Below are 288358 nucleotides of genomic sequence, written 5' to 3'. Positions count from 1 at the left end.
CAAAGTGAGATTTTGTGCAAAATATATTTGAAGCAATAAAGGGACTGAAAAAAAACTGCAGAAATAAAGGTCAAAGTCCAATTAAAATTAATTTACCTTGACAAAAAGCAATTTCGACATTAGCTTGATAAATGAGTGCCGACTGATTGAGGCAATTAGGTAGATATGTAAATGTTCTGTTATCTTTGGGTTGGTTTAAGGAATCAATGATCCCCCCGAGCGATGCTGCAGGCTGGGACTGTCAATCTAGATGTCCAGAGACCCTCGTCTGACCAAAGACGCCGCGCATGCACTGGAATAGAAATGTCCCACATTAAATAACACATACCTTTGCCTCCTGCAACTCTTGAGTATTGGCCGCGGATTTCAACAGACTGCTAACAACACCATTAAGGAAGAAGTGTTGTCCTCAGGGCCTCATACGCCAGATTATTAAGGCGCTTCTAACACTGGGCAGAAACCATCTTTTTTTCCCTTTCACATAACATTTTTAAGGGACCAATCAAACAATGCAGGATAATGATCATCTCAGGTTGACAGGGCATCGTCTCGCACATTGTGAATTCACTCCAGGACCTTATTTTTCAAATTTAGTGGTGCCTAAATGACTAAACCTGCACTAGTAGTATTACATATTAACGAGAAGGGCATTCCAACTGTTGACTGCAGATGAGTGCGGCGCTGCAGTGATATGTGCTGTATGAATTTATTGAATAACATGTGCTATTTTAGGAGCCTCAACAGGAGTAAAACTAGCTAGGAGGGGGGAAAAAGCGAGGAGGCGGCCTGCAGAGCGGCCTCGGGAGTGATGGGAGTCAATTATAGAGCGTCTATAGCCATAGCGCTCTAACAGGTAACACTGCCAGCCATATGTCAGGTGCTACAGATTTTTGTCTGGGTACCTGCCCTAATTATAAAATTTCTCGAGGAGTAAGGGCCACATGCCATCGCCACGGTGTTGCTATTGAGGCAACAACCAGGCAGAGGAATGCCTAGCTGCCATAGAAGCTGGTCCAGGAGCTGAAGTGAGTGACATTTCGGCACAGTGCAAAAAAGCCATACACTGAAGTCCCTATAGCCAGTGGCCCTGACAAAGAATCTTTCACACTTTCCAAGCCTGGACACTGAGCCGCACAAATCATACAATCCGAATCTATTCGGTTTTCTTTATATATATCTGCGGCGGATCAGCCACAACCCTGTCATTTCCTAACTCCTTCCTGCCTGTGAAGAATGTTTCAGGGCTGTGATTGGTCGTATTTGATAGTCTGTGTGAAGAAACCTTCTATGTGCATAACCACTTAGGCTCTTTCAGGGAGTGGATCCAAGGACAGGAAACGTCACAATGAACCAAGAAGGCAAGAAAAGAAAAAATATAAACATGTCTCCCCTTGTTATTACTATAGATGAATGTCTCTTCTGGTGTAATGCAGTCTGCAAGGTTCACAATAACATGCTGCACACAAACAACACCAACACCATCATGTTCACATGTCAGCCAAGTTCACTGATTGTATTTCGGTGAATGGGAAGATTCCAGTGAAGGACACTAATAAACTGCACATAATGTGACATATATGAAATGAAAATTCTCAGTAGGTGTTTAGCAGAGTGGCAACGTCAGTGCACCACTTTGGTCCAGATTTAAACCAACAACTGGTTTATTGGATGGACTGGTATGATACTGATTTTGTTCTAATGTTCATTGTCACCAGAGGATGAATCACAAACTTTAACGATTCCTCAACTTTTCGTCTAGTGCCACAATCAAGTCAAATCTTTTACTTTTAAGGCAAGGCAAATGTATTTGTATATTACATTTAACAACAAGGCAACTCAAAGTGTGTTACATAAAATATATAAAGGACATCATGACAAATTGTAAAATTAATATCAGACAATAGAAGAAAAGATGCTTTTAAAAAGAACCTTAAAGGAGTAACACAGACTAGACTCAGTAGAGTGCATAGGGAAAGAAGATCTGATGTATTTTCTTTTATACCAAGATTTTATGAATCTTCCTCATGAACACACAGTGGCAAACTGAGAGACTAGGGGCCAATGACAGACACACACACACACACACACACACACACACACACACACACACACACACACAGTCAATGTGTCTGTTCCCTAGCGAGCTCAGTTAACTTTATAGATAAACAGGCAATGCACAAATGCAGTGCAGTAGTGTGGACGACATAAGCTGGAAATGTCCGTGGCTGTCTGTGGCTTTAAACACAAGTGCCACCTTCGAGCCTCTGAGGATATGACAGATTCCATAGCACAGGATATTTAACATTTTTCAACAAAAGCGTAATTAACCATTTTGATAGGAGTAGAACGAGTAAATGTGAGAAAGGGCACAGACTTCAAAAACACTCTCTTCCTTTTCATGTCTTGCACAATAAAGAAGTTGTAGTTAATTAATGATGTAGATTGTATTCCACGTCGAATAAATAATTTGTCGCAAATAGGTTTTTACACAGCTCCTCTTCATCACTTCTCATCAGGCTTTAAAGCGGTGGCCCCCACAGTGCTTGTTTTAATCTGATTAATCTTATTTGGTATTTGAATTGAGCAGATCGATGCAGCTGCCCTCATTGAGAGCTGGTGTATCTTAACACGCTGAAGAGCGTCCTTATCTCGCTGTGCCTCTCAGGCATGAAAATCCTCAGTTACGAGCTAAGTTCAAATGTTAACATGTACACCTACGCAGGTCTAAAACTTCAACGCTTACAAATCCTGAAATTATCGGGATGCCCAAGGTGCACAGAGAGCCAGCGCAGGGGGAACAAACGCTCGGCTTTCCTGTGCTGCGTGCCGATAACAGAGGCCGGCCTACACTATCTGCAATACGCAGCGCTCTGATAAGATTTCACTGTGATTAGCTCCTATCAGTCACCGATGATCAGCTGTTTGCGCTGTTCAAACAGACAAAACATATAATAATCATTTCTGAGCCCGCTGGCACCTCGTGACATCTTACCTTTGTCAGAACAACTCGCTGCTTTTATGGCTGATGAAATTGCTGCTATTGCATCAGTTGTGTTGACTTGCCTGGCTAGCACAGATATTTGTAGGTTTATAATACAGCACTTATTCAGCTGAGTCGATTCATTTACACATGGTTTCCTGCGTGGAAATGCTGAATGGTGAGAAATCACAGGTTTTATGCTGCATGGGGTCGTTCCCTCGCGGGGGTGCGGTTGCACCTCTGCTACAATCAATGTTAATGTAAAATGGCCACTCACACATTGATCAAACAAGTACATGGTTGAACGTAAATGAACACACGTGCACTGCATTTCGAGTAGGAATCTTATCCAGAGGCACATTATCATTTGACCCACTTGGAGTGTTTTTCTGACCCACTTATTGGGTTGATCCTCCAGGGTCTGGCCTTTTTGCACTTGTTAAGAGTGTACAATGGCATACGACTTTGATGTGCGGGTATCGATTGTACCGATACAAGACTCTGGGCTGACCTATAGCACATCGATTGGAGAAAGCTGTCTGCTTTCTGCCTCGTCTCCAAGTTGATAAAAACTAATTCTGCAACGAGCTCATAGAGTAAACCTGACACTCAGAGATGAAAATAATCAAATATCAGGTATAAAACCAGGCTCCCTGCTGTAATTTCTTAGTATGTATGGCATCGCTCCTGCTTACATGTTGTTTTCTTTCTCCTCACTCTGAGGGCTGCCACCTGACGGGGTTTTACGGCGATATGCTGGATTTAAACCTGTCTCTTCATTCAAAGGTCATTAGGTCGTTTCACATCAGCAGGTAATGGCGTTGACAGGGTTCATCTGAGCTGTGTTCTTACAGCCTGAGGGGTGCAGAGCGAGCCTGCGCCGTCTGCAACCAGCGGCCAAAAAAAACATCCTCACAGCTTGGTGATTTGGCAATAAGTAGGCCAACCGCTGGGTGAAACTCAATTGTTTATGCACACAAGGAAGGAGGCTGTGGGTGTGGGCCTGTTGTCTGCTGGTGCCAAAAGTTCAGCGTGTGCATCAGATTACAAATCTGCTACCAACTGTCTGTGGGACAAGCTAATTTGACAAAATGATGCGATTCAGACGGCAAAATTCTGGTATAGACACCGCAAAGAAATTGTTTGAACAAGTGGAAAAAAAATGTGAGCAAACTGCATTAGAAATGAATGAGCCGACTCATATTATAAATATGAACTCTTTTCAAAATAAATCAGTTTTTACTATTATCTTTAAAAAAAAAGATAGGCTGATGTTGAGCAGGCTGCCTGTACTTTCAAGTGTATGGAGCACAGTGGGGAGTGGGCATTCAGGGTTCAAATTAGAACCTGATGAGAGATTATAATGATGCTGCTCCATGGTTTAGTCCACATCCAGAGGGGCCAAATATCCAATTAAAACAGTTTCTCTCTTCCTGTGTGTCTCTCTCCCTCGTTCAGTGAGGTAATTACTGGAAACCCTGCATGTAAATTCAATTCAAGATAATATCGCTGGAGAAATGGCTCACAACAGCCCACCAAATACCATCTCTGCTCTATGAGAGATGATATTTTCTATTTCATTTTAACCAGACGGCATCCATCGCACTGCGAGAGCGATATCACAGATACCACCTTTAACTGCGTGTGGGACACAAGATGGTGTTCAACCACAGGTAATTCCCATTTTCCGCGGCGCTTCGTTAACTCAGCTTACACGGCGATCGTAATTCCATGCAAATTGCTGCTGCGTCCACCTTCACCAAAAAAAGCGCGAACGTGATTTACAACTTGAAAGATCTCTGTGTCAAAACAAGTCCGGATCCACGGCAGACGGGCGGGAAAAGGGCAGCTGAGCCGAGTTGATTGGTGGTACAAGAAGAGTGAGAGCTATATTTTATTTCCTGACCTTTCTCGGCTCGCTTTGACGCCCTCTCTCCTCTGTCAGTATCGCTGATCAGGTGCACAGCTGTGTACAGGCCAGGTCTCAGAGCCAGTCCAAATGATCTCAACACACAATCTGTCTCTATAATGTTCCCAACCCCACGCCCTGCCTTTTCATCTTCACACTGAGCTAATGCATTGGATGTGGCAGAGAGGCCCGAGCATTGGACTCTTCCTTTCATGCATATACCGAAGCTTCTGCTGTTAGTGCAGCAGATTGGAGTAAGACAGTATTTTGTTTGCTTATGATCACAGGCACTGCAGGAGATCCATGGTTTAATATTCATCCAAATTAATCTGGTTAGATCACTTCTTGTATTGCATTATTTGTATGCATTTTGAATGACTAATTAGTTTCAACTATTCTCCATGAAGCACGTTCCCGTGTTTTTAGCTGTCATATTAATCATTCTCCTGCTCTGCCTCCCTCTGTGCAAATATCGTCTCTGTTTAACTGGATGACCTGGAATAACCATACTCATCCACGGGGTTAAGATCGGTTTAACCCATGTTTTACACACCGTAATTATACTATTCATGGTTTTGTTTAATGATTAGTCTGCAGGGCTGCACCAAAATTTGAAATTAAATTGCAAAGCCTCCTGCTTTAATGATGCACTGAGCTTCAAGTGGGATGAAACTATCTTCTACAGCAGATTTTACTTCTAAGGTGGAGGAAGAAGCGGGCAAACCTAAAAGGCAGAAGAAGTCCAGTCGAACAGTCGTCTGAAAGTCAGTTTTTTGTATTTTGGGGATCTGAAAATGGCACAGAACCACCTGCTGAAAGTCAATTAACATAACCCTGACATAGCTCAACACAACACAGAGACACAAACAGCAAATTTAAATTCAGGGAACCTGCAGGCGTTCAGATAAAGCCGGCATCAAAAGGCAGCACAATTTACCTGCAAATAGAAAAAGTGTGAATAAAGACACCCGCGTGAGACTCTTTAACTTCAGGTAACAGTGAAGCTGATCTTTATTCAAAACAGTTAGAAATCTGACTTCTGGTGGCAGTAATAAATTATGGCAAAACTTTTTTCGGGTACATATTTTATGAGGTGGGAAAAGTATCAAAAATCTAACCAATGCTATTCAATGACATAAAATATGAATGTCTGATAATTTTGAGTCTCTAATTTTCCTCCCAACATCTTAACCTTGCAGTTTGAGATACCTTAACTTTCTCTCCAACAGGTAGCACCTTTAATGGCTGCTGTTCCTGGCCTCCCGCTGTCAAAGAGACCAGGCTCTATGATTGTATCACACTTAAATGGCTTGCCGGACAGCAGAATAGGCTACCGTTCAAGTTTTGATTGCAGCTGCACGACCCTCGCTGTGTTCCCATTGTGTGCAGCCACTATTATAACACCAGAGTGCCCGTAATAGACAGCCATTGTGTCCTTGGGAGGTCATTTCAGCCCCAGTGGGAATGGGTTTTAGCGTTGGGCCCCAGAAATAACTTTCTCAATATCACTAAAAATCAAGATTTGTGTTACCAAACTATCTAACCGCAATGGCTAATTGATTCATACCAAGTAAGAGGGGGAAAAAATGTATTATAATCAAATGTCAAATAACATTAGCCTTTAGCGTAGCCAGCCTAATGCACTTAGGGCCTCTTTATTCTCTTTAAAATGTGTGAACAGTGGATTGGGATTTAAAAGTCCCCGAGCTACAGAAAGGCGTAAAAAAGAAGAAAAAAAACTCATTAAGCAAATTAAGATGTCTTGCTTTACATTTGCAGCTTTATGTAAAAGCCCAGAGTATAGTACACATGTCTAGTGATGGTAAAATATCCTCTGGTTGGTCTTAAAGACGAGTCAAACTTTGTGGTGTCTGTAAAAGGACCATTTGACTTAAACGAGGCACTTTCCGGAAAGGTCACAGAATCATAGAAGCATGGCTTTGCAAGGGGCTGACTTTTCTTACAATATCCACTTTGACAAGTGCTGCTGTCCCACGAGCAACACTTCATGGCATGATGAAGTAACTAAACAGATTTGCTGTGTGCCTGACTGTCCTGGCCAGCAGACAGTGTGTGAAAAGCCTGTGTGTGAAGTTGGCTCCCTGCTGGGGCCAAGACCAAAAGGCTCATTCAGTGAGCGACTGGTGATGCCTCAGTGTTCAACTGAACGACTAAGAAGCTCTTTTATTCCAGCAGCGGCCAAATTCTTTAATGAACTCTTTTCATTGTGGGCTGGAGCCTCTGGCATCTGTCATTATTTCGATGTGCACTGTAATGTTTATTTTTTGTTGTCAGTATTTGGTGGCAAATTAGTTTCTCCATTGGGGAAAATAAAGTTGTCGAATCTAATTCTAATCTGTGGATTGTCCATGAATTTGTGCTTGTGCACATGATCGGTGTCAGGAACAGAGCGTACGTCCTCCTAAAGCGGCTGCTGCTTCTTTCTGTTGTCAGAGAGCAGCTGATTTTTTTCATCTCTTTCATTTGGTTTCTTGTTAGTCATGGAGACATAAAGAGCTGGGTTATTAACTTCAAGTATTGCAGAGAAACAGACATGTGCTTCTTTTATACAAAAATTTAAAAAAAGGTATATCTTTTCCCATTTCCAATAGAGCTTGCTTTTCTGTATTTCTCATGTTCAAGGTCACAAACTCACAAGTGAGGCGCTGTCTCTCACCTCGCTGTCTGTGCATTTGTGACGTCCGACATGACGCACCACTGAAAAAACAGAAAGGCAAACTCCCATACCAGCAATGGTAAAGGAGTTCACTGACCCCCCTGGTCTGTCATGTTGGATGTGACAAACGCACAGACTACTGAGGCGCTCTCTCACCTCGCTGTTTTGTCAAATTGGCTCTTTTAACCAGGTGTCTCATTTCAATCACTGCCGAACGGAGCCAGAGCCGATAACAACCCGTATCTACAGCGGAGTCATTTGACCCAGGAGTGAATTCCAGATGTCAGTTGGGGTTTTTTTTGTGTCTGAAAACACAAAAGCAGCTTATACAGGGGAAAAAAATTGGCACTTTGATGAAGTTTACCCCCTTTAAAACCCAACCTGAGGGGTAATGCTGATGTTGCACTGTGTGGAACAAAAAAAAAAAAGGGAAGGTGACTACAGCGGCGGAAGAGCAGCAGCAGCAACAGCTAAGCAGGAGGAAGAAGTGACCTGAACTTTAACAGGATGGAGCCAATTCCCCGAGGAGTAAACATTCAGTAAAAGCTGAGCAGCCCATATCTCCGGAGTAAATGGGCAGTAGAGTGGAGCATGTTCTTCCCTAACAGGGCCAAGCTACACTGCCAGGGGATCTGAACTTGTAATTCCCTTTCGCTGTTGCTTGACTCATCAGCTAGTGTACTGGCAACTTCTTGGCAGAAAGTAAGGCCATGGCTCAGGTAGGGATATCCATTATCAAGATTCGGGGTGGGACTGTAACACTATATTCATATGAGAATATATTACATACTTAAGCTCCGGCGACCAGGTCCAGTGACATCACCGAGAAGTCCAAGTGAAACTGGACTGAAACAATGTCTGGTCCACTTAGTATCACTTGAGCGTTGCCACGAGAGGCCATTTACTGGTAGGTCATACACTTACATTCATTACCAATATAGCATTTAGTTTACCCTTGTGATGTGTGACAAATTTGCTCCGGTGAACCAAAGAAAACAAACTTTATATTGAGCAACTTGATTCAATATTAAATCACTTTCTCGGGTGGACACGAGGGAGCTGCCTTATTGTTGCTGTTGTTGCTGTTATCTGACACGACTGAGTTATTGCCCCGTGTTAATTCTTCTAAAGAGTGTGAATATAAAGATATACACTTCATACATAATTGCAGTCCTCTCGGGGAGGCTGGGGGCAGCCATCTGTGAATGGATGGAGAAATAGGGGCTGCTAGGGAGAACCAAACACATTTATTTGAGTCATGTTGGAAAGGCCACAAATGATGTGGGGAGCTTTCTAATGTATGTCTTTGTTTGGGTGTCTCATAATAAGGCAAGGCAAGTAGGATCATTTTTAAAGTCTGTGTATAGAAGAAATTCAGAATATTGTTTACTAGCACATTATACAGTATTTTACGGTAGAAATTTTTGTTTTAGGGATATTTTGAGTTGGCCAGAAACCATGACTCAAAACTTAGCATAACCCTCCTCTAAAGAAGTATCTGTAGTTCTCTTGCTCCATTACAAGCTGCAGCCTACAGTGAGTTCCCTTGCTAGCTATGCCTTTCTACAAATGCATTGAATTAGCAGGGCAGCTCTCCTTATTCAAATTTTTGAAACATTTTTCATTTTTGAGATGAAAAAGAGGTGGGGTTGATTTTGCGTCGACCCAAATTGATTTACAGCCGATGATCACCACAAACATTACATTGACCATTTCACAGCAAGTACAGTTAAATAAAAACATTCATTGGAGGGAACTGGAACTCAAGATTTCCGGTGAATCTCCCTCCATGGCCATGATCTTTCTGTTTCGGCGACAGCAGTACCTTGTGTCTTGTGTGCAAACATGGACTGAGGGACGACTCACCCTCCTTGGGGCGTGTACCTTCTAACCCATCAAACCATTACCCAGCAAACGTGGAAAGTCTTATTTGCTTCAGCATCAGCAGGTAGCGGTGCAAGTGCAAGGTTTGTACTGTTCATGTTGTAAAGGTTTTCAGTCAAACCCTAATACGGGAAAAAACATCCAAACCGAGAAAATGGACAGTATTGGTTTGGTGCTTTCCTGTTCTTACCCACCACTCAAAGCACTTTACAGTACAGTTGACATTCACCCATTCACACACACATTTATACAGTGCTGAAAATGCTGTGCTTCTTCAATTACCCACTGCCGCCTCAGCCGTCAGGGGCAATTTGGGGTTCATTATTTTGCCCAGGGACACTTTTGCAATGCGAACTGGAAAAGCCAGGGATCAAACCATGACCTTCTTGCTAGTGGACGGCCCGCTCTTCCTCCAACAGCCGAAATGGGTTAGTTGTCGTTTCAGCACCTTCAGCAGACACACCTCAGAATCTCAGAGGATGCTACTTATTGCTTTAATGGTTTTGAAAGAATTTAATGTGCTTAAATATTTTGCAAGCGTTCACATTTAGTTGGGTGGTAAGATGATTATAAATATTCCTGTGGTGCGACAGAGAGCACGTTTATTACAGCTTCGACAATAACGGGTTAAATGCAGTAAGTGTAACCAGCAGGGTTTGATGCTCTGTGTGTGTACTGGTGAAATTGTCCAGAGCCACAGGGTGCAGGATGCGGGGGTGTCTCTCTGTTTTGGTGCAGGAGAATTTCTACCTGCCGTGTACGTGACACTGTGACAGTACCAATCCCACCTTATCTGTCTTCTTTCCCTTCGCCTCTTCCCCCACTCACCCTCCCCCCCACACTCACACACCTTCCCCTTCAATCATCTCTGTCTGCAGCAGGTTCAAAAACCTGCTGTGATAAGCGCGCTGAATTAAAATGATTTCTTTTTAATTACTTTCCATATTGAGTGCAATTCAGCACATGCATTATATATGTATGTTTCACTCCACTCCCCTGTATGATGATTAAACCGTTGTGGGTGAACCTTGCCGCAGGGCAAAATACACAAATGCAATTAAACACATTTTAATGGGAAAAAAAGCAGACACAGTTTCTCACAGTGGACAGTTTGGGATAAAAAACAAAAAAATAAAAACCAACCCATCCTCTATATGTGAGAATAAGAAATTTATCATTCGACAAAACATTCCTCATTTTAATTAGGCTGAAGCTTGTTTTGTACCTGTACTTACAAGTGTCCTAATAGGGAAATAAACCAGCTGAGAAAAGCTATATACTGTGATCACTTCACTCACTGCTGCTGCACATGGGAACATTTATTTCATTTGTCATTATCTTAAAAATTAGCATGCAGGTCCTCTTCTCTGTTTCCTCAGAGGAATGAGCCAGCGGAGATACTTAACAAGAATCACCTGTACGGCTTACAGCGTCGACTGTGCATGGAGCTCAGGCTGTGTGCGGAATTTCTGTTGCTAAATTACATGTCCTTTATATCCTCAAAGTGCAGATCAATATTTTGTCTTTGGCTGTCAAGAGACTCTCGGACAAATAGATAAGAAAGTAAATGGAACAGAGACCAATTACAGCTGGCAGGTCTTATGTCTGCTGAGAGGTCAGTGAGCTCACCTACACACACCTGCCACTCCTGGCCCAAGCTGCATCCCCAGAGCCGGAGCCGCACATCAAAGGCGAGCTACTTGAGCTTCAAACTTGAATTGCCTGTTCTCAACGCGAGAGACATTTGTATCTTTCAAAAACCCGAAGGGAGGAAAGTCAGTCCACACACGGGAACCTTGATGACCCACGAGGCATAACATGAGTTCACCCTCCCGCGTCTGTCGTGTTGTGTTTAGAGAGCAAAGACACAAGGAGAACCTGATGTGTATGGATTTCCTTTTAATGGTAATAAGACTGTCAGGGACGGCCGTGCGGCTTGTGTGAGGATTTGGAAACACAGACAGCGGTAATTGAAACTGACAGTGGGTTGAGCACAATGACTCTGTGGATAACAACAATCATAACACCCATAATCATCACAACAGCACCGCATGCACACAAAGTTCTTGGGTAAACAAAATAACCCAACTGACACCAACCATCTTATTTCCCCATCCGCAATGATTGTCTGAGCTTTCCGGTCGCAGGGCCCTTGAGCCGCAGTGTCATCGGGACGCACCCAAAGAGCTCCGTGCCCAGGGTGACGGCAGCAGCAGCAGTGTCTGGTGCTCCTCTACCTTGCAAGTGGGCATGGAGAGATGCATCGTCTCACGTCGGCAGGTGTCGAGTTTCTTTAATATCAAAAGTTGCCATAGGAATTTGAGTAAACATCCTATTTACTGGATTTGAAAAAAAGGTTGTTTTTTCAACTCAGTGACAGACATCTGAGATAAACACAGCTCCTGTCTAAAGGGAGCTTCACATGTCAAAATCAAATTGCTGTTTATTACACACATTGGAAAATAAGTGCAGCAATTATATTTGCTATTTGTTTTAATGGTGCACAGATTAAAGGAATTCTGGGTAATACCGGCCTTAAATATTTATCTTTCGATTTTATTTTTACTCTTTGGTTCAAATTTCCTTCCAAGGACAAAAATATAATGGTGTTGTTACTTCATTGACAAACACAGAATCATCATATGAAGTAGCAGCTAGTCTGTAACAGGGGAATTAATTCATAAAACTCTCAGATAAACCCACGCTTAATATGATTATGACTTGTGTGCTTTTAATACACAACACCATCTGGCTGCACTAATGTTAGTAATTACAGTCATGATATCTTGGGTTCATTCTGAAAAAACGCAGTGCCATTTCTAGAGAGGGAACAATTTAACGTCATGTTAATTCGTGTGAGAGATGTGCCGTGCAAAGGAGTCATTCATGCCTTTATGTCAAACACACACACATCCCGTCTGAGAAGAAAAACAATCTTTTCTCCATATTTCACTTTCAATTAATTTCTCGTTTTCATGAAGTCAAAACCTAATTGTATGTGAGTCAGAGCAAACATCTGTCCCCGTCATTTTCGGTAAGTGCAAGCTGTCAGGCATGTAATCAGAAAATCATGCGCTGTCAGTCATTTTCCATTACAGTCCGCGCAGCTCAATTTTTTGTCACGACGCGGGTCTCTGAATGTTTGATGCTCGTTTCCTTGTGCGAGGAGACAAAAAATAGCTTCCTGACTTGTGCCTCTGTTATCAGCAGCTGTTAACGTCCTTGTGGCAATGACAAGAAGAACAAAATCACGGAAACAATTTCTACCGGGTAAGGTCATGTCAGTATTAGATGTCTTTTTTATACAGTCATATCAAAAGTTTAGAATTTTTTTTCTAAAGATATAAAAACTCAATAGAAGCACGCTTTTTAAACAGTGAATTATTCGTGTGTGTTTCTCTGACTAGCGGCCGTGTTCGGCAGGAAACAAAGTTAGCAGCCTCCCAGCTTGGTGCAGAGAGATGAAAGAGGCGGTGAAGTGTTATTATGGCTGGAGTGTGCTCAAAGGAATGCAATGGATGGCCACTCTGGGGTCAACTATGCTCACTCCACCTCGGGGGGAGAAATCTCCAGCTGAAGTATCACCTGCTTTGATATTGGGATGGTTGTTGAGCTTCTGCCTTTCACACACACACACACACACGCACGCACCACCACCCCGCACACCACACACACACACACACACACACACACACACATACACACACAAACACGGAGGATTGTCTGCATAGATGCATATTAACTCTGCGGGGCCTTGAACAAGCATTCACACAAGGGTTACATGTGCGTATGTGTATATGCAGGTCTTTACTCCTTTGGCATAATAATAAGTCTAAAAATGATTCTGCTCCTTTAACACAATTAAAAATCACACATAAATGCAAACAAATACCCACATAACAAATATCACAATTCTGCACATCAGTATGCCATGCATTCAATTGGCATAATTACAGGACTGCATCATAAATTATGAAGAAATGTGAGTTCTCACATTACCACAGTCGATGAAGTCCAGTGCATCCTTGCATGTATCAGTATATGTAGACCCCATGTACTGTATATAAAGATAGACGCAGCTCTACTTTCTCCCACTATCCAGAAATTAAGCCAACATTTCTTGGATAAGAATGCTGCCATCTTGTGCATTCGGAGTAAGAGTCTGTGCAGTAGGGATCTGAGGATGGAGCCGTGGTATCGAGCTCCTGACGATACTCTTGTTTCAAAAGTCAGTCTCAGCTGTCAATCATGACATTTGACCCTGTTTTAATAGCATGAAATGAATAACTAAAGCAAAATTCACCTGAAAAATAAGTATTGGAACATGCACCAGTTTGATAGGATCTACATAAAATGATAGAAAGCATCTTTAAGAAAAATGTATTCGATGTGTATTTTGACTTTTTAGTCTGTGTCCCACCCAATAACATGGAGGAGGCAGGGTTTATAACTTAAACTGCAACCAGCCACCAGGTTGCGATTGACATTGGCTTCACTTTATAGGAGCAGTCATGTTGTCCATTTTATATAGTCTAGGCTGTGCACACATGATGCAGGTCTTTTGGCAGTCCTTAATGAAGCTAAGTGTAAGTTCAGACAGGAAGACTTTATCCCCATTCAATCAATCTCCAATCTCTCACTCTCTCTAAGCCTGTTAATCAGCTGATTGTGGGCGTTTCTAAATGGCTAATCAGATTCTGCCACAGTCTCTTCCAGCCAATCATGCAGCTGCTGTCAAACTTTAAATCCCTTCTCCTCTCTTCCCCAGCCAGCCGTCATTCAGTGATGCACACAACCCACCTCCACCCCAATCTCCTCTAGCCTTCAGCAGAATCATCATCACCTCATCTGGATCCTCAACCTCAACTGATCGTGATCGTATTGGCGGATCCTGTATCGCGTTGGCAGCTGATTGTGGATAGTGGTGGTGGACCATGATCGAGGTGGCAGCTGATGGTGGATCACCCTGATCGATCCCCATAGTGTCAGTGGATCATGACGATGGATTGTGGATTATGGTGGCATCTGAATGTGGACTATTATTTTCAACAAGACTGCTTGATGTACTATATGCCTACTCAGATACTCCACCATTACTGACAATAACTCCACAATTCATTGACTTTCCATTATGTTACAAACAGTTTATTCTAATCAATGTTGTAAATACTCTTATTTTGCTGAAGTCCTCAGTTACACGTGGCATCTGTTGCACCTCTGTCCGTCCTGGGAGAGGGATCCCTCACATGTGGCTCTCTGAGGTTTCTGTTCAGGGTTAAGGACAGAGGATGTCGCCCCTTGTTAAGCCCTATGAGACAAACTGTGATTCATGAATATGGGCTACACAAATAAAATTTGATTGATTAACTGATTGAACCACCACCAGTGTCTAGATCCCGGGGGGGGGGAATTCATGTACTACATTGTGCTTCACCCACTCTTAATCCCAAAGATTTCACATAGGGCTCTAAAAATGCCAAAAGACTATAACACTTTATGTGCGCATGTCAGTAAATGTTGTTAAAACGTTGAATCGAAGTCTCTCCTGATTGAAAAAATTATCTTGTAATCTCAGCTAATGATTTTTAAATTAGTCTGTTTTACCCAATTGAAATCACTGTATACACACTAAGGCAAACAAATTCCTACATAACAAACATCACCTTTCAGCCCATGAGTGTGCCATGCATTTAATCAGCGTAATTACTGCACTGCATCATCTGTGAAGACATGTGACCGTTTGATGATTTTGGTTTGGTCCATGTCCCATCCCCTAACATGAAGGAGGCAGGTTTTTATTACCTATAGGCTGTTGCAGCCAGCCACCAGGGGGCGATCGAGACGCTTTGGTAAACCCAGGTTATTCTCGTCTCTTGCCACTGTGGTTGGTCACTGTTTTACAGCCCCCAACTGCCACCCCCCCTTCCTCCTCCCAGTTCATTAGCGGAACCAGAGGTGTAGACAAATGGGGAGAAATGAAATGGATATGCTTTAAAGTCTCCATAATGGGTTCATGCAATGCCATGAGCATGGCTAATTAAGGTCAGGGGAGTTCTCATCACAGGCAGTCTGACGGTTGTGTATGTTTTTATCAAGGGCATTTATTATGCAGCACTGACGAGGGCTCGGCTGCGTTGCTTCACCCGAGTGAGGAAGAGGGTATCGCCCCTTGGATATCTAGAATATAATCACTGTGTACCTACAGTGTTACCAAATTGAAAAAATTGAAATTTGAAGCCTAATCATCTCTTTATTGTGAAAGGTTTATGTAATTACCAAAAGGTTTCATCAGGACCTGGACGAGGCTGCGGCTTCTCTGCAGAAAGTCTTTTGTCCTCATGTAACCTGTGAGCTCAGCTGTGGCGTGTGTTTGTCCAGACAAAGACACTGGCTGTAATTAGTGTAACAAATGGCTCACTAGTCATTAACGAAACGCTCCCTTAAAATGCTTAATAGTTCAGGTGACAAACGTTAAACACCACATCTATAATTTCTGATTGCCTTAATAACACATAAATGAGACTATAAGACCTGGGCAATTACTGCGGAGGCATTTACAAATCTGGACCCATCTCAACGTCGCCGCCGTTAATAAATGTTCTAAAGGTTCACGATGAAAACAACAGAGGTTAATGTCACTGCTACGGAGGCAGCAGTTATTTACATGCCCGTAATTATTGAAGATAAGTTAAAAAAGATTATACTTGCTGACGAGATAGAAGAATTGAAGTGAACTGTAAATTGAACTTCACCTCTTAAAAGTTGGATTTAATGAGAGCGGATGGGTTCAAATAAAAAGTAGTGAGTTAAATCACATGCAAATAATTTGTACATCAACCGTGACCATTTCACAGTATAGGCAAAGTGAAAAAATAAGGAAATACTTGGCTGTAGGTTATATTTACTACAGGTTTTGTCATCCAATCATTGAAAATACAGAGCGCTATTGTCTGTTGAATCTCTATTTTAAAGATGACACGGCAACAAGACGTTTTGGAGGGGTATTTCAGGATACTTGTGGTGTTCCTCTTCCAGTCTTCCAGGAATAGTAGATGGTGAGAGGTAGATGAAAAGATTGATGCCACTCTCGTGTCTGTGGGGTAAATAGATTATGGATCTGGGGCCAGGAGCTGGTTGACTTCACATTGCTCATATACACCAGTCAGCCACACAACTGAAACAGGAAACTGACTTTAATGTTGTGGCCGAATGGTATTGACTAAAACATTCATAATCCCACATTAAACCATAATAATAATAAATAATAACAATAGTTTTTATACTTTTTGTACAGATTGATAAATGACTTTTAGTCAGAGACAGGTAGAGGAATCAGTCTTTGCATTTAATAAAATATAGTATGTATAATTGTTAGTGTTATATGATCTATTCATATTACTGAAATCTCTGTCTGTCGGTCTGTGGAACCCATATCTCTAGAACCATGCAGTGTCATATTTGAGGTAATTTGGACACACGATATATTCAATATTAATAAACCTTGGATAAACGGGCGACCAGCGATCTGTAGCAGCCTTGGCTGGGACTCGTCCACATAATTGACATTGTTGATCAGGACAACAGTAACAAGTTTTTCTCCACTTCAGGGCTCTGTGAGTCGAGCTTCACTGAACTAGGATTAAACAGGTGAACATCTCTTTGTGCAGCAGCGATGCTGCAGCTTCAGGGTTCTGTGGACTGAGTCAGTCTTTATTTGCCGCGACACAATTACTGCAGCTTACTTTTAAAGTTTCAGAAGGAAAAGCTGCAACCAGCATCACAGCAGGCCGAACAAACAGCCCATTCCAAACAGGCAGGTTTAGAACAAATGCTGCACTAGTGTATATTAAAGTATTTAATAAAGTGAAAGTCCTGGAATGTCATGCTAGTCCTTTAAGGTAGATTCTCTTTTGATTTCATAACCCAGTCATTATTTTAGCCACCTAACTGTTACTCTCACAGACACCATAAAACATAAGGAACAGCTGAAATATCTTAACAATAAGGTGAATCACTGAGAGATCAGATAAGGAAGTAAGACTGTTCTGTTAAGTCAAGAACAAGAAACAACAACAGGAACAAAAAAAACAATACATCACACTGTCTCTCTAGATTTGATCAGAAACCTCAGTTCTGTTATGACACTTATCAGCTTAACACTGATTATCTGTCTTGTAGCTTTCAGTCTCCTGGTGATAAATATCATAGTGACTTATTTTCATGTTCACAATCAAGGATCGCATTACTGTCTAATCTCACGCTCTAAGATGCAAAGCCTGATGAAGATCTGTGCGATTTTCACTTCCAGACTGTTCTCAAATCAACCATTAAGATCGCCATCTTCTACTAATCCTTTGACTGTCATTCAATTCTGATTTTTTTCACGCTCGTCTGTGCTCAGAGGGAGCTCAGCAGGGAGCGCCGGGCTCTGTAGTGCTGTATCTTTGCAGTTGTCAAAGGGGTTATTATAAGAAAAATATAGTATGCACTCACACATCAGTCGGTACGCTACTGTAGCTGGTGTACAGCACATTCACACATCAAGAAGTAGCTCAGTGCTTTTCTAACTGGACCAAGTGAAGTCAACCCATTAATTAAATATTTTGCTTAGCAATTCCCTTGGTTACAGCAACACTCTGCAACCACAGCACTTTAAAATCTATATTTTTGTCAAAAAGGTGAAGTTCATGGAGTCAGCACACACTCACTCCCTCTAAGCAACTAGAAAGCACACTCCTTCTCCAAGGGAATGGTATTTAATCTTTTCATTACCGGACGTTATTAAGGCAACATTTAGTTTTTTCAAAAATAAAGCAGCCATTAGCTCCCTAATACTGCTGCCATTTTATTGTTTGTAAAATAAAAGTTCAGTACTTTTTTCAAAAACATCTTCAACAGCTAACTTTTCTCCAACAAGAAAAAATGGATAAAGATATAGAAAAATTCTTTCAAATAATTTCATTTCTACTCTATGGTGCCTAATTGGTCTATATCAATAATTATGATGGTGTGCTTAGTACAATGGTATAAGAGGCTAATGGGTCACTTTAGCTGAATGTGAATAATTTGATAATAAATACAGATGGAATTCTTTCATTCAAGGGAAATTATTAAACTGTTCTCGCTAAGAAAAAAATGGTCATTGGTTAAAGCTGCAGTGACTGATTTTTTGGCCACTTTGAGGCAATTGAAACTAGCTGTGAACACAGTACTGATAAATTAGTACCTATTAGTATTAAGTTGTTAAGGTGGTCTCTTCCAGCTCCTGACAAAACTATCAGGCTCTTAAGCTGCTAAAAGCTCCACTATGTTCACCAACTAGTTCTAAACCCATTAGCCTCCATCATTTCTGTCCAAGCCCAATGTTTCTATTCTAAAATATACATTAAAGCTTGGTCTGACAAATATACTATTGAAAATAACAATAAGATGAGGGAATGAAATCGAGGACTCCGCCTTATAAGAATATGTAGTGAAGCAATAAATCAACCGATGATCAGTAATCTTGATGAGATCCTCGGGCCATTGTCACATAGTCATGTTTGCAAAATAAAATGGTTTTATTTGAATATGAAATGATGGTTCAGTTTAACACAACCTGCCGCACTTTGAATCCTCTGTGGCAATAAGGGGGGTTAGGGTAGTCACAGTCTTGTGGAAATGCACCGGCTGGTCAAGATTAAATAGATGGTGGGTCAAACGTAATGCCAGAATAACCTTTATTCTAACAGTATATTGTAGAACATGTTCAAGTGGAACAGAACAGTTGGATCAATACAAGATAATGAATGAACAAAAGTAATCAATACTTCCAACTATAAAAAACAAATCAATTTGAAGTTGTAGCTAATAGCTTTGATTGGAAAAGATATGAGTCAGTTCAAATCAATAAATACCAAATGAAGGCCCTATCATGTCAATGATGGTATAAGTGGCTTTAAAAAGCCCATGTTTAATGCAGAAGGTGAACAAAAAAAGACTCAAACCAGAAGAGGGCACTGGATTGTTTACTGGGCGTCAGCTGCTCATGACGCTTGTATAGTTGCTATAGAAACTGCATGACATCAGAGAGTCAGTTGGGTTTACCTTGGAAAAATCATTTCCCATGCATCATGTATGTGAGCATGTGTGTCCTGGCTTAATAAGAAATGTGTGTGGATTATTACTAATGTTCTAAACTTGTTGATTGTCTTTACTAATTCATGTCTACTGACCCACGTCACAGCACAAATAACATTTGAAATGGAAATGACTGGATTTATTTCTGTCAACAGTTATGTGTCAATCACCCTTTTCACCTCCTCATGTCTCATCTCTTTGTTTTTTTCTGCACACCCCATGATCATCAGCACCAATGACCATGAGACTTCACACAGTGGGGTGAAATCTGTTCATGTTTAGGAACGCCACCGCCGATGTTGAAAGGTATCTTACCGGGGGGTCTTTCTAATTAAACCGGTGCACAAACCAAGGCTGTGGGGGGCAGTGCATCTGCTCTGTAAAAATTGGCAAGAAATTCTCCAGCTGCCCATCTGCAAAACTTTTCATCTGTCCTCCATCGAAGGAGGAGGTTTGGGAAAATGCTTTTATTTTTCATAATCCCCCTCTCTCTCCCCTACCTTATCCATATTTCATGAAGAGCTCTGGAGGTATGAAATTGTCTGAAACTAATCCACTACTGGATATTTAGTCCCAGATTAAAATCACTCGCTTCACTGCCTCATAATTCTGTTCCTATTGATTGCCTGGGTCCAAATATAAGTCAAGGATGTACAGAACATTTTCCTCTGCACTGAATCCATGCAAATGCTGCCATCCACAGTGAGTATTTGTAAGGATTTTATTTGGACTATTTTACATTAGCACTGCTCATGCTTTGCATAGGTTACTGTTTACAATGCCAAGACATCCTCAACTTATTCTAACCCCTGATGGCACAAAAGCTCATCTGCACATCAGGGCACGATGTAAACAGAACGAAAAAAGATCTGGAAACTATCTTCAGTGATCAAGTTGATACTTGGAATCCTTACTTTTCCCACTGGGCCCTAAAAGGGGCCTATAAATTGTAAAACAATTTTTTTAAAAGGGCTCACATCATAATCTAATAAAGTATTTACACAATAGTGACAATGATGCATATCATATACAGAGCCCCCTGTCCATGGAAATGGTGTTTTAAAAAATCTTTTATCCTTACCGCCATTAAGGAGCTCAATAGTAAAGGAAGAGCTTAATGACTCATTGAGTTAAGCAGGCACACAGCACTTTATGTTTAGTATTTATTATTTAATATGTAGTTTTTAATTATCACGGGACAACTTTTACATAATTTAACATTTTAACCTCTGTTAATGTAGCTGTATGATTTTGTTTTATTCCAAGTGATGTTGTGTCACTTCCTGTATTGTATTTTTTTTTGCAGCCAATACAACATTGGCTATATTGGACGATAAAACTTAAATCCGGAATATTTCAGTACAGATTTGCATTTTCCAAGTCACCAATCCTTCGTGTCACGGTCTCTTGGTCCAGTTGTCACATCAGGAGGCAAATTCACTGCAAACTATCAACAGCACGACAGCCTGATAATATGAAACAGCAGAAGTCACTGAGAAGGCCACAATTTATATTAAGGTACAATTATTCAGCTTTTACTAGTATGCATTTTAGGAGCGTATTGGCTCTTTATATAATCACTGTATCAATGTTGAACTGTTCTACTGCTTATTGATGATACAAGTTGCTATGTAGGAATTACAATCTAACTGAGTTTTGCTCAGCATGGTATAGGACTGTGTATATATTGTGCTTTTCCAGTCCTATTGATTACTTGACATAACAAGTCACCTATTCACACATACATTCCCACAGTGCTGCATATACTGCGCTTTTTTCTATCACACACCATTCATTATCTTGCCCAAGGACACCTCGGCATGCAGACTGGAGGAGCCGGGGATCAAACCACCGACCTTGGTTAATGGATGACCCGCACTAACACCTGAGCCATAGTATCACAATCATTCTCCCTTAATATCACATTATAAATATGGCTTATTCTTATATAGTGTTGCTAGTGTCCAAATAACTCTAAATGAAGTCTCTCTAACTCAGAACATGTTCCCCATTCTAAAGGGAAGTCTTGTTCGTAGCTAATTCACTCGTAGCTGGGCTCTAATTAACCCACACAGGTTCCCCATTCTGAAGTTGTCACCTCTTCACACTTAGTAAATCCATTATAGCACACAACTAGTGCGATTAACAGACCTTATTCTTAGGAGATGGGGTTACATCGAGGAAATAATGGAGGCCTTGACGGGCTCTGTTCCCACAGTGTGGTAGAAGAGCAAAGTTAGCACAAGAAGAAATATAAGTTATGGATAACATCAGACATGAGAATATATCATATTTATGATAATTCCCTATAAGACTGTAGTGGAAAATTCAACTGACCAGTGTCTAAGGTATTGGAAATCCCCCTGACCAGGTGTCTAACTGCTGTGATACTGTCTACCTGACAGGATGGAACCCTTATTTGGTGGTGTCTCACTGCTATGACCTTGATCAACAGGGTGCATGCCCTTATTTGGTGATGTTTTTCTTCCAACTGCTACAGCGGACGGACAGACACAGATGATCTCATGTCTTTCATGTCTTTTTTCATATTATGTTTTATGAAACGCCTCTTTGTATAAGTTCTGGCTTTTGTGAACTTTCGGCCAGTTCCATTTTGAGCACCCGTGCTTGTTGTGTAACCTCTGCAGAGCTTACTGTTATAAAGACTCAAAGGCAACTCCAGTCTGAGAATTTCATTATTTCAAATCTCAAGATGAATTTCCATCACAAGACCTATACTGATATTTATTTTTGTAGAGATTTATATTTTATTATATTTTAAGTGAATTTTTTTTTTTAAGATGTGGTACTATATAATGTGGTACACCTTACATGCATGAAATGAGAGTGATGTTTGAGATTGGTGGAGTGATATGATGTGAGCTAGTATGTTCACACTTGAGTGGTCCCATGTTGTGGCCATTAAAAGTCGAGTTACACAGACGAAGCTGTGGCTGTGCTCTTGATTTAGCCACAGCCTTAAAGTAGGTTTAAAGTTACAGCTATAGAAGAAACCTGCCTTACATGATGATTGTAATTTATACACAACAACTTCCATTCTGAAGATCAAACAGAAGTAGTTAGGAGGTTATTGATGGAAAACTCTAATTTAATGGCCTAGTGCTTATAGAATATGTTCAAACTGAATAGAATATTAAAAAGTTCTTTATAATGACTAATAAAGATTCAATAGGCTCCTAATCTATATTCTAATAAGCCAATTATTAATGGTGAATAAGTGTTGCTTTATAGTGTTATCATTAATGAATAATATTGTTGTTAATTTACATTATTTTGGAATTGTGTATATTTTATTGTTAATAAAACAAACTGTGGGTCTCTCTCTGTCTTATGTGTTGCTCTTATTGCCAAAACAAAAGATAAACTACAGAATCCATCTTTATTGTAAGATTACAACACCCAGAGAAACCGTGTGGGCCTCTTTTTTTTATCCTTTTTATATAACTTTGGAACATTATGGCACAGTGGGAAAAAGGGTCAATATAACATATTATATCAAAAATAATCAAACGGCTTTTCAACAGCTTGAAATTGGCTCATTGACAGTACCGTCAGCGGCCTGTTGAATCCAATTTAATTCTAATGTGCATTAGTGATAACTGATGATTCTAATTAACAGTAAACCCCCCGCTCTTGCTATGGTGTGAAATGGCTGTGCACATTATAATAACTATTATTCTACCTCTAAGTGCTATTTAACTCATAGTACAACCTATGCTCCTCATGAATATACGTGTGCTACAGGCATATCATTGAGAAAACATCTCTTGTTTTCCTGGGGTCTGAGTTGAGCCGGTGGGAGGGACAAAAAAAAAACTGGCTCACTCAAGGCAAGCTGTGGCGGTGAAGTTATTTCTTAGATTAACGCTCTCTGGCACGCCATCCGTGAGAGCCGAGCGTCACCAAGATAAAGACGGAGATGTGTTGATGCATGCCTGCCAGAAAATCACAGCACAACTGCTCATTGCCAAAAGCCATGTGGGCACGGCAGGTGAGAAACTGAGCTACACTCCACGGGAGACGGAGAGGGGGGTGAGGGAGTCGGCTAATAAGCAGCGCTCTGTCACTGAGTCCCTTTTTCAAGACGACGTCTGCGGGACACCAGGAAAGGTTTTCAAAGGAAGTTTGAGCTGAAAACACGTTGAGCAGAGCAGGAGTTGAATGACTATTTCCTTGTCTTGATCCTTCAGTTAACCTTGGAATACTCATTTTAAAAAACAAATAGCAATAGAAAGAACATCATAAAAGGCAAAAATTGAAAATTGAGAATCAACAAACAGCAGCTTATCTTTGTCTACATGGAAAAAGTGAAGCACTTCCATGTTCACTTGAATAATTATGGAAATAAGTGTTTGTTTTCGTTGACACTTTGCTGCAATAATCTCTCTGCAGATTGATCCTCAACAGCCACTAGCTGGAGTAGCATGTCTGGTATAGTACAAGCCCTCTTGTCTCCGAAGATTATTGCATCTATGAAGAGTCTGGCAAGCAAACAATGGAACAGGTGGTTGGCTCCAAAAGAGGCAGAGGAATTATACCACATCCATGGATCCATGTCTGTTTGTTGTTCCGAGCTACCGAGCTCTCTAACTGTGAGCTTGGGCCTAATAACGGTGCTTAGTCATCTCCCCAACTTCGAAAGCATCCGGAAGCTTTAACAATCCTGCTGTTACTGAGGGTGTCAACTTTTATTTTCCCCTCCAGAATCAGTTACATTGTCACTCAGCAGCTGCATGTGAATAACAAGTCTGTAAAGGAATTGTTCCACATTAAGGAAATCAGTTTTTTCACATAATTGAAGAATTATTCTGTTATTATTGAAGAAAATCTATCTATTGAATATGAAGCTATAGCCAGGAGACCTTGCTAACTTAGCAGAAGAAAACGTAGCCTTAGGCAAACCCTCTATATAACAACAACTTGAAGTTTTTTTTTTGACACACTGAGGTAGCCATTTCACTAAACTGCAACGTTTCTATTTGTCCAACTTGATTTATGACCAGACATCTAAAAGAACAAAACTCATTCACAGCTGTAAATTGTGTTAAGTTGTAGTTAGAATGCTGAATCTTGGTGAGCATAGCGTAACTTCACTGCTACACATCAGCAAGATGGCATTGTAATTGTGGCCATGTTGGTGATCAATTATTTGTTGGCAAAATGCAAAAAAGACAATATATAGCTCAATTACAGTGAAAGAAGAGAAAACAAAGAAGAAAATAGGACACACACAATGGAGACACAATAGGATAATATACAAAAAAGAGAAAAACAGCCCCAATGTAAATGCACTAATAGACAAAACTACATGGGCACAAAACAGAGTACAATAATGAGTATTCAGCAGTATTTTGCAGTAAAACAATACTAAGTAATGTATTGTTGTAATATTATAACTTTACCCTGTAATGAGTAGTTTAAAGAATTACAATTTACAAAAAAGTGATTATATTACCATTACTAATCAGTTGAACTTTAGAGCACAAAAAGGCTGTTAACAATGTACAAGGATAGTTACTAACTACCCCTGATTCCAGGCAATGACCAAAGTAACAATATTACTGAGCTCAGTCCGGCCCCAAATGATGTCATCGGCGCAAGATGGCGGCTTTTCTATGTGGGGCATATTGGCTTCATTTCTGAATAGTGAGAGGGAGTGGAGTTGTGTTGACCATTTTTATATACAGTCGATTGTCTCCATGCTCTAAATTCATAATTACCAGAAAAATAACATATAACTCCCAAATATTCCTTCAAACTAAATGTAAGAATGTCATATAATTCAAACAATGAAGAGATTTTATACACACTAAAATAAATAAATTGATATATTCTCCCATAGTACTACGCCACCCAAGATTCATTCCCCTAAAATGCAGTGAGCTTACTTAAGCAAGAGAAAAAGTGTGAAGCCAGGACAGAGACACAACTTGCCTCGGATATTAGGTCATGTTTGTGGGTCAACGATGACTCACAGCAAAACACATCAGAGCCCAAACTCAACTTGCTGGTGAGCGTCTTCAATTTATGCTCATTCACTGTAAAATTAAAACAAATAAATAAATAATGCATTGCAGACCTGATTACCCTAAGTAGCATTGCTGGGTGTATTTCTTGGCTGTGAAGTCATCTAGTAATGACCAGGCCCAGCAGAAAAACCCAAATATTCCCGAGGCACAAAGCAGCTGCATCAAGCAGCACTGAATTCAGATTGGACAGCAAATCCCCAGAGTTTATATTCAGTAATAAAACTTGGTGAGAGAATTCCATGTTGCAGTGAGCTACCGTACATTTCTGTATGTTTTTAATGAGCCCCAAGTGATGACAGTCTCAAGGCTCGACTGTGCACGTCTCCTGTAAAAAAAAATTTGGAGCCCAATATTGTATCTTCATATCGAAAATTCCCCAGACAACTGTGACTCTTCCTGAACCCACACCCCGCTGATAACATTACACTTCCCCTGCCACAGGATTTCAGGGAGGAAGGGAGGAAACTCATCTGAATTTGAAAAACCCCATCTTGTGAGAACCGAATTCCCAGGTGTGGTGAGCTCGCCCCGGAATTTCAGATTTATCAGGTTCTGCTCTGAATACGACTTGAATCAGAGACGGAGCGACGATCATTTTGGCAAATGGTGAGACGATGAAACGATTGCGCAGAGTTGTAAAATGTAAAGTCTTAAAAATGAGAGAGAAAGAAGGAGAGACTCTTGCTCTCTTGACTGTCCCCGATCCGCCATGTTTGCTGGCAAAATTCACTTTCACTCATCTAATAAAACAGGAACAACGATTCATTGACCATGATTTCTTTGTTTTTGCACCTTGTCAGCCTAAATTGACAGTATCATTAAACACAGAAAGCGACATAACCATAAAAGCTCTGAGTTACTTAGGAGCTTTCCTGTAAAATGTTGGCAGCTGTCTTGTGCTGCATTGCTTCTCTTTCAAATTCCTGTCAGTGCACGCACAAAGTGATGCATGCCCTGGGAAATATACTAAGACAGGACTTATACAGTGATAAGTTGGAAGCATTTTCAAAGGTCATTTTCTGACATGTTTTGCCTCAGGACTGCGGGAGTTTGAGTTTCTAAACGAATATTTGTTGTTATTTCCTACCTGGACTTAATAATATTCATATTTTTGCCAACTGGGGTTCCTGTTTACTCTTAATGTAATCAAGTGCTAGAGTTTGTGGCTGATTTTAAATGAGCTCTAATGAGTTTGGCTGTGGACATGAAATGAGAAAATGTTCCGAGCTAAAGCAACAGAATCCTTTCCCGGAGTGCCATGCAATGCGAAAGTTATCGAGTTGAAAAAACAATTTTTTTAGAGCTTTTAGTGCTCGGCAGTCGGCAGCGCTGGCACCTCTGGGTGTGTGTTGGAGAGCAGCGCTGCCAACGAACTGGATTTTATGTTTTACACCAAAAACACTATAGCATTTGATTTTTGATGGTGTCATGCTCTTGTTTGCTGACTGGCCTGGATTACATCAGGAACGCACTGTAAATGAAAACTGGCTCCGAACTTGAGACTCACTGCCAAACCCTCCAAATCAATCCTTATTTATTAATGCTATCAGTGTGCTACAATGGCGCGATAAAGGAAAAGAAGAGGATAAACAGTAGAGAGATTACACTTATCTGAGCATGAGCCGTTGAGTTACGCTCTCAGCACAGTTTGTGATCATGACCGATGTGTTATTCCTTCATGGCTGCATTCACTCACCTGGGCCAGTAGTCCGAGCCACAGGCCACTGTCTCTGTTTGTCTGGTTCTCGTTTCCATCCACATCGACCAGGTGGCGGCCAGTGATACATGCACTGAGTGTTCAGGAATCCTCCAGATTGTCCAGATGGCCCCTCCAACTGACACAACACAGTGTCAGGCTGGAATATTTAGAATGCAGCTCTGGTATATTTAAATGTAGACACATCCAACTCCAGGGCATCAAACATAAGGTTTTTTTATCTGATGTTTGATAATAACTAAGAAGGGATATGAATTTTTAAACTGATGCTCGCCCTCTGTTCACCCAGGATTCTTGAACTTCAAATCTCGTCTTCAGGCTTGTTGAACTCTAAAGCTGGGTTATTTACGATTTGTCTGGGTTTTGCCCAAAGATTCAAATCTCTCTTGTTAAACATGTTGTTATAAAAAAACAAAGATATGGATGAATGTTTGTTATCAAAACAAATCTCATTAAGTCATGGGTGGTTATAGTCCCAACAGCGTTAACCCCGGGTTGTGTGAGTCTTTGATCTGTGTTAACTCTGGAGCCCAGAGTTCTGGTTAGAGTCAAAAGAGAGAAACACTCTCTGAGGCATCGGAGCTTCTCTGACACTTTGCTGCAGATTTTTTTATTGTATCATAAACTCCCTAGCCAATAGATTGTGAATGAAATCTATTTCCACACCAAAATTGTATAACTTCAAACTGATGTGGATCAGGTTGGGTCAAAAATAATTTTGCATATATGGGTCTTCAAATAATATAACTACACTCATAATATATTTAAATATATATATATATGTATATATATTTATATGTATACTCATTATTACTCATAGTCAATGCCCTCACTGTGGAGAGGTTCATGCAAACAAATTTAACCATGCTGGTTAAATTCACACATTGCCCTCAACACTAGACACCAGAGAGTTAAATTTAAAAGACTCATACCAAAATATATTTTTTTCTGATGTCAGTATTTTGACAGTCTGCATCATTTTGAACTTTACAATGCAAAAGTGACCAACGTGTTTGTTTTTGTTGTTGTTTGTTTGCAATTTGCAAATAACGATGTAATAACAAAATGCATGTTAATACAACCATGTGAATACACTCAAGCCTACTGTAATAAAACATGTCTAATGTAAAAAAAAACACAATGTAGTTTATAGTAGTAAAGCACACGCAGCCCTGCTGTTGGAGTAGAATCATCCAACAAACCAGAGGAAATTACCCAGAAAGCTGTTCTTGCCAGTACATACTGGAAATGTTGAGCTGTCAATCTGTCAGAGTTCCTGCTAAAGGCACAGTGTACCAGTGTTTTGCCCGTAGCCTTTTACAACGAAGGATACGATAAATATTGAAACAAAGACAATGTTGTATGTGTATACATGTACAACAGCAAGGTACATTATGTTTCTCAGCTGAATAGATGCAGCAGTGACGCAGATGCACCATCTCTCCACCTTCCCTCATTGTCATCCCATGTATTATAGTGCAAAGCACTGCTAACACTGTTTGACCTTTACCTCCTCTCTGTCTTTCTACCTCAGTGTGATTCGGATCCATTGTTCCAGAGCACATGCAAACAAATCTAAAGGATCCTGCGATTGTGATTAGTGTGTCACTGAATAAGTAGCTTTGTGTTTATACCTGGAGGAGAGTGTGCCCTTTGAGTGTATGATAATGACTTCAGTGTATGAATAAAGGATTTTACATGTACAAACTTGTGTGAAGATATATGAATAGTGTTCACTGATAGGAGAAAAGTGTACCTTTTGAGAAATGAGTCAAGGCCCTAGCTTTTCTTGCTGAGGAAACTTGTGTTGCATGTTACAGTATGGACAGCTCCTAGCCCTGAAATAAGATCTATTATACATACCAAATGAATACCACATTTATAACATAACAACTTTATTAAATAAAGCAGATTCAATATAGAGGAAACTGCAACATAACCATATAGTGCAGTTGTGTTGAAAAGAAAGTACAGCATTGTCTGATTATTAAATAAGAATAAGGAAAATATACTTGACTGATCTTTCTTCTTAGATGCTCCTTCTTTCATTATCTACTTTTCATTTTCCTGAGGGATGTAGATGCTGGGTATGACTGTAACCCAGCTTAATGTTAGACCTGGTGGTGTGATCAAAGGGATCATGTCTGATACCTCCACATCTGTCAGAACATAACTGTAATGGAGATATATATATATATACATATATATTTATATATATAAAACCTATCTAAGCTGGGCGACTGCAGAAACCAGACTGGTGAAACTTCAGTATCAGGAAAATGTATGAAATGGAACTATACCAGTCTTATGAGTCACATTAATATTAAAGAATGTTAAGTCAAACTAAAGACATAGGTCTCTTCTGCAGATATAAAGGTGGGTTGACCCCATAATAATAAAATCCTGACTTATAAACCTATTAAAGATATCAAACATATACAACAACATAAACTTTAATTGTATCATCAATAGACTTAATATAACAGAATATCATTAGAATTCATACTAACCTTTTGCATATTTTAAGATTTGTTACCAAATATGTTCAAATTATAGAAATATGCATAATGTAATAAAATGACTCATATAAGCAATATGCACATCTCCTCTGCTAATTGATGAAAACTCTTGATCTGAAATTGCCTGTTATTGTTCTGATTAATGTTATAATCAGCAGGTTACACAGGTTATTTAATAACTGTAGTAGAATGGCACTCAGAGACCGCAGTCCTCAGCCATGGCCCAACATTCAGATTTTTATTTAGATCTGCACCAAACTGCTCACACTCATAAGTATCAGTCCCCTAAACATGTCTGGTGTATTTCATCAGGATACATGACTTTTTGTCTGATCCATGAAAAATGTTTAATGATAAAGAAAGAATAAAAATCCAAGATCCGCCCTCTGCTCTGGATCCACACCAAAATGGAATGGGTTATATCTTGACCTATACCAGATGCTTCCACCAGGTTGCATGGTGATCCGTAGTCTTAAAGTAATCTCGTTTACTTACACAAACAACAAACAAACAAAGAAGAAAATACAACCTCTTTTGCGGATATGATAGGAAAACACAGACAAATTCCCAGTAATCCTAAAACACCAATACCAGGTGTCTCCTGTTTGGTTTGGTTACACTTACAGACCAGTCACTTTACCTCCAGTCTGTAGTAAATACATTGCCACAGTAACTGACAATGATTTTTTCATCGTTTCAGTCCAAACTAATTATTCTAGCTCTGTAACAGCCAGTCTATCTCAAATTTGAAATATATGTATTAGACAACACTAATACTGATGTGTTGTCCTGACAAAATTCCCAAATAATAAATGATGACATGTAGCTGTACAGTGAAAATAATAATTAAATCGAAGGCAGCCGTACTGCAGGTCTTGAACAGTAACTAAATAAGGTATTTGTTAAGTGACACATACAAGTCATGGTCAAACTCTTCCAGTCAGCCCTGTAATAACTAAATGAACTGCTGTGTGATGTGTGGCATGTGCTAAAACAGAAGTGTCCTATTATACATACTGTGTGGCTCAGCTATTCCTGGCTGCTTCGGGGTTAACGGGGTTAATGCAGGGCTTTATGACTTGTGTCCTGGGGGGAAGAAAATTAGATTTCCTGTTAAAATGTTTTTGAAAAAAAGAAAGCTGAAATGATCAAGCAATTCTCATCTGTCCACGCAGCTTTGCAACCGAACTTTCCAGTCCCCAATTTGACATCTTAGCTCGATCAGGTTTTTTATTGTAAAACTGTCACACAGGTGATGGCTACAACAAATCCTTCAACCTGAGACATCAAATTGTGAATTCTACAAAGCAGTTTACCTCTGGGAGCCTTCAGTGAGGTGTGCATAACAACCAGCTGATGGATGCCTGCCTTTACTGGTGTCCTGAAAAAGCTAACCTGAGTTGGTCCTAATGGCACCACGGTCTGATGAATACATATCCAGTAATAGAACGTGCATGTGTGTGTGTGTGTGTGTGTGTGTGTGTGTGTGTGTGTGTGTGTGTGTGTGTGTGTGTGTGTGTGTGTGTGTGGCTCATGAAAAATCCTCCATAGGGATAGGTTCCAGCAGATTGGGCTGCCGTTAGGGAAAGTGCCGCCACATCCACGACTTTAGTTCTGAGCCTCGATTTCCTCTCTGGGCTTGCGGTGGTGTTTGTTTTCCTAAACATTGTTTACGTTCAGTGGGTGTGTGTGTGTGTGTGTGTGTGTGTGTGTGTGTGTGTGTGTGTGTGTGTGTGTGTGTGTGTGTGTGTGTGTGTGTGTGTGCACATTTGTGTTTATATTAGTTTTTCATAGATCTGAACCTGAAACTGGGCGCCTGGCAGTAATAAAAATTAAATCCCTGTCGGCATCCATTCTATGAAATATAGATTATCCTCACAGTGCCTAACTGTCAAGGCTTGTGTCAGGTCTTTTTTTATTTCAGGTATTGGTTCAGGTGTGAATACCTGTGCCTATACTACTATATCTTTTATCCTGTATCCTAAATGTAAACATAACAATTCAACATCATTCCATTTCACAGCATTCGTCATTTTAGAGCATGTTGACTAATCAGTTAAAGCCAATTAGGCTGAGGTCAGAAGGCCATTTCAGTTTATTTATGTATGTGGCTGCCAGCTCTGTTTATTCACTTTTTTGTACTTATTTGTTTTTCAAAGACTTGCCTCCTTCCCTCCACTTAATGCGGCTTTCTTCTTTGGCCTCATCAGCAAATATGAAAAGAAATCAGGCCCGCTGGTTCTGAAGTAGGTCAAACTGTTAGTGGTTAATTTGGGCTTGGCTCAGACGGGCTTGAAACAGCACTTCTTTTTCTGTTCACTTTATCTTCACATCTCTGGATAATAGATCATCCTGTCCAAAGTCCTAAATCTTATAGTTTTTGCAATATTCCAAACTTATATTTTTTGAAACCATACTTATGCTTGATGTAAATGCACTTGGTTAATACAAAGAGCAATTATTTGTGTCTATTGTGTAGTAAGATAAAAACTCTTTTTTCTTAAAACCTTATTCTCTGTGTGATTTACTCTAGAGCAGGAGTGGGGAACATCTGGCCTTTGGGTTGTATTTTGCATGTTTGACAAATTGATTTGGCCCCATGAGACAATTTATAAAAACATAAGATGCAATTGAATAATATGAAAAAGATTTTCACGACAGCAATACATTTTTCTTTGAGAAAATAACATAAAAAAGTAGTCCATCAGGGTTGTCCTAGTTGGCTATGGAAACACATAGAGTATGTAGCTGTTATGTGTCATCACTGGCTTGCATTATAGTGACTGTGGTGGTGAATAGATATAGAATGTCCAAGAGAAAAGGAAGTAAATGGATTAGTTGCAAGGACCAATGCTCTCGGATACGTTGATGCTCTTTGGTGGAGTTTGCAGCACAACAAAACAGCTTACACAAGACTCCCGACAGAGACAATGTTATGCAGGCAAGATTTGTGGTCATCGAGTTTAAGCTGAAACCTCATTCAAAAGGAGAATTTGTAAAGGAGCTGCTGAAAAGATGCTAGATCCATGTATCTATAACGATTATTCTTTGAGGGTCGGGAGAGAGCTAGATCCAATTCCAGCTTACATTGGACCAGAGGCGAGGCAAACCCTGGACAGGTCACCATCATATCGCAGGGCCGACGTACAGTAATCCAAATGACCATTCACACCAACAGACAATTACGAGTCTAGGAGGAAGCAGGAGAACCCAGAGAAAACATACACAGACACAGTGAGAACAAGCAAACTTCACACACTAAGACTGCAGCCAAGCTGTGGCTCAAACTAGGAACATGGTTGCTGTGAGGTGACAGTGCTAACCACTGAACCACCATGCCACTCCTGGTAGAACCACACAAAATTGTTCTAGTGTCAGTTTGTCTTGATGAACCATCACAGGGCGGATTAATGATACAGTATGAGATACTGAAAAAACCCTGAAGAAAAGAAAAGAAAATATCACTTTTCCTTTCTGATCTGCGATGTAACAAAAATCACAAAACAAGACAGTTTTCTTTATTGTTAGACAGTGTTGAGCTTGAGACGACGAGGGACGACTTTCTGTCTCTGCAACCCATGTACATCTCAACCAAAGGTGAAGACTTTCGGAGCAATCTTTTTGTAGCTAAAACCAGCTGTGAGTAGCATCACCATCACCACCATCTGACATCAGACGTTCCGACAAGAAGAAGCAGCTCCATGTGTTCAATAATTTAGTATGGCACTTGAAGGATGCTGTAAAATGGAAAAGGCTCTTGATAGGTAAAAGGTTCCCCACCGCTGCTCTAGATGGTGTAATGTGGGATATAAAATGGTGTGTCAGACTCCGAGGGCTTACGGTGTTGTCACTGTGATTACGCATGCATTGTTGATGTTGTTTCAAACCAGCCCTGCTGTGTGTGCAGCACATGTCACTCACTTGTCACCGCATTTCAGACTCAATATCCAATCACGTCTACCACAAGGAGACTTCAATCATATCTCTCTGTCTGACACTCTGCAAACTCCATTCAGCGTCTGAAATATAAAATAGGTGATAAGGGAGAGTAAGACACTGGAGCTGCACTATGCAAATGTTACGAGACAGTTTTTTAAAAAGCTTACAACCCCCCAGTGCTCAGTTGTTCTGACCTCTCTGACCTCCGCTCTGATAAGACTATGGCTTATGAGACTCTGGTCTGACTCTGTCGATTTGGCAGGTTGACAGGTAAAAAGACAGACAGTTTCAATTTTTACGTGTCATGATAAACTTGTCAAAAGCATTATATATTGTCTGTGTGTGTGTTTCAAAGGTAGAATATCATCAGAATACAGTTTATTTTCATTCTCATTGGCTGCTCCTGCAATTGCCAATTTTGACCACAAGAACAATTTTGTACAATCCCACATGTCCAGCTTGTCCATCAAATAAATAAACCTCCACAACAGATACACCACTGGTTTACACTCTTGTATTGTTCTTAATTATATCCCGCCCAAACATTTTCTAGATCAGAAATCTTTAAAACATGTCCATGAAACCATCAGTTAATCCACTAGTAAAGACTCTATAGGTACTGATTTGTAATAATGTCATATATTTTGCTACAACTACAATTTAAATATATTTACTAAGCTTTATTATAATAAACCCTAAATGCAGATAGCTACAGTTTTGTAGCTGGTTGGGGTTGTCCACATGGACAATTTCTGAATTGTTCTTAGTTGCACATGGCATGAAACACCAACGGACATCCAGTTTGAGTTATAACACATCATTAAGTTTACTTTACTTAGTGTTTTTAATCAAGCACATAAAACTCCAATGCTATTGAGTTCAACAAATAACTTAAATTAAAATGTGCCATATGATATTTTGATGTAAAGTTAATAACAGTAATTTAATTAAAATAATTTGAAAATAATTTGAAGAAAGGCTACTCGCTTCAAAAATATCAAATTTTCCTTCTGCATTCACACATGATACATGATACTATCTGTATATTTCAGTAGTTACCAGAGCAGATCTAAAATTCATAAACCAATTGTTCATGTTTTGCTGTGCTGTGCATTAGCTCTTACCAAAAAAAAAGACAACTGTTAAAAAAAGCCTACAAAGTTTTATCAAAGTGGGTGAAAACAACAGAGATATTTAATAATTGATTATTTAGAAATAAAAAGACTAGAAACTGAGATCAAGCCTGAATAAAGACTCATGATCCTGAAAGAATGTTCCTCACAGGCCCTTTGGGTTTTCTATTTTCAGTGTTTCAAGTTAATGTAACAACATGATCACTGGACAATTTAAAGTTTTTTACTCATGGCAATATGTGGCTGAGCTTTTCGGTATTATCATTTCTATTATATGGTTAATATTCTATTCATCTCTTATAGATATACAGGACAGAAACTAAACCATGCCTCATGTATAGGTTAACACAACTCCGTCAAATGTAGACAAACTGGTTTCACTGTCATTCACATGAATCATGCTGATATACACCCGGCCCGATAAAGATGGAATCAGCTCTAAAGTTTGTCAGTTACATTAGAGTCTGAACAGTGTAGATGTGATTTGTGAGATCCCAGGTTGACGCAGGCAACAGCAAAGCCACACAGACGGGCTGTAACTGAGACACTAAGTGGCATATATATTGGTTTCAATAGACTGGGAATTGTCTCAAACGGTCAAATCTTTTGATTTAGAGTCTTTTACTGCTCCGGGTCTCAGGTGTTACTTGGTTCACAGTCAACATTAGTGGGTATGAATTAGACCTTTATATCTTTTTTACCATGCCATCAAGGAGGATGTATAAAAACAGTCTTATTATGGAGATGAAGGGGAGTCTCCTCGGTGTATTCTCTATAATGTCACACCCTACATGTGTTATCATACTGCATAATAGAAAAATGGGGAGCTGCTACGATAATAAACATTTGACATGGGACATTTTCCAGAAGATCAGAGGTCAAACAACCAACTGAAGGACTCTGATGCCCTGATCAGGCAAATCCAGCCTCCTGCAGGAATAGGGATGAATCACGTGCACAACCTGGCCACGTAAAATATGTTATTTTGAGTGGCTTGTAATCGATACATTATTAATTATTTATTAACCATCAATGATGTCATTGGATAAGGACCCTTAATAAATGCTGCATTATCACATTAGGTTTATAGCTACAACCCTATACTAGAGGTTCAAAATCATTTACAAGTTTGATTTCCATCCGCACCAAGAATCCATCCGTCCACATGTACGTCCATACATCCATCATCTAAATGGCTTATCCAACAATATTGAAATGAATGCAGCCCTTTTGTCTCCCCCCATTGGCAGTGGGAGTAATTACTGAAACACTGTTTGACAGAGAAACAGTAATGCAGTAATTGTTTTTCTTCTACCTATATTTTACAAATGCCACCCTGTCCAAGAGCAGTAAGGTGGACATCCATGTCTCTTTTTCCCTTCCCTTCAGTGTCGTCCAATGAGGGAAAAGCTCACTTTGTTGTTTTTTTTCTTCTGAATGTCGAGTATCCATAATGTTTGTCCTGTGTCTCTGTTGCTATGGTTGCTCCCCTCTTCAGTTTTCATAAAACCAATTGTTGCTGGTTGAAGCTACAAGGACTGTAATGCATACACACACCAGGTCTAAAACAGTGGTACACTGCGAACCACAGAGACGTTTACCTGATAATGTGATTCGGATTAATCAGCATTGTGTGAAAACATTTTTGGTGAGGGCTTGAAAGTAATGGATATTCATTTATATGAAAATGTCCTGAACTCCAGCTTTAAAACACATAATCTAAAAATCATATATGTTAATTATGATGTAATTAATAAACTCAGAATCCTGGGTTGATGTGATTCCAAATTACATAACAACAGTCTCAAAAATAAGTCTCATATATACTCAAGAATTGTTGTTTTGCATTGTGGGGTTAGGGTTATGTATTTATTTATACTCGCAGTAGCCGACCACCTTTTTGTCCTGTCTGTTAATTAGTTTCACATTGTGGCTGAATTTTCTAAAAATCTGCCCTACAGCGTGGACCTCCTCACACACACACACACACACACACACACACACACACACACACACACACACACACACACACACACACACACACACACACACACACAGTCTTTGTCTCGCCTCTGTTTGCTCACAAGCAATATAAAATACCTGTAACTTTTGTCCGGATATGTCATCTCCTCCCATAAATTCCCTGAGCTGAGCAGAGGCATGAGGGAGAAAAATGAACTCCATCAGGAAGCTGGATAAAATTTCTCTGACACACACAACCTTGGTCCAGTAAGAATATCTCTGTATCCTGCTGACATGTGATCTTCTGAATCTATTCGGGACAGCTCGTCTCACTGAACTCTAAACAAGTCCTTTCAAGCTGCATCATTCATCAATTTCAGTCCTGTTTGTGGGCTGCAGCTGATACCCCACCAGCTCAATAGCTCGCAGACGGTTCTCAATATGTCCCACAGGCATTCCTCGCACAGCCCACACTTAGGGCTGCTGCTAATTCAACGCTCCAGGTGTTGAAAGTAGGAAATTGGTTAAGAAAAGCTGATCACATACTATTACCATGACAGTGCTTAATCAACAGCTATAGGAGGTGAGCTCTGCAGGGTCGTCACCACCATCCCTGGCTCCGGAGTACGTAACTCCATCATCACAGGCACTTTTTTTAAGGCTAAATCTGTCTTTGTTTGTGATGATGGTACAGTACAGCCAAAGCACTTTTTGCTGATGGAGTGGTTCAGCAGATAAATGATGAAAGGGATTTTCTGAGAACCGCTGTAATGGCTCTTTGAACTATTTTTACTGCTTTATTTTCCATGATTGCTGGGAGGTCCAACTCCTCCAAGACAACCTCGCTGCACAGCCTTACAAAAAGGGCGAGTCTTTTTTACTATGGGATGTCGATGTAGTACCATGTAGTAATTGAATGTCTGAATTTGTCCTCCTCCAGTTTTTGGGATTCTTTGCTGTAAACCACAAAAACCCATGTTCGCTTATCCGATCAGTGCTCCAGTTTTATGAACACAATAGTTTTTATTGTAAGAAGGACCAATCAGACGGGTTATAATATCCAATTAATGTAGCGAGCTGTTACTTCCTTTACAATAAGCACATTCATTTTGTGTTAATTCATTTATATTTTAAACGTTTATACATTGTAACATTTGCTTAATTCATTTTTGACTAGATACAGTTTGAGACATTTTTGACTTACTATTCAGTATTTCATTTCTAGAATATTGTGCAATTATTTGAGATAAATTCCCCATTGCAACATCAAATAAATAGATTCTTCAGAGCCAGGAGCAAACCTTGTACTATGTTAGACCCTCAGTTTTATAAAGAAACTAAAATAAATAATATATAAACAGTATATAATAATAAATCTGCATGCTATAACACAACTTGTAAGGAATTTATTTTCATTTGGTGTCTTTATTTTTTTATTTCTGAGCCTGTGGCTATTTTACAGTATTTACTTTGACAATTTTATTTGGGGGTTGGGGGGTGTCACATTACTGCTACATAGGTTTTTTGTTGTTGTCGTTGTTTTTATAATCCAATTAGACGAATTTTGTTCAACAAACAGGTTGAGGCACATTGCTTCATCTGCTGTAATTAAAGTACTAAAGTACAGTTTGCCATTCACCCATTCACAACCCCATTGATACAGTGCATCTATGGGCACTTTTCTATGAGGGGTTTAGTATCTTGCCCAAGGACACTTTGGCATGCAGATGGAAAAGACTGAGGTCAAACCACTAACCTTCTGGTTGGAGGACGACCGCTCTACCCCTCGGCCACTTGACAAGATTAATTGTTTTTTTTTCTTTTAATAATACATTAAATAATATTTATTCATGGATTTTTATTTCCAACCATCCATTGGGTTGTGCACATATAGAGCCAATGGAAATCCATGTGTTCATTAGGTATCTTAAACCAGAAATAATACATTGTTTTCTTTGGTAGAGTTTTGAAACACACAATAGAATCCAAATATGTTTTTGCTGCGTTTAGCAAAGCTTCATAAAATTCTGAATAATCATGACATGACTAACTGTGCTTTGATTGATTTTGAACATGAGGATTTATATTTGCTTTTCCAGTTTTCCATCCAAATTTTTCTGCTCAGCGTCTAATTGTGGCTTACAAAAAAACTAAACAAAGAGAAAAACAAAACAAGCATGTCGGTATATTTATTTCCAGTCCAGATCTAATCCGTCGTTCTTTGGAAAATACTTATTCAGTAGAGCTGCCATCTATTACAGTGCCTTGCATATGGAGTCATGGGTTCAACACCGGGAGAGATTCGCCCCAAGAGGAGGCTCAAGTGTTTCCTTTAATGAATGGGGGGCTGTAACATTGATGCCTGTTGACCGGGACCACGCGCTCCTCAGCTGGGGTCCGTGTTTCCAATTTTCATTAATAATCTAATGTGGTGTATTCAGTTCGCAATAGCTCTGAGAAAATCATTATCCAGGTTAGAAATCCACCAGGGTCAGTGGAAGGTGGGATAGGAATTATTTTAAACTGTAGAGTCATGTGATCTGTTCAACATCTGAGATAATAAGAATTTCATTCATGTATAAATACACATGTGAAGACTGTATTTTATATATATATATATAGTTTGTGTCTGTGTGTCCCCTGTGTGTAGGTCCTGTAAGCTACCCATCACCACTATCCTGCATCAAACTCAAGGCCGTATCTTTTGAATTGGCTTGATTACTAACAGAGCCATCTGTCATTCTGGCAGTTACAATACAGGACTCATGAGTGCAGCACTCAGAAGGAATCCGCTGCAGTTTTATGAAAGACGTTATCCATACGGAGTTAACAGCAAAACTGTAAAAGTTGCCACGTCAGATAAAAATACTCACTCGCACGGCCTTGAGAACACCCTACACCCCGCCTTTAACACCAATACCATGAGGACGTGTGTAAAGGAACGTGACAGAGATAATTTCATTAAAGAGATCAAATGACTTTAATCTTTACCCCAAAATAAACTAAGCCAACTAAAAGATAAACCAATGAATCCTGATTAAATTTTAGTTTATTTGAGGTTTACGCTTCAGTTAAAATCGTATCTATTACAAAACTTATTTTCTATCGTCAGTGTTTTGGTTGCCCAGTATATTTATCATGCTATAGACAATGTTTTGGTTCCCTGTGCAGACACTTTGCTTTTTCAAGGCGAAAACATGACTTCATATTTTTCTCTGTGGTGTTCCTCTTTGCCTGTGAGGTTATTTTCTGTAAATGTCACCTGGGACGCTGAGTGACAAAATAATGACAACCTTCTTTTTGAGGCATAGCAATTTCCAGGAATTGAATGAGCAGGATGTGTGCAGAGTGAACAATATGTGCACTCGCCTTACGATTGGTCTCTGTCAATACCATTCTGACATCTCTCCGAGAATGTGCTCAGACAAATAGATTGGACGTCTCACAAACAGAGCCTGACAGGCAAAAATAAAGATTTAAGCGGCTACTGTACGTGTGTTGTCCACCGGCCCTTGTTTATGAGCCCCGTCAGAGGCAGATGTGGAGCACATTAGGGCAATGTCAAAATATGCTGAACTGGGTATCCAAGAAATGCATTTTTGGCTTAAATATACTTGACTGTGACTGCAGCATAAATCTGAGAGCTGGCCTATACCTTCACATTCAGACAATATTAGTTGATCAAAGTGCCAGTGAACAGAGTGGGTTACGTGACAGAAAAATCCATTCATTCCATTAACATAGTAACTGTATCTATTTGCATGTCAAGTGTCAAAGAGTATTGAGTTGTGATTTGACAAATACGTGTCTCTTTTATTCTTGTTACATGACACTTTCACCGGGCTTAAATGGATAGTTTGAGTTCCTGCAGCTCAGGCACTGAAGGTCATTACTTTTTGAATTACAAGCAAAATTCTACATTTATTGGATTTATGAGTGAAATCTATCATGTCTCATGAATGAAGATCATTCCCGGGAGTTTTGTTTTTTATTTTTTTGTGGGTGGAACATGTGCGAGCGAAGGCAGTTGTGTTGTTTCTACATCTCTGGTGTAAATTAAATGGCTCATTGGATTTGAAGAGGAATTTGAAAAGTGACACTATGTTTTTTTTTTTTTACGTGTAAAATGTTACAAAATGATTGCTGGTGTGAAAAAGAAGTTATTAGCAAGCTTAAGATGTTTCTGTTGTATCAACACAGTTGCAGCTACAGCTCATATGCAGCCGGATTCAGTTCTGTATTTGCACAAAGGCTTTAAAGATGTAAATTAACATTGAGTTTAGCAACTGTCATTGGTAGAAGAAGTCTTTATTTAAACAATGTTAAATACACAATTACAGAAGTCCTGCATTTGAAATGTTACAAAAGTAAAAGGCGATAAGTATGAGTCTCAATAAGTATCAAAAATAATACAAGTTTATGGATGAAAAATGAACCCTGACAGTACTGAGCTTTAATTAAAAAAAACTGGAATTATTATATGAAATTATAATAAATCAAAGGGGGGGGGGCATGATTTGCTGCTATTCTCTGTTTTATGTCACTGTAAACTGAGTATAATTTGTTTTTCAACATGTCACTTTGAACTGTGAAATTACAATCTGTATCACAGACTATTGTTTTACATTTAATTAATCAGATGATTAATTGAGTAATTACAAAAAATGGTCAGATCTAAAGACAAAAGATAGACAGTGTTTGCACTCCTGGTTTATAATATTTGGGAAATATAAGCAAGTTTGTCAGAAAAATGCAGTGAAATACATAAAAGTACCTCGAAATTAGCAAAAAACGTACTTAGGTGCAGTAATTTCGTAAATGTATTTTTTCATTTTCAATCACTGGTAATATACAATAACTTTTGCAGATTTTAAAGCTGACTATCAAATCTACAGGAACAATACGCAGACCTAAAACTCTTCTAATGTATTTTCTTTTTTTTTAAAGATTGATCTTCAGTAATACATTTCAGGGAACATTTTCCGACGGATGATACATAGCATATTGAAACGAACCTCCTCAAATGTTAAGTGCGGCTATCCTCCGTGCTCCCCCTGTCCTCCTGTTCCTGCTGTCAGATCCTGCAGCCGTAGATGAGGTTCTCAGATCAGAGGCTCGGTGCAGCACTGGGGAAGGACTGACACAAAAGCAGGGAGTCATAAAACATTCAACATCATTCAAAGTCCCCCTCTCCCATGCACGCTTAGACAATGTCACATTCAAAACAACGAGAGAATGTCGTTCCAGGAAGCATATTTCAGGAAACATTTTTTTCTTTTTTTTTTGGAGAATAAGGAAATGTAAGGGGGGAAAAAGCTGGTGGGAAGATGGTTGAGCTTGACACATTTTCACTGTCACCCATTGTCTGGTGAAGAGGTATATCAAACACTCGTACAATGATTCACATTTCCAGGCTGGTTCCAATAAAGTATTATTCTTCGTCGCACAGGATTCTGTATTAATAGGATGCCGTTTTAAGAGGAAAGGGAATCAGATCTTTTTCTGAGAAGCATAATGACACCTTATTTAGACACGATTACACATCTAAAGTGTTTTTTCTTTATTTGAGCTTTCTCAACATTTACATTCAAAATGAGAAACGAAAACCATTCTTTATGCAAATGCATCTCCCCAGAATTAAAAAAGCCTGAAAAAGTGCCATTCATTGAGTCCATTCCTCTTCTTTATTCCATTGTTTTACGAGGTCTTTAAAAAGTAAGTGCTACTAGTTCTTCCTCTCACCTATTACAGCACACAGCTGTGAGGCTCTTCTGTGAAAGAAAAAATAATCAGGTTAGCATGTGTTGAACTGTTTAAGTGCTAAGCAGTGAGTTTGATGGATTACAAGTCAGTTAGTCCATTCTGCTGACAGGATGCAAATTTATTTATGATCCAGAGACTGGGAGAAAATGAAATCATCATATATTTCCAAACACTCACCGGTGTTTTATATTAGGAGAATATATTTGGGATGGAAACACACTCTATGAATAAATTATTTAAGTTCCCGTTCGAAACAACTCTTGGAGCGCCGCACCTAAACAACGCCCGGGCTCCTTTCATTCATCGAGCTCTCGAACTTACAAATGATCTGCATGAAACAAAATCTTATTTTAGAGGGTGTGACAGGACATCTGTTCCTCTTCTGAGTCAGGAGAGTTGTACTTTGAATCAAAGACACAAAATCAACTTTCATTTTTAGAGTGTCTCCGTTTGATTTATAGTCAAGGAGTAAAATGTTGCCCACTTCGTATGATTTGGTGGTTATCCCATTTTACATTTTCATCAAATCACATTCTCTGGCCATATCTGTAAAATTGAGAAATCATCAGAGCTGAAGCAGTGGGATATTGGAAGTTCAGCTTCATCAGCAGTCTGTGCTGCTGAAATGAGAGACCTTCAGTGGGCTCCTTCAACCCCCGCCCCCCAGCCCTCCGATCCAACCAGCCCACCCACCCTTCCACCCTCCCCTTCAATTTCTGCCTCTCTGTTTTTGAAACTCTCCATCTCTCGCTCTTCACTCAGCCAAACCAGTTATGGTGAGATCACACTGAGGCTATTTTATCTCCATTTGTGTGAAATTATTTAATTATACAAAGTCACAGCTTTGCATCTCATAATCCGATCCTAACATTTTACTCGTGTATTTACAGCCACAGTGGAGGAGCAGCCTGTGTATTTTGGTTACTAATGAAAAGATGATGGTGGCCTTACTAGTACTTATAGATAACAGTATTATGTGGTAATGTATATGTATATATATATATAAATATAGTGTGCATATATAAATATGTGTGTGAACACATATGTATATACATACGTACACACAAAAACAAATGTTAATTTAATCTTAACACATAACATTTATTAGTAAAACCAGAGAAACTGATCTTGCAGTTATCACTTATATACAGTATATAAATATATATAGATATAGATATAGATATAGATATACTGTATATATGTTGTTGTCAGAGAGGATGGAAACATCAGACAGAAACTGAGACAGAAAATAAGAAGCACATCCTCCACCCATATATATATATAAACTGTGTAGATCGAGATAGAGATAGAGATACATAACATATGTGTAATGTTATTTCCGAGACAAGGGTGCGTGGTTTATGATTTGGCCATGTTGTTAAACTAATACCTTCGGTTCCAACTGGGATTTCTTTAGCTCCTTTTAATTAAATTTATACACTATTGATCATCATACAGTCATTTTGCATGGTAATTAATGGCTAAAATGCTGTGGCATGCAAATCTGAACCTCAATTTCATTCTCATTGGACTGCATCCTCATAAGTGGTTTGCAATGTAATATGCAATCCGCTGATGGCTTATTAAGATCTTTACAGTCATTTAATCTGAGACTGTGGTCAATTATATCTCTCTGGAGTAGCATTGCAGTTTAATTTGATATAAACAAAACAAGGGGCTGTGAAGCTGTGGTCATGGTGGAAGCTGATACGCCCGCTCTCTCCACACGTCTGTGCTGGAATGCAGACAGTCAGAGCCGGAGCTGCATCCTCCTCCAGGGACCCTCTGTGTTGTTTGTAAACAATAAATAATATTAATTTCATGCAGGACACCTCCATCGGATCAATTATTATCGACCAGGCGAATCAGTTGTCTTTATAGGTTGCGTATGTTGGGAGTGTAATTGCCTGGTTTATGAAATGATCCATGACCACAATCACTTTAACAATGTGCAACATACAAATGAGCCTCATGTTTTCTTAATACTCATCGGCCACTGAATCTAGTCTCTTTGGATCATAGCTGCTGCTGAATTATTCAAGATGATACAAGAGAAATGGTGGCTCCGTCCGGGTCTCATGATTGATTGCAGCAGAACAAGCTGCTTCAAATCTCAGGACATTACAGCGCGAGCCAATGACGGAGAGAAAATTAATTACAACGCCACAAATCGATGAACAACTGAATGTGTCAACTCCCCAAAGAGCCGTGATTGTTCAATGCAATCTCATTGAGCGAGCGCAGGGGGGCAGGATGCTGGACTCAGAGGAGGCTGAGGTGGGGGTTACGGCCTGCTTTGACTCAGCAAACACACATCCCAGCAAGAAAACACACTGTTATCAACAGCTATAACACCCCCTCCCCTGTCAGAGGATAACATGCATCTACACATATTCTCAGATCCTTGCACATAGCTTGGCTGTTTTTATTTTAAGAAAAAAAGGATCACATCCTGTGGCTGGAAGAGACACACTGCTGCTTGCTCTGCCTGATCGGACACAGAGCCGATTAGCAGAATGAGAGAGATCATTACGAGCAACCTCCACAAGTGACCAGGGCTGAGTCATTCTCTTCCATTTAGCTGCTGCGCCTCTGCCTTCCTCACCCTTTCACATCCACTGTATCCGTCAGGATTTGATCGTGAACTGTATGGCTGCTGGGTTGTGCCTTTTTCTGCATGTATGTGTGTGTGTGTCTGTATGTGTGTGTGTGTGTGTGTGTGTGTGTGTGTGTGTGTGTCTGCGCTTTGAATCCTACTGTCATTCTGACTGTGACTTTGACCTTTAGCGAGGGATGCTGGATGGAGAGGAGGCTTAATGAGATTGTATAATAGCTGAGCTCTATCTGAGGAACCATCCATCTAGACGAGCCCCCATAATTAGCCGGTAAGACAGTGGTCTACTTCTGTGCGTCCACTTATTATTCTGCTGACTAGTGTGTGGGTGTGGAGGAATGGATCAACAAAGACACAACACCCCCATCACCCCACCATTCAACCCCCAACCCCCTAACACCCGCTGTCTTTAGGTGTATTAATAATCTGCTGTCGATTCTGCTAGTTGTAAAAGGCATGGCTGATCGGGCTGATTGTCGCTCTGCTGACACATCCACAAGGTGAAGGGAAAACCTATTTGGAACATAAGTCAGCCCCTGGTCAGAGTTTGGTGACAGGTGTACACTCTCATGGGAGCTTTAATCCTCGTGCTTCTTCATCTGTGAGCGCCTGTATGTTGTGAGGGCATGCACTGCACATGACACACACACACACACACACACACACGCACACACATGGAGAAATAAAAACCTCAAGAAAAGCAGTGGCGCATTTAACTGAAACTCAATGACATGCAGATGTGATCTGTGCCCATTTGCATGCAAAGCAGCGGTCTGATTCCCATCATGCAGGACTGGATGTCATATCCGTCATTTTCATGTATGGCTGGAGGATGTGAGAAAAAAACGCACACTTGCAGGGGATACGAGGTGAACTAATCCCCCCCTCTGTCGTGCCTTGTCAATATGCGGTAAATTATGCTCATTTCAAGAGACGAGGGCAGGTTTTTCCCAAAAGAGAAAAAACAAGAGAGGACGTAGCAGCAGTGCGCGCTGCTCAGGACGCTCCATCCCCAGCGAGCGCGCACACTCCGCTCCGGGTTTTGCTGCTCCGCTCATCGCAGCGATAGGCTACACCTTCCCCTGACTGACTCTCCACGCTCCAGCATTGCTGTGCAAGCAGATGTTCCCCCTCTGATGCCAGCTCCTCACCGTTCTTCGCAATTTCGCGGGGGAGAAGGTGCTCTCTACGCGCAGAGGCTGCAAAGTGGCGAGAAACTGCCTCTCGATCCAGGGCTCGGTGACAGAGGGAGAGTTTGAGGACGGGTACCGGCTCTGGGAAGAAACAAGACATAGAAATAGATACAAACACAGTGACACCGGTGAAGGCGGAGGAGCCCAGCACTTTATCCACCACACCTGTGATGCGTTGTGGCGAGCCGCGAGGACGCAGGCGAGCGGGATACTGATGGCCACGCTACGGCACCGGGATATGTGTTGAGGCAAAAGACTTGGGCGGTGTGATTTTTTTTTTTTTTTTTTTTTGTGTGTGTGTGTGTGTGTTGTTTTGAGAGAAAAGGCGTTTTACTGCCACAGAGGACACTCTCCGGACCTGAGAGCAGCGCAGCGTGCCCGCGGTTCTCCTCTTGCCTGTTTAAAAACTTAGGTGGCGAAAGAAGAGAAACCCCACCACCCCTCACGAAGATGCCCTTACTCCCGGGCCCCTTTGTCCGCGGTAGCTCCAGCGCCACGCTCCTCCGTGCGCTCTGCCTCGTCTTGGCTGGCTTCACCTGCACTGGTGAGTTTCCCTGGATGGATTCTTCTGATTTTCTTTTCTTCTTTTTTTTTTTTATGAATCGTGTTGGCACATATGCGGAAAGGCACCCCGTAACCCCCGCACGTGACAAGTTGTTTCCTGCTGGTTTTCTTTCTTGTCTTTTTAAATTGTATTTTGTTGTTGTTGTTCTGTTGTTGCTGAATCGCAGCCACGCGTGACGGAGCACGTTGTTGGCATGTCGTTATTGTTCTCTTAATTCCCCATTAATCATCCCGCACCTTCAAGGTTACACAGGAGAGAGAGAGATGGAGAGAGAGGGAGTCTGTGGCTTCTGAGCGAGGTTCCAACTTGAGCGCAGCAACCTCTCACTGTCGTGCTTTTGTTTAGAATAAAACACATTTATTGGAATAAGCGCCACGGAGTGAGCAGCGTGGGGGGGGTTATCCGCACTGTGGCGGCTGTACACGGGAAGTTAGGGCTCCACACCTGCCTGGAAGGAGTCCGAGCCAACCTGTCTGTGGGAAGAGGTTTAAACACACGGGCCCATGAGCAATAAAACAAGGCAGTGCTCAGTAACCTTAAGATCCTTTACGCACAATCAACCTTCACTTCATTCTTCCCCGGTTTGACTCCATCACCTCGCTGGTAATGTGGTGTTGTAAAAACCTCTGAGCTGTGGAGCTGTGTGCGAGGACAAAATCAGTATAACAGCCTGTGTGTGTGTATATATATATATATATATTTGTAGCCTGGATGCATGCATCTGACCGGGGCTGCAAACACGCAGGATCCTCCAGGCTCCTCTCCGGCCAGGACTCATTCCTGCTGCATTTGCAGTATGGTGACAGCTTTACGGAGTTGGTAGACGACCCTACTCGCACTGATGAGTTGCATTTTATGATGTAGCCTCTTGGCCAGACACTCCCGATTGCATGCAAATGTGCTGTGATGTACAAAACAATCGTCCTACAGTGATGGGGGCGAGTCCCGAGCACATATGGCTTGGAGATAAGTTTCCCCTCTCTTTTAGTTGCAGCAGAAATAAATACATGTTTAAAACTTATTTTTTATTTGAAAATCTAATATCCTCACAGTACCAGTGCGAATGATACTCACATTTAGGGTTATTTACTCCTAATATCACATGTTCCATGGTAAACATTCAATCCAATTCAACAATTAAATCCATGATCAGTGCAATCAATTTCACCATTTCAACTATTTCTTTTAAAAAACACATTCTTTACTCGTCCTCCCTGGTGTGAAATACCCTCCTCCCAAAGCTTCACAGCTGGAGGCCGCTGGTGAGTATCCGAAAACAGTAGAATTTCCACACATCATTTACCTCGTGCGCTTGTTTCCGAACTGTTAACCTTGCTTTGGACAGAAGGCAAACATGTTAGAGTTGGTGTAATTGTGTCTCTTGCTTCAGGACACCGAGATGATGAATTAAGAGGGCTTTACTCTTGCATTAATTAGTGTGTAATTATGAATATATTAGGATTAAACAAACAGTCATGCTCCAGGGACCTCATATATCAAGCTAAGTAAGTAGCAGTGCGATGGTATTTACAAGTCATTTTATGATGCATGTTGAAAGTGGATAGGGTTTCTGGGAGTGGTGTGTCAGTGGTTCGGCGTTGTTGCCTCGTAGTGACAAGTCATTGGTGCTTCAGTTGTGCGTGGCCGTTGTTTGTTCTTCCCCTTGTGTGTTTGGTTTCCTCTGGACGCTCTGGTTTCCTCACACAGTCCGAACAACTGCAGCTCTAGGTTCATTTAAAGACTCCAAATTCCCACAGGTGTGATGCTGTTTGTGTGCGTTTCTTTGTTTCTGTGAAACACTGGCGATATGGCCCAGGGTGTTTCCCTGCCTTTCGCCCAGTGCATGCTGGGATATGCTCCAAGCCCCCCTGTGACCCTGAATAGTAATGAGCCAGTTCAGGAAGTAGATGAATACAGGGTTTAAGGCAACATGTTTTATTCCTCTCTGTCTTCTGTATCAGATCTTTGAGCGCACCCTTTCTCCTTGTCCCAGTCTGTCACTGTCTATCATCTATTAGGTCAGTACAAGCATCCTTATAAGCTGCCATCACGGCATACAGGCTACTTTTTATAGGACAAAGTGAGTTCCAGAAATGGATCAAAAAGTAATTTGCCAGGCAATTCTTTCTACACCGGGGCTGGGACAGTCTCAGCTGAGATCAGTTAAGTTATCCTTTTCCGTAGAGAGGCAAGGTGCTGACTCTGCATTCATTGCCATCAAAAGCCGACCCGTCTTTTTTTGCGGGGAAACATAACTCAGTCAGTAATAAAGGTAGGCCTGTCAATCCAGATTCGAGCTAGCGGAGCACTTTCCTTTTCACCGTGTTGTGAGTGATCTGACGGACGGGACAGAAAGGAGCGGCGAACAAAGAACCGTACTGCACCGTCTGCACACAAGGGCAACGCTGAGCAAGAATTTGCATCTATGCATTTCTTCCACATGTGTTAGGTGTGCGTCTGCAGCTTATTCCTGATCCTGTTGTTTCCCATTTTTATTTAAACTTGCCTGTCAGTTTGTTGTTTGTCCTTTTGTTGCTCCCCCCCAAGAAAAGAAAATCCAAAACGCAGCTATCAATGCAGGGAGAATAGAAACCCTGAACTTTTCTTTGTTTTCCACTCTGCCCAGGGAGAGTGTTGCCAAGCAATTGTTGTCTGGTTCAGCGAAGGGAGCATGGGATTTGGTATCAGGCACCTCCCTACTTGAGTGAACAGTCACCTCCGAGCATTTTCCACAGGGTGTAAACCTTGTGATGATGCAAGGAGATGGCCATTAAATGACAACAAGCAGAAATCTATTGCGTAATACAGTCACAGTGACTTCCCTGTCTTGGTACAGTGATATCAGGGATATTCTTCTGCCGGTTGTCTCTTAATTCTAATGTGAACCATCTCAGACTTGTCTTTGTCAAACCCGGTTTTGTCTCTCTTCACTGACTCACTCAAGAATGCGATAAGGGGAGCCAAAGCTGGAATTAACATAATTTATTGGGGGAAATTGCCTTCTGGTCAAAGGAATTTAAAACCACTTTGTTTCTGTCCCATGGCTAATGCATGGTAAATGATCGCCATGTATTTGCAGGGATATGGTGTTTTACAGGCAAGAGATAATTTATGGCCAGAAAGAGTTCTCATGCCCTCTAGTCATGGGAGATGAATTCAGATGACAAGTTACAGGAACAATGTGGTTTATATAAAATTTTGTATTTTATCAACTTCTGATACCAGTAAAATAACATGATGGACAACTGCGGAGTTTATCATGCAAGGAGGCAATTAGAAAAACTGCATGGTAAAAAATTTAAATAGCACTTCTTCCGAGTATAAATGCTTGATATGAATCGTGTGCTGCTTGCAGAATTTGAATCGGGCAATATCATAATGAAAAAGAGAGTTGGCGTTGCTTATTTGCAGGACAGAGCTGATCAAATATATTAAATTTTCAATTCTCCTTCCATCACGTTAATTTGTTTGTAAGAAATAACACAAATGAATCAAATGAATCTCCTTCCTGTCCAAGTTTGGCCAAATGTAATTTCTTCAGTTAGAGTTGCATTGATTAATGGAGGCGGAGATAATAGTTCAGCATAAATGAATAAAAGGTAAACAGTGCATGTCAGCACAGGTCAGGTTTAAACAGTCGAGGAGCACGCTCCATTTGGTGACAAATGTTGGGGCGGCTTATCTTTCAGGAGGATGTGTCCCTGCGCTTATCATTTGCAAATGGCAATCTTGAGGAGGAAAGGAAGGACACAGCCGATGCCGAGGACACATGGAGGATGAACCTCGGGGAGGGGAGGAGTTAGGTGTTATTTTCTGCAGCCTGTGCAGAGGCCCTACAAAGGCACTACATCTCTGTCAAACTCTGCCCTTTTGTTTCAATTACCCTATTTCTATGATTCAGGTCTATGTGAGAGCGCTTAGGGGTTGAAGTTGGGCTATTTCCCCCCTGAAATGCAATGCACCATGGTCCCTATCAGTGCTATTCTATCTGGGTAGCATGAAATTGACCTTTCAACTCGGATGTGGGATGAGATTTCCCTACGTCTCAATGAAAACCTGGCCCATAATTCACAGAAGGGCACAGGATCTGACATTGTATCAGCAGTTGGGGAAATTGCCCCCAATCTCTGCTGTTGTAAGTCTGTTGCTGCTAACCATCCCATACGGGCGACCAGCCTCGTGTATCCGAGGGCCGCCAATGAGCGGTCGGGATAAGCTTGTTCCTGAGCTGTGTCCGGACTCTTTCCCTGGAGGGTCTAATCAAATGTTCTTTTCCCTGGGTCATTTTCTTCTCCCCTACACTCTCATGGTGAGAAAGAACATGCTATGCTGACCTTGAACCTTGGATTCTACATTAACACACAGCTGATTCCTTCTCTTGAGTCTCTCAGGCATTACTTTGCTTACTAATGTTAGCCAGAAAACAAATATTGTGGTCAGTTGGTCTGTACTGTGATTTTCTTACTCATTTTTCTATTTTTATCCTTCCCATGATGTGCTGTCCGGCTCCTGATTTGTACAGTGTAAATAGCGGTGTGTTAGGAGATGTTTCCTGGTCCTTCCTGTTTTCCAAGTGATCAATACTCTTCTTCAAATGGTTAATTGGCCATCAGTCACTGTCAGAGGAAGTGCTTAGAAACCCAGAGGTGTCTCAGTGCAGCTCATAATAAGAGTGTCCGGTCCTCTGGGTCCTCTTCTGGCCTTTACTTTAGACCAGGGGGTGGCTGGGGATGGCGGGTTTGAATGCAATATGGAGAGCCATGGATTAATAGTTCTTTAGTGAGGCCACCGGGGAGCGATGTGAAAGCCACTTCCACTTTATCATACCGTGGAGTGGATGGAGGGAAAGTCTGAGGAGCACGTCTTGAGACAGGAACTTTGAAATGGCGTGAAGGTCACTTGATGTGAGCTGGCATTTAGCGTATCATTTTATTGTCACTGAGTGAAAAACCATTTTCTTTTTTTTTTTCAGATTAAAATCATGTATTTCTGCTGCAGCCATGTTCGCTTTGAACATCTGCAGGTCAAGAGTGATGTATTTGTATATTAACAGGTTGTTGTAATATTAAAAGGGAAGTGAGAGCATTTGAATTTTTCACAAGGCTGTTTCTCAGCCGCTTGTAGTGCAGGGTTATGAGATAATGAAACTTTTATCTGCTGCTTCAACCTTGACGAGAAAACACACCTCCAACCAAATGTATGGCTCATTGTTATGCTTACCCCTGCTTTGCATGGCATGTAAACGACGTAATTAGAAGGCACCTAAGGCTACCCAGACAGCCCTGCTGGCGCTTGATTGGCAAGGGTATCCGAGGGAGGTCTGGCACAGCCTGAGCCAGAATTTGTCATCTTGAAGTGATTTTGTTGACAAGACGGGAGGCACAGTGACCTTTCCTAATTATGTGTATGTGTCCAGGCACTGATGCCTTAGGCAAGCAATTCTACTGAGTCAACAGAGCGCCGACTCTCGGAGCACATTCAAGCGCGGACAAGCACGCGTGATGTAAGGTTAGAATATGCTGGGTTTAGCATCAAGCGTGTTAATAATTCAGTATTAACACAACATTATTAATGTCATTTTGTGTCGCCCCTGTGCCCTCACCCTTTGCTTATAGAAATGAGGAGAAACAAACAGAGAGTTTTTTTTTTTTTTTTGCGTTTCCTCCATTTCCCCACTTGTACCTGCAATCGTCTGCAAAAGCCACGGTGATGTTGCGCTACGCATGTTGATTCCCACAAAACATGAACCATTTATCATCCACCCTAAATGTGTAGCAGCAAGAGAACAGCCTCTCTGATCTATGTAGGTCCCTCTGTTATTGTTTTCCCCAAACAAACCACTTTCCGATGTGAAATGAGGTCTGAACATTACGGATTCAAAGCTTAAAGCTAAGCAGCAGATTTTCTTGGCAAGGCCATCAGAAACGCTAGGCTCACGGAAAACGCATTCATGTCCTTACTTCAATAGAATTAATCATGACAACACAGCTACCATTGAGGCTAGATGCTCCCTTTTTACAGCACGCCTTGATTATGGCTTCTATGGATTTAAATGTCCACTGACAGTGCATTCATGTGGAATCAAAGTGTGTTTTCATACCTGCGCTCCCTTGTCACCTATACTTGAATTTCAAAAGGTGAATACAGAGCAGCTCAGCCCTGGCACTGTTTAAGTTAATTAGCTACTGATATAACATCCTGCGTCTCAGGCAGAATTAGTTTATCATAATTGTTATGTTTAGTAACAGCTACACATTGATGATTACAACCTCAAGAAGTTGTAATTATTTAGATGCCATAATGTCACATTAATAGAGTGTTCTCAATTTTCATACAAACACCCGTTCCATTAAAACATGATGAGCAGGAAACTAAGAGGTCTGAGTCCCTTTTAAAGCAGTTTGAAAGATAAACACTGGATTTTACTGATCAACACAATGTTATGATCTAACATGAAGGTGATTAAGGCCGGAGATATACTTGATGTTTAAACGCGTAGACAGCCGTCTGCGTCGTGAACGTAGTCGTTCACATACTTGCGAATGTACTACGCGTGTTACCGGAGGATACCACTAGAAGGCCCACCGGAGAAATCAGACCGTATAGAACTTCCGGATTTGCATGATGTAAACAATAAACATGGCGACCCTCGAGGAGGTTACTATTTTGTTCATTCTGAGATCACGGCAGAAAAAAAGAAAGCGGCGCCATCGTAGATGGTACTGATCTGTCGCCAGCTATTTTGACAAGCATATTTGTCACTGTGCAGCAGCAATGAAACATCGTACAGATGCAGGTAATTGCGGACTTGGTCAATAAGCTTGTCTTCAGAACTTTCCTCCAGTTGTTGCTGCTTTGGTGCCCCTTGTCCCCTGACCCTGTCACATTCCCTAATACTACCGCTACACTGCCCCTACCGGTCAAGTGCATATTGCATCTGGCGTACACATAGCGTTAATTTCTGAGGATGTGCACAACCAACACTCCAAATGGACACAGGATACGAGAGGCAGCCATCATGCACACAAATACGCTTAGTTAGCAGCAAGTATATCTCAAGCTTAAGACAGACAGATTTAAAAAAAAGATTTGAAAGAGTTTTTTTACCTGCAGAAAGACATCTGTCTTTCAGGTTGGCTGCAGGTCCATAAAAAGTCTTCAATTCAATTTTACAGATAAAAATCCTTAAAAAGTCTGAAATTGTCTTAAATTCAGATTGGATGGGTCTTGATCTCATAAGGCACGTCTCCACCAAAGGTCATGTGAAAATTTCTCCGCTCCTTCAGAGGTTAAGTTTATGCATCAAACTAATACCTTTTTATTCAGCCTGCTAGTTTGTGAACATGGGGAATTCAAGTTTAATGATGAGTGGTTTGTGAATGGCGAGTATTTGTGTGATTAAAGTAGGTTCCTGGAAGTGCTTATGAATAAAAACTGAACTGTGTCTAAAGGCTTTGAAACTTAGGACAATAGAGATCAAGGCAGGGGAGTCCTTATAGAATTTAGACTTAAATTTCATTTCAAATTGTATTCAAAAGGATTTAAAGCCTTAGATTTCACTTGTTTGTAGCTGTTGACCCCCTGATCTATACAGTCGTTAGGGTAGATATGTAGAGAATCTCTGTATAGGCTCATAGTTTCTTTTATGAACAAATTTTCCACAAATGAGTCAAAGTGATGACCATCGCTTATTAATGGAGAAAATACTACATTTGTCATCATCTTGCAGGTGATTTGCAAGGCATTCTGGGAAATGTTCATAGCCCTCGGTTTGAAGTGTGGGTCGGAAAAATCTATAGCCCTAACACTTGCCCCCCCCCCCCCTCCATCCCAACAAGGACTGGGACACACTACGTGCAAAACGGAGGGGAAGGGTTAAGGGGTAGGGAGAAGGGGTGAAATGAGATTGGGCCTAAATGTACATATGTTTTTCTTTTGACAAGAAACTTTAATCACGTAACAAATGTTTCCCAGTAAGTTTCACCTGCATGTCAAGGTCTTTATCAGTGGATAAAGTTAGCTCAGTTGTCATGGAAATAACTCATTTGTGTTGAAGTGATCTAGGAACTTCTGTCCTCTTTGGGTAGGTGATAATCACTGTTGTCTCCATTCAGCGACACTGGTAATGAATGTCGGAATATTTTTATGTGTGCAACATTTCCACGTGCATGTCGCCATGCTGACAAATCGTTCAGTTATGGGTCACGCAAAGCATCGTTCATTAAGGAATTCAATCACATCTTCAGGCATAAAGTGTCTTTTTAATTAGAAAGCATTTGGTACATGGTATGTGGATATACCTTTCATTAGTGCACGACAGGTCTGCTGGGTGCAGTCAATCGACAGCCAAATCTGACATCGTGTTGAATCCTGGCGTGGGTGGATGCAAGATATTGTGGCAATTCCTTAGATACTTCAGGTTAATTGGACACTAAATAATGTGTTTGCTCATGTACCGTTTATAGACTTAAAAGTGCTTTTACAGGTTATTAATTACAAGTTTGCCATTGCTTCTGTTGGGAGTTGGCTCTGTTCAGCTCCTTCCGTGAAAAAACAACAAAGCTCAGTTCCGTTTGCTCATTTAATTAATTTGCCTAACGTTGCAGTTGGGGCGGACAGACATCTGCTGACCAATAAACAAGAATCTAAGGAGTTATTTGTTGGATGGAGCTGGCGTTTAATGGATGCGAGTTGGTGTCCAATTTCCAGCAGTGATTGAATGTAAGCTGGCTTCTGACCGAGCTCAGTTCACAGGATATTGTTAACAGCTCCGCTAATGACCTGATCCATCCTTTTATTTCCGAGTCACTGTGGCAAATTCTTTACTCTCTGTTCAGAACATCCCATCATTCAGAAGATGAAGACACTACAGAGGATTATTCGCCTCTATTATTCCGGATTTGACTAATTGGAGCTGAAAATTCGGTTGGGATACAGCAGGTATGAAGGCACCGTGAAAGATGATTTGTTGCATCTCAGAGCTCATAAACATGGTTTTAAAGACCCTGACTCGTAGCCATAATCATTTTTAATGTCCTCAGCATGTCTAGACATCTGCACACGCCCGGAGTCATCCCGAGAGTGGTCGCAAATGTCGCCAAATGTCTGTCTTCGCTCGATCTGATGGCGTTTTCCATCATGAGCGCTGCACAGCATTGTAAGTCACTCTGGATCCGAGTGCCTGCCACCTGTTGTGAATGTAATTGTGCTGACCATAGCCATCGGAGTTTACAGTGATGTGGAGCAAACTGAGTCTACATCTTTTCCCCCCCACACAGTTGTTTTTGATTGGTGTCCAGATGGAGTTGCGTGAAATCATTTGACGTTGGCGACATGTCGAGTGTCAGCAGGATACTGTGGGTTTTTCCTTCCATTTTTATCGCATGCAAAGGGTTTTAACTACATAATTCTATCCTTTCAAAGATCTGGATTTGACTGACTGACTTAGAGTTTTCATTTCAGAGTTTCTCTACTGTAGTCAAACAGTATCTGCCTCACTCTGTGTAGTTGGGTTCAGAAACTACCAGCAGGTATAGAATAAGGGATACTGCACTTTTAAATGTGTTTTTTGGGCCATAAACAAATGTATATCTTTGCTCTTTGATGAAACACATTAATGCTGGTTTTAATATCACATTTCTGACCAAATTTATGAACAAAAATATCTTATATTCATCAGCTAAACATGGCTCATAACGCCACCAAGTGTTTCGAACTGTGGCAGACCTTGCAGGGGCAAATGCTTACATTGAGTCAACCATTTGGGATGGTTCTACGTCATTACATTTATATATTTATGAAAAAGCCAACACCCTGTTATCGAAAGTAGGCGGCCCCCTGCCACCAGCGACCACTCCTTTTCAAATCTATGCTGTAACTTAACCTTACCCGGAGGCGGTGGAGGAGGGATGGTATGTAGATCGGTAGGTGTGCCTTATGCCCCACTGATCAGGGGTGAAGTTACACTTTTAATTATCTATCTATTGTCTTCTGTTTATTTAATCTGTTAGTCTGCACTATTACTGTAATTATATATACATTTTTAAATATTTATTGTAATATATTGCTTCCAATATCGCCATCGGACTCTCAGGGATTTTGGGGTGTTTTGTTCCACTGGGCAGCAGGGGGCTCCACTGGACCAGACTGATGTGGTTCGGTCCAGGGAGGGAGGGAGGACCAGGTCCCCTTAATCTCTGCCAGACATGACAACTTCATGAAGCATATTAATCCACCGTGAGCAGGCTCTCTCTGGAGGGTTTGGGGGCTTTCTTTTCTTTTTGTGTAAAAGTGGGAAGCAGAGTCTGCCTTACTTTGGGCAACACCCTCCTGGGGGCCTGAGGAAAGCGATTCCTCCTCTACCTTCTGTCGTGGAAATTAAGGTCAACAGGAAGTGGAACTTTGAGGTTGCATCAGCTAAGTGCACAGAAAACAGTCAAAACAGTAGTCAGACATTGACCAGTGGAATTTTCCATTACACTTCTTTATTATTCTCTATTTAGGAAACAGGAAGAAAGAAAGAAATATATAAAAATGCCACTGGAAAAAAGTTAAAGAGGGAACAGAGAGGTAGGTAAAGTGAAAAGTCTCCATTCTATAGTTGTAGGTTGATCTCTAACTCTATACACCAACCTTTTCTGGTTATTCTAAACTACTCTAAACTGTAATTATAGGGGTTAGCGAATGTCTGTCAAACTGACACAAAAGGATGTGAACAGGTAAACATCGCAACTGACAATTAACATCAGGGATACATGTGGAGAATATTCAGCTGCGGCTTGTTATTTTTAAAGCCGGTGCTAAGGGTCACTGTCTCCAGTTAAAATAGCATCCTGGTTTCCCAGTGAACCAGAGTATGGACATTTCAAGCTAAAAAAATCTTATAAATCTGAGGTAGCACAAATATGTGTTGTACCTCCTCACTGTGCACAATGAATAAAGCAACATATCAATATACATTGAACTTGATGATATTGCTATTGTTGAATATTATATTGCAATAATTATTGGTATTGTTTTATTGCCCAGCCTCAGACCAGGCCTTGTCTTAATAACAGCACCAGTTCTTCATGTGATCCCAGTGTGACTCTGTGGAGGTGACATCAGGACTCCGTGGAGGACAGGGCGTCTCTTGCAGGAGTCCTTGTCCTTCTTGTCTCTGGAGTGTCTCTGACTCTGGCTGTATGTTTGAATGTGGGACCAATCAGACGGCTCCCTCGTGGTACTGTGTGATCGAGAATATAAACGAATTACTGTATGTACCACCCATATCTTTACTCTTTACATTTCACCGATACAGTCAGTACACACTGTCAGGTCATGCATGTACTCGTGCATACAAAGTCACCTCATGCTTTTCACTAAAGAAAAATGTCGTTGCCGTGTTACGACCCTGAGAATAAAAATTTTCTATTGTCGCCGCTGTATCTCAGATGAAAGCTTGTTTTTTTTAATCATCTTATTTCCTGTCTTTCATAAGTTCCCAGAACCAGACGTCAGACCATGTCCCTGAATCACCCCTGTAATGTGTGATGGAAGTGTCACTGTGGGAAATGTTGGACTGGACAGTCCTGAGTTTAATTATTTAAAATCACATTTTAGGTTTTAAAATTACCCGACTGAAAACGTGGACAGATTGGTTTCAGGCTGAATCACCACAAGCCAAATGCAATTTGACTTATTTTCTTATTTCTTGGTCTGCATCATAGTGACTTTGCTCTTCTACTTTCATTAAAATAATCATTTTAATAATAACTTTTGTGGCTTAGTCAGATCGTTTTTGAAAATTTCATTGTTAAACTTCTTATTTCTTTCATATTTTTTAAATGTTTTTCTGCAGAATGTTCGGTGAAATCCTGAGCTTTTACACACAGAGTAATCGCCCTAAGATCATTTGCTAAACAAAAACTCTTTTTATCTCCGCGCACTCTTCACGTCGCTGTCCGGATTTGTAAGAAAGGATTTGTCCCACTTGTGTTCAAAGGATCAAGATGAAATTGTGAAACAAACCAGTCCCATGTATAAAAAAAGGACTGCATTACTTGGATAACAAGAACTCACAAAGGTGCTTTTCTCTTCCCTTGGCAGCCTTCAAACTTTGCTTTTATCAAACTTGTCTTACCTTTCAGATTCCATTATATTAATCAGCGACATGCCTTAGCTCTCCTCACTCATTAGAGGATCCTGAGAAGCTGACACCTCATTTGGAAATGTGATTTTCTTTTCTTTTTTTTTTTGTCTAGTCCTCTGTGTCGACTTTGTCACCATAAAACTACAACTTGTCAGTAAAACACATTCCTAGCACTGAGATAAGTAGCACACTTTGGTTGAGATCCATGTGTCAGACTTTTTTTTTTTTCTGGAATTATCTTTGCCCATCTTCTGTAACAGGCTGCCATTTTGTTTTAATCCAGCTCCGATGCATAAAGCCTCAGCAGCTTGGGGGAAATCACCAGCGCCTAAAGCAAACAGTCGGACCCAAAGTCCCACAAGTAGAAAGCAGCCAAGTAAACCCATTAACTGCCTATAGAGTCGTTTGGGCTGTTGTCTCCACATGACGCTCTCCACAAATCACAAGCTGGTTTTTACTCTTTGTTCGAATAACCGCAGGAGAGCCAAGACAACACTTCACTTATTGTGTAACTAATGTTGGAGGAAATAACATTTTTCACATCATTAAACATTTGTGAAGTAGTTGGAAAAAACAGCAGTTGCACTTCATTTCTAGTGTAAAAATAAGTTGTATAAAGTTAATCACACTATAAGCTTTTAACTCTGAAGATAAAATTTGACAAGGCTGCAGCAGCATTTTCATTTCAGGGGAATCGAGGCTCGATACCTTCCGGACTCTGGCTTCTTCTGTCCCCTCTCAACATGTGATGCCCAACTGTACACATTATATGAATCGCCAGAAGGTGTTTGATTTATGCTGAGTCTGAGTTATCGGCTCCAAACAGGCCGTGTAGCTTCCCTCTTATCATCCCACCCAGCAGCTTGCAGAATTTCTGCATGTTTTTTGAGCTCAGCGCTAAATTGTGATGACAATAGTCACGAACAGGACACAAAGACAAAAACTGCCACTTGCAGCAAAATGAGAGCCTCCCCCCTTCTCGCCTCATTTTTTCTGTCGGATTTTCCTGCAGCGTGTTTGACAAGAAGGGCTGGCAGCTTTACGCCGTGGCACAACTCGGGCTGTCGTGGGTGCTGCCCACCCCCGACCCCTGTCACACAATTAGCTCTCCGCTCTTCAGATAGCTAGAACAAAGGTGAACCCGGGGAGGCGAGGCTGAATTCAGTCAGAGTGGAGGGGTGTGTGTGTGACTCAAGGGCACTTCTCTTGACCAGAGGAGTCATTGGCTGTCACTGAACATCACTGTCTCCGTCCGCACTAATGGCATCTCCAGATTGTGCAATGAGGAACAAAGGCTGGTTGGACGAGATACCGTGGAAAAAAATAGAGCGACCCCATTAGAGCTGCAGGCCGTGGTTTGTGACAGTGGCTGCGGACCTATACAAGTGTCATGACAGATATGAACCAAGGAACAATTATAGGCTGATGTGCTTGAAGCTAATCTGCGTCACCAAAAAGGAGAAGAAAGTGTCGAATTAGCACAGAAGACGCATGCTTATACATACATACACACACACACACACACACACACACACACACACACACACACACACACACACACACACATTATTTCCTTAACATTTGCAAAACTGATCAGGAGAAAAATCTAATGTTGGCGCTTTATTCCTCTCTCTTTTTCTATGCTGTTTATTTCATGAGGTGAAATGTAAAAGGTGAGCCCATTAACAAAACTGTGTGCAGAACAACAAGAAAATGAAATGTTATGATGAATAATTTGTAATTTTCCTGTGGCTATGGAGAAAAAAGTTTATTAATTGACTCGAGCTGAATCATTTTTTCCGGTAAGCACTTGCCTCTGAATTCGTTTTTTTTTTTTATCATATGCTAATTGTCGATATCCTGCCAGTAATCAATCTGCAAAGTTCTTTTTTGTGTGTTTTAAAATATAAGTTGAACAGCGGGAGCGTATTGACTTGTTCTGTACCCCATCGTGCTTGCTCTCACAGGGAGGTTAAAGGGATAGTTAGATAGATAAAATGAAAATGCACCCATCATGTACTAACCACTATGCCGATGGAGGGGTGGGTGAAGTGTTTGAGTCAGTAAACAGTGTTGCAGCTAAGGCGACCTCTTCTTCAGACCTAATGAAACAACAGAAAAAACATGTCTCCATACTGCTAGTGTGGTGTCATCCAAGTGTCTGCAAGCCCCGACATTCATATTCAACTCAAAACTGCGTCATTTACACCGTGTTTTAAGCCTTCACCCACCCCCCCATCTACATAGTGGAGAGTTGATAATTAGTGAATTTTCATTTTACGTTGAACTATCCCTTTAACTCAACATATAGTGTGTTTTCCTTGTGTGGGCGCTAAACACTTTAAGACGGGGATGAAACACAGCAGCACTAAGTACATTTTTAAACCACAGCTGCTAATTATGAGTCCGTAAACAAAAAAATGTGATCAAAAACAGATTTCTTTGTATCTCTGTGGTCTTTTTCGCGAGCAATCCTAATATACGAGATTTTCACTGGCAGTTGAACATGAAGCTAATTGGATTAGAAGGCGAGCCCTTGTGCCATTTTATTTTTTGCACAACTGTTTATGTTCATTATGCTGAGCAGCGCATATAGAATAAGAGGAGACAAGTGACAGTTATGCTTTGTTTTTCGATGTCAGTCTGCAGGAAGCAGTTGAACTCGTCGTCCTACTCCCTTTGGTAGTATCACGGTTTTTGTCCAAGGTTGACTCACAAAACAAAATGTGCTCCCCCTCTTTTTTTTATTCAGAGTAGAAATGTTATTTTCCCATTTATTGCTAATTTAAGTCTTGGGGAATATTGTGTGCAAAGTCACAGCGATGAAAGTGCCATGTTTCTGCAAAGCGTTGCAGGAGTACAACGGTTGGCATCAGCGTTGTCACACTTAATCTCCATCTCCATGACACTCGGAGTCAAAACACGAGCCTGGAAATGCGAGCCCTCCCCGTGTCAAGAGATCTCCCGCTCTCTCCGTGCTGGAGCTGCGAATGATTCTGACAGAATTAAAAGTATTAAAGACAGTTATTGAATTATTTAATGATGTCTCATTTAAAAAAAGCACTGCTGGTTATTAAAACCACAAGATTTGACCTGTTTTTTTTTTCTCCATAGGCAGGGAGGCATTATCCTTTCATCCGCCATATTTCCAAGGTCACAGCATGCATGTGTCTGAGTTTCCCTATGGAAGCTGCAGAGTCCCACAGGTTTAACTGTAATATCCTGGTTAATTCCTCCACATGTTGGGTTATTGCTGTCAAAGCTCCTGTGTCGGTTTATCCTCAATTCTGGCTTATTCTTTCATTTTCACTGATGACTTCATCGCTTCATGTTTCCCACGACTGGCCCCACCCATCGACACACAAGCAGATACAAACGCAGATGGATCCACAAGTGAGAGTATCTGGTATGGGGGGTCATCATTGGTTCTGTTTAGTCCGTCTTCCCGCAAAGATTCAAATGCCACCAACGGGACAAAGTACTCATAGTCGTGATAATGATATGTTTATAGAAACAGGATGGTTCTAACTGTCCCCACCCACACATTGTGTTATTCACCTTGAGCTGTTGGTTGTGCAGCGGTGGAAACAGAGGTTTTTCAAGCTTGTATTTTAATTTGACACTGATGCTCGGTTAATCATTTAGTTTCTAACTTCTACAATGTGAGACGTGGAATTCCAGTGTAACCAACCCCGATCACAGCATAAGTGTTTCTTTAATATGTTTTTGAAGCTTGGTGGTGAAACACTATGGTACATATTTGGTTTATGCGAAGTGTGTTTACTTATAAATGTCTGTGGGCATCGGCGAGTATGCAAATCTATGTACTGATGGGATACCATGTTTTAAAAGTATATTAGTTTCACCCACATGAAACTGCAACTTCGTCTACAGTTGGGCTGTACTGCCACTGGCAAGTACTGCTTTTAGAGAGGCAAAGAAGTGTAGCATAAGCCACAGCTAGCTAAAAGCAATTTGACGTTTTTTCATGCTTGAGAGTCCCACAAGTAAAACAGAGACATGCGAGACTTCAGTTTCGAGAGGTGTTGTGAATTCCTATATCTATTTATGTGTTCTTTTTTAAGTTATGACTGTCAAACTAGTGAACAAAGGAAGTTCTATGGCATTCATTCTGTGTAATTATTTGGTTTTCGAAGGGTTTAACCTGAGCCAGGCCTTACAACAATGATAGCAGTCAGTAAAAATAATTTCAGTGGCATTTATTTCAATATGGTGGTTATTTACATGAACTTCTATATAGAAGCCATCCAATCCTAACCAGAAGCTGCAGGCATCACTGATATGACTTCATTAAATAAACCCCTGACCCCTGAGATGCTGGGGTGATCTATATCCTCCTAGTCTCTTTACTTCACCAAAGAATGGAGATCCCACAAGAGATATGGGGCCGCGGCGTATCTTCCTATCTTTAATTTAGAAATTCAGGAGGACTGCACAATGGTAAGATGTTTATCCGCACTAAGTGTCTGCCTCGTCACTTCATGCATGTTGGCTCTTGAAAAGCCTCCTTGGGGACCACATAACTGCCGGTGTTGCAGTACTTAAACTAAAATAGTTTTTCTTTCGCTGTCTCTTCCCTGATGACCACTGATAAGGGTGATGATGTCAGAGATAATTTCTGAAAAATGTCCATCCGGATGCGTGCGGGGCCTCTGAGACCAGACGTCTGAAGGCTAACTAACCAAGAGAAGGGCTTTAAGGACGGCGAAGAGTGTTCAGTGCACTGACATGAGCAATGCTGTTTTCAAATGTGCTTTTTTCCTCGGAGAGCTGCGTGTTTGCATTGCAGCAAAGAGGTGAGCACACAGGGGCGTGCAGGTGCAGCTCCCCCTCGTAGCTGTGTCTTGATCCAGGACACCTCCGCAGGGGTGTCGGTAGATTAAAGCTGAGGTGTTCTCTCTAACCACTGGGCTTCCTCCGTCTCCGGAAATATGTAGGTGGATGGATTAAAAGAGATGGGGTGGGGTGCTGGGCTGCTCCTCGTTCCCAGCGACTGCGAAACGTTAATATGAAGAGACTGAACTGCCGCAGGTTTCCAGAAAGAAGACATTTCGCAACATATTTGACATCAGCTGGATATCCCCCCTTGAATGGAATGTCACACACTGTACCCATTATCTTATCAGGCCTTGAAAAATTACACCATGTTTTTCATAATCGGTGTCAGTTCTATGCTACATTATGAACTTGAAAGGGCAATTTAGTCGCTGAATACGATAATTCATTAGCTTTTTCTCAGTAATGATTCATGCCTTTAAAAAAACTTGTGGTGTTTTGTGTCTGGAGCTGAAGTTGATACTGGCTCTGCCTGTCGTGATGGAGCGTTGACAATGATGTCTTCAGGGCTTTCATCCTTTGCGCTTTACATTTGCCTTCCGACCAATTGAAAGGCAGGGAAAACAGTGCAATTTGTCTAAAAGGAAGCGACTCCAATCGATGGGATTTTCATTACAGTTATGTTTTCATACTGCAGCGGAGGCAGGGTGCGGAGCTCGGCTGAATGGTGCATTAATGTTTCCATCTCCCCAGCCGTGTCAGTCCGTGGCTCCCGAGGCTTGTCACTGCAATGATTCGGGAGCGCTAGGATGAGTCTGTGCAACCGGGACCTGATTCTCCTCAATGCCACGTCCCCAGTCAACAGCTGTCCATTTTGTCACTGTAGATTTCAGGCCGCGTCGTGGCTTTGCAGGGGAAGGGAAAGACCAGAAGGCATGATCTTTGTGAGAGCTGCATTTTATTGAATTATCCCTCACTCTATAGTCCCACTTGAGAGTTGGAAGTTAAGCAGCTTACCTGTGGCCCTGGAAAAAATACATGACTGCAGTGTTCATAATCCAGCAACAAATCAAGTAGTCACTGTGAGAATAAAAGTATTCATATGCACTTTGCACAGATGGGTAAGAAATGTCGACACTCCTTTCCTTGTGTAATTTTATCTGTTTTCCAAAGTTTTGGCTGAGCCCAGAGGCATGGAGACTATATTAAAATGATAATGTGGACTGGAAAATCAATGTGATTCCACAGCAGCATTATAATCTTCCACATACTATGTGTGTTATTCGAGTAAAGATTTAAATGGAAAACCCTGTTACCAAAGCTGTTTACCGTAAATTTTCAAAGTTGTGCAGTATTAGACAATATTCAAATGTTCAACAATGTAACTTAAAACTAACGACACTAAAGTTAGCGTGAAAATTACATGTTCTAATGATTAGAACATTTTAAAAGACTGCATTCAAAATTTCATATTCAAAGACTGAAAATGTGGAAAAGAGAAAGAAATACAAGCTGCACTGTGAACAATATTCAGAGGCCATGAGTAAAAAAAGGTCTATTGTATTTAGACAATACAATATGGGACTTCAGTCAGGACGTCACTTCCTCGTTCAGTCACTTGCTTTATTAACATTTACAGCTTGTACCTGATTTGGGCCGAGTTCACGCTCCGACCAGAATTATCAGTGTCCGCCTGTCACCGGGGCAGTTGCTAAGCAGTTAAATCGAATGAGAAATGTAAAATCTAATTACCTCTCTTAAATTTGAGAATACCAGCGCTTCCACATGGGTGTCAGAAATGGCTGACTACTCTGCAATACATTAATTATCGCTTTAATATGGTCCCCTATAGGCTTCCATACCGCAGTTCCAATTAAATCATAGTACTACAGTGTACACGGATACTTAGAGCACTGGTCCCCAACCAGGGTTTCACCTGTACCATAAGACTGAGGCAGTTAAGAGCAGTTCAGCTGAATGAATAGAAAAACGATGCTGAGAGGTATGTACCAAATACAATATGATATCTTTTTCTGGAAATTAGAGCTGAAAGAGTGTTTTTTATTTTTATATATATATATATTTGAGCTTGAGCCAGTTACATGTTATTCATTAGGTCACATTTGTTTCTCACAACCAACGCCCAGAACAATACTCAGATATTAACCACACTGTGCACCTCTGGGAAGAACTGGAACACCCGACTGCCAGCCAGACCTCATCACCCGTGGCCGACATCGCCTGTGCTCCTGTTGCAGCCTTGTTTCAAAACCTTGTTCAAAACCTTCTCATGAACTATTATAGGATTTTTGCAACTGCTACACATAAGTGTTATTAGGGCTGGGTGATATAGATTTTTGCTCCTGAGTGAAGGTTATGGTTTTTTCTACATGAGGATGACACTTGATCAACAGCAAAACATTTTACAGATCCAAGGCAGATCAGTTTAATGTTATATCTCCTCACTGTGCTTACACAATGCATAAGCAATATATCGATATACAATGACCACTTGTTATATTGCTGTTTTTTAAAATTATATTTTTTGATAATTATTGATGTTTTATTTCCCAGCTCTAGGTGTAATGTTTATGTCTACATATTATTGGCCACATAGCATGTGTGCTAAACAATCATTTAACTTCGACAACATCCACATTAACATTAGCATGTACAGTCACAGTGGACAATTTTGAAATGAGACACTGGAGAGGACACACACACACACACACACACACACACACACACACACACACACACACACACACACACACACACACACACACACACACACACACACACACACACACACACACACACACACACACACACAGAGAAAATGCTGATCAGCACCCATGATGGCAGAGGGTGTTAACCGCGACAGCCTGGTCTCCAAATCCAATAAACCTCTGTGTGATACAGCTGTGATAGGTCACCCAGATAACGCAACACAAGGGGCAAAAACAAATCGGCCGGACTCACACACGGTGGCAATTGCTCATTATGCTCCTGGCAATCACAAAACAAATGGCCACAGGTGAAACGGACTCGCTACCTTGGCGTATAGTCATTTACATTAGCATCATTTATCACGTGGGGTGGCAGCCTGTATATTGGTTACTGTGTGGTTTGTGTGCTTTAATGCATGCACATCTGAAAACAAGGGGAAATTGCTCTGCCTCTCACATCTCAGTTTGTGGACCACAACACTGGCTCTGCTGCCGTCGATGCTCCCGAGCAGCAGCTGTGAAAAATGGTGCGGCCGAGAGTTTTGCGGTTTCCTCCTGATGCATCTGTGCACCACTTGTGTTTCTTAGGTTTAATTGTAATTATTATTTTCCTGCTGCTGTATGTGTTCGACTCTCCAGCCAGTGATGAACAATCAAGCTTTGAACTTGTATGCCTCTGACTTGTGCACATGAACACTGAAGTGGACTAATTAGTTTGTATTTTCGCAGAAAACTGTTGGCAGAGCTGACTTACCACTGAAAAATATTCATTTTTTATCTGATCCTTCCAATCCATTATACAAGTGGGGATTTGTCCATTGGCCTAACAAAACTAATGGTTATGAGTTGATTGTGTGACTACATTGACAACACAGAAGGAAAAATCTCTGAACTCAACAATGTGCAGAATTGTCAGGGGTATGAGGGAGTAGATATGTTCAGGATTGAGAACTGGTTCTAAATTGGCCCTGTATAAAAACAGGAAGGTCTTCTGCTTATTGATTTTTCAAAGCAGAGTTTGGTCCCTCAGAGCTTCCTTCTACATTACTGGCTACAAAATCATCTGCATCAAGCTTGATTCAAAATTGTAAAGGTGCCAAAGCACAACAACAAGCTGGGTGAAAAAAACGAGAGTGAACAAATCCTTCAGGGAAACAATATGATGGATGTAATGATTCAACCCCAAATTTCTGAGGTCAAATAAAACGACCTTGAATTTTGAAGCCTAGAGTTTGCTTCTTACAGATAAAACATGCAAAAACAAAAGTTCCAATGGTATATTGTGCATTTTCAACTCGTGCATTAAGAGTGGATTGGAAATGTAAAAAAGATTGCTAAATACATTTTTCCCAGGCACAGTGTTTTAACTCTTGTAAGAGGTGTAACATTTGGTGTATTGATAAAAGGCAAAATGCTTCTAAGTTCAATAGAAACAGATACAGTAGATAAAAGATGGACAGAACTAATTTAAATGTAACTTAAACATCGCCCATGTGTGGACCAATGAGATGTTTTTAATTATGTCGTTTTCTACTACGATATGGTAAATTAACAGTGAAAATGTCCACAGATGAGCGATCATGACAGGAGCCGCAGTGTTAAACCAATACATCAATTAGTCAGTTGATCAATTCATCATTTTAACTTTACAAAACCACAAACGCTCTGTAGTTCTAGCTCGTCATGCATTTCCTTGTAACATTTTATTGTAAGTATGGTGAGTGTTAGCTCTGTTTTGTTTTCTTATATTTCATAGACCAAATGAGTAATTGATAAATTGACAAAGTAATTAATAATAGTAAGAATTGTTAGTCACAGCCCTAATCATGACAATCGCTACATGAATGCATCCTTGAGTTATTATTGTAGGACAGTGAGACCATCAAATTGCCAACATAGGTGGACTGTAACAGAAATGTAAAATCTATTTTTTACATTGTACTCACCCTATAGAGCTAAAAGTGGTTCCTCGAAGACTGTCACTTAGCCCTTCCTCCTCACATTTCCCCATGTCAGTAACTCAACCAGCTCTGATCTTCAGCGCATGTTTAAAAACAGCGCACAGAGCTGAGAGTGTGTTGTGATCTACCATTGTCTTCTGAGTGGTATCCTGCCCTAATGGGTTGTAGTTCATACATGATAGACAGTTGTGTTGCAGTAATCTTTCATTCCTCCCTTTATCTAAAGACAGGTGGAGCGCTCGGCTGATGGAAACACTTTTTTTCATTACCGCCTCTCGTTGCCGTTTCTCCGCCTCGGCTCATTGCCGGTAGGACATGAACCCAACTTCTGTGAGACCGGAGTCTTTCCATTTAGAGGCTCTAGGCTGTTTTGGTTCTTTTTGTCCTTTTCATGACATCCTCTGTCAAACAGTTTGATGAATCTCAACTTTTGATAATCGTGTGTGTTTTTGTTTCCTAACACTGATGTACAACACACACTCACTCACAGTGTTCCTGATCAATCCTCAGCAGCGATTGCCTGCTGTAGAAGAGCCGCGCTAACATTTAGTCTGTGATGATTCATGATCATGTTTATTATTCCCATTGAAGACTGCTTCTCTTATCACAGTTCTCGACTACAAATTTGGCTTCTGTTGTTTTTGTTACTGATAAGCCTAAGTTTTAGATTTTCTTTTTATATTGCCCTCATCAGTTATTTACTTACCTCTATTGTGGTGACTCATGCTGTCCTCACTGGAGGTAAATGGCAATAAGAGACTTTACTACATCTACAAGGATCCGGAGCATAACTCATTTTTCAGAGGGGTTCCGGGGGTTTATTTTGTTTTGCCACCATGATCTTATCAGCTGCTGTGTTTATTGTTTTCTTTTTTGACCTTATTTAAATTCTGAGATAAGCTTCCAGCATAAAAATGGTCTTTTATCGGGGAATGCGTTGTCACCGTACCTGTCCGCTGAACGCAGCCTCGCTCGACGTAAATGCGCCTGGCTGCCGGATTCCCCGTCTTGCCCGAGTTCGCTGTGCTCATTCAAGTCCCACAAGTGAGCTGACCTCAGTCTGAGTGCCTTTAATTCTTTATCAGATCTAACAGCGAAACACCAGCAAATCTGTTCTGGTTGAAAGAGATTCTAACACATTAACAATGGGAAAACAAACTGTAGGATTTGTTTGCGGAGTGTGTAAAAAGCTCGGTGCGCTCCAGCCTCACATTATCGCTTTTCTCCAGATCTGTGAGGAATTTGTTTTTCCTTGGCTGCGTTAAATATTTACAAGCCTGAAAATGTATTGAAATTATGAGCTGATGCTCAGTAGGAACGACTTTTATGTACATGCAATTTAAATCCTCTTAGAGGCACAAATGGAGAATTTCACAGCAATTATGCACATGATCAGAATGTTTTCACATCGCTATATCTCATTGTCAGGGTTGTGATTAGTTTAATTCAGTTTACATCAGTTCACGAGGTGGAATTTCCTTATTTAAATCCGTAGACGTGTGAGTGTCTGTGGAGTTCTGTCACAGAATCTTGTTGAAATGAATATGTCAAGTTAAAATTTCAAACATGTCGAAAGTGAGTTGATCTTGTTTGTTTTGATCGAGCTGGTTCAACATCAAAGTCTCCATTGAGATTCAGGCCATACAACAGAGAATAAACACGTTTCCACTGGAGCCGAATTAGTCGACTGATGAAAAAGAATTTTCATCAGCTCAATAATTTATTAAGCCGCTTTTTAAGAAAGCAACACAGATTTACTGGTTTGATTTCTTGTTTAACAGAATATTTGTTTTGTTTTTTCTTTATCGTATTTGATAATAAATTGAATCTCTTTTGGGTTTTGGTCTTTTGGTTGGAAAAAAGCTATTTAAACAGTGTCACCTTGGGTTTGGTTTTAATCATCACTTCACAATTTTTTTTGGGACATTTAACTGACCATATGATTAATTGGCAAATTTCAAACGGTAATTGCAGAATAATTGATAATATAAATGATTACTTAATTAGTTGCTGTACTAGTTTCCACCCATTATAAGTCATTCGAAGTTTTCAACAAATGTGGCATCATTTCGCAGCCAGAAGGCCTGTGACACTGATGTGAGACGAGTGCGAGGCCAGACGCCACCTTGTGCCGAGCACTCTCCGACTTATCTGGTACTGAGGCGTGGAATGAGCAGATAAAACAATTCCGAAGGGGAAATGATTCTGTCCGTAATCAGATTTATTTACGCAGCCCACTGAGGAAGATTGATGTCTTATCTGTGACTGTGGATTTCAATTCTCTATGCTACGGCGCAGATAAACAATCAGTCTGCAGTCTCCGGAGCTTTTTTTAATTGTCTGTTTGTGTGTGTGTGTGTGTGTGTGTGTAGTGTGTGTAGTGCGTGTGTGTGTGTGCAGATGCAAGCATGTGCGCCTATTAGCATGTTTTGTCTATCAGCATGTTTTTTGACATCTGAGACAGTGATGCTTCGGAATAGAGTCACCGCCGTCTCCCGCTCCCCCAGTTCCTTGCCTGACTATTTTTCACGGCTGTTAAATGTCAGACACATGCTCTTACATCTTGGTGACTAGCAATTGAAAAGTGGAGCTCAAGCAGAGATCAAACCGACGCTGTTGCTCCTGTCTAGCTGGGAGACATGTTTTTTTTCCCCATCCTTGCTCGTGAGTGCGAGCGAGAGGCCACCATTTTGACTGAGGAGTCGTCGTATGTCGAAACCTACGCCGTACTTTTCTTACGTTTATACTCATTCAACGTCTCGAGCTCTCGTGCCACTTTGGTTAGCGTCGTATTAAAATGCGTCCAACGCAGTGAGTAAGTGATGTGCTAATATAATTTGTCAGTGAAAAACAGTGGAACACAGTATATCTTTTCACTAAGGGATGAAGACCTCATTACTTGTATGTAGGCCTATTATTCATGTGGCACATTATGTTAATGACTTAGTGTGCCGGGGATATAGACTATTTTAGTGTTTTTTGCTATCATCTAGTTAATTACAGTATGTAGGATACAGACACTGGAGTTCAGTGCGGTTTCCATGGTAGCCATTATATTTGATGGCAGTGGCTGCAGTCTGTCGCATTGGGATTTACTATGGGAATTAGGCAGGGAAAGCTCTCCACATCTTAAAATAGGCCAGTCAAGGAAGGTATGAGAGCAGAAACTTTGTATTGCCGGCACAGACTGTTGCTCAGACGCAAACAAAATGAACCTGTTTTTATTCTCTTCACTTACTCAAAGCGCAACGTTGATCGACAGTTCTCACATTTTTCAGGGAATAAAAGATTTTGTTACTTGTTATCACGTTGAATTCTTCATTCCCGAGGAACAACAGAGCACTGAGAGAGATCTGAGGAAGATTACAAACCCACCCCACCCCCCCGCCCCCTCGTCAGACAGCTCGTCTTATTATCTCCCCCGAAAATGGCAAGGTTACAGTACCTACAGGTGCAGAGGAAGGTGAGCGTGTTGGCTTTTTATCTTTTAAACCAGTCAACCTTAACAGACGAGCACGGCCCGGGAGCGAAGCCACTGAACTCTCATCAGACTCGGCGAGGAATAAACATTCTCTTATGTACAAGTTTTGCAATTCAGTCGAGCTACTTAGAAGGGGAAATGGGAGAATGTTGAAATATATTAGGTGTGTTTAATGGACCTGGAGAAATGCTGGAGAAAAAAAACAAAAAAAAAACAACCTTGGTTACCTCTGGCATTAATATAAAATTTATGAGACGGATTTAGGCCGATCTCCTGCAGAGCCTTGAGAAGACATTGCTTTGTCAGTCAGCACACGTTTAGCATAAATCTCTCACTCCACCCTTTTTCTTCTGCCACCTTGAATCTCCCAGCATGCACTTGCTCCTAGTTGTGTTACTACGGTTAAATGAGTGGTGAGGTTTCATAGTTGGTTCTGTCAGCTAAAGGAGGATTTGTTTGTGTCTTTGTAACTTAGAAAAAAAAATTACATTATTTAAAGACGATATTCAGATGGCCTTTAGACTGCTCCGAAGACAGTGGGAGGGAAGATGATGTGAATTCTTGTTCACCTTGTTTGACTTGTTGACGTCTTTTCTTAATTTAATGAAGTTTGTAAATTTGTATTTGCTTTGTTAAGATGTTGATGACAGAAAAGAAAGTAATGACATCAGGTCTTGTTTTTTGTCATTGACCTTGACACCATTTTCAGATTAATAGTGCTTTCAGAAAAGTGCTTTCCCTCGTTTATTAAGTTAAAGGTGATTGTTATTATAATTGTGTAAAATTGCCCTTTTCATAGTCTTTTACATGTACCTTAATGATTTCTGGTATTATAGAAATACTGTTGTCACTTTTTTCTCTGGCTACTTATTATTAACGACACGTCAGAAATTGGACTTATTGATTAAGACTCATTTGCATTCGTATGAAGGCTGTAATAAATTGAGCCATTTTCCTCCGTACAATAGTTATCTGCCTGTTAATAGGAGGGACCTTTTTTACAGGTGAGGCAACTGTCGTCTGTCTTCCTGTGATTCATGAATTCTGTGAATTGACTCTAATGAGCGGCATATTTCAATCAGCTCAAGGATCATCAGCGGGGCCCTCTCCTCCTGCCGCTGCTGCTGCTTTTGATGGTAATGGAATTTTTCAAGCAAATGGTGCGGGTTCTGCAAGTTCACAAAGCCACTTTCTCAGCTATCAAAGAATATATTTTTTAAAATGTAATTACCTCTAGTGACCTCTATAAATTAGAGTTGGAGGAAGGCCTTCACATGTACTCCAGTTTTTTTTATGGCTATATTTCACTGTAAGAAATCAAAAGTGCTCATATCCCCGAGGTGGGACTCAGTCGGTTATCTTAACCCTCAAGTCTCTATTAAGCCCCAAGTTACATTGTTGAGAATCATCTATGAATAAACCAGATTGAAACATTTGAATCTACTAATTCCATTAAGTGCCCAAGGAAGCGCAGTTTCCAACATGGTGCGATTTGGCGATCAGTCAATAATCATACATTTTGATGAGCGAACCTCGGCTGGGACTCAAGTCAAGTTTACAGAGCGTTCTCGAAAATAACTGATTCTCCAGTTCAGGGTTCTGTGTACCAAGTCGATTGAATAAACAGGTGAACAGCTCTTTGTGCAGCAGCTGTGGTGCAGATTCAGGGTTCTGCCGCGGCTCCATCACTGTAGATCACTTTTACAGTTTCAGAAAGAAAAGCTGCAAACAGCATCACCCCAGCCAAGAAAACACGCAGGTTAAGATCCAGCACTTCACTTGTCTGTTGAAAAAACATTGGTCATGAAAACATCAATGGATGTTGTCTCGGTCTTATACTGTGGTAAATGTTGTATAAAAGACTTTTTAGATGAATCGTACCAGTTGCATCTTTAAAAGGTTCCATATTTTACATTTAAATCTTATTCAGTTCAGTCACATCTAACCAGCCGGCTGTTTCCTGTTAAACTGCTAGCTCATTAACTGCTGCTCATCACAGCAGTGTTTGCTCTGCAGCCTCTGCAAAGTAGGTTTGTGTAATGCAGCAGTTCTCCACCTGAGCAGAACAAGATCTACAGTCCCCTCTTTCTGTCCAAGACGGAGGAGTTGCAGTCATGTGCGTGTGTGTGTCTGTGATGTACCATTATTTTCAAACCTTCTAGTATGTGCACGTTGGAGATGTGTTTGAACAATGTGTTTTTTCTGTCTTATACATTTGTCTTATGTCAATCAAAAGAAAATGCATCAAGGCCAAGGGCATAGGCCTATCGAACTTTCCTTTTAAAAGGAAGACTAGTCTAAGTACACATCAAGCATTTTCATTGTCAGTCACTGACTAAAAACCTGGTACAATACTGTCCGTGTTATTATCAAGGGTCTTGTAAGGAGGAGAGGAGTGGAGCTGCAGAGAGAACACTGGAAATATAAACAGAGTGTGAGTAAATTGTATGAAAATCCACAAAAAGTTTAGTTCATGTGCCGATGTCTTTGCCTCTAGCTGAACTTGCGTTATGACATCTTGATATCACAGTCTTGGCCTCATCTCTATATGCATCAACATTGTTGCTTTTGGAATATTCAATGATTATTTGCAATGCTCTGCTTTAGAAATCATTATTATTCAATTTTGTTTATTAAACATTTAAGCTCGTGGTGCTATGCGAACACTTACGACTATAGGGGCTGTGCATAAGATAAACAGTCACCATTGAAATTAGATAGTTGCTGTGAAAGCTGATTTATTCATCCACTTTTTCGCAGCTGTCGGAATTTGAAGACGGCCTTGTAAATATTAAGAATAGCAACCCTCAGGTCCAACATTGTAATAATATTGATAATTGTCTCCTGTCTCCTGATCCAGACAGTTATGGTCTTACTAATGCACTCTTGGGTTTTTTAATAGCAACCTCAGTATTTCTTGTCTGGTCTAGTGCAGGTGGCTGTTTCTTGACTCAATGCAAAATATTAGATGGTGTTAAAATGCAGGAAATTTATTTCAAATTATAATGAATAAAATAAAACCCTCACACCCCCTGCTGAGTCAATGTTTGCCCCATGGTCACACTAAATGAATTCAGCGTAGGGGTAGTGTGTCCCGATTCTTGTTGGGATGGAGGGGTAGGGGCAAGTATTCGGTCTGTACAGCCCTTGAAAGGAGATTTTTCAGACCCACACTTCTACTCCGTTTCAAGGGGCAAGATAACCCTCGAAAACAAAGGGTAGGGAGAAGGGGTGAAATGGGATTGGGCCTTTGTTTGCATACTTTCTGTGCTGCGTGCAATTGCGCTCAATGGGAAGTAAATCCAGCCTCATAAATCAGAGAAGCCTCCACGGTTGTGAACATGATCTAACTCGGTCTCTGTGCACAAACATTTACCCAGGTCTCGTGGACCATGAAGCTCCTGTGCCAGAGACAAACCGGGGATCAGGACCCTCAGTGGGGTTGCTCTGAGCCACTGGAACCGGTTCAAGGATTTGAGCTTAAAGCTATTATTAGGATAAGGTATGCTCTGCGGACTCACTTTACATGGGCTCTCTAATGACCACTCACACCCACTAATCCCATTGTTTAGCTAAAAGGTTTTTAGTATCTGGAAGGATGATTCCAATGGAAGGACATGTAAACAGTAGGTTATTATTTAAGTGTTTCACATGTAATAAAACGAAAGAATAACGCGTTGATAAGTAAAGCTCTTACCTGTCTAATTTGTTTTTTCTTCTAATTTCTTTTAACTCATTTATTCAATTTATTTCATACAAATGTTACTCTTATACGTGATCAATAGGCAAGCAGTGATGTCACCGTCTCACCATGTTACCGTTTCCTATAGTGCTCTTTATTCAGACAAATTGCACTCAGCCAGACGAAGAAAGCTAAAAAATAAGTGAATTTCTTTCGAATAAAGTCTTTTAATTACCTTCTCAATGAATACAGCCACATCAGAGATGAAGGAGGTGTATGTCAAGAGCAAATCAGCAAGTTAATAATGACAAATAAAAACACATTGGCATCAACAAGCTTTTAAAAATAAGAAAAGCTTTAGCTACTCCTGCAGCCACGAGTCATTAACATCAGTTAGAGATACAAACACCATTTCCTCCTTATGCACTAAGAAATGGTTTCCTAATGCCTCCTAATGCGCATAGGTCAACCTGCGTAAAAGTAAATATCATAAATCATAATTGCCCACATATATCTTCCATTGAGGCCTTAGGGTAAATGCCATGCTTCATAATCTTCTCATGGCTGCACTTTCGCCTGAGGGATGTTGCCTCCACAAGTCATATCACCCTGTTTGTAGGTTTCACTTCAGGATTTACAGCTCCTGATAACCGTCCTCCTCCCTGGTTTGCAAGAAATGACATTTATACTGGAGATGATTGTTGATGTAGCACGCACAAGGGTGGTGGACACAGTACAAGTACTTTATAATTCAACAAAAAATATAAGGTGTAGGGCTGCAACTGTGGATATTTCCTTCTACCAAGGAGGTTATGTTTTCATCTCAATTTGTTTGTTTGATAGTCAACAGGATTATGCAAATAAACGTCCAGATCCAGATCTCGTGAATTTTAACGTAGTTTCACAAGTTTTTGAATCACTAACTAATGATATGATCGATTAAATGAGCATCTCAATTTCCTATGGTACAATATAATGTCATTAAATTTGTTGTTTTGTAAACCTAAATATATTATTGATCACATTACAAACACTATACAGTAATTGCCCAGAAATGAAAAGCTCGAATTAGGGAATGTAATTTTTTACATTGATTATTGAAAGGACACAATTACCTGTGTAACAGTTGTACAAACTATGCCAGTAAGAATAATGTGTCATTCCAAAAATGTATTATATAATTGACTGAATAATTGAATCATCACTTCTATTCACCAGTAAGAAGCTTCTGTTTTGTCTGGAATGATTTCCACAATTTATGCATTATCCATGAGTGAATCCAGATTCTACCAATTCCACTGAAACCAGTTAATTTTCTTCAGAATTGTTGCTGTCATGAATGCTGATGTGATTGATCTTAACAATTTATCTCCAGGACTAATGACATGGGCAAGACACAGGCTGTAATTATATCCCCATAATTTATTGAAGCTGTTCATAAAGTTTTGAAAGCCATTCAAAACCCCCGCAGGTGAATATTCTATATACTTTCCTCGTCTCTCTATGGAATCTCCTGAATTCTCAAGAGAATGAGCCGTGCAGTTCCTGAAAAGGTTAAACTTGGTTGCACAGCGCTAACCTCTCTTGTATCTTATCAAATAGTGCATGAACATAATAAATTGAGTCTGGCCCAGGAGGAAAAAAAGCACATGGGACCTTTCTGTATTATTAAAAAAAAAAAGTAATTTCTATAATTCACAAGTTAAAGTTTCCAGAGGTTAAATCGAGTGAAATGAGATTGACTCGCCTATTTCTGCAGATTTCATGGAAGAGCAGTCAAAAAAGACAAAACCATTGTCAGCCCTGGAAATAACCATCTGCTCGATTCAATCGCTGTTTAGTTGGAATGCAGGCGATGGGAAAACAACACGGAATGCAGAGAGGATCCCCACTGTTTGAGTTATGACTCTGCTCAGTGCACACCTGTTTTCTGAAGATTGAAAAAGAAGACTGTTTCTGGTTTGAAGTGCTTTAAGATGATTTTGTCACAATGTTCCTCGGGTGAATTATAGGGTTATTCAGCAAGATGTTCATTACAAATATTTACTGTTTACTCGAGGTGAAGCTTGTGTGAGAAGAGTTAACGGAAGGAGGGATTTTTTTACAGTGTTACAAAGTAGAACTCAGCTGGCTGGGACATTTTTCTTTTTCTCGTAATATCTACTGTATCTACTAAATGAGAAATCTGACGGTCTGTGTATGAAAAGCATATCTCAAGAACCATTCATCTTATCGGCTTCACACATGTCATGTGTATTGTTAAGGGCCCAAGGAAGTGCAATGTGTGATTTGGACACGCAATACGTCCAATATTTATAAACACTGAATAAATAGTCAAATAGCATATTGCCATCTCTGCAGTGGGGGCGGGGCAGTGTCTGCAGACTCAGCTTGTCCTCTTTTACGTCCTCGGATTAACCTATGGAAAAAGGGTTTTTCACTTCCTGTCATGAGTAACGAGCAGGTTCAGATAATCTACAGGGACAGCGCCACTCTGCCATTAAAAAAATAATCTCTATTGTTTGCAATACTAATTTATACTCACTGGCATATTCCAGAAATTTCTGTTTATCTGTATGTGGCTTGCGTATCTCGAGAAACCTTCATCTTATCGGCTTCACATTTGGCATGTGTATTGTTGAGGGTCCAAGGAAGTGCAGTGTCCAATTTGATGCGATCTAGACCCTTGATTTGTTCAATATCAATAAACTGCGGCTGGGACTCATCGTTGTTGATCACGACAACAGCAAGCTCACGAATATGGATGATGACTGATTCTCTAGTTCGGGGTTTAGCGTACTGAAACACGCCTCACCGAGATTTGAATAAACAGGTGAACAGCTCTTTGTGCTGCAGCAGTGATGCAGCTTCAGTCTCCTGCAGCAGGTCTTCACTCGCTGCGGCTCAATTACTGCAGGTCACTAAAGTTTCAGAAAGAAAGCTGCAACCAGGCAACCAGCCCATTCCTAACAGATATGTGTACAAAGGGAACTGCACTATATAAATCCCCCGAACTTAGATAAATATGGTCTTGGGACAAGTTTTCATGAATGATACGACAAAGAAAGGTACGGGAACACATGGCATTGTGGTCCAGGTGGTGTGTGGACGATAAGTTTGAATTTCAAGTTTAAGTGACAGATGACAATTTGTGTTACAAACCAGAGAAAAAGACAAAAGAAATATGCTACTAATCAGAGGATCCAGTGCAAAACACAAAATCTGCATCATATCATTCCATGATTCAGTTTAGTTCTCCAGATACACGCATCAATTTCTGTAAAGTCCATATCATCTCTTTACAAAATACAGTGTTTAGACTCAACCAAAAAGCTCCTCATACTGAGGTCAGCTTCAAATGCTGAAAAGAAAGCAAACTTTCAAGATGCTATTTATGATCTGTGTTCCTCCCACATGAATATCCCGCAGAGTTCTGTCACAGGCAGATTAAAGACATTGATTCACAATGGAGATGGGTAAAAATAAATGCATCACATAATATAAAGTCAGGGGTGGCGCACGAATCACTGAGCAAAAGAATATTTTCTTTGTTCATCACGTCTAGCTTCTCTCAGTGGGCTCAGCCTGCCCCCCTGCCCCGTTACACCGATGGCTGGAGCACAGGTTCGCCCGGATGAGCGGGTGCACGGTGCAGGTGGATTCAATCAAGCCGTCTAATGGAATGTAAATCTAAAAGACGGCAGCAACCGGGGATCACATCTTGCATTTAGTCACAATCTTCGCAGGGAGGCTAAGTGCTGGTGCAAATCGGATGCACTCCAGTGACACAGGGGCAGGATGCGATCATCTGCATGCAGAATTGAACAATTGAGCCACAGAGACTTGACGGATGTGAGATCACATTCTGGGTTAGGGTCCGGGCCATTCAAAGCATAAAAAAAATACAGTGCTGCTTTAGTGTGCTTCCCACCCTCCAAACTGTGAGCTCTTCGTTGTTATTGTACTTGTGGTGAAATGTAATTATCCTCCCTTTGGCATGGAGGCTTCGAGTGATCCAGAGGTGGAAGTAAGCCAGCTCGATGTGGATAAGTCACACCAGCCCCAAGGAGGTTTTTTTGCCGACTTCAGCCTTTATGTGCTACTGAATATTCCTGCCCACTTCAATACCCCAGGGTTGTATCTGTTTATCTTCCAATGCTGATAGCACAGCATTGGAAGGGGAGTGAGTGCAAGACCGAATGGATGCCTCTCTGATGTCGAAATGTCTTCTCTGAAATGTCTGCGTTTAAGGTTGTGTATCTGTGGCATAGAGCACCTAATGTGGCATGGATGGAGCGCTGAGCTGCACAGCTAAGCACACATATCAAATGGGGTAAGAGGCGGAAGCCGAGCCTGCGAGACATTTACAAGATAAATATTACATTCGAGACAAGAACTCTGCATTCCTAAGACGTAGGCGGCACAGACTGTTTTCGTAGTGGCATTTCTGTCAGAAGAATGCTCGAGACGTTGTGCTTCTCCACAACTACGCTGACACGAGTTGTCGTGTTTCTGCGAGAGGAAGATTTGCTCTATCGAAGATCTCAGGTTCTGACTGAATCTCAGCCACAGTGAAGTGATGGAGAGACATTGCATTGTTATCCAGCGGCTTGTGTCTGGGGAGTTTTCCCTTTGGACTCGGCTGCAAGCTACTGTACTCCATTATGAACCTGGACTGTTGTTGACTTTATTTTCTACATGGTGTGAAGCATTCTGGTCAATTGTTCATTTCAAGTTTCATTTTTTTATATAGATTTCTGTATAAGCTCTGGCTTCGAAATATTATTTTTGAGTTGTTGTCCAGTTAGCTTTTAACTAAGAGCTGGAGTTTAAAAATATAAAACATGTTGTGCTTATCCCACAAAATCACCTCTTTGAACAAATCAAAACCAGAAAAAGGTTTGAACAAACGTGAACAACACATCCTTTAAATCTTTAATGAGGATAAACTATACGTCGCAGGCAATGTTTGCTCGGTAAAGACACGTGTTATCAAGTTTGATGGTTTGTGTCTCTCTTGCAATATTACACAAACACAAACATCCATGTCCAGAAAATGCATTATTCCTCTGTGTCAATGGATTTCACTCACATTTAACAGTAAGTGCAGTTTAAAATAAATGGAGAAATCACTGTCTATCAAATTCTTTCAACAACATCTCATCCCAAAATCGTAACAGTCAACATTACACTTCCCTGGGTCCTCAGCAATACGCCTGCCAAGGTTGAAGTGAATCCGATGAGCGGTTGAGGAGAATATTGAAATACAGAGAGACATTCATCCATGTATAGTTGGATTATTAGTTGACGGTGAATGTTGTGCAGAGCTTCTGCAGAATGAACCCTAGACTTGCATGTTCATCTCCAGTGGTTCTACTTCCAGGGTCAATGATATCTGTGTTAATTGCTCACTTCCTTGCTCAGTCAGCTTGTATCAAACAATGTCCTCCAGAGGCTGTTACTCTGTTTTGAGACTTTTTTGAATAAAGTTCAATAAAAAAAACAGTCGCCCACAAAGAACCAGCACAAATATACCACTTCTGAGTAGCTTCTACCATAAAGAGTCAGATCAGAAGTCCACTTGTTTATGAATATTAGTACCATGAATTATGTAATGCATTCTGTCTCCTTGCGTTATCATCCTTCAATTGGCAGGAAATAGTCACACCTGTACTAGCAGTGCATGGGAGACTCATTCCAAAGCCTCACAAAGTACATTAAATGATATAATATGCAACAATTATTCTTTAAAATGTCTAAAAACAACTAGACCAATGTTATACATTTAGTTGACTTGTGTACTTTAATTATCCAAAATACTTCCAACAATCATATCAGCTTTATCCATGACTCGGCTGTAACTCCTGGGGCAAACGGTGTATTACAAAGGAAAAATAACCTACTAGCTATTTAGCCAGTCGACTACATGGATCAAGATTATTTGTTGCTTTTTTGCTGCATAATGTAAATACAATTTGAATACATTACCTTATCTAACTTGACATCCACCTGAGTCACGTCAGGTAGATTTTTATTGGCAATGGTGAACTTCCATTATCCCACGCTGCTTCACAAACGTCATCAAACTAGGTTTTTTGTTGCTTTGAGTGTGAAACCCCTAGTGGGCAAAGTTACATTTTGCATGGTTAAAGTTATTTATGAGCATATGGGAGCAGCAGAAAGACTTTGTGCTGCTGAGGCTTTGTTGGCAGCCGTTACATTCAGACTGAGTGCTGTCCCTCTCAAGTTGGTAATTTGTATTTCGTTAAGTGTGCTGTGTCTCTCCACTGTGTGTCAATTAAGTGGAGTGTCCACAAACGACCTTGGCCAACGTCCAGCTTCTTAGCTGTCCAGTCAGAGCTGGAACCCCCCCCCCCCCACCAGCCTACTGTGCATGATGTTGAACCACAACCAGGCGCAGCAGGTAGGCCGGTCCCAATGCACAGTCTGAGCGCCAGCAGGCTGCCGACAGCCTATGCTAATGTCCATATGTTCACAATTGCACCGGGCTGTGGTCTCCCCTGTACACAGAGCTACTATTTGGTCATATGTCATTCAGTAGCTATCAAAACCCAGCAGGGTCGATTGGGACTGTAACACTACCCCTGCAGGATATTCACTCTCGTCCTTAAAAGGTCAGCCATGAAACTTAAAAGTACAGTGTATATACTGAAACCACAAATTTAAGCATGTGATAGCACATGTAGAAGTTGTTATGCCTCTGTGCTGGTGGCAGCTATAGCCGGAGGCATTATGTTTTCCGGTTGTCAGTTTGTCTATCCCTCAATCTGTCCTGTGAACGCCTGGAGGGGATTTCTTCAAATTTGGAACCAAGGATGAACTTGTTCGATTTTGGTGGTCAAAGGTCACTGACCTCAAGTCCTTGTGTATGTGTTGTATAAGAATTCAAGTGGAAGTTTGATAACAGCTGGACTCTGATACATTTTGGTGGCAAAAGGTCAAGGTCACTGTGACATGTTTTTCGCCATAAATTGCTGCACTAATGTATGAAACAATTTCAGATAAATGTCTTATCGGATCAGGGACAGATCAGCTGCATTGTGACATCAAGTTCAGCTAAAAAACACTATTTTCTGGCCGTGGTACAACACCATAACTCTGCGACAGAAGGGACGATTGTGAATCGTATTTCCTGTGACTTGTCCGGTTGACGGAGGCTTACAAACAAGAGGCAGTAATTCTACTTTCACTCATTTTTCCCATACTTTTATTTGCTCACTGTTCCAGGCTCAGCAAGCTGCCAGTCTTCACTCAAGAGGCTAATTTTGGAGAAACTAATTGCATGTGTGTAGCAGTCTATGTAAAATGCATTCTGAAGACTCAGAAAAGATAATGAGGTCCAACGAGTATGTGGAGTGTAACTGGCAGTTTATTCACTGTGCCATGAAAAAGCATGGGAAGCTAAAGCTGTGGATGTCTGGTCCCGCAGCTGCCTCATCCACTTTGTCATTTACTCTCCATAAATTTCTGATGCTGCATGTTTTTTCTACATTATGTTTAATGTTTTTAAAGCAGTATTTTGCTGTTGATTTCACTATTGAAGTGTATTTTTGCTGAGGCATCCTGCTTTGATGCCTGTGTAGTTGCTCACACACAGCAGCCAGGCTAATAGAGTTGTATTGGAGCTAAATGGATTGCTTTTTGGCTGATTGCTGAGCTATTATGATTTGAGACATTTGAGTGTTTTGTGTACCAAGTTATTTAACTGGATGCCTCCTCCCGGTCTTTGTACAACGTTAATACATATGCAATTTATGATTTGCCAGTTTCCTGCACGATGATTTTGGAGAGCTAACAAACCTGGATGTGCTTTGAAATGCAGAATAGTGGGTGTGTTTGCGATGAAATATTGTGTGTAATTAGTCATAAAAGCAAAGTTACCGTAATGCTTGGTAATGAAAATATGGTCACGTATGTGCAGCCTGCCACAGGTTGGTTATTAGTGAAGAGCCTCCAAGGGGATAAAATGTCATATCTTGGGGAAAAAGCCCCATTCCTCTGTTCACATCTGGCGTCTCTGCACATACCACTCCCAGTGGCCCTATCAAACTAGCTTTGCACATCCTGACCAGCAACTTCACAATGTTTGTTTCAGCCCTGGATCACAGAGCCACTGATATTCGATGTTGTTATTTTCTGTCCTGTTGCAGCTCATTCCCTCTGCACCGCACATTGTCGCAAACTAGTGTCCGTAAAGATCACACACACACACACCCACACAATGCTCATGTGATAAATGCCTATCATTGATCTCCATCTCGGTGTACCTCGGTTCCCAGTGGAGCAGATCCCTCACTGTTATTCTTACGGCAGCAGCCATATGGTTAGCACTCGCTGCCACCTGCCTCTGGTGCTAGGCAGGGGAGAATGGGAATATGAGGCTGGTGGGGGGGGGGTTGGCAGGTTTGGCTGCCATGAGAGCAAGAAATAAGAAGTCTCTGAACTGACTTAATGGACTTCTTCTGGTTGGCTGTGTGAGGCTGGGCCACATGAGGCCTTCCGAAGCCTTTCAGCGGTGGAGCTCGGGTCTGCAGCAACATTAGCGGGGTTATGTTATTCTCTGGGCCTCTGTGTAATTCTGCTGCACGCTACTATTATTTAGTTTACCTCTGGCTCTCATTTATTCCATCTTTGCCCCAAGCCCTATGAAAAGCAAACAATTATAATACCTTTAAAGTACTGTATAAACACAGAGCACTTAAAAATGAATCATACTTATTTGCACTCCAGCTTCTTAGCATGCAATTATTCCTACTAAAGTGCCATCTGCGATAAAAGTCATCTCTCGGAATAATAAATCATTGCTTACAGCAGGTGTATATTTTTTTTCTTGTATTTTTTCAAGATGGATTCATTCAAAGCATCAGTCAGATGTGTGGAAGAATATATCTCCTCTGCCTTTGTTATGAAACCAGAGAAGCTCCAATATCGATATTTCCATATCTGTAAATGATCCCATAGTTTTTTTGATTTTTTTTTAATGAAGATGGATCTTGTTGTTTGTTTGCACTTTGACCTTTGATGCCGAAATGGAAAGTTGTGTTTGTGTTGCATTCAAAGCTCCTCTCTTGGCTCCATTCATTATCAGACTCAGTTATTGTTACAATAAAGCTCCAGCTTTGGCTTCCTGACTGTGTTAGAACTGGATTCTGACCCCATGCGAACAGCGACGCATCTCGAAATGTGAGTTAAATCAATACCGCAGGCAGCTGGCTGTCAGTCAAAAGGCAATATCACTTCCAATGCATTAGTGCGCGTCAACTCCTTCGCCGGTTATCTGCATCATATTGACAAATCACATCTGAAAAGACGATACTGAATGCCGACTCAAAAGAAGCTTTCTGTGCACAAACAGCCTCACACAGAGGTTTTCCCATAATGCGTTGATGGCACTGCAGTAACATTGTGTCATTAAAGCAGTGAATGCAGGACAATCTCTCTTTTTATTCAGATTGAACCAGATAAACCAACATCTATTAGGCATCTCTGGAATCTCTCCGACGCGGACGCGTGTTGTGCAGGACAATGCCGGATATTCTGCGGCGATAATGAGCAGAGACTCCTGGCCCTCCTAATTGCTCGCAGGGCCTCTGCATGGCTCATCAGAGAGCGGCTTAATTGGCCATCACTACCCAAGCAAGCATGAGGCTAAGGCTAGCTCCGCTGCTGCCCGCTCACTTTCACCGGGACGCTCGCTGAATAAGTAAGCAGCTCCATTCATTCCGCATTGCTGCCACTAATGAACACAGCTTAGCCTGGAGGTCTTGATCATTGTATCGCACTCCATCTTGGTCTTCCTGTGTTTGCTGGTGTTGCTCCAGCGTGTGGTCCTTTTTCCCCCCCCTTACTGTTAAGCATCAATGCAATGAAGTGCTTCCTGGGTTTGGTATCGGGGTCTCTAGTGTCTTCAGCTGCTGGCAATCAATTTATTTGCCATCTAATGTTTGAATATGTGTGCGAAATGATTGCTGAAAGATGGCAGAGGGAGAAGGAGTTGAAATTGCTCTCCGTGTGCATTCATTCCTGTTCTCACTGAGAAATGATCCTTTCAATGGGACTACACAACTGTTCATGGACCATTACACTGTCCTGAAATATACAATCACACATGAAAACAGGGAGAGAGCGCGCAGCCATTTCACACAGACTGCCAGTTAATGTTAATGTGAACAAAACAAAATTCATTTCCACACTCGAGCAATTATGCATCTTTTTACTTTTCCTGAAGAGCCAGATGTGATTATACCCTGTAAGGGGCTCAGTAAAAGCATGTTTCCTTTTGGTTTTAAGGCGTGAAAGACATTCCTGAACCTGTCCTTGGAAAAGTTGCCCCAACCCTGAATAGAATTAAGACACCCACGCATAATGCAGTATTGATTGGTGCTTAAATCAGTTTGATAACAGCTTTGTCAAATCAGCTCTTTTAACAATCAGATTAGAGCTTTTAGCCTCATCGATCGGGAGGGATTTCAAATCTACAAGATGACAGTTACAGAGGAGCACATAGCTAAAGCCTGGTCACCCAGGAAAGGGATCCAGCCCCGAATCCACTCTTCACAGTCACCTTTTCATATATACAGGGCTGCCGCTCTACAGAGAGACGATGTGAGAACAATATGTGGGAGCAGAAGGAATATGGCGAGGAATGATAGCCAACCTTGTGACCTGAACCACTGCTTGGGAAGCAAACTACAAAGATCAATCTTTCTTTCTTTCTTTTTTTTTAATACAGCACATCACACAGGTGTGGCAGCCTCATCTGCACATACAGCATCTGAAGATAACAGTAGCTGTATTCTCCTCTTTGTGTTCCCGGACAATAGAGGACGTGCAACAGAGATAAACTTCCAATGCACCGCGTGTCTTTCAGAACAATACCGTGACATTGATTCTTGCCGCTGAGTCGGGATTAATGTCACGCGGCCCGACATCCAGATGAAACAAATGCCGGCTGAAATGCCACATACAGTAAATAAGCACAAGCCCACGTCTGGCAAATCGTTACAAAAATAAAACGTGCTCTGCCGAGGTTAGCGCCGTTTGTACTTAAAAACGCATCCATTATTTTAGTGTGTCAGGTTAGCATGCATCTGGGATAAATTAAAAGTGGCTTTATGAGTCACCGCATCAGTTGGTGAAATTGAGCTGGAAAATGGAGGTATTCGCCGGTAATTGCTGTATTCTCTATATTCGATGTTTAAAGGAACTCTCCCGAGCTATAATTCTTGTTGCCAAGTCAGCGAGAGGCGACGGTGGGACTGCGCTAGCTCCCCTCTTGGGTTTCCTAATTGGCTTTGTTATTGCAGACCTGTGCAGGGAGTAGGCAGCCGGAGAGAAACTGGGCTTCGCTGTGGAAGATACAGAGCTTTCGACTGTGACCCTCGTCCCAGGGGCAGTGTGTTCACAGCTGCTCTCTCTGGAGAAGGTGACCTGCCTTTGGATCCCTCCGTGCTTCTCCCAGCGGACACCTCCCCCACCCACCGACACTACCCATCTTCTCCCACACTGCTCGTTCACTCCGCTCCCGTCAGAGGTCATTCTCTTACACCGCCCTGAGTCCCCCATTTTTTTCCTTCTCCGCACCCATCATCCGTTTGGCCCAGCAGGGAGTCGCTAATTCTCTCCGCTCTGCAAATTTCCACACTTTCTTCCAGCGTGGGATGCCAACGCCTCTTCAGTGCCTCACTATGGCATCATCATCCCCCTCCCATTGGCACACACAAAGTCACATACACATGCACCTATACAACAAAATTCTCCACACATTTTCAACTCCAAACTCCCTGGACTTTTAGCAGTGAGAAAAACAGGGGCCGGCATACGTGACAGTTATAACAAAATAGCCTCGTATTATTTTGGGTCTTGCCACCGCCGGCATTTGACATATTTACTAACAGTGATGTTCACCGAGCAATTCCTCTGCTGACCACTCTTTTCAAAAGCTTAAGAATAAATGACTCTCTGGCACGAGCAGCAAGCGCTCAGTGAATGATGAGGGAGCGTGTGTGCACAAAGCGGGTGGTTTGCTATGTTAGCACAACTTAAAAACACGTGCAATCAACTCCCCATTGTACGCTCTTGACCCATTTTATACTACAGCTTAGAATCATTAGCCGCCACGACGCTTTCATTTCACTGCGCGTACCCCTGTGCTTCCCCGTGTTTGACACTTACAGTATATGCAGGCTGGGAAAATACAAAAAACAAACCACATAAGATGCATTTTTAATACAACTTTGCGACGACATGCACTTCTAAAGAGCTTTCAAGTAGACATTAGTGTACATGTTGCTTGATTATGCAGCATTAGTCTATTTATTATGAGGAAACTGCCTTTGAGCTGTCACTGCTAAGGCTGCCTCGCTCTGTGTAAACACAGCTTTGGAGTCCATTTGTGGAATTAAAGTTGCAAATGAGCGTTCCAGGAACAGACCAAGAGATGGGGTGAGTCAAGATAATCATTTCAACCGAGATAATGCTGCTGGTCGGATGTATTTAAACGATGTTGACATCGTATTCAGTGTTCTGCTTAATATATGGTTTAAATTGCAAGACGTGTCAAATTATTTATAAAGCATATATTACACGAATAATACAAATGTACAGTTTGAACAATAACTCCACCTAAAACCATAAATTACTGATTTTGTTCGTGTTACATAGAATGAAGAAAAATTTGCAAATACATGTATGGACATCATTAGCTTTAGCGGTAATGCTAGGCAGGTTTCTGAAACCAGGCTGTTTCCATTTGTTTTAAAAAAATCAAATGCAGCCCCAAAAATGAAAACCTCCACGAAAGGCGAAGAAAAGACTCGAATTGCTAACGTCACAAGTGGTATAAGCTGCAATTACTCTACATGCTGATGACAATAAACTCAGAATGATGGGCACAAGGAGTCGGGCTGCAAATGGATGTCAGCGCTGATATCCTGCCTCCAGTGAATACTACTGATGTGCATCAACAGTCACATCTGCAGAGTCTGAATAGAGCTAGATTTTGGCTGAAAGGCGTCAAAGAATATTTGGCTTTTCAGCTGTTGAGGGCTCTTGTTGTTGGGTGATAACGAGTTTTGGTACAAGCTGGTGTAGTTACAAAATATGAAACCTTGTTAAACAAGCATTTAAAGTCGTTCATGCAGCGTACTGAAATGTTTGTAGGTTTTGGCAACGCCTTTGTTTGCTCTCAAATTTAACAACCATTAACATATCGCATGTTTCCCAACTCGGCATTTCTAAAACTAACATGTCCTGCAGGTTTTCTGTGTGACATCTGAAAAATAAACCTTAGTAATTGAGTTCCTTTGCTACAGTTCCCCTCTTGTTCTCCATTTTCCACTGCTTCCTCCTGCCACACCAGTGAAACCAACCACAGAGGTGAAAGCAATCATCTGAGAAGCACTCAGCTTGATCATGTTTCAACCAGGACACATTTATTACAAATGCAGCATACGTCTTCGTTAATGAGCTGTAAAATGGCCAGTAATCAAATCTCTGCAACGTATGGAAAGAGGATCTCAGGTGATGAGCTGAGTGTAGGACAAGAGGAGGGGACTGGGAGCAGGGGTTGCTCTGGTGGAGAAGAGGACACAACTGGTTCAAGGCCTTGATGCCTCTGATAATCAAGAGCTCGCATTAGCGAAGGCTGGGGAACCTGTTTTTCTATTAAGGGCCATTTCAATTTGTATATTATCCTTTGTAGGCCATACTAAATTATTGAACACATAATTCCCACTGACATCTCTAATGCGATTCTCTTTGGCGAGGCGTCTGATGTCAGCAGGTTTTAGCCAAAACAAGTTGCTTAAACAAATCCAACCTCGTGTCGACAGCGACAGTGATCCCTCGCCCACAAAGCAATGTCTAGTATGGTGATGTTTTCCTTCTGTCACATGCCAGGCCTCCTTGTGGTGTCCATCATTGTTTTGTATTGTGTTATATCAGCAATCTGCTCTGTGATGCTTCTTCTCTGGAACAAATTTGACTTTGTCTGTTTCTAGCAGCTCTGCTACAGCAACAAGGTTTTCTCCTTCTGGTTGAGGTTTAAGCTTCCTAGATATTAACTCACTAAACTTAACTCACTGAAAAGCATTTACGCAGGACTCACACATAGGCACCTAGTGACGTGATGTGTTGCCCGAACTGCATTGTGGCTCCAATGCTTGCACTGCGTACGGAGGCACAAGCCAATCAAATTGCGGCAAAACACAACAGAGGATCGGGCATTGGCAGCTGGTGAACCTGCTGTAGGTTCATCTGTGGATCTTATTTCCAGTGTACTTCTCTTTAGCATTGTATTGATAGCTAGCATGGCATGTTAATCCTGAAGCCAGCCATGTTGTTTAACATGTCCATGTTACAATTATTAACGCAGGGTGTACATGTGAGTCCAGCGTAACTCATCCAGTTTAACTGCATGTTTCCAGCTGTATTGACACTTAAGATTAGCCTTTTTCGCTTTTTTTACTTATTTACGACAACATGCACCTGTTTCTTTTCTTGACAGTCGCCATGATGACATGTTTCCTTCACCCTGTCTGTGACCTGACAGGCAAACAGCTAGAAGTGATCACCCTGAAGGACACTGCGGTCTACATTTTCTTTTATCGCAGATAACAAATTGCTTTCATGATTTCTACAATGTCTGAGTTTCTTTTTTTGTATTTATCAATCACCTCAGATGAAATTGTCTCAGAGGTCGAATGCTGCCCAGAAGCCTCAGGGCCCTAACCCCTGCATTAACACATCATCATCCCTTATTACATTGTCTCAGCACAAGAGAAGCTCTTCCACATACATACCACTGGACAAGCAACAATACATCTGCTGAACAGCTTCAGAATCACACCAAACATGTTTCTCGAGCAGCGCCCCATGAAGTCATTGAATGCAACACTCTCATTCAGAGAAAAGCCTTTGTGCCCAGTCTATTGTACGAGGGGGATATTTAGAGCAGGCCAGCCCGAAAAAATCAATACCCACTGTCACCAGAAGAATGACATATCTTTACTGAATATGCCAAATGGAGCAGAGCCAGATAACAATTTGAGCCCAATTGTTCCATTAAGGAGACCAGTCGATGTGTTTGGTGTAAGGTTTTTGCATTTTAGTTCTTAACACAGACACTGAGTCGTGTGTGTGTCGCTGAAACTGTAAGCGAGGCGGAGATCTCTGTTGTCCTGTAGGTTTTCTATAATTGTGTTTAATGAAATGAGCTATATTTGATAAAAATAGGAATTGTAGTTTACAATAACTCTCTTGGTGCATAAAGGTGTCATCAATAATATAACCTCAACTCTCCAGGGTCCTCCATATTATTGGTATATTTAATTATATTAATATACTAATAGATTTAACATTTTGTTGCTGTCTTGAATTTAGAGTTATTCAATTGTATCTGCTATTTCCAGAATTATCTGTCTGTATGGCTGATGCACAGAACTCTGCAGTTCCTCCATATTTTCTCTTGAGGATGTGTGAACGCAAATGTCCAAATCAGATACTCTGCAGGTCCTCTGGACCTTCTCTGGCTGGCCTCCTAGTATAAAGTGCGTAGAAATCAAGGAGAAGTCGATGTGTGAACACAGCAGGGGATTCACCGCGAGTGAGTGGGGGGGTTGATGACGCCTCTAACACGCGACAGAGAAAACAAATATCTCCTGGTGAAAAAGCGGTCACACACGTAGAAGACTTCGACAAAGATGTCAAGAGAGTTTGTGTTGATAAGAGCCGACACCCGTGTCTGTGTGTTGTCAAGTCAAATCACGGGATCTACGCAGCGGAGTTAATACGTCACATCCTGCCTCTGCCTGTTGCACCCGGCTGCTCCACCTCTCGCCTGAATAGTGCGGAGGATTTGATGGTGTTGTGAACGCGTCTGTGCAGAGAACCTCCCCCTGTGTTGTCGGTATCCAACTCTGCGGATTTTACCGGCAGGAAAATGGCATATGTGACTCGCATGTCTCGAGAACCGTTCATCTTACCGCCTTCACACCTGCCCCGTGTATTGTTAAGGGCCCAATGAAGTGCAGTTTGGACACGCTGTACGTTCAATACTAATAAACCTAAGTGACGTTTTAGATCACGACAGAGGTGCGTTCACGACAGCAGTGGTGACGAGTGTTTCTCGGCTCAGCGGTGGTGCAGCTTCAGGGTTCTGTGGACTGAGTCCTGCTGTGGCTCAATTACTGCAGGTCACTTTTACAGTTTCAGAAAGAAAAGCAGCAACCATCGACACCACAGGCGGAACAAACAGCAGCAGTTCTTAAAACCTACATTTTGCACTGTTCACTTGACCTAGTTTGAAGTCAATGAAACGTAAAAATAAATTAGCAAATGATCGGGTAAAATATTAAGTGCGGATGTTTTGACACAAACACTTGAAGCAAGAGTGATTGAACCTTATTTTACAACACTACTCGTCACACTCAACGCTACCCTCAGCATGAATAATCTATGATTTTTTTTGTACCTGGGGTTTGGTAATCCACTCCAATAATAAATTAAATATTCAATTTGCTGTGAGAGGATCTCGTGCATATATTTGTTGTGCTCAAAGTAAATTGGTGAGCGCATCAGTTCCCAGCTGTGTTGTTGTCCGTGTCTGCTCAGAGAAATCACAGCAGGAGACCTTTATCATGGCACTAATTTGATTTATACCATGGCTGTATGCTAATGCTTTGTTTGAGGTGGGGGACGTACTTTTCAAGAAAAAGACAGAAATTAATTTACTTTGCATTTGGAAAACAACTTGGGATGATTAAGTATTTAAGTGCTATCAGAAATGTGATCTATAAATGCCACACACACACACACACTTTAACATCATCAAACAACATCACAACACTATATGCTCCTAATGCTGCAGGCCGCAGGTGTGAACGCTCCGGTCTGCAGTAATCACGTCTGTGGGGAAGGAGGTTAGTATGCAGAACATGTGAAGACTGATTGCATTCTTATGCAGCGAAGCAGCCAACCTTTGCTTCCCCTCAGAAACTATTCATATCCCTGTTTTGATTGTTATATTCTTGTCAGGGTTTTTTTCTCCCACACTAAGCTGAGGCCATTTGCTTTTTACTAATAAGACTCATTTTTCCTCCATGTTGGCTGAGGCTCAAGTCTCAAGGCACCACTGCCACCTTGTCAGACGGCCGTGGGCGCGCCTTCGTTCATTCAAGACACAGAGAGGTTTTCACAGCGCTGCTGTTTCCTAATTTGAGATTCATTCCAGCAGTAAAATAATCAATATGTCAGCTGAAGTCCATTCCTGCAGATTAACAACACTGGGAGTTCTTTTTGCATCAAATTCTTATTTTTCAGTCGTATTCTCACATTTCTGTCACCATCAAAGTTCGTCGTGTTTCCTATTTTTAATGACATGTGGGTTTTAAGGCACAAAGTGGAGCGGAGGAAACAAGTCTTGAACTTTTAAAGAGCTAATTATCTTTCTCTCTGTGTCACTGCACAGTCATTGTTCGCAGAGGAGATTGTTGGCTCTTATATTGTGGCTTAAACAAACTTTGGATCATTTGTAGCTTCTTTATGCATCATTAGTGAGTACAAAGTATCGTGTGATGCAAAGTATAAATGTAAAGTAGGTGCAATGCTTTTGTCAGAAACTCCTCGTCACTCGTACGCTGACCTTTTTTAAAGGTTACACAAAAGAGGGAAAGGAATTACATTTGTCCTACTTTTAGTTTCCATACAAGAATAATCCCATAAGTCTTATTTGAACATGTCTATAAATACAGCAGGAGAACACTGAAGTAGATTAGTCATATTCAAACGGGAAGATCACAACTAGGGCTGCACGATATATCGAAAATGTATCGTCAGTGCAATATCAACATGCGCGATTTACGTATTACGAAAGACTGCTTGAATTGCGATAAATGGTGCTCTATGTGCCATGCGTTAATGCTCATATTTGGCCAATCAGATGGAGCCCTGCTGCCCTAGATAATAAATTAAAGATATTCAGATAATGTTGGAAGAAAAGAATAGAGGGAGAACAGAGAACTGCGAGGCGGCTCCGTCAAATCTCGCTCCGCCTCCTCTCGACTAAATTCTACTGTGGAAACTTTCAGTGATCATGTTTGCCCCGGGTCACATTCATCACTAAGAGCAGTTGATTATTTAAAAGAATTGTGTAGCTTATTTATGATCCCAAAACCTGAGGGAAAGTAACAGCGCAAACACACACACACACGGATCTGCTGCACACTTACTGTATGGGGTCTATGTTAGCAGTGAAACCGTATACGTATTACAATATTCAATAAGGTTATCGCATATCGCACGTTTTCCCAATATCCTCCAGCCCTTATCACAACCTGCAGTTTGGATTTTCCACACTGTAAAAAACTGGTAATTGTGAGCTTTTAATTAAAATTATGCTTACGGCTTTCATGCTTGTGAGAAAGTGTAGATATAGGAGCTAATAGTCGTAGTTGAGTTTCAATTATGGATCTCAAACATTAACTGGGACCGTGCTACAATCTTCCACAAGCTCTGCGCCTTCACTGATTCCAGCTTTTCCCCGACATGCTTCCCACACAGGCTTTCTCCGAGCCAGTTGCAATCCCATCATTCCCTGTGCAACACCTCACAGCTCCTGGCAGAGAACAAAAGCGGCAACGACAGCACATCTGGTGAAGCTCTGTTACTTTCACTAAACACTGAGGTCACATGATTCATTTCTCCTTTTTTATTTTATTTTTTTTAACCGGCGCAACATTCAAATGATTTACTCTTTGTAGATTGTATCACAGGAGGGGTTCCTCTGAAGTATAGTGAAGGTAAGATGTCGCACATTTTTATTTGTAGCCGGAAGAGATTGCGACGTGAAAGCACAATCCCTGTGAGCGATCGTGCTCTTAGTTCTGGCCTGTCGATAGCGTCGTGCTCGGGTGAAAGATAAGTTCCTCCGTGATGAAGCTGCACGCTGTGTGCTCCTCTGTTTGCTGGACGTCGGGGCTGTTTCAGGACAAAGTCAGGGAGCAATACCGCATGCTGGCTCTCATTGCAGCCGATTACTTATCTATTGATTGAAGCCAGCGCTGTGCAGATGGATGCCTTTGGAGTGTGACAAGTGCTTTAACAACCCCGGAACCTAATGCTCCTTAACGTCACTCTGGGTCCATGTTAAATAATGTCCCATCTCTAAGTCACTGGGATTCTCTTGCGGTCAATCCCTGCAACAGGAAAGGAATCCATCTTGATTGGTTGTCCTCAGGCCAAAAGATCTATGGCCGCAATTACATGTAGCCACTCCTTGCTGCAGCTGGTGAGGTGTAATAAATAGCATTAAGGACTGTGAAATCCTTTAAATACACTTTCCCCCCTTCTCTTCCTGCTTGACAGTTAGAGAGAGCAATGAATTCCCAGCGATCGTTGGAAGCTGCCAGTGAGAGGCAGAATGCTGTTTCTACTGCTTATCACTTTTCACTAAAGCTGCTCCGGAGATTCAGTCACACATGCACTCGGATGTCTGTGCGCAGACACACACATAGGCACGCACACACGCTCACACACCATAACACGGTGCCAGCTTTTTTATTGTTCATATCAGGCAGGGGGATAAACCACAGTGCAGTGCAGCACCCGGCTCTTTGTGCTGTTGATGGCTTCTTTCACATGAAAATATACCTTTTAGATAGCGAGTGTTTAACTCACTGATGTGCTGCCGCATTTGGACGTTTGGGCAAAATGTTGTCTTTGCTTCCTCTTGGCAGGGTCTGGCTCGGGTCCACCGCGGCTTCCTAACAAGTAGCCGTGGGCCAGCCGAGTCAATCAGTTGTGTAATCTTTAAATGTTAAGGGCTGACACAGCTAGATGAATGTTTAAGATGAGTCACAACTGATGTGAAACTTCAGGCCTAATATGTTTTTATACTGAGCTGTAAAGCAGCCTGAAATGCACTGGCAGCTCCAGCCATTACTGATGGCTGCACAGTTTGCACCAACCGGCCTTTCATCGAGTTTATTTTTATGATATCGACTGAATTTCAAACATCATCATCAGAGGGCTGGAGACTCCTGCTGCCTGCAGTTTCCATGTGTGTGTGTCCCAGCAAACAAATCATATGCTTTCTACATTCTAACTCCGAGACGACCTTTTTTCCTCCACTATGCTTAACATAAACAGATGAAAACGGACCCAGCGACAAAGCAGAAGCCGACATCTGAACATTTCATGGGAGGAAAACGGCCTCACGCCCATTATCACCCTGGAGGCTTTAGCCTTAAAAAACATTTCCATACCAAGGGCATCCACACCCAGAACAAGGAGCTATTTTTTCCTTAATCTTTATCTCTGCCTGTCAGCAGCAGCAGCAGCACCAGAGCCTCAGAACACCTAACTCTCAAGTCTGCAGCTTCTTTCATTGCTTGATTTGTTTTGCTTACCTCACATTCACAATTTCACATTCAGCCAAGAAATGTACTGAGTCCCTGTCTGACATCAAATTATTTTCCTATTGGGAAAAGTCACATGAAGGGAACATGTATGTGTTGTTTAGCAGTCAAAATATATTTTCTCCTCAACAAGCTGCACCACAAATTGTATCTGGATAATTGTTGGTGAAGTGTGGACAATGCTGTTTTTATAGTGTCTGTTTATTCCATGATGAACTTGTCAATGTTGTACATTTAACTGTCTTTGAGCTGTTATCCCTTTATTCAATCTTTTAATTCCAGCATTATTAATTTTCAAACAATTCGTACAGGGTTTCAGAGCAGGAGGATATATATATTTTGTTTTTAATCAAACATCAAAGCGGCTCATTTTCATAGAGCAGCCCTTTCGGCGTAGAACCCACAATAAGATTTCTGTTGGTTCACGATGTTATTGCTTTCTTGTCTCGTGTTTTATTCCTGGCGAGATTATAATTTCTTTCAAACTCGTCCTCCCACAGTTCCGCTCGTTCGAGGGTGCTCTCCATCTGCACTTTACCAAAGCGCAGGAGCAAGCTCACTCCGAGGGTCTCTGGTCTTCACTTAGCCGTGAGCTCGGAAATAGCTGTATGCTGTGGCCTGTCTATAAAAGAATACAGTGATAACTGAATATCCTGCTGAACCAGACCGTTTGCCATCTCCACTCTCTCATTTACCATAGATTCGCCCTGATGATTTCCTGCTGAAAATCAATGATTCACTCACTTTCCGAATAGCGGCTCCTCAGAGGGTGTTGGCTTGGTTCTCCCAGTGGCAATCATTTCAATCAAGAGGTGTTTGAATTCTCAGGCCATTCACAATAGAATGGAGCACTCTGTAATAAATTGGACAAATGAGTAATTTCTGTGTAGAAGTTGGATTTAAATTGATTCATGTTGCGACCTCTAGGCGCACATGCATCCTCAGACACATGCTTCATGCACACAGATGCACAACAACACCACACATGCGCCTGCATCTAATCCGCAACCGGCTGTGCAACATTTTTGCAAAGGCTGAGGCTCACGGCAGCAGAGTGAAGTGGTGTAATACTAAAGGCTATCCTCACATACATACAGGCACTTAACAAAGTTGACCTTCATCAACTACGGCCTGAATTTGTAATACTTGCAGCATTTAGGGTCAGAGGTAGAGAAAGGAAAGGCGGGAGAGAAGCAGCGAGAAAACTATAAATCTTCAGAGACTGTAGGAAAGGGTGGGACGTGTTAAAACTCCTGTAAATCTGCCAAAGATGCTGGAAGATTTTTCTAAAGAGGTGCATTGGTTCCTTGAAAGTTAATTTTATCAATTTTCTAATTTGTGATATCACATCATATCACATGACTTAATGTAATGCGGTTGCAACACGTCAGTGGTGGATCTAGGATTTTTCTAAATCGGGGGGCCATTAAGGGGCCACAGTTTACACAGAGGGACAAATTATGTCTTAATGTTAAATTCCTATTCAGTAAGATGCACATTTAAGTCATTCCTTGTTTACTGTTAGCTCTATAGCTTTGAGCAAAACCGCATATCCTTGAATATATAAAAAAAATGTCATATTGTCATATTATTGTTAGTTTTGTTGTAAGTGACTAGTATATTTAAAAAAAGATGAATGAAAAGACATCGGCTTTGCCCCAGCCTCCGCCCCAGCAACAGTTGCTTCCAAAAGAACAAAGTTAAACCTATTCTTGTGTTGCTTGGATTTTAGATACTAGCTCTGCTATACAAATCTTTTCGTGACAACATTGCTTCTCTTTTTCCTTGACTGAACTCTGTCAGGAGCCTATGTCAGAAACCATCGGTGTTGTTTTTAAGTCCTCATTCTGACATGTTTGTCTAAGGGGCAAATTTGTACAATTAATTTGACAGCGAAAGGATTGCATGTAAGGGCTCTTTAATCCTGCTAAACCACTGCGAAGTGCTGGCAGTTTTAATCCCATATTACCATTCAAATAAGAATGTGTTATCCTGTCGGACTAATCTTCAATCGTAACCAACAACACGTCCTGCATATGTGCGTCGACTATAGCTAAAGCCTGGATGTGTCTTCATTTGGACTGTTGCTCTCCTTCCCTGCTGAGGTGACAGAAATATGATGAGCACTGACGTGAATGTGAACAAGGATTAGAGGCGCGGGCAGCCTTAACTTCTGAATAGACTTACGATAAGAACTAAAGGGAACTATATATCATGTGGTCTTACACGCGAAATGGAAGCTGTCCATGACTCCAAATTTCACCAATTAAGTCACGCTGCCTTAACAATGGATCTACGCCCGTGGTCCTTGGCTGTGCAGAAATCTCGTTGCAGGCTTGTTTTTTATATTTTTTTATTAATGGAGGACTTGCTGCTCCTAGCCAGGTGGAAGTGGAACAGTAATAAATGTGGCCCAATATATCATCCGCAGCACATTACAGGGGAGCCGGGGGTGATTATTCATGCCAGCAGGGGCATGAACAGACCTTTCAGGGGTTCACGGGCTCAAACTTTGAAAAGGGCGTCTCCCTCATCTTTCTCTGCAGGGTCGTCCGCTCGTGTCTCTGATGATGTTGGCTCAACTCGTCCGGTAATGAATGCCGAGACATCCGCAAGATAAGATTTTGATAATGCCGCCACTTTTTTTTTTTTATAGCTGATGACTTGATTAACGTGGATTGTTTTCCACATGTATCTGTTAAAGTCCTTTGTTTGTTTCCAAGCACTCACTGTAATCATGATTGAATTCTTTAACCTTAATCATCAGTGTCAAAGAGGGCAGCATGTAATTTGTTGTGTTTACCTTATTGTTAACTCTTTAGACCACCGTTGCACAGACGATTCTATTAGGCCCCTTGAATCCTAGAATTAGTGTCTCAGACGTGTGTAATCAAGAAAGCAATTACCGTAGTTGCAGTGAATCAACGTTTCCCCCATCAGCCACATTCTTTGACTCAATTAAAGCCGGTGCTTTCTGCAGTCATTTAGTCGGGATCCGGGGAGATGATGGTATTGAGAGCAGCGGGACGCAGGTTGAAGGTAGATGGGGCGTTATGTTTGGAGCAGCCTGTTTTTACTGTCTGTTTGCGGCCATCAGGATGCACATGGAGACAGATGAGGCACAACAGCTGGCCCTAATGCGTGTTGGGTAGGATCAGCCCGGCCCAGTCACAGCACATCAATAGACCCATACGTTAGCTGACAGGGCGAGCACTAAAAGGCGCTCGTCTAGCAGGTGTCATGGGCCCGGCCCCAGCACAGGTGATAGGAAAATAGGCAATCTGTCTTTTCGGCTGGAGGGGTATGGTGAGGGGGGGGTGTTGGGTTGCCATCGGACATCAGAACTTTGATCCTTCACAACGAAGAACAAAAGGGCCGTTTTACACGACGACAAACATTCATAACCTCGAGCTGCAGCACTTTCCCTCTAATAACTGCAGGCAGCAGGCGGCCGGTTGGTTGCTGGGCTGATGTTCAGCCTCAGCATCGGGCTGCTGGATGTGTCACTAACCATCAGTCCTCATGGTACAGACATATGCTCATTTGTACTACATTGCTCATGCTTTTCTCTCACTGATTTTATGTCTATTCAGTATTAAATCCCACTCCTGCTCTTCTTTACAGTGCATATAGTGAAGTAATTTGGTCAAAATGAAACAAAGAAGAGTTTTGTTGTGCTCAATGTGGCTCCATTATACTGAATTCACAAGTCTCACTCATCTAAAATTAGGTGTAGAATAAGTTATTCCCAGGGGAAAAAAAATCTGTAATTTTATCTGTGTGAACCTAATAGACTTTAAAGACGTGGTGTCAGATCGACACATGTATTTGCGTACTTGCTCCTGCCCGACCTGGCATCTCCAGCCGTATCAAGAGGCATTTCTGATGCTGATATCAGAACATCTCTGTTAAAAGTAAATAAGTAAATAGAACCTGTTGACTTTATATAAATCAGTTTCAACACATGACTGCAACCTCGGGAATTGTTATATCTTAACAACAAATTAGTTAAATATTTATTAAATTATTTACTACTTGTATTATTTCACTGGTGCAGTGACAAAACCTCCTGATGAGTACATTTCTGCAGCTCAGACATGATAATAGGTAAAATACATTTATTAAAAATATGGATTTGTACTTACAGAACTAGCACAGCAAAGTATTGAATAGATAATACCACAGTGTTTTTTAATGTCAGTGTGGTTTCATCATTACATTTTAGAAGGTAAAAATTCTTCTCCTGATACTAAATCTGAGAAGCGCGGATACAATCAGCTTTTATCTGCCGCAGCACGGTGACAAGTGCTTTGACAATTCAGTCATTTGTCCAGAGGATCTTAGAAACAGTAAAAATAACATGACAGTGTTGTGTGTGAAACATGAGTCTGTCTGAAATACCTTTGTTTTCGCTCTTTGTTGTCTCGCCACTCATCTTTTCCTTTGTATTAAAACAGCTGGGGTGGCTCATATTTATCCATAGAACGGGCCATTGATTAAGTTGAGTGAGGCCAGTGTCGGTCATATCAGAATAAAAAAATCATAATAGAAGCAGGAAAATGTTACGATCACATAAGTCAGTGTCATAAAAAAAATTGTTACGAGTACAATAAGTGTGTTGGCTCAATACATTACTCCATTTCTATAGTATATCTTCACATTGGATGCTGTCAGTGTTATTTGGATGCATTTTATGGATTTTAAAATATTTTTCTTCAACATGCGATCACTTGTATGCACTGTATATTAGCTGTCTTAACCACATAAATAGGGGGGAATTTGACAAATAATTAAAATCAATTTCTGCAAGTTGATTTTTATATTATTATAAGATGAATGTGAGCTGGTGGCTGAAAAGTAACCAGAAGCTGTACGCGTTGAAAGAAGATGATTTCTTTTCAAAGAAAATGACAAATCACCTCCCACTATGAATAAAACAGCATTTGAGCGGCTTCTCTTCGAGCACAGTTTAAAAACTCCTCATTGCCAAGTGTAATAGAGTCCAACATTTCTTTTTAGTGTGCACAGTAAAATCAATTCATTTGCACTCACTGTATTTTGGCAGCAGGTTCTGGCCCTGAGGTGCTGTCCTTGCTCGCTGTTGTTTCAGTTGTCGCTGCTGTTTTTCTTTTCCTCCAGTAGTTTCAAATTAGTGCTTTTACTTGCTTTTACTTGTTTTAGTTTAAAGGTACTTTTTTTATTGATTTGTTGCTAGTTCTTAATCTGGACCTCATCTGATATGCCTGCTTTATGCCATGTTGCAATCCAACGTCCCACATACAAAATTAAACAGAAAGAAGATCAATATAATCAAGATACAGGTAAATAAGACAGTTTTGCAATTGAGGGAGTCATATATATTTATTCTTTTTAGCAGAGATAGATTATAGGATTACTCCTGCCTCCAGTTTTTGAGTTAAGCCAAACCAATTACACAGTATGTTTCCAACTACAGAAAGATGAAATTAACATTATAAAACTCTGCATGATAGAAAATTATTATTTTTTTATATTCTCAGATGATCCTTAATATGCTTAAAATACATTCAAACATTTATCCCATTTTTGAGACCAAACCTCTATTACTTTTTGCTGAAGTCTTAACCTGTGTTGTTATAGTAGTGAGGCCTGATGAAATGACTTTTGAGGTTTGAGTGGAGGCCTGAAGACATGTGATTTCAATTTTCACTCCAAACCACGTCCTACAGTATGTAACAAACAACAGAGCAACACCTATCAAACAGTAGGTGGCCCCTACTAAAAAAATATGGTTTCTTATACAACATTTGCTTCAGTGATGGATATAAAAATAGATTGTTTTCCTTTTTATTGCTTTCTTAAACCTCTGAAAAGACTGGCAGTGGTCCGCCCACACTTTCACTAATGTGGATATTTACCTGGGAGCCAGACTACATCCTTCTCTACAGGAATAAGTGGCCCATCACAGAGTATCTCAAACTGAAACAAGGCCTGCCATGTTAAATTTAGTATGACTAACATTTCCCCCTCTTTCAAATTCTAAATTGCCATTAAAACCAAATTCGCCAGGTGGTTCCTTCACAGGCGCTCTGTCAGGGTCATCACCTGCCTTGCATTTCAAAGCAGTTCCCCCCATAAAACCTTGAATAACACTCAATTATCCAAACGACATTCAAATGCTCCCAGTGTGAGCCTATAGTCTCAAACTCCCATTTCCCCGGTTCTTTTACAGTCAAACAAGAACAGGCCTAATTGCAGTTAGTCATGACGGCTCTTTTTTTCCCTCGTACCCTATAGAAGAAAGAACACAGGGACTCAATTTATAAAAAAGTGCTCTTATTAATGTAGATAATGATCTTTCTTGCTCTTAAAGCACTTCCCACCATTCATCACACTTTTATATGCATTGGATGACAGCCGTGATACAATGTCTCCTCCCGGCTCACGGCTTGGATTCGGTTGGTATATTTTTCCCCCAGCAAAGTGCCTCTTTTCAGATATTTATTGCCAGTCACCTAATGCTTTGCTATTGTTTGTGCACACTATTGGGTTGGATGTGGAAGCCATTTCTGTCTCTGTAATGTAGACCATGGCCATCAAGGCTTTTTATGGATTTGGGAAAGCAGGCAGGAGGAAAAAGGCCCAGAACAGCTATTGTTGCCATTGTTGCAGGGGGGGGAAGTCAGGAGAAAGCTCCACTGAGCTCCACATGTAGAACAACAAAGGCAACTTGCTGAATTTGTCCTCATAGTGTGTGGTTTTTTTTTAGTATTCACAATACACAGATGACAGATTGAAAGGCTGGATTCTTTGGAGGAGCTCAAGGACGCCTTGCAGAATCTGTGAATTGTACGTGATGCTGTAACCTCTCTGCAGATGTGAGCGAGGGCGGAAAAAAGATGTTGACCATTGTGGTGATATATTGAGTTTCCCTCAGCGTCAGTGGAGCTGCTGTAGCTTGGCAGCTCTGTAACATCTGCGCTGAAGACTTTATTGTATTGACAGTGACGTGAAAACAATACATTTACTACCGATACACGACTGCCGCTCTTCCACAAAAAGACTTGTATATGTAGATTTTTAGATTTTATAGAGTGTAGCAGGAAGACACAGCCTGTAGAGCAGATTGAACTGTGGGCGGCGGCGTAGTCATCTGCTGTATTTGTAGTTAATTGAACTTTGGAGATATTACATCCAGACATTTTTAGCATATTGAGCAGTAAATGATGTTCAGTTTCACCATGTAGAGAAACAATGGTAAACTTTTTCAATGTCACTTTACTGAAACATGGCAGCCCAGCCAGCATAAGGATATGGACCTCTTCAGTCAATGATGCAGCAGCTATTGCCTTCTTGTGGCCCGAGCAAAATGGAAGTGAACCTGAAGTTGCCCGCTTGTGAAAAAGAAAATTTGGCCCAAATATCCCTGAACAATTTTTTTGGCAAACATGCTGTGCTCTAGGCAAGGTGTAATTTGGATGTGAACCTTAAAAGGCCCATGTGGTAAACGATGAATACGGTGCAAGTAACACAAAACAAATTCACCTTTGGCACCTTTGCTTGACATGCTGTATTGCTGTGGCTTACTGTGGCCCAGATCTGGCAAACAGGAGCGAACCTTCTAAGTGCCATGATGTCATGCGGTATGTGGGCAGGATAATAGTGTGGCAGTGGGACAGTGCGGGCCAAAGCTGGGCCAATACAATTTTGCTATGTGGGAGTGGCTCTCAAATGGAGGTCTGGAGGTCTGCGGACTCCAAGTGGTCCATGGCACCAGGCTGTCATCCGTCAGAATTATCATGATATTGTATTCTGTGTTGGTATGGTTCAAATATTTCTATTCATCCCATATCTCTTAAAGACGTTTCTCTCATTGTTCTTAAGTAAGTAGAAGTGTAATAAGTCAGGCTTTGTCAAATTATTCCAAAGGACAAATACTGTACATGAGGAGGTCCACAGAATATTTTTATTTGTACGGGGTCCTTGACTGAGCAATAATAAAGAACCTCGGAACAATGGAACTGCAAATTTTGAGTTTTAAACATTTTCAGTCTGTTACATATTGTCTACTTGCAGATCGCTTTATCTACATATAACAAAAAATATCAAACACAATCAGATAAGAGTGCAGAGCAGAAACTGAGAAGAAAGATGCAGAACATTCCCAGTGCCCTCTGTACATGGAGAGCAGCTCCCTTGTTATCACACGGTGGATGTGTTCAGATCCTATTTGGGGTGAGGTGTTATTAGCAGCGTAGCGGCGCTGTCCCACCTCATCACATCACCTGTCAGGAGATCATCAGTTGCCGTAACGGCCGAGGAAGAAGATCCCCTGTTCGCTGCTTATCTGGTCCAGACGCACACACCCGCTTATCCTCTGGGAAAAAGGGGAGGAACTAAGTACAATTACTCAACTACTAGTGCGGTTTTGATGTACTGGTACTATCTCTATAACCAGAGTATTAGTAATCTATTTTTGCTTTATAACAACTGTAGTCACAGTCTATTTCACATGGTATTTTACATGCAACAGAACAGAGTATATGTGGTAGTTACTGGTACCGCATTAAAATGCTGCTCACATGTGAAAACATAAATAATTTATCATTATGAGAAGGTCCATGGTTCAGAATATCCATCCATCCTTTCTCTATACTCCTTTTCCTTTTGAAGGACTGGATCCAATCCCAGCTATTGTTCAGAATAAATATTGTAATTTCTATATAAATGTTTGCAGGTTTACTTTCTATCGTGAACTTTTGCTTTGCGATCCATGAATAAAAGTTTTAAAGACCAGGTCTGGTGAAACTACAGAATTTTCTTATCATAGTTTAATCCCATGAAAAGTTCACAACCCCAAAAAAACTATCCAGTATTGACTTTATATCATAAGGTTTACACACTGCTGTTGATTCCTTTGTGCCCCAGAGCTCCACTGTTCTCCACAACCTATTAAAAACACGTCAGTGAGCCACAATGTTACACAGGGTGATGTGTCCTTTCATTGTCATGAACTTGAGCACTGTAGTTTGTTTTGAGCACACATGCTGTGTTCTGAGGCCATATATATATATATTCACCATATGTGTGTTCTTCCTCTTCTGGAAATAGATCTCAACAAATTCAAAGTTACCCACAGTGTCCATCTCGAAGTAAGATACTTTTGTAGAATATAAAAATATATGTTAGTTAGTTTAATTTTCCCTTTTTTAGAAGGGACTGGGTGAATTAGGGCACGGTCACACATATGCAAATGCAGGCGAATGTTAATCACCTGCTGAAGCAAATGAAGTATCATCGCTTGCTGAATGTGGGCAGTGCAGGATGTGACGCACACATACATCAGTTGTGTGGTCCGTAGTCCGTTGTTTTAAGACGAGCATTTTCCAGTTATAGCCAGGCATTCTGTTTTTTGGGGGGCGGTTATATATATATTCTTATGTCCGGCATCACAAAGTACCGGCTGGTTCAACACTTATATCAGGGTCGGAGGCGGATGTTTTATCGTCCACCTCGTTCTCACATAATGGAAGTGGACATGAGCCCTAAGACAGGAAATTGAAGTGGGAAAGTAGTGAGACATGGACCAAGACATTTTAACTTTGGGATTTGTCGACGGTAACCAAATTCTAGAATATCACCAGCCTCATTATTGCAACACTATACTTCCACCACGGCGAAAAAAGCCGTATATCTGTGACTGTCCAAATTGAAACGCTCATCATAATTCTGCTAATCATTGTGGTTAATTTTCCTCCAGATTTTCTGCTTTACGACATTATTAATTCCATTCAGCCCTCAACACTTCATTTAGCTTCTCTGTGAAAGAAACTGATGAAGCGGCAAAGAACAGAGTGTTGGTAGCTGTGTTTCACAGGTGTGGGGGAATTACATTGTGTTGGCATCAGCAGTCAGAGCCCAAAGTAGCTTAAAGCCTTTAACATTACATCTGATCTGCAGGGTTAAGGCAGAACAAGCTCTGTGCTCAAGTGTGTTACCGTCTCTTTCATTTCGCTCCTTTATAGCAGCTTTAGTGTTGTTAAAGTAAAATAAATTAGACCGTCTGCGGAGAAAAAACTGCAGAAACACAGACTGCGTTTTCATTCCTTGTCACCTCAGTGACGTCCACAGTGACTGGCACGCGGGACCTGTATTGTTATTGTTATTATTGACCTGTCAGTGTTCAGGGTTGTCGGAACAACTATTTAATTAGTTTGAATTACAGGAGTGATTACTGATGCACAGATGAGGGCCAAGTAACATGAGTCATTCTCAAATACAAGAATATTCATTGAAGCGAGGAGGCTGTGGAACCAGCTGCCGTCACTGAGATTTTGATGGGAAATGATTTGGATCCTTTTTTTTTTTTTAATTATTATATTTTTGTATTTTTCTGTTACTGAATGTTAACTGTGTCTGCTGTCAAACACTCCAAGCTAAATTTAACTCTCCAAAGTCACCGACATCATGTGTAATTTTTGCTGTCTTAAATTGACCATGAACACTCGGATTCATTTTTTTTTAAGGCAGATTAACCTGGAATGGACGAGGGGGTGCGTTTTCAGCAATTAAAGCACTGCTCCTTCCGCTAAAAAAAGTATTTCTATTCATGCATCGTTAAATCACAGACACCACTGTGGTCTTTTCCTGTCAAGACACATTCTCTCGTTTACCAAGTGGACCTTAACTTGTTAAATGAGAGGATCAAATTATTTATTGGGAGCGTCACAGTCTGCGGAGTCGCTCGGTTGTAAATCCTGCAGAAAAACATTTGGAAAAACAATGTTAAACTCTTGTGATCCATAGATCTTGGTTACTTACACTAATGTCACTAATCCCGTACCCATCACTTGAAGCTGTACTTGCTGTTAACTGCTGATGAGTGAGTTCAAACCAATCTATAATTGCACCACTATGCACTACGGACATTGTCTCTTTGTCAGGGACCATTCAAAAGGTGTAAAATAGGACATTTTCTCCTTTAATATTGGAAGTGTTCAAAAAATTGCTAGGAAGTTACAAAAGTAAATAAATTCAGTGTAACATAAGAAACTAGAAAAGAGCTACAAAATTAAGGGCACCAACTCAAAAAGAGGTCTACTAAGCAATAAAGAACACAAGTTTAACTCTACCAAACATAAGTACAGACATAGAAAAATAATAATTGAAGTGCACTTGTTTCTACATATGACAAAAAACATCCTTTGAATCATTGAATCCTTAAATACTGATGTAATGAATTAATCAGAATCGGACTGATGGCTAATGGTACAAGTATTAATCTAAATCCAATCCTGATGGGTTTTTTTTTATTAATTATCAATATGTAATTATTTAATCTTAGACAAAATATTGAAGCACAAATCAATCAATCAGTTAATCCATTCATTGGTAATCAAAAAATATCCCATTCTCTTATTTTTCAACTCAAGAATAGAGAATCTTCTTACTAGTATGATAATTGCTGTTGACTCGATTTGGTGAGTATGTGTATGTTGCCATAGTAATTTGCACTCCCACACCCGCTTGTTTGAAAAGCCTACTTAACCTGCAGTTCAGATAAACTGATTTGGAATTCATTTAAATTTGATGCATTCTTAGTATATTTTTTGGCTCTTTGTAGTATTGTGTGCTGTTATCTGAATATTTCTTCCACCACTAAAAGTCAACCAATAACAGAAGAAGAAAAAAAAATACAATCAAGGCCGTGGTTGACCTGCAACCCCCGTGTTCTGCACGGTCAAATTATGTTTATTGTCAATGGAGGCTGGTGGTTTTGAACAGAGCGACGTAATGACTGTTTATAGTCAAATAAATAGGATACCACTTAAGGAAAAAGATCTGTCTCTGTAGGAACCCTGTCCATAATGTTGTCAGACACTAATGATAACAATCTGAACCTGTCACCGGCAAAAACAAGCACTTAGCTGATGACGTGGAAGACCGACGTCGACAAGCGCCTTTTAATACGTTGAAGCAGCTGTTTTGTGTTTGCTGGGTGTGTTATTCTTACTAAAAAAAACACAATGGATGTTACAAGTAAGAGTCAGGGTTGATTTGTGAATGTGGACTTGATTGCATTTACACCTCCCTGAGATCTGACAACAATTCAAGCCAGACCGTCAGCTCACAGTGTTGTGTTTTTGCATTTACACCTGGCAATTAACATGTGTTCTTTCCTCTACCCAGACAGGGACTCAACAAACAGATCACATGCTAATGCCTGTTACGTTGGTTAAAACCTAGTTTAATGTGACTGCATCATTTCCACACCGTGTGTCAGCATGTATTCCTCCAATCTTTAGCGTGTACTGTAAGCGAGCCCGGTGGCATAATGTGTCATCGCCGGCGTAAGTGCCGGTGGCTCGTTAAATTGGAAAGTTGGAGCCGGCGTTGTGGTACAGTAATTAGACTTGAACAGGTGATGCTTTATCTGAGCCGTATCTTCATGTTGTGTTCTAATTCGCTGTCTGATGCCGAGGAGCCTTCATGCTCCGTCACACTAATTAAATGGTACGAGTCATCCTCCGTTTCTCGTCTACGGGGGGTCGTCGCTAGGGAGGGGGATGAATTATGAAATGATGAGGAGGAGGATGGCGAAGGGAGAGGAAGGAGGTGGCGGGGGGGGTGTGACGTGGTTGACGAGTGTCGCAGGGGGCCTCGCAGTTCCAGCGGTTTGTGTCAGAAGCCTCTGGACCAGAGTGTGAGGAGCTTCTGCCGACATCAGCAGTTATATTCTCTCCCTTTTGCTGGTTTTGTCAGGTTGCCAAATTGAACCTGTGTTTTTTGGATTTCTGTGAGGACATGTTGATAGAGACACTGTTTCATGGAAGTGTGAAGCTCTCAGAGTAACAAAGGTTTGTAATATGCATAGGTGGAGCTGCATTCAGCTCCAAGATATTTGTTTTTCCCCCCCAACATCATAAACAACATAGATTACCAGCAAAACTGACATTCCATTATTTTAAGCTTCATAGCTCTTGATCATTATGGCACTCTGCCTCACTTTCTGCAGTTGGAATCGCTCCACTGTTGTAAAATGCAGCGTGTGAAACCTCTCATTTTAGCCGCAGGCATATCCAGTAATTAAAGGATTAACTTGGTAATCTAAATTGTCTCTTGTCTTTTCCTTCCTCCCTTTATTTCCTAACATCCATTTCAAAGATTTAAAGAACGCCTCCTTCCCTTTCTCCTTCTGCGTTTCTGCCTCTTCCCGTGCCTCTGCAATCAACTCGCTTCTGGATAACCTTGTTTCCGGCTAAGTGTACGCGGGGCGACAAATCTGTGAGCGCGTGCGTGCCTCGGATGGCAAATACTGCGACTGCGTCTGCCCCTCCTGACAGCTCGGGATATCTTCAGCTCCTCAGAGGATTGCGTGTAGTTATTAAGTCAAAATGTGTTTAAATCTCTGTGTCTCTTTTGAGAAAAAAAAACATGATGCGCTGAGCCACCAAACAGGTGCAGCTTTGAAGAATCGGAGGCATTTGCATCCCCAGATTTGCTCCAGCAAGGCGTTTTGAATCTTCCTCTAAAATGAACCAAATCTATCAAGTGTTTCCCGTGTCTGGGCAGACTTCGCATGGCATTTTTTTGTGCTTCATGAATTTCTCAAAATATTCTGTGGCCCCTTGGGATGAATTCCTTTTTTCAAGAACTTCTGCAGAGGGGTTCTTTGCAGTGTTTGTGTGGGATTTGTGTGTATTCAGCCGATTTAGTTTGCTTAGTTGAAGTGACCTTATACACTGAGGGTACAGAACATTACATCGCCACTCTTTAAAAGCAAAGCAGATAGGTTTTTTTCTCCCGCTTAATACATCCCATTTTAAAAGCCAGACATATTTGTGTACTGCACTAACAAATATTGCAAGTTGATTTTTTTTTTGCTGTCCTCTGGGTTTGAATTAAGTATTTCAGTTTAAACAAAGCTCCTCATCTCTTGAGGAGACACCATTTAATATGAGGCCATGACCAATTTTTTTTCGCGCAAAGTGACTAGGTGCTCTCATATTGCAATTTGTAATTAAGGAGGATGGCTTGTAACTTGAGTAAAATACCCAAGTTTATATCACTGGATTATTCAGAGCAGAATACTGGATTTATTGAAGAGACACAATCGATAATTAAACTGCAAAAAATGAAAACAAATTGTTTGAGATGCTATGAAATTGGATTGTCAGGGGAAACATCTGACGCCTGTAGACTTTCCGTTTATTGGGCTAAACGCCAACGCAACGTTTTTCAGCCCTAAGAAGCTGATTCACTTGTTACCGGGGTAAATCACCATGGTAACTTGTGCTGGACCGCTTAGCTGATCCAGAGCAGGTTAAGTTTGAGATAAGACCGAACTACTGAACAATCAGATCACTGGAAATCCAGAGTCATTGATCTACAGGATCCTCACAGGGACAAAAGAGTTTAGGTTACAGTAAAGTAAGAAATATCTGCAGATGTCTTCATGTTTCCGCTTGTTCATCTTCTAACAAAGAACTTGTCACAATAAATAAATACATCACAACTATTGTAGCTTCATTTAAATTCAACAAAGGTTCTTGGATTCCTGACGTAATACAATCTTTTATCATATCATTACAGATCAGGATAACATGAGGCGACATTACAACTCCTCTGTTGTATTTTATTAGAAATATGATCCACACATTGTTCAATATTTCCAAGATTAGAAATGAACATTTCAGTCCAACTGAGCTCATCACACGTTTTCCACTTCTCTTCTCTGCTTTGGCAGCAGGAAGAGTCTGAAACCACCATAACTATTTTATGTGCATCACAGGTTCATAATAGTTTATTCATCATCAGACAAAAAACTAAAAATACTCAGTAATAACCTCAATAGAACTCCTCTGTTTATTTACAGTTTATCTTTAGCTGTTTACTTTAAAGAGTAAACAGAGTAAAGAAAATTCATATCTACAGTTTCTTTTCTTCTGAAGTTATTTGATTATCATCTACATCTCACTTTTTGAATGTCACTTTTGGATGTTGTCTTTACCGACGTGATCGGCAGATATCAGCGTTTCTTCACATATCATATAAACATTTTATTTACGGTTCTGACGATGTTGCTCAAAACAACGACTCCGCCTCTGTCACACTAACCCGCTCATTGCTGGATAGTGTGAGACAGTTGATAACTGAGACAGTTGTTCACCAACAGCTTGGTAGTGCAGGATATTCAGGACGGCCAATGTTAGGTTAGGTGAAGCCAGATAACGAAAACATGTCCTGGGTATGTTGAACTTAGCACAGGCTCCTGGATGCAGTTTCTAACCATGTAACTATTTAATCAGACAGATCAAATATTCTCACATTTGCACTCAGGCTCTCCTGTGCACACATTTCCAACTCCCCAGCTGTTGATGTTGTTTAACCTCACTTTTCAGCCGGTTACATTTGCACAAATGTACACACACACACACACACACACACACACACACACACATGCAGCTGCCCTCACTTACTCACAGCTCTGGAAATGTCAGCTCTATCACATTAACGGGAACTTAAAATGGTCTCGTAGGTTTTAAGGCAGACTGTGCTTTTCAAGACGCTGTTGCCTTGAAAGGGGGGCTGAAGCAAAGGTGTCAGAGAGCGTCAGCGCTGGTAGCGACGTATGACAGCTTTTGACTCTGCTGCCTAGGACAGTAGGTATTTAGTTTAGTTTAAAAAAAGGCATCGAGGTAATGACGTCTGATCTACAGAGCGGGCCGAATGGCGGCCATACAACCCAGTAGCCAGTCAGATTTACCTTTAGCCTCAGCGTACCCTCAGGTTCGGCTTTTTAAGGTACAATTGAGTATTATTATTATTTTCATTACAACACCCAGTCTTACAGAACTCGAATGTGGTGGTTAAACAACTGTTCCTGGTCTCTCTATCTCTCCCCATTTTTTCTCCGCTCACCCCAACGGGTCGAGGCAGGTGGCCGCCCACACTGGGTCTGCTTCCGCTGGAGGTTTCTTCCAGTTACTGAGGAAGCGTTTTCTTATCCACAGTCACCAAAGTGTTTGCTCATTGTGGGAACTGTTGGGTTTCTCTATAAAATGTTATTATGTTCTGATTTGCCCCTTAAAATTGAACTGAATTGATAATTTGATTTGATTTATAATTCATTCTTCTTTTTGCCATGGAGTTTTCTCTGAAGCACTTTGTAACCCTGTTCAGATAAGTGCTATACAAATAAAGTTATTATTATGGTACGATTTCTCACCCGCTTCGGCCTCCCACCCCCACCCCCCTGCTGAGGTGTTCTTTCAAATAGATGACAGGGAAAAAATGAAATAAATAATAATAATAATCAACAAACCGGAATAAGCAGATTGTAAGCTCCTGTTCAGGGGTGTAAGGCTGAGCTGTGCACCGTATTTACAACTAACAGCTCCAACTTTTGTTTCTTTAGTTGAGAAACTGTTTAACGACAAAAAACAGCATTTAATCATCCAAAGTGCTGCCTGTGTGAGGAGAGATGATTCATGTCACCGGCTTTTGAAGGCAATTCTCAAAGTTGACGATGTAACCTGCGCTTCGGTGGCACATCTATCGTGGAAATATTCTCGTCGGGGAGCCCTGTAGGCAGCGTGTTATTAGTATCCTGAGTTAATATATGCACACAGATGCACAGCCCCGCATCCATGTACATGCTTAGCAGCGAATTTTCTATTCATTTAAACGGGAGAAGATTGTAATAACATCACATGTGGCATGTGTGAGGATAATTTGCATATGCACCCTCGTCCTCCCAGTCCCCTCCTCTCCTTCTGTGCTTCAATACCTTCTTTCTTTCTTTTTTAAGTATCCCTCCACCCCTCTTAGAAATGTGATGGGATGCGGGTTTGGGTTTCTATGGGTGCCATCTCCCCTACATGTTGTTAAATGCATCAGAGCGTTTTTCTAATCGAGAGTATTTCCAGTGATTGATTTTTTTTTTTTTTCAGAGCAACCTTAATGACCGTGGATATTGGACGGACGCTGAATTGTTGGTGTTTAAACATGTCTGTGTTAACATGCGTTTTTGTTTGCGTGCATAATTCTACATCTGTTATTGATTGAGGAAAAATACACATGGGAGCAGCCCTTCCCTTCTTTTTGCATGTTGCCTGATTTTTTTGCAAGTGTGTGCATGTCTGTGTGAATGGTGTGTTTTCTGTCATAGGCTAGCTTTTGCGATATATATATATATATCAGACTAAAGACCAGTTAATTATGGACACAAAGGGGGAACGAACAACTGTTTTTTGTCCCCAAAAGGGACCTATAACAATGCGTGTGTGTGGGTGGGTCTCTGTGTGTGCGTATGTGTGTGTTTGTGGTTGAGGGAGTGCTCGCTGAAGCATGGTTGTCTCAATGAAAAATGTATTCTGAGTCCCAGACATGTGGAGGAGTAAATATTTGTCATCTGGGGACAAACATACATCAGTCAGCCGTGCTCCAGATTATATATGATGCTGGATGGAGTTTTTCTCTCTCTCTCTCTCTCTCTCTCTCTCTCTCTCTCTCTCTCTCTCTCTCTCTCTCTCTCTCTCTCTCTCTCTCCCTCCCTCTTCACTCTCCCATTCCTGCCTCTTTCTGTGTATAATCACTCCCAGTGTTAATATTGTCAGGGGCATATTTAAGATTTTCAACTATTCAGCAATGATGCTCTCATTCCCACAACCCATAGGTCCATATATTACATTTGGAGTGAATGCTAAATAAAGACACTCTGTGTGGTTCAAAAAGCATCAAGAAAACCACTTGAGAAAACTTGAGCGCTCTGAAGGTAAAAACATCAACAAGGTGGCTGTGACTTGTTGTTAATGGCAACTAAACATGGAATGGTTTAATATTCTGCATAGTAATTTTAATTGAATTAATTTCAGAGGACATTGTTAGGCGCTGATTGTGTCATAAAACACTTGTTATAGCTGCTGTTCATCACTGTGATGTAAATTATGCCCAGTGATTGCTCAATGATGCTTTTCTTCGGGGACATGACGTGGTTGAAGAAGAAAAAAAAACGTAATTGGCTCCAAAGGGCACACGACGTGTTAGTGCCATGAGAGAGGAACACAAAAGAGGGTTATTTCCTCTGCAGCTATGGTTTCTCTTCCCCCGCTGACATTCTCATACGCTGACATTCTTCATGCTTTCAGTAATTCTGTTCTCCGATTAGATAATAAGGAGTGAAATTTTAAAATGAATGCTTATTTTATAAATGGTGAAAACAGAAATTAGCGGCACGCGGCACACTGACACGAGTGAAGTGAAGAATCATGGGTTGAATTCCATTTCAAAGTGAGACCTGAGGTATGTGTACATAAAAAAAACCACCTACTCCTGGAAAATGATACAGCAGGTGACATTAAAGTAAAAAATCTTTATGAAATATTGAAGATGGGTGGAAACAGAAGACGTTTACAAAACTGCAACACTTCTAATCCATGCATGCTGAGGACGTGTACAGTTACAGCGGTTACAGGAATATAGCTTTTTCAGATTTTTACCTCGGCCAAGGAGGTTATGTTTTCCTCTGTGTTTGTTTGTTTGTTTGTTTGTTTGTTAGAGGAGTTACGCAAAACCTAAGAAAAAGAGTTCCATGAAATTTGGTGGAGGGGTGAGGCATCGCCCAAGAAAGAACGTATTGAATTTTTGAGCGAATCTGGATCAGGGGAAAGATCCAGGATTTTTTTTTTTTTTTACATTGCTAGATAGGGCATGGATAAAAAATCTGGCTTGTTTTGGGTACTGAAATGTATTTATGGTTTGTATTGTTTTTTCACAACAGGATCTTCGTAAATGTTTATTCAAAAGGGGTATTTCAAATTGTCCTTTAATAGGGAAGTAAGAAGAAGGAAAAAAAAACTTAAAAGACATCCATACAAAGAGAAAAATATACATATAAAAAAAATATGTAACAAAATATATTTCTCGAGTTGACGCATAATTATTTGATATGTAATAAATAAAGGTTCTTTTAATGAGCTGGAAGTGCCTGATGTATAACAGTGGTACAGGCTTCATTTCAAGTCACAGTCCTCCACCTTATCAAGTAGCCGATACGATAATGGTTCTGGGGCAGCAGGTGACCAAGAGAGATGTGCCACAGTGATGGTGACCGTGCCGAAGTAGATTTCCAACCTTTAACAGGAAACTTCCTCCCTGACAAAAAGGCCGTCTTGGTCCACTTACTTACTTACTCAATGCACAGGGGTCACCCAAAATAAACAGACCCAGGGAGGAAGGGATATTTGAGCCAGTTCTTTTCCGCTACGTGATGTGTATGGCAGAACAAAACTCCTGGACCTTTGGGCAGCTCCAGCGCATGTGAGGGGACTGATATTCATGAGTGTGTGCAACTTGGGGCAGATAACAATCTGTATTTAGTGAATTTAAATGTGGTTTCATAAGGGGACTGTTGTGGCCTTGGCGGGGGTATGGACTCTACTGAGTGCCCTTCTAGTTAGATACAGTTTATTTTGTAGTGTGTTTGACTTCATCGTGGCTTCTTCATCTCCTCCTCCTCATGCCGGTTAGGGTTAGGGTGAGACTTTGGAGTTGATGTGGTCAGCTGGACAGATGAGACGTGGGGGTCTGTGTGCAGCAGGCATTCTGCCCTGGCCATCATGGCTCGGCGCACTGACAGCTGCTGCACCCTTGTCGTGTGTCCATGTATGTGTGTGTGTCTCTGTTTGTGCGTGCATTGGTTTTAGGTCAGTTGATTTGTCTCTGGAGAGAATGGCAGCTGCAGACAAATATCAGGTCGCAACCTTCGAATTTCTTTTTTTTTTTAAAGTGCAAGAATCAAAATGATTCTCCTGGATTCTTGTTTGTAGAAATGCAGGAAGCCACGCAGAGCTATGTAACGGTTATTGGGCCCCAGCAACACATCCAGCATGTTGTATCAATTAAATCATCTTCATTGGCCCAACGATCAACGCGGGAGACGTTTAGCGTGCCGCGTCGGTTGTTTGTGTGTCTACAAAATGATCCGGCAATGCGCTCAGATACATTTAACAATTAATGGCCGCTTTAGCCTATTACATTCAGTGGAGTATAATGCAGTGCCCGTAGTGCTGCTGTGCGTCTATTTGATTTGTGCATTGACCCGCAAGAAGTCTGTTAAGTAGCTGATACTCCCAGTGTGTGCGTGCACGTGTGTGTGTGTGCACGTTGACTTTGAAGTACATTGTGTCATGACAATAATCTCAGCCAATTTACTACGCATCAGCCCTCCATTATGGGTTTGATATAAAGCAGTACGTGACTGGAATCCCCTGCTCATAAAATGACAATTTATTTCTCTAAAGAAATTACGTGTTTAACCTCATTAACCTAAAGTGCATGTACTAAAATGGAAGACTAACCCCATTCCTTTTGACACGCACAAGTACACACACACACAAACACACACACACACACAAACACAAATTGGAAACATCATCAAAAGTTGAGAGATGCCGTTGAATGTGACCTCTGCAAATGAGGAGCTGGCGGCGAATTAACAGCATCATGAGTTCATCACAGCCGTTCTGGCGGCTCGTCGGGCGTCTCAGGTGGCTACGGTTTTACCGCTCTCTGTTTCAACATCATCCGTTCTCTGTGAGATGATTAACCTGGCAGGTGTGAGGTGAGGCTCGCCCACTGTTTTACCGAGCTGTCGTCTTCAGTCTGCGGGGAATACAGAGGGTCAGCCCGGCCAGCTAATAGCCGTGGTCACAGAGCTGGAAGGCGGCCCATTAGAAGAAGCCGCCATCATTAGGACCAGCGCACTTTCAAATAACCTGACCTGCTGGTCCCACGCTGTTTATTAGCAAAGTTTTGGCTCTTCGTTAGAGCAATTATACTCACCATTCATGATGAACTGTGGCCTTTTCCTCGACACGCTCTCACGTACATAGAATAAATAATGTCAGGCAGCTGTGTTTTGTCCTGAATATAGAGAGCTGCCATATTAATGACATTTTCTTCTCGGCAAATGCGCCGCAATCATAAAGTGTGGGGGAGAAAAGGCAAAGTGTCAGCGTGTGATGTATGTCGTTCATTGGACACAGAACATTTAGTTTTCATTAAGAGTTAAACATGTACACAAAACATTAATGGGGTTCAGCGGCGGCGTGCTTCACTGTAGCTCATCCTGATGAATTAGCAACTCAGCACACGGGTGAAAAAAATGAAAGGGAGAAGAAAGAGAGATATTGTGTGTGTGTGGTGGGGGAGGAACTGACAGACTGGTGTTTATGACACAACCTAATATTATCCCTGACCTGGGCATCAGCAAGCTGCAAGGATGAACGCAGGCCGGGTTAGGGCGGACAGGAAGCAAGGGGAGAGAGAGGTCGGCGAGAGCGTTGCCGTTTCATTATGAGAGATGTGGACTCCCGTGCTCTCCTGCCGCACAGGGAGTGATGGAGAAGGTTGTTAATGCCTGGTCTGTCAGCCATATTGGATTCAGGGCAGTAAATTAATATTACACTCCTTTTAAAGGGGTTTTATTTTGGGATTTACTGGTCTCCCCTGAGTGCTAGCAGTGTAAGGAGGTTATTTCGCCGCTTCTACTTATCTCTCGCACAAGGCTAATATGTTTAGAGAGAGACACTGTATTCGCGGAGGAGGCATCATGCTGTAGGCTCCAACTGTGTCATCCGGCGTTTGTGTTGAACATTTTCACCGAGCGTTAAGAATGTGCTGTAAATCGTGGTATTGTCCCACTGAAGAGCAGCTCCTGCATCTCTCAGGATGTGTGTCTTCCCTCCTCTTCCCTCACATCTCATACATGTCATGTGAGATTCCGGAGGAGTAAAAAAACAGCATCCCCTGTATATGAGATGTGATTTCAAGTTAACTGGCTGTCTAGCTGTCGGTCATCTCTCCGTCCTCCCCGCCTCACTTCCCCTTTCTTGCTTAATGTGGGTAGAGTTAGAGACCCGGTTTAAGAGACCTATAACACAGTGAGGAGTGGCCTAGACGCTGAGACAGGATTTATGGCCGCTAGTCCGTCAGCGGTGATGTTAAAGGGCTGTGATTAAGAGCTGGAGTTAAGACACGGACTCCACTACGGGTCCAATCCCAGTCATGAGCGCACAGGGCCAGCTGTCCTCCATGCAGCTCTGTCTCTCTTTGTCACTCGCTCTGTCCATCTGTCTTGTTCAGCCTCTCTCATTTGCATTCTTACTGTAGAAGCCCCAATTCTCCAAGGACACTGAATCTATGCATTAGATACTCGGTGTCTGATGCATTTTCACTCACTCGCCGTGCAGTCACAACAGCAGAGCGGGGGGTGGGGGGGGAGGTTCAGCTCCTGCCTCATGTCAACTTGAGATCTTAAAAGCTTTTTTACACTTTTTCACTTTTGGCATGCCTCTAAAAACCTCTTCCGCTTTTTTATTCCCCAAAGGTTCCGAGCACACGGCCACGGCAACGCTCCCAGCCGCCTTCTCGGACCTGTTACCTCACTTCCTGGTGGAGCCGGAGGACGAGTTCATCGTGAAGAACAAGCCGGTGACGCTGACCTGCCGCTCCACCCCGGCCACACAGATCTACTTCAAGTGCAACGGCGAGTGGGTCCACCAGGACGACCATTTGATTGAGAGGACGGTTGACCCGGCCACAGGTAAACAACACACACACACACACACTCAGACACACACACACACACACACACACACACACACACACACACACACACACCCTCTGAATCATTTATTTCCATCTCAGTCTGGCTCCAGTTTGACTCTTTCTGGATGTGTTTTTCTGAGATTTCACCTGGTTTGGGATGTTTGCTGCAGATGTGTGACATGTGCGGCTCCTTAGATACATTATGTAAAGTGTTTGCGTGCTGAAACTGAGGTTTGCAATTTTCCTGTGATTACTGTGCTCCATCAGGCTCTTGGCTCATCCTCCAGCCTCTTTACTCTGCCAGTCTCATAATAAGCACTTTGGTTTCACTCTCAGAAATCTTTCAATCACCTTGGAGACCTGTTTGTTTTTCTCTCTGTTGTGCTGCGACCTCCCCCCCCCCCGCGCGCGCGCCTCCGCCATCAGTGTCATAAACATGTTTGACACTGATGTGGTGTGATTCAGCACCGATCTGCAAAATCAAACCAGCCATTCACAGCCTGTCAACTGATTGGGAACAGGAAACATGAGAATGACAGGTTTTTCTGGGGGGAGTGGGAACGCACACACACACTCACACTCAAAGCTTGGCTCAGATTTGTTACTATATATATATATAACAAATACATTTATAAAAAGATGGACATGCCAGCTGAGCACAACACAGACGGACAGAGTGTGGATACCGGACCAGATGCTGGGATCTGTCGAAAATCATTTTGAAACAATATTTGTGTTTGGTCACGTTCCCTGAGCTATCTACTGGATTTTTGCCTGTAACCAGGAAAAGCACGGGGCCTGCATCTTGTTTTCCAAGTTACACTGAATATTTAATAGTGTCTTCAGTATGGACAAGAACAAAACAATGATTTGTGTGTTATTAGTTAAAATACATGACCATATTTCCAACACAAAAACACAAGTGGAAGGCGTTCAGAGCAGGAAAATGTAAAATTCCTAAACACACTCCCTCTTTATTTTCAGCTTAAGAGTTCGACCTGCTAACACTGTACCCAGGGTAAGGTTTAACATTAACATCCAGCAGCTCAGCAAACGTGGAGAAAAAGGTCAAAAAGAAATATCATGAAGGTAACTTAAGTGTCGATTCCACCTTTTGTAGCTGAGCGTTTCTGATGGAGTTTACGAACAAACACAAATATTCTCCCACACTGAGATTTTGATCTTTTTTCTTTTTAGAAAAACAGATTTCTTTGTAAGTTCTCTGCTACATGAGTGACTCCGAGGCACTGTGAGTGATTTGGGATGCAGCTCTTTGCAGAACAGGAGCTGTTTCTTTGTGCTGCAGATGTTAGAAGACACTAAAATGTGGCTGTGTTTCTATAGAGTCGAGATTTTTGTCATTATTCTTGACTACGAGTGGAAGCTCGTCACCTCATGTCACAACCTCTCAGCCGGTCACACCCCGACTCTAGCTTTTTGATTTGATTTGTTGATTTGTTCTTCCTCCTGCATTCGGCTTTGTTTTGGAGTCAGGCTCTTGTGAATAACGGCAATAAAAAGAGTATGAAAAGTGAATTCTTGTTCCTGATTTGTGAACAGAAAGCAAACACACCAGGGAGCGCTTGAGGATTCGGATCATTAAGTGAAAATTGTCAGTAAGTCAACACTGATAAACTCGGATCAATTCCCAATGCGATCTTCCTTCCTGTGTTGCTTAAATGAAGGTTCTGCTCTCTCAGTTCTCCTCACAGTTGTTGAGGGGGCTGCAAATAAATATGTTGCCAATATCAACACTCCTTTGACCGATCAGAGTTTTTGGCTCCTGAAATGTTAAAGAACTGCTCCAACAAATAAAGGTAAAGCCTTTTGTGAGCCCTGACATAGAGTTAAGCAGATAATTATTGTGTTATCTTTCTGTGAGTTACTTCAGTTACAGTGATCCTGTATTAAAGTGCGATTACTTGCACTGAAGTAACAGTTCTACACTAAGCTTCTTTCCTAAATGCCATTTAAACAAGAAACCTGGTTTCTGTAAGTGGGGCAGGAGATTAGAGAAATCTGGTTTCCCCAGGTGGAGTTGTCCTGGGGAGAGCAAATATGTCTGCCATGTTTACACATAACCAGGTTTCTTATCAGCTTTTTACATGTTCACATGTGCATGACGACGGACTAGAGACACAGTGTGACGATGATTTTCGAATTTCTTCCCCTGAAATTGAGATGAACAGAAATCTGTCCCCAGAATGTCTTTACATTTGATGTCACTGTCACTGTAAGGGAAAGCTTCACTCTGCCTGTCACAACAGTGTCGACTTGCTAATACAGTTACAATAAATAAAGCCATGCTTTTTAAATGAAGCTAAAGGTAGGAATTAACACTGGTTGATAAAACAATACCAATGATTATTGCAATAGAATTGTTATCAATAGTAATATAACAAAAGTCCAATATATATCAATATAATCTTCAGATTTGGAAAATATTTAGCTGTTTATCAAGTGTTTGTCTTTGCTCATGAAGATTTTAAAGTCACAACCTTCACTCAGTAGGAAAAATGTCTTTAAACTTAAAATAAATAATAATGTAGCATTCATAATGTTAATATATATATTAACTAATGTGAATTTTTTATCTTGATATAATTTTTTGCCCATATCGTCAGGCCCTAGTAGAAATCAGACTGTAGATCCAGATCACTACAGTGCACGTAGAACACGTTCATCAGTGAACCTGGTTTCTTTGAATGCCTGACGTTTTATTTGCAGGTCTGTGAGTGCAAACTGGTGTCATTGTGAAGTCAAGTGCTTCCCTTTGATACGATGAGTGTGAATTATGTTTTGTCAATAGCAAGATTTGTCAAGAGCACAATGTGCACCTTTTAACTGCAGAGTTTATGAGAAAAAATCGTATTACCAATGCGAGGTCCCTCTGCCAGCATTTAATGATGATGGACTATTTGCCATGTGGTTATGAGCTGTTACAGTCTGCGTTTATATGTCTATGAAACAAATCTGTCGTGCCGGGTGCGGCTGCGATGGGGCCTCGCCTCTTTTCGAACCCTGTGAAGTTCCTGAGCCTCCTCACAGCTCTCCTGATCACTCGGTCGTCCGGCTGTCTTTGATGATGAATGTGTTATATGTGGGGCTGTGCATTTATGAAGGACACGTGGTTGTCCAGAGGTATGGCCACTCCAAGGTACGCACATCGATCTCTCAAACACTTGTGCTGTTTAATGTCAGCACTGCCCTGAGGAGTTTACTGATGGCTCCCTCTAATCCCCTTTCCTGCAAGAAACATGTGAGGCACACACATCAAATTGTGGTGTGTGTGTGTGTGTGTGTGTGTGTGGTCGTGTGTGTGTGTGTGTGTGTGTGTGGCACAGGCTTGTCAGCCTCTCCTCTCACCCTGGTCGTCACAGTCACACTGGACTCTGTACTCTATACCTGTTGCCAAGCAACCAGGACCTCTGTCACACCAGAAGCTACCCGATATCAACACGATGCCTGGAGGAGGGAGGAATGAGGAGTTTGGGCACATACCCAAGTTGACAAAAATTGATCGACAATTTATACCCAGTGTAACAGTGAAAAATCGCCTCCTCAAAGTAACCCATTTCTCTGAGAGGAACTCTGAAGGATGTCCTACCTACTGAGCGGTGGTCTCTGCACGTGCTTTACAAAATAAACAGGCTTCTTCCCTCCATGAACAAAGACATAGATGTAAGTATGAGCCCACAGATATCAGCCTCAATTTCACTGATTGGTCTTCTCAGACTGATTGTTATTCTCATCAGGGATCCTCGTTCCTTAGTTATGGAAATGACGAGTCAAGCCTTGGCGTTAATTCTCTTAATTCCAGAAACTGAATTTAAATGGCATGTGGACCCATCAGAGTCAAGAGTCACTGCTGGAGATGATTCACACACGTGTTCTGCTGTCCTTTGTTCAACATGATGCTTCTTTCAGTCTTTGTCCCGTTAGTGGTCCATCAACAAGACATCTTCAGTAATTATTATAGTAATTATCATTGTGGTATAATAAGCAGTCCTACAAAATTGTAAGCTTTCTGCAGAATTAGGTAATTGGTTTGTTACTGCATGTGTGGCAGTTGATGATAGATAATATATATTATATTTTAATATATATGATTCATGTTATTTATCTACCCAGGAAAGAATCATTAGAAATACTTTTAATGGTTTCCTGGCTTTATTACATTTATGCACTTATGAAATCACGAATGTATTTTATAAAAGTCATGTAAGACAGTTTATAAAATTATCTGAAGGGAACCAAATGGAACCAATCGCCTAAAACCATAAGAATAACCATGACCAGTCCAAATCAATAACTTGAAGTCCAAGAAAACAAGGTTTCTGAACACCCACAAAACATCAGCTGCCAGAACAGAGACTGTCCAGCTTCTGCAGTAATTCATTGATTTCATCAGTCAAAAACAATTTAGATATAATTGGAGCCACCAGAGCAGCATATGTAAAAGCTTATTTTCCCACTTTAAGATACTTACAGTGTCAGTGCTACTATACAGTATCAGTTTAATGTTGAATCACTGCAGTAAAATTGAGCACTATAATGTTACATCTGACCAGGGTGAATAAAAGCTGTAATTCGAATAGAATAGTGCGGAGACTTGTTTTTACTGCATTGGACTTGTGTCAGTGATGTTGCAAATCACTGAGTAGTATGGATGATAACAATGCCATTATCCAATCAGCTTATCAGTCTGATTCCAGGCACGCACGTGACTGTGCAGAGGCTAATTTTATAACAACGTAGGATGTTAACCCTCTGTAATGGATTTGCTACTCGGTTAAGGAGCAGTGGCCCTCGTGTGTAGATTGTAAGATATGTGGTGTTCCTGAAATTTCAGCCCGTGTTATGTAGAAATATCTCTGGTGTTTCTACCCATATTTGAAATGACTGAAATGTCATTCCGGCCATGAGTTTAATGTCGTTACTTTGCATTGCACGACTGTCAGAAGTTGCTGGACGGAACCAGAATCTCACTCGCATGCCTCGGCCGAGGCCCAACAGTCCCCTCATGAAAACGCATTTAAATTCACCAGATCCAGATTTTTATTTGGATCTGGTGGTTTGGAAAATCTGGAACCAGTTCTCACTTTCCATCTCTTATAGGACTGCTTTATGGCAGTATTATAGACTTTTTTGATGCTTCAGTGTGAAGAAGCCCCTTCAACTGTCTGGTATTCAAATCACCAGAAAAACTAAGAAATTATGTTTAGTTTTCTAGAAAATATTGATTTACTGCATCAAACTGACAGCACAATGTAAAATGACGACATGATACACTGATTTGTGCATATATTTGTCTATAAAGCAACAGTAACATGCTAAGGTAAAAAATAATGCACAATAACTTTTATAATATGCTACATCTGATAAATATCTGTGTGCTAGAGAAGCAGAGAAAAACAGACTCAAGTCCTTTGTCTGCACCAGATGATGAAGGTGAACACTTAACTGTACTAAGAACGCTGAGGGGATGGATTCCAGATGACCCGTGTGCATGTTTTCATAAGGATATCAAATGGAAAAACAGACTGGTCGAGGAGAGCAGACGCTCTAATCGATAATCCCCTCACCTTCACGCAGAAGAACCGAGATGAAGTAATATCAGAAAAACGTGGCTGTTGCAAAGATAAATGGGTCTGTCCCTGTACGGCGAGGCAATATTCAGCAAAATCCATCCATGTTGACTCCCAGCAGACTCGGGCAAACGTCAGAGTAAGTTGACGGGGTTTAAGTATAATAACTGACCGAGGCCTGATGGCCAGACACGCGTCAGACCTGCTGCCCGGTATGCAAAGCTCCGGCAGGAGAAAACATGACACGTGGATAAGCACCTACAGCAGAGTTGACCTCAGCCCTCATCACACAGGTCTGTTTATTGAAACTGATTCTGTGCACGAAAGACAAAAAGAGCTGCTGCAGCTCACTGTGTGTGCGTGTGTGTGTGTGTGTGCGTGCGCTGAACAGTTAGTCAGACTTACTGACACCCCTTTGTGTTGTGTGAACACACAGGACTCCTCCTACACACCAACACACACAGAGTCAGGGCCACTTCTCTAAAGCTCCTTTGAACATGGAAAAGGAAAGAGATGTCACAATTTGTCCTTCCTCTCCTGGTATCAGTGTCCGCTATTGATCCATCCTCGAGTCTATCGGTTCTCATTACCAGTCCTCAGTAACTTATCTCAATTGTTATGGCTGCAACTGCTTCCAACGGCCCAACCGGCTCTGTGTCTTTCCCAGGTCATCCTTTATAGGACAGGAGAAACGGAGACGTCTGGCGAGTCCTAATAAAGACATATCCCCTCCGAACAAATCAATGCTGACAGTGTGTTTGCATAGATTAGGAGATTCTCGCACACACTGATTTCTCATCAGACACATGATGAGGAGAAGGGAGATTGGCATTTGAAGCGGCGGAGCATTGTATGGGCAAGACTGATTTGATTTTGTTTGCATTTCATCTGCCACCGCTGATGGAAATGATTTTGATCCACGTGTCGTGTTGTCACCGGTGCCGCAAACCCTCTCAGGTGGAAAATACATGCATTTCACATTCCTAATATAATAAACCCCCGGTAACTGCTTTATACAGATGGGGGAGATTATATTTTCTTTGTTGATTGAACCGGATGCTCACAAGGCTTCGACAATGAAAAAAGAAGATGATGGGGACAATAATCAAACGCTACACATGAGGGTTTTTTTTTTTTTCAGTTTACAGTGGAATCATGAATGCAATATAAATAAACTCTTTAATATTCTTCTTTTGTAACACCACATCTCATTTCAAAACTGCCATAAAGGAATATAACCCCATGCTTTTACCCCCTGAGTTATCAGCACCAGCTCCTGTCCTCTGTCAATCCTTTGCAATCTAAATACCTCGTATGACGTGGTCTGTAAATCCTTTAAAACCATCTATCGCTCTCTGAACAGAACTAATAAAGTATTGTAGCACCACAGGGCTAACCCCTCCATCTGCAAACCAGGGAGGATTCATTTGTATAAAATATGTATTTTCTGATTGACTAGATCCTGGATTGTAATGTGATGACATATTTAATGTCTGATCTAAGGGGGAGATAAGCTAGGCTTAGCTGAAATGATCTGTAACCTTTATTTTAATACCGCAATACTTATCCCTGGTATTATGGCAGCCAATCACGTCTCTCACACAAACTCCCGCCCACTCTCCCCTCTCTCTGGCCCTGCATTACACATTTCCTTACTCTCTTTTCCTTTCCATCAACAGCATGGAGGGATAAATCGGAGACATATAGGGGGTCCTCTTACATGATGTTTGGTAAAAGCAGTGGCGAGTTCACTGTCACTTTGTGGCCATCAAAAGTCAGGTTCATTCAGGACAGTCCTCCTAATAGCTTTTGGTCCACACAACAGTGATTAAACGTGATCTCTAATGGAATATTGAAGAACACTCCTGCTGCAATTTAAGCAAAACCTGATAGGTCGGCCAGCCAGGATCTAATGAACAGAAGGAAATAAGAGAATCAGGGGGGAAGAGGACTATATAGTCCTAAATGAACAAAATGGCCTTGTACCACCTGCTAAGCATCGATCAGTAGCCAAGGGGACTAATTGATAATGCATTATTTGCTGCAACCCCATAATGGGACTTGTATTTCATCCTGTCCTTGATTGCAGGACGGAGGCAGAAGGATTTGGCCGTGAAGCACTGAAAAACAGATGGCAAGGTGAATTGTTCCCGTGACACATCTGTCAACGTGTTCTATTAGGCTTCGCAGGCGGGTCAGCGCTGCGTCTGTCTCGGCGTGTGTGTCGAGGCAGACCTTTCTCAAAGCAACGCACCACACTCCCAGTGAGCAGGAAGTCAAAGTGGATTTAATTGAAGCCTGTGTTTGTCTGGTGTTGAGACAACCGCAAGTGCGTTCGGAGCCGTGAGAGGAAACAGAGGCAGGAAGAATTAAACACCAAGCAGCTGTGCTGATTGATCTCACAGATAGACTCAGACAAAAGGCCGCACCTCTCGGTGTCTCCGACTTTGCACGAGTCGTATTTTTATTTAGAAATTTCAAGTGCACAGGGTCTGGTCCCTTGAAGTTGGTCTTGACATGCAGGAATAATGAAATTCAAAATTAACTGCAATTAGTGGAACAAAAGTGGGGAGAAAAAAAAGAATTACCATTTGTCAAACAACAACAACGCCGGCGTTCCAATCTCCCGCACTCACAGCTTTTGTCCGCCCACCAAAATATATCCAGCGTCAGCCTCACGCTCTGCCTTCTCTCAAGTCATTTAGCATTTGTCAGTCTCACAAAAGCTGTGCCCTTGCTGGAAGTTGGAATACATTCAGCAGTCTCAGTGGTTCTGTCCTGAATAGTTGCAGTTTTTTATTTACCGCGTCTGGTGAAGACAGACACGTTATCAATACAGACCTTCAAGCATTTGTAGTTTGCATGTGGTGCTTTCAGTAGCACTTGCTGCTAAAAAGCATTTAAAAAATCTGTGTGATCATGTCGAATTCATCATTTTTGAATAACATCGGATGACTGCTTCTTCCTGCCACACAACGCTCTGCATTCTAACCTTTCACTAGTGATGCACACAGTCTGTGTACCTTCCTCGAAAAGTGGAAATATTTGCTTGCATCCGTCTAACCGTAGTTCCAAGCCTTCCATGCCCTAACTGTGACATCTGAATAAAATGTGTTCTGAATGCAGCAATGAAATGCAGCACAGGCATTACCCAGGCCACTTGTGCTGAGCAAATGGAGGCCAAAGTTGCAAATGTGCTTGGATTTTACGACGTTCCTCAAATCGCTCTGCTTTAACAAGGTGGGAAATCAGAACGAAGAAAAGAGCAGAGTACAGCCAGTAAACTGCCTCCCCGGCTTGTTATTTTGGATTATAGGCAATGAACGTTTTGATATGTTTCTCATTTTACTCTTCTTCTCATTGTAATGTAATTTTGTCTTTAAGCTCACCGTGGAAATAAAAGACGTCCGTGTTGTGCTCACGGAGGGAGACAGTGGGAGTTTGTGGTGTCAGTCAGCACCTGCTCTGCTCAAATTCGCTCAGAAACAGTGGGGCGGGGAGGTGTTGTGCGGGAGCTGACAGCTAAATAGTCCGCCGAGATCTTTGATAGGCAGAGCAACTCAGTGACTGACAGTTAATGCTTTGTGTGTTTGGGCCCCAAGGAAACTTCCAGTATAGGTATTTTGCAGACTCCTCCAACAAACATCAACTCGCCGCATTCTCCTCCATTTTCCACTTGAAGCTGCAGGGTGTCCTGGGTATGGGAAAGTGGCGGCATAGAGAGAGAACTATTTATACAGTGAGGGAAGAAGAATAGCTTCAATCTTCTCATGAAGTGCTGTGTAAGAGATGGAAATATGTCACAAATAAGAGATTTAATGCAGGTAGAGATGTTACGATGCCATTTTTCTTTCCCAAACTGTTTTTTCGATACCTGGACTTTGCAGCGCAGTGCATTTAAACACAATAACAACTTATATAATGTATATTTACAGCTGTATATGCTACTAGGCCTGTATGAAAGTGATCATTGTTATTACTGACCACATTTACAATATTCCAATATTAACCAGATTAAGCCAATAGTCACAATAAGACACTACCCTGTAAACTGCATTTTCTAATTGGCCTTATCCCGAATAAACTCATACAAACACTAATCAAATTAAGACATGGGGGGTGTTCTGACCTGGGTGTATACAAGATGGAAATATAGAAAGGAGTTGTACCTTTTACAAATTTAGAAAAATGGCATATGGTAGCAACGTACATTAAATTATTTAAAGTTGGGGTTTTAAAACTGCCGGACGTAATGGCGTAGTGAACATTATGTTGAGTTTCTTGCTTTGTGGTTGTCTTTGTTGAATTTATTGTTTGATTTGAATAAAGTTTCCAAAGTTTGCGAATTCTTGCATATGATACACATCACTGCTTTACTTGAGCGACTTTCCAGCGTTGAATACAACCAATTTGCTGACATTTTAGCTCGTTCTGGCTTGTGCTACCTTACCAGAAATCACACCTTCCCTGCTCTTAAAGCAGCTCTTGCCAGTGGCAGTGCAGCACATCTGCAGTCTTGGATGGTTGGACGCAGCAAACGTATGTAAACCTGTAAAGTTTATATCGAATTTGCTGCACAGTCTCAACTGAATCAAGAGCTGGACCATGAATTTGCAGGCTGATGCACTTTGGGTCAGGGGAGGGTGACAGAGTGAAACACAGCCAGGCAAATTGTGTTCCGCCTCATGTTTCAAGGAATAAAAGCACAAGTCAACGATCAGCATGTTCCTGCCCTCATGCAGCACTTCTGGAATTGTGTGGTAAACCTTGCGACCACAAAAACACACACAAAGAAGGAAAAATGCAGACGGCGCACGTGTTTGAGGAAAACCTTTTTTCGCCGGAGCGGCTGTTCATTGAAGCATGTTGACAACAACAAGAGGAGCAGTCCTGGTCTGGGAGCCATCAGGAGCAACCTTTAGGATTTTTATGTGATTCAAATTAATAATTCATTCATCCACGTTGTTTTTCGACCATGTGTTTGTTTTTCTGAAGATGTTTGTTATTTCATTTTTTCTTCCTCCTCCCGTCTTTCAAGAGACCTCAGAGCAACATGCATTTAAAGGGCAGTCAAAAGGGAAGAGATTCAGTATTCCATCAATTTAACTTTCAGGTCGTTTACATTTATTTATTTAAAAACTGAACAAAAAAGCTTTATTTGGTAAACAAGTATTGGGATGTGTTGCTGTTGTTATATTCAGGTAGTTTGTGTTCGACATTTCATGCAGTCACTTTAAGGAAGAAAAGCCCAATATTCATTGATTGCAGCTTCTCACTTGTGATCAATTGCTGCTTTTCTGTGTCTCATATTATAATAAATGTCGCTTTGGGTTTTGATGAGAGAAAAGAAGCAATGTAAATAACATTACAATTACATTTTTCTCACATGTATGATTAATCAAATATAGCAAATAATCTAATTGAGGACCGCACCCTTGGATCATCATATCTCTTTTCTTTATACATCAGTTATATTTGCTTTTTGTCCTTTTTCAACAATTTGATCACGTGTGCACGTTATTCCAGCACCACCTTCCGGGAACCTGCTACCTGGGATATATCGAACCAGTGCTCAGGGGTCTTCTCTGTACTTTCACTCCTTTTATTTCCTCTCAATTTTCAGCGTCGGGTTATTTATAAAGTCCACAATTCTCTGTCTTGCATCTACACTATTAATAATTAATACAGTCACATCTGAACAAAGAAATTAATATTTAAAGGCCCAATCCCTGTTTGGTCTACAGCACTTCACCCCCTCATGCTTCACATTATAGTTGATTTTTAACCTCGACGACACAGCCCACGCTGGATTGAGAACCATGCGGTTTCAGTGTCATTTAGGGGCTCAAACACAATACAGATGTTTTAATGCATCTTCTATTTATTACACTACATGTTATGTTAAATATACTCATTTTTATCATGCCAGGAAAATAAGCGCTGGTTTAAATATATATATATATCTTAACATCTGCTACATCGTGAGACATATTCCTCATAAACTACTATTTATACTTTTGAGGCTATGTAGTAGGTTCCTTATCTGCTGCTGCTGTCTCCTGCAGAATGTCTTGTGTGTCATGGTGCGAGGGTGGTGGATAAGACTTGTGGGTATTTACTTTGTCCCACACATCTTCTGGAAGGATTGATTTCGAGACACACCACTGGTCTGTATCGACATCACAGCAGATCGTTAACCCCGACCGTCCAGAGGTTTCTCGTGATGTGGAAAGTTGTTGTTTTTCAGTCGTGGCATTACGGATTGTTAGCACATCCTCATTTCTTATCAAGGTTAAGCAGGTCCTGTAAATGCAGGAGGGCTGCACACTGGTTATGTGCCATATTGCAGTGTTTGATTTTTTTTAATGTAAGATGAAGAACTTTAGTTTGAAGTTCAACTGCTTAAATATCCACCTGTTCTGAAAGACTGACTTAAAATTTTTGCTGTAACCATATTGTCTATCATTGATTAAAAACAAATCTTAGTCACTGAAGCACTGTTGGTGCATTAAATGTAAATATTATCATTCATCTGAGTTTTTTTCCTACTTGACACAAGAGGTTTAAAATCACAGTAAATCTAAACTCTGTCATTGAAGGGTTGTTTGTTAGGTCAGATACAAATAGAAAATTAAAGAGCTGTAAAAATGTACATTTATTTATATCAAAACATTTGCTGTAATTAGAAAATAGGGTATAGATATAAATAGCAAATTAATTCACATACAAACATTATGATAAAATACTATTCAATATCCATATGAACAAATATGAGGTTTACAAAGTCAAAGTGATTCAGAAATATGAAAAAAATATTGTTGAGTGTTGCAGAGAGCCTGCGTGTCCCTCCAGGGTGTTTACTGAACGCTGTGTGTTGTTGTGCTGAATATTTACATTTGCCCACATACCTTCATTGGATTATTGAAAACCTCTGCCTTCTAACTCAGACAAACACTGCCGACCCAAGGCCCAACAGGGACTGACCGATTGAGAGGAGGGGGGAGGGGGGCCTAATGCAATTTGTATGGCACGGTGCACTCGGCAACCAGATGGAAGTTCAGGCTGACTTACCTGAAGCAGCTTTCCTTATTTACTTCAGCGCCCAAGGCCGTGTCAGACAAGGGGGGGAGAGAAACATGTTAGCCCGAGCAAATTATCACGGCTTTCATGTGGTCAACGTTCTATCAGATCCTCCCACTCTGCAAAATGTAATGGAAGCAGAGGCAAAGTGCTCCAGGCCTTCACCTCTGACGTGTTCTCATTCGAGTCAGGACAAGGTGTGTGTGGGAGATAAAGGAGCAGGTCCCAGTCACTCCCGGCCTGAAGACTGTGGCATACACAAGATTCTGCTCTTGCCAATCATCGGGGTCAGGATATTGGACGGAGAGTAATTACAACAGGGGCACATTGGTAAGGGCACTGTGGTAAATCACAGCACCGCCGCTGTGGATGTCTATGTGCGTGTGTGTGTGCTATTAACGAAAGGTTAGGCAAACTAATTATGGGGGGACAGTGTAAATAGGAAGATCCATAGCTTTGAATTAATGTCCATTTGATGCTATCACTTGTGGCTTTTGTTTTGTAGGCTAGCGAAATTGTGGAATACATAAATGGAAACCAAATTTTATTATCTGCCGTCTGATGTCTGCGCTCAGCGGCACGTGGAAGCTATTCTGAAGCTTTGTGCATCAATTCATTATCGCGTTCCAAACCTGTGAACACCTGCGCAACTAAAAGCACGATCTGAGCATCACTTATGTACGCAGCTTGGCCGCATTGTTGTGAGATCTTGTGTGTGAGGTGTTGTGTTGCTGACAAATACTGCAAAGTGAAATGTCTCGCAGAGTGAAGATCTCGATCTCCCGTGGCATTCAAAGTGTTTACATCATTATTCCTTATCATTGCTACCGAACCCAAAGCTTTTTCACACAAAGCCTCCTCCCCCCTCGCACATGCAGATCTGAGGTCTGAGTCACACCAGCCGAGTTCCTCCACGACTTTCGATGGCGCTCTTTGTGTCCTGCGCCATTTACACTTGTCACCCCGCTGCCGAGACTCCACCTAAGTCTCCTTGGAGTGGCATTGGGCTGAACCTAGCCTGGATTGATTGGAGCGGTACCTGCTCGCCTGTTTGTCAGCCATGAATAATCTGTAACGACATTCAGAGCATCAGCGGGGGCCTTGCAGCGTGCATTCATTGTGGAGAATGGACAGCTCAATCAAAAGAGGCTCTTGAATAGCTGGTCATAACCGGAGGCAGAGCCTTGACCCAGAACGCTGTCCCACTGACTCGAGTCGCAACCTCGCCAACATCCCCGAATGGGAGGCCCGACTGCTGCGTTCACTGTGAATCCGGAGCTGCTTCTTTCTTTTTTTTTAACCTCCCCCCTCCTGCCTCCCCCTCTTCCCGTCTCCTTTGCCGTTTAATAGAGCCATGCTTCACTCAGAAGGCCACCATATCCTTGTTAGGAGACAGACACTTATTGCACCACCTGCCATTCTTAGCTCTCCCCATCAGGAAGTGTGGGCCACCCATCACCTCGCTGCTTAACATGGTAATGGAAGTCTGAGGACTGGATGATGAAGAAGTTGTGCCCTTGGCTTTGTGACCTGGGGTTAACTTTGGAATTTGTAATATTTAAACATAGAACTACCGCACATAGAGTATAGAACCAATACCAATGCATTTTTAAAAATAACATCTCTGTATGGAAGTGATGATTGCCACAAACCCTTTGAAAAGTAATACAAAGAATGAATAAAATATAACTTCTTTATTATGTTGTTTCATAACTCTGTCGTAACTTAAAAAGAACTCAAATAAGTAAATCCAAGAATGCACAACAATGAACATGTTTGTCGGTTACCCTTTCTTGCTTTGGAGCTGTCTTTGTCCAATTTAATAATAATCATAATAATAATAACAACTTTATTTGTATAGCACTTATCTCAACAAGGTTACAAAGTGCTTCCCAAAACCGAACATAAACAAATAAACAAATCCATGGCAAAAAGAAGAATGAACCAAAATATAAGGTATTCAATTCGATTCAATTTAAGGGCCAAATCATAACATAATAGATAAAGACCTTAGCGTGTTGGTTGGATGCAGTTTCCAAAGTTTGCTGCTGCAGTTTGTCATTTTTTTCCTTTTGCCTCGATAAGCTCCTCGTGCTCTTTTTCAGCCCCACTAGTACCATCCCCTTCAAACTGAAGTCTTGCATGTGTTTTGCTTGTGGGACTTTCCAGGGTGAAATATTGCCAATATATCCGACATGTCAGCTAGCTCTGGTTAATGTTACGCTTCTTCGCTGCTCTAAAAACATCACAGCCAAACCATTGTTTTGAAGTTGTGTAGAGGAAGTGATTCTTGGAAAAAGAACACTGCAGTTTTATCTGGGTGAAACTAATATACCCTATACTCATTAGAGAAGTGGCATCAGATCGGTATGTAGATCTGCATACGTGTTGATCCCCGACCAGGTATTTTTCATCGAGACATTTGCGATGCTGGAACATCTCTACTTGTTGTTATGTTCCTGTTTTCCGGCTGATTCCTGCTGCTTAGCTCGAAAAGTCATGTTTTTTTGACAGCCTGGCTTCTTTCATGTGCTGGGTCTTTCATGTAGGAGAGGTTAAGTAATTGGTCTGGGGAAGATCACATTGTGGGTCTCTTGAAAAGAAGCTCTGGACACTGGTGGAGCTGATGATGACACTGATGCCACCCAGTACAAAGAAGAACCACAGGAGGAAATAAAACACTTAGAGGCTGCTCCTGGCTGCTTGCCGGGCTGAGCATTCTTAAAAGCGCTCATCTGTGATGTCTCTCCTCAACCATTGTGAACTCTCTCCCTTGAAATGGTGCTCTCCCCTGATGTAGAGTCACCCTACCCTAATCCCACTATATCCACTGATGAATCCCAGCCACACACACGGTGGGGATGCCGTCTAATTGAGTTTCCTTGCTCACAATGAACACACACTCAGGACCTGCAAGTTCCAGTCCTTGCCTTTGATAAGCAAATGACCCCTATGGAATTGAGGTCACCGCCTGCGAAAACAAGAGCGCGGGGGAGAAAAATAAAGTCCCACACTCAGACAAGCCCAATATCGACTCGCCCAGGATTGAGTCCAATGACGTTTACCCTGTGTGTTGAGCCCCTGTTGGCTCAGGGGAAGATTCACCCCTCACACACACACACACACACACACTCAATTATAGAGAGATGCTCTTGTCTCTTGACCCAGTGTGACCTCTGTCCTATTGTTAGGTGTTATTGTGCATGTCTAACAGTGGCAGCTGGTGACTCGAAAAACTGGGGAGGACAGGAGGAGAACCAACACACAACTTCATGTTGTTTTACATTAGTTCACTAATGTCTACTCAATGTTCAACAAACATTCAGTGTGACATTAGGAGCCTCTCAGTCCAACAAGGGGTGAGGCATCGGCTGATAACTTTCAGTAGATTAATAAGGGAATATCACAAACAATGATAATTTGCAAATATTAAAAAAGAAATCAAAGATTAATAATTAACAGTGTGAGGTATCTTGTCCAGTTTACCAGAAGCAAGAGAGCAGAAAAGGTTTGGCCATTTCAAGAAGATCTTTTACCTTGTTTTTATAGCATCAAGTAACTAATTAAATCAAAGCCTACTGGAAAATGAGCACTTGAACAAACACCAGTGTCATAAGAACTAAGTAAAATGACAGAAACCATCTTTGAGAAAACAATCGTTCAACGTATATACTTTGAGTTTTTCGTTTGGGCCATGTCCCATCCATTATCATGGAGGAGGCTAGTGATGAACCGCAGCTCTCTGTCTAATCACAGACACCATTGTGTTGCTGCCGTCGCCCCGAGACCAAATGTCACTGATGCGTGCTTGATTAAAAGAAAACCGATGAAATGTGAGAAGAAGAAATTTTGTATTCTGTTGAAAAGTTTTTGAAAAGTAGTTTGCAAATTGCACTTTAATCATTTTCAAATATTCTACTTCTGCCACACTCACATACAAACAGTGGTGGAGAATCGAAGATGAAGTTTGGAAATTATCATTGGACCAACATGATGTTATTATTGTATTCTGCTTGTTGATTGGTCAGGAGGGACCCCCTCCTTTTCAGCACCATTATTTTTGTGCATTTTAACCAAAAACAGTTTAGCATAAAAAGTGTGTTTCCCCCTCTTGCCTCCCCTGCAAGTGTCCCTGTTGATGCTCTTCAATCAGGATTTCAATAATGGCTTTTTTTCCCAAGGAGAGAGAAACTATTTAAATAAACTATTCAGAGATTTCATGATTTATTTCAACCAATTACTCTTTTTTTATATTTTATATTTTCTTACTCATCCTGAACAAAACTAGAGAAGTAACCTCCTCGGCCTGTTTGCTGCAGCCTCCTCTGATGTGAAAATAGTCTTGCTTTGCCACAGATTAGAATAAAACACATTACAGTGAATGATTGTGCGCTCTTTGTGTGCGTGTTTGTGCCAGTGGATCTAGTAATAGCTTGTATTGTACTCCACTGCCTGGAGACTTTGCACCAAGCTCACACACACTGTAGTTAGGTCAGTTCGTTCGTGAACTCAGGCTCTCTGCATCTCTCCCGGTCTTCATTTATTCTTTATGTTTCATTTGTTAAGACTCAGGAAGTCTTGAGGCAGAAAGGGAGTCCCCAGATTGGATGCTTTTACAGATGATCCTTTTCAGATCCATGCTCACTATGCACTGTATGACTAACAAAGACTTTTGATTAACAGAAATGTCACAGGACATCAAAATCGTCTGTTCAGTTTCAGTTTGATTTACTCACTGAAATCTCTTAGAACTTTGTCCACTTACAGGCAGCAGTGAATGATTTGTTGCTTTTTTAACTTAAGGTGGAAATACTATGTTATTTATCATCAAGTATCAACTCTCTCTCAAGGAAACTAAACATGGAAGACCAACATGAGTTCAAGATTCAAGAACTTTACTGTCATTGTGCAAGTACAACGGGAGTCATCCTCAAATCAAATAGAGCCGGGTGGGAAGTGGTGCACGGAGGTTTTTGTTGTATTAGGAAGTAGGTAATAGCATTAATAATGCAGCAGGTAACACGTCATAACTTAATTTACACAAAAGCAACAATTTATTTTACCTAACTGTTTAAATTGTTTAAAGGACATGAGTGTCCATCATGCAATTGATCCCTTAACACAGCAGAAATCTGACCATAGCTTGAAATTAAGTTCAGCTTTTCGAACTTGAAAGAGTGAAAACACAGATATTGGTTGTTTCTAAGCGTAGGAGTTTTGTATTTTTACTAAATAAATATCACAGCTTTACTTTAACCTTGACACTGGCACTGGTAATAAACCATCAATAAACTTTTCAAATCTCAGAGTTGTTAACTATACCTTTCCGTGAAAAATAAGCTCTTGAAAAAAACACTTTCCTCACCCTGTCTGTCTGGTTAAATATCCACTGCCACCGCAGTGACCACTTTAAATACAAAGAAAATGTAGTGTAGAGAACGTTTTACTGAAGAACGGGAGTTTCAGGTGTTTGAAAGCATGGATTGTCTTGTCTTTCAGTCAGTCATCTTGTCTGTGCACTGTAAATATGTATTTTCCGAATACAAGAGAGGTAATTACACTTCAATAAAAATAAACTCACCAGGGTTCCAGCCGTAAGTCCATTATTCATACAGTGTCAATCGCATAATTGCCCCTTTAAATCTTCTCGGTGATTTCACTGAGGTTTGGGATATGAGCTCATTTGTAAAATGGGCTGCAGATCAAATGGGAAACTGAGGGAGTCGTGTCATGTTTTAATTATCATTAAATAGCCACGTTACGCGCACGCTCACTATCTCACAGTAAAGGAGGCGTTAATTTCTTTTTTAGATTTTGACACCTCGGAGGCGACTCAACATACTAGTAGGAATCGATATTGATATAGTTGAGGTGTGTGTGTGTGTGTTTAGGTGTGTATGTGTGTGTCAGTGGCCTATTTTCAGAAAAAGACAGTTTTCCATGAATCAATGCTTCTCTCGTCGTATCATTCAAGAGTGATGTGCGTAAAGTTTTGTTTTACTTCTCGCCATCTCTGTGGAATAGACTTTGGAAAACAACACTAAATAGCAGCCTGTCCAATTATTATTAACAGCTATAAAATTACAGTCCCATTTTGTTCACAAAGTGATGAGATTATTTTGTCCTACTTATTAATTGGAGTGAAATTGGACAGACTGACTCACAGCAGTGTTACTGGAAGGTGTCAGACACAGAACGCAGGTAATTATGGAGACAGGAAGAGATAAGGAAACAGAATGCAATTACCCTGGCAAGCAGAGCTTCAAATTGCTCTTCTTAGGATTTCTCACCTCAGGTTGCTATTGTTCATGCTTTGCATCTCCATGCTGATCTTTATTCCCTTTACCCTCCAGCTCAAAGAAGAGGGATGGTTTGCATTAATTAAATGAATTTCTACTGTAAGTGAAGCCATGCAAAGTGCACGGGATGTGGCTCACTGCTGTATTTCAAATGTATGTGTTCAAAAATCCAAATGATTTTGCATAAATTGTTATGAGCACATAAATCAGGACCATCAGATGTTCCCATTGTTATTCACACTCCAGCCTGTGAGGATTTCTCACAATTTAGTTTAATTTAACTTTCGGGTTTGAGGGCACTCTTCAGACTGATTTCACAAGTTTTTTACAAGGCACACTGCAACTGTAATATTATTATTACAGTAATGGATTCATATGTAGAATATATTTCCTATTTTCAGGATTCCATTAATAACAAACACAAACATAAAAACCAACAAAAATGCCAATATAACAATTCCCCTCCCGGATCCCTGAGTGTATAATACATAAAGTGCACGCTGCTGCTGCTGCTGCACTGTAAATACAAATGTATATTTAACCAACTCTCCTGCTGCGTTAGACGTAATTTCATTACTTTTGTTCGTTGATGCTGTGGTGGAGTTTTTGCTCTGAACACACAAAATGTTACTGCATCAACAACTGTGCTTTAGATTGTGTAGTTTGGGAATTCGAGTGTTGTTGCTGTTGTATAAGGTACAAGGTGTTTCTTACTTACGTCATTTGGGGAGAAACTAAATGCTGCCAGGCTGCTGACTTGAAGCAAGAAGACAGGGGGGAGGCAGGGGGGTTCTTCTGCTCCATTTGTTCATTCCCTGTAGTGCCCATTTTGTTACTTTAGCCATTTGTTTTAGCTTTTAGGTGCTCCTTCAGCCTATGCTGCGCACTCTCTCTGCAGACACACACACACACACACACACACACACACACACACACACACACACACACACACACACACACACACACACACACACATCTGATAGAAGAGCCAGATTTGAGAGGGAGAAACAAAGAGACTAAATGAGGGCAAGTTCCTCAAAGATCCAGCCTCGCATCTCAAAATAAATCATTTTAAATCCAAAAAAATGTGTCAGTTTTATTAAAGCCAAAATATAAACATACAGATATCACTTTTTCCTCCTTTTGAATTTGTTGCACATGTGAGTCGGACATACGTTGGTGAAATCTTGCAGCGCAGGGTGTTGTTGATGCTCAGAGTGGCGCTCCGGGGCTGGATTTGCTGCACGTGTACTCGCATTCACTGTGATCGCATAAAGCAAAATCTGCCACTAATGCATGGGAGGCTGGAAGGGGGGGTGGGGGGGGCGTCTGTCAGCGACCCTCAGAGCTACATATCACCGTATGGCTGCCAGCGATGGAGCCACTTGGCTTCTCTCGCTGACGGCTCCTGTCACTGCCGGGGCCGGAGCACACTCCCGCTGCCGAGTCCATACGCACGTTTGTCTCAAATTGTTCATGAAAGATGACCCTTTTTTTGTTTTGATGAATGCTCTGTATCAGCACAAGTGCTTTATGTAATTGCTGTATAGGTTTGATGGCCTGATAGGTGCCACTTAGTGGAGCTTACGTCAGGTTCCGTCTGGGGCTGGAAATGATCACTGCAGACGGATCAAGTGTGCGAAGGGAGTGCAAGGGTGTCACAAAGTGCTTTTATGTAAATCGCAGTTGAAGAGAGTCTCTCCATTGAGACTTCAATATACGGAACTGTATACGCTACTACATCCGTCTTGGGGAAGTGTCCTCTGTGACTGTGAAAATGCTCTGTGTTCATATGAAAGGTTCAACACCCCCCTCTCCCAAAAGACCCCAGAGAGAAAGGATTAGAAGGAGAGAGAGAGGGGGAGAGAGAGAGAGAGGGAGGGCTGGAAGGAAAACGTGGCAATCTCTTCATCATCTGTGAAAAGAAAATGGGACACATAGTTGGGATCAAGGTCGAGGCTCAATATATAAAGATACCCATGGCTAACAGGTTCCATATCAAAGGTCAAATAAAAATGAAATGAAAGATAGCTTCTTAATATATAAAAGACGAGCCCCTGACAACACCATGTTGTTGTGTAGAGGAGAGTTGTCTTTGCTTTCTTCTTGAAAAGCAATAAATCTATTTTTCGCACCGTGTTGCTGCAGCAAATCAACAGTGTTGTGGAAACGCTCCAAAGATGGTGAACTCTTCCCACTTCCTGGATTTAATAATAGTGAAGCCGCTCGCACAGAGCATTTTTATTTGTCGGGGGTTTGTTAACAGCTTCCCTGTTCCTTCCCAACTGTTGCTGTTTCAACTCGCTCCAAATTACATTGAGGATAGCTGTGAGGCTCTCTTTCTCATTCTCCTCAGTTAACAAGCACTCTGTTTATATATGATTACGCGTCTCTGCTTATTTATTCTACCTGGCGTTTTTGAATTACTCTGCCGCTTTGGTTCAAGGTACAAAATGCACAAAAAAGGATCCGTGTGTGTGTGTGTGTGTGTGTGTGTGTGTGTGTGTGTGTGTGTGTGTGTGTGTGTGTGTGTGTGTGTGTGTGTGTGTGTGTGTGTGTGTGTGTGTGTGTGTGTGTGTGTGTGTGTGTGTGTGTTTTCTTTCCATCGATTAATATTTACGGTCATTTCACTCCTCGCTGATGGGAATAAACCTGCTGTCGCTCGTTCACCATTTTTGACGGTTGTTCCTGTGTTTGCTTTGCAGCGCTGCCAGTCATGCAGGTGACAATTGACATCACCAGACAGCAGGTGGAGAAGATCTTCGGTCTGGACGAGTACTGGTGTCAGTGTGTCGCCTGGAGCACCACTGGGACACAGAAGAGCCAAAAAGCCTACATCAGGATCGCTTGTGAGTGCACTCTCGAAATGATCACCGCGTCATTACTAAGGCAAACACTGGCTAACCAGGCGCTTGCATAATGCACAGCAGTGTGTAATAAGAGGATGTTAGCAGGAGGACTTTTTTGGTGGTTGGAGAGGGACCAAGTTTCATTTAAGAATTAGCCCAGAGGCCATTATGATGTGATGCACCACAGTGTATTGCTACGATTACAATTTAGTTAAATCTTCTCCCTGTGATTCTCTGAGAAGAAAATATCAGAGGGAGACACGGAGAGTAATGTGTCTGCTTGAAGGCAGAGTGAACTCTAAATTTGAGTATTCATGAGTATATTTTTCATTGGATACAGTGTATCAGCAATGATCCCTATGAAAGTAACTGGAATAAAAACAGATTTGAAATTTATTGCTGTGCAGCAATCATAAATCTGTCTGGGGAACGCAGAGACATCCCTCGCTGCAGCCTCAAAAGCTTTATTAGAAGAAGCCATTTTACGTTTGAGTATTTTAAAGCATTCTGTCTATTAATTCCCACATAAATATGCAATATTCCAGACCGAGCCGAGCGCAGCAGCGTCTCCAAACCACCAGATGTTTTGAAAACACACTTTCATTATCCAACCTCGTTTGAGACATCAACAAAGTCAGTTGGATGCAAGATAAGGACACGCGCGCATGCTTCAATAAGGATGCTGTAGCGCAGATATGCACGTGCACACGTACACACATTCGTAAAGATTTAAGCCTTCCAGGACTGTTATATCCCACGTCTCCTCCAGTCCCATTGTATCGCCTTCAATTAAATCGAATGTCATGAAACTCTCTGCTCGTCTTAACGTTTCTCTCTGTATGATTGGTGAGGACAGGCTCAACATCTGTTTAAAGGAATCCACCGGCGGCTCACGGCCGCACCCCCAACCCCTCACAACACAATAACACATTGTATCGCTCTGAGTCAAAACCCGGGGTGAACACGCATCAGATTTGCACCGACCCGCCTGTTATCAGCAGCCTGTCTAGCTCATCAGATACAAATAGACACGCATTCGTTTTTTCCCCCATAAGAAAAAAAGCGTTGCCAATTTTACCTGCGTTATACACAGCCTTCGCTCACAGACAAATATTTAGAGTTGGTGAAAGAGTAAGAGTAGTCAATGAGACGTAATGTGAAGCCCCATGCAGTCAGTCAGGCTCGCAGGAGCTCTTGTCCAGGCGCCTCAGGGCTTTTGTTTTCATGTGTCTGCTCCAAGCCCTCATACAGATGGAGGCTGGAGGCTGCATGATGCGGGAGAGAGCAGAATGGGTGGGAGCGGAGGAGTGAGGGGTAATGCAATTGCTTTTGCTTGATGCCGAGCCCCTCTGGCAGCAGACAAGCATCTCTGAACCAGCCAGGCAGCCTGTAATAAGCAACATGTTTGGTGCCACCGATCCCCCCGTGTGGCTTAGGGGCCAACTGGAGTGCGACACGCTCAGCGAGGCCATGGGTGGACATTTAAAGAGTGGAAATTTTAGAGACATTCTGGTCCAAGTTTTGCGGATAACAGTATCTCAGTCAAGCCTCACAAGCTTGAGCGCAAATATCCTAATTGGTTGTGTTTCTTCCACCAGACCTGAGAAAGAACTTTGAGGAGGAGCCGCAGGGTAAAGAGGTGGCATTGGACCAGGAGGTGTTACTGCGCTGCCATCCCCCCGAGGGAGTGCCACAAGCCGAGGTGAGACAGGGATACAGAAGATATTTATAGGCCCACATACCGCATCCATTTACCCTTTCCTCACCAGGAGGGCGAAGAGCAAAAAGTGCCTCTGGATGAGCCTCACCACGGAGCAGACAATCCTGCACGGATAAATTACGCCTCTAATTATTCCCCCTTATTGATTTATTATCTCTCACATCTCTGAGAAGCCGTATATCACATCATCTCGTCACATCACTCACTGTGGGCATGGAGGATTCACTCCTCGTTTGACATCTCTAAAGGCCTATCCATAATTAATGGCTCTATTTGTCTCAGTCTGTCCCTATCTTACTTTCTATCTCTCTGCCGTTTCTCCGTGTCCTGTATCTCTCGTGCACTCATGCACTTCCTTGTTCTGCTCGAGAATACTTCTCCACGTGTCTCTGTGGTGTGTGTCTGTGTATAGAGGACCAGACAGGGGCCGGCTGTTTCACCTCACCTGCCGCATTCCGCACGCTCCCAGATAGGCACTAACTGCTCCGATAACAACCCCCGGAGGAGGTCAGGCCACAGCGGCACACTAGCCAACCACAGCCGTACAGTGCAGGGACAGTTTGTGGGGGGTTGCCGTCCACAGCTGAGCAGAAAAGAACATCAGAGCAGAAGTCACCATGGGGAGAAAAAAGGGGTATAGCGCGAGAGAAAGAAAGCCCAATTACATGCGGCATCGCAACTGCGAGAAGTACCGACAACAATGCCGCCGTATACTGTAGCTCCTCTCGAGACGGCACAAGGTCAAGTGAGAGCAAGAAAACAAGAAAGCCAATCTGAGAGTACACCAAAAAAAATGGAATAACATCAGTTTGGGCTTTTGCGAGGGGGCACGGAAACTACACAAAGCATGATTAGTTTCGCTCACAGACCCCCAACAGCTCCAGAGTCGGCTACAAAATAGAAGCTGCGTTTTCTCAACAAAAAGGAAAAAAACTTGAAAATCAGTGTGCTGTATAAATCAATAAATCCCATCACCATATCAAGCTTCATTTGTTCCTCTTTTACTATGTGTGATAGCATCAGAGAAGTACTAGCTCACAGTTTTTAGTTTTTTTTCTCCATGTAAAAACCTCTCATCCGCAGCGTGTCTGGTCCCAGAAGAGCTTCAACACGGGAGGGAGGGGGGGGTGCAACCTTTTCTATTGAGATGCAGTGCATTTTTTTGACCGCTGAAACATATTTTCAGGTGGAGTGGCAGCGAAACGAGGATGTGATCGACCCGGCAAGCGACCCCAATTTTTTCATCGCCGCTGACCACAATCTCCTCATCAGAAAAGCCCGGCTGGCGGACACGGGCAACTACACGTGCGTGGCCAAAAACATTGTCGCTCGCCGAAAAAGCACCTCTGCCACGGTCCTAGTCTACGGTAGGTGATGACTTCTTTCAGCAGCAAGTCAGAGCTCAGTGTGGAGACTAATAAGGAGTCTGGACCCTAAGCTTCTAAATACAGAAACATAAAGTCAGCTCCAGTAAACAGTTTTGCTTGCATTTTGCCCACATTATTGTGTTTTTTTTTCCTGTCTTTATTCAAGAGCGTGGTATTTCAGTTTGAAGAGTTATTGATTTCACGTAAGGATTATATAATGCTCTCACGCAAACACACCCTGCTTGTGCTTCGATTTAGTTCAGCTTCAGCTCCTCATACTGCTCCTATGTTCCCCAACCAATAGCACCAAGTTCAGTGATGACAAATTTGTCCTGCCCTCGTTGTGAGTGTGTTATCTTTATATCTTTGAGAGTCCCGTATTGGCGGTTACTTTAACCGGGTTCATGCACTCCCGCCCTCCACAGCTTTGTTAATATTACACCTCCTTCCCGTTGGTGTGCTTGAAGAAAAAATGACAACATGGAGCAGGAGTTCTGCTGATCCCCGGTCAACATGAAGCAGCAAAATCAAGGAGATCAAGTGACTTTCATTTAGAGAATATGAGAAACAGCTCTATTTCTTTCCCCCAAAGGCAAAAGTAACCAAAACGAGGGCGGGGTCATTTCCAAAAATTCAAGTGCAGAATAAAAAAAACTGAGAGTAGAGGAGAAATGCAAAAGCAGACATTTTACAGGAGCACAGAAGCAGCGGGATCGTTGGAGCGCAAGAAATCTAAGTACGGGCAAAGTATATTTAAGTGTGAGCACAGGGTTTTGAGTGAAAGCTTTAATCTGAACGTGAAATCAATAAATCCTGCTCTTAAACTCTCTTGAATAAAGAGAAAAATAAACATATGTTGTCCTCTGCATATTCTCTTTGTCCATTTTCTCTCACATGGACGACAGGAAGGTGGAATAATATATTCAGATTCCACAGAACAGCTGTAATATTGGTATGCAGTGATACACATATGTGACATATGGGGACAGCTTGCAGAAGTTCTCCCTCTTCTGCATCGAGCAAAGGATTACATCATCATAAATAACCACATAAAGAGAAAGTAGCGTATCTGCACGTTAATTAGCACAACTTAAATGTTACTGGCAGCCGTTCTGCCAAAGCTGGCAGACTCTGATCTTGGGGCTGCCATCTTCTTCCTCCTCTGTAGTGGATCCAATATGAGAAGAAAAATTGAATTAACAGCAAACTGTAAATAATGACTTGGCTTGATAAGCAGACTGACCTTTATTAAAAATGCAGGGGAAAAGAAGCATAATTCCTATCACAGAGGGTTCCACGGCTCCTGGCACAGCACCACTAAAGTTTTTGCATACGTTACAGCCTGGTTTAATTCTCGGCTACATGCAAACAGGAAATGGAAATCACATGAATCATGAAAGCGACTTTGTGTAAGGAAATGTATAATCTGGCACGGTGTCTGACACCTGGTCCGTCTCTCGTGGAGGCTGCCAGAAAAAAGTCGATGTTATGATGCGCTGTAAAGTCAGAACAGCAATTCTTGTTTAGTGTCGTGTCGGTAGAGAAAACGCCATATGCCAAAAATATACAGCACTTTGTAAATGTCTGCGCACCTCTTCAGTTTTTAAATTTGTTCTGCTATAACAATGATTTTTAAAATTGAATTATTTAACTATCTATCATTATTTATCTATAAATATTGATAATTTTATCACACAAAATTTATTACATTTGTGAAGTTCATGTGGTTTTTACTGTTACTATTTTCATCCCTTGTATAATCTGTCAGTGGGAATTATTTGATCTGATTCTGTATCTTATGCTGTTCTCATTTTGAGGTTGTAGCTACTTGAATATTAATTGCTACTTAAGTTTGCAGTTACTCTAGATTTTCAGCCAACAAAACCTCTCTGTGGATTTTAGGGCATAAGATGAATTCGAATTTAAGAAACATTAGCCAGTGTGAAACATGAGGATCATGAATACAGAGCTGTTTGATTGGTTTGGATTTATAAAAGAAGATATTATCCTCTCTCTCTTACTGTATTCAAAAATACACGTGGGTGATTTTCTATTAAAGGGGAAGACTTAACATATCACAGTGAGAAACCAGTCTTTACTTTTGTGTTGATTTGTATTTGTTTGTTATTTTATAATATATTATAAATTTAAAATTTATATATGATATGATATAATTTTTATAAGTAAAAGTACAAATAAACAGACAAAAGTGTACTTAAGTCAAAGTAGCACATTAACTTTTCTACTTCGCCTAAAAGTAAGTAAGTGCTTTCTTTTAAATATACCTAAAGTATTGAACCTAAAGGTACTTTGAGTGTAGCCTTTTCCCGAATGTTAACTTCATCTCTCAAATCCAGTGTAAACCTTTCTTCACCAGTGACGCTGCTGCAGGCGCGCTCTGAAGGAGGCGGGGTCTAATGTTACCCGCTTGCTCTGATTGGATCAGTGGACCAATTTGCTTATTTATAACTTTCAAAAAGGTTGCGTGAGCTTTGAAGAGCGCCTTGCTTTTCATTTAGGCGCCCATGTTATCAGGTCAGAGCAGCCTGTCGGAGCCGCGCTGCTCTTCTAGAGAGTCGGGGTCTCGCCTATTTTCTTTTCTTTTTCACATGCCGCAAGGTTCACAGCAAAATAGACAGAGAAAATGATCTTTCAACACCGTTTCAATGTTTATCTGTGGAATATGTCATAAATACAAATATTACCAACACTTCCTTCTGTTTGAAAGCAACAGCTCTCTAGTGTTTTTGTTGACTGAATCCTTTCATTTGTTTTAACAAGGTTTTGATTGTTATTGCAGGACTGGAAGATGCATGACTTCACACCGTAGACTCCTGGTATTCAGTAGAGTACAAAGGCTACTTTCTATTAGAGGACGTACTGTGGTCATATCAGGAACCCAAACAGCTCCGCAGCACACAGGCTCTCTGTGTGAGAAACTGCTGATCAGCGACTGTGTATCGCAATGTTTTGTAAATATGAAGTGAAGAAGAAAGTACCGGTATTCGCTGATATATGTAGAGGAGTAAATTAAAGTTAAGTACCGATGCATGGAAAATATACTTAAGTAAGAATATTATTAAGAATATTCACTTCCAGGGCGAGTGGTTTCAAATGTATTAATTTGGAGCATGCATTCAAAAACAGGCATAATGACACACACTCCTCCAAGCCTCCAGCGTCAGAATAAGAGCACAATTACTCCCGTGTTGATTATAAATGATAAGCTTGTTGTTGAAAGGCCTGCTCTGCACATGAAGAAATCCAGATTTGAAGTGACTGTGGAGGCAAAAGCATTCACGCTCCTATTGTTTGCCTTTTTTTTGTGTCGTCAAACAGTCAACAAACAGTTTCCACTCTGAAGACCCAAGAAATTCTGAATAAATTGCTCGGGTGCTTGCATGTGCAATTTAATTTCTTCCCATTGTGCTTTGTGCTTGACAAAATTACAATTGCAGTATTATTTGAGGTCACATGATAAAAGAAGATTTTTTTGGTTTAAAGAAAAAGATGCGTTACTGCTCTTCGCTTATGTTTCTCTATTGCAGAGGAAACAATTAATTTAGCTGAGAGCATCACAGTCCAGCGAGATAGCTGATCCAGCTAGCAGTAGCAAGTCATAATAAGTGCTACTTTTCAAAGTGGGGTTCAACAGGGGGCCAGAGATGCATTTTAACAAGGCCTGGCTGGTGTGACTGCACTCTGTGATAAGAGGTAATCAGGGGCCGAGTTGCCTGGTAATTTACCTCGCCGCGGCGGGCAATCAATCGCATAGAGAGGGCAAGGAAATGATTCAGCCACGACAAGCACAGGAGAGAGTTAGAGGGAAATTAGGAAGGGAGTATGTACAGAGAAGGAACGAGTGCTGTTCGAGTCAATAAATCAGGAATCTCGCTGTCTTGTAAACGGGAGCAAACACAGTAGATACAGGAAGGAGCTGGTTAGAATTAAATCAGTGTGATTTGATGTAATCACCTGCCATGATCGAGCGATACGCCATGAATTATGCCCCAATAAATGTTTTTTGAATTTGAGAACCCGAGCGGCTGGTTCAGCAAATTATAGGAATTTAGCTTGCAGACTTAGTGAACTGCCTGAACTTTCAGTCTCAAATATAAGGGAGAAATAAATTATACAGTGTTGTTCTCTGCAATTCAGAGAATACTTGAGATTGATGAATGACGTGTAATGGTATACAATCAGTAGTGGACTGGAAAAACCTCAAAGGTTATATATTTAAGGTTGTAAAGTTTTTGAATATTTTTTGTGTTTTATGCGTTTATGAGTATGAGCACTGGGATTCCAGTGGTATTTCTGAACTGGGATTATATTCTGACTTTATTTTGAGGGTTTTGTATAATTTCCTTGGTTAAATTTGTAGTGATATTTAAAAAGTCCACTTGTCTCTTTGCAGCAACTTTAGCTGTGTCTCAATTCAGGGCCACGTCCTTCTGAGGCTGCATTGGAAGGTCGATTGTGTCACAGCAGCCAACTAGACTGTCCCGTTCGGTTCGGCCTTCGCGGAATACGCGGTCTACCCTGCGCATGGAGATCGCCTTCATCGTGGGCAGGGTTGACCGCGTCCTCTGAAGGATGCAGTACCTAAATTGAGACACTGCTTGTGTCCTCGTCAGTTTTGCTGTAAATTCAACATGGACACAGGAAGCAGCCCCCTCCTCCTCTACTCTTGCTCTCCAATGTGTCCACCTTGCAGTATTGAACCAACAAGTGTAACAGCACAGTCACAATTATTGTTGCGCAACACACCTCTACTGCGTGGTGCATGTCGGGTAATCCTGGCTGCTCTGTCCCTTCATCCATCCATCCCTCCTCCCTTCCTCCAACCTCCTCCCTCCCTCACCTCTCCATCCACCCCAACCCCTCCGGCGCTGGTCTGACAGTCAACGGCGGCTGGTCCACGTGGACCACCTGGTCGTCCTGCAGTGCTGTGTGCGGGCGTGGCTGGCAGAAGAGGAGTCGGAGCTGCACCAACCCCACGCCACTGAACGGAGGCACATCCTGTGAGGGGCAGAACGTCCAGAAAAGTGCCTGCGTGGCCACCTGTCCAGGTAACTCCCAGGCAACCCTGTTTGTCCTGTGGCGCTTGGCTTCCTGTGGCTTCCATTTCGCATTTTTCTTTGCATCTAGAAGTCATCAATTCATTTTTTATGTTGGCTGCCCTTTACTAGCAGCACCTCCACGTCTTTTCTTAGATGTCAGTGCTTCTGTTTTGTTTTCCCGCAATTAGGCCACTTACACAGCGACGTCAAAGCCTATTAGTCTTCACAGCAAGGAGTCATCCTGAAAGTGATTTATTATCATCACGCTTTGTTCACATATCTCTTTATCTACACAGACCCTGCTTTTATATAGACCTGTCTGCTTTAAGAGACATGGTCCCTGCCATGGCGTTGTGTCAGACCAGCTAGTACATTTGTTATTGTTTGATGCTCAAGCTATGTAGTAAATATGGGCAATAAAAAGCTGAATTATGGCGACCTGTGTGCCATGTCTACGTGTGAGGAGTTGAGGGCGTTTCATTTGCCTGTCCGCTCTCCCTTGTGAGCGCGTCAGAGAGGCAGAGTGCCCTGCCTGATACTGAGCAACACATATCGATCCCTGCTAGCCTGAGATGGAAGTCAAGCTGCTTCATTTGCAGGCCCACATTAGCCCCCTGACAGAAGGAGAGATAGCGAGAGAGAGAGAAAACAAGGAGGTGTAAGGAGGAAGCAGGGATAGAGACAGATGGAATCAGATACAGTGTAAGGACGGCAGGACAAAGCCCTGAGTGAGAGAGCGAAGGGGAAAACCGAGAAAGAAGTAAAGAAAGCCTGAGTGCGTACGAGAGCTGGCTGCTGCCTGTCAGCAGATCAGTCTGTGGACATACTCTGTCGCTGGGGCACTGCAGCCATGCTGACCGCAGGAGAAATCTCCCACGCTCGGTAAATAGCAGAAAGGGAAATCGAACACCTCTGGCAGTGGCAGCTTCTCCCTGTCTAAAACAAAGGTTATCTCCCTCAGTGAATCATGGTGTTGTGTTACACATCTCCCATGTAAAGACATCACTAGATGTCAAGCATGAGTGTAAGTAACATGGCCCGCTGGAATACAGCAGCAGGAGGAGGAAGACAAAGGAAACGGAGAAATGTGTGACGCTCTGTTCGGACGTGCTCTGGACAGATTTGGAATTATTAGCGCTGGAGCAACGAGTAATGGAATTACAGGGGTGTCCAGGGATGCTTGACATTCCCCCACAGCAAAGCAGGATACTGACCTCCATGAGCTTAAAGAGATTAATGTCAGTCCGAGCTATTGTTAGACTGAACCCCACCCTCCTCTATCTTTCTCTTGCCCCGCAAGGAGAAAGTGTGTAATTTCAACCCTTAGGGTGCTGTGACAGAAATTGCATTGTGCCCTGTGAACACAGTTTGCACAGACGTTGGGAGTAAATGAAATCCTCTTTTTTTCCCTCTTGATGAGGTACGCCACACCAACGTGACCCCGCTCACACCTCTATCAGTCCTGTTGTGGGCTCCGAGGGCTCTGCCTCCTCTTCTCTCTCGCTACCTGTCTCAGACGGAGCATCAGTGGCACAGACAGCCGCAGCTGTCGGCGCCCAGCGAGGGTTCCCCTCAAGGCCAAAGTCCGCCACGCCAGAGTCAGGGGGATGATGGGCTGTTGTTTCCAATCACAAGTGGCACAGTGGCTCTGTTGTGTACTCACAGACATGCCTCGGAAAGCCCCCGAGATGAACCGACTCCTGCCGTCATTTGTCCTCCAGCACACACACACACACACACACACACACACACACACACACACACACACACACACACACACACACACACACACACACACATGGCCTAGCAACAACAAGCCCCAAATACATCCAAATCCTCACTTTGATTCATCATATACATGATTAACACATATATGACTCATCGGCCTGAATAGCAGCTCTCATATAAGAGTCACGCATGGTCAGCGAGGGGGAACAGATGAGACCAGCCTGGCAGGAGAGCGTTCTTCAATGCTGGATAACAACTTTAATTATCCCTGTGCTTTTAGCCTCTGCAGGTCTCATCCACTACATGTACAGTAGATGGTGATTTCAACCCATTTCAGAAGAAAGGGTCTGGAGGAGAATGAATAGCACGGGGAGCTGTAATGCTGCAGATAGACACCATGTTATTTATTTAGGCACCGTTGACATTTGGATTCAGAAGCAGTGTTCTTTTATTTTTTAACTCAGCCTTGAGACGCATTTTTTCCTCTACAGTGCCTTTCTGTTTGACGAGGGTTATAAAAGTTGCATGATTTAATGCTGGTCTTGTTTCAAAAGTTCATTAATTATCTAGACGGATATTCCTTGTTCATTATTAGCTCTCTAGTGCATTTAACTTACAGCATTAGATCTTTGAAATGGGTTACAGGAAAATATTAAATATTGTTTTTGCTGCTTATTCTGTGTGATTTAAAGCCACAGTCTGCTTCTGCTTTGTCTAAAACACACACTGATGGATTTGCCGCACTCCTCCTCTGGGGGATAAAAAAGATGCTGTCGACTGAATGAAAAATCACTGGAAACTAATCAGTTTAAATTTGGAAGCAACAACATGCAGAGGCTATAATTTTTCTCTACGTTTGCCCGGCTATGTCTATATATACATTTCTTGTTGCAATGCCGATGGCCATGTGTTGTTCCAAATATGAAAAGTAGCATGATCCCTGCAGTGTAGTGCTGATCCTCAACCACAGAGGCATATTTTCAGACGCGTACACGTCATGCAAGCTTCCACAGACTGACACGGTCGACACCGGCCTGTTCAGCAGCAGAACTCTCCACATGTCTGTTCATGATGACTCTTGTATCTAAATGTGAGCTCCCACCTCTCATCAGGAAATTCTGAAGCCAGAGAGGTTCATCTGTATTTTTGTCTGTCTCCAAAGTGTTTAATGAGAGTTGGCGGAGGCCTGTGTGGCAGATCAGATGGGCTCCATGCTGGGAGAGATGCAGGGAGCTGTGGAGGAGGAGGTGGAGGAGGAGGAGGAGGAGGCGGCGGCGGCTGAGGCTAAAGCCTGAGGCTCAGAGCAGAGCAGATCAACACTTGAGACAGCGAGTAGCCAAACTATGCAAGAGCTTAATCTCCATTTCTCTCTCCTCTCCTCTGCCTTCTCCTTTTTCCTTTGTCTCCATCCCGTCGCATCCCTCGCTGTAGTATCCCACATAATTCTGCAGTCCATCCCACACCTCTCCATCACCCCTTCCCCCGGCACCGACTTGTGGTCAGAGCCAACAGTTGGGGCAAAATGTCAAATCATGCCAATGTTTCCAACAAAGATAACACGAGCCTGGCCAACAACAGATAGGTAGACCCCGGTTTTGGAGGCAGCACTGTGACACCTACCTCACACAAATGACTTGAACGGTTGCCTGATGTGTTAGCAAGCTGCGAAACAACCCCGAGAAATTTTCTAATTTGTGCGAATTATTTAAATATTAAACGGATCCCTCCGGCTTGCCAGGGGAGTCGTGAGAATTCTACGAGATGGAAAACAAACAGACTCGAGGCTGCTGTATTAGTGCACGCGCGCTTGTAAGTGTGTGTCCGTGCATGTGCGCGGTGTACGAATGCAAGTTCGAGCCCATATGTCTGCTGTCTGCACTGCAGGCAAGTGTCTAATTCTACATTGTAAGTAAGCATTTGTGCGTGTGCCTGGATATTATCAGAGATTGTTCTGGAGCCTACATATTTTATCCAAGGAACGGAGGCTGTGGCTAATAAATGTGACAGAAAAACACATTAGTTCAGTGTGAAAAGACGGTGGCCATCTGGTGACAGCCTTGCATCAGCGCCGTTATTAATCATTTGGTGCCATTTGTTTTGGCTCACCCTCTTCATATCTCATTCTGTCTCATTCTGGTTTGTTCTAACTGGTTCAGTTAACAGAAGGGAGTAGACTGCGCTTCATTCAATTACCAATCGCATACTATTTAATCAATATATCCGTCAAAAACAGGAAGACAAACCGGTTTCCCAAAATAAAATGTATCAGAGTTAAAGAATAAGAATTGGAAAATAATCCCTGTTGCATCACCCACTTCTGTGTCTAAGCTATCAACCCACTCAATGGGTCTTTTCTGTGGCTTTTTTCCCCCATCAGGCTTTGAACATCGGGATTAGGGTGGTTACTGTGCACACATACGTGTTGACAGGACAGTGGGAGCAGAAGGGCGGCCCGCTGGTCACAGTGGTGCTTGTCTACCTCCTCATGCTCCCCTCAAGGACACAGGAGCTGTTGGTGTCCAATGATCTCGGCCTGTGTCCGTCAGCAGCCATTGTCATTTTGAACAGCGGAGCCTCAAACAGGCCCTCCCACCGACCTGCGAAGAATGGTCGGCTTCCTTTTGCTTCCCGCCTTGACAACATGTCCAAATGGGGGCTTGCCATTTGGCTATTGTATCACTCCTCGGAGACCTGCCTGACCTAAAACCTGTGGTGCTGCAAGATTGAAAATCAGCTGCAGTGCCTTTTTCAGCAGCACTAACAATCTCTCTCTGGGGATTTGATAAGAAAAACTGCGGCTGTGGATAACACTTTTCTAATGTGGATTTCTGAGGAACAGAAAAAAGTAAAAGGACAAGGTTTGTTTTTGTATTTCAGTTTTAAGTCTGGAGAAGAGGAAATCAAATAAATAGCCAATTCTTTCGCTTCACTGCTGTTATAGTAACCACTTACTATCTGGCCAATTCTTATAATAATGTCCAAACATGTCTTTGGTCTCTGCCTCTGTGAAAAGCCTCCTCTGCCTCATCATTCCTACATATGTCTGAGTCAAACAGGCCATCAAGGACTATTTATGCATCTTCATCTTTCTTTGATTTCCCTTGGCCTGGTTGTGGCAGTGCTTGTGCCTCATCTACATTCTCATGAGCAGCGTCCCGTTTCCCCTCCAATCTCCTTGTTTGAAAATGTTATTTGCATGGACATTAGTCTTGCTTTGTGCTGGTAAAGAGAAGTAGAATTGCATCACCTCATCAGGGCAGATGTTGATCTCATCTCTTTATTTCACAGTGGTGTGGACAAACTGAGGGGTGACATAATGTATTCATTAGGATGTAATTCGCTATTCAATCATTCTCCTTCCCGGCCTGGATAATCAGCCCACTGGCCCACGGATGGGTCCACTCAATGCCAAACAAGGACAATTATCTGATTGGTTCTGCTCTCTCTGCCAAATGGATCTGACTGCAAAAAATGGCCCGAGCTGTGTCAGCATCCCACCAAACACAAACACACACACACACACACACACACACACACACACACGCTCTAGCAATGATTTTAGGCCACACATGGACAAATAGGTGAGAAAAGTGTGCTAGCGGGGTCTAATTTTCACACCTGTGCCTCCAGTGCAAAGTGCTCACAGCGGTTCTTAGCCGTTTTTCCAATTTGGGACTGAAATCATGACTTTTTACAGTTATGCAATTATACAGTAGGTATCCTACCACCAGTAACATCCCGCCATCGCACTTATGTTTTATTAACCAAAGCCTCAGACCAGCAGCCGGTCAGACCATCTCTGGGGGTCATGACCCCTGCACTCTTTATTGCTAGGATTAATGAGCACTAAGGTTTTCCTTGCCCTTAGGTCGGTCAGGAGGAGGGTTGCTGCTGTCATAGAGAGAGGTGTGTGTGTGTGTGTGTGTGTGTGTGTGTGTGTGTGTGTGTGTGTGTGTGTGTGTGTGTGTGTGTGTGTGTGTGTGTGTGATAGAGAGAGAAAGTAGCTCTGTAAATCTAGTCTGGTCCCATTCACCTTTTACATTTGGGAGAAAAAAAACGCCATTGTCTCAGGGTTTCTTTCTCCCATGAGAGCTCATTACTGCCCTTTTTCCCCTTAGCCCAATGGCAAACCTTCCCCAGGCTTGGCACTGCCTCACTCTCAATATAAGCCCCCCTCCACCACCACTCCCACCCACCCTTGAACACTGGCAAATTACCCCCACCTTTGCAAAATGGCCTCCCGCTCTGTGTGTGGTAAAGCTGCAGATATTTCTCGCAGCGGTGCACGCTCAGAACTATTACAGGCCAATTTCCATTCGTTTCATATTTTGCTGCCCGTGCTGATGGTGGTGGTGTGTTTAAAGTTATATGGCCTGGCTGCAGGTGCAATGTACAATGTACAATCCATCTCTGGTAATACCCGTATTGTCTCTTGCATTCAGCTGCACCGCAGGTAATGCTCGTGTTGCTACAGTAACAGCTTGTTTGAGAAAGAATTCAAAACAGAGGCAGATTTGCTCTCTCTCACAAATGATTTAAGAATAATTTTTTAAATAGCATGTGTGCTTGCATGTTTAACAGTAGACTAGTGGACTGATTTCCCAGGGGTCAAATTCTACCAGGCCACAGCACCCTTATCCACAACGTACCAATGGGGTTTAGCTTAGTTGCATCTGATTTCCATGTTGAAAATAAACAAAAAAAGTAGAATAGCGACAATATGGCTCCCCTCAGCAGTTTTACATGTTTTGGTTTCTCTGTGCATCTGCTGGATTTGAGTACGAGCAAGTGGATTTGCATGTCTTTTATAATGCTTTCCCTACCGGTTTCCATTTTAGAGCGAGTGAATTTGCACAGGATGGCAAGAGAGGATTCCACCAGTTGTTCCCATCTCACACGCAAATACACCACTGCTTTTACACCAGTGTTCTGAACTCCTCAGCCTGCGCTGTTTGTAAAAAAGAAGCTATAGCTTGTTTTATAGAAACTGTTCAGCATGACTTCCAATCAATAGTTTATCCCTTGAACTAAAACATGTTTGAAGGGAATCAGTTTGAGTTTTTTTAGCTGCTGCGTGTGTGTATTTGTGTGTGCATGTTAATGTGTGCTCGACTCATGTTTTTATATTATGTGTCCTTGCAGTGGACGGCGGCTGGAGCGAGTGGAGCAAGTGGTCAGCGTGCGGCGCCGACTGCTCGATGTGGAGGAGCAGGGAGTGCACCCAGCCCTCACCTGGCACCGGGGGCAAAGAGTGCCAGGGGCTCGACCTCCAGTCTCTCAACTGCACGAGCGAGCAGTGCCCACAGAGTGAGTGCACCGCCACCCACATGCTGCAAACCACACTCTCTCTTCTCAACTCAGCGGAACAATAGGAAAGATGCAGGATCACGACACACTTTTCTGGAACAGGATCAGCAGAATGCACTAAAGTTCTGTATTTGCCTCGTATAGCTCCGCTGATGGGCTGCAAAGGAACATTATAAAATCAATACATGTGCGTCTGAGAGCTGCAGCCAGAAAAAACAGAATTTTTTCTAATAATTAAGTGTGAGGCCAAAATGGAAAATGTATTCAGGAATAACAGGCATAACTGTATAGTCTTGCAAAGATCATCAGTCAGCCCCGGGAAAAGAAAAGGCTTTGCCCCTCGTCCTTCATTCATACATAGTGTCCTCCTCTTTTTATCAGATCAAATAAACATTTAATGTCTCCTTATAGTGTCAGCTTCCTGTGATAGATGTAAAGAACGGTTCATAAAGGAAACGCGTCCATCTCATACGACCCTTGTACTGACAGAAGAGTCGTCAGCGGACCCCTTGCTGGCTCGTTCCCACTTGTTTGACCTTTTCAGACAATCCGCTCTAAATAACACCGGTATGGCACTTGCTGCAAAGATAATATGCAATCTTCTCTCCTGTGCCTGCACCGCGATGCTCTCTGACCTATTAATAGAGCTGAGAATTAAAGCATCTCTCTTGTGATTTAAACACAACCTGCCAGATAAAGTGCTGCCGGCAAATCTGCCGTGAAAACACAGACATGGCTGGTATGCATGTGTGCTGTGATTGTTCTCAACGTGCATATATTTGGTGCGCATATACATATGTAGCTGCATAGCCAGTATGTATTTCTTTTTGTTGTAAGTGAATCAGCCACTGCTGCCGCCCCACATGCGTCATTAATAGGGCATGTGCATACTGTCAGGATGAGAACACGCAAACCTCGTACAGCCCGAGCTGGCAGACTGAGTGGAGAGCGCCACCACAGGGTCCTCCGCTGACCAGATGGACATGAAGGCAATGCTCTGTCGCTCCCCACAGATATCAAAGACTCAGAGAAATTGCAGCTTCCCATCCAGAGATGATGAGTCGCGGGGTGGCATCTCATAAAGAAAATGTTATTAATAGTGCGGCTGTTTGGCTGACCTGCATGGAAAACACTGCGTTCTAATGGGATGCAGTTGACACGGGCCAGTGAATTAATAAACTGAATTATGTATTTTGCACTGATTGACGTGATCAGATCGACCGTTGCATGGAGAGCGAGCGTCTGAGTGCTACTGTATGCGAATGATGCCCTGTGTATTCATATATACGTGTGTGTGTGTGTGTGTGTGTGTGTGTGTGTGTGTGTGTGTGTGTGTGTGTGTGTGTGTGTGTGTGTGTGTGTGTGTGTGTGTGTGTGTGTGTGTGTGTGTGTGTGTGTGTGTGTGTGTGTGTGTGTGTGCATGCGAGTGTTGCCACCAATAGCTGAGTATGGCTGGTGCAGTGAACCAGGGAGCTCAGTCGGCCCATCATCAAAGGTCAGCAGCTCCTCCCCAGAGAGGCAAGATATGTACACAAAGATGCCAGTCATTGTTCCTCTCGTGTACACACACACACACACGCACACACACAGAGAGAGAGAGACCCTCAGTATTTACACTGACAGCGCAGAGCGAACCGCGGGCCTCTGAAGAATGCCTGTCCCAATCTGTTCCCAGCAGATGTGTTTCCATAGACAATTGCTGTGTGAAGTATTATAATAAGCAAAATAGCAAGATGGTTTTGGCTTGTCAGCAACTCTCATACTTCAACCATGTCTGCAGGCTATTAGCTGAGATGGAAAACTTCCCCCCTGAAACAAAAGGCACCCCATTCCCTCCCTGTGTAATCGAGCAATGCAACTGCAGAGTAAGCTGTAGTTACTCTGCAACACAACACCCTCCGTCTGAAGAGCTCTCAAACATCTGTAATCTCCCTCATTAGGGCAGAAATGGCATAACGTTAGATGAGGTTATTGTTTTGGGTATCGTATGACTGAGAATCGACGTGCGGCAGCGTGCTTTGTTTTACAGCTCAAAAATAAACAGATCTGACCCAGGAAGGCTCATTTTCATAAGGCAAACAAGTGGAGCCCAATATGAAGCAACTGTGTGTCCATAATCTGTGCGGGGAAATGATAAATACGCTGGCAGCCCGCCAGAGCAGACAGGTGTTAGAGGGCACAAAAAAATTAAATAAAAAATGAAAAATAAAAGTGCTGCTATTCTCAGGTACGGGAAATTAGGGCAACATAACAACAATTATTTGGCTTAATGTGTGTAATGAAGTTAATTAGCTTAATTTGCAGCAGCATCCTGTTTCGGGGGGATGTCACAAATGATTGTGCAAAGCCCATAAAACTATTAATCCATTTTAAGTGTGTTTTTGAATTTGGAGGCTAATCTGCCGGCGAAAGCGGTTGATGTTTTCGTCACGGGTTTGTTTGTCGGAAGAGCGGGGTCACGGGCTGCATGAAAAATGGCCCAACGCTTATTTTGGGCCATATTTCATCGGGACTCGCTGAGGGATGGGACAACTGTATTGTGGAGATAGTAATGGTCACGTTCACTTTGAGAGTTTTAGTAGCCATATTTCCCTGACCTTAAGAACTTCACTGTTATTCATCTTCGGGCGAGTGACTAGAGGATTGGCCATGGGATGAAATATATTCTCAGGCCTCTTGATAAATGCCTGGGGAAGAGGCGCGGGAGGCTGCCAAGCTTTTATTTATCAATGCAGGGGAGAGAACGGAGCAGGTAGAGTGAGTTGAGGACTATCAGGTGCAGACATTGTGCTGACTGCCAATGCAGCAAGTGCCCAAACTTGAACATGGAGCAAGGTACATCGCCTCCGAGGAGATGAATTATAAGTCCGCTCCGGCCCATCACAAGTCAGAAACTGATCCCGAAACTGCCAGCCCCGGAGCGAGTGTGTGAGGAGCATGTACTGAAAGCTCGGGCGGAGGGGAACAAACAGAGACTGGCCTGGGGGTCAACTCTGACATTCACAGATTATCCGCAGGCAGGTGTCAATCATACAGAGAGGTCACACTCAAAGAGAATCAAAAGTTCTCCGCCAGCAATTACGTCAAGTGGAAATGAGCGATGGAGCGATGGGCTGACAGAGAGTAAATTGGTTGTGTGTGTGGAAGAAGAAGGAGAGAGGGAGCGAGAGGGGCCACTAAAGTAAAGCTCATCCAATTATAAAACCCGATTAGCTATGTCAATTAAAGTGTGATGGATGTCCTTTCAATTATTGGCTGGCATCATGAAAATCAATGGGCGCGGGCCAGGAGGAGCCGAGACCAGTGGCTGGTCAGGGTCGCAGGGCACATCAGGATTGTTTCACTGTGACACCTGGTGGGTCAGATAAAACTTCACTCACTGATCGTCTGATAAACCACCAGAGATTAAAGACAGGATGGAGGGAGAGAGAGGAAGAAAGCGAGTGAAAGAGAGAGAGAAACAGAGTTGTCTGATTGACTGACTTCATTGTCTGGCTGCAAGAATGGTGCCGAGGAAAACGAAGAGTCAAGATACCGGATCTTTGCATCCGAGGTGAGCCAGGTGACTTTGCTTCGCCCTCGGAAAGTAAACAGCAACCGGCCCTTCTGAGGCTGTGTTTATCCAATCAGCAGAAGACGGTTGTCCTCCATCTCCTTGCTGACGGCTGTTGTTTTGTCTCCAGTCGGACCGGACATCTCCCAGTCGACTGCGGCGCTACAAGTCCAAATATCACAGCCTCGTCTGGCCTTTGACTCAACAAGACAATTGGATTTAGGAACTTTAATAAGAGATTCAGTCAAAGACTCTCTCTCCCCCGTTTCTTTGGAGCTCATAGTGAAAACGTGTAAGGCTTAGCCAGGCAGCTTCCTTTTACTCACGCCTCCTGAGGATTGACAGAGGCAGAGAGGGGGTCAGAGGAGAGAGGGACAGGCAGCGTAAGTGATGAGTTGAGAGGTGGAGGACAGGTGTTTGGATCTCATGAGACTCTTCACGTATGTACATTGCAGATATGCTTCATAATGTCAGGAACAAAACAGGCGAACTTGTGTTTATCTTCAGTCAGTCATTCACAATTGATTACATGTCAAGAGATTCCTGGCTTTGCTGAGGGCCGCCATAGAGCCCGGCTGCATATAATCCTGCTACTTAAGGTATCAGATTGTACTGAGATAATCACCCATGAAATAGATTCTGGCATTTCTCTTAAAGACGTGGGCTATGTCAGGCGGCTTTGTCCAGAGAAATTGATTTTTCAAAGCAAAAGAATAGTGCAAGGACAAATGGATGAAAATACTTTTTGGGACTATTTTCTTTTTTTTTAATCGTGTTTCTTTTCAAATCTGACTGATAGGATCCTGCTAATTTAATTGTGCCATCCCCATGTCACAGATTTACAACACCAATTAAAACTTGTCAAATCTCTGTTTCCAGGGCTGAGCATGGTTCCTGTCAGGTGGTAGGATTACGCAGTGGTGGAGAAACACAATGACACTCTGGAGATATTCATCCAAAATGTGTCGCGTCTAATGATAATCGGGTTGATTTGGATACAAACATTTCGGACGTGTTATTGCTGTTTGTTGCTGAAATGCAAATCGTGTTTGCTGTCAGTAAGAGACACATGCTGCCTCCCCATTGGTCTTTTAAATTCTTGTTTTTAATCTTGTACGTTCTCTCTTCTTCTTCCTGTTCCTGTCCTCCTGCATTTTGTTGTCGACTCGCCACATGGCAGCCTGCAGCACTCTAACCTTTGCTGTTGTTCTCCGTCCCTCAAAGCCGAGCCGCTCAGCGCGTCCCCTCCTCGACTGTGTTCAGTTGACAGCACTATACGCCCCCGTGGCTCCCCGGCAAAATGGTCCTCCACAAAGGCCTCAGGAGGATCCTCCACCTCCGCCACCAAATTCCCCAGCCCAGGAGACAGCCGTAGCAAATCCCACTCTCCTGCAAAACAGACACACACACACACACACACACACACACACACACACACACACACACACACACACACACACATACAACACATACACATTAATGCAAGCACACATCGGTGCTGGTCTGGGCTTAGCTGTCATCTTTATACTGTACTTTTGGGAGAAAGATGCTCCCGGGCTTTTGAAAGAGACAGACATTAAATAAGAGGTGCTAGAATTTCATAAGCAAATCCTGCATTTTTCCACTGTCTCTCTTGGGGGTGTCGAGTGCTTACAGAAAAAGACAGAGTGGTGAGGAACATGCTGGAATAAGATAATAAGATAATATCCAGTGCAGAAATGAAGTGAGGTAATGCTACAAACCCTGCTGCACAAACTGGTTCTTTCTCCTTTTCGATTATCCACATGTTGACATTGAAGTTTTGTGACAGTTTTCTTAAATTTGCTAATGTTGAACCACATGTTGATATTAGCATAGAACACATGAGGAAATTCTTCACCTGGGATTAAAAATGTCTCCTCTGTCGTTCTGTGTCATCCTCTTCTAGCTGTGAGTGGTGCCGAGGACGTGGCGCTCTACGTCGGCATGGTGGCGGTGGCCCTGTGTCTCACGCTGCTGCTCATCGTGGTCGTCCTGGTGTACCGCCGCAAGAAGGAGGGCCTGGATGCCGATGTGGCGGACTCCTCGATCCTCACCACTGGCTTCCAGCCCATGGGCATCAAGCCCAGCAAGCCAGGTGTGTGGGCACCGCGGCCACGCAGGCCCCCTCCCCACAGCAGTAGGACACTATTCTTTGTTCTACCCTCCTCTGTGCGTCTGTCCGTCCGCCCACCGTGACCGTGCAGCACTCATCTACATGTACCACGGAGCCTGTTGTTTGTGGCCATAGAGTTGGCGTGAATGTGTTTACAGTGGTTTGTAGTCTAAGCAAGACATATTATGTTTCGTGTGTGTGTGCGTGTGTGCGTGTGTGTGTGTGAGCGCGGCGCATGTGCTGTTTATTTTCCTGCCTGATACATTATGTTTCGCCACCACCTCATTGTCAGGAAATGTACCCACTCTGTTTACTGCCTGTGTGGAGCCTCTGAGGTTTACCAGAGAGTAATAGAAATACAACTGTCTGAGTTGGATGGAGATGGGGAACTGGGCTGCAGTGCCTGTGATGCACCGTGAAAAGAAAAAAAGCCTTTATACATTCCGGGTGCTAAGCTGTATCTGAGTTCTGTTTGGAATTGATTGTGTGGTTGCTAAAGAGACAGGCAGAGATAGAGCGAGAGCGAGGGGAGGGGAATTGACTGGCTTTGGGTGGAATTTGTGTTTGTGTATTGTCAAGAGTGTGTGTGAGTGTTCTCTGCACCATGTGTCTTTTTCTGTGTTTGCTTCGGTTTTCTGTTTGTGTTGCGACAGCTTTAGAGAGTGTGAGGTCTGTCTCTCCGATGTATAAACCCCCCCCCTTGCCTTGATTGCCGCTCATGGAGATTCACACATTTGCTTTTGTCTGTTTTCTCCTTCATTTTTTTTTCTTTCTAAACAGAGAATTCCCACTTGCTCACCATCCATCCCGATCTAACCACCTCCACCACCAGTTACCAAGGCACCCTGCGCTCTCGCCACGACACCACCGGGAAGTTCTCCATGACCAACGGGCCTCTGCTGGACCCACTCCCCAACGGCTCACACACACTGCACAATGGCAAGCTTAACTCGGACCCTGCGGAGTATGTGAGCCGGCTGTCCACTCAGAGCTACTTCAAAACGCTGCCCCGCGACGTGGCCAACACCTCCTACGGGACCTTCAACTTCCTGGGAGGGAGGCTGACGATCCCCAACACAGGTGGGTTCTTCATTTTGGGTCGTTTTACACCCGGAGTTCAGTTCAATTTGTTTGGACAAAGAACAGAGAGATAGCATGCTGCTTCTTACTTGCAATCCAGTTTGTATTCTCATAAACAGTTTCATTAAGGATAAATTGAGTCCACCTTAATGTCTGTTAAAGATATTGAATTTCATGTTGTCCCATCAACCCTCCAGCTCTTAAACGTTGTGTATCACGAATGTCAAATATCATACTTCTCATTGTTGTCTGTATCAAACTGTCGGCTGGACCCTCCTACAGTTGAAATAGCCATCTGGTGAAGCTCAGTGGTCCAATCTTTCAAACTACCTCCTAACCTTCTCCAAAAATCGAATTCAAAGTAATTTTACACGACATTCAATTTGTTCGTCCGCTCTGCTCCTCTGTGGTGCCTCCTCCGCTGCTTCACTTGGGTGGAAAGCTAACAGGTTATCCCACAGATTTATTGTTGAAGAGTAGGGCAGTGGCAGTTGCGTGGTACAAAGACGACAAACCGCCTCACCTTTGTTTGTGACTTTACCGTCTGCGGGGTAGAACACGACACACTCCCACACGCCGCCGGAGCTCTGATAGTGAGCGCCACCTGCTGGATCATGTAATTTTAATTAATAATATAGGTTATTACAGTTCCAATATGAATCCCCCCACCCCAACCCCCACGTCCGAGCACTAATGTACAAGTACACAAACCAGTAACTACTCAAACCTAGATACCCGTCATACACACACTAACATTGGCTGAGCTATGCACAATATAAATGGAATGAACTGCCCTCAAACTGCATTGAGTTATATTTCCCCCTGAGATTTTGAAGCTTCACTATCTGATGTTTCTTGTGACTGTTGTTTTTAATTCTTCTTACTGCTCATTCCCTTATAGTTATTGTATATTGTTGCTTTGTTTTGTTGATTGTGTTTGTTGTGATTGTTTCTGGCTCTCAGGTCTCTCTCAGAGAATTAAATAGCCTGATTAAACAAAGATTAAATCAATGAAAGATAAAAACTCTGTAGAATTACCTGCTTTTCAGGATTAATTGGTCATAAAATCTGACCTTCATCAATCTTCTTCACAAGCATAAACAATATGCTTACACTGATAACACACAATTATAATCATTTGTGTCTTTATTGAACACAGAGGAGTGAAGTCTTGGATTTAATAACTGCTTTGGCAGCAATAACCAGAAAAACACTCTTTCAGTAGCTGTGAATCAGACCTGCAGGATGTTTGGGAGGAATTTTGAACTTTTCTTCCTACAGAGCTGCTTCAGATCAGATGTATTCTTAGGACGTCCAGTTTGAACAACTTTATAAATGAATTCCATGACATCTGGATTGTTGTCTGGGCTCTGACTCTGACATTTACTTCAATTTATACAGTCATTGTCCTGCTTCATCATCCTGCTTCCTCTGAGCTTCTTCTGGTGGACAGCCACCCTGACAATACCCTGTAAAATGCCTTGATAAACTTGAGGAATTAATTTTCACCTGGATGATGTAAAGCTGTCCAGACTCTAGACTGTATATAAAGATGAAAGGCTAGTCTTCACCTCATCATCCAGAAATGAAGCCAAAACATCCTGCTATCTAGGGCGGCTGTGGCTGAGGGGTAGAGCGGTCGTCCTCCAACCTGAAGGTCGGCAGTTCGATCCCCAGTCTTCCCCATCTGCATGCCGAAGTGTCCTTGGGCAAGATGCTGAACCCTGAATTGCCCCTCATAGAACAACAAAGTGCTGCTAATAGATGCACTGTATGAATGTGTGTGTGATTGGGTGAATGTAAAACTGTACTGTAAAGAGCTTTGAGTGGTCATCAAGACTAGAAAAGCGCTATATAAATACAAAACCATTTATCTTGCCATTTAGAAGAAGAGCCATGGTAGTGAGGTCACGCCCATACACGCATTTGACCAATCCTGAGTCAGCTGTCAATTATGATGTTTTCACCCGAATAACTGAGAGCCAAACTTACCAAAAAAAGTAACACTTGAACAAACATCAGTGTGATAATAACTACCTAAGATGACAGAAACCACCAAGATAAAAATATTTTACGTGCATTTTTTAGTTTGGCACATGTCCCATAGACTTACATGGAGGAGGTGTGGTTTATGACCTATACTGTAGCCAGCCACACGGTGGCATACGAGATTGGCTTCACTGTGGGTGAGCTGTCATGTCTTTCATCTTTATTTGCAGTCTATGGTCCAGATCTAGAGACAGCAAAGCTTCAAACCCTGAGGCTGCTTCATGCTGCTCGCTCCACCCCACTTCACCACTCGGATGATGTTTTCATCTTGGCATGCAGTCTCCTGTTTTACACCATATGTACTCTATCGCTCTTTCTTCCTCCAAAACAATTCAACCTTGGTTTTTTATAGGCCTAAGAAAAAACATTCTCCAGCAGTGTCTCAGTCTCAGTGCGTCTTTGTCAAACTATGTACATCTCCATGACAGGACGCCATACAACATGCCACCACGATTTGATGATTTGTGTAAAGGTCGACTCATGAACAGAAATGTTAACCAGCTCCGGTGATTCTTTTAAACCTTTAGCTGTTACTCCAGGGTTCCGTTTCCACACATTGCATTCTGCAGAGTGCCTTTGGATTCACCTTAGCAGGACGCCCACTGCTTAGGAAGGTGGGCACAGAACTAAATCATCTCACTTATAGAGAGTTTGTCCAACTGTGAACTGATGAATATTTAAACGTCTTTTAAATCACTTTGTCACCCTTTTTAGCTTTATGCAAATCAACAATTCCAGATTGTAGGTTTTTTGTGAGACACATTTCACATTATCAGATGCTGCTTGCCTCAAACAATTTTTTTAAGTCAAAGTATGGCTGCAACCTACGCCTCCAATCTGCTTTCATTGATTGGACTTCAGGTCTGCTAACTCCTGACTGTAGATAGGTTTTTTGTCTGAATGATGTGTTCAATGTGGACAAGAACAATACCGCAGTGAAATAGATTGTGTTTGTTCATAATTGTAACTTCGCTGAAGATCTGACCATATCTTAAGACAATTTTACACAAAATAAGGATAATTCCAAAGGGTTCACATGTTTTTTCTTGCTACTTATGATATAAATAACATGCCAAACTGGAAAAAAGGATTTGGAAGTTTGAAACTGGATGAAAGCTTAAAATCTAAGAGTTCTACAAACTGTACCAAATAACTTTGTATTTAATTTTCCTTTTTGTTTTTGAAGTGTTTCTCCAACACTTCTACAGGAGCATTTAACATCATTTCACAATACCATAGCTTGTGGTGAGTCTACCTTGGATGGTTAAAATATCATGGCTAATAATCAAACCCTCTCTTCAGAAAATACATTAATTTCAAAACCTTTTTTTCAGTTTTGAAAAATGGCATGATATTTATCCCAGAGTTACTCTGCACTCAGAAAATCCTTGGGCCATTTGGCTTTGCTTTCACTACTTGCATTACTTGAAGCTTACAGCTCCTGGTTCATTTGTAAACAGGCAGCACGTCCCTGAACTAGATCAGAGCTAAAAGACAACAATGGACCTTGTTCTCTTGGTCTGAACATTAATCTGCTGATTGTCAGAATTGGCAGAGAAGCAGTCCATGTAAGAAACATGCAGAATGTATTTATGCAAGATCATCTGGTAACCATGGTTACATATATGCTAATCGGCATATTAGAGGGGTCACACCGCAACCCCCACAACATTATACAGTCTAATATTACAGAACAAGACTCTTCTGTCCAATATTTTGTGACACATGAGCTCTACATGCAAATTCAAATAATGAGACTAATGAAAATAATGAAAGGGAAACATAAGGAGCGGTAAAGGGCAACTTGAAGTGATGTCAGTCCATGTAGTGCTAATGATGCTGGTGGATGATGGCCAGAACTGTCCAATCGATGACTCAGCTGCAGGTTCGTGATGGTTTCTCTGTCTGGCTATTAGTTAATCTGTAACAAGGAAACAGGAACCAGACCAGAACTAAAATGCAACAATATAGTGGACTGATTCCAACAGTAGTTTCTAAATGTGATTTATAAAAATGCTTATGATGAGAAGACGGTGACTAAAAAGTCTTATGATATCAAAGTTGGACAGTTAAAAGCTTTATTCAGTAGACACAGAATTAGTCAGCATAAGTCTGTGTTGTGTAAGGAGAGGGAGGTTGCACTAATCCTCTGCGTCTCCCTGCTATACTTAACAAACACAAGAAAAGTTCCGTCGAAACTATTTAACATCTGCTGCTAAATTGAGAAATACTGCGGGAACAAGTCGGGTTTATTTGTGGAGCACATTTCATACACTGTCATCGCTCCGACATAAAAAAGAACATATACAGAAACTTTTATTACACCTGCTTTAATGCCCCTGACTGGACATTAACAAGGAGAATTTATCAGTAACAGCTGAGTCCCATAAACGTCTCACTGTCTTGTTGAAACCGACCCAGAGCATTCAGCCCTTAAATCTGGTGCATGTTGGGTTCTTAATGGGTTTGCACCAGGATAACACACATAAAAGTGTTTCGGCGCCTCATACAAAACAGCTCAGTGCACAGGCTGTATTTTCTCTCCGTGATACAAATGAGCTTACAACCATTATAGGGAACAAGACGAGACACCAGGAACGCCCATAGGGCTCATGATTAAGAAGGATCGTGAGTGAAAGGGTCACTTGTTTATCTCAAAAAGCACTAATCCAAAAATGAAATTATGCAAAAAGAAAAAGCACGCTGCACAGCCGGAAGAGTAAAAATAAACACTACTGACTATAAAGCGAAGAGTACGCGCCAAATACGTTCTACTCTGAAAGATTCCCTTATGATGCAGCTGGTTGAACTTGTAGCTCACGTCCAAAAGTGTCAGTGATGTGCAAAGAGCACAGACAGAGGTATAAAAATACTCAATCAAAGATTAGTCTGTAAAAAACAAACCGGTGGCAAGTGTTGAGAGAATCAAGGTGGAGAACAAAGCGTCCTCTGGGTCTGGTACTTTTTCATTGACGCACTTCATCTGAACCTTTACTTTTACCCCCAGATCCCCTGATGTCTCTTGAATTTCTTGTCTAACCCATGATAAATATTTTGTGCAAAAGGCAAACTGAGTTAGTTTGGAAGGGATGTGGCAAAAGGTGCATGGGACTTGTGTGTAAAAGCACACACAACTGCTGAATAGCATTGCTTTATATTTAATGATAGTTCTTTCTCCCAGTTGTTGACAGTTATGCCATAAAGTATTATCATATTTACAGTATTTTCTGTTATTACTTGGGTTGGGTATTGTTTTGTTTTTTTCTGATACTGGTGCTAAATCGATACTTTTAAAATGGTGCCGGTGCCAAAACCAAAAACATTATTTTTTATCGGTTAGGCAAGTTGTGAATTGAAATTTAAGCTGTTGCTCTACGCCCTCCGCTATTGCTCATCCCGGTGTCGGAATCCTTATACGTGAAATACAGTCACATGTTCTACTGCTTAGCTTTAGGTATTTTGTTGTGGTGTTGACTTGAGTGCGAGGTAGCTACGAGCTAACTAGCTTATGTTAGAGCCATGCAGAGAGTGTGTTTCCTCCATAGTTAAGTGTAATGCTAACGACGCAACTAGCTCAGGAACCGAAATCTGCCAATCTGGCTTGAAGCATCTGGCTGTGTAGGATTTCGATTCCCATCCCTTGTTATTATCTCCTCATTTCTCCTTGACTTAAGAATTATCACCTGACTTCTCTGGAGATTCGTTACCACCTATAAATCTCTTGCGTTCTGCCGTCCTCACATCTCGTTGACTGTGCTGTTGCATCTCTTTTCAGGTATTATATTAAGTGTTTTTTCGTATAAAAACCGTAGCAGAGTAGACCTCCACTAAAACACCTCCGATTCACAAATTTATACTGAGCCCAGACGCCTCGTCGAAGTATTCCAGAACTGGGGGAACGAGAGAACTGGGCAAACTTTGTGTCATTTGAGATCCCTAATTTAGAAATAAGTTCCTTTTAAAAAAAATATATTCTGCTTCCTAGACAGAGCAATTACAGGGACAGACACCTGCACAAACTACTCTCCAATTATAGAGGTAGAATAAGAAGCCTGCCATCATTAGTCCCCTATTTTGCTTCCCCTCTCCACATTAGCTGAGTACAGAGTTTAAAGGGGTGGACAGTCTTTTCACTTGGCTAACTGTAGACTGTCCAGATTAACCAGTACACCAGGCTCTGGTGGGAGAAAAGTTTTTCTCTATTACCTGTATTCTTCTCCTTTCCTCTCTCTTTTCTTTGTTTCTCCTCTGCTCCCTTACATATATTTTGTGCATGGATTAACTCAAAGCTGTGAAGCCTTTCCCACACTTTGCCATCAATTTTTTTCACTGGGACACAGAAGAGAAATCAGCAAAGGGATGCATTTAGTGAAACGAGATATATATGCTACTGTCACTTAGTGCAGTTTCGTCTGAGACACATAGATTCAGACGAGTGTGAGCATTCAGGCACCTTTGCCTTATTCAAACAGATGTTTTTATGGTTAACAGATCCCCTTTACAATCCGCACACTGTACGGATTGTGTCACGTAGTCACTGTTTGTGCTACATTTTAAACAGGATTCTAAGTGGCCTATTTGGCATGAGAATCACAACATAAATGCCACAACACTCAAACTACCTCAATAGCTTTCTCTTCTCTCCAAGGTACATTCCTGCACTCTCTTGGGGGAGCACAATTTTCCTGGAGTAGTGTGTTCCTTGGTCTCAATTATCTACTTGGTGGCAGACGGAGGACATTTAAACTGCGATGCAGCGTGCGCTTTTGTCTCAGCTAATTGTCGACCGCGGGGACGTGTGCAGCCTCGGCTGCCGGTGCAGAGATTTGCATCCGCTGCACCTGCCGGAGGATGCCTCTGACCTTCAGAAGGGATTTGTTTTTTGTTTTTGCAGCCTTACAGTTTTGTCGAGTGGGCCAGCTTCCTTTTGTGAGATGACAAAAGTGTTGTTCAGTCAGAACAAATGAGCCTGCCCCCCTCCTCTTCCTCCTCCTCCTCCTCCTCCCTAACCCCCTCTCTCTCCCTTTGTTGTTATTTGCATTAGGAATCAGTCTGCTCATTCCTCCCGAGGCCATCCCCAGAGGGAAGATCTATGAGATTTATCTCACTGTTCAGAGGAAAGAAGATTTAAGGTGGGTCTCTTTAACACAGCCTAACTGGCAGTCTTCCCTGGATGCCACTAGGCTGTTTGTTTTGATGCTCTTCTGTTCCATTAGGAAAGGCTTAAGTCTGGGCTGAGGAGGAGGGATGTAAATAAATAACGTAGCCTTTACCAGGATGTGTACTATTTAAGTTGAATGAATTGTTTGGAGAACACTGTTTATCTGGCTTGCTGCATCCGCTCTCTGAAGGCACAGTCATTGTAGCATGTTGTGATGTTCTGTTATTACTCACTCACTCACAACTTGGTCCAGCTAGTCCGCGGGTCCAGCAGCCTTTCATTATTCTCTGTTACAGCTGAGAGATAATTTGCAGAGGTGGCGGTATCATATCCCGCTTACAAGAGAGTAGTAAATTCCCTCTAATAACTCGGATGAGTAAAAGCTCTTCATCTCGATCTTTTCCCCCTGCCTCCCGCTTCTCTCCCTGGTGTAGGTTACCCCTGGCAGGCTGCCAGACCCTGCTTAGCCCCGTTGTGAGTTGTGGCCCTCCGGGGGTGGTCCTGAGCCGGCCGGTTATCCTCAGCATGGACCACTGCTCTGACGCATGCCTCGATAACTGGGCCGTCCGCCTCAAGAAGCAGAACTACGAGGGCGCTTGGGAGGTGAGACAGCACTAACACTCGAGCACACAAATTCTCCGCAGAAAGAAAAAGTTGCCACCCAGTGAATTTGTAAAGTCTTACTGGACTCATTCAGAGCTTTTACTTCAAAGAGTACAAAGTTGCCCAGCAGTGGCTTGAAACATGCAGTGGAGAGCACTCGATGCTGTATGGCAGAGGGAGCTCTGGCTGAGCACTCATCCACTCCATAGGATTTAAATTGTATTGACCATCAGGTGTTTTCTCATTGGGCTGGAACAAAAGCCTGGAAGCACCGGCTCCCATCAGCTTCTGTTGCTAGGCAACATGTTTCTCAAAACATAAATCCTCTAAGCAAATGACTGATCCTCAAAGTACTCTTCAGAGTGCTCCTTGACCACTTTTGACCACTGCTTCCAATTATTTAGTTCCCTCCCTATTTATTTTCTGTACGCGAAATTTTAAAGTAACCAGAACTGCCAGACTCCAACAGGATGGAGTCTGTAAAAAAAAAAACTTGGTGTCTGTAAACTCACACCCACTCATCAAATGGTTTGAGGCGGTATACCCATCTCAACAATCCGGAGAGATAGGGTGCTGATGGGCTTCTGAGTGTTAGTAGGTCTTTTTTCATGTTCGATATTGTGCATAAATTATTCAGCCTTCCCGCGTGTGGCAGCGGTGGGGTGTCTGTGGGATGGATTGGCCTGTCTGAGGCAGAGGTTAGACCAGCACTTTTAATCATCGGCTGGACCAAATTTAGCCCAGCGGCCTCACTGCGTGGCCACTGAAGGGGAAAGAAAGGGCCCAGTTCATGAAAGAGGGGAAGACAAAGTCGACAAGCAGGTACAGTGTGGATGTGGAGGAATGACGGGGAAGAGGGGGGGGATTGGAATCATGGCTTAGAAAAGAAGAAAAAAGACCTGGATATGCAGAAGCAGTGAAAGAAAGAAATTGCTCTTGCATTGAGCGCTCGGTGTTGTAATTGAGCCACCTCACTGTCTCGGCTCGACTTTGAAGAAATATTCAGATGATGAAAGAGTGAGACTCCATTGTGGTCGCATAGCAAATGAATTGTGTCAATACCAATTGTATTGATGTAGTTGGTGTCTGGTTGAATCGATCCTACAGGGGGCTCGCTGGGCATTTGGCAGGCGGAATGCTCTCTTCAGCTTCCTTGGCTAATGGGACGAGTCAGTCAACTGGCATGATGGGATTTCAGAGAAAATGTTGTCACCTTGGGTCCAATTTGTCGCCATCAAATTAGCCCGCAGAGCGGTGGAATGATCTCATAAAGTCATCTCGCACTGTGATGGGATGGGATGTTTTCACAAGTCTGTCATTTAGACTACGGATGCGATTGCGATACAGCAAGAAAAGATCGCGACATCGCTTCTCTAATGTGTTTAAATCCCTGTTATGTCCTTTTTTTCCATTCTTTGCAAATTACAGCAGCAATTAATTGGTACTGCCTGTTATCACTCACATTCACGGCCACGCAACAATGTTGTTCCCTATTGGCAAGTTGTTTTCACCTTCCTTAACAAATCTCAAAGGCTGTAGGAAATTCTGGAAATCCCAATAATCCGATATTTACTGCACCTCCAGTCTTTTCTTTCTGCAGAACCATCTATTCTTGCCAGGAATCTATTCGAGTCTCCTTTCATGTCAATTGAGTACCTCGTTCATGCATTATTAAGTAAATTGATGGCGTTCTATAGGACGTGTGTCTTTGTATGTGGAGATGTGTGCCCTTCTGTCAGTGTGGAGTAAGAGCACTGTGGGGAAAAGGGAATTTGAAGCAAGAACAGAGCATTCCCCTTTTTAAACTGTTACCCAGACACTAAAGACCTTTTGCTCAGCTGTGACTTGTCACTCACGGGGTAGAGTAGAGTCTGGGGCTGTGCTGCTACACCGAAGTACTTCCCTAACAACCTTTTTATGAACACACACACACACACACACACACACACACACATATCAGGTACACAGGCAAACCCTTCCTTCCTAAAGTGGGTGCTCAACCTTCCATCTTCATCCTGTTTTTTTCCCCCCTCTCTCTCCCTCTGCCTCGTCTCCAGGATGTCTTGCTCATGGGGGAGGAGCTGGTGACGGAGCCCTATTACTGCCAGCTTGAAGCCGAGACGTGCCGGCTGTTCTCCGAGCAGCTGGGCACCTTCGCCTTGGTTGGAGAGTCCCTGCACATGGGTGCTGCCAAGCGCCTGAGGCTGGTGCTCTTCTCCGACGCGTACTGCTCAACGCTGGAGTACAACATCAGGGTGTACTGCATGGACGACACGCAGGACGTCTTCAAGGTAAAGTGTGACGAATGCAAAGCCACCTGTTGTTCTGCTCGGCCGGCGGTTTCCCAGACCTGAGGTTGCACAGATCGGGTGATTTAACATCAGCTGAGTGATGGGTAGACCACAGTGGCCGAGACGTCTCACACAACCACAACAGGGGAGAGCGACAAGGAATGTTGACAATAAACGAGCAGAGTTACTTCCTGGGGTCAATTGAGCCGCCATTTGTGAAATCCCGGACAAATCAGCCACCGCTTAAAATTTGACACCCGTCTATTTGAGGTGTTACGGTGCAGCCGCTTGGAGCACCGCAAAGGAAAAAACGCACCTGTACCGTAACACCTTGAATAGACGAGCATCAAATTGCTTGCTTAATCGCAGCAATAAACTCTGCTTGTTTCATTGTCAACATCCGACGTCGCTCACTTCTGTTGTGATTGCATTTCCATTGTGTGGTTTTGTAGTCGTGTTGTGTCTCTTGCATTTGTGTTTTCCGTTAAAGCACTTGTGAGAGACGTCTCTGCCACCGTAGTACACACGGTCGCACGTGATTGCATTGTCTTCCACGTGTGAGGGTTAGTAGGAAGCAGTGCAGAGATGTAGGAGTTAGGCATAGCCATGATAAATTTAACAAAACTGCAGGCTCGGTTACATGTGTGTGTATGTGTATTGAAACAAAGCATATGTCCAGGTTAAACATAGTGTTCTGCACAGTCCGTGTTTGTGTGTGCGTGCCTACAAAGATGTTACATTCCTTTCACGCTGTTAGGGGTTCTGCTCGGCTGCAGTGGGCCGAGAAGTTCCCCATCACTTTGTTCAACAGCATATTTCGCTTCTCTTTTTCTGCTCTCCACACGGACAGAGTATAATCAAGCACTAATGCCTGCCTCGCTCCCCCGAGGACGGCCTCTGAGTAGCCTGTTAAGATTTCATTTGCATGGTTAATTAGTAAATTAAAAGGAGAGAGCCCGTCCCAATCTTTTCCCAGCAACCCCCCCCCCTCCGTGCTCTCTCTCTCTCTCTCTCTCTCTCTCTCTCTCTCTCTCTCTCTCTCTCTCCCCGCACTCTCCCTTTCTCTCACTCCAAGCTGTTCCTCTTCATCTGACACCACCTACAGCCACAAGTGCCACTTCCAACTCGAGTCCACTTTTGCCGGCTGTAATGGCCGACCTCCTTGTGCAGAGGTTCGCCACCGGCACAATCTATGGATAGCTATGGGCCATAAACAATGGGCCGGAATTAGCACTCTCCCATTCAGGGAGTTGAGGATGAGATGAGAACGGTGCACGGTGCTGTAGCTGTGGGGTGGGAATTACCTCAACCTCCTGGCTTACATCTGTCTTTTTTGTGGCTCAATTACGCCTCAGCTGCCATCTCTCTCTCTGTTTCTGACAGCTATTGCATGATTGCAAGAGTGTTCGGGAAAATTGCCCGCTGACATTCGGCTGTGTTCTGACGTAGGGATTAATGTAAAAATGCAGCATACATAAGGTAAAGGCTGTACTGCGGGTTTTTTGTTGTTGTTTACTTGCTACCGAAGCAGTTCTAATGATAGGGCTGTCTTTTTATATTCAGATCATCAGGTGACCCTGTGATGTTTTGCTACACTGTGACTGTCAATGACCTTGTGTGTCCTGGGTTGGTTGCAGGAAGGCTGCTTGTGCACGAAACCTCTATCTGTCTCTCTTCCTCCGCCTCTGGCTAGCTCTTGTTCTGCTATTCTCCCGCTCTCTTAGTCAGGAAAAGGACATCTGAGCTTGTTGACTCCGGCACTTGTGCTGCCATACTCTGCGGCTCCCTCGACGCCCTTGAGTGCATTAACTCCCCGTCTCCCACACAACCTGGTCCTGTGGTAAGCCGCGGCGTCTCCGGGGCTCTGTAGTTTTTAGTGAGTGATTTAGAACTTGGCCCAAGCTGTTTAGTAATCTTGATTTCACACTGCTCTTGGTGCTATAATGGAGGGAGCAGTTCATTTAGCAAGTACATTAACCACTTTGAGTGGAGATTAAACTTCCCTGGAGAGGTTCAGTCTAATCACTAATCACTATCTTTAAAATGCACCATTTATGATTAGACTTTCTCTATGGCGACCATTAGAGTTAATTGTTGTGTAGAACAGTGGTGGAGGACCAGTAGGGGGCACTGTGCAGTAGTGCAGCAGCATGTTTAATGTTGGCGTAGATGCAGAGTACACCTTCAGCACATGTGAATTTTATGACAGTACTCGGAGCCCTCTGAGGCAACTGCGCCTCTTTCTCAGACATGAAGTCATCTTCCCATGCATTAAACAGGCTGTACTTTTGATGGGAGATGAAAAAAGGAACAGAAAAGGGCATTTTTCTGTCTTCTCTGTTGACTACTCAGTGGCAGGAAGAACTGGAGGTTTTCTCTCCAGTCACATCGCTGACTGTCAGTCGGCTCTGACAAGCCTCCATCAGCGAGACTGACAGATCGACACACCCGCAAACACGGGAGCACACGCATGCACAGACTGTACCATGCAATCTCTTATCTCCCAATTACAGCAGATTAGAACCAATGTTATTGTCTTTGATCCAAAGTGTGGGGGGGGGGGGCTCTGGGGAAACGGTGACATTTCTGTCTGATGCGAGCCGTATGTTAGCAGCACTCTGCTGGGACCAATTAAGTTAATATTTAATGTGTGTCCCACTCTTGATGGGCCCAGCCAAGGCTGGCACAGCAGCAGAGGAGACATGATCAGCGTTTGGTTGCACCCTCGCTGTGCACTCGCTTGTTCCCAGCTAGACCTGTGGGATAGCATCACTGATGTTCTGCCATCCCACAACTGATTGAAACACCTGCAGTGAACCGAGCCTGCGACTCAGTACAGAGACGGACCGACATCTAATTAAACTGGAAGGGTGCCGACAAAGGTGTGTTTAAGGACAGGAATACGCTTTAGCTACTTTTGTAATATTTAGCTGTGATATTCAGAATCAGTCAGCTTTTCATATAAAGGACAAAACACTGCTGCGAGAGCTTAATCTACTTTTACGGGAACATTAATAACATAACTACTGCTGCTTATTGGAAGTCTAACAAAATGTTCTGCATATACACCCACATGTCTGTGTTTTGAAAGTGTGCTGTTAAAAGAAACCTGTAGAATGATTTATAAACCACCCACTTTCTGTCAGATTTATTGTTTTCAGAGGTCGAAGCACGAGTCGTTTTTCCCATATTAAGCTGTAGCCTTTCTGAGGCACCATATTATTGATGGTATCTGGTGTCTCAGATTCAAATATGATGATATTTTTTTATAGATCTCTGTGGGTGGGGCAGCCCAATAGTTAAGGCACATACGCCTTGAGTTGTGACTGCCGGTTTGACTCCTGACCGCCTCGACCATTTACTGCATGTCATTATCCTACCCGTTCACCATGTTTCCTATCTCTCCTTCACTGTGTCGGGAAAAAAATATATTATAAAGGTATGCTCAAAGACAAAATCTGTGTTCCAACACAGGGAGCCAGGACAGCAAACAGTCGTGATTTTGTGGCTAGGTGTCGACCAGCGGATGCTGGCAGCCACTGGTAACCAGTGAAGGGAGCGGAGGAGCGGTGTAGTGTGAGAGAACTTAGATTGGTTGAAGACCAGTCGAGCTGCTGCATTCTCAATGAGCTGCAGAAGTCTGATGGCACTAGCAGGCAGACCAGCCAGGAGGGAGTTGCAGTAGTCTTGCATGATGTGTCTGGTAGTCTTGCTTTATGTGTTTAATACTTCAAAATACACTCGATGTTACAGTCTCTGCCTTTGCCATCTAGAATAACTGCTAATGCCTCCCAGCATCTTCAATTGATGCAAACACCAACCTCGTGCAGGTTTTGCTGTCCACCACCTTGGTGCAGACTGAATTGTGTCCTCAAACTTTTGGATGGGTTTTTGTTATAGCTATATGTTATAGCTATAAAGCACAGTGTCACAGTTTCGCTGGCATGGCTGCTGCAGACTCCTATTTTGTTAGAGGATCTTTCCGTTGAGTTTAAGTGACATTTAATGGCCATGAGATTTTTTCAAATGGCCAAACAAAAGCCTATAAACCCTGAACGTTGTATTTCAGATGTCAGAATTTACACTTTTATCAATGTTCATGTAATGAGGCCACTACATTCAGCTCTTTGTCTCGTAAATGTAAAAATGTATGTTCATTGTTAAATTGCTGTTTAATTGATGTGTCACTGGTTATTAAATAGTGGCTCCTCGTTTCTTTTGCACACCCTGTGACCTCAAGCTATTATTCTTATTTGCCTTTAAAAGGACTCATAAACTGTTTATGTGCTATGACATTTGCTCGCTAGCTCCTGAGCAGCGAGCTATATTTAAGCAGAACCCTTTTTGCTTTTAATGTATCAGAGGAGACCAGCACACGTAGTGTAATATGAACAGCTTCGGTGATTCCTCCATCAGAATAGTTACTGGCAAGGAATTCCAGGAAGAAAAGCAGAAGAGCACAGCCCAGTAATTGCTGGCATTAAGTTAAACAAGACACTGAGCTTTATCACCGTGCCCAGCTGAGAAATTGTTTCTATATTATATTCCTGTGTTCCCGTGTGCTGTTTTCTCCAGTGCCGCTCTGTGATTTATCAGGGGGAATGTGCATCTTTTTCCTCGCAAACACGGTCCCCATTTATAACTGAGCAGACAAGTCCCTTCTATTTGTAGTTATTAATCAGAGTTGACTGTAGCGGGCACGGCCACTGGAGCTCAGACTGATAGACTCTCAGTCAGAGAGGAAAAGCCTGTCACATCCTGCTGACAAATACACAGATTTATGGAGCCCACATAGCCGGACTACTCTCTATAAACAAATGCATTTGCCTGAAAAGAGCAGCTCTGCAAATGGATCATCGCCACGAATGCACATTTTTAAGCACATGCGAGGACGCTGCGTCGCTGAGAGCGGAGGGGTGAGGACGAGTTTATGCGAATATTAAAGCGCGTGCGTCGCTTCCCGTGTTGCAGTTGACACGTAGCTTGACTAATTAACTGATCAAACTCTATATTATAATCCCTGTCAGAGTCCGTTAACTTAATCAGTTTATTACGCAGCATGACAGAACAAAAGACGACCACATGTAAGAGCGTGACCTTGCTGTGAGGAAAGTAGAATATTTTAATATGCAGCTTTGATCCAGTCAAGTTTACACACACACACACACACACACACACACACACACACACACACACACACACACACACACACACATATATATATAGTACATATATATAGCTGCCCCTCAGTTTGATTTGTTTGCGTCCAATGTCTGGCCTGGCTGTTCTTGTTGCGAGAGAGTTTGGTGCAGCCGCTAACCTCTTTCTGTCAGCACCAGCCTGAAGAGATTAGCTGTGTGAGTGTCTCTTGTTCCCCTGGTGGAGCCCGTCCCCAGTCCATCACAGTCCCAGCTGTGGTCCGAGCCGAGAGGATGAGAGGATGGACTGAGGAAGAAGGGGCTGGGGGGCGGGGCAGGGGAGGTGGGTTGATTCTGGATGAGGAGGGAGGGGACGAGGGGGGCTGAAGTCATAGAAAACTGTGGCCGTGATTGCAGTAATCCTGTTATCTCTCCTGCTAAAGCCGGCCACTCTAGTGACCCGGAGACACAAATGTTAAGCTCCCTCTGTCTCTCTCCTCTCTCTCCCGCCCCTGCTCTTTTTCACTCCACCCCTGCTCTATCTCACTCTCTTTAGCCGGCCTCATTGAATGCCAGGGGGTGGTCTTGGCTCTGTCTGACTCTAAATTCACAGTCTTTACACACACCACAGGCTATCACGAATTCCGTCAGAACAAAAGGGGTTTTTCTCCTGCAGTACTTGAACTTCTTGCCCGTCTCATGCATCTTAATGTTTTCCGCAGATGTACGGGGGTCACGGTGTCTTAGGAGAAACCGCTCCTCCTCTTATCTCCGCCAAATGGAAACACAAATGTTGGCTCCCAGTCGATGATTAATATGTGATTTGATAAACCAATTCAAAACCGTTGCATTGTTTTCCCCCCAGAAAGAGTAAATAATACGGTCAAATTTAGCTTCTCATCAATTAGCTCCCTCACGCTGTCATTTGTTAACGGGATAATGGGGCGTAAAGAGGGCCATTATTCTCCCGGTCCAGAACATATGCTGAAATCCTGCACAAAAACACACACTCGGAGCCACTCAGGGACACACACAAACAATATACAAGCAAAAATATGGTGTCATTTGAGAGCGAGGACAGGAGCGGCATGCACTCCCTTCGGTGAGCCTGGTGTCCCTGTCAAATAACAGGAGTGCCATGTCCTAGACCCTGTTTGATTGTAATCCTGCCGTGTCAGCTTTGAACCTGACAAACTGCGAGCCAGGCGAGTTAGTATTCATTCTAGTCGCTCGCTGTTGATAATAAGATAATTGGCATTCTGCGCTCTTTCACAGGCCTATAGATCCGCTGGTATAGGTCAAAGCCCTGATCAAAGTCCACCAGCCTCGATTTGCAATGCTAATCAACCCCAACAAATAATTGCGCTTAACAACTGCTTTAAATGAACCTCTCTGGAAGCCCTCATAATGTGCCTTTTGTCTGCATTAGAGACATAATAGCAGAGGGCTTTTGATTCTGCGGAGAATGCGCTGCCCCCTGTTATTAAGTCGGGAGACCTCAATGCTGTGATTTAGAGCCATTGTCTGACCTTCTCTCGCTGAGTAAGAGGGCCGGTAACATCACAAGGCTCCGGCGTGGCAGTACAGTAGGGAGATTATTCCAGACAGGCACCTACAATCAGGGCATTGTGCTCCACCCATTGTTTGGCGGAGTTCGGGGGAAAAGAATAAAAACCAGTGTAGATGCAGGAATAATCATGTGGGGAGGGGGGGGGGGCATAATATCCATGTTAACGAGAAGATAAGGAATCAAGCAAACATGAAAATTAGCTCCGCGCCAAACAAACAAGAAAAATCAATTCTCGAGCCGAGCCGGAAAAGTGCTCACTGGATGAAGAAGAGAAGCACATCAACTAACAACAGCAGGTAGAGATTCCAAACGGATAATTAACAGCTTCCGTTCCTTTATAATTGGAATCAGTCGAGCCCGTTCCTGGGAAAGAGGGCAGAAAATTGAATCAGCGTTGTGCAGTTAGAAATTACTGCCATTCTCTTCCTTAATTAGACGTCTTTGCTGAAATCATACCATAGGCTGGCATGCGGCACTCAACATATGGCTGCTATCTATACACACATCTCCCTCCAGGAGCCAGCGTCTTCGAGATGTGTCTCCCGGACTCAGAGGCATGTTCCGGTTGCCTGTTTTCTCCGTGCTGCCATCTTGTTTTCCCTCCTCAGACAGATTAAAGGAGCATATCTTATTTCCGAGGTCTTTTCACACTGCTAATTTCAGAGGTCTGTTTTTCTCTGTTGTAATATGCTCCCCTGAATAGAGCGCGAGGTTGCACGTGTGAACGCCATCCAAAGGGCTGGATTAAGGACTCGTTCGGCACAAAAAGCATACAGCTCAAAAACCGAAGTGATAGATCAGAGGAAAATGCGGAGGACATTATCATTCCATTCCAGATGGTCATTTGGACAGCAACAAATGGTCCAGTGAGCAAGTCCCACAGAGATTAAAATATTAAGCATGCACTTACAAATCTCTCCTGGCACAAAAACAAAAATGAAATTAAGGAGATTCGCCATGCGAGAACAATGAGCAGTTGACTAATGGCTCGTTGGCTGACTTCATCACTGCCCAGGTAGCTAGTAGGCCAGAGTGACTGGAGTGTTTGCATGCTAATGCGGCTGCTAGAATCTGGGCCTACGCACACACACACACCGAGGCAAGGGATCAACCTTGTGGTGACATTAAAGTCAGCTCGCTGCAGCCGCATGCAGAGATGATATCATCCTGTCCTAAGATGTACTGTACCCCTGCCTCGTGCTCATGCTGTGTGTCTGTCGCTTTATGCGTTTGTGTCTGTGTCTGTGTCTGTGTCTGTGTACACTTATTTTGTTAGCTCTTTTCTAATACTATAATACTATAATTTAAGATTAGGGGCTAAGATGTGAATTAGGTTAGGTCAGTTAGTTCATTAAACCACACCAAATTGCGCACAATATCAGTCCCCTAAACATGAATGATTTTTTTATTAAGATCCATGAATTATTCCCTGAGAAATCAGGGAAAATGTTGAAAAGGCCCTATCTCACAATGTTGAAGAAAAGCGAGGAGAAACAAATCCTGGTCTGGATCTGAAACAAAATTAAATGGTTCTTCTAGGACTCATTACGCATCCTGCCACCATGTTTGATAAAGATCTGTCCTGTAGTTTTTGCTTAATCCTGCTGACTACAAACAAACAAAAATGCAAATGAATACAAAACCTCCTTTGCGGACATAATAAGGATAGCTGCCCAAACGTGTGTGTGTGTGTGTGTGTGTGTGTGTGTGTGTGTGTGTGTGTGTGTGTGTGTGTGTGTGTGTGTGTGTGTGTGTGTGTGTGTGTTCATTGTGACAAATTTCTTGTTTCAACCTGTGCAGTTGTTTGTGTGAATTATGAGGTAGATACACAGTTATGGATTGTTCTTGCACATTTTCACTTACCTCTGTGACTGTGATGGTAAATGTGTTTCCTCTGACACCTCTCCTCTCCTCTCCCGCTCTCTCTCTCTTTCATCAGGAGGTGATGCAGATGGAACGGCAGCTCGGGGGTCGGCTGATTGACGAGCCTCACGTCCTCCTCTTCAAAGACAGCTACCACAACCTGCGCTTGTCCATCCACGACATGCCCCAGGCGCACTGGAGGAGCAAGCTGCTAGCCGGCTACCAGGTGTGCTGGGTGGCCGTGGGGGGCCGTGGGGGGGCCGCAGGGGCAGGGAGTCACTGCAAATCAGAGCGGGAGCATGGAGATGTGATACAAAGTGCTTGGCTGTATCTGTCAAATTTGAGCATCAGCTGTTACATGGGCTTTTTTTTAAGTGTTTCTTTGTATACTCAATTTAAAACCCATGCTGTCTCTTGTTATTCTAAATTGGCCATTGAGAGAAATTAAAGAAGAATGGAGAACATGTTGGCAAGAGTGATACAACTGAGTAATCAATAGTTTTTCAGTAGCTTGTTTTTATTATCGTGCTGTGTGTCACATCAGATACTTTATTCAGTGTGAGTAGTAGACTCGCTAGAATAGTACGTGAATTACCACCATGATTGTCCCCCTCCAAAATATCTGCTTTGCTCACTTGACTTGAACATTTTACTTTCTTGGATGTGCCCCTTGTGTCATGTGACGCGGAAGTTACACTGCCATTGGCTCAGTGTCCTCCTTCCTCGGCCCCCGTTGAAAGTCACAAATTTGAAAGTAAAGGTCTGTGCACAACAAGTCCGTTTTTTTCGTCCGAAATTCTCACACGATTTTAAATAAATACAACCTCACATTGTGTCGTTTACACACTGACGCCGAAACTTTTGTCCGGGATTTAACATCCAATTTGCTGCGTTTTGCGCATCTGTCAAAGGCGTTTCCAGAGGGTTGTTTTAGCTGTTTGGGTTCAATTGGATCAGAGAAATTTCTTTTCTTCCTTTCAATGTGCGGTCTCAGTGCTGGTAGCATATCAAACTCAAATAGACTTGAGAGCAATCGGGATAATTTCGCAGCTCCTTGATCAGAAGATGAAATTCTCCTTGTTCCTGACAGCTTGTCAGGACCCAATGGACCCAATGTTTTCTTTTAGTTTTTTCAAGAAATGAGAGAAACACAAAATCATCCTCAATTTTATCTCCTTCTGCAAACTTTCGGAACAAATCGATGTATAAATACAATAATATAAAATGCATCGGACTCAGTGTACAAAGTTTCTGTGCCTGACGATTTTCATTGGATGACAGATCTAAAAAATGTATATAAAAATATGAACTTGGTGTGCAAAGAAGTTAAGTTGGGATTGCAGATGAGAAGTGAGAAGAAGTTTCTTATTTTGCACTAAACTTTCTGACCATCTTGAGTGCACCAGCTGGGTACTATAGTACAGTATGCTTATAGTCAGCTGCATGTTACCACACTCGTGCAACCGTCCTGTTGTCTCTCTGGAAAGTTGTTTCCATTTTAGTTGGTCCAGAGTTTTAATTAGGTTTGTTTTGGTTTGGTCTCAGCTGATCACACAAAGGAGTCTTTTTCAGTCTGTTACTGCAATACTCCTCCGTCCAATAACCTTTCTCTGTTTGGCACTGTGTGCAACTTGAAGTCATTTGTTAGCGTCTGGGAACCTTTTGTGTGTGTGTGTGTGTGCACCCCTGTGGGTAGAGTGTGCATGTTTTTGCCCACTCGTGCCTGCACACGAGGTGTATACATGTGCATATATCGGGTAGCTGGGGTGTGTGTGCACTAACCCAGAGCCGCGAGCTGATTGATTATCCGAGCTGCCTGCTCTCTCAAAGGGAGCGCAGATGAAATATAGAGCAGTATGTAAATATCTGGAACTCCACAACCTGAATCCTGGAACCTGTCCTGCACCCCCCACACCTGCGAGGTCCACCGCACTGCAGCCAGGCGACGGAGACACAAGAGCTGTTCAAAGAGGACTAGAAAACATTCTGGCTGTAACTATGTAAGCACTGAGCACCGGGTCCCCGAAGAGCACGCGCAGGCTGTGCCAAGCAAGCAGTGGCAGCAACAATGCACCCAGAACAGAGGCTTATTACTCTGGACTGTGCCTGTTCATTTGGAAGTGTTATTCCCCCCTCAGCAGTGCGGTCAAAAAAGCCCTTTAGTCTCCCTGGGGTCCCATGAAGACGTTTGCACCCAGCTCCCTCTGCTGCAAGTCAGCCTGGGTAACAGTGCCCCCGTTTGGTCGGCAGGGTGAACTGCAGCCCCTCACTCCAGTCTCAAACTGAGTTCTTGTCAGCTGTTTAACCAAAGGTGAAGCGAGGAGTTAGGGTGCTTGTTTTTGTTTGTTTTCTACCTGTCGGCTTCTCTTGAGATATGCAAACAAGACATGAATATAGAGCAGCAGAGAGAAAGCTGCAGAGAGGCATTTGCCACAGAGTCTGGTCCTGTACAGCGGTGGTGCTCAAACCCATAATGCATGCATGTAAAGTAGGGGTGTGATGATTCAGCTTGTAAAATATCTGCATGATTTGTAGCTGTGCACAAACTGAACGTTCCTGCAGAGAGAGGAAGAGAGAGAGGCTGAATCCACTGAAACACATTGAGTAGAAAATAACTCCCATGTCAGACATGGTGTGCAGCTGTTGACTCCCTTCACAGTAACTCTGACAATAACAATCATTTCCCTTGAACTTACCTAAGTGATGTCAGTCTGCTGCCTCGGATATATTTAGCTGGTCTCACCTAACAACGACAGCTTATGTCAGTGTAATTAATGAGCTCGGTGTGTTCTAGGCAGGCGGTGCTGTTGAAGCCGCGTTTCAGACACGCGGTTCTGACTGTGCCGCTGAGATGCCATGTGTGTGTGTGTGTGTGTGTGTGACGCCCTGTCTCTTCTGCAGGAGATCCCGTTCTACCACATCTGGAACGGTTCCCAGCGGTACCTGCACTGCACGTTCACTCTGGAGCGGCTCAGCCTCGGCACCTGCGAGCTCACCTGCCAGCTGTGTGTGTGGCAGGTGGAGGGGGAGGGACAGAGCTTTAGCCTCGACTTCAACATCGCCAAGGTAATTCTCAGCATAAGTACCCGAGCTGCAATTGATTACACAGCCGCCATGACTCAGCATTTTCATATCTCCATAAATGAACTGTAATTATGTTGTGCGGAGAGAGAGAGAGAGAGAGAGAAAAAAGTTGGATGTTTGCTTTCCCCTAACAGGACAACCGAGCTTTGGACTCTGAGTTTCTGTTGATGGACAGTAGCGCCACGGCTCTGGCAGGGCCCAGCGCCTTTCAGATCCCGTACCTCATCAGGCAGAAGATCTGCAGCAGCCTGGATGCCCCCTGTCCCAACGGAGCTGACTGGAGAATGCTAGCACAAAGACTTAAACTTGAGAGGTAATTAGCAACTGTACAGTACCACACTGCCTTATCTGATCACTGATTGGAGCGCGCAGGAATTGCACCAGAGCCCCGAACTCCATCGGGAATAGAAGTTGCATAGCAGTATTTGCACTAATTAGTTCAGTGCCCTGTTCTAAACATTTGTCTGGCCTGTGGTGATGCTGGTTGCAGCTTCTCTTTCTGAAACTGTAAGAGTGACCTGCAGCAATTGAGCCGCAGCGAGTTAAGACCTGCTGCAGGAGTCGGTCCACAGAACCCTGAAGCTGCACAACCGCTGCTGCACAAAGAGCCGTTCACCCGTTTATTCAAAGCTCATTTAAGCTTGATTCAGTACACAGAACCCTGAACTGGAGAATCAGTAATGGTAAATGGTTTGTATTTATAATACACTATATACGCTTTTCGAGTCTTGATGACCACTCAAAGCACTTTACTAGTACAGCTTTTTTTAACATTCACCCATTAACACACACACATTTATACAGTGCATCTATGTGCAGCACTTTCTCTATGACAAGGGGAAACTTTGGGGTTCAGTATCTTGGACACTTCAGCATGCAGAATGGGGAAGATCAACAACGTCACTTAAGTCGCTGCTGCTACAGAGCGCTGGTCACCGGTTTATACAGTTTATTAATAGTTAAAGTATCGCACCAAATGAAACACTGCCCTTCCTTGGGCCCTTAACAACACAAATGCCAAGTGGGAAGCTGATGAGATGAACAGAGATAAATTCCACATTCAGACAGACAGAGATGTCTGGAATTAGTCGATAAATGAAGCATACGATCACCTGGTTGTGAAGGGTCAAACTAACTGAGGTTGACATTTAACTGTGAAACTCCAGCCACTTTAAGAAATCAGGATGAAGTGCGACATCACCACAGTGGAGTGTTTTTCCTGAAGTTCAGGTAAACAAGGTTCTGCCTTGACAAACTAATCCTCCGACACAGCTAACGTTACAGGATTAATGTGGACTAGATGGATACAGCCATCATTTCCATAGGAAAACATGACCCCCCCCCTCTCTTCAGGTAAGCAGCTTAGACTCTGCTGCTAAACTTGTACCTGCAGCATTCTGCTTAACAGCTGTAATTGGAAAGGGAGTGAGCGAGCTGCCCGTCAGCGGCAACAAAAGATGAAGTAGTGTTGGATCTGTGCCGACCTCAGTAACTGTACTTTATCACCGCAGTACCTGTAACAGACTGCAGCCCCGCATTGATCCCCTATCCTCCAATTTAATTTCTACATTGTAATGGAATCAAATAGCTGCACTTAATTTGTCCAATCAACTTTATTTACCCAAATTAATCACATTGAATTGATGCACTGTGGGTTTAATTAGCAATTGTTTTGCTGAACATAATCAATTCTCATTCAGGCCTCAGGAAGGAACAACTGCTTTGTTGTTTGATCCGTCCTTAACAACATGTTGTTGTTTTTTTCTGTGAAGGCAGCGGCTGCCTGAATGTATTTCTCAGTTTGTTTCTGTGTGGGTAAAGTGTCCAGACCGAGCGGAACGGGACCAATCAATAAAACTTAAAAATGCCAAGAACCTTTTATTTGATCTTTTTCCCCCAAGACGGGGCGCCGAACAAGATAAGCTCGTGTTTCACACAGCGAGGTGAATAAGCAGGGCTGACACGTCGGGACACTAAGCTCTGTCTTTTTTTATCTGAATAATGACAAAGAGCTTCATTCCCTGACAATTTTTTCGACCAACACTTCCCTTTGTTGTGCTCTCCCGACGCAGAGCGAGGGCTGTGTGCGTGTGCGTGTGCGTGTGCGTGTGTGTGTGCTCTATGAAATCCAATTGACACAAAAATAGCCGCTGTGCACTGTGTTCCCTGCTTGTGCACTGGCAAAGCAGTCGCATGTTTAGAGCCATCACAGAACGCTCCACTAGGCAAACAGAAGATGCGAGGAAGTAATGGACTCTCTCTGACCTTTGTCAAGGTGAAAGGAACTTGTTGGGGTTTTTGCCCCCGGCAAAAACACTCACACAGCACCACACCCCTTTGTGCCCTGAGTTTACACCACTCTCTGTTGTGTTTTTTTTTCCTGTGTCATGTGTGCTCTACATAACAGTTAAGGCCCCAGACATTTGAAGAACAGGAAAAGGCCATTAAATCAAACAAGCATCTTCGGGTGCCGCGGAGATTAGGTCCCACTCAACATCAAATATACAGCCGGCTGGGGCCCCTGCTTTGTTGTCATTGATTGGGTTTGATCGTAAAGGTTCCAGCTCCTAAAATGGAAAAGGTCACTTCCGACTTAGCTGTGAAAGTCCGTATAGGATTCACTATATGGGATTTAGGGGCAATTTCGACATCAAATGACGAGGAATTAGGCTTATGGTGTTAAAGCTTCAAATGAAAATTGCCAGAGATTCGGTATTTGATGGGTGTTTGAAGAGCCAGGCCGTGCGCTTATACCTTTCATCATTTTTTTTTTTCTTAGTGCTCCAACCCGGCATATCAGGAACGTAGCAGTACAACACAATAAAACTTGACATTGACAGAGTTACAAGAAGCGGTGGCAAAATAGACTAGCAACTGAAGAGGTTTTCCTAAGACTCCGTCAATGGAGAGAAAGTGTGAGGCTGTCCATTAGATTTAATAAAATGTTCCCTCACTGTTATTTTTGTGCTTTCCTCCTCCTCCTCCTCCTTCTCCTCCTCCTCCTCTCTGCAGACACATGAGTTTCTTTGCATCCAAAGCGAGCCCAACCTCTATGATCCTGGACCTGTGGGAGGCGCAACATTTCCACAGCGGCAACATCAACCAGCTGGCCGCGGTCATGGCTGACATTGGCAAACAGGAGGCCATGATATTCCTGGTCTCTGATGGCGAGTGCTAACCCAGAAAACGGAGAGAGAGACTGGTGCAGAGAGGAAAAAAAGTACACAACACGACAACAACGACACACAACCCCCCCGCCTCCCCAATGATTACCACAGCAGGAATGGAAGAACAGAGCTGTCCCAGTGTCCCTCGTCTTCACTTTAGAAGATAGTGAATGGTTTGTGACAGATCGAGTCCCCATTTCCCTTCGAACGGAGTTGAAGTCCTTAACTGACGGGTGAGGGGAAAGGTAGAGCGGAAGTGCTTTGGGAAATGTATTCATGAGCTCAGAAAAGAAATACTCTTTATTTTTTCCATCAAAGTTCCAAGTGAAATTAGTCCCAACCCTGCTTCTACTTTAAAGATCACTTTAAATTAACTTCATGCCTTTTTACACAAACGAGCCGTTTAAGGCTAACGAGGAGCAATATGCAAACATAATGCTAATGTCCAACACTGCAAATTCAGCCAATCATTTCTGAAGTTGGGTTAATACAAAGGGATGTGACAAAAAAGGTGCCGGTCATTTCAGGTTCAAGAGGCGAACATATGCAATTAGCAGGTTCGTCACATGACATCATCGCACGCTGAACGCATTCGCAACGAAGTCATCAGGGTCTGTGAACGTCTCCTCCTGTCCACTCACACACACACTGTACAGAAGGACATCTCCTATGTGTTTGTTTTTTTTAACACACACACACACACACACACACACACTCACACAGGCGGCTTGTAGCACATCCTGGACTTGCAGGTTTAAAACAGATTGTACGTCAAAGCCCCAAAACCTGTCTCATCTTGTTTGTGTGTGTTCTTGTTGTTTTTTTTCTTTTCTTAGTCCAGCCGGTATCAGTACTGTGAATATAACATCTTGACATCTTGATTTAGCGAGACGCTTCGCAGCCTTCCTGCTTCTAAATCGATATATGTGGGGTTCGGGTTCTTTTGAACTTTTTTTTTCAAGGGAAGAGTGAGAAATATCTTCACTAAAGTCATATTTCAGAAGCCATGTCTATTTAAAGCCTGGGATTCTGGATCCGTCCATTCTCGTTTCAAGTCTTTCCCAAGCCTTTTGTTTTCTCTCAAATTCCACAGCTAATGAAGGAGCCATAGGGCCAAAAGGTGTTCCAGCTGCATGTACATACACATATATGTATATTTGGACACTGATTGTCCTGAAAACTCATTAACAAAATGACATTTCCCCCTTGATCACATTCATTCTGAGATGTTAAAGATAAAAACTTGGCCACAAGGGTTATTATCCCACATGAATAATGCAGAGCACTTTCCCACAGAAAATCTGCCAGCGAATTCTTCAAAAATCGTCACCAGATTACTCGTGTGGAAAGGCTGATTGTGCAGCTTTGTTTTGATAAGTCATAAAGCAAGTCTCTATTTGCTGTGTGGCAAATGGTATCAGAGAAACGCCTGTCTCTCGGAGAAAGTTAAGAGTGGCTTATTCGCACTGTCACGCCTCTGCTCACAAAAGATTTGCTTTGAACGTGAGTTTCTTTTTATTGTCATTTATAGCCAGTGTGGCAAAAAAAAAAAAAGATTCAGTTTAGTCTCACATCAAACCATAAACTGCAACGACACATTAGATTATTTTTCTACATTTTGCTTCTTTGCGTCGATGTACAGTGTTTGGTTAATGGATCTGTCAAGCCAGGCAACTTGCATACAGTATATCTTTGAGCTCCGCTGGTTCAGTAATTACACTTTGAAAAAAAAAAAAAGGCATCAGCAATCCCAAACTAGCCATAGTTTCTCCGTCTGCCTCAGGGTTGCATGTGAAGTTGTGTTCAAAGTTGTAGAGGGAGCCCCCCCCCCCACCCCACCCCGTCATTAAATCCCCTCTTATCGCTCCACAGCTAGCACCGCCCATCCCACCAGCTCCTGCGGCTTCAATCTTTAACACTGACCTGGAGCCTCTTTTATGATTGTCAGATATTTGGAATGTACATTTCTGTTTCCCTTTGGCGGAGCACGTCTGTTTTCCACTTTTAGAAGTTCCCCGTTTTGTTTTTATACGACATCTCGGCACCTGCTCAGTCCTTAACCTTCTCTTTTTAAATCACATCAAACACGCCTCTTTTCTCGACCTACGACACTTTTTACAAATCGCTGCATTGTTTTGATGTAGAGATACCATACTCCTTTTTTTTTTTATTTCTATTACAAAACCTTTGAATCGAGCCCCTTTCAGATAGAATTGTGATACCACCTTAATAAATGAATCTTTTCATGTTGAAACGGATCATCGTCGCGTGTGATATGTAAATACTTTTTCTATACCAGCCGTGTGCTGTCACTTTGCATACTGTATATCAGCAGAATTGGTAACCAAAGTTTTCTGAGTATCGTTTGAGGCCACTACATCCTCACATTGTATCCATTCAGATATTGTTACAGCGTCGTTTTACCTGCAGCTAGTATAGAATAAGTCAGAGTTGCTGTCTCTTCTAAAACTAGTCACTATGGAGTCATTGCTTTTATCTACTTTCCTCGCTTTTGTCTTGAGGCAAAATTAATGCTGTCTGTTCAAGCGGTGATATGTGTCCATTTATTTTACCACTTTGTAAAGAAATGTAAATTATATTTTAATATAAAGCCAAAAAAAGACACTTAACTGGCGCAGCATTTGTCAAGTCTAAACCGTGACGTGTTTGCCTATATACTGTTCTTTGGCGATCTAGCAGTGAAGAATTTTTGCAGTGTTAAGGGTTTTAGAGACTGTTTTACAGGAGTTTCTATACACGTTTTGTTCGTCCTTACATTGCATTCGTCTACTTTTATGGTTTCTCTAAGTGTGAGCATTTACAGATGAGGTGGAAACGGCACTTAACGCCCGTGTGGTGGCTGTGTGGAGGGAGAGAGAATCAGTTTCTCGGACACCGACAGGCCAGTGTCGACGCAGCATGTTTAGATGAGCCATGGCAGTTGTACAGTCTGACTGTGTGTGAAATTGTATCACCCCTGTACTCGGCTTGGATGTGTTGTCTAAGCACATTTCCAGTAATGTAATTCACCAGCCACCGGGACGTTCTGCATCTATCTCCACATCTGAGTTGTCCGACAAATCTGCAATTACTGTGCGTTGTGTTTGTTCCCTTCATGATGAAACCTGGGTCTGGTAGTTCAGTGTCAGTAAAACGCAAGGTTTGTTTCAAGGCTTTATCATTTCACCTGTGTAACAGTAGGAAACATCTCTCAACTGTACTTTTTGCTTCAGTGTCAAGAACGCGTGTGATTATGTATGAGTGTGCGTGTGTGATTGTGTGTGTGCATTCCTCCCTGTCCCTCTGACTGAACTGTTTTCTTTTTTGAACTAAAACATTAGACGTCCGTACTTGTGAATGGTTTTTCTATTAAGTTCCTTGATTCAATGTTTCCTTGCCTTTTCTGCAAGTCAAAAATGCTGTATTTATTACATGCCACAGCGCTTATGCAATTGTATAATCCTTTTATGGTTTTTATTATTTTTTTTTTTTTTTTAACCTTTTGTGTTCCTTATCGTCAGTGTAAATTGTTGTCAAAACTTTTGTGCTAATGGGAAAACTTCTGCTAAGGGAGATTTTCTGTACTTTTTTGGACAATGATATGGATTTGTGGGTAGAATTTTGGAAATTCGTTTCTAAGTGCTTTCAAGTATTTACTTGGCCTTATGTATATATATATCTATCTATGACATTTCAGAAAGGTATGTATAGTAATTCAACCTGAAATTGTTGTAAATAAATTATATATTGTTAAATGAAGGACTGGATCTTTTGCTTGAAAAATGAAATTCACACTTAATTTGTAAAGAGTCTTACTTAGGACCAAAAGTCAACATCAACAGGAAAACATTTTTTTAAGGGAATAGTTTAACATTATGGGGGGAAACACTTGTTTAGATGAAATGTTTGATGCCACTAATTTCTTCATTTAGTGTAGAGCCACAACATTTTCTGCTCGAGATTCCTTTTCACATGTTACATAATTATGTTAAGATGTGACATTGAGCTGTGACACCGAAAAAAAATCTACACGTAGTTTTTTCCAGGGCTTAACCATAGACTGTTTATAAAGATGGACGACTACTTCCTGCCACTATCCAAAAATGAAGCCAAAATATCCTGGATAGAAACGCTGCCATGTTGTACCAACGCAATCAGGGGATGGAGCCACGGTATCAGGGTCCCGCCTACACACATGCCTGACCAATTGTAAATCAGTCTCAGCTGTCAATCTGTTAAACCTATTTTTTTTAAATAATCAAAAAGCAAACTAATACCAAACTTACTGCATGAATTAACAGTTGTGATAAGTACTACTTAAGATGATAAAATGTACTTGAGTATTTTTACCCTTCCATCTCATGTTCCATCTACTAACATGGAGAAATTTGGGGTTTACAGCTTTAACTAGTCAGCTACTAAGGGGCGATCAAGACTTCACTTTTGGGGAGTCATCATGTCGTCCATCTTTACTTACAGTATGTGGACTTTTCACTCCATCCAACAGTTTCATCCTTGTTTGCCTTAACATGGACGTGTGTTGACTCCGTGTAAGTGGTTAAAGGAGAAAGATGTAAGTGTGGAAAAAATCCAGCAGGTGAACTAGAGTTTAAGATATTTCATCTTAAGTGTCAGGTCAGATAAAGAAAGAATTTCAATGATCAAACCATTTCTGTTTTCATCTCATTTTAATGCGATGAGGTAAAACTATGTAGTATTTCACAATCTACTGCCATATATTAGATTATTTGTTAATGTTAACCCTTTTTTCCCCCCCAATCCTCACATTAGGAACCACTGAGCTGGAGCCAGGAAGCTGTTTGCATAGCGTCCCATAAAGATGAGAAACAAGGGGATCATTCAATCTCATTTGTAGTATTAGAACAGACATTTCAAAACAAAACGTGTGATTGGAAAGGCCGTTGGTTTCAAATTGTAACTAATTCTTGTCAAACATCAATTTGTTGACCTGGCCAGTGCTTCAGTGCAGCGTTTACACTGGTTAAATGGACAAGATTCTCAATAATTAGAGTCAGCAGCTCCCATTAATCCACGATTTCACATCCATCCATCCATCTTCCATCTGTTCTTGAAAAGTTTAAACAAAGGAAATATCCTGTGTTGGTGATCATTTACATGTATTTATATATAGAGTCAGACATGTCCCCTTGTTTCCAGTCTTTAGTCACCTCGCTAACTCTTGGTAAGAAAACAAATACGTAAAATGACTTATATAAGACTTATTGACTGATTAAATGGCTCCTGTCATCATGAACATACGCATGTCTATGTTAAACTCATTTCCTTTCTACATCTAGAGATGGTGTATACTAAAGAAATTCACCAGGGTCTTTGTTACAGCAAAAAATAAATCTGTTTCTGTCTGTTTTTTGTTTTTTTTAAAAAGGCACTTCTTGTACTCACAACACAAAAGACATGAAAAGTCAATTATCCTGTTGTTAGGGAGCAGGTGTTAGTAACAGCAAAACATTGGTCGATTAAAAAAAAAATAAGACAAAGATGAACTCTAAAACACACTTCCACCCAGTGTTCTGCCCCAGCACATGGGAATACTAAACAATTTTATTTGAAACTACAAAACAAACAACACTTACAGGGCCATTCTGAAGCAATATAAATACATATTCAACAACGGCTTGAAAGTACTTGAAGGAAGAATCACAATAGAACACATAGAAACATGATGGACAAACACCATAAGATCTTTTTTTCTCCTTATATTAAAATGTCTTATAAAAGATTTCAAAGCTTTGACGCGTCTCTTTGCCTTAACAGAGTGAAAAGTAACAATACAATATCAGCCCCCCACCCCCACCCATCGCCCACACAGATCAATTAAGGATTATTATACGACTCAAATTAAATCTATAACCTGCAGTATTTCGCTGATTAGCCAGAGCCAGAGTGATAAGTTCAGCAGTTAGTGCTTTTGTGAAGAGGTCCAGTCAAGCAGAAATGGGACACCTCCTCTGTTCTGCTCCACTGGGCCCCCATTATGATAATAGGCACAGTGGTGAGAGTCAGTGAGTGGGCCAGGGTCCTGAACGGGGGCCACTACTTCTCCACGCTTAGCGCTGATGGGTCATTACTGCAATATGTGAAATCATTAGACGCCAAATGACTCCTCCAACTCGGGAGACATCGACGTGATCTTACAAGGACAAGATTAGACGCGTTGAGAGACTCTCCATGAACTGCAGCTGCACTTTTCCAATGTTCCACTTTATACACTGACTTTAACGTCAACAGGTTAGTGACATGATATGAACTAATCCCTTGCCTACTTCCAGTTGCACTACTCAGCATTTGGCATTGCAGGCAGGCACATTTGAAGTGTCTCGCTAATGTAACAGTATGTGGCGCTGGCGTTAAGCCTCAAATGTGGAAACAAAGTCTGCAGGATAGAGAAATAGACTCGACTTTAACAAGGTGTGGTGCTGGCGAAGAGGAGATGTAGAGTGAGAGCGAGCGAGCCAGAGGCTGGGGAGGGGTAGAGAGGCGAGAGGAGAGAGAGAGAAGTGTTCCTTCCTCTGAAGATGAAGCTTGATCTCTCACACTGGAGCGAAAGCATGGCCTTTGCACAGGGGCTTATCCTTCTTCGAGTAGAACGTCTTCCCCTCCAGGTTGATTTGGCAGAGCTTTAAAAAGATGAAAGAAGACAGACACACGGACGGACAGATTTGAAAACCAGTGCAGAGCAGATATCAGACCTCAACATTGTCGATGTGAATTTACTGAGTTTGCTACTCGGCCAAAGCAGCCACAAATTATTTACCTGACAACATTTGCTTTCACAAAGAATGAGAGAGACGGAGAAGGTGATAGAGTGCAGGTGACAGGTTAAAAGAGAGACAGAGGGGGGGGAGCTCGGGGTCCAGAGATGGAGGCCGATTTTCAGGTGGTACTGTGTTGGGAGACATGGGGGCAAAGAGAGGCCACAGGAGCCGTATCAATCAAAATGACTTACAGCACAGACAAAGCACGTATCGTGCCAGCTGTAGCCCAAGGCCTCCAGAAAGCGATCCCCGGCATCAATCTTAAAGTCACAGCCGTGGCATTTGGTGCCAAACATCTTCTCGTAGTCTGGAGAAAGAGAGAGGGTAGTGATGGGAGAGGAGAGGTTTGTGAGCGGTGAGGGATCAGAATAAATCCCATCAGAGTGAAATAAATTCTAAACGAGCTTTTATCATCCTCGAAACGCCGGTCAAGCATCCTCCTTGACCTCTCAGCGTAGGTAAACATCACTTAACACTTCTCACATGTTCTGAAGCACCGAGTGCCAAACAGGTTTCCTCCTCTTTCATCTTTTAAAAGAACTTCAGGCTTTTCCTCTTGAGGTTGAGCGATACCCCACACACACACACACACACACACACACACACACACACACACACACACACACACACACACACACACACACACACACACACACACACACACACACACACACACACACACACACACACACACACACACACACACACACGATTTAAATGACGGCTCTAACGATGGATGAAGCAGTTTTTGAAGCCAAATGTTGGTCCTCCTCTCTCCTCATTGGCCATTTGATGTTTACCTTTTTTTTTGCCCACCTACTGTACACGAGTGCCTTTCCAGAGTGGAGGGCTGGGATTAGGACGAGGGGGAAATTGCTCCAGATACTTAACTGGATTTGCCAGTCTCTTTCATTACAGGGTCTCTGGGGGAATGTGTCAGGTTATAATGCAGCTTCTCAAGAGCGAGTGGGTGAGAGCCACACAATCCCCTGAAAGATGCTGAGGCAGCAGAATGTTTATCAGAGCTACAGGCATTAGTCAGAGTGCGAGTGCTCCGATTCTGGCGTCGCCTCTGATAAAGCGGCGAACGGCGCCAGGGCCTCAGAAGTGAGTGAGAAGCGCGGCGCCTCGCTAAATCATTTACAGCATAATAGAAGAGCGCACACCATTCATAAAATCCAATAGAGAGATGTATGAAGTAAAGTGGAGCTAAATAGATTACAGCAGATGAAAACATCACACTTTATGATTGACTGCGGTGCGCGCCGAGAGATTCACGATGTCGGCCGGTGACAAAACCCAGGAATAATACAGATGTGCTGTTTGTTTTACAAATATTTTGATGGAAGAAAATGACAATGTCTCCGACAAAACTAGAGATGGGATATCCCCCGGTGAGGTTGTTGCTTTTTGTTTTCTTTGCAAGAAACAACTAGATCACAAAATGCAGAGCCAAGTCATAGAGTTTCTGCAGTGTGCATCCATTTAATGTAAAAAAAATCTTTCATCAAAGTTCAATCACAAACTGAATGCTGTGTGGTGGGATGTGTGTTATCTTTAAGCACTGTTTTCTGAATTGATTTTTCTATTAAACCTGCCACTTCCATGAGCGTCACTGTCTGTTCTATTGTTGCTAACCGCAGAGTGTCTCCTCCGTTCTTGTTCCTGAAACAACGTGAATAATCATGTCCCCTTTTTATTTGAAGCAGAGGAGTTTCACCATGACGACTCCTTCATCTCTTTGATGAAGCCTCAAGAATGTGCGACGGAAAAACCGTTGTATTATTTGATTATATGAGCGAGAGACCTTGAGCGAAAACACACTCTTACTAAACATTCAGAGACGACTCAGGCAAGATTATTGTTTTCAATAAATACTGATTGTTATTACTCTATATCTACATTATTGCTATCACTGACGTTTATTGTTAGATTTGACAGTTTGCAGGCAATTAGTTTGCTTGGGAAGAGCAGACTGAAAACATATTTATCAAGCTGAACTTACTTTGGAAGCTCACACCACAAAAACATGAAACAATTCATGTTTTTTGTGTCCTTAAAATACGACAAAGTCAAACTACTCCACACACAATACACACCGATCTGCTGCTGTTTTTTTCTGTCAGCCATGTTTTCCATCATTTTTTGGTACTTACTCCAGGTGTTAAGACAAGACAATTTGTCATTAGTATTCAGGCTGCTCAACTGCAACAGCTCAGTCTCTCACCTCTCTCACAGTAGGGTTCACCCTCCTCCATGTAAAAAGCTTGGTTCCTGATGGCAGTCTTGCAGGCTGCACACTTGAAACACTCAACATGGTAGGTCATCTTCAGGGCATGCATGATTTCCTGAGAAGGAGAGAAATATATTGTACCGGAAAGTGGAGATACAGCCAGAAAAAAATCCCAGAGTCTCAGCTCTGAAACTGAACATATTCAAGTGTAAAAACGACTTGAGTTTGTATGATTTGATGCGATAAAGCAGCTCTTACCCCCGTGATCTTCTTTTTGCACTTGGCACAGTTGGGAGCATATCGATTATCATGGCACTTGGTGCAGTAGACGGACCCTCTCTCCTCAAAGAAGCCCCCCTCATCCAGGACCGCCTTACACTGTGAACAAGTGAATTCCTCCGGGTGCCAAGAACGTCCCAGTGCCACCAGGTACCGACCCCTGAAAAAAACACACACACACGTCATTTTTTTAATCTGCTAAATAGCTTTAAGATTCACTACTGGTAATAACAACAATACTCATCATTGCGAGTTATATGTCAAGGTTGGATGCATCTGCAACATGGAATAACATACAGAGAAATCTAAAGCTCAACTCTTTTTTATCCAAAGCGCAATTTACCTTCTATACCATGTTTTACCTTCAACTGTTCTTCTTTTAATCGATTCATTTGTTTTAAATGAAAGTTCATGTATTTACTAATACGTATTTATGTCTTTGTGTTTTCTTGGTGCCTTGGAATGTTTTCTGCACACAGCTGTATGGTAAATGTATTTCCGAGTAAAAAATAAAGGTTGAATGAACTCAACACAGCTACAATGGAAACATCAGCTCCACTCAAGGCTAGCAACGCACACCGAGGTACAACGCTCCCTTTGTGACCCAAAGCTGAGATACCTTTTTAAATTCTACTGACTTTGTGCCTTCCTTTGTTGGAAAATAAATCGTCTCTCTTCTGTAACAGTGACCAGAATAAGAACCAAGATTTTGGTGTTATCTGAGAAATGTGTGAAATGAGATTTAAATGATTTAAAAGCCAGCGTAATGCTCATCTCCAGTGATAACAAGACGTGTCCTAACCGTTAATTACACTGACTGACTTCATTTTCTGGAGACACACAGTCTGTCACTGTTTATATTAACTGTCTTCACTGATGTGTCATTTCTTTAACAGAACTTTGAAAGGAGCAAACACTGATTAGACTTTATTCCAAAAAAATGCATCAATCAAACTGTCAGCGTAGATATGTTTGTGTCATCCTATACCTGATGATTTTGTTGCAGGCCCCACACAGCGGGGTCCTCCCGCTGTCCTCAGGTCCCTGCTGCGCCGCCTGCAGGATGGAGCTGCGGCTCTGCATTGGTGTCGGCTGGGCCGGCTGCTGGTGCTGGGTTACGACAGTGCTGGTTTTGTCTGGGCGAAAGCGGTCTGCGAAATTACTGTCGGTGACCCAGGGTGGTCGACAGGAGGGACCTGAACTGCCCGCCACTGCAGCTGTGGTCTTTGAGCCTGAGCCAGAGAAAGCAGAGTGATTTGTTTTGGAATTAGGACACGGAGGAAAAACTTGGCTGCGACTTGGAATAATTTCACAAAAGGAAGGGGGCTCTTTATGTAATATGCATGATGGCTGCTGTGACAGTTTTGCCTGTCATGTTGTTGCTGCCGATGCTCATGTATTGACACTTAATAAGAATCTATTAACAGAACCTGTGCTGGGCTTCTTTTTATGCATCAGCAGGAGCAGAAACTCACCATCTGGTTTATCTGCTGCCTGGGCCTTGGCAGGTGAAGGAGTTGGCTCAAGGCTGTGGGGAGAAAATGACTAATTAGAAAAAGGTACACATCTCTCTCTCTCTCTCCTCTCTCTCTCTCTCACACACACACCCATCTCAGTAACCATGGTTACTACTCAATGCATGAGCATCATGTTGGATATCAGCGGCCATGATTGCCTCCATTATGTTGTTGCCACAGATAATGTTTTGTATGAACAATTAAAGGCAACATCATCATTAATATTAATCAGTATCCACTAGGGCCAGAACAATATGAATTTGCGTGAGTCAATGCTGATACCAATATTATGGAGTAAAACATCTCAGATACAGATGTATCAGCTGATATAAATGGGGTTTTTTTTTATTTGGCAAATAGATTATAAATAGAATAGTACTATAGAGCGCATACCTCCGCCAGGACCAATAGTCCACTCAAATTTGATAAAACTGCACCAAATTTCACACATTCATATCAATAAATGTGCCTGATTTTTTTCAGTGAGATCCATTAATTATCACCTGAGAAAACAGTGAAAACGTTTTTAGTTTTTTTTTAAACTCTCACAATGTGTAAGAAATTTAAAAAAATTATCCTGGATCCAGTTCCACACCAAAATGTAATGGCTGCTTTCCTGACCCAAGTCAAATCCAGGTATTTTACTGCAATCTCGCTTATAAATAAACCAACAAGGGGACGGGGGTAAAAAACAAATCCACTTTGGTGGAGGTAAATATTCCTTAAATGTTGTGATCAAACCCTTATGACAAAGAAATGTAATTGAGGCTAGAAGTTTTACAGTTCAACCATAAACTTTATCATTAATAATTATATATAAAAAAGAAAACAAATACAACCAACTATGTCGCGCTTGAATTAGGAGGGTGAACATAATTTCTACCTTCAAATGTAAACATGAATGCAAATTTTCTCTGCATTGTTCATTCTGTAAAGTAAAACTTTTCATATCAGTAAACATGTGAAAGTAATACCTGCATGTATTTCTTTCAAACGTCTTACCTCAGTTGGCCTGCATGCTGGTATTACTTTCACATGTTTACTGATATGAAAACTTATGCGGGCCAACTGATGTAATGGTTGGGCTCTAGAATCAACAGGATAACATCATCTCACCTGCTGTGCCAAGATACGCTGCTTTCATGACATAATTTCAGCGGAATTTTTCTAAAGAGATACTGGACTGTTTGTCTCTGAAGTCCATTTTATATGATAATACAAATCTTTGGAGAAAACAAATCTGATACGGAACAGAAGATACGAAGGTGTGCATCTGATAAACACGTCTTGCTCTTATTATGTGAGCAGAAAGAAACCTGCACATCGTCTCGGATTGATTGACGTCATCACAGGCAAAGTTGGGAAAGAAAAAACTCATCAGAGTTGAATGCAAAAGAGTTTCACTTCAAGCCTGCGTGTGTGCAATAAAGAGCTGCTCCTACATTTGAAAGTTATGTTACCCGCAGCAAGCGTCACCATATTCAGAAAATCTTCAAAACCCTGACTGAGATTGAAAAACAACTTCTGAACCAAGTCAGCGAGCTCTGGAGGCGTCTCATCTTGGGAAAAAAAATATAACAGCGCCTTAGGCATCTATCATGTTTACATCATCAACTGTGCCATCTACAATACACTAATGAAACATGATGAAATCACTCCTCATTTGCAAAGGAAGAAGAGGAAGGAGTGAAGTGAATTACGCCGCAGCAGCCTTGTTCTATAGCGCCGCCTGTGTCGGGTTAAATCCGCCTATCAATTAAAACACAAAGAGTAAACACAAAAACGTTACAGAGGGAGGAGAAGTTACAGAAACACAACTGGGAGGAATCTAACCAAACAATCTCTGCTGCTTTCCAAACAGCATATTCTGAATAATAAAAAGGACAATAAATCCCCCCTGCAATAGCAGGAAGATGGCTTGCAGGGCTGGTGACGGAGAGAGGAAGTTCAATCTTAGGCAGGTAAGACCCCCATTAAAGATGGATTTTAGGATTGAAACTACAGCAGGACAGATAAAGGAACAAAAGGAGCCTGGATGAGAGGGATCTCAGGGCAAACAAAGGACAGAACAAACCCGTTATAGCCTGTTTGACTCACAGACCCAAGGTCAGCTGCCCTCCACCCATTCCTGCCTCCTGGAGCGCCACCTAACAACTCACAACACAACATCCTGGTCAACACTGCGTCTGCTGCCCCCCCTGGCTACGCTCCCCTGCCATGCTGCCCTACATCACAACACGGCCGGTGGCTCTGACTTCTCACGCACCTCTGAGACGTTTGTTTGGCTGCGCCTCACTGCTGAAGGTTGCAGGTGCAAATTGGAGAACATCCTCTACAGCTGCTTATTCCTACCCGGAGCAGCCGGATCATGTCTTCTTGACATTTTCACTGCTTTCAACCTCCTCCTCCCCCTCTGTACGCTCAGCGAGAGGCTCAGTGTTGCAGGTGCACAAAATTCCTGCATCACAGACGTTCCAGACAGCACCCCATGGAACATTTCCTTGACATTTGCTGTTCACTCTTTACACCTCTGATTTTAGATTCCCCCATGTTTTGGATTTTCTTTTCGGGGCTTCATCCCCTGTGGGATGCATCAAACTGAGCAGTGAAGATAGCAGAGAGTTTGTTGGCAGCTCAGCAGCCGGCAGAAAGAGGGGAGCAGGTTTTGATTTCAGGCGGAGCAGGAAGCCTCTGACATGTGTCACCCTCCACAGTGAGACGGTAACGATGATGCAAACAGGAGCCCCGACGGTGACAACTGGAGGAAAATGTCAGAGAATGGTGGCACGCGTCCTGGAGAGCAGAGGGAGCCTGTACGCTACAGACTGCTCGGGTTTTAATTAACAAGCTCTTTCTGTCATTCATCGTTCCTTATTGTTTACAAGGCACATTATGTGAAGAAAACATGTGCAGAGGCGGCAGGCTCTTATTACATGCACCGTGTTGAAAGGGATATTTCTCCCTTTTTTTTTATGTACTATTACATTTTCTTTGTTTCCCATCATCATATTATTGTTACTGCTGAAATTCCTACACATGGTTGTCATGGTTGATTTGTGCTAATTTTCCAAATCTGACATTAAGCGTGTGCTGACGCCGTCCTGCATTTACACCTTTTGGATTGACTGATTGCTACAAAATAGATTTCGCCTATTTAGGTATTTATGTGATAATATCACTAATTAGCAGTTAGTTACCAATAACATTCTACGCTGCTCCTAGTTTGCATTTTCAACACATGCTTCCCCTTTTTACAACAGAGTAATATTACAAGAACATAGTAATAATTTTATGAGGAAAACATTTCGTAATATTATGAAAATAAAGTCCTAATTTAATGAGTAAAAAGCCTTAATATTATGAAAATACACATAACAATTTTTGGGGGGGAATAAATAGCAAGGACAACTCGTGATCACCAGAGTTTAACCAATCTCATTGGACTTTGAGCAACATCAAATCCCTGAATATCACAGATATCACCGACGACAGCCTCGACCACTATCAAACATTTTGTCTCGCACAATAGAGGAAATTTCTTTCTTCACAATAGACAGTTTCCTGCCCAATCTGCTGAAAGTCCTGATACTTATTTGGTGGAAATGAGCCAAAAGATATAACTTAAGAAGATGCTCCACATTTCTCTTTTTAACACAGGCAACAGGCTGATGCTCAGATATTCTCTCTGTAAAATGACATTATTCTCATAAAATTTCAACTTTATTCCTATACAATTATTATAACCCTTTAAGTGGCTAACATTTTCTGTAATACTTTTTAAATGTAATTTACCAATTGGAATTTAATTTAAATTCAAACAACAATTTTAGTCTAGTGTTGCTGCTGTACTGATCATTACTTCTTCACACGATGTGACAGAACATTTCTCGTTCACTCCCCTCAGCTCACGTTTTTGTTGGTTCCAAGTTTCATCTGCCAAGTTCCTGATCCCATGTTTCCATCACAAACCATTAAGTTAAATCACCTTGTAACTAGAAACCAGCCGTTGTTTTTCTCCTGGACACCAAAGAGCCACGGCACATTTTGTACCATGTCCCCAGGGAAGGTTTCTGAATAGTTCACAGCAGTCTTTTTATACAGTTTTATATCCGTGTAAAAATCTGACCCTCAAAATGTTTTATGACATCTTATCTATCAGATTTGGTGATTTTCAATGTTTTGTATGGAGCTATCTGACCATTTTACTGCTGTCACTGCTCAGCTGAACTCTAAATATAAAATGTTGGTATTTTCATTAGGTTTTAAATACTCTTTAGATATTTTATTTCAGGCAATTGCAACAGAATAAAGGCTTTATTTTCCCGATGTGCACATTGTGCACTTCGGGAATGTGTATTACTCCATGCGTGCGTGTGCTCATTTGTTGTTTTTATGCCCGACTACACAACAATTTTCTCTCTGAGGCAATAAAAATAAACCTTGAACCGTGATCTTTGAGAGGACACCCCATTAATTCAGAACTCCATGAATAGCATGGAAAAGCCCGTTTCTACATAATCATTTTTGGTCTGTACAACAGGTGAATAAGGAAAGTGTTGCGACTCAGCAGAAGAAAGAGGGAAAATAAGAATAAACAAGAAGAACGGAAACACAGGAGAAAAGGACAAAGAAGCAAGAGTTTCTGTTTTCAGGTGTTTTTTATATATATTTTTGATGACAGCAGGAAAGAAAAGGTACAGATTTATCTTCCTTTTCTTTTTAAATGGTTGGAGAAGTCTACAAGATGAGGGGATCAGAAATGAAAACTCTAAAAGATGAAGAACTCAGTAAATGGAAGCAGGCAGAGAGAGAGAGAGAGAGAGAGAAAGAGAGAGAGAGAGACAAAAGGATCAAAGGAGGGTGTGAACCACAAAATCAAAAGAAGAATTAACAAACAGAAATGTGCTTCCCACCGCTGAGACCCCCTTCCCACCTCCCCACTCGTTTACTCCGAGTAACGCAGTGTGAAATGGAAAATAGGTCTACAAACACAGTGGTCCACAGTGTTGTCAACAATCATCAAGTCAGACATTCAGAGGGAGATCTTCCACTTAGGCTCAGTATGCAAGGTTCCACTTTGGGCTTTGTGATCTAGGCTACGTTTCTTGTATTTTTGCTTTGCTTAATCTTTATTTCCCCAAACTTCTTTTTTTTCACCCCCATCTGTTATCCGAGAGGCGAATTTGTCAACTGCCATTGGACGGTCAGCTATCTCCGTCGTCTTTGCGGTGTGGCTATCGCTAGCAGGCTCTGGCCGGGCTCGGCATCCCATGGCGTCTGGGGTGTCGCTCAGGATTTGATATTGAGGGCACGGGCAGACCTGTCGTGGTGCCAATCTCTCAGACGGGCATAGCGGGGACTCTGAATCTCGGTGAGGAACTTTTCCCTGCCCCAAGCAACAGAGATATGAAACAGAGATAGACAGGAAGGAAATAGATTGTAGGGGAGAGGATGAATTAGAAGAAAAAAAGAAGAGCAGGAGAGAGCAGAAAGTGGAGTAAAGTGCACAAAAAGGTGAAATAGTATCAGAGGGATGAAGCAGGTGAAACAACACAGAAACAGAAAAGCTAAGATAGGTTAAGAGGTAAATTACAAAGTGAATTCAAGGGATAGTTTTTTTTTGCTTTCTTGGCGAGAGATGCATGAGAAGAAAGACAATGGATGAGGCAGGCTAGCTATAGAACTCTGTTCCAAGTCTTTATGCTATGCTAACTGGATGCTAATATCTATAGTCGATATCTATAATTATCAACATAAATGTCACTTCATTATTTCTTTTAAGTTTAAAGATTTTTGCTCCTGAGTGAAGGTTTTGGTTTTAAACTCTTCTTTACGAACAGAGAATCACAAACAAAAAATTTAAAAACATTTTACAAATCTATTGATTAAATTATATTTTTAACAATATTGATATTTTGCCCAGTGTTTATATATCTTCTCATCCAACTTTCAGCATGAAAGCAAATAAGCTGGAATATCTATTCAAATTTTCTGTTAAAAGAAATTATTTAATTTAGTCACAGAGCAGATTCTTGTACTTATGATGCAAAGTAGGTTCAAATCACACCACAAACGCCAGTGTTTAAAGCAGCAATATTTCAACAGCAAAACACAACTATCTCAAATGTAGAAGTTGAGATATAATTCAAAATAAGACTTAAACTCAAGCTTCCACACAAACACACAACGGATCAAACCAATGCCACTCCAGTTTTTACCTGGACCTCTTCATGTTTTCATCATCTGGGTCCTGCACTGAGAGATCCAGGAGAGACACACACATCAGCATCATGTCTTGCTGATAAAAGTTGACACACACCTACTTCTGCCTTTCTAACAGACAAATAGCCAGTTGAGCCTATACGGACTCACACAGCATTAGAAATAATGTACATTACATGAACAGGTGGCTCCTACACACATGATCAACATGTAGAAGTGTAGTTGATTTTTCAGACTGATTACAGTCATGGAAAAATAAGAGCCACCTGACAGTGGAGACCCCGCTCCACAGCTGAAAAATAGACCCCCTGTGTAATCCACCGTTACTGTGTCGCTCACTCTGACAGCGACTATGATCAAATCAACAGCTCACTCATAGGCCTCCCTCTCTGCAATGTCACTTTGCAGGACTGAGTCCTGACTTACTGAAGTCGGTGCCTGTTAGCTGGGCCAGGATGCGGAAGGAGCGGGACTGGGTGGTGCCGGTGCGGGGCTGCCAGTCCTCAGTGTCCTGAATCAGCCTCTTCTTGCTGCGGTCGTTTGGGATAAAACAGGCCATGTTGTCCACCCTGAGGCCGTGCCTGCACACACACACCCAGCAGCAGCACACGGCAGGCCAGTTAACACAACCCCATCAAGGGACCACCCACTCACATCAACCCAACTAATCAAGTGACCTTGAAAATAGAGGACACCCCAAGCACATCATGCAATATTTAAGAGCAATGCTCAGTATCACAGTCACGCAATAAGCGAGCTAATGGATGGCCATTACTTAGATTTCTCATGGGCACACTGTAGACTCATAAATGGACATTAACGCATTAGAAACTGTATTTATAACTGTCATTAAAATCAATGGGCAAAAAGCTGTCAGAATTACAGCATCTAGCCTTGATTGTGGACGACTTTTACTACATAATAAAGCTTTTATTCTGCTAAACAACTCAAGAAGCAGCACAGCTTTTCACTTCAAGCTTTTTTTTTCCCCCTCAACACATTTGTAGGTGAACTGCAGCATGCATTCGTCAAAAAGCAAGTAGAGGATGAAAGATGGATCTCATTTTAATGACCTGGCATCTTTGTTCTGTAAATCCAATCATTGAATATACACGAGAGCATCAGCGCTTTTCTCTCGTCATTATGAGCCTGGCCATAATAAACTACTGAGCTGACAAACGAGCCTGCATGCAGCTGCCCCTTACTTGGAGTCTAGGTACACATCGTCATAGTAAGTAGCTTCACCCCTGTAGAATAGACCACAGATCAAACAGAGAATGTATGGAGTTAGCAGAGGAAAGACAAAGAACAGATGGCAAGTAAATATTAGAGATGGAGTTTATCTTATTAGATCTAATATATATGTGTAATTCAGGCCTGTGCATCATTTAAACCTGTCCAGACTTGTGAGATGGCAACTGCAAATGGTGAAATGGATTCTAAGGCTACATCCATACTACCATGCTTTTGTATGGAAAAACGCAACAACAACGCAAAGCTACGGTTACGCGTGGCGTCCACACTACTCCGGAGTTTTAGACCTGCTAAAACGGAGAAGTTTGGAAATGCTGCTGGCCCCTTTTTTAGATTGCAAGCTCTGGGCTACGTTTCAGTCTGGAATGACAGAAACGGAGATGTTTCGAAAAATTGTCCAAGTCACTCACTTGCTGATTGGTTGATACATTTTCGGCCACTGCGTAGCTTTCGCTGATTCATCAGGTTGCTATCACACAAACCCTTTCCAGGAGAAAAACAACCGGCATAAGCCTCGGCTACCAGTGTGGAACGCAACATGGTTAATTAATTAAAAGAAGAAGAATTCCTATTTACACCAGGACACACACATGCCCAGTGTAAGTGAGCGGTCATGTGATATATTATTATAGGCAAGTTAGTATGGAAAGGAATTGACACTGATATGGAGCAAAACTTGTGTTGAGAAAGAGGGTTTTAGTTTGAAAACACAGGTTTTCAAAAGAAATCATAGTAGTATGGATGTAGCCAACAGAGCAGTCGTGCCAAACCCGAGGGTCGGCCCACAATAGGCTTTACACTGCTTTGTTTCAACAGGTCACAAGACAAAAAGGTTGGGAAACACTACGCTAAAGGATGGAAATCATACACAAGTTTGAAAAACAATTTAAAAAGGCAAAGAAATATACTAACTTGTCAAGAGTTTCCATCTGCAGAGTTAAAAGACAGGAGTAAAAAAAGACAGGAGGAGGAAGGAGAAGGAGGTCAGAGTTCAGTTTGGGGTTAAATGAGAAACAGAACACGTCAATATATGACAGAGGTTTTACACAGCAGAAGATTAAAAAATACTGCAGGATGCAAAAAAGAAAACAAGCAGGAGGTGACACGAGACATGCTGTCATTGTCAAACAGCTCAGTGAAACAGTGAGAGAGGGGGTTGTCTGCCTGTCAAACCTTCTATTGTCACCCTGACCCAAAATGACTCCCGACATTTGGCACAAAACCTTCGCCGTTCTGCTCCTCTCGCCCATGTGCACAAATTCTTGTCATTGTTATGTAAATCCCTGTGCATTTGACAAAAAAGCCCCTTGCCTGATTTGTGTGTCTCTGCAGTTTGTCTAATTTTCCTCCCACAAATGCCACGGCAGCGACCTCTTATGATGTCGGAAATAAGCTCTGTACAAACAACATCACACAAAACCTGTTTCAATGCAACACGTCTGGACACATTAGTCATACGCCGTTTGCATCAAACTGTTTACGGTCTGAGGAAATCCAACAATGTCTTCATCAAACCCCGGCTGACACTTTTAATTAGGCTGCATTCTTTTCAAAGAAGGCCTGGGGAACGCGTTCGGGCCATCTGCAGAGAAACTTCACGAGCATGTGACGCCTCTCCAGGGGTAAGCGAGTGAGGCTGCTTAAATAATCCAGCGACGGGGCCGTAAAGGCCGTGTGGGAACTCGGCAGAATTTATGAGCCGGGCTAAAAACGGCAACAGACCACGTCTCACCAATGGCTGCAGTCCGACGACCACCATGACCCAAATTACAGGAGCCCGACAGGCCTACTCCTGAAGACCGTGTCATGACATATAGAGCCAGTTTCAGGATCCTTTAAAATATATCCTGCAATCCCTGTAAAATCTGAAAAACTGAGTGGTAAAATAAAACTGGAGGATACTGCCGTTTATCTCTTTCATAATTATAGCTGCAAGAGTTCGCTCCATTTTTTATGCACAGCAGAAATTATTGCATCTTTAAAATCATCTTTCGAGCCAAGTTACTGTTTTACAGTTACAAGCAGAGGTCAGAAGCCAAACTGATCAAGAAAGTTTTCAAAGAGAAACTTTTGCAGCCGCATTAAAGATTCGATTTTTTTTTTTTATTTCAACACAACAGATCAGAAGTTTGCTTGAGGGACTCAACATCAGAGCTGGTGAGAAATAATTTTAACTTCTGGCACATCAAATGTATTTCAGTGATTATTCAGTTCCAGCTTTTAGGTCCGAAAAAGATCCACCAAGATATTCCATTATTACTCTGATGTAACTTAGGGGACAATATGGCCAAAAATTACATCAAGATAACCCATTTTCATATCAATAATTATCACGACAAATGCCGAGTTTAAAGACAGATTTTTGCTCCAGAGCAGAGAATCACAATCACAAAATATTTTACAGATCTGAGGTGGAGCAGTTACGTGTTATACCTCCTCTATGTGCATGATGCATAAGCATTTTATTTATATATATTTGACTTGTTATATTGCTATTATTGAAAACTATATTGTGGTAATTACAGATATTGTTTTATTTCCCTGCCAGTTTAGTGCCGATCAAGTTCTAAATCATTTGAAAGTAATCAATTCTGCCATTTGTATAAGATAGAGGTAAGAATCACAGCCAGTAAATAACAAATCTGTTGAAATAGGAAATCAGTTATAAAAAGGTAGATTGTTTTGCGAGAGATGATTAATTTCTCTAAGACCGTAAAGTCTTACATTTTGGTTTGTGTCACACACACACACACACACACACACACACACACACACACACACACACACACACACACACACACACACACACACACACACACACACACACACACACACACACACACACACACACACACACACACACACACACACACACGATGATAGGGGGAGGTTTGATGGAAAATAAATCTATATTTACAAAAATAAATGACAACTTCTGCAGCGTCAAAAGAAATTCACCCGCAGAGTGTGAGAACAAAACTCATTTTACGAGACCACAAATGTGTGAGTTATCATCAACACGTCTAATCTCTGTAAAAACAGTTTGTGTCTTCTGATAAAATCCAGTGTTGAGGAAGACAGTATAATATCTGTCTGAACCAAACTATGATAAACAAGAAAGTGTGGATCTGTTTTGACAAAAGGTCAACAACCTCGTCCTTATTGCATTAGTTGTTCTGTGGTCGGCGTCTGTCATGACACAATATGACGGCAGGTTACTGTTACTGCTGGTGAGACCAACAGCACAAGGTTATAAAACAGCAGACATATGCTTTTCGTCTTACTAATATTAATAGAGCGGGTCGATTAACTTGATCTCAGCATTTGTTATGTTTAATTTGTCTTTGTTCTTGTCTGTAATGCTTCTTAAAATCAGTGACAGCATTTTGGCAACACGCTGTAGCCGTGATTGAAGTCAGTTCTTGACGTAATGCAGTTTGGGAATCCCAACGGGGTTATTTTCCCTTTAGTGTAAAACCAGAATAATGAGACGTCAAAAATACCATTAAAACCACATCAGTCACATTGTGGTTCAGAAGGTAATAGTGTTTATTCATCCACCTACCCATTCTGTGGCTGCTGCATACTGGCACGGCCCTGCGAGCAAGGCGTGTTAAGTTTGGGCGAGTAGGCAACAGGTTTAATAGAAGGTCCTGAGTTGGCACTAACACCACCTGCTGTAAATGGCCTCGCCATCTTGTTAATGGCTGTGCTGGGGGCAAAGGAGTACTTTGGCTGAACAGAAGCCGGAGCAAGCGAGTCCTATGAGGGTGAGGGAGAGGGAGACAATGCAGCACAGTGCACAACATGCAGTTAGACATTTCTGACACACAGTAAAAGTTCCTTCTGCTGTTGCACAATCCCAAGCGGTACGTTAAGAAAGCCTCCCGTGCAGCCCAATATTTTCTCATAGCAAATGATTACTCTGTGCTGCAGGAGTGGCTCTGTCAAAGCCTGCAGGCTTTTCTCTGCACAAGTGCGTAAGAAGTGTGAACACAGCCATTTTATTTGTGTTGGCCGTCAGCCAGGGACTGGCCAAAGTAATCTGCTGCTGCTGGTAAAAACCCCAAAAAACTAAATGTTCAAGGTGAGAAATTGTCATATTTGACTGACATGACTCACTAATGAGATTCCACACTGAGCATTATGCCCAGCCTGCAGGAACACCTACTAAAATGGAACATTGACTTTGTGAGAGCATTATATTCCAGCTGTTTCACTAAAACAGCGTGCAGCACAAAGCAGTTCACGACACCACTGTGCCATTCAGACTGTAATCAGCTGGGCAGGGGACTCTCCAGAGGGTTTGGCAGTGGAGCTGAAAGCTTCAGTATTCGTCTGCTGTCAGGGATTGTGCAAGGCATTACAAAAACACACTGCAGGGAATTTCAAAAGAAGATTCACAACACACTCCATCCAGCAAACATCTCATTTAGCAACTCACTGGTGCTTAGCTAATGCACAGCACACGGACTCTGTGAGAGCTTGACAGGTGAATCAGATGGATTTAAACACAGGGTGACACAACACACTGGTGAGGCCAGTGGTGGACAATGATTAAAAGGAAGTTTCAGATTTAATTACATTTCCCTGTAGTTCAGTAGCAGACCATGCAAAAAGCATCCAAGTGGCAATTATAGTCTTACCTTCTGCTCTCCACCTGCTTTGTAAAGTCTGTGGAGAGAAAAGAACCGTAATTAAAACATGGTTTCATTAAAATCATCTGAAAAACATTTACATCACAGTCTGAATATACAGTCTGCGATTTCTACATCCCCAAAGTTTGCAGGATTTCAGTCAAAGGAAAAGTTATTTTTCACACAGCCTCCATCCAAAAAGGAGTGATTTTAATTAATTGAAACTTCAAGACCAACAATGAGAAAATACATCAAATAAATAAAATGGAGACTAATAGCTGGAGAGAGCTACTTCAGCTATAACTTGGTCAGTGGAGTGAATATAGTCCTCTTATCAAACCACATTTAAGTTCACTCGATCCAGATTTGTATCCTGCAATCCTACAAAAAGTGAGAAAAAAAAATCCTCCGAATCTGCACCAAAACTATATGGATTCTGTCTTGGGTCAAACCCCCTCTTCACAAAGTTTCACGGAAATCCGATGAGTAGTTTTTGTGTAATCCTGCTCCTTCAAACAGAGACGAAAACATTACCTCCTTGGCGAAGGTGATATGGATTCCAAAAGAGGGAAAGTTGTGACAGAACTTTGGACCCCACTATATTTTACAGGCTGTGTCTTTTTGTTGTAGTTCCCTTTGGAGAAAACATGCATGCTTTGACTGCAAAAACAGGGAGTTTCAGTCTCTTTGCTAAATGCTTGAGACAGTTTTATTAGGGGTTTTGCAAACAAGTGATCACACCGGCTTTAAACAAGTCCAGTTAAACCCACTTATCTGAACTGCTCAGAGACGCCAGAAAGGAAGAAAACACTCAAAATATCCCCTGTACTCGTCTAAGAAGTAAAAAGCAGTCCTGCACAGAAAACAAATCAAGTTTGGGTTATAACTGCACCTTTGTTTTTATATCTGAACTTGTGGTTTAGATAATTGGGTTCAAACTGGACATGTTTGCTGATATCACTTGTGTTTTAATTCCCCGTGGACTCCACAGTCTTCAGCCAGTTCCCTGTCTGCTCATATATCAGTGGTTATGCTAATCAGCAGACGAAACAAAGACAGAAATAATGTGAGAAAAGAATCAGGTCATAGAATCACTGAAGTTAGCTCTCCTCTCATTATGCACTCTCTAAAACGCACTACTTTTCTTATCTGCATATCAACCACTACCCAGCTAATATGATACCGCAGGTGGCCCAGTGATGTACACTGCTCTAATCCCACGACTGACATTATCTCTGTGCCCTTGCTGGCTGGAGCAGCACAGCCGATAGTTCATTAAAAAATAAAATATACTTACAGGTTTACAGTGCTGGTGGCTCCTAATGCAGCCAAACATAAAGCACTACCGTCCCCTGACCACAGTTTGTACATTCTACACAAAGCTCGTCGCCCTCATTGTTTCAGAGCGCGGTCACACACACAAAACAGTGCCCACTGCATCCATTACAGACCGGATGACGACAGGGCCGCGCAGATCCAGAGAAGAGGAGCAGAGGCGCACTGACATGTCTGTGCACGTCACATTTCTGGGAAGACAAATAAATGTGACACTCGCAGCGCTACCCCACAATTTGATGAGTCACCGCTGAAATCGGGAGATATGAGGAATGTGTATGACAGCTGTTCCATCTCTGTATTTATTCTGGCAAATCGAGCTTAAATGAGCAAACACGGAACTGATTAAGTCACCGCAGCATGGGATAAGTTTGACCTGCGCTGAAACGGAATACGAGCGCCGTATGAGATCATTTCCTGCCTCATTTCACGGGTCACTTAGTTTAGATGATGCATGTTGGGCTTTGAGCTGATTTCAGATAAAACGTGAAGTTGCTCTACAGGAATGAAAACTCCCACGACACCATTAACACCATCGCACACATCGGGAATATAATCAAACCTCCAACCACAACTATCCAGACCACGATCATTGGATTTGAACAAAATGAGGCACTAAAGCAAACAATGGGACCTCGGCTCATCACCGTGCAGCTGTCCTCCTCTCTTGACATAAAGGAAGCTGTGGATGGCAGCCAAGATACGAGTGAATAAAACTGACAATAGCTCCTCTCTGATAAGTGTAACGGGGACACAATGTTTGCTTGTCTTACAATACAGCAACAATGGGAGAGGGAGGGAGTGGAAGAATGTGAAATGTTTACCATCCCTGGACTCCACAAGGAGATGAGAAATAGAGGAGGCAAACCACAGAGAGCTGGAGCAGTATGGCCGCAGTTAAGTAAACACGCCGGGTTTATTGCAGGACTATCAAAATATTACACCACTCACTGCGTATTTAAGGTGAAAGAAGAATAAAAAACATTCTTGCATTAAATAGATGTAGGACTTGTGTTTGTAAATGCGCAGTAACAACAATTTCAGCCATAAATCTTCTATTTGGGGGTGTTAAACAGACCCTGGGGCACATCTGGCTCATATACTCAAGCTCATCAAATCCCTCAGCATGACGTCACTTTGCTCGGTTCTTATCCCCCGTTTGCCACAAACCTGACAAATTTCTCACCGTCACTTTTTTCTAACTCTTCTCCTTTCACTTTTCCTCCTCTCTCTCCCTCTCTCCCTCTCTCTCAAACTCCAACCCGGGAGTTTGCGGCTCCCTCGCTCTCCCTCACACTCCTTTTAAGGCATTTAGTAGGTCGGAGAATAGCGTGTGACCTCTATCTGCAGGGGAAAACGTGCAACATCAGCAATGTGTTTTGGCTTTTTGGAGATACAACGGGGGAACTGCAGCTCTTTGCTCGGAAAGAGACGGTTGTTTTTAAAATGTTACCTAAAATGACCTGCTGCAATAATTAGTGACGTTAAACTACATGTTACACACAAGATTATAGTGGGCGTAAGACAGTGATTCTGCTAAGTTTAACATTCTCTGTACTTTCCTCCCCCTCCACCTACTTCTCTCTCTCTCTCTCCTTTTCCTCCATTATTCTCTCGCTTTTCCATCTGAACAAAACTGATAAAATAGCTTAATCTTTGCTCCTTTAGCAGAACACATTATGTCTCAAGTATTGATTTCAATACCAACACTCATCTGTTCTCTTTGACATTGATTTTATGCTGGGGCTGCAAGTAAGGACTACTTTTCATTATAGATTTATCTGCCGATTATTTTCACCTCCCTCTCGTGTATGACAAAGAAAATCCTCACTTCTGAGGAGCCGGCCAATGTCTGGCATTTTTGATTAAAAGAAGACCAGAAAGATTATTCGTCTGGAACTTAATCGACTTCCTGTCTCCCAGGTCTCTAGTTGTGAAAAGCTTAATAAAAATATTTTGAAAAAACGAAACATGAAGTGGTGGATCGGCTGGATTTAGTGACGCGAGCAGAGAAATCCACGCTGCGTGAATGAGGGAGGAGGAGGCCGCTGCTGGCGTTCACCGGGATCTCTCTCTAAATCGGAGACCATTTCATTTTTCGTTCTGGCTCCGTTCTCATCTGGAAAGTAATAGAAAAGACATGTGGCTCTTCTGACTCGACAAACCAAGTGAACAAAGAACATTTGTCAGGAACTTAACAGCTGAGTCTCTTGGCGGGCGACGACAAAATGAACTGGAAGTGAAAATAGCTCAGTTACAGCTGTGATCACAACCTCTACACTTATGAGTATCACAGAATCAAAATGAGTCCCATGACAGCAGCGAGGCACATCTTTATTACTTAGCGAGTCAATAGCTTCTCGTTTTCCGAAGGCTTTGGGCTCTTGGATGGTTATGTTCTGCGTTTCCCTGGGAGGGGGAATCTTTTTCTTATAATTAGGCCTGTGATGAAACATTTGGCTTGTAGTCTACGGATATACTTTATCAGTCAGGAATTTCTGGCAGCTGTTATGTGAGCAGGTATGAAGGTTATCCAGGGAGAATTAAATTAAGATTTGAAAATAGATTTTGCTGGCACACACTGAACAACAGAATGTTTTAATCTGAAGAAACTGTTTCTCTAATATCATTATAAAGCCAAAGTACAGGTTCCCATGGGTTCCTGTGTAAACGGTGTCACACCTGATCACAAGCCAGTGGTTCCACATGACAGCAGTCGTTTTGCAGACTATTTCACTATCTAACGGCTGTTTTTGCTTCTTAAAGGCTGAAAAGGACAAAATATTAGTGTAATACTGAGCTAGAAAGAAAATTTGATCTCGCAGCTTCACACAATCCTCTTATTACTTCAATAATAATAATGAGGTTTTAAACCTGATCTTGGTTTGAACTGCTGTCAAGAAGCATACAGTGATGAATCCTAGGACTCCTTGACTGCCAAATTATCGCTGTTTAACTTGTTAAAAATTGCCCCTACAAGCACAACTCCGTCATATATTGGGTTAATATGTGCACTTGTCTCATGAGTGTGGTTCCAATTGCAAAATACACTGCAATTTGTTTAAACCCGGCACCGCCCAGCAAGACTTTGGCAAGCGTTTGTACAAAAAGAGCATATTATAAACAGAAAACCCAGCAACAGACGTTAATATGCTTTGCACTCTTACAGTTCAGTGGATCAAATTTGTACACGGAGCACAAAAAAAAAAAATCACTGTGTGGAATTGTGAATGAACTTTATGAAAAGATATAGGTCAGATTCTACTCAAATTTGTTCAGTGGTTTTTGAAACAACCCGTTAACTTCTGTATAAGACAAAGAGACAAAAAGGATTCAAAAACAAAAAAACCTACCCTTCAGAAATATTTACTTTTCGAAAGCAATTTTTCTGGCACGGTTTTGACTCGCGATCAGAAATTTGAGCCAGAGCCAGATCTAAAACTAATGCAGGCATCAGGACAGTAAATATAATAGAAAGTGCAAGATGGTAACTCATAAGTATTTTGCAACTATCTGTCATACTGGGCCGAACCTCAAGGACATTATGCCATCTCATTTTTCTCAAAGTAAGAAAAAAGGAGGACGTGTGCTTTGTGGTGATTTATGCTGCTGACCAAGATAAAAATGGAGGTTTGTTGAATCCTTCAGGTGCCACCAGGTGACTTACTTGCTGAGAGTTAGGGTGAGGGAGTCTGTTGCTGCTCTAATCTGGTTCTGCGCCTCCACGTGGGTCATGTCCTCCGCGTTGGTGTCGCCAATGGACACCACCCAGTCTCCGACACCGACACCAGCCTGAGCGGCCTTCCCGCCCGGGGTCAGCTGGAGGGAAAGAAAACAGAAACCAGATGTTAGGGAGATGTGTTTGGGGAGTGGTAAAAGCTCCAAGGGCAAAAGTATAACTTTGCTGTTTATAAAAATACACAGATAATGCTGGATGAATTGGTCAAACACACAACTAGACTAGACTTAAACTTTAACTGTTTCTTTCTTTGTCATGTTGAGTGCCTCCACAAAATGTCATGGAAACCGGTTGAGTCGTTTTTGTGTAACCATGCCTCAATGTTAGAAATAAAAAAATAATTACTTCAAAACACAAAATATAACTTTTGATGCTTTTCCTCCATTTCACTATTGTTTTGTTATCCTAGTCAGTATATATAATGCTATATTAAATATATATATTTATATACACATTAAAGAGATATTACAGATATATAATTGTTTTCAAAACAAGACTTAAAAAAAACTGCATTACCAACCTTTACATCATACAGATAAGAGAAGCTCAAAACAAAGATATAGAATATCTAAAAATGCACAGAAACGTCTGTTATCCACAGTTAATAATCAGCTCAGGGAGTCTGTGTGTCTGGGTGTGACGGCCCCGTCCAGATATTTCACTCAACACTACCAGGAACAGGGATTACATGTCATCATGATGTCATCAGTCATCAGCATATAATTTACTGCAGATGGAACTCGTGAAAGCCGCAGACACAAACCATATGTTACACAGAGTCACATCGTTTACTGGAACAAAACATCCTCTCTCCCCCCCCCAATCGAGACAGGTAGGTCATTGACGACTGACATCATCCTCTCACACTGACACAGAATGCAGACGTACTGAGTCAGAGCGAAGCAGGGTGAGGTCTTGTGACACACAGGAAGAACTTAGTCTGTACAGGTAGTAATGGTTTTCAGCATGTGTGACACCGTCTGTCATGAGCTCTAAAAACACCAATATACACAGAGGCAATGCCACATCGTGTTTAGTAAGGGCTTAGTCAGCTTGCCCGTGCGGCTTAATAAAACTCGAGACTTGTGTCAAACTCTCAGATAACTGGAGTACAAAGTGTTGGGCATCAGATAAGGGAGCGAGTGCTGGGATTTCGGGCCAAAACCCCATTAGGATTAGTCTCTGATGTCACGGATCCCTGCAAATGTTAGCTCATCAAAAGCTCAGAGGACTCAGCGGTTCAATCAATAGTTTTCTGCCATGTTCAGCTAAGCTATCACACTTGCCACTTTGATTTCCGTACATTAAACATAAACACTCGTGTGAGCGGGGAGGAAATGTGCCCTGTGAAAAACGATGACAGCTCAGGTTGAGAGAAGCGACTCTGCGCCTCTGAAAGACGACTAAGTTGGAGGCTGCCTTGAATCAAAACACGGCAGAGATAAAAATAGGAGGCAATGCATTCCTCGGAGGCGATGCAGGCTACCCTTATTTTACAGCCGAGTTCAAACACCACTTTAATTGCCTTTGATTTGCACACACTGGAAGCAATTAGAAGGGTTAAAAAAGAAATAATTCCTCCACTTTAGAAAAGGAACTTCAGAGAGTTTTAACAGCTTCCACTGGAGGAAAACAACCATGATATGGACACATGTGACATATTCTTAAAGGCGGGGGGCACGGCCTGGCACAGTGCCAGCGAGGTTCACTGCAGAAGAGCTGCCCCCTTTTTTTATTAGCATACAGGCTAGTAAAACTTGAGCACCTTGTCCATTTACAAAAAACAGGACAATTATTTTGTTAGCTTTAAACAACAGAATATCCCATTAATTGGAGCTAGAGAAGCGCCATCGCAAACCTCGAGGGAGCTGTACTAAATGGTAACTCAACAAACAGTCTTTAATCTGCGTAAAAATTTAAGCACTTAAAATATTACAAGACAGTGCGGTAATAGATACCCATGCTGGAATGTGGACAGAAAAGAGCAGCATTTAAAGAATGATCAAAGAAGTGTTTAATGAGAATTACACTTTGCAAAAACAGCTGGTCCAGGCTTATCTTGAAGTGGGGACTTTGATAAAACAGACAAGAACTAAAGTGAAAATCGGAATAAATTAATGGAGGAAAAGTCTTTTAAATGTTGTTGTACCGAGTATAAAAGGATCACTGATCTAATCCCACTGAACATAGATTTTAAAGCAACTGCTTTCATCAAAACAATAGATGAATGAATATTTTTTATTGAAGAATGGTGTCATCTCTCCACTAGAGCTTCACTGACTTGCAGAATAACTGAAGCAGCTCTGGAGGCGCATGGCCTAACACCTCACCCACACATTTACCTGCTTGTTGACCGCTAATGCAAAAGGTGAGGAAAGGAAAAGTATAAGAAGCCAGAGAGACTGCAGATTGTATATGTGCGTGTGCGTGTCTGTGTGAGTTGAGTTACTGATGGACACAAACACCTGTGCTCCTGGCTCAGGTTCAGAGCGCAGCTGCTCCCTCACTTGAGAAGGCAGCAGTTAAAGTTGCTGCGCTCAGTCCTTTGGTTGGTAGGGGGCCGACAGAAACCTTACACCTCCCCCAGCAGTTTGTCAATACAGCGAAGGACAGTGGAAAACATGCTCTTGAATGCAACGTGCTGTGCTAGTCCTCACAACAACCACACATAGAAAATGAAGGGGCAGCCGTGATGTATGATAACATCTCGTAGCCGAGTCGGTTCCTCTGGTGCACGTAAAGAGCCGAGACACAGCCTCATCCTGTCTTAATATATTTTGTGCAAATGTGATTTGGACCTCACTTCAAACTTAGCCGTTATGTCTGAACAACCGAATACAGAATTACTGGGTTACCATCTTCGCCTGTTTCAAGGACTTTTGGCAGAGCGCAGCAGCAGGGCTGCTCTGGTGAGCTCATATTTCAAAGAATTAGCCAACCTTTCAAAACACAACATCTTGAATTCACTTCTGAAGTGATTCCGTGACTGTCCCTACAGGTGAGCCAGGGCCTCATACCCACTCTCAGCTGGATTCTCTTCCCTTTGGAGAAACCAATAACGCACTAGAGTTTATCTACAGCTGTGGATATACTGAACATGTAACTCTGCACCAGCTCACTTTTATTCTTTCCATGGCTATTTGGGGGCCGAGAGACAGTCTGTCCTTACATCACTCACACAGCACAGCTGATGCAAAGCCATAAATATCCCTCTGAGAAATGGAAAACCAAACCTGCAAGCATGTGGTTGCCCCGTAACGACTGCAGTGGAACACCTAGCACTAACTCACCTTAAAACAGTGCTGCACTGATCACAACATGAGGCATTCATGCCTAAAGAGCCACAGAAGAAATGCCCCCTGCAGGCAATCCATCAGCAGAGGACTGAATTATTAATTCACCCCTCTAACAACAAGGCCTCTTTTCCCTGAGTTTGTAAGTGAGTGAGGCCATGCTTAAGAGCGCACCACTGATGAAGCAACAGATGGCTTACAAGTCAAGACAAAGACACCGACAAACATAGACAAGACTCATTGACACATCCAGCTGTGGTGACGGTGAGAGGTTCACAAATCTCCCCGCTCGCTTATTGACATGACATCATCTGCAATTTCCTCCAAACATTTGATTTCAGCGGCGTAGCTCGTGTTTGTCGACAGAAACCAGATGGTGCTCAGGAGGCTCTGTTATAGTATCATATTGTTTATGGAATCACAGTGGCACAAGATCTGGGGCAGATATATGGAGAAAGTCCTCAGAGGGGCTTTTAAGGCTGGCTGCCCCCCACCCCCCCCAGACTGTGGCCCATTCAACTGAAACAGAGTTACGAAGAAATCTTGCTTCCTAAATGTTATGCCTTTCCTGTTGAAACAGGATGTTGGCACATGTGGAGAGACATGCAGTTTTACTTAGGAGGGCCACCGTCCTTTCAAAAGAGAAAACAATACCAAAAACAAGAAGGTCGGTTGGAAAAGGGTGAAAGGCCGCGCGATCAGGCTGCCTCAAGATATTCAGAGGTCAGCTTTCATAAGAAAAGAGGCTTGTGTGACAGAGGCCTATTGGACGCATGTTCAACCCTTGTTTGACCCATTAATGTGAGACGGCTCTCAGAGGATAATCTGTTCACAGGCACTCTAGACAGCAATTATACTTCTATAAACTATTACCGTCGGTACAACTGTCCGACAGTTGGTTGGGATTTTACTCGTCATGATTAGCAATACTCAAGGGCGTAACTGTGGGTTGAACATTGGGGGGTTAAGGTCAAATGACATGATCAAATACTGCTCAATCATTATTTCTAACTAAGGAATGATCGCTTGTTCTACTTTAGCAATAAATACCATTCATAGGTCATACTTGTCAGATTATACCAACTAGCTAGTGGCCAAAGTTGTAACCTTGTTCATGCAGCAAATCAAATTGAGTCAAGAAAACCAACCACTGTACAATGTTCTATAACAGTCAACACTTTTCATTCAGTGCGACTACTGGGGGGGGTTGTGCAGGCTGGATTGATTATGGGGGAGTGGGGGAGGGGTTACAACAATCCCCTGTAAATTATGCCCTAGGTCCTAATCTTTCTTGGAAAACATCTGTATAATGTCGACTGTCCCTTGGGGGGGGTAATTCATTATGTCTCAGAAAATAATATTGTTAATATCATCAGGGTTATTGAAGCTTACATTTGCACACAAACAACACATTTATAAGATAAAGCTTTTATTGAAAACTGGAAGTGAGGAATTCCAAAGATGTGGTTCTTTAAAAGGATGGCAGGGTGGGGCAGCATTGAGGGATATGTCCAGTGTTTCAGAGAAGAGGTTCCTAAACCTTTCAGCCCATGACCTCCCAAAAAAGCCATTCCAGACTAGTGACCCACGTTATCCCACAGAATAAAGAAATCCAAAGAAATCCTGTTGTGCTGTAAACTGAACTGCTGTAGCCGATGCTGTCGCTAATCGCCTCATGACTCACAAGGAGAAAAAGAAAGTATTTTTTCAGAGTTTGTAACAAATATGGTTAAATATGCCATTTCAAATTGTATTTGATTTCTAGAGATCATTTTGCAAACCCCCCCCTCCCCCTTCTGTGTCTCACAGCCACACGGGAGAATTGCTAGTTTGGGAACCACTGTTATAGAAAGTGACGCCTACTAGTAAGAAAAGATGTGATCATATCGTAGTCTGTGCTGTTTCTGTCTGACCCCTTTTCTAATTTTAAATACAATTCCAATGCCGGTGACAATATACTCCCAAGCCATATAGACATGTATGTTCACCAAAGCACAATAGCATCCAACCCATGTTCAAACATGATATAGAGATGGAGCTCACAAAGTGAAGAATATTGACATGTAGGGTTGTGACCACTATCACCGTGTCAGTATGAAAAAGAATGACATTTGAGTTAAACAAAGAAATGTGCCTTTTCTTGATTAATCTATTGTAGTTTCCTTTTTCCTTCATGGGATGAGGAAAGGCCGTTTTCAGGATAGAAGTTCTAAAACAACCACTAAACTAAAATGACAATAGGAAATCTCCAAGGTAGAGCGATACTCAAAACTGTCAAATAAATGTTATCAACCTATTTTTTCAGTTAATAAATGGGTCTATTCATGTTACGTCAAACATTTATTTTTCCTTTAACAATGACTTAATGGTTTCTCTTGGCCTGATCTACGTTCTACCTCTGAAATCACTGGAAAGTATCACAGAGGGACTTGGGGGAGTCGATCATATGGACGAGAAAAGTGAGTGTGGAAGAGTAGACAAGGGATTGTTTGCTGGCAGCGACGGGGTGGACACAAGAAAAATCTCAGGAATGCTGAGAAAGCATAGCTTTCCAGGCTCGCAGACAGAGTAGGAAGGAAACATGAGCATTCATAGCCCATGGAAACCATTTACTAAAACACACACACACACACACACACACACACACACACACACACACACACACACACACACACACACACACACACACACACACACACACACACACACACACACACACACACACACACACACACACACACACACACACACACACACGATGACAGTTACAAGTACTTCAAATACAAGGCAAATAATTGAAAATGACGTTATTGATTGTGTCACAATGAAACCAAACCCAGATTCTTTAAATAATAATGATCACTAAATAAATCCACACTAATTATCATGTAATCTTTACAAAAACACTTAAATCACTGATCATTGCTCAGTTATCACTAACAATCTCTTTGCCTCACAGCATTTTACTGAGGCTTTTGTCCTGTCACTCCACATGTTCGTCATTCTGTAATCGCTTTTAGCGGACTGTCTGGGGCTGAGATACTTATCTCATCGGCTACAAGCCAGTAAAGAAAAAAGACCACCCACTAAATTCATCCAATCTAAGCCCAGCGAGTGCACGCCTGACTTTTCTTCCTGTTACTAAGGGATACTGTATATCTTGGAGGTTTACATCCCCTCGTTGGGCTGTTTTCATCCTCTGCGACTGTGTGATTCACTGTCGAGGGCTTTTATGACGACCTAGAGGAGGGCCAGCAGCCTCTGAAAGGTAAAGAGAGAAACCCTGTCACGTCTTTATAACTCCTGGACCCCGAGGCCTGCACGGACTGCTGGAACAAGCCACAGAGATATTAGCCACTGACCAGTTGTTAAGGCTCCTGCCATAGAAATATGTTTTAGTTTTTTTTTACAGATTGTGAGAGACAATCAATCTTGCACCATTTGCTTTAACTAACCTGGTCGCAGGTAGTGCACAACATGAAAACTATATTACCTCCATCAAGGAGATTATGTCGTCATCTGCCTTTGTTTGATTGTTACCAGGATTACACAAAAACTACCACGAAACTTGGTGGAAGGGATGCAGTGTGGGTCAGGGAAGAAGCCGGGGGGGGATTCAAGATTTGTTTTCCCCATTTCCTCATCATTAGGAGATTTTTGCATTTTGAGACATTTTCATGGATGTCTCAGTGAATAATTCATGGATCTTGATGTATTGGTTTGTGCAATTTGGAGCAGATCCCAAATAAATCTGGATCTAGTGAATTTAAATGAGTTTTGGAACTGGACTGTTGGGCCGCGGTGGAGGTCTACGCCCCAAGTGCCCTTCTAGTTTCTCTCAGAGAGTAAACTAATCAGCACAGACTGGTGTACCTGGATTGCAGAAAAACTGGACCCTAGCACAGGCTGATTAATCAAGATAATCTAACTACGAGTAATGACTCACCCACTGACGGTTCACCTACAGTACACCTTGCCCGCGTCTGGATGGAAATTCCTGTAAGTCAGCCACTATGTCCTACCGAAAAATCCCCGTTTTGTTTTGGGGCCCATTTGTCGAATGAAGTTTGTTATTTTATGGGAAGAAGAAAATGTTTCTTGTCATGAATCCAAGGAAAACATTGTGTTTCTGACTGCTGTGCCTGCCAGAGAGCAGAACAGATACAGGACGTGTACTGACAAGGCAGGTGATAACTGCTGCCCTCACCACAGGATTACACTCAGTGTGCTCAGTGTGATGCTACTTACAAAACCTTGTATACTCTGAGCACCAAACCAACCCGAGCAACACACAATAGTTCATGATTTTACTGCTGCTTTTCGTCTTTTATAACCAGGGCTGGGCAATAAAACAACATCAATCATTATCACAATACAAGTGTCATCAATAGCAACACAACAAAGGCTCATTGCATGTTGATAAATTGCTTAGGCATTGTTCAATCCCAATAAGGAGATATAACGTAATTGATCAACCTCAGATTTGTTTAATGTTTTTCTGTTTATTAAGTGTTAAGTGTCATTCTCTGCTCATAGAGAAGAGTCGAAAAACCACAACCTTCTCTCAGGAGCAAAAATTTAAAGAAAGAAATAATAATTTGACATCAATTGTGATAACTACTGATATCAACTGGAATGACATTTTTCATCTTGATATGATTTGTGGCCATATCGCCCAGCCCTAATTATAACTGTGTGACAGTAACAACTAAGAAACAAAAGGATAGAGAGCCCAGCTACAGTGTTTGAATGACTGTGGGGTAACCTTGTCTGGCTAAGACCAAGACCGACCCATATTTAGTTTCCAATTAACACCCAATTATCTCTGAAATAGGTCACAGCAAATATTTAACTGAATTAATAAATGCAAATCAGTTTAACATGAATAGATCACACCAGCCTCTAAGGTAGCAATATAACAATGCCAATGGAGACTGAGTGAATGATAAAATGCCAGATCTGTGTGCGCAATAGCTGGCAGCAATGTTGGAATTATTTGTCTGTGTGCGCATGCGTGTGCAACTGCGAGTGTGAGGCAGTGTGTTTGTCAGGCAAAGCAGCACTGCACTTATAAGGCCTGGAAAGTGGGTTGCTGCTCTCTTCAATAGCAACGTTAGTTTATAGAGTTATTTGAAAATGCATTCAGTGAAGAGGCAGTGACCGAACATGGAGAGTAGGACAGCACTTGAAAAAACTAATGACAGCCAGTCGCTGTGACCGGAGAATGATGTCAATGCAAAGGTGCTGCATGTTAACACTGACTGGATGGATAAGGGTTGGTATACACAGCATAAAATGTGAGTGATAGGAAAATGAAAAACCCTTTTACTATGCAAACCCGAACAAATGAGAGATGACCGCACTCAGACGGGGTTATTATGTGGTGACCGAGCTTGTATTGAACACTCTCGTTCAAAGACTTGCGAATCTGCTAAGGCTTTCACACAGAAGCTTGTACGGACATAAACGACGGTGTGGAAACAACGGAAGGTGTGAAGGCCGCGGTGACGGCAGCGGCAGAGTAGTAGGAGTTGAAGTGGACGCCCAAAACAAAACAAGTTTCTTACCCTTGACACGGTGAGGGGCATGCTGAAGTCCTTGCCACCCTGCAGCCTGAAGCCCCAAGGCGCTGGGCCGCTGAGGGTTACCGAGTATACATTCATAGCCTTGAGGGAGAGAGAGAAGGAAACTGTGTGTTAATTAGGCCAAAAGCCAAACATCCTTATTACATGAAATCGGCCTACTGCTGGTTGTCTCCAACACAAACACGTGTCCAGTTTTAAGAATAACCATGTTGCATTAATAGACTAAAGGCGTCCTTTGGCAGAAATAATCAATTTCACTCTGCGACGGGACATTTGCATAAAGTACAAGACAATGAAATACCAGTGGTGCTGCTGGGACACAACATTCAAACATTTATCAATGCGCTAACTAATAGGTTGTCATCCCTTGCATCGTAATGTGAGGAGAGCGTTTACACCAAGGCCCCAGTGCAGAGTGTAACAAAGTGTGCTACCATGCAAATGAAGGCTCTAGGAAACATCTGCGACGTAAATCACCTGGACAATAAGAACAACAGCGATATTCAACAATTATTTATAATCAAACATGGGCCCAAATTCCCACAACATACACATGTTCTATATTTTGCATAATTATTCAAACGGTGCAACCATGAAGACACTGTGGGACCATTTCACCCACCAGAGCCACTTATTGACAGTGGATGGCATGGCACTAAATAGCCAGGTAATTTTAAGAACCCGAGGCAACTTGACACCCAGGGCTATGTCACTTGCCCTTATTGCTGTACTACTGACCCCTGTACCTGCACCCCCCGACTCGTCCTGCCCCAGCCCTACCAGGTTCATGACACGCTGCCAGCAAACCCTTAGATGCCACCACGCGAAACCTACCTTGTCCTCAAGGGCAGGCCACTAGCCCAAACCTGGGAAACAGCGAGGAGAGAGAGTCAGTAAGCTAGGGCAAGCAGATTCCCTCTCTGTTGGCAAACCCTGCGCTCCCCCGAACACCGTCTGTAACACAGGCAAGCCTTAGCCTCTCCTCGCTCCTCAGAGGCTATATAAGGAATGTAAAACTACACCAAACTATTTCAGCCCAACACCCACATGAGTCAGAGAGCGCAGGGGTGGGGCGGGGTAAGGGGGGGGGGGGCCAAGGAGGACGGAGAAGAGGTAACGTCAACCACCCCGACATTCTGGCAAACGCCTGCGACATAAAAGCTAATGGATATATGGAGGCTGTAGGAATAGAGTGCACAAGAGAGGCAGCAGACAGACACAGCTGAATTAAAGCAATATGGACGTCTACGTTCTCTCTGTGGAGGCCACGAAACGCAGAGCAACCACACCGGCAGTTATTTCATATTAACATCAAATGACCTCACTTTACAAGGAAAACGTAAAATAAACCAGGGACGAGGTTATAACTCATATTGAGGGCAAAAAAAGGGGGAAATGGTTCTTGTCTTAAATGCGATAAAAGCAACCAGCCAAGCAGCCCAAAGGATCCCATCCATAAAACCTGCTAAACCTAACAGAAAGGACTTTCCATGTTGTTGTGTCAATGCACTTTGGTCAAACCTTTCCAGAGCATATTAGCAACATGGTTCATTAGATTAGTTTTGTCATTATGCCGTATCATGTGTTAAACAGGAAACTAAGAAAATATGTTATAAAGTTAGACTGCCTGAGATCATAACAATGGCAAAAAACAATAGTGGCAACAGATAATAGAGGTTATATCACTTGTGTCAACAGTTTATATTCATATTTGAATTGATTTTAATTAGATAATGGAAGTAACAGCATGTGTGTGCGGATGTATTTCAGTTCATTTAAAATACTTCTCTCTGTAAGCAGGTGGAGAAATCATGAGTTAAAGTTATGAATATAAATAAACTGCTATGTTGTGTATGTATGTTCTTAATAATTCAAGTGACGCTATCCCTGCTTATGGTCTGGCTATTTATAAACCCCACCGGTGTCCCCATTCTGAATCTATAGGAACTTTGTAAAAGAAGTGCTGAACAGCCCACTGTCCTCAAACACACTGAATTGCAGGATTCTATATTTCCTGGCTGCTGCACAACCATTAGCTTATGTGGGTTTTCTTCTAAATGACTCCAGCGTGTCCAAGACAATCATTAGCAACAGGTAATTAAAGGCTACGGTGAGAGCAGTGAATCAGCGGCATTACAGCACAAAGCCGGAGATATTAACAGCCAACACAACAGAGGAAGAAGAAAGAAGTAAAGAAAAGACAAAGTCTGGGCTGTAACAAAAGTAGTTTTCGGTGCCTCAGATGAGGCAGCCAACGCTATAATCTGCACAGTGTGGAGCTCAGCACAGCCCATTCAATGACTCCCACTGCGGAGGAGAAAGTTGGCTTCAGACAGGGAAAAGTTACACTAACTCACAAAGGAATGCAATTAAAACGCGCCGGAGCCAGAGGGGGGGGATCTTACCTCCGTTCCCTCCGTGTGTTCGCCGGACATCTCGACTCGGTGCGCCGGTAGAGGAGAAGAAGATCAGTGGGTAAATTGCGGGCTAACTCTCGGACTTCCTTGAAGCCGCCGTGGATCCCTGGTGAGCAGCAGCCTCCTTCCCTCAAAGTCTCTTTTAGCTGAGCCCCGGCGGAAACGTCACAGGTCACATGACAGATCCGTCTCACTGTGGGAGTCAGAGGAGGCCTCACTCTGAAGATATGTATTAACCTAACATATAATACTCTATCTCTGTAAGTTATAATAAAATATCATTTAATACTTTACCACGATCTCTGTAAGTTATAATAAAATATCATGTAATACTCTACCACGATCTCTGTAAGTTATAATAAAATATCATGTAATACTCTACCACGATCTCTGTAAGTTATAATAAAATATCATGTAATACTTTACCACGATCTCTGTAAGTTATAATAAAATAACATGTAATACTTTACCATGATCTCTGTAAGTTATAATAAAATATCATGTAATACTTTACCATGATCTCTGTAAGTTATAATAAAATATCATGTAATACTTTACCATGATCTCTGTAAGTTATAATAAAATATCATGTAATACTTTACCATGATCTCTGTAAATTATAATCTAATAAAATGTTATACTTTACCACGATCTCTGTAAATTATAATCTAATAAAATGCTATACTTTACCACGATCTCTGTAACTTATATTAAAATAACATATAATACTTTACCACGATCTCTGTAAGTTATAATACAATAAAGTTTAAAATAAAGCATCTTACATCTGAATTAAATCCGTATAACACTGTGGTGGACAGAATATCTGAAATACATTCAAGTATTGATTTAAAAAAACTAATTCAACAACAATAATGATGAAGCAAATTTTCATCCACTATATCTGATACATTTTTATCTTTTCTTTTGAGGTCAGGTAACTTCCAGATAGAACAAAATAAGTGGAACAAGTGGGACAAAATATCGTGCAAATGCTGAGTAGCGCTTTCTCATAAGGTATATTTTAACATGCTTTTGAAACTTATGTACATGTTGGTAATAATTGTACATAAGTAAGGGATGCAAGACTTTTATCTGCAATGGAGAACGTTATTCAGGCAAAGATTACTTTACTATCGTTGGTAGTTAGGTTATAGATGTGTAATGGCCTGTACCTCCTCTGTGACTCTGCCATATTGGAAATGTACCACAATGCCACTGACAGAACTGACACACGTTATTTATCAGATTAAAGACAATGTTATGCATCATCCTCTAGTGGTAGCTTAACAGTTGTTCAATTTGTTTGCAGAGCATTTTATTTATATAATTTGCTACATAGATTGTATTATTATTATTATTATTAGTAGTAGTAGTAGTAGTAGTAGCAGTAGTAAGTAGTAGTAGTAGTAGCAGTATTAGTAGTTGTAGTAGTAACACAGAAGAGTTGCAGCAGGTGACCAGCAGATGGAGACACACCCCAACAAAAGGGAGCTGGCACCCCGGGGTGCTGCTCTGCCTCATCATCAGTAGAACAAGTGAATAAATCATGAATCATCAGTGAGGCCTCAGCTCGAAGCTGTCATTGTTTCATACAGACGCTTTCATTACCTGTGCTGCTTGAAATAACTAATATCCGAGAGGAAATATTACATATTAAGTTAGTTTTTAATTGACGTTACCAATCTGTATCGTGGGGCTTTGACATTCGCTAGCCGAAGCTGTCAGGCGCAGTGGAACTTGTAAACACTTTGAGAAAGATGGCTGACAACGGAGCCCCACCGGCTGCTGAAGAGGACCCGGCCGCGGCTTTCCTGGCCCAACAGGAGAGCGAGATCGCGGGGATAGAGAACGACGGAGACGGGTTCGGGGCGCTGGAAGGAGCCAACGGCCACCAGCAGCAGCAGGAGCCGGAGCCGGAGCCGGAGCCGGCGCCGGCGCCGCCCGAGCCTCAGCCTCAGCCGGCCAGCTATGGCAAGTTTGTGCTAACCTCAGCAAGCTAGCAAGCAAACCAGCTAACTGAAGCTGCATTATAAGTGTTTGCGAACAATGGCTCCGGCACAATATGTTTAAAACAGCACCACTGGTTGATACAGTCGTGTGGTTCAGTCACTTTACACTGTCCCGTCTGTTTATTGATTTAACTAACGCAACGCTAGCTGCGGTTTAGCTAGCTAGCATGGTGCGTTTGTTTGCATAGTGAGAGCTATAGCGTTAATAAATGTTAGTGATTTATCATCCGGATCATTGGAGGTGTGAAGCTGCGGCCACCACCTTTACAACACCGTATTAACCAGCGTGTATTAACGTGAGGTCGTGAAGCTATAACACGGCTAAATAATGCTAGCTAGCTGTTTGCACTGTTCTGGAAAATCCAGTCCTGTGAAGTGACAACATCAGCGGTCAAACAGGTGCTGCTGCATTCTCTCATTGTGAACTGTGACAGGATCAGATGAGACACTGACGAGGCCCGGAGAGACCGAGCCGACACAAGTTTAGCCCAGGGGATGAGGGAGGGCGGCTAACTGAAGTCCTGATTAACATTTAATAACAGTAAACCTTGTTTTCTCATCACGATGTCAGACGGTTTCGATGACGAGCCTGCCACAGTGAATGGGGACATGTTTCAGGTGAGACTCCACACACCTTCAACCTGTCTCTTACACTGTAATAACCCTGTGTGTGTGTGTGTGTGTGTGTGTGTGTGTGTGTGTACACACTCACTTTTGTTACCTGAGTTTCAAGGTAAGGTATGAATTGGTCAGGGATACTGTAGGTTGTTCACTACAAATTGAGGTCAATGTAGTGTGTGTGTGTGTGTGTGTGTGTGTGTGTGTGTGTGTGTGTGTGTGTGTGTGTCAGTGTCAGTGTTAGTGTTATTCTGATTCTGAGCTCCATCAAATACTTGGTTTCCCTCTCCCTGTGTTTTTCATGATGCGTGTGATGGATTTACGATCTACGCAGTATTTAGATCACAAGCCAGTTTGTAATGGAGTCAGTGTTTCTCGTCCTAAAGGAGTCCAATGGCCCGACAGACAACTATGCAGCCATTGCCCAGGTGGACATTCAGAGACAAGAGCCGGAGAGTTTACGCAAGTGGAGGGAGGAGCAGAAGACACGCCTTGAAGTGTTAGGTGAGCAAACATGGTTTCACTGGGATAATAATCACCCTGTCTCCTGGTCTTCAGTTAATGCTCGCTGCCCGGCGCATCACTGGGATAGAAAGACATGACCCCTGTGCATCACCCCTGTGCCTGCCTCCCCACACTGGCTCCCTGTTAAATGTCCTATTGATTTTAAAATTCTATTGCCCGCTTTAAATGGCCTTGCACCAAAGCACCTTTCAAATATATTGACCTGATACAGGCTGTAGACTGCCATTTCTCTCAAATGATTGATATTGACTCTTATTTATACTATAATCTCATTGTTTCTTCTTTGTAAAGGACTTTGTAACATTGTTAAGAATAATGCTTTATAAATAAAGTATATTATTGTTATTATTATTAGTTTGTAGCTGTAATGTGTCACTGTGACTGTGTCATTTTGTTGTGTGCATCCTTACCCTGTCTGATTATACATTTGTTCTCCTCCTCTGTCTTTCCCTCTGCTGGCGACTCTGCTCTCTGCCATTTCGTCCCTAACTCAGACTCGGCATCCATGGCCGCTGAGGCAGAGTGGAGAGAGAAAGCCAAAAAGGAGCTGGAGGACTGGCATGTGCACCAGAACGAGCAGATGGAGAAGAACAAGGCCAACAACAGGTTAGTTTCTGACATGCCCTCTGTTAACATGTAGAGATGTAACAGTTGGATTATCATTATGATGTGATGAGGCCATAATCGCTACAGGAACGCTGTCTTGTCAGCTTCACAATTCCAAGTGCTGTTTTGGCAGATTGTCATTTTTCTCAGTAGAAATCATTGAAAAATGGCTTTAACTTTATATGTCAAGTCATCTGCACTGTGTGGCTACAGAATCACCATGACAACAAGATTATGTATTGGGTGAACTTTGAGATATTTTGTAAACTTGAATGTGTTGGGTGTACTTACTGCACCAAAATATCAAATGTCAGAGGGATTCTTATAATGTAACTGCTTCGTGTTTAAAAGCATTAAAGTCGGCTGAAGTCACTGTTTTACATTATGTTTACAATATCTCAGCCTTTTTTTTCTTTTTCCTTTACCGAGCTAACCGGTGCTTCTCTCACACTTTCCAACAGACTCTGTCCAAGTCTGGCACGGTATCACTCTGCATCTGTGGCTCTAGTGTTTGCTAGTTTCTTCCTCTGCTGCCCGTGAAAGCGCTGAGAGACAAACCTCTGATGAGATATCAGTCGAGATTTTAGTGTACAGTTAAAAATGCATGGAAAATAAAAAGGGAAGCTTGCTACCTGCAAGGAATGCAAACGGCAGAAAGCATCCGTGTGTCACTGACAGGTTTTTCCCAAGCTTGTTTATTTGCAACAGTTCATTACAGCTTTCCTGGTAGATTTTAATTACCCTGAGACCAGTTTAAACTTTTTTCCATTTTCATTTCCACCTCCTTGGAATTGTTTCTCAGCCGCTGACGTAACCCTTTTAATGCAGACCCTAACTTTTCTCTGCCTGTTGTTTGACACTGAACCTGTTCTCCTCTCTCCGTCTTTCCCCTGCTTACTTGGCCTTGCCTGCGTACTAGGATTGCTGACAAGGCTTTCTACAAACAGCCCAACTCTGATGTTATAGGCTTTGTGTAGGTTTAGAGCTCTTTCGCTTTTAAATGTTGTTTAATGTAATACATTACTATATGATTTTCCCCCAATGCATGCCTGAACACCAAAATGACCAGTTAGATTTTTTGGAAGGTTTAATTTTGTCTTTCTTGCTTTTTTTTTAATTTGATTTCCAAATAAACTCGATCGAAGTGTTTGATTGCCATGAAGAAATGCATGAAGTTATTGTGGATCGTATGCACAGGGTCCACATGTATTGAAGTTTGTGGTTGAGAACCATGTTTGGCTCAGACGAGGTTTGCTGTTGTGGAAACTGTTCTGAAAATCCCTGCAACTCATTCATGTCTTTCGCTCGTCTTCCCTCCCGCCTGCAGAGCATCGGAGGAGGCTTTCCTGGCCGAGAGTGACGGCGACAGCCCGGGATCGGAATGGGAGCGAGTAGCCCGTCTCTGTGACTTCAATCCCAAAACCAACAAACAGGCGAAGGATGTTTCTCGAATGCGCTCGGTCCTCATCACTCTCAAACAGACGCCTCTAGTTCGCTAAAGAGGAGAGCTGTCTTGTTCGAGAAACATTGCCTTTTTTTCAGTTTTAACCTCACGTCACACCACAAAGAGTTTTTACGCCCTTTTCCATAAGATTACTGGTATGTTTATAACCATCTCAAAATTCCGCTCCTCTTGATGCCTGTTATATTGAAGTAATTATACTTAGCCTCACTCTTCCGAGAGAAGATGGACTGCTCCTTTAGCTGATCAGTTCTGTCACTGCTACCACATAAGAAAATATTGTTACTGTAAGTTAAACATTTTTGCATTTTCCTTCCCTTTTAACTTATACATTTTTATTAGGTCAACTTTATTGCATGTCTCTGCCAATATTTTGGATGCACATGTTTTAGTTTTATAAATTTGCATTACACTATTTGAGCACTGTTAGGGATTAGATTGTAACCACTTATGCCTCTCATCAACCGTAACTAATTCTTTGTTCACATTTGTTGTTATAACCCAAATGAAGGTAGATTGCATATTTTTCTCTTTCACATACATAAGCTTGTGGCCTTTTTTGATATTGCTCTTACTGCAGTTTGAGTTTTCAGCCAGAGGGATTTTTCTTTCTTCAATTAGGCAACAAAAACAAAATCATTCACAACCAAAGATCTCTTCTAGCATCTAAATTATCCAGAGTTCACGTCATTAAACATTGTTTGGTATTTTTCTCATCTCACCGGTTTACTACGCAGATGTTTTATGCACCATTTTGTGTCACACTCAAATGTGTTTTATATTTTTTAAAACAGCAGTCAATGAGGTGTCAGTTTCAACAGTGATGTCTGCACATTGTTTCACATGTTGCCTATTTGGACTTGATGAATACTGGAAAAGTGAATGTTAACAGGGAACTGGAAAATAAAACAGTGGAGTACGATCCCCTAAATTTATTTGTACTTAAAATAGTTACCGGCTAATGACTGTTGCCAAACAAAAACACCCTGGAGATCGTCACTGGAATCCCAGTTTGTTCCACTGGTGTGAGAGGAGCTAAAATTACATGTGGCCCAATGCCAACATCCATCCGAACTTTATCTCACTCACTCCTGGAATGTGCTGCTAAAAATGCTTGATTCAATTTCAACCCTTGTTTTAGCATCAAGTTAAAAAAACACAATCATTGGACCAAGAAGTGCACAGGAGCAAGTCGTGTCTAGTTCTTATTCTTTGAAGGCACGATGCATATTTGTTTTATTGTCATGAGTCACACTTAACTAGCCACCACAATGCCTCTGTTTAGGTAAGGTAACTTCACAAAGTGCTGTGTCATTCCTAGTTCTTTATTTGGAGCCCTCCCTACCCCATGACTTTCATGTGACATTAAAAGTCCAAGAGTCTAAAGTGGACGTTTAGACTGGGTCAGTCTTTGTCTAGAGTCCTAATGTTTTAACCTGCTCACCCCAGCCAATCAAATAAAAACTCTTCACATTAAATTTCCACAGTGATTTTTTTGATTTAAATAACTTGTTTAATAAAAGGTTGTTTAAGAAATAGATGTCCCCAGACCACCGTTGTGAGTGTGATGTTTTATTGTAAATAACACACAGGACACCAGGTTGAAATGAACATTTATATATCAGAGGAAAGTCGGGTGTTGTATAGATAATTCTAGTGGCGATTCAAGAAGAGCAAGAAGCAAGAAACCATTTATATTGATCATAATTTTGCTTTGGTACTACTATAGCAGTCAAATAAAAAATTGTCCTTGCTAACTTGGTCTGGTCAGAATCATATTGCACCAAGTTTCTCCATAGTGATATCCTGAAATAAATTATTTTACCACCATGAGTTGTTTTCAAACAACATTAAATACAATGTTGAAAACAATACTTTGCTCAGTTGCTCTAAGCTGGACCTGGTTTGTCTGCAAGTGGTGTGGCAGTAAATTGAAATCAATAATGGCAGGAGGTGTGGAAGGGGTCTTCACTACTTGGATCTCAGAGCCGTGGTAAAGACACCGATAATAATGGCAACGACAGTGAATCCCTGAGCAGCAATACGTCCCCTCATCAGCAGCTGGGACTGCCGGGTCTTCCCTTGTTGGAAGGAACGGAGACCAAATATCAGAGCTCCTGCTGTTGCCAAACAACCTGGAGATCAAACAGGAAGTCGCAGATTAAAGACAGAATCTGACAGAGCAATGGAAACAGACAGGACAAGTGGTGAGCACCTACTGCAACTAATAATGTCACATACTGGGAGAAGATGAAGGCCTAACATACTACTGCTACTGCACTGTCCTTTGGTACAAGTACAACTGAAGTCCGTTCAGACACTTCTCTGGGTTGGACTTATTCAAATAAAGGAAACCACCAAAACAGTATAGAGCTTAAAGTCAGGTCTCAACAATAAAGGGTCATTTCACACAAATCAGTCTTAACTAGTAGTAGTTATGAGATTAGAAATAAAATTAGCACCAAAACCTACACTCAGTGTTAAGTGTTGCAACACAAGTTTAAAATAAATGTTTAGGAAATTTCTAAGTTAATATACAGGCCACACACACACACACACACACACACACGTATATATGTATGTATATATAAACACAGCAGCAACTTAGCCAGTTTCTCTGGTGTTAGCTCAGGATGTGACCGTTTCATACAAACCTCAGCTGTGTGTGGTTGTTTGTGTGGTTAAATCCCACCGGGCTGCAGGATGAAGGACAGTGACTTGTGTAACTCACCTATGGGGACGAACGGGTTCTCCTTGGTTTTCCTCTGGAGTTTCTCCTTGAACGTCTCGTCCCTGGTCAGGATGGACGGGTTGAACCCCTCTATGATCGGGGGTCCCTCATCAAACCCCGGCAGAGGAGCTTGAGCTGCGAGTCCTGGAGCCCCTGATGTCGTAGCAGCCGCCATGCTGGAGGAAACTCTGTGAGCTGCGGAAGTGAAGGACTGCACTTCCGCTTCGCGTTCACAATAAAAGCCCGTGCCCTTCAGACATCAGGAACGAGGAGTACATAGCTGGCGTTTAGTGCGCATCTCCGTCATCGCGGACAGGACACACAACATTCAGCAACGGCATCAATGCATGATAGAAGAATTAAAGTGCACCGCTCTGCAAAAAACAATGAGTCTCCTTTAGAAAAATAATGTATATATGTATAAACTCTTGATCCAAATATAAGAACTGACCAAATTCTGAATATACCATTTTAATGTTATATTTATAACACGTCTGCCATTATGTGGTTGTTGTTATGCACAGAGTGTGATTTATGAGAAAATCAGAGTTTTAATTAACGATAATGAATCATTAACCACAGATGGCCCTTTAACTTAAATGAAGCATCTTGGGCTATTTCTTGCAGCTGTTTAAACATTTATATTTTCATTAGGAATTATAAACTATTCCAGAACTTGAACATAAGAATGCATTTTCAGGAATATATATATATATATATATATATATATATATATATGAAGGTTTAAGGAAACATTAATAATAATAAGTACACATTAATTGCTTAAAGTATTAAACCTCCTGTCTTAATGTTATCGCATATTCAGGGTATGATGGATGGGATAATAAAAAAAAGGTTACCAATTAATTAAATGAATCCAGGCCCACAGACTGAGCTAAACCCATTCACAAAAATTTAATAGATATTGCAAGAAATTCCCTAGGGAACTGCAATCCACCATTTTCTGGGGCATTTTGTTTAGTCATATAAGCTGTAAACAGGAAGTTAACTGATAAGATTTTAACTGTGATACTGGTCATAGTGTTTGCCTATGATTTGCCCAGCAAGCACTACTCTTACCACTGAGTGGCAGTATTGTATTCAATTCTGAGTTCCAACCATTACTGAAAATAAAATAGATTAATAGTGATGTGGTATTACCTTTAATCGCATACCGAGACTGCACTGGCTTCTCTTTTTCGTCTTTGGTCAGATTCCAACAACCAAAGTATCCTGTTGAGGTTTCATTGAATCCCCTCCAGCTTGCTCAGTTAACAAGCGTGTCATCGGAAATGAATGATATACATACACATTTAATGAAGAAAAATGTATCTAATGAAAATCGGTTTGTGCTTCACAGGCAAACTGTGACCAAGAAGTCTGAAGATTGCACAAGGACCCCAACTGTGAAGACAGCCGAACAGATGAAACCTAAAAAGGAGCCAAAGTGACATTTGACTAAATGTGTTCCATGTGTTTGTGTGTTCAGAAGTTAAATGTTCAATGAAAATACATGGTGAAGAACATGGTTTCATTTAAAACAGGACACAGTTACTTTTCAATCTTTTTATTGAATATTAAGGTAAATATTTCACATTAATACAGGCTACATAAAGTAGAGCCACTATACGACATGAAATTTACTCTCATTTTAACCCTTTTTAGTATGTAAACAATTATACATGTATTTACCACTCTAAAAGGTTCTGATTTCTCTTTAGGTAATCATCATCTAGTTCTGGGCCAAGTTTAAATAGCTACTTCATGTTGAGCCCCCTGCCGCCCAAGAACGGTGTTTGTGGGTTTAAGTCAAAATCGCTAAACTACGCAGAGAATGGATCCTGTTAAACAGGTGATCGCGCATGTTTGTTTGCATCATCAGGATACTGTTAACAGCTCTCGCTAAATTTCCTCTTTCATTGTCTGAGATAGGCACATCAAAGAATGGCGTCAAGAGAACTTCCAATTCTTCAACCTCTGCTCTGCACTCTCAGGTCTCTTACTAAAGTTAACATGTTGTAAGTTTCTTTTTTCTTTGTCTCAATTGGTCATATTCGTCAGTTGGTATTTAATGTTTGCGTTGTGGGTCATGCTGTGTGCGTTTGATTGCTGTGGAGGCCGTCTAGTTGACGTGGTTCAGGTGCACGCTGCCCACATGAGGTGCCCACGTACCAGGCCACACCTGAAGGAGAGAGGATCGACATGAGGAACATGTTAGACGATAGTAGTCAAATATTGTATCGGAACAATAAGCCAGACGGTTAAAGTGTATATCAATAGACTGCATAGGTGTAAAAAATATGATATTTACCTGCTGTTGTGGGTCAGCGTTATCTGCATTGTTTGGGACCACTTTGATGATGGGGCTCCATGCGGGGTCACCAGCGTGCAAACCATTGTACATCGGTCCCCCTGGCCCCTCTGCCATGGGAGGATGAGGGGGCAGCATTGTTCCTCCATACATAGACATAGGCATCCCCTGAAATACAGTATCGGGTCCCTGGTAAACCATTTGTACATAAGGGGAACAGAGGTTAAATCCTCTACAGAACCGTGGCATTGTGTTACCTTTGGGAAGTCCATGTAGCTGTTGGGCAAATGCTGCGGCTGGTGGTAGTTGTTAGCAGGGTTCGCGATGCCTGTGTCATCCTGCTCCATGGGCTGGTGCTGAGAGAAGGCAGACTGCTCCGCCTGGAGCTGGGGGTGCATCATGTGGCTGCTCATCAGGGGCTGGGACCAACCGGACATAGCCTCTGCACAGAGCCACACACAACAAGGTTATAGCTTAATCACAGACCATCACAACTACTGACACTGAAATATGTTGTTTTAGGTGTTTGTAAGAACATCCACACATTTACTTTTGGCATATACACCATTTTCCCATGCTCTTAATTCTAAGAAAAACAAAACACCAAAAACGATATTTGCTCTTACCCGAAGCACTGCCAACTCCAAATGACCAAATGCCTCCCTGTCCAACAGATGCCGTGTAGCTTGTGGTAAGGAGAGGTGGGTTGACCGAACCCGTTTGCCTAATCCTTGCAAGCCGCTCTGTGCCGATGGGTGGCGGGACCTTCCGGTCCTGCTGCGAGGAGTTGCCTGGCTTAGGCTGAGGGGGAGGGGCCACTGCGGAGGTGGACATGGCAGAGGACGACACTGTGGAAGGAGGTGGTACAGGAGATTCGCCTGGTGGAGAAGAGGCGATAGAGGAAGAACTAGTCAGGAGCAGATCAGAATCACAGATTTCAAAGTATTGATTGATTTGTTTGAACTTAAACAAGAGAAAACTAACTAACTAAACAGTGAATTTAAAAAGGGTTACACTAAGTTCAGACAAATGCTTTTCTAAATGTGTAATAGATCATTTGAGGCTGAACAGTTACAGTGCGAGTCTGGTACCTGATGTGGATGCACTCCATGGGTGAGGAGAAAAGTGCTGTCTGCTGAAGGAGGGTGTGCCGACCGGTGTATGACCGTGCAGATACACAGGGCTGCCAGAGATACTTGTGGCATAGCTGGTCAAAGCTGTTGGTGCAGACACAAAGAGACTCAGAGCTCGATACAAAGTACAAACTAACTCAGAACTTCACCTTAAAATACTTCTGTAAAAGGCATGTTCCTGCCTTGCAACATTTTCCTCTATGTGTATGATTAAATGAATTGTTACTAATAATTATAAACAATGAAATGAAATATATTTACTAGTCCCAATTTGATGCTTTTATCAACAAAAAATATCAAGCATGAAGTAAAAGAAAAGTACCAATGGGGCTGTTGACCATCCTCTGGGAGGCAGAGCGGTAGCCAGGGGCTTTGGAGCTGTCTGGAGGAGGTGGGGGCATCATGTTCTCCATTTGGCCCATGCTCATATAGGCTGGTGGGGCTGAGTACGACTGCTCTGGAGGTGAGCGAGCAGGCAGGTGGCATGCACCCCACACCTGATTGTTTCCAACCTGCAGGAAAGCACAATTGAGAACAATAGCTTTATAACCACTGGCTGCATGACTGATCTCGATGTTTGTTCAACCTTCTTCCATGTCACTTTAAGTTATTGCAAAAGAACGTCAAAATAAGATGGCAGACTAATGTGTATCGTATAAATGATCATTTAACATACCTGGCTGTTGTTATCAAAGATGCTGCTGAAGTTGAAGAGGCCTGCAGGACCAAAGTTGGGAGGTATCTGCTGAGGTTTGCCTGCATTGGCAACATGCTGCATCTGGGAACCGTTCATCATCCCCAGGTTAGCAGAGACCTGAAGGGAGCCTGGAGCTTGGGACTGGGCTTGTGGAGGCAAACTCGTGGACTGGGAGGTCTGGTTTTGGGTCTGTTTCAGAGATTCTTGCTGAGCGTTGAAGGGCACAAACACAGATTGTTGCTGATGCTGTTGCGTCTGTTGATGCTGCTGCTGTTGCTGCTGTTCAGAAAGGGAGTAGTAAGGCCCTGGTGGCTGCATACGATGGGAGACTCTGGGCGCAGGGGCTGAGAAATGGGGGACTGTGTTGTTGGGGTGTGCAACATTGTGTGACAGGACAGGGGGAGGAGCTGAGTGGAGATGGGAGCTGGGCTGTGGGTTGAGGAGGGGCGGTGGAGCCTCTGTGGACGGCACAGAGGAGGGAGGGGGAGGTAACTGCTGTCGATGCTCTAGCTTGGGAGCTAGAGCCATGGCAGGGGCAGTGAAAGAGTTGATACTCTCGCTGACAGAAACAGGCTGGCTCTCTACAGATAGAGAGGGCTTGTCTTTTCCAGGAGGTGCCACGGCACTGGGCTCCGTTCTAGCTGACTGGACAGAGGGCTGTGAGATCGGACCGACTGACTGCTGAGAGGCATTAGCGGTAGTTGTAGTGGAACTGTGATGTGCAGGAGATCCTGTGCCTCTTACTGCATTTGTGCCACTGGTTGCAGTTGCTGCAGCAGACACCGAGGTGATACCAGCAGGCTTAGGGTCAGGGGCAAAGAGCTGTTTCCTGACAGAGGAAGGAGTGGGGATGCTCGGCTGGGGATTATACGGGGTAGGGTTGGGGGTATGAGGTGAGGCCGCAGCTGTAGATGTGTTAGGAGCACTGGTGGTGGTGGTGTTTGACGTTGTAACTTGGGCTCCTGAGCTGGCTGTGTTGCTGTGATCACTGTGAGTTGAGTTGGGTCTCGCCTGGCCTATAGTGCTGTTGGTTCCTCCGTTGTGTTTGGGGGAGCTGTTAGCGCTGCCTGGACTCACAGGGCGCACAGGGAAAGGTCCCCAGGTGCTGGCGGCGGGAGAGAAGGTGCCTCCAAACTGGGCCATGGGTAGGCGAGGGTGTCTGATCTGGTGCATGGTCTGAGCAGCAAGTAGAGCGAGCTGAGGGTGGGCGTACGCCAAGGGCAAAGACACAGGGAATGGCTGTCTGACGTTTGACGACAGGCCCTTCCCAATCTTTCCACCCGCCTGAGAGGATGATGAAGATGAGGATGAGGAGGGCTGGAACGAGACACCTGTGGAGGCGACTAGCGAGCTCAGGGCCTTGGGTCCAGTGGTTGAACCGCTGGAGAGCCCTGTGGAACTCGGGAAGGAAGCAGACGTCGTTTTAGAGCCCGGGGCTCTGATGTGATTCCTCGGGATAAGATCCTCTAGCTCTTTGGCTGGGTCTTGGATCAGAGCATTGATTAGCTGGACTGCATACCTTGTAGACTCCGTCCCTCCTCTGAAACAACAAAGCAGACTTTCTTTAGACTACGCTCTTGTGTTAAAACATATAACACATACAAAATGTTGACAATCAATGTGATAATGTTTTTGGACACACAAAACTGACCCTCTAGAGCTTTGTGGTTGATACTTCAAACTGAGAGCTTAAATTCAAAAATTTTGCCCACTTTCTCTAACATGAGAGGACATTAGTTTTGACGGAGGTATATGCTCTCCAAACATCCTTCTACTTACCTCCATTATGTTTTCATATGCATTTATTTGTTAGTTATCAGGATTACATAAAAACTAAGTAGAAGGATGCAGTATGGGTCAGGGAAGAAACAATTCAATTTAGATGTGGATCTGGATCTGGGGGCTGGACTTTTTTTTCTCCACTTTCTTTAATATTGCAAGATAGGGTATTATTCAATATTTTCACAGTTTTTTCCCAAGGAACTATACATGGATCTTGATTTTTTTTAAAAGGCAACTTTAGGGAACTGATATCTATGAATGTAGCCAATTTGGTGCAACTTCGTTGAATTTAAGGGCACTGTTGGCTCTTGGCAGCAGTGTGCGGTCTGCTGAGTGTAATTCTAGTTACATAAATGACCACAATACACCAAATCCACTAAGTGCTAAACATTTCCATTGCTCACACTGGTGTGACCTCCCGAACAGGGACGAAAACTGTGTGAAAAATTGACCTTGGATAGCTACGAGTGCTGATCATTTCACACAGGTGATTTATACTGTTATACAGTTATACAGTCTCCCTGCAGCGCTTGTCTTGAGCAGTTTTTGTGTGTATGGCATTGATATTGGTAAGGACATCGGACATATTGCCAGAAAGAGTTACAGTATCTAATGACATTGAGATGAAAGACGATAGAAAATTAAATCTCCCTGAAGTCACCTGGCATTGAAGACAGTTCACCCATATATTAAAGCAAGTGCTGGACTGCTGCATTGTGGGACTGGCCAGTAGAAATGAATGACATCATCTAACAGGGGCGTACGTGTTTTCTGCACCTGAGTACATCTGCAGTGGTGTTTACAGTCCACCAGGGGGCTTTGTTTTTACCTTATGGTGATCATCCTCTCCCCATTCTTGTCCTTCTGTTTGTCCACATCAATGTGAGCTCCTGTCACGTCCTGGATGGCTGTGATGTTGCAGCCGCCTCTGCCCATGATTCGAGACACAACGGAGGCTGGCACAGACAGCTTCTTTGATCTGATGAAAAGAAGAAGGTCAAAGCTCCGTTTTTATGACAGTGTGTGTATACTGGCCTTTAGTTACTCTGGTGATTTCAATTTACTGATACATATACAGAAAAGGAATCTGTCAAACATGTTCCATGCAGATGCTGTAAAATATTATCTCTCTTACAAGCGTGTGCATGATGAATAAAACTTGTGTTGACAAATATACAAAGTTATAATTTAATAAACTGACCTTCTGACCACCTCCTTCCAACCCTCTTCTCTCTTCTGGCCTCTCTTGGGGCTCGTGAGGCTGAGCTTACTGTTGGGTGAGGTGATGGGAAGAGCCATGGTCTTGAATGGAGAGGGCAGGGAGTGGGAGGTGCAGTCACCCATGTCTGGAGCTCTGTGACAACACATGTCAAGATCAAGTTCAGTTAGAAGACAATGACGAGGACATACTCGGTTCTTTGTTTTGCTAGTTTCATACTTGGAAAATGTTTTGAAATAAGTTGAGGATGAAGTGAGAATATAACGCTGCACTTAAACAATGTACTGTGGATAGTTCACCCATAAAAAGGAGAACTTTAAAGCTGAGCTTGTACTACCTAGACGAACAGCTTCACACACACTCACACTCACAGTCCATGTCCAATGATAAATGTGCTCTGCTCCTTCAGGGACTCACCTTTGCATTGGTTTGGAGATGGAGACTGTGACCTTGTTGTCCAGCTTGCCATCAGTCTGTGGCTGAGGACAGTGTCTCTTCTCGGGACCGGGCATGAGGGCCTGGGCTGCTGCTGAGGAGGGGGCTGAAGAGGAGGAGGATGAAGAGGAAGAGGAGGAGGAGGAGGAGGCGGAGGAGGTGAGGTCTGGGAGGTAGTTGAGCTCCTGACTCTTGCCCCCGCTGCTGCTGCTCTCGCTGGCACAGTCGGTGCTATCCAACGGGTCAGAGTCGCTGTTGCCACCCGTCACTCCCCCACCCCGCGGCTCACCGTGGATCTTGTTCTTGTCAGCCTTGTGCTGTGCTAGTGCAACCTAAAAAGGAAAATACATAAATGTCATCATAATGTTCTTTTCCATCAGATATTTGGCTAGCCTAATATATAAAATCAGGCTTATCAAAAGGAAAAAGCATGAATAGTTGTGCTTACCTGTGGATCCTGTAATATGATTGGTTCGTTGGGCGAGGAGTCCTTTGTCTTGTTCTTTTTGTTTTTGCGATTGGTGCTTGGGGTAGTGGCCACACTAGCTCGCTTCTTTCCAAAAGCCGTAGTGAAAGTGGTAGAGGTGGCAGATATACCGATGGTTGTGGTGGTGGTTGCACTGGGAGGCTCAATAGGAACCTCAGATTCTGAAGGAAAAAAGGTCAAATTAAAATCAGGAGGTGTAACTAACCTAGTACAACATAACTGTATTAGCAAGCTCTGCACTCTGTATCAGTCTATCTCCCTCATTCACAGAAAGTTACCATCGGCTGAGTCCTCCTTCTGCTCCTGCATCTCGAAGAACTCCTCCTTGACTTTCTGCCCCTCTTCTTCTTCCTGCTTCCTCTTCTGCTCCTCCTTCTTCTTCTTGCGTTTCTCCTTACGCTTCTCGCGCTTGGCAGCCAGAGCCTGCTTCTTGCTCTCCTCTCGGGACTGAAACAAACAACACAGAGCCCGTGTAAAAAACAAAATACACATCCTGTCAGTGTAAGGAGCTTTGACCAAAAGAACAGCAATAGAATCAGACATTACCTTCTCCAAGTCTAGCTCCTTGAGGAGAATGCTAGCGTTCTTATTGGCCTCAGCCGCCTGCTGATCTTTGGCTTTGACGATGGTCTCCATGCACTGGTGGCACTTCTTCAACAGCTCCTGCGACAAGCGGGAACAGCTGGAGTTAGACCTCTGCTAAACATCTTAACCTCTCCTGTCAATTCCAATAAATGTAGCACGCTAGTGAAAAGGAAATCAATGCATACCTTGTCAGCAATTGTGGCGATGTATCTCATGCACTCAATATCTGATGGGAACTGGTTGACTTCTTTCACAAGATACTGCACCACCTTCACATGACCCTGAAATGTTAAATGAAATGGTTAGTATACAGAGCTGCCAAAGTGCAGCCATTCCAAAGTCAAAATACGTTTTTTCGGTGAACATGGCACCTTGCGAAAAGCAGCCATGAGTGGGGTAATCTTGCGGTTGTCAGCTGCATCCACATCAGCACTGGCATGCACCAAGAGCTGGACCACGTCAAAATGGCCACCGTTTGCCGCCAGCCACAGAGGAGTGTTCCCTTTCTTGTTTCGTACATCGATATGGGCACCCCTGTAAAAAGGAAGGGTTGCTTTTAGGAATGCAGCTGACCGGGTTGAGTGACAGGATGAATATGGTGGCACTTAGAATGTTTACCCATGTCTGATTAAAATGACCAAAGATGTCCAACTTGATGTGAATGAAATAAAAATTTGTGCACAATCAGCTGTTGCAATAAAACCAGTTACACACGCTTTTGGCGAATACTAAAAGGCAAATGTTTGTATGAAAACAAAAACTCACACAAGATCACAGTTCTTGACACCTGGGACCACTCACCTGTTGATAAGCAGCTCACAAAACTTGTAGTGGCCCTTGTCGGCGGCAATGGTGAGGGCAGTGTCTCGGGATGAGGGAACTGGGGGAGCGTTAACATCTGCGCCTTTGTCCAGCAGCACTCGGCCCACCTCTGCGTAACCTCCTGAGGCCGCCTCCATCAGAGGAGTAAGACCAGTCTGCACGAACAGAGAAATTAATTAGCAAGATGGCCAGCAGATACAGAACCGAAACAAAGATTGCAATAATGGGGCAAAAATATGTTTCACCCAACGTTAAAAAAAACACATAAGTAATTTCAGCTACAGAATCACAGACTCAATCCGTATGTGGAAGCCTCTTCACCTTAGCACGATGCTCCACGTTGGCCTTGCGATCTAGCAGCAGACTGACAACTTCAGCCCGTCCCTGGAAGCAGGCCAGGGTCAGCGCTGTGTTTCTGTTGGTCTCAATCTGGGCGTTGATGTCCGAGCCCATATCTAACAGCAGCTTCACTGCCGGTACATGACCATTCATAGCCGCCAGCATCAGAGGAGAGATTCCCAGCTTACTGCCAGTCCTGGAACACAAACAGTTTAGACACCAAAAACTCAATCAAAACAGTTAACTCTTAAATGTGCACCAGGATATATAGGTCTGTCCTGGTTTCACTAACATGTACTTCCCCTCTTTGCAGAGCAGTATTCAATCAAAGTAGCAGCTGCTATAAAACCTTGACTGGGAAGTTATTGCCTTACTGTTTTCCCACTCCTGGTTTATAACAGAGATAATAACTATGCTTTCACTTTAGGGTGCAGCTCAAACCCAAAGATACATTCTACAGTTATGCTGTATTTGTTTGTCACTGTGCAATTTAAAACCCCGTAGTATCCAAAGAAGAAATAGTAAAACATTGTTCAGTTACAGGAACTAAAACAATGATGTCAGTCAGATTAGGGAGAAAGAAGTTATCCTATTAATGAACTCATATGGGTGGAATTGGTTCACTTGTATCGAGGGGCTAAAGTCAACTCTGATATTTTTGTCGCTCACCTGGAGTTAATCTCAGCTCCAGCGTTGAGGAGTATTTTGATGATGTTAACGTAACCCCCAGAAGCAGCCAGGCTAAGAGGCGTGTAGTCTGAAACATTGCGGTGTTCCTTATTGGCTCCCCGAAGCAGCAGCAACTCGACAACCTGACCAACACAGTTATGCAACAGTTAGAGCAGTGAAAACAAACAGTCACTGTCTTGAAGGTAAAATTAAATACGGTGTGTTTACCTCTTGGCGTCCTCCCGAGCAGGCCAGGGAGAGGGGTGTGTCTTTGGTTCTCTCTGACTGAGCCTCAATGTCACCCCCTTTGTCCAGGAGCACCTCTACCACACCTACGTGGCCGGCAGTGGCAGCCAGGATCAGAGGGGTAAAACCTGAGGAGTGCAGAGGTGATATTACAATTAACTGATTATCTGATATATATATATATATATATATATATATATTAAAAAAAACTTACTGATTCACCCAACCTCACAGTTCATTTTATTAACTGAAATTGAATACCTTTTTTGTCCCGGTGCTCGATGTTGGCTCCCCGTGCAATAAGGACAGACACGAGCTCCTCATGTCCCCCCGCACATGCCAGCGTCAGCGCTGTATCGTGGTTACTCTCCGTCTGTAGGGAATATAACATCTCTCAGCAGGGTAGAGGACTGTGAACATGTGTGTGCTCATCTGAATTGTCAATTGTTAGATCTCTGTGACATCAAAATGACAACGTGTCTTACATGTGCATCTATGTCAACAGAGGGATAGAGGGGCAGGACTGAAGGAGGCGAGGCGATGTTTGAGGGCGTCTGTGTGGGTGGCTGGGACAGGGGTGTGGGTGACGTAGTGTTCAGCATGGGTACGCGGTTGCTCACAGCTGCAATAGGAAAGAATTTTAAAAAAGTTAAGCATATGCATTCAGGTTTAAAGGTTAGCATCAACAATAACAATTTAAAAAGGAACAAAAAAAGAAGTGAACTCGCCTGCCATGATGTCATCCAGCGTGTCTGTGAGCGTCTGTGCAGGTGTAGCGACCATGAGCCCATCTGGGGCCTGCTGAGGCATCATTCCCGGGCCTAACCCACCCAACTGCTGACCCTGAACCTGTTGCTGTTGGCCCAGCATCTGCTGCCCCACCAGTACCCTCTGCAACTCCGGGCTGGTACTTCCCGGGTAGTCTGCAGGGTTGTAGTCTGGCAGGGGCTGGATGGGGACGAAGGCAGCCTGAAGAGGTGGAGGAGGAGGCTGGGGCTGAGCCTGTGGCGAAGGGGGCAGAGGAGGCTGCTGTGGTGGCTGTGATCCATCCCTGTAGAGGATAGTACCCACCTGAGGGAGCTTGGGGTAATCTTCCTCGTCACCATCTGCCTCATCCTCTGAACCCTCATCTTCGTCATCATCGTCCTCTTCCTGAAAATGTACAGAAAACACATTTAGTCTTTTAGACCAACAAACAAAGTGTTAGAGAAGTCGGAACTAATATTATAAACTAGAATCACCCCACTGTGGTAGTGTGCCTCCGCCAACCGGTGCAGTTTCCGTGTACATATTTCGACTAAATACTTTTTTTCCAAGGTTCATACGGTCACAGGGACTTTTGACCACTGAAACGTAACCCCATTATCTGATAGTCTCAGTCCTAGTGACAACTGAACAAACATTTAAGAAATTCCCTCAAGCGCCCTTGAGATATGACATTCAAGAAGCCAAAAACATGTTTTTTAAATCCAATGTGACCTTGACCTTTGACCACTGAAATCTGAAATCCTTCAGAAGTCTAGGTGAATTGTACACAATTCCTGATAAATTGAGTTCCAAACAAGGGATGGTCAGTGTGACCTTGACCTTTGACCAGCAAAATGCAATCAATAACATTTTTTTGTTCAAGTGAATTGTTTTACCAAATTTGAAAAATTCTATTAAAGCTGATCTTATGATATCACGTTCAAGAAAAACAGACACTTTGTGAGGTCACCATGGCCTTGACCTTGACCACTTAAATCTAATCAGTTTATCCTCGAGTCTAAGTGAATATTGGTACCAACTTTGAAGAAATATCCTCAAGTCGTTCTCAAGATATCACGTTCACGGGATTGGGATGGACAACCCGAAAGCATAATGCCTGTGGTCACTGGCACGGGAGGCATAAAAATAAATAGAGAGTTTTACCTCTTCCCCGTCCTCCCCCAGCTGCTCCTCTAGCTCTCCATCTTTGTTAGCCTCTTCATCTGTGTCGGAGCTGGTGTGTACGTGGGCACCTGGTGTAGTGGGAAGGGACCCTGGAGCAGACGTCATACTTCCAGGCCCTGGGCCCTGGCTCAGTCCAACCTCCTGCTCCTCTTTTAAGCCCTTCGCCTCCATGTACTCTTTGGTGAACTGTTGCTGTGTTTTCAGCTGCAGCTGGCGCTCAACTTTCTGCAACTCCTTCAAGATTTTCTTCTTCTTCTGCACCTAAATAGGCAATAGCCACATCCTTGTTTGACCAACTTAACTTCTGATAACCAGTTATGCATGCACAACAAAATTTAAGTGTGAATTTGCTTTTACGGTTATATGCATCTGACTTAAATTAACATTCAGAATGCAAACAGATCTTAGTTGGTTGATGGATTGTACCTGCTCCTCTCTGCTCTTCTTCAGCTCCTCAATCTTGTCTTTGGTGAGCGGCTCCCCCTGAATGAGCTCTAGTGACTGAAGCTGGGCTTTCTCGATAGCACTGATTCTCTGGCCCAGTTCGTTCAGCTTCCCCTCCGTCTCCTCCACAATGCACTCTAGAGGTTGGCACAAGTGGAAGGGCGGCAGAGGCTCCGCTTCAGGCCCCCGTCCAACTGAGGTGGGGACACCGGGCTGAAGGGATGCTTGTCTCTGTTTGGACATGCCTGGATTCGAACAAGGGTGATTAAAGAGTGTTAGGTTTTGTGAACAATAATAACAGTGAAGTCTGAAACTATTTCTTGAGTTCACTGACTGGCTGACATGTAGCCGTGTTTACTTTTGCTGGAGATGGGTGGGGGTGTGGCGATGTTTGATGGGGCTCGGTCAGGCTCCTGAGGGGGCACTACCATGGCGAGAGCTTGGATCGGGACACGAGGAACCTGTTAAGACAGAAGACATGTTTAGTTAAGGCAGAAACCACGATAAGACATTTCTCTTACTAAAAGCAGATGAATTTCTCAGAGCAACATCAATAAAAAGTGGTATCTATTGTTGTGTTTACCTGAGAGGCATCTTGCGAGGGGGGAGTGAGCTGGGAGAGGTCGGGGGCTGGGACAGACAGAATGTTGTTGGGGTAGTCCAACAAGTAGGACACCACGTTGGTGTGGCCACCCTTAGCAGCTTCTATCAACATCGTCGAACCATCCTACAGAGAGAAAATGTAAATAAATTAAATTTTGTGTTATTGTGACACACAAATAGACAAGATCAAACATTATATGTGGTCTGATCTATATTATCCAGTGTGTGGACATTACTTTGAGTCTGTGTGTAGGATCCGCTCCATGTGCCAGCAGCAACTCCACCACAGCCAGATGTCCTCCAGCACACGCCAGAGACACCACTGTGTGATCATTGTTGGCAGTAGATCTGTTCACGTTAGCACCTGGGAAAGAGAAAACAAATTAACTCACTATGCATAAAATGTGTCAAAATCAATATATGAGTCAATATGAGTAAATTAACTAATATATATATATAAAAAATATAAGTTGGTTTCGCTTAACTAATTGATAACGTACCTTTGCTGATAAGGAACTGAACAGTACAGAGATGTCCCGCCCTTGCTGCCTTCATTAAGGGCGTCCGCCCCCCTTCAGACTCGTGTTCCTTGATGACAAAGATTAATTTATGTTGTGATGAGTTATATTCATTGAGAAACAATGACTCAACAGAAAACAGCTACTGAGCTTTGCATATGGCAGACTGTGTTCAGTTTAATCAATTTGAATTTGCTAACAAAAGACATCTCTCTTCTGGTGCTAATCTAAACTCATGTGAAACAGAAGGCCATCCAACCATGACTGACAGAGGATGTAAGAATATGCCATACCAAGTTGGCTCCAGCCTGCAGCAGCACATCTGCAACATCAGTGTGTCCGTTCTCACATGCATACGTCAGCGCTGTGTCACCTGTTGCCGTGGTGGCATGAACGTTTGCCCCTGACAGAGGAAAAAAGACTTTAAGATTGTTGGCACAAAGACATAACTACAAAATTCCAAATTACAGCTAAATACGTTCTTTGTCTTCTTAGATCTGCAGCTTCTTGCATTTATATTTCTTCCTCACCTGCAGCCAGTAGGTATTTGACCAACTCCAGATGGCCCTCCTGTGCAGCCTCCATTAGAGGAGTAGAGCAGCCCAACTCGATGTCGGCCCCCGCCTTGATGAGGAAGTCAGCCACTTCCAAGAAGCCTCCACAGCATGCTAGAGTCAGAGCTGTCTCCTGGGTTTCTTCCGTCTGGGCGTTGATGTTAGCACCTGGATATTGACCAAGAACAGTTATTGCTGATGATTGCTGATTGGTGTCAAAATGAGAAAATCATGTTCAAATCTGTGGATTAAAATTGTTTCAATATCACTTAACAGATGTGTGGTTGTGATATTTCGTAGAGTTAGTTAGACTAGATGTGAGAAATTTCACAGATGAAGGAGAAAAGCTTGTTTACCTTGAGCCAGTAGCAGTGCTACCATCTCCTCATGGCCTTCTCTAGCTGCCTCCATCAGGGGGGTGTAGCCCTCATCATTAACCTGGCCACACACACACAAGCAGCACATAAGAAAGCATAAGGGTGGTGTAGAAGCCCGTCCCTTGTGTCTGTGTACTCTCCTTGAGGATGGACATTTTCAACTGACTAGTCATTTTTACTGTGTTGTAGGCGAAAGAACTAAACACTAAAACCTGAAGCTGTGTTATTTGGCATGACATCTCTACTTGAACTCACTCTCAGGTAAGAGTGTTTTCCCTTTTTAAACATTTAACAGCAGTGTAATGTTGCATAATACATTTCATTTTTTCTTGCATTTAAATGTAAATAAAATCGAATTCACATTTCCAATAAAAAAACAAAACATAAACTCTTGTCTAATATCTATACGTAGAAACCCTGACTTTAAGTGTTTTATACAATTTACCCCAATAGTAGCAGGGCAGAGGAAATGACAAAAGCACTGTTCTTTATAGATTAAACCTCTACTACGGTAGGTGTGCAATCTATGTAATCCATATTTAGAGACACAGCTCTGGAAAGAAAGTTAGAAAACTTTCATCCTCTCCATGTTTTATAGTCTTTTCCGTCTGTCTCTTTACACACCTCCTCCAAATTGGCTCCTCTCTCTATGAGCAAGGCTGCCAGCTCCACGTGTCCTCCGCACGCTGCGAGGGTCAGCGGCGACTCAAAGGAATCCGCTGGCATGTTGACCTGAGCGCCGCTGTCCAACAGCAGCCGTGCTACCTCCACATGGCCGTCCTGGGACAGCGAGACACACAAAGAATGTAGAGATAAGCACATGAATACATACATGGGCTCAATGATCATCTAAGCTAAAACACAATCTTGCTAAGAGATGCTATGAGACAGAGACCACCATAAAACTTTAACCAGTACGGGTGAGACTGTTTAAGTTATTATCAAGATTATCATGGGACATAGGGGACAAAAGGAAGTCCACAGCTTTACAATGTGAATTCAAGAAATGCAAATCCTTAGTTGTTGGCTAAATTTGAACAAAAATGAGTCAAGAATAAAAGTGCTGAATTATTTGTGTGCAATAATTAAGTCAAAGCTGACATCTTTGAACAAGTGAACTGACCCTGAAAAGAAAATATTTAGGTAATGCTACAGTTTGGGTCAGATGCTCACCATGCATGCTTCCATTAGCGCTGTGTGCATCTCATCTGTCTTATGTTCCTGGTCTGCGCCAGCCTCCAACAGGAAACGCACCATATCCAGGTGACCTGAAGCCCAAAAACAAAAGTCAGTAATCTGATCCTTGTATCACTAGAGTTTTAGTAATAGAATAGGTTAAAGGCAGAAAACCAAATTATGGTAATTGAGAGGACATGCTATATTTGCATTCTGACCTTTGTAGCAGGCGAGTGTTAGCGCGCTCTCCTTGAACTCATTGGAGTGTGTGTTGATTCCGGCGCCATACTCCAAAAGTACCCTGGCCACCTCTACGTGGCCAGCACTGGCTGCCTCCATAAGAGGCGTGTGTCCGTTCTCGTTGTGGTCCTCAATGTTTGCACCCTCTTTGAGCAGCACCTTCACCACATCCACGAAGCCACCGGCACATGCGTACGTTAGAGCTGTGTTGCCTGGAACAAAGTGGAGAGGTAAATGTGACTGCAAAACATGGAGTAAAGGTAATAGTCCTATGAGAGGGAAATGAAGACGGGTAGTACCTGTTGAGGACTGTGCATTAACATCTGCTCCGTGGACCAGAAGTAGTTTTACAATGTCCACATAACCTCCGCTGGCAGCAGCCATGAGTGGCGTTATGTCTCCCTTGATGCCTCTGTCCTCCACGTTGGCATGCATGGCCAACAACACCTTAAGATGAAAGATGGAATGATAAGATTAAGAGTCATGCATAGGTTGGCTGTCCGACAACATTCATATAGTGATACGCATAATTTTTTCATTTGCTTTGCAGAGACCATACTTCAGTTTACAGTTAATTCACACTCCAACCTTCCTCTCACAAACCTGTGCAAGTTCATAGTAGCCGGCCGAGCAGGCGAGGCACAGCAGGCTCTCCCCTTCCTCCGTGTGTTCGTTGACGCTCCGTCCCTCATCCAACAATTTGCGCACAGCGTTGACATCCCCATCTGAGCACGCCTCTGCTAAACTACGGCTGAAAATAACCAGACTGCTACAATTACTGCCACTGTGACAGGTGAACACACATACGCCTTGCAATTAAATAATCATGCTGAGGGAGAAAACACACACTGGAGGGAAGACATGGTGTATATGCAACTTAGATTCAGGGTAAAATGATTATATTTGAACAGAATGGATTAATCTACCAGTCTATTAAACAGTGTACAAGATCAATTGGAATATGCCAGCAACAGTGTGGGCAAGATACATACTTGTCGGCTTGGCCGGCGTTGAGTGTGTTTTCTGCTCTCATACGTGTCAGGGCTGCTGCAGCCTCATCCAGGGCACAGCTCACAGATGACGTCAGTCGCCGCAGCACCTCTGGGTCTGCAAAAGCTTTACCATCGGCAGTGGACAGTTTACCGATGCCTACCGAACACCAAAAGGGCAGAGGTGCAAAGGCAAGGCAAACCACAGGGGAGCATAATCACACCAGACCAGATGAAGCAGCAAGTCCAGTCCAGCCAATCCAATCCAGAGTTAGTAGCAGCATACACAAGAGGAAAAAGAAAAAACAAGACAAAAAAATCACACACAGAAAACACACACAAGCATTTGTTAATGTGGCTTAATATCTGTCTTCACTACTTTCAATACACCATCTATGATTCTGAAGTATTTTACTTTGGACAATGACAGGGTCAAAGGGTGAGCTACGAAACAATATCCATTGGGCAACTATGGGATGGTCCAGGAAAGCTCAGATCTAGAATGAATACGGTCAGGGAGGTAATGTTAGTTTAATATACTAGTTGATATAAGTTCAACGTTGTGAATGATCGAAGAGAAAAGGTTGCCATCCTGTGTGAATTATAGATGGGTAAGAGGCAGTGAATGTGAGAGAAACTGAAACTGGAGACAGTGGTCAGTAAGGGATAGAGCATGGCTTGGAAGAAAACAAAATGCCATATGAGGAAAAAAAAAGTGTTTGTGTGTGTTTGAGTGGAGAGCAGGCACAAGTAATAAAGAAAAACTGCTTTTGCTAAGATCTCTTTCAAAAGACAGAACAGGGAACATTTCCCAACCAATAAAATAACAGAAGAGCTGAGAAAGAAGGAAAACAAAGTGTGAGCTTTGAACCTTTCGGCCTCAGCCTCAACACATCCATTAGCCAGGCAGGAGTGAGCTCCTTGTGGTCCTCCTGTGTTTTCACCACTAGGTCTGAGCTAAACTTAGTACAGCTCTCAGACGGGTATTTCACAATGGTCCCCAAGGCAGAGGGAAACAAGAGGTCGAGGAAGTTGATCATTAATGTTTTACTGTATGATGTTTATCACAGAGACTGTACGCAGTAACAGAAGCACACCAATTAAACTTTAGAAGTTTGAATCACTGCAAATGAGTCTAATCATTTTGTAACAATATTTATATCTACCACTGTAAATCAGACCTTCACCTATTCATGTGAGGAATATGGACATTGAGCTCTTATTGAGGTCAAGACTGAGTTAAAGTACAAGCAGATGTTTTTGTTCTGTTTCAACTGAAACTAGTTACTGGCAAAAGCTGAGCTGCATACACCCACTGTACTAACAACACACTACGTAATCTAAGTAAACACTTTTATCCAAGTTGCTAATTAAAATTTCAGCTAAAGCAGAACTGAAAGCAAGTCCACATTAAAGCTCACTGACTATGACTCTAAAATGTATTAGCCAACTCAGAGAAAATGCAGTTATACAAGTTCTCTTATGCAGCAAATTGCTCACTAGGTTAATAGGAATACAAAATATATTTTTTGGCATCATATCAAATCCTTTTCAAATGTTCACAGTGTCTTCAGCTCCAGGTTGAAACCTGTCTTAGCATCTTCTTCAAAAGTGTGTTAACGTGTAAACACCTACATGGGCACAGCTCCGTCAAAACTCTTTTTGACATGTTTACACAAACAACATCATCTTCTATCAAATTGTGCTAGAACAAAATGTCAGTGTGCATTTAAGTCATATATTCTGCTTAATAGCCATACAAAAACATTGTTGTATCTCTGAAAAAAGCAGAATTTGAATTTGGTTGAATTTGTGGCAATTTATCAATATTCTGTAGCATCCATCTAATATTTGTATATCAAGACGCACACATTGCATCCAGATCACCCTATGATCTTTCTCACAGTACACGGTATATGAAATCAGTTGAAGGCGTAGACCGCAATAACTCAAAGGTGCTTCAATTCATTACAGTGGGTTATCATGACTGATATACAAATAGGTCAGCGTAGTTTCGCCTCAGAAACCTTTTCAAAAATGTCCCGACTATCCTCATGAAGATGAAGGATGAAGATGATTTTCAAATAATTAGCTTAAGTTCTGGGAACATGGGTCAGCTGTAGACTAGCTTACCAGTTATTGTAGTTTTTTTTTTAAAATCAGCAGGTTATAATAAAAATCTGATTGAGCATTACTTTAACAGTGACTTGGCTGCAACGAATTGTTGATTTTGTTTCATAGTAAACAAGGGTAAACACTTAATTAAACAAGGGTAAACACTTAATTAAACAACGCCAACTTATCCCACCAAGCTAATACATGCTAACTATGCTAACCATGTATTAAGGTCTTGTGAGCTGTATATTTACCACTTAGAAGTAGAACATTTATTTCTGTGCCTGACTGGGCAGTCCGCAGCTGACTGTACCCAACACACACATCTTCACCATGTGGACATGGTGAGTGGAGGTAGTGGAATGATTATTGTCTGTTTGATTTGAACTTTTGTAAAGGACTTTAGGGACTGTAACTGCACCAAATCTTTAAGACTGTGTCTGTGTGTCAAGCTGTTTTGTACTTCAAATCCTTGTTTTTTTCTCTTAATACTTTTGTTGCTGTGTTTATCAGAGGTACAGTACTTCATTTGAGTTAAGTGTATGAGATTGTCTTAAATTAACCTGCCTTACCTTGTATAGGTTGTTAGGTCAATGTGGTTCTAGATAGCAAATATGGAGATTGACAGTGTTGAGCGTAATTAATCTTAGTTCGAGTACTGTGCAACATTGACAATGTTTGACAGAGGAGGAACATTTGCAAAAGACAGACACTGTGACTGCCAAGTTATGAGGACAGGTAGGAATATTAATCGTATTAATCTTGAGGCTGACATTGTAACAAACTGACCTTTCTATTTGTGGATGCATCATGACAGCATGCCCACATGATTTGATGGAGAGCAACAAGGGACCTCAGAGGAGAAAATATAAGGGTTTTAGCTCTAAAAAAGACCCTGAGGAGTAATTACTGTAAACAGATTTGTTTATATCCAATGACTTCCATTCCCTCAGGGACTTATTTATAATATAAAATGATTTCTTAACTTGGTATGTCTCCTTTCTAAATGGTTTTCAACATGTGTTGTTTTTCAGACCAGCAGATTTCCTTTCCTCTTTTACAAACGCTAACCCTCACAGCACAAACAACTGCCGATACGTTCTACCACTTGCTGCAGTCAACACAAAAAGATGGTCATCATGATGTGGTTGTTGTTGATGGAAGTATGACTAACAGGATTACAGAGAAAAGAAACTTGCAGGAAACATTTTTACACATGTGCACACCTGTTCATTCGCTGCAGAGAGCAACATGACCCTTGGTTACAGGATGGTTACAAAAAGTTGGGTCACAATCTGGGTGGCTTTTAAAATATTTTGCCTAAATACTATTTAAAGATTTGATGTGTACTGTATGTGATGCAGTGCCTTCTTATCTAGATCATAGAGCTGCATCATGCACACATAGCATAAACCAGGCTTACATTAAAACTCAGAAATCCGTTAGATTTAGAAGAAATATATCTTGGTCTCCCTGGTGTTGGTCTCGACAGGCCTGGTATTTGGCTACTTTGCGAATGCTGGGAAACAGAAGCTGTCCAAATCTTCCTGCCACAGTCATTATACACAGACACCTTTCTCCATCTCTGCAAATATTTTACAAAAACCTTACTAATAAATGTTGAAAAATATTTAAATGTTGTTAATATTATTTGTTTAACATGTAAGCTTGAGACTTAAGCAAACAAATAATGTAAAACGCCATCTCTTCAGTTACAACTAGTCAGAGAGAAAGGGGAATAGAATGAGATTAGCCATGAGCAGTTCAACACAGGCTCTCTGCAAGCTGTGGAGGCTCAAGCGTGTTGCTGTGTTAATCTGCCCGGTAATGTTCATAAGCCCAAACGAGGCCAGGACACCCAGGCCCAATGGAATAATCTAGACAGACCTTCTTACACCTAGATTACAGTTTCTAATCAAACTAATTTACCCAAATCACTTTCATACTCTGTGCCGATATGACACTTGCAAAACCTGCAGGTTCTCGTGATTGCATTTAAGCTTCAGGCTTTCATACAAACCCTGACCTCTACAACCATTGTTAGTACTGAGAATTGGTTACTGGGGAAAGCTGAGGCAGAAAGTTGTGCTTTTACCTATTTAAAATAGGTTAAAGCACAAATCAAGATTGGTTGGAGGAAAATGGGTGTGACCAGTGGGGGACTAATCAATTGCAAATTAACATGTGTAAAGCCTTGAAAAGCTGACGCAAGCTCAGATAAAGCAGTCGTACCTGCAGCTTCCAGAAGAGCTTCAAGTCGTGCCTGTGTCTCTGGATCTACAGTCCTTAAATCGACTCCGTCTGTGGCGCTGGACAAAAGCAACTCTGACGCTGTCTTCATGATGGGGTTATCGAGGTCCTCCTGGTCCAAAATGAATGACTCCACCTGGAAGAGGGAGGGAGGAGGATAAAAGAAGGATAATTAGACCTGATGGCTCTTTTCATGATAGTTTCTGATCAACAACTGTATTTAACATCAAGTCTACACCTCGACCCATATTTCTCAAATAATAAATACCTTATTAGAAAGGGTGACCCGGTGGCAAGAAAACATTTATAATTAACTGCTTAATACATCAAACATTACTAATATTGTTTACAAAAATGACCCTCTCACAAATACAGGCTATAAAAAGACTAAGCACACTGCCTTTGTTTATTTACAGTTTCTTATATCAGAAAAGCACAGAAAGTGCTACAGTCAGGAATTACAACCCCTGCACACATAGAGAGATTCAGCTGAGAGTCAGCTGCCCAAGTACAGCACCACTCTCATACCTGCGCTTCGCTTCTATTGGCTATTGTGTATTGCAGTCTCTTTTACAAACATTTTATTCTTCCTAAAAACTCCATTGAATCAGCATTATAAATTGATACTGAAATTATGTTTTATTCACTATAGCTGGTCCTGTAAATATTTTGTTTGTAAATGACAGTTTACCTTACAGATGAAACATGAGAATTTCATGCAATAAAAAATAGACTGTTATTCTACTCTCCATACACATTACAGATGTGAGCAATATGAACACAAAACAGTGTTTTGTTTCAATTTCAGTGAAGGGAATTGTTCATATTTGATAAACACATTGTATTAGTTGTAGCAAAATGTTATAGTGAACTTCTAACATTTATCTAATCTAAACTTTGTTAAGTAAAGGTGTTTTGGTTTTCAAATAGGCTCAATCATAGTTGTACTGATATGTAGTTGCAATATTAGTGAGACAAAAATACATTACAATATATTATATACACTGATAGCCAATTCACACAATTCCATGTAGGTGACTTGATTAGATTGTACTAAACACACTGACTTTGGTATGTATAAGTCCGTTATCCTGGACTTAACACCAGGTATATTCATTAGCAATTACTACACTAAAAATGACAAACATAACTTTGGTAAAAAGCCTACCTGGTTGGTGAGATTAAAATTCTGTCAGTTGACATTTTGCAAGAGACGCTCTGACAAAATCTGATAAAGTAACAACCCTGTTCTATGTCCATCCATAAGCTGCAGCAGGCTTTTAAGGCCCGGTTTAGTGAGAGCAAATGTTGTGAGAGAGTCAGCACACAGCAATGTGGAGGAATTCAGCTATACGATAGAGCACAACAACCCATGGGGAATGTAGTTCTACAAAGGCCTTTATAATCAACAATGGACATCAGTCTTGACTATTAATGAACTACAGTTCCCAGAGTGTTGGTATCCAGAGAGCTGGAACGGCCTAGAATGGCATCTGCTTAATCCTGGGGCTCAGATTTTAGCTACTGCCCAGAGCTGCGGGCTCTCCACTGGAGTGAAACACCACAACAAACGCTCCCTTTCAGGCTCATGTAGCAGCCAGGGCGAGTGAGGAAACATGATGCAGCGGACTTACACCGGCAGCGTGTCTCAATTAAACTGCCAGAGATGTAGTTGTCAAACTTGATATTTTCCTTCTTCTGCTACTTCACAGCTGATGCTCACACAGACACTGCTAAATTACACCGTCACTGGCGACAGCTGTCATCCTTACTTGTCTAGCAGTCATGGCTTTAGCATTGTTCATAAAAGGTACCTCCTAGGTTAGATATTAGTTAAGTATAATAGAGATGGCTCAACAGGTACTGGCATTTCTCTCCACACCCATTAATTCCTTGTACTGTTACTGAGTGTAAATACTCCATCAACCTTTGCATAACAATGAACATTCGCTTTGCATGAATATTCCATTTAACTGTAACAGGGACCTTTGACAGGTGTGTGCAAGTCAAATATTTGTCTTCTAACAGTCTGAGGAGTCCCATTCCTGCATCTGCTACCACCATATATAAAAGGTAAACTCAACTACATGACAACAGTATGGCTCACATCTTTAAACTGACAGCTCACATAAGACAAGTCAAGCCGTATAACAAGGTTTGGTTACGATCTGGCGTTTAGACACTGACTAATAATCTCAATTATAAATTGTGACAGTTGGGTCAGTTGGTCCATTGCACTGTCACATAAAAGACTAGTATGTAAAAATTAGGGCTGTGGAGACAGATACATGGTTTAATCCGTGTGTCCATCTGCGCTGGTGTCAAACATGTCCGCAGTATGTTTAGCCGAGGTGAGGAGATGCCATCACACCTGACCCCGTGTGTGGCTGCCAGCACATGGAAAGTTGGACACTTCTCAACATGAACTCTAGCTGCTCTGGATTCTGACAAAGCAAATGGAGTTGACACAGCGGTGGTGGCTATCGGAACCGACAGGGATGAACAAACAGCTGGCTTATTTGTCAACACCAAATGTCGAAAACTCGAGCAGTTCCGCGCGGATCAGCAATAATCTGCACGTATCGAAAAGTTAGCCCAGCCGCGATCGGAGTTAATTTACATGATTGAGGGGGAAAGTGACGTAATTGCACCATAACTACGATATGGCGGATATTATAACCATCCGTGTGCGTCCGTGGCTTCACGGACATCTTCCATTTGCCGTGGCTGGAGAGCTGCTGGGAGAGCCGCAAACTTGTGATGGGTGTTGCGAGACGACAGCAGCGAGCAAGGCCGACGTCGCTACCACCCGAACTAGGCCTTGGTCGCAGCCTGCGCTGCATAAATAAAACATTTCAGCCGGTGAGCGTCAACAACTGCCCGTGTCTCACCAAGCATGAACGACATCAAACCCCCCATGAGCGCCAGAGCTGACGGAAGGTGTTATTCGATTGAAGTGCTGGTTTATTTTACGTAATTTCAGCGGCCTGGGAGGGGGTGGTTGCCAACTGCGAGCTAACTAGCTAGCTAGCATCCAGCTCGCGCTAGGAGAGGAATGTTGCCTAGCTCTCTGGTTAGGCTTCGCTAACTAGCTTAGCCTAGCGTAGCTACCTCTGAAACCTCGTCTTCGTCGCTGCCGGATCCTGGACCCGAGGAGAGGACGGCCGCGGCCGCCAGTTTGAAATCCAGTCTTTCTGCTGCAGGTCCGCCTGGTTCGCCGTACAAACGTACTTTCTTTCCACCCACACCAATCCCAATGCCCCCTAGTCCGACTCCTCCTGGTGTCGCTCCTACCCCCATCCCTGCCACTGGGGAGCGAGGAGTCACCGAGTCAATCTCGTCCTCGAAGCCGTCCGTCAGCATTGCCGTCCCGGCTACTGCATCCTGCATACTTGTGTTCACGATGCGTGTGTTAACGAGCTATCCTTTGACTTGAACGTCCGTCCAGGCTCTTTCTGTTTGGATATTTGCGTTATTTTACTTCAGGGAATCCAGAAACTCTCCCGAAGCGAGGGTTGAGGAGGATCTCTTTCCCCCAGCCATTAACTTTCTAACAACCTAACCCGATACGCACTGTTTCTCAGAAAGGCCGCCTCTGTAGGAAATCCCGAGAATCCTATTGGTCGAGCGGGGGAAAGCTTTGTTTCCCATTGGTCGACATTAACGCTTGTCAAACTTGAGACCGCAACGTCATGTTAGGTTTACCAATATCACGAGGCTGTAGAACGAACGTCAAGACATGACATGGTAGACCAACTTAACTGGTAGCTAGCTCTACTAGTTCATGTGAACTCTCAGCGCGAAATCCCACGGAACATGTCAGTACCTGTTGTGTGTATTAAAGACTCAATGAATGTGTTTTTAAATGGCACCATGATAACTGAACCTTACAAGCTGCACAAACTTATTGCTTTCATTTGTGAGGGATCATAAATTATAAGAAGCAGAAGAAATGAAGGATAATATCATATAGAATCAGGAATATGAGACAAGAGAGAGAAGGAGGGAGATTAAATCAGATTACCTCTAGACTCTGACTACACTTCTCATTTAAACTAACTGCTTTCATGTGCACACATTTTTCTAAAGTAACACACAAATTAAATCCCATGAAATATTTGAACCTATTTTGTATGCATGGCATAGTGACATAGGTAGTAGAGACAAAAACACCAGTGTTTCCCCAGTGACAAAAATCCAAAACGTATTTTTTCAAACTTCTTCAGACATATTGAAGTGACCCTGTGCTGCAGAAATTCCTTTTAGAGGGCAGATGATTGTGCACCTGTCCACCATGAACCAGGACAACAAATTGGTCCTAAGTAAAAAAAATAAAAAGACTGCCTTACTCAACAAAGTTCCTAGCATGCATTTCCTCTGTATTTTTTCTCATTACACATATTTAGTTTTTCAGGTAAAGAATGTCTGTGCTATTTTTTTTTGATTTTTTTTGATTGAACTACTGTATTCATTACTTTTCTCATAGACAACGGGTGTTGTTCATTTTTATTTATTGTCAACAGATTTCAGTGAGAATTCAACCACAAGATAACTACACAAAAAGATGGTTTCTACCTTTTTGCAGTAATATTTAGCACACTGATGCAGTTTGTCTATCTTTATACTGATCGCATGTTCTTTTTTAATCATTCTAAACTTTATATCCATGTACTTCTATTGGGAAATCAATTTAAACCCATAACCTGCTATACAGTAATATAAAGATAGTAATTGAAAACTCATGCAGTTGTACGTTTGCTGATGTTAAAGTACACATGCATTACCTAAAACACACCTTGGAATCAAAGTGAATTGTTGTCATGACTGGTATGGAACATGAAATTATAATCGTTGTACTTATATATCTGTGTATGCAGTGCCAATTGAAATTATATACATGTATGTGTCAGATTGAATAGCTTTATTTAAAGTAACAAGTAAGTCTTTTAGAAACAAAAAAAGTGTAACATATACACTCAAAATGAGGTTTATCATAGGAATAAGAAGCACAAAATAAACAAAGTACCACTATTTCAAAATTTTACTTAATCAAATCATTAGAGTTAATGTAATTGTTTACCTTCTGCCTCTTACAGATAAACAAATAAAATTCTGGAGCATGGTCATTATTTATAGGGTTCATGTCAATGGCCAGTACACCGCTGCATTGCAGAGTGATTCAAATTGCCTCACAAAAGGGCAAGTCTGAAATTGTTGAATGAAGCTTCTCCTGTCCAGAGTTGACTAATTTCAACAAAGTGATCTATATTTGGCTCGCCTTCATTACTTTTGGCCTGCCAACAAACCACTATCTTGGATGTAGATCTAGATGGTAACAAATGCTACTTGTGCACTTGACCTGTATAAATTTTGAATTGCTGATCTTCCAGTCATAGTAGCCAGGGGTTTTCGGTATATCCTTGTTTCAGTGATAAACCTAAATAAGCTAATACTAATAATACTGTTACACACGATCATAAAAAAAAACATCTCTTGTGATTTGCTACTTATTGGTATGTCTTATTAACTGGTATTTAGTGTTGCTTATTGTATGATAAGATAAGATCAGATAAGATAAGATAAGATAAGATAAGATAAGACAAGATAAGATAAGATACAACTTTTTATTTATCCACACATTGTGGAAATTCAGTCACAGACAAGAAAACAAAAAAAAAAAGATGAGCAAAAAAATTAGATGGCAAAAGATGAAAAAATTAAAAAAATTCAGAGTATATACATAATATAAACCTTTACTATACTGGTTTGTACAGATGCTATAAAGTAAAGTGCAGTGGCACAGGGTGAGTGCAGGAGCAAGGAGAGAAACCGTTTGTACATGAATATAGGGACATAATGATATTTGGTGGTGTTTTAACGTGAATGTGTTTTGTTAAGTGTTGCTGTGGAAGGTGTCCTGTGAGTTGCACACGGTTCAATCTGCAGAGCATGAGGGAGCGAGCGGCTCCTCTGGTTATATCCAGTCTAAGGTTTGTAGGCCAGGAGACGCCACCGGGCCGCACAGGGCCTCGGGCGGCCGCGTCATCGGTCCAGGGCGTGGACCATCGTGGACGCAAAAACGGCCGGAGGCGCCTGGCTATACAGCCGGGGTTGCCAGGTGTGAACCAAAAACCCACATTTTCTGTAAACTGTGTCATATCAGAGGAGAAAAACATTATATATTTTTTATTTCGTTCAATTTAAAAACACATATGTTGATTAGAAGTTTAATTTGAAAGGTTTGGTTGTGAAATAGTGTGACTGTGCCGGAGTTTATTATTCAGCACGTCATCTTACACTTCCTGAAAGGGGGATGGTGAGGGGAGGCGCTGGCAACCCTGCGCAAGGTTTCCTCCGCATCACGCAGGTCTGGTCACACACACTCCGGCGTGTTGTATCTACGCTTGTATCAGGTAAGTTCATATACGGAGCTCTCGTTTAACTAATCTTGCTAAAACATGGCGTTAAAACTAGCTTGAACTAATGGCATTGAACAGCTTCCGGAAAGAACTCTCCATTCTATCATATTGACGTTACCGTTAGTTAGCACATACTAGCCGGGGAGCTAACAGCTAATAACATGGCGCAGGCCGAGAGGGCCGCTTTTGTTCTTGGGTCTGGGTGCGGTGGTGAACGCGCTGCAGGCCCCGCACCCGGTCTGAAACAAACGAGGGCCCTCATTACTAATTCATCATGTCCTCTGTGGTCTCTTATACAACCATCGATGCACCTCAACCTCAGAAATGTTTTCTAATTTGGAGTAGGAGACGCTAAAGCTCCGCTTTGTTGTGTTGCTAGCTTCCCGAGAGCGACTCGTCTATTTCGCGCTTTTTGTGAAGTGGTCGTCAAAGCCTTTGTTTGGAAAAAGCGGGGAATTGGTTATTTGTCACAGTTTCCTTGTTTTCTTCTCCCAGACCACAGGCTTCGTTCTTGCACGGACAATTCAGTAAACCGAAATTTCTTTCGATTTCGTACTTACAGGTTTTCCTCAATGAAAAGGCCTCAAGATGGCGCTGCCAACAAAATCACATACTCCTAACATCACGTCCGCGCTACGGACTCGGGAGACAATTGTGATCGCTCTAGACCGTGACCCCATTTTACCTTCCAGAGAGAAGGTGGCGTTTTAAACGGCTTTAACGGCCCCGGCAAATTTCACCCTATTTTCACGTATGTGGCTCACGTGCAGAGAACCTCCAGAAATGTAGGCCAATGTTTCCCCATCCGAATGAAAAGTCAGTGTTTGGGGACTCAACGTGCAGTCAGATGGGAGACGTGGTTTATTTGAAAATCACCTTTTGCTGGTAGATGTCGGTGTGAAGCTGCAAAGACCATCACTGTGACAAAGAATGCTTGTTAAATGGACAGAGCCGATATTCAGGATACGAATGCAGAAGCTGACCCAATAAAGTTATGCCTGTTAATTTCCCATGTGTATACTAGTTTTGTATTTCTCTTCAGGGATTGCGACCAGTCATGGCAGATGAAGGATATGTTGTACGCATCAGGGGTCTCCCATGGTCTTGCTCAGTGGACGAAGTACAGAGGTTTTTCTCAGGTTGGTTGGTGTATGCAAATATTTAAATATAGTTTGAAGGGGGAAAAAAACATTAGAAGCAGCCGGAAATGGTTTTAATGGGCATTTGTGTTTTTGTATTTTTGAAGCCGATTGTAAAGTCATCAACAATGGAGGAGGCGGGATCCACTTCACCTACACAAGAGAGGGGCGTCCCAGTGGAGAGGCATTTGTGGAGTTGGAGACCGAGGAGGACCTGAAGATTGCAGTGAAGAAAGACAGAGAAACGATGGGTCACAGATACGTGGAGGGTGTGTACAACTGCTTTACAGATAAATCCTTTGTAATGACTGTTTAGCTGTGATAACTGATTGCATTGTGTCCTGCGATATAGTTTTTAAATCCAACAACGTTGAGATGGACTGGGTCATGAAGCACACAGGGCCGAACTGTCCAGAGACGGCCGGAGATGGGCTCGTTCGGCTCCGAGGTCTTCCCTTTGGCTGCAGCAAAGAAGAGATAGTACAGTTTTTCTCAGGTAAGGTTAGATCTCGTTTCTGCGATTAATAGTAAACTTCCTCAAAGTAATATCGGCAATTTAAACTTTTTACTTGTTTGTTTTCCATCTTCCTTTTCGTGTTTTTTTTGTTTTTTATGTACACTAAATCTTGCTCTGATTTACACAGAAGTCGATAAACCCTTGGAGAATGATAACCTACTCTGTATTTTCACATTATAGAATAATAAAAATGATATGTTCTTGGATTGATCAGTGAGGAAATGATGCCGGAAAAGGAAGGCAGTTAAAATTTAATTGAAGAAATTTAAATACCAAATACTTAGTTTGTTCAAGGGGCGAATCTTTTATGCAAAAACTCTTTTCCTATTTATGCCCATCATAACCATCTTGAACCCACTTTCATCACATTTTTTCTTTAAATGGGTCTGTTAGTAGTAAAACAGCTTAGCTACATTTTAAGTTGTCTGTGCCTAATGGTAATTTACTAATGATGGAATGGGTCCCACTCATCACTGATATGAAAGTCTCTAACCCCATTTTTCTTCTTCCCAATCTCCTCACACCCTTGTCTTTTTAATAATTTTTTTCTTTATATTCCAAATGTTAGATGAGCACCCAATGGGCGAACAGTAATCAGACTCATGTCACCCACCAGGATCTTTTTCTCTCTTCATCAACACACCAATACTAGCCTGATCTCCCACGCAGTGCCCTTTTCCATATTTCTTCCTCTATCCTCTCATTTCTATTTACCCCAAAATCCAGTAAATGTAAGTCGTTGAAATGGCCAGTCACTGGTTTAAATTTTGAACTGGTATGTGTGATGTATAGAGTTTTCCATAAGTTTGATATCTCTCTCTTTAGAGAATCTTCTCTCTGTGATTGGGAATGTGATTTAATATGTCCCCTGCTGGGGTTATCTGTCCTTGGGTTGAAGGGTTGGAAATCGTGCCAAATGGGATAACATTGCCGGTGGACATCCAGGGGAGGAGTACGGGGGAGGCCTTCGTGCAGTTTGCTTCACAGGATATAGCTGAAAAGGCTCTAAAGAAACACAAGGAAAGAATAGGGCACAGGTGGGGATGGTTGGTTGGTTGGCTGGATAAGTTGCTTTTCTTATGGTGTGCACCTTCAACATCAAAACCAAATGCAAATCTGACAATACATTAATCTTGGCTTATTCAAGCATATATGTAATATTTACCACAAACGCATACACTTATTGCCATGTTAGTTCCATATAGACCACACATTCACAATGTCCAGTGGGAACATAAGCGTGTTTGGGCACCATCTATATTTTATATATGTATATTTTAAAGTCATCCTTAATTGGAGTACATGTTTAATTTTGAGAACATATGCTGTCTCCGCACTAAACATGAGTCCAGGCTGATAAATGGTAAGGAGTCTCCCTGGTGGTAAAATCAGAGGGCTACTGTACACAAGGATCTGGGGCCCACTGTCACAGGTAATGCTTAGAGTGGGTTGCAGAAGGGCTGGTGCCCTCTCCACCCCTCTAATATCAGTACAATGGCTGTCATGGCAAGGACACAGGACGCTCTATCACAACACACTGAATCAGATCTGTAAATCGCTTCAGGTAACCATAAGAAAAGTGTAAAAGTAATTTAGGCCCATATGAATTTGAACAGCTTCCCTTTTTCAACTCAGTAAATAAGTTGATTCCTTGAATCTATTTCATTAACAACAATTAATTCCTCAAAAGATATTACCACCTATGGACTACACCATGACAGCATCTAAATAGCCCAGTTTCATCAGTATTGAGCAAATGCACTGTCGATCCATTCTACATGCCCTAACTGTGGTGTCTCTATGCTCTCAGGTACATTGAGATCTTCAAGAGTAGCCGCGCTGAGGTGCGGACCCACTATGAACCCCAGCGAAAGCCAATGGGCATGCAGAGACCTGGCCCCTATGACCGGCCCTCGGGTGGTCGTGGCTACAACATGATGGGCCGAGGGGGATCTTATGACAGAATGCGTCGTGGAGGATATGGAGGAGGAGGTGGGTGTCAAAATCACATCTGCTGATCAATTAACCTGTGCACTTGTTTTAAATTATCACTCACCCTTTGTACCTTCATGCTAACTCTGCACAGAGATAAGATTAGGATGTAAAGTCCCCATAAGACCTTGTTAATCTTCCTAATGTATATCCAGGTGTATCGGACGGACGGTATGGAGATGGCGGCTCTTCCTTCCAGAGCACAACAGGCCACTGTGTCCACATGAGGGGGCTACCGTACAGAGCCTCAGAGACAGACATCTACAATGTAAGACAAAAGAACCATTACAGAACAGATGAACTGCTCAATTCCAATCTACTCTATACATGCTGCAGGTGGACAGCAATTTAGCACAAGTTAATCTTTTGTTATGTTTGCATTTCTTAGTTTTTCTCACCATTGAATCCTGTGCGGGTCCATATTGAGATCGGGCCAGACGGCAGAGTAACCGGGGAGGCAGATGTAGAGTTTGCGACACACGAGGATGCTGTGGCAGCTATGTCCAAAGACAAAGCAAACATGCGTGAGTTTCGGATGCGTGTCTTTACTTCAACCCTATATAGCAATATTTGTTATTCAGTGTCACTCACTCCCTCTTTCTGTCCCCCCAGAGCACCGATACGTGGAGCTGTTTTTGAACTCAACAGCAGGTGGCAGTAATGGAGCTTATGGCAGCCAGATGATGGGTGGCATGGGTGAGTAACAGTTTCAGAGGTCTTAAATAGTGGCCTCTGTTATTTGTTAGTTACTCTGTTTGCTTTGACAAGAAAGAGCACACATCAGAATAAAAAAAACCTCAAGTATATTTCCTAGTGATTTAATGTCCCCTTACACCTGATGTGATTTTTCCTCTCCACAGGTAACCAGTCGTCTTACAGCAGTGGCCAGCTGAGCTCAGGGTACTCTGGGGGATACAGCAGCCAAGGAAACATGGGCGGTTACAATGACTATAGTGAGTGTCAGCTCTGATACATCAGGATTCTTCCACATTCACCCTGAACCAAAACCTTTCCTGCTCTTAAGTATTGATATGTAATAGCAAAAAAGCCTGGGCAGGTTTTTATTCAAGGGCAGAAGTGCAGCATTTTGCTTGTTCTTGAACTCCCCGGTCCTATAGTATGTATTCTCTTTCTCTTGTTAGGTAACCAGGGCGGAATGGGAAGCAGTTACTACGGCGGCAGCGGAGGAGGAGGAAGCAGAGGCTCCATGAATGGACTGGGTGGGGGATGGGGAATGTAGATTTTTTTTTTTCTCCCCCTTTATTTGATGTTTTCTTTTTAACTCAGCAATTTGCTGGAAGGACTGGAAATGTAAGTCACCTATTAAAACGGTAGGGTCAGGTGAGGATGTTTTGAAAATACTGAGCGGTAGGGTTTGTATTTGTTTTTTTAAGTGGATGATCTTCAGAACGAAGCGAGATCATCTGGTGTCTCAAGAAGTTTGTCAGAAGCGTTGTTCGTCTTCCCCAATACTCAGTTTTCCACATCACAGAAAATCTGCTTTAAAATTTTGATACCAGGAAATGTGTTATCTTTGTGTTTATTCACCCAACACCTGGCTGTTCCTCAAGGTTAACTCATCCTTTCCCGGTGGCTTTAACAATTTTCAATGTCTGAGTGCATGAACAAAACAAATCTGTTCTGGTATCTTATGTTTAGACCTCGTTTCATCTTCTAGCTTTTAATTTCCAGTTAAAGTGTTAATCTGAATTTGAGACTTCACATGGTCAGAGCATGTTTTGTTTTCTAAAGGTGTGACTGTTGATGGAGCCGTTTTTCTGGATGAGGGCTGTATCAACAGCATGTGAATTTCAAATCTGCTGACATGTAGGTTTCTACTGCTTCAAATGCTATTTGTATTTCCTGTGCACAACGTGAATAAACTAGTCTGGAATATCTAATTGAAACACGCATTTCAAAAAAGGAGGTTTTATTCATTTTTATCAAATGTCTAGATATAAAATTGTTACCATTCCTCAAATTAAGAAAATGGCTTTGTATCTTTTGTGACAATCCACAAAAACCATGTTATAATACATTCTAAAATAGTCCGATTTGTTAACATTCTACAGTCATTTACATAATTTTGCATGAGGCCACAGCCATAGAAATTAAGATGACATGTCGAAGTACACAAGTTCTCAGTAAACCAGCTACACCAGTGATCCTCAACTAAAGCAGAAAACTAGCAGTATCCAAGAGACGTCAACATAATCTACCTCCACTTAGAACTACACGCTTTAAATAATAACTTTATAAAGCGAGTGCCAATATGTCAAACCTGTTATTCCAGCCAGAAAAATCATTTAAATAATGAAAAACTATATCCGCTCAACTAAATCAAGTTTGCACAAACTTCATTAGCTCATCCCATCAGTGTTAAAGGTGGCCCCCGATGAAGCACACTGTTTTCAGACATGCACTGGGCTCTGGATATTTTTTGGAAAATTGATGTGATGTGAGAACGCAAACGTCTGAGTCGGCTGCTTTTTTCCAGAACTTTTCCTGCTGGCCCCTGGTGAAATGTAAGAAAATGTCCAGAAAATGCACTTGGATCGATGCACACAAAAATGAAAGAAACTAAACAATAGAAATACCTCAGGATAAAAAAAGACAAGCCATACATGAAGAAGACGCAGAAGTCAGCTTTGCTTTCAAAGCTGGTGACAATTAGCAGTAAACAAAAACTATGTTAATGTCCTGCCTCATACATGCTCTACCCAATCTTATCTCCTGCTGCGTTCTTCATATGTGAAAGACAAACTTCATGTCTGAAAACAGCTTGACAGAATCATGCTGAATTTCAGGTAAAAGCGGAAATGGAACACCAAGTCCAATTTCCTAGAGACTTGACATTTTTTTAAACATACATAATTTAAAAACAATCAGTGGATGAGCATGTGCAGTGTGGTCAGTAGAGAGCTCTTGTAGAAGCACTTGACGCTTGTGGGTGTTATGTCAGGAGCCTTTGGAGCTTCTCTGTAGCAGGAGGGCGTTGCACACGTCGCACACCCGCACAGGCCGAGGGTAGGAAGGTAAGGCCAGTTCGTTGCTGGAGCAGTTGCTGCAGTAGATGTCCCCGCAGTTTCTGCAGTGGTGCTGCAAACACAAATATACGTCGCCAACTTTAAATGAGTGGTGGTCCATAATACAGAAAGAATAAATGAGAAGCAATGAAAAAGAAGCCTACCTTTCTGCGTGAGATGGAGAACTCCTTCAGGCACTGTTTGCATTGAGTGGCTTCATCATCCTTCAGCCAAGCCTGGCCCTGATGGAAGCAATGAAAGGACAAGACAAGGTTTCCCATGATGTTTTCAGAACAGAATCAATAATAAAAGTGCACCATCCACACCATCACATTTTACCTTCAGGGCTTTGTTGACCTCCTTGAAGTCCTCCATCTTGAGTTTAGACCTTTGATACAGATGAATGCAACATAAGAAAACATGACATTGACCAATAAACAAGATGATGAGGTCAAAAGCACTGACTGGCTGAGATGCAGTCCCATCTCCTGTAGAGCCTGTTCCTGTTGCTCACACCTCTGCTGCAGCTGCTTCTTCTCCTGCTTCAACTCCTGCAGCTCCTGCATCATCAGTCCACAGGAAACAAAGCATATCATCACAGCAATCCATGGATTTATCAAGTATTAGCTCATTTTAGAAAAACCTAAATAGGATAAACAATGTATTGCTCAGGCTGTTGCACCAATAACTACGGCAGTAAAACAAATGAGCAGGTTTGAGATGGAACCCAAGAATTCAAACAAATCTGCCATCTAGGGTAAAGAAAGACTACTGTATAGCGAGACTTAGAACTGCATATGAACTTTTCATTACAGTATAAAAAGGTTTTCATAATTTCTAATCCACCTCCAGCCTTAACTGACACCAACCCTGGTTTGTGTGACACTGACCGTGTTCAGGCCCTGCAGTTGTTGCAGCTGTGTGCGGAGCTCCATGCTATTGTCCTGTTCCCTCTGCAGAGCTTTTTGCAAACCTTGTCTCTGTTCCCGCTCAGTGCGCAGCTCCTTCTCTAAACCCAGTCTGTGCATAGAACAGGACATGGTATCTTAAGTTCAGCATACAAAGACTATAAAAGACCCATTTAAAGATTGGTTTAACACCAGTTGGTTTAGAGAACTGCATTTGATTTATTCAAGTAAAACAATTTAACTTCACTGGTAGACACAAATTTGGAGTTCTTTAACTTGCCCGAGGACATTTAGGCATGTGAACTGGTGAAGACAGGGATCGAAACCCAGATCTTCTGGTTAGTGGACTGGTTTTCTAAATGTGTTCATATTGTGAAAACACTTGTGCCTTGTTGCATTTCGCAGACCTGTAAGCTTGTTGAAAGGGAAGGAGTGTGTCCCCCTTGTATGACCACATAACACGAAAACTTAATTTCTGCATTTAAGATGGTACAGAAAGTTACTTGTTACTGTTGGATCTTTAAATGAACACATGTGAGCTCAGCTAGAGTAAGAACTACTCATAAACTATGTTATTTTAGCCATATTAGTACAATGTTTAAAATCTCATCTTCAGCATTGGCAGGCTTTGCCTTTATTCCAAGAACTGTGGAAATTTGTCGTGATGTTATTCCTCTGTATAATACTTCATAGTTTGTGAATGTATACTAAATAAACTTTTGCCTCTTAACCTTAGTGTATCGAGGTCAGTCAGTTGTTTCTGGAGATCATCTACTTTTCCCTCCAGCTCCACTCGCATGTCTTTGTCGGACTGGTCGCTCTGTTTGCGCTCCTGCTCCGAGTTCTGGAGTCTGTGGCCCCCAAAAGACCAAAAAGCAGAAAATTTCTTTAAGAAAATGTCAATATAAACACACATAAACTAACATGCACACAAACACATACCTCTGCTCTAGTTCCACCATTGCTTTCTCCATTTCATTCATCCTCTCCTCGAGCTGCACAGCCTCTGCCTGCTTTTTTTCTGCTTCTCGTTGCGAGTCCTCAAGAGTCACATAAGCTGAATAAACATGTGTTCTCTCTGAGTGGATGTACAAGTCAGAGAAATGCACGTTTGTCTACCTGAGCTCTGTGGACCATTTGCAGGTTAAGCGTCTTGACCTGGTCGAGCTGAAGTCGCAGGGCTGCCAGCGCGTCCTGTTTCTCATACGTGTCCTTCTCCAGCAACTTCATGGCCACCTCCATCTCCTGCTTAAACCCCACCTGCAGCTCCAACTCACGCTCCAGCTCCTAACATCACACATTGTCGGCACACAAACAACACAAGTCTAATTCAGTTCTGCAGTCTGTGAAACCTCTGTTGACAAGGCACTGAAGCTGCTTTGAGACATGCACTGATGTCCAGACATTTTCATGACATTTTCCAAATGGGCTGTATTTGAGAATGCAAATGTCCAAGTCAATTGGTCCAGACATTTTTCAGAACTTTTCCAGCCAGCCTCCTAGTAAAATGTCTGAGTGGGTCTGTGTAAGAATACGTCAGGAAAATGTCCAGAAAATTCACAGTGAGCAAATGGGATGTTGATGATGTTTCTAACACACGACATACGCAAAATATGTCAGGAAGAAAAAGTGTCCTGTTGGAATGACAATGAGATTCGAGAGCTGTTGGCGATAAGGGCTGACGCTGGCTCTTTTATTCATGTATTTTTAATATATGAATAAATGAGAGAGTGGAGACTAACTTGTAAATTGCTCCAATCCCCGTCTCATGCTCAACAAGTATCTTCTGCCTTCACCACATCCTCCCAAGAAGCAACACAGAGCAGCTGAGTCACTTTTTACTAACACATCCCTGTTATATTCTCATCCTCTAGCTGTTGAAAACTGACCAGGCGAATGTTTTTTTCCTCCTTATACTGCTTCCACACCACATTATACATCTCATCCAGGCCCTGTCGGGTCTGTTTGTATGTCTCCAGCTCCACCTGGCTGTCCTGAAGAGCTGCCTGAAAAGAAGAAAAGAGAAAAGAATGCAACATACAGTTTGTATGTTATTTATTTATGGAGTGGTGGAGCTAGCTACAGTTCCTTTTCAGACCTCTTCCTTTTTCTGGCTGGACTGCAGGATTGAGTCATTCGCTTTTCTCAGCTGCTCCTGTTCCTCCCGCAGAGAGTTGATTCTGTCCGTCGCTGCCGTCAGCTGAGAGAAAGAAAAACAAACACTCGTCAGTCAGGTGAAAAACACACAATCCAGGGCACACAGGTGCTGCATTTACAAGCAATCGCACAACTGTTTGCACACAGTTTCTCTGACCTCCTCCACAAGTTTGCTGTTGGTCTTCTCTATAGAGTCCATCTTAGCCTGAAGGTCAGTGACGGTGCCGCTTAAGTTACGATTCAACTCCTCTATGTAGTGCTTCTGATCCAATATGGCGGTCATCTTTGCATCACTAACAGAGAAAGAGGGTTTGATAGGCAAAAGGTTTGTTTGAAATCCAATGATTATCATGCAAGAGCCGTTCAAAACATGAAGAAACCCAGTGTGGATAAGATGCTCAGTCCACTTACTCTTTTTGAGTCTCACTTTTGGCTGGATCTTTCAGGTAAAGGGAAAAGTCAATGACTCCCACCTAAATGGGAAAGAGAAACCATTCACTGTGTGCCCAGATCAACTTGTTTCTCCAAGAGAAGATGAGGTGTGGGACTGCTGGGATGTGTCGGCCCAAAGCACTCACCTGAGAATCAAGATCCTCCCCTTTAATACAGAGATTTGCATCAATTACGTTGAGGCCCACCAGCAGTCCCCCAATGACCGCCCCCTCCTCCTCCATCATCAACGCTCCAGAGTCATAAAACTCACTAGAACATGGGAAAACAGATGTGGAATGATCTGCAAGTAGTCAGTGTAAAATGCCTGGTGCTGAACCTGCATAACTGATCAGTCTAAGGCCCTGTTCAGACCTGGTATAAACATCCTTATTGAGAGATCTGATCACAAGGTGACGGTGTTAAGTTTGTGTGTTCACACCGGACATTAAAAAAAGAGTCCTGAATGTCTCCTGTGACCACTTGTAATCAGATGTCACTTCCCTGCTCAAAATACAAATAATCACGACTTTCAATCTCACCAATTTATGTTGTTTTTACTCAGTTTGAGTTTATAGATTTGTCAGATTACAATGTTTTGTGTGTGTGTCGGCACGAGAGAGAGAAAGAGAGCGAGCGAGTGGAGTCAAGAGGGACTGAATGAATGCGCGCAACTGAGACAAAGGATTTCACCAATTCAAGAAAAGAATCTATCATTATACGGAGATCAGTGTTTATATTGTGGCTGAAGACAAATCGATGTATGGACCCTTGAAAAGTAAAAGTATGGTTGACCTGTAGCGGGTCAGAGACGACAGCTGAGTCCGCGGTCCTTCATATGTGGTCCAGGACGTGTGTTTACATTCAGACAGCGAAAAGGATGTGGCCACATGCGTCCCAGATGCGCCCTCTACATGTGGTTTGAGTGATCAGATCTCAGGACACATTGAGGACGCATTTGGGCGACTTCAGACATGTCCTTAGCGCTGAGCACTTGTGATAAGATCACTCAGGACGGATGTTAATAGCAGGTCTGAACTGGGTCTAACTAACCTCAGGAGGTCCTTTCGGTCCAGCAAAGCTTTCATATAGTCAGCTACTTTCTTCTGCATGAGCGCCAAATGCAGCCAAGCCCTTCCTCTACCCAAACCGGTCCTGAAAGAGAATACATTAATATATAACAGGTGTTAAGCATATACTTCACATTGTAGGTTTACTGAACAACTTTGTGCAGTAGCATACTTAATGCTGGGCATGTCTCGAGCACTCGTGGCAATGTTAACGGACTCTGGACACAACTTCTCAACCAGTTCCAGGGGTCCCCATATGGACTTGTTCTGACCAATGAAAGACTTCTTGGCTGAAAAAGAAACGGGAAAGGTCGTTTTTGCACGCTCCTATTGTCTTGTCAAGTCAACTTCATTTATATAGCACATTTAAAAACAACCGATTGTTGTACAGTAAAAGAAGACAATGCAAAATACAAAAAAGAACACTAACAAGCATAAAATAAGCATAGAATAAAATAAAAATGCTATGATGTGGAGTTTGGTCTTAAATATATGTACAGAAGGAAAGCACTTAACAGAAGACTGTTCCAAAGTTTTGGGAGCACCTCCAGCGAACGCACGATCAATGCTATCCTACCCCATATTGTGACATAACCTTAAATATAAATGAATTCTGTTCCATGGTCTGTCTCACCTTTCAGGCCATGTTTGAGGCAATGCTCCAGGACGACAAAGAACTGCTGCAGAGGAGGGTACTCTGAGTCCAGCGTCCTGCCCAGACTCAAGGAGGACTGAATCAACACTTTGATGCTCAGCTTCATCATGCTGAGGAGGTTGGATCTCTCTATTGTCATGGGGTCTTTGGGGGGCAGGACTGGAACAGATGCAATGTAAGTGGGATCAGGAAAACAAATGCTAAACATGGTGGGAATATCTGAAATAACTCATAAACACATCAAGAAGTGATAAACACAAAGGGTGTGAACACAACCCGTAGAATCACGGTTTCGCTCATGAGGTCACATGTCCTGGCAGCTGACAGCAGAGAGGGAGTCACACAGATCGACCCTGACTGTGGTGTTTTTTAAAAACTTTGGTTCGACAGAAAGTGCTAGCTTTGGTGTCAAATGTTAAAAAACAGTCGCAGCGTACCAGGAAGTTTTTTAGAAGTAGTGATGAGACCATTTTCCGGCTCCTTCTCCGTCGGGGAGCTCGCAGCGGACCCCAGAGAATGACTCCTCGGGCCGGCAGCGTAGCTCACCCCGCTGCTAATCGTCTCCGTGGCCTTCCGAGCCAGTGACAGGATGGGGGCCGACCAGGTGCTCTCTGCCGCCGCCGGAGTCGGCTTCTCCGGCGGGCCCAGCGCGTCGCTGCCGTCTGAGTCGCTGTCGGTCGCCCCTGCCGAAGCTTGGGGCTCGTGTAGCTGTAGATCAGTGTCATCGTTCCCTGCAGCTGTGTTTACTTCCCCTGACTCGTCGGCCATGTTTGTGTCCCCTCCCCTCCGCCCCAGTGCTCATGTGACCAGATGGGACGAATCAGCCATGTCGTCAGAGCTTCATTCTTCTTCTATGGATTTATGGCTTTTGGCGGTTAGTCAGTTAGTGTATGAGTTTGTTACCGCCACCTACTGGACAGAAGTATTCTCCTCCGCCAAGGAGGTCATGCTTTCTCTGTTTTCTCTGTGAATGAGCAGGATTAGGCGAAAACTACCGGACGGATTCCCACCAAACTTAGTGGAAAGATGCAACAAAGTTCAGGACAGAAGTCATTAATTTGGTAGGGATCTGAACCAAGGGGCGGATCCGGGATTTTGTATTGTTTGAAATTACGAGATAGGTTTTTTTTCTTTTTGACATTTTCCACAATTTCTCAGAGAATAATTCAAAACACTTGATGAAAAAATGTCATCATGTTTAGAGGATTGATATTTATGAATGTGTCTGGATCTTATTGACTTTAATACATTTGTATGTTGTTTTATAAGGGGGATGTCGCATTCGCTCTACTGGCTGCCTTTCTAGTTTTCTTTAAATGAATGCCCCCATAAAAATTCTGTAAAAACTGGCCCATAGTTGAATCTAATTCCTGATTCCTGGTACTGACCTTTTACCACCAAGTGGTTTTAGTACCTAAATTATCAGTTGTCGAAAAAAACAAACAGCTAGGTGTAGATGAAGGACCGTTGGGTTTTTGCACAGATTAGAATGAGCTTTAGAGGTGCTGGTAGATTTTATTAGCTTTGCACAGAACAAGCCTTTTCACCCTTTCTGTCTTTATGCTCATCTGAAGGCAACAAATAATTCAATAACAAATCTTTTTGCTTGTGATCATTGATTTTTCCTCTAAAATGTTTTCAACAGAAAAGAAAAAGGTGGTACAGTTCTGACAGCAAAGCTCCTGTTCTGTTGTTTTATGTCATATATACTCTTTTTTGTGTGTCATTCAACTCAACAGTCCAGGCATTCAAAGATTGTGCAGTACATAGAAAAGTATCATTAAGCTTCCTTGGTGTAAACCAGTACTTCACAGCAACAATGTGGTGGATTTTTCCTTTAAGTTGGGGCTAAGAGCTCGAGGAACAGTATCATGGGAGATGATAGATGTTAGTGGGTCGCACGCCTCGTGGCAGCTGACATTGCACATTCAGACATTGGAGTGTGGATCAGGTGGCTAAGTTTAAACTTTCCTGGTTGGTATATTTTGAAGGTTTATTCTGTGCCACAATCGATTATGATGTTATTCACTTCTTTTAAGTATGGTGGTAGATTCCCACATTTGGTTTTGAGAGAGAAGTTGGTCAGTCTCTGTTAGCTCATTTTTCTAGTTATGGTGTTGGCTCTAAAAGAATGTCTGTAGTTTCTGTTTTGGGAGTTTTCCCCCCTGCTCGGTTTCAGACAGCATATTCTATTGAGGGAATCCTTTGTTTCAATTATAGTGTGGTGGTGAACGTGGGTAGAGCATTCTGCCGTTGACTTCCCAGCCCACTGAGGTAGAGGTGTAACAGTTTCCCACAATTAGCCTCTCGAAGACTAGGGTTCAGTTTGGTAGTATTTGGTGCGATAGGTCTGGGGATTGGACTCCAGTTTTTGCCATTCTTAAGCTGAACCTGTTGCACTGTTTGACCTGTACTTGCTGGTAAGTAATTTCCAACATGAGCTCTAATGTGGAAGATTTTATTCAGACTCCTTCAGTGGAGTGAATGGATCCGTTTACAAATGAAAAGTTGACAAATGTTTGACAGAAAACATACAGTACATAAATACTTTTCTGAAAAATAAAGTGATGGCAGATGGGGTTTTGTTCAAAAATGTGACAAAACAGGATGTGATTTTTCCTGCAGTGACGTTTGAACAACAACAAAAAAGGAACAAGACAAAATGATGGAATTAGAGATGATGAAACAAAGTCATGAACTGGAGCAATATAAACTGCAGCTGATCTGTGAGGGAAGAACAGACTGATCAGACAACCCAAGTTCTTCCACAGATCTTTTCAACCCAAAAAAACTTTCTGTAAATCCGGAGAATCATTTTAATGTGAAATTAAATGTGAGATTATGTGTGGTAGGTTGTAGACTTATAAATGTAAAATAAATTGTGTAATCTTATTTATTGACCAAACAGCTTCCTTCTTTCACCACGTGGTGGCGCAAACAATCTGTACTATTCTCACTTCTGGACCCTCTCACAAGATGCTTCAGTCCAGTTTGGACTGGGCAGTTATCACTATTTTTTTTATTGTATGGTTGTCGTCTATCTATCTAGTCACTTACAAAAATTTACTTTTTTAAAACTCTTTCTAACATCCTCATAATTTAAAAAGGGACCGGCTTTCCAAAACGTGAGCAGTGATAGTATGACAAAGATCAAATGTATCTATATTTCACTTTTCTTGACAAAGTTACAAAGTACTTCACATGAAGAACAAATGAGATTAAAAGAACAGCAACCAAAACCACAGAAAGATGATCATATATTATAATAGGTTAAAGCTTTAAGAAGAGGATGGGAACAGATGAATATATACATATACAGGTTGTACCGAGCAAGGCAAGGCAAGGCAAGGCAAGGCAAGGCACAACCCACCCACACACACACACACACACACACACACGCGCAACACACACACACACACACACACACACACACACACACACACACACGCACACAAACACAAACACACACACACACATTTATACATGCAGTGAGACAGAGAGAGAGAGAGAGAGAGAGAGAGAGAGATGCTCAAATAGTAAAAAATAAGTACAGAAACACAAAAGAATATTTACACTAATCAAATAAATCAAGAGAAAAAAATATTTTTCAAGTTTTGGTATCATGCATTTTGGCAAATAACATCCCGTGAGTCTTAAATATATATCTTCAGAAAGAGTATAATCAGTGGAAAAAGGAAAGTTAAGTAATGCAAGAGGGGCCACTTGGTAGAATTAAGTGTTTGGGCTGATCCACGGATGACAAAAATACATTATTATTATTGTAGGTAAAATCATATCCTCCACATGATCAATATCTAAGTTGGCCTTATTCTGTTTCCATTAGCTTCTTACTGTGGCTCCAACCAAAGATTCAAAAATGATGAGCTATCCAACTATTACTTAATTCCTATCTAGTACTAATATCTTTATACCGTTTATAAATCCAGACTTTTGACAGTGCACACCCTCACACACACACCCTCACACACACACACTTACACACACACACTGTGGGCGTGGTGAAGTGATGTGCCCATAAATACCGCGGTGCCTCTGTGCAGACGCTCTTTTCCTCGCTGCGCTCCTCTGTCTCTCTCCCTCCAGAAGAAAACACCAAACAGACGGAGTCCATTCAAACCAACACTCCGAGAAAAAAGACCCAAACCACGAGAGGAGGAGTATTTAGAGCCCGGAACAGGTGGAAGGAATACAACTTGTTGGTTTCTGTTTTTCTTTTGAAAACAACTAAAAGTGACTGGAAGGTTTTTATGGGGGGAGGAATGATGAGGATTTTCAGCGCCGCGCTCCTGATGCTCGTTCACGCCTTGGGTAAGTTTCACGTGCACTCAGATAACAAGTGTGTTTATTTGCGTGTTGACTGGGATCCGGATCATGTGTGATGTTTTCTGTGAATACCGGAGTTACGCCGTCTCCTCCTGGTTCTGTAAGACGCAATAATCCTCTGGAGGCTTATAACGCGTCTTCTCAAACTCCGGAGCGGAGCTTTTCATGATGCCAGGCTATTCAGGAGCTAATGGGGTCATCTCTCTTATTTTAGAGCATGCTTTATGTAACTGGATACATTTATTTTTAACTCATATTCTTGCCTGACATTAGCTAACTGTCTGTCCATGCATTTTGTGTGCGTGTGTGTGTTATGAGACAGTGTGGGTATATGCCAACTTTTATTTGCCTCCCCTTATACCTCACACTTAAATTGTCCCACCTTTTTGGCCACTTTCCACTCTACCTAAGTGCTCATGAGCAAGGCAGTGGATACCCATCAACCCCTGAGACCATCATGCCTTGCATCTGTGCATTTCCCAACGGGGCTCAGGCAGGATTGCACTTCCAAACCCACAGCTCTGGCCTGCATGGTGCTCCCTTGTACACAACATGTTACAACTTGCCCGTAGAGGTCCGCCCACCTTTTGGCACAGTGTTCACTGACTGTTCCCGGTAGAGGAAGAAGAGTGTCTGGGGTGTTTTTAAAGTCTGAGCTGTTAAACCAAACTCACCTGCAGGTTTTAACATTTTTTAACACTCTCTCTCTCTCTCTCTCTTTCTCCTCCAGTGGTGTCCAGACCGACCAGCGGTGCTGCGGTGGACAGGTATGAGAGTGACAGGCAGCAGCACACCGTCATCAACTTCATGGACACAACCAAAGACAGGAGGGCAGAGGGTGAGAGCACGAGCGCGACGACGGTGGAGCATGGCCAGGGAGGCGAGGAAGAGTACGACGATGAATACTACTATGAAGACGAGTATGAGGATGGCATATCTGGAGACTATGACATGGGGGTGCCACGAGGTAAACGCAGTCACTTGCCTGTTTTTTTTCTTCATTTTCTCACATTTCTCACACAGACCATGACGTGTAATTCTGCTTTTGCTCCATTTTTTGGTTTCAGTGTCCAAGTCGAGCCAACCCAAAGACCCGTCTGCCATCCTGGAGACTGAGAGCATAGAAGGAAAGAGGAGGAGGGGAAAGGGGAGAAAGAGGGCGAAAGGAAAGGGACAGAAGAGGAACCCGTGCCTGAAGAAGTACAAGGATTTCTGCATTCATGGCACCTGCCAGTACCATAGGAACATCCGCCAACCGGCCTGTGTGTAAGTATCAGCTCTGCACCCCGCCCTCTATTCAGGAATCTAACCATCCACTGAATTATTCACCTCTTAACTGATTCCCTCTCCTCCTCTTTCCGCAGGTGCCACCCGAACTACTCTGGCGAAAGGTGTGAGTTCATCACGCTGCCCGTGCAGTCCCCCGAGGGATACAACCGGACCACGGCTCTGGCTGTGGTGGCCGTGGTGCTGTCGTCCGTGTGCCTCACCATCATAGGACTTTTATTAATGCTCAGGTGAGTGAAACGCTCACAAACACACCCTCTCGACCATTTACATGCAGATTAAGTATGTATTCTGAATATAATATTCTGAACAAGCTCCTTTTCTTTTGCTTTCTCACAGGTTTCACAAGCGAGGGGCGTATGACGTAGAGAACGAGGAGAAGGTCAAACTGGGGTTAGCATCCAACCACTGAAGAGACAATGAGAGGTGAGTGGTCAGGAGGAAAAGGACCACAAACATACATTGACAAACGTTTTTCTTTCCTCTTAATTACCTGAATGAAATTTGCTCATTGTCTCTGTTTGTTTTGTTTTTTTCATGTCAGACAAAGATGCAGAAATTCTACCTCAAAATAGAAAAAGAGAAGGGAACCAGAGAAAGAGGAGGTCCTACAGGAAAAAAGGAACGTACGCAAAGAAAAAGGAACAGAGGGTGTTGTCTGTGTGATCCTCCACTGGACGTTCAGGCGAACCTGTGTCCCTGTAGAACTCAGAAGTAAAAGCGGGGCCGTCTGTTACTGGAATACTCAATGGCCCCAGACGATGGAGCGGAGACATGACGAGTGTGAGGTGATGAAGATGAAGGAAGGAACCGGGGGAGAAGAGGAAGGGACAAGTCTAGACTCTGTGCTGCTTCTTGACTGTGTGAAAAGTCATCTCAGACTGAACTGAACAAGAAACGTTTTTTTCTTTTTTGGGAAAATGGGAGCTCAACCTGGATTTTTTTTGTTTGTTTTACAAGTCCATCTTTTTTTTGTGTACAGTAAACGATATATTTATAATTCTAATTTATTTATTTAAGCTAACTGTATTTATAGAGATTTTTAACCGCCCTCTGCAGTTTTTAAAATAATGATGTTACAGTTGTTTTTATATTCCTTATTGGACGATATTTATTTATAAACACAAAAGCAAAAAAACGTGGAAGCTCCTCTTAAGTATTTCATGGAAAAAGAGATATGATGTACAAACACCTTAAATTGTTGGCACTCAATAGATGATCAATCGTACTGTGATTAATAAATTGATCATTGAATTGATATAATGTTTTTTTAAATTATTATTCGGTGGGGTATCAATTAAAGCAAAACACCACTCACACAGCAATACACCTGGAAAACTCCTGCCAGTTGGATCTGTCAGTGTCTAAGCAGCTCCACTGTAACCGGTGGGGGGTTCATCGCCTTGCTCAAAGGCACAGAGGTAATGGTAATGAGCGAAGAGGGGGGAGGCCCTGCTCTTTCACTTTCCCCACTTAAATGTATCCTGCAGGTTCGGGGATCTTTAGGCTTAGTGTTATGAGTCAGTGTCATTACATTATGATGCAGCTTACTGGCTATGTATTGATTATAGGCAACATTAACACTGCACTCAGCGTATGTATTGCTAAGAAACTTTTTAAAAGGGAGTCAAGAAAATAAAATGCACTGTAGCAGGAATTTGGTATAAATACTTTGTACTGTCATGTTGTCTTATCATCATCATCAGAGGAGGAGAACCTCCCTCACATCCGAGTTAAGCTGTCATGGGAAAAAATGTGAATTCAAGTGTTCCACCCTTTCAAATCCTGTCCTGCAGTTTTGAAGTGATTTTTATTTATGTGATTTTTTTTTTTTTCAGAGCAAGCAAAAATAAAAAAAGATTATCTGAATTTTTGACTCTTAACCTTCATTACTTCTCTCTGCAATCAATACCTGAATATCACACTGTGTTCTTTAGGCATTAATAGGAGTGTCAGATGTTGCGCTGAAAAGATCGGTTGTGTAAGGTCAGGTTTATTTTGGCTCTTTGGTTCCCTTCCTGAGTCGGAGAGCGTATTAATGTGATATTTTAAAGTGGCCGGTCTGGATGATGATAACACTCTGTTCTTTTGGCCAGTTATAGTAAACATAATATTTTATTTCCTGTCAGTGACGTGAGATCGGCCGCATTTAACCAAAGCACCTGTATCCTGGCTATCGGTGCCGTTATGGTCACTGCTCACATGACAAATATTTTTAGTCAGTGCTGCAAAGAGCATATGGAGGAAGAAAGACTTGTTAGTTTGTAATGTTCAAATCGGCACAGGATGTGGAATGGGGATAACTGCATTTAATCACAGAATGTATCGTTTAACAAATGATTCTTGCTAAATTAATATTCTCATCAGAGCAAATGCTAAACACAGACGTTATCAGTCCCATGTGTTGACAACAGCATCACTGATCAATCCCGTTGAGTGCGGTCGGGACTCACTTACAGCTGTGTGTGTGTACCAAGCCGCGCGGGACAGATGTGCGGCGTGTGGGCCCGGGAGCACCTGATGTTCAGCCGCAGCGCATCATGCCACAGCACCACACACCATTACTCACACAGCCAACAGATGTCATGTTCAAAGACACACCACCAGCTATAACATCTGAGACCTCAACCCTGGATGCCACAGAGTTCAGAGAGACCACATACGGCAAATACTAGCAGGACAATGCTGTCATGTATGCTGCAGGCAGCTTTAATGGGGGATAAGGAGAGTCAAAAGACCCAGCTGGACTCAAAGGCAGGCTGAGATCCAGCCAAATGTTAGTCATCCCTTGAAGTCACCTCTTACTCGGATGTTGTTACACTGTGTGAGTGTGTGTGAGCGTGTGTGAGCGTGTGTGTGTGAGGGGAAATGCGGTAGGGTAATGCTTTGGTGATGTGTCTGTGTGGGTTAACCAAACCATTGCAAGCAAAAACCTGCAGCAAAACAGCAATGTTGACGATGTTTACTATGGGATCATTTTCAACACTGTTTTGTGGCTTTGATTCCCATACGTTATATATATACTGGATAAACAAGATGCTGTCGGACTCTAATGTTCACACTGGGAGATGGTAGTTGAGGGCAGATGTTCAGCTGAAGCTTAAGGGTGTGGTACCTGATTCAGAACTCAGCACTCCTCATACTAGTTGTTGAGTAACTGAGACGTGTTGAGTATTTATCTTTCTCAGGGGAAAATAGCAATTGCGTCAACTTTGCTTACATTTGCTCACGTTGCACCTTTAATAGATGAATATTTCTCTGCAATGTGAGATGAAGCTCTTTGATAGACTGGCGAGCTGTCCAGGGTGAGCGTCACCTTTCAACAAATGTTGGCTGGGATTGAAGTGATAGCTGATGGATGGATGTAACTTGATTCCACTAAGGAGTGATGTGAGGCTTGTAAACATCAAAATAAAATCTGTTGTCGATGGCGCTTATATCTTAGGGGTCTCAGGGGAGGCTTGTGCACCTTGGACAGTTCACAAGTGTCGTAAGGCTGAAAAATAGAGACAAACAACAATTCACACTCACGTTCACACCTGTGGTGAATTTATAGTCTCAAACTGACCTAGCCCTGCATGTCTTTGGAGTGTGGAAGCAGGAGTATACCCACAGGAGAACAAGCAAACTCCACACAGAAAGGATCCCAAACCAGGACTCAAACCAAGAACCTTCTTGCTGTGAGGCGACAGTGTTTACACAAGAATAGAATATTCAGTGAAAATTAAATTTCCAATTTTGGTGATTTAGAATTTTTAAGACAAACCAGTAGATTAAATGTTCCCTTATGGATTGAGGTTCAGTTCTCAATTTAACTAAGTAAACCACTAAAAATACATTGTCACTCAGCTGAGCTGTTTTGATTCACATGTGAAAAGTTGATGTATGATGAAATATACAATGTTCTGGGAACAGCGACAACAGGTTGACAACTGTAGCTCTTCCATAACAAATCAATGTGTTTTTCCCCTTAATACGCTTTACATATGAACGCGTGTGTATACTTTCAAACGCACACATGCGTGCGTGTGTTTGTATGTGAGACGGGGGTTAGTCATTTACAGTAGTGGAGCCACCTAATCCCGGCCTCTCAATGTCAAGTAGCAGAGCACACAGAAATAGTGCCCTGCAGTCATGCTCACATAGCTGCTATTCCCGGGGCTGATGGCCACCAAAGAGCCAGAATGTTGCTGGAGAAGGGAGTTCGCTGTGTGCTGTTTCTCAGAGGTCTGGTGGACCACAGCCAGGAAATAATTGTCCAGCATGGTGGCCCATCATCAGGCACCAGTGCTGCACCACTCCTGAATTTACCTTGTAAGGTCAGAAAAACGGCTCCGCAGGATCTCCACATGTCCCTCGTCCTCGCCTTCTGAGTTCTTGACTGTTCCTAGACAGACATGAGGAGGATATTTCCATACGGCAGAAGACATTTCCTTACAGGATGACAAAATTTGGAAGTGGCATAATTACTTGAGTGGCACACTCCCATGGGATCTACCGGTGTGCCAAGGTCGCTATTGTTATTGAAACTTCATTTTTGGCAAACCACACAAAATGTATGTTGATGACCAAATGAAAGCCTACACAGAAGAATAGCCCACTATACTGATTACAGATATTGAATATGTGCAGCATATGGCTGGATACTGTCTAGCCACTTAATCAGATTTTCTGAAGCTTTAATGGCAAGTTTTGAATCCATCACAAAGTTTACCACTCTGTCTTAATATATTGCCAAATAGATGTGAGTAATCAGATGTTTGAGCAGTTGCATCGGAATGAATCAGTGTGAGTTTGTTGTGAAAGGTGCTTCCTGCCCCGCTGAGCAGCAACAATGGGTAGTTTCCACATTGGTTGGGAAGTGCGCACACCAACAGTTGGTAATATAATCATCATCTGACCGGATATCATCAGCAGGAACACATTATTACTTGGAATTAATGAGTGTGAGGATGTCAGTCTGCTTAAAATATTTCATTATTCAATTGGCTTTTCCGCCAAAATAAAATGTGAATGCATGTGTGTTTCCTAGTGTTTCCTAACTGCCCCTTTACAGTCGAAATGAAGCACCCGCACAAACTCACACAGGCCTGATTGATGAGGTGATGACATGGATGCAGTCATTACCGAAAAGAAGCGTGGCAAAAAGAAGCTGCGGCAGATCAGTGAGTTCACAGTGTCGCCGGACAGTCGAAGAGGAGGATTGCCAGGAACGAAGAGAAGGAGTGAGAGATAAGGTTGACACGGTAACATGAGAGGGGGAGCGAGGGATGACGAGAGGATGGAGAACGGGTCAAGGTGAGAACTTGTACTTAGGAGGGTGCTGACTTGTCTTCGCCTACATGTGGATCAAACAGATTAAAGTGTTAGAGGAGCAGCAGTGTCACAGTCCCTGGCTTTCAGAGCTGCCACTCTTCATTCTCTGGCCCTTTACTTTGATTCTCCCCTCAGTTCCTGTGAGTTAGCCTGTTTATTCTTTATTCCTGTCCACCGTACATCCCTATCCCCTCCTCCATTTCCTCATGCTTTTCTTGTTCTTCCTCTTCCTTTAACTTCTGAAACTGACACATGTGCTCAGAGGTGGTCTCGCCATGTGGCTACACAACTGCCTCAAACCCCCTGCAGCCAGAGAATCCCATAAAATGAGAAATATCATGTGAAGAAAACCCACTTTTCATTAATTCAGAAGATATTTACTCACTGACCAACACCCTTCATTTGTTAGATGAAAAACAGGTCATTCTTGACTCATGTCTACTTTCTCCACTACTTCATCAGTCTCAACTACTTCTCTTAACCTCAAACACATGTTTCTTACACTGCTCTACCAGCAGCTACAAGAGAAATCAAAAACCGTGTTGTTGACAAAATTACCATGGCATTCGTCATTCAGCCTTTACTTTACCTGGACTTTGCTGAGTCGCACCATTAAAGTAATAGTTTGACATTTAAATGTGTTTGTTTGTTTGCCGTTTTGCAAACAAAGACTTAAATGTAAGGAACAATACCATAGTTCTGTTTGTGTGTCAACTTTGCAGCTAAAACCAGTGGTCAGTGAGCTTGGCTTGGTTAAGCACAACAACCCTCGCCTAGCAACAAAGCTACAGACAAAATGTTCTTTGGTTGATTAAAAATGTTGAACATGTGTACCTTTAGCTGTTCGGGTTGAGTACTTATCTTTAAAATAAATTCTCCTGATGTTTTTGCCTTGCTTTTTTGCCGCCATTACCTCTTTAAAAAGCAGTTGATGAATCATCGGATATGTTGCTCGGGGCTGGAAAGACACATTTGTCTGCTGCATTTGGAGGAGACTTCGAATCTAGACAGTCTAGCTGCGCCGCTGTGACGCAATCAGTCTAAGAATGCAGCTGACGAATGATGTGGCCCCTAAATTGGGACACAGCGTGTGATCAAGTAACACAAAAAAGAAAGCACCTGTTCCAAAAAATTAGTTCGTAAAATCTTAAAGATTGTAGTTCAAAATGGCCGAGTATTAATGAGAGATTTCCCAGAGTTCCTTTAAAAATATTGTAGATGTAAATAAAGACAGTTGATAATCAGATTGAATTTTATCTACTGTCTCCTACATGCATTGTTAACTTAAATTGTGTGGCTGCGCACCATGCTTCCTAGGTGGGACTCTGCCAGGAGCAGAACTACTGTCTTGTAATTACATTGTAGAACGTAAATACACTGAGTGGCTGTTGTTGAAATACTTAAGTATTGTTAGCTTCTGGCAAAGAGGGCTACTTGGATGGCAACTTGCAGGAAGAAGGATCATTCAGGACAATGAATATCACTTTAACCTTTTTTACGATGGAAGTTTGTACTGCCTGAAGAATGCTTTAACTCCAATGTAAATTAATTTTGCTAGTGCACCAGAGCTAGCGAGCGATCATAAAAACGAGGACATGAAGCCTAAAACGGGAACTGAAAACTAACAGCCACCTACGTCATTCAATATAGCAACGTAACATTTCGGTAACACTGAACCATCCACATGTGTAACATCCAGTACAAAATAGCACAGGGTATATGAACAATATTAGTACCATATCACAAATGTTGTTTCATATCATTAAAATCTGAAGGATTGCATCTTAAAGTCAGATCCCCTGTTCAACACCACAGCTTTCATGTTAGTGGTGTTGAACAAGCAGCTCAGCAGAGTCCTGCCCTTCTGCACTTGCTCCTGATGCCAGCAGGAGTTGGGCAGGGATACCAGCAGATTCCCCTCTGCTGATGTCACCCAACTGGACAGACACTTGTTATGTATCATGGTCACACTATTAAATTCTCACTGAGGTCTATTTAGGCCCCAAGGAGGATGATGGTGGCATCGCATTACCTACTGGGTAAGAGGAGACAAGAGGGAGAGGGAGGGAGAGACAGCGATGGAGAGCTGTCGGGCTGAGAGGAGACGAGGGAAGGAGGCAGGATGAAAGGAAGGAAGTGAAGATGAGGAAAGAGAAAGCAAGGGAAGAAACTGCTTGTAATTGACCACCCCCCTGGTCACCACACATCACATACACACATACAATGAACAACAAAATAACAGCATGCCGGCAAACAGACAGGAAGACTGGATGACTGCATGCTTGACTCATCTGTTTTCTCTGCCCCTTACAGTATGCCCTGTGGTTCTCTAAAATAAAAGAAAAAAACCTCCCATATCCGCCCAGTGTGTACAAGTGTGTGAGTGTGTGTGTG

The 288358-nt window shown here is 42.3% G+C and overlaps 8 protein-coding genes across 22 annotated transcripts; 4 read left to right on the top strand and 4 right to left on the bottom strand.

Annotated features, from left to right (window-relative positions):
• Window positions 1-46352: 46352 nt before the first annotated feature.
• Window positions 46353-189778, top strand: unc5a (unc-5 netrin receptor A). 3 transcript variants are annotated; one of them, XM_035161776.2, is made up of 16 exons: window positions 46353-47003; window positions 118609-118824; window positions 140502-140645; window positions 142244-142347; window positions 143552-143732; window positions 148634-148801; window positions 155663-155827; window positions 161308-161496; window positions 162295-162594; window positions 169688-169775; window positions 170239-170407; window positions 172465-172698; window positions 181346-181495; window positions 184171-184335; window positions 184488-184666; window positions 187366-189778. In XM_035161776.2, exons 1-16 carry the CDS (start codon window positions 46910-46912, stop codon window positions 187529-187531), a joined length of 2712 nt encoding a protein of 903 aa, XP_035017667.1. In that variant the 5' UTR covers window positions 46353-46909; the 3' UTR covers window positions 187532-189778. The 3 variants fall into 3 exon arrangements, with proteins under 3 accessions (XP_035017667.1, XP_035017669.1, XP_035017668.1); XM_035161778.2 differs by lacking the exon at window positions 148634-148801; XM_035161777.2 differs by lacking the exon at window positions 148634-148801 and having other exon boundaries at window positions 161308-161538.
• A 2411-nt stretch (window positions 189779-192189) lies between these two features.
• pdlim7 (PDZ and LIM domain 7) lies at window positions 192190-226993 on the bottom strand. Its single transcript, XM_035161779.2, has 11 exons — window positions 226817-226993; window positions 224394-224492; window positions 215462-215613; window positions 210469-210496; window positions 209388-209584; window positions 198305-198357; window positions 197818-198061; window positions 196809-196989; window positions 196545-196665; window positions 194509-194624; window positions 192190-194179 (listed from the first exon to the last, which is right to left on the bottom strand). Exons 1-11 carry the CDS (start codon window positions 226844-226846, stop codon window positions 194093-194095), a joined length of 1308 nt encoding a protein of 435 aa, XP_035017670.1. The 5' UTR covers window positions 226847-226993; the 3' UTR covers window positions 192190-194092.
• A 1362-nt stretch (window positions 226994-228355) lies between these two features.
• Window positions 228356-233529, top strand: cltb (clathrin, light chain B). Of its 3 annotated transcripts, none has more exons than XM_035161770.2 (6): window positions 228356-228802; window positions 229412-229458; window positions 229845-229962; window positions 230478-230589; window positions 231509-231562; window positions 231917-233529. In XM_035161770.2, the coding sequence occupies exons 1-6, from the start codon at window positions 228589-228591 to the stop codon at window positions 232086-232088; spliced, it is 717 nt and encodes a 238-aa protein (XP_035017661.1). In that variant the 5' UTR covers window positions 228356-228588; the 3' UTR covers window positions 232089-233529. The 3 variants fall into 3 exon arrangements, with proteins under 3 accessions (XP_035017661.1, XP_035017662.1, XP_035017664.1); XM_035161771.2 differs by lacking the exon at window positions 231509-231562 and adding an exon at window positions 231051-231071 and having other exon boundaries at window positions 228357-228802; XM_035161773.2 differs by lacking the exon at window positions 231509-231562 and having other exon boundaries at window positions 228360-228802.
• A 123-nt stretch (window positions 233530-233652) lies between these two features.
• Window positions 233653-234998, bottom strand: higd2a (HIG1 hypoxia inducible domain family, member 2A). The gene is made up of 2 exons (XM_035161774.1): window positions 234783-234998; window positions 233653-234186 (listed from the first exon to the last, which is right to left on the bottom strand). The coding sequence occupies exons 1-2, from the start codon at window positions 234955-234957 to the stop codon at window positions 234023-234025; spliced, it is 339 nt and encodes a 112-aa protein (XP_035017665.1). The 5' UTR covers window positions 234958-234998; the 3' UTR covers window positions 233653-234022.
• A 1335-nt stretch (window positions 234999-236333) lies between these two features.
• ankhd1 (ankyrin repeat and KH domain containing 1) lies at window positions 236334-260280 on the bottom strand. Of its 7 annotated transcripts, none has more exons than XM_035161761.2 (39): window positions 259817-260280; window positions 256688-256841; window positions 252344-252500; window positions 251955-252117; window positions 251651-251798; window positions 251330-251563; window positions 251109-251203; window positions 250560-250721; window positions 249915-249996; window positions 249535-249726; window positions 249298-249407; window positions 248987-249074; window positions 248723-248850; window positions 248467-248610; window positions 248242-248344; window positions 247866-248128; window positions 247419-247700; window positions 246236-246659; window positions 245993-246129; window positions 245769-245880; window positions 245490-245635; window positions 245262-245404; window positions 244575-244788; window positions 244233-244408; window positions 243803-243965; window positions 243617-243712; window positions 243393-243509; window positions 243125-243293; window positions 242808-243007; window positions 242342-242691; window positions 241907-242059; window positions 241535-241684; window positions 238903-240463; window positions 238549-238738; window positions 238185-238310; window positions 237720-237971; window positions 237351-237535; window positions 237094-237261; window positions 236334-236964 (listed from the first exon to the last, which is right to left on the bottom strand). In XM_035161761.2, the coding sequence occupies exons 1-39, from the start codon at window positions 260093-260095 to the stop codon at window positions 236905-236907; spliced, it is 8076 nt and encodes a 2691-aa protein (XP_035017652.1). In that variant the 5' UTR covers window positions 260096-260280; the 3' UTR covers window positions 236334-236904. The 7 variants fall into 7 exon arrangements, with proteins under 7 accessions (XP_035017652.1, XP_035017653.1, XP_035017654.1 ...); XM_035161762.2 differs by having other exon boundaries at window positions 250560-250715; XM_035161763.2 differs by having other exon boundaries at window positions 251955-252102.
• A 2716-nt stretch (window positions 260281-262996) lies between these two features.
• On the top strand, window positions 262997-268679 carry hnrnph1 (heterogeneous nuclear ribonucleoprotein H1). 5 transcript variants are annotated; one of them, XM_035160739.2, is made up of 11 exons: window positions 262997-263118; window positions 264167-264263; window positions 264371-264532; window positions 264616-264759; window positions 265679-265817; window positions 266591-266772; window positions 266928-267040; window positions 267161-267296; window positions 267385-267468; window positions 267633-267725; window positions 267915-268679. In XM_035160739.2, exons 2-11 carry the CDS (start codon window positions 264182-264184, stop codon window positions 268010-268012), a joined length of 1233 nt encoding a protein of 410 aa, XP_035016630.1. In that variant the 5' UTR covers window positions 262997-263118; window positions 264167-264181; the 3' UTR covers window positions 268013-268679. The 5 variants fall into 5 exon arrangements, with proteins under 5 accessions (XP_035016630.1, XP_035016627.1, XP_035016632.1 ...); XM_035160736.1 differs by having other exon boundaries at window positions 264368-264532; XM_035160741.1 differs by having other exon boundaries at window positions 264368-264532; window positions 267911-268679.
• A 6-nt stretch (window positions 268680-268685) lies between these two features.
• On the bottom strand, window positions 268686-275818 carry rufy1 (RUN and FYVE domain containing 1). Its single transcript, XM_035160735.2, has 17 exons — window positions 275455-275818; window positions 274997-275176; window positions 274535-274652; window positions 274346-274447; window positions 273442-273565; window positions 273275-273336; window positions 273021-273156; window positions 272805-272906; window positions 272596-272712; window positions 271826-271993; window positions 271649-271746; window positions 271438-271557; window positions 270689-270818; window positions 270264-270358; window positions 270138-270186; window positions 269963-270040; window positions 268686-269871 (listed from the first exon to the last, which is right to left on the bottom strand). Exons 1-17 carry the CDS (start codon window positions 275783-275785, stop codon window positions 269731-269733), a joined length of 2151 nt encoding a protein of 716 aa, XP_035016626.1. The 5' UTR covers window positions 275786-275818; the 3' UTR covers window positions 268686-269730.
• A 3263-nt stretch (window positions 275819-279081) lies between these two features.
• On the top strand, window positions 279082-282517 carry hbegfa (heparin-binding EGF-like growth factor a). The gene is made up of 6 exons (XM_035160742.2): window positions 279082-279346; window positions 280092-280328; window positions 280429-280627; window positions 280726-280878; window positions 280988-281074; window positions 281193-282517. The coding sequence occupies exons 1-5, from the start codon at window positions 279286-279288 to the stop codon at window positions 281058-281060; spliced, it is 723 nt and encodes a 240-aa protein (XP_035016633.1). The 5' UTR covers window positions 279082-279285; the 3' UTR covers window positions 281061-281074; window positions 281193-282517.
• The last annotated feature ends 5841 nt before the right edge of the window (window positions 282518-288358 follow it).

Source organism: Hippoglossus stenolepis, chromosome 7 (assembly GCF_022539355.2).
Source record: "Hippoglossus stenolepis isolate QCI-W04-F060 chromosome 7, HSTE1.2, whole genome shotgun sequence".
Lineage (NCBI taxonomy): Eukaryota > Metazoa > Chordata > Actinopteri > Pleuronectiformes > Pleuronectidae > Hippoglossus > Hippoglossus stenolepis.
Note: the sequence above shows the minus strand (reverse complement) of the source record. Positions and strands in the feature narration are given on the sequence as shown.

Coding starts and splice junctions, on each gene's coding strand:
- unc5a (XM_035161776.2), top strand. CDS start 46,910: ATGCCCTTACTCCCGGGCCCCTTTGTCCGCGGTAGCTCCAGCGCCACG. Junction 143,733..148,633: donor TGCCACGGTCCTAGTCTACG/GTAGGTGATGAC, acceptor CTGGTCTGACAG/TCAACGGCGGCTGGTCCACG. Junction 184,667..187,365: donor CAAAGACTTAAACTTGAGAG/GTAATTAGCAAC, acceptor TCCTCTCTGCAG/ACACATGAGTTTCTTTGCAT.
- pdlim7 (XM_035161779.2), bottom strand. CDS start 226,846: ATGTCCGGCGAACACACGGAGGGAACGGAG. Junction 224,493..226,816: donor AACACACGGAGGGAACGGAG/GTAAGATCCCCC, acceptor CTCTCCCTCAAG/GCTATGAATGTATACTCGGT. Junction 194,180..194,508: donor ATACGTGCTTTGTCTGTGCT/GTAAGTCATTTT, acceptor ATCTTTTTAAAG/CTCTGCCAAATCAACCTGGA.
- cltb (XM_035161770.2), top strand. CDS start 228,589: ATGGCTGACAACGGAGCCCCACCGGCTGCTGAAGAGGACCCGGCCGCG. Junction 229,459..229,844: donor TGAATGGGGACATGTTTCAG/GTGAGACTCCAC, acceptor CTCGTCCTAAAG/GAGTCCAATGGCCCGACAGA. Junction 230,590..231,508: donor AAGAACAAGGCCAACAACAG/GTTAGTTTCTGA, acceptor CCTGCGTACTAG/GATTGCTGACAAGGCTTTCT.
- higd2a (XM_035161774.1), bottom strand. CDS start 234,957: ATGGCGGCTGCTACGACATCAGGGGCTCCAGGACTCGCAGCTCAAGCT. Junction 234,187..234,782: donor GAACCCGTTCGTCCCCATAG/GTGAGTTACACA, acceptor TTTGATCTCCAG/GTTGTTTGGCAACAGCAGGA.
- ankhd1 (XM_035161761.2), bottom strand. CDS start 260,095: ATGCAGGATGCAGTAGCCGGGACGGCAATGCTGACGGACGGCTTCGAG. Junction 238,311..238,548: donor GATGGTCAACAGCCCCATTG/GTACTTTTCTTT, acceptor CTGCACCAACAG/CTTTGACCAGCTATGCCACA. Junction 236,965..237,093: donor ACGCTGACCCACAACAGCAG/GTAAATATCATA, acceptor TCTCTCCTTCAG/GTGTGGCCTGGTACGTGGGC.
- hnrnph1 (XM_035160736.1), top strand. CDS start 264,182: ATGGCAGATGAAGGATATGTTGTACGCATCAGGGGTCTCCCATGGTCT. Junction 267,041..267,160: donor CAGAGACAGACATCTACAAT/GTAAGACAAAAG, acceptor TGCATTTCTTAG/TTTTTCTCACCATTGAATCC. Junction 267,297..267,384: donor CAAAGACAAAGCAAACATGC/GTGAGTTTCGGA, acceptor CTGTCCCCCCAG/AGCACCGATACGTGGAGCTG.
- rufy1 (XM_035160735.2), bottom strand. CDS start 275,785: ATGGCCGACGAGTCAGGGGAAGTAAACACAGCTGCAGGGAACGATGAC. Junction 270,819..271,437: donor ACTGACCTCGATACACTAAG/GTTAAGAGGCAA, acceptor TTCTATGCACAG/ACTGGGTTTAGAGAAGGAGC. Junction 270,359..270,688: donor AACTGCAGGGCCTGAACACG/GTCAGTGTCACA, acceptor CTGATGATGCAG/GAGCTGCAGGAGTTGAAGCA.
- hbegfa (XM_035160742.2), top strand. CDS start 279,286: ATGGGGGGAGGAATGATGAGGATTTTCAGCGCCGCGCTCCTGATGCTC. Junction 280,329..280,428: donor TGACATGGGGGTGCCACGAG/GTAAACGCAGTC, acceptor TTTTGGTTTCAG/TGTCCAAGTCGAGCCAACCC. Junction 280,879..280,987: donor GGACTTTTATTAATGCTCAG/GTGAGTGAAACG, acceptor GCTTTCTCACAG/GTTTCACAAGCGAGGGGCGT.